Genomic DNA, 288358 nt, shown 5'->3' on the forward strand with positions numbered 1-288358 from the left:
TGAAATGTAATTTTTAAACTGTGTTTTCATGTATTAGCTATGAGGAAGATTAAATATTTAGGTGAATAATTCACCTCTGCAGTATCTGTACACTTCAGAACTACCTCTTCAGAAAAGCTTAGCTCAATATTAATCAGAATTATTATCTAATAATTCTGTAATTCATAAAATTACTTCTGATTCTCAGATGATTAATATACATTATTCTCCTGCACATTTTTGATAGAAAGCATTGTATTTTTATAATAATTTACTGCCACAAACAAAATTTATAATCTTCTATAGTTTTAACTTTGGAATTCATAAAGAAATGATTAATATTTTAATATGGGAAGTAAAGATATACCATGCTTTTTAATCTTACATAATTTAAGTACTGGATAGTAAATTTATATGTAACTCTTCTGCATCAAAATTCAGTTTATACTTGAGGTCAAGGTGTATTTTTTAACCATTTAAAAATTACTTAAACCTGGGATCTTTACAGTCTCAGCATGCCATTTAACCTAGTACTTTCCCTTCTCTCTTGAATTCTAGCAAACCAAACGGAGTCAACCTTTTTCACCACCATCAAAATAAAAATGGTAGTAAACCATATGTTTACTGCCTTATGCTATAATGCCTATATTAATACTCAAGTATTCCCTTATTGTGATGTTATATCTCCCCCCCCCTTTTTGAAATATTTCTTAATGATGAAATCACCTTACATTATTTTAAGAGTGAAAAAAACTGCCTTGGATTTTTAAAAAATTTTATCCCAGGAACAGAACAGGAAACATTTAGTGTCTCAACTGCAAACATTTGACCCTAAATAAAATTACAAATTATAAAACATTTTCTTTGTTTTTTCAATCTTAGAAAATTAAGATCATGTACCTACAAATAAACCTCAATTCCTTATATTTAAACCTTTTTTTCTCATAAACTACATGAATATTTAAATATCACTTGGTTATATTTGCTTTTACTCTAGATGGAGTTAAACTGCTATGTTAAAAGTGGAAGAGTGACCAAAGTTGAGCTAATTCATATAGGTCTGTAAAAAATTGAGTACAGATAAGATTACAATTGATAAAATATAAAACATTTAAGTAATTTTGCTTTGCAACTCCAAATAATATTGGATGTTTAGCCAAAAGAATTAAGTTAACTCTTCCAATAATATAACTAATGCAATTTATGTAGTAATTTTAAAACTCAGAAGGCATAAGGAAAACTTACACATTACACAGCAACAGTTTACGTAAATATGTAATGAATGTATTGCAAATTCTTTGTATTCTTTTTTCAGGTAGTTGTCACTTTAGTAACTACCTTTTTAGTTTTTAATTTTATTTATTTTGCAATGTTGGCAATCAAACCCAGGCCTTGGAATATGTTAGCCACTCCCTCTACCACTGAGTCATGCCTGCCCCCAACCCCTACCTTTAATTTCTTTAAGGTATTTTTTTATAATTCATCCAAGTTGCCATACTTCACATCTCTCCTCTGATATTCAATTCCAGATTAAAATAAGTGTTTTAGAATAGGGATTCACTAAAATGTGTATCAATAAAGATATTTCTGCTATTTAAACTCAATTTCAGTTAAGCTCCTTTGCTACAACAGTAGCTATACTTCTAGGGGATTGCTGTCTCTCAAACCAATAACATCTTAAAACCAGCAAGTGCTACTCTTATTTTGTTAGTTTCTGGAAAATATTTTTTCAAAGTAACCTAGGCAGTGAGATTTTTAAAACTTTGTAGGCATATGGGACAAATATTACTTCTTATCATAAACAGTTGCTTATATATTTCCAGATATTAGAAGAATAGTTCTAGAAAAGTAGCCATTTAAAATTTGCATATGATTCCTGTTAATTTAAAAAATTGGTGTTTCTGCAAAGTATAGTTGATCTAATTTTTATATTCTTTATGAGATAACATGCTCTGGCTATGAGATTATTTACCTTGGAATTTAATTTATTTAAATGGGATGTTAACTAGAAATTAGGTTAGCATAAAATTTCTATGAAAAGTTTACTAAGTTGTGTACCCATTTTCATTTTTTTCTAGTATTAATTGCCTTAGGCAATTAATACTCACTACAATATTAAGTATCATGTGGGTGTAGAATATAGGGATTACCAAACTTCCTTTTAAACATAGGTACTTTCACTTTTTATTTGCTCCCCAAAGTAGAAGATTCTTTCCCATTGCTCCGAATATATTAGACATTCAAGTTATTGTTAATTGGTCCTGATATGAACTACTTATATAATAGGGATTCTCTGTCATGCAGGTACCTTTTGCTGCTGAATCATCACAAGAGCACTCAGTATTCCTGTCATTTATCTGATGCCACTGATAAAACATTCACGTAAATGTAATCCTACAAAGGGTATCAGAAAAAAAATGAAGTATTGTGTACCTGTATTTTTATATTCATCCTATAGATATTCCTGTGGTTTTATTTGTACAGAGTTCTTTGGAAGGTTATTTCTTTTTTTCTGGGGTGGGGTGCAGGGTGGTGTTATGTGATGATCTGCTATCATCTGCAGTTAAACAAATATACAACAACACTAGAAGAGGAAGTTTTTAATTCAAAGTTTTATTTAATCAAAAGTCAAAATGTGAGTACTTGATCAGTGGAGTTACTGAATTAATGCAACATACAATAATCAAAAGATAGTAAATGCTTAGAATTATTGTGTTTAAATCCAATCCATTGAACTTTATCTTGATTTCATATTTTTACTGTATCCCTAGTTTGTATTACTGTAATTCAAAAGTATCATATAGACATCTCAAACTGGTGTTTTGTTTCAGAGCTGAGTTGTCTGCCATAGAAAGTAGTCCCTAGATCTTATGTCAGATTGGTAAAAACATTGCCCAGAAGAGTTTCCCCAAAATGCCTTTTATGATACTGCCGTAAGGCCTTATATATTTCAACTACCAGAATATGCCTTTTTGAGTATTACTAATTAATTTTTTCAGAAGGTGAGCATAAATGTGACTGCTATTCTTTATTAACTTTTTCAACTAGTTGTGTGGTGATGATTACTTTTTAGATCCCAAAAGTCATATTTGAATAATATTGTCTTTAGCATGAAGAAAAGTAATCAACATGCACTCTCAAATATGAGAAAAGTTGGGATAACAGTTATTACTATGGGAATGTGAGAGCATATAAAGATTTTACTAATTTGTATTATATAAAACATTTTAGGCAAAAAAAAACCCTCTAAACTTAATGAAATCCACTTTTCTGCTGTACATTGTACAGTCAACATTGTACAATTGAAATAATCAAGATACTAATAAATCCTCTGGTGATCACAGAAGAGTAATCTTCCCCACTTTATATAAGAAGACAAACTAGATTTTAAATTTTTACTTGAAATTTTGCTTTCATCAATGGCAAAGATGAGGTGACTGGGTTTTTAAGATTCTGGTGTAGGAATTTCCTTCCCCTTTAGCCACTCAAATAGATGCCTCCTGAGTGAAATAAGCTTAAATATAAGGGCTTTGGCAATTTTAATCAATAAGCAGGAAACTCACAAGAAAAGATTATCCATAAAACTGGTGATTAAATAATAGTTATCAAAATTTTATGAGATGTTATTATTAATGTTGACTTGAAAGCATAGTGAGACTCTCCAATGCAAATATGCTTAAGTCCTCATTCTATACATAATTATTTATACTTCTTGATCTTTTTTTTAGTTTTAAGAAGTGGATATAGTTAAGAAAAATGGTAAATGTGAACTCACTTTTCTGATTCTACTCCTTAACCAGGCTCTGTTACAGCATAGAAAGGAAGGAGAGCCACTCCAGTGGGGAATTGTTTAACTTACAGCATTTGTGACGGTGTTGAGATGACAATTCCTCTACCTGTCTTGTGTTCAGACCTTTCTCCCAGTTACCCCAATATGTTTCCAGGGTCAGTACTGCCTTAGCTTATTTTGGCTTCTCCATATGTTCTTCCTTGCTTATTGAGTTGAAATTAATCCTCTCAAAGAGAAAAGTTAAATAAGAAAAGTGGGAGCATTTTCACATTGAGTATGCAAGAGCCTAGACTAGAGTGTTAGGAAATAATCTGGAAGTAATTTTTTCCTAAAATATGTATGGCTATAGTATAGTTTGTGACTTTCCTTCTTTCATGGAAATAAAAATAGACAGTTAAGAAATAGTGATGAATACGTAACAGCATATTTGACATATGTCAGCTTGGACATGTTCCTTGTTACTTCCTAATCTTGAGAACCACAGTTTACTGTTTTGAGAGGTATCCGAGAGGTTCCAGATAAAAGGTGAATGTTGAATGTTCTTAGATATTTAGCGTTCTGGATGCCCTAAAGTAGGAGAGGAACTTATAACAGAAGCTCACAATGAAGAACCACATATTCCGGGCCATTTGAGATCTTGCAATGAGAAGGCACCAGATGATAAGAAAGAGGGCAGTATTAAAGAGGTAGTGAATATTTCGGAGCCTGGGGAACAGACAGACATAACCAAAGTTAACATAGTACAAATACTCAACTGTGTGATCTTAAGCATAAATGTCTTTTCCTGGTTGTAATCAGCAAATATTAAGTAGAGTATGTGGCATGATTTGATGGCTTTTTGGTTTCTGTATCTTATTTCCACAACATTCTGAATAATCATTTCTCTAGCTAGATTCTCTTTGCTCATCTCTCTCTATTTTTAAGCTATTTTACAAACATGACCAGTATAATCTTTTAAAAATATATTTGACTTTATTACCATATCATAAATCTTCACTGGTTCTTGTTTACCAGAGGATAAATTCTAAAGTTCTTGGCCTTTTTTTTTTTTCAAATTTCCTTCCTGTTTATAATCTGCTTTTCCATTCTTATTATTTTCTGTATTGCAAATACTCTGCATGCTATTATTATTTGCACCTCCAGGATTATGGCTGAAAGAAATGTAAGGAAGTTGAAGGAACTGAAGAGTAGCTAAGTGATTTTTCTTGGATTACATATGATAATCAGGTCTCTTGCCTTTGGAATATTTTTTTATATCACATTATGATAGGGTGTGGTAAAAGAAATAGAAACTTGGGTTTAAATCTGGCTCCTGTACTAAGGAGGTGTTACCACAGATAAGTTATTTGCCTCTTTGATCTTAAATACTTTTGTGGTAAAAATGGGATAACGAAAATAATACCTGCCTCATAGGGGTGTAGTGAAGTCTAAATGAAGCAGTGTATTATTATAGGGCATAGTATGGAACACAGGACTTGCAGAAAGTGCTCAAGAAAAATTAATTCCTCCCTTTCCCTTCTCAAATTCTATCTGGTACAAAGTGACATACACAATAGATGCTCCATAAATATTACCTGAGTAATTATGCTTACCTTTTTAAGTGTTGCTTTGCTTCTGGGATCCCAGCCATATCCTCTTTCAATATGTATTTCTTAACTCCCAAAACATAATTTTCAATGTATTCTAACCAGTTCAACTGGCTCACATCAAAGTTGAATACCTGCAAGGCAAGAGAGATTATGCATTGCCAGAATTGCACAGCTGAATAGGCACTTTGTCCACTTGATGAAATTTCTTTCACGTAAAGGAGTGACACTCAGTTATAATAGGTTGGACCCCCCCCTCCTCCCCGCAAGCCCTGAGATAATTTGGAGCTATTACTTCAAAAGAACTGATAATATAGATCACCATTTACATAAGACTATTTAAACAGGGACCAAGCCAAAACAGTTGACATTCAGGAAGTCTTGTGAGGAAAATTTAAAAGAACTGGTATTAAGTGTTATGGTTTTGAAATAAGATGTCCCCCCAGAGCTCCTGTGTTTCAGCAGGAATATTCAGAGGGGAAGTAATTGGATTGTGAAAGCTGTAACCTAACCAGTCCATCCTAGTTTGAAAAAACTCGGTAGTAACTGTAGGCAAGAGAGACATAGTTGGGGGAGGTGGGACACTGTGACCCTGTCCCCTGCCCCGCTATGCTTCCTTTCTCTTTACCAGAAGCAGCTTCCCTTAGGAATGCCCTTCCCCCATGAGACCTCTGAAAATGAGCTCCAAAATAACTTCTTTAAGTTATTATTGCCAGGTATTTTGATCACAGCAAAACAAAGCTGACTAATACAGTCTGGTGAAAGCTTGTGATTGGCTTGGTATGCTTTTTCAAATAAATGATGAATGATTATTTTAAATATTAATGGGATGACATGTTAGTGACCGAAATATAACTTACATATCTTTCCCATACCTCTTAAATTTTAGCATTGTTCCCTTGGCCTACTATTCTTTCTTCCATTACTACTTCATTACATAGATGAGATTAAGTAACCCATTCCTTAAAGCTTTTTATATTTAAAAAGTTAGTGGTAAAAGAAAAGAGATGAAGGAAGATGGAGGGCAGAAGGAAAAGGAAGAGATTTATTTAGGGAGAGAGTGTTGCTACATAGAGATAGACACTGTAAATAACAATAAGGAAAGTTTAAAAATGTTTTGCATCATTAAAGTGTATTTTCTATTTGGTTTGTTATTGAAAGCTAGTGTAAAGTTTTGAATTGCTTCCAACAGATTTTATCTTTGCTCCATTTTGAAAGTAATGCTGTGGTGTGGCAGGATCATGAGGAGGACCAGCTTCCTACAGACAGCCCTAGGATGGGTTGAGAAGGAAAACATCAGGTCATCCATGAGCCATCCATACATCTTTTCAAAATCTCCATAAAACGAGCTTAACTAGAAAAATAGAGGAAAAGAGCTTCAAATATAATAAATAATTTTGATTGAATATAAAGAATTTGGGGCAATAAAACAACAGGAAGAGTGTCAGGAAGACTGTGGTAACTCTGGAAATATTTAGTGTTAGGTTCTTCTTGAATGGTTTGAGTATGATCCTGTTGAAAAAAAGATTGCATTAGATAATCACTGGTCTTCACACTGGGTAGATTTAATTTTGAAGGTTTTTATTCAGTATATTTGAGAAGAATGGCATGAAAAATGAACTTATGCTACCATTAAAAAAAAAGTTCAATATTTTATAAATCTTAGCAAGTGGAGTTTCTTTAAGCAGTCTAGTCTTCCCCATAAGGTAGCTTTCTCTTCCTTGGATGTATAGCGCTCTCAGATCACTTTTTGCTTAATAAAATCCTATTCTTAGTAAAGAATTTTCCTCTGGGCAATGAAGGTGAGTTGCCTGATTAGATTTAACTGATTAAACTCCCATTGAGACCTCACTAGAAAGGACTTTAATCTTAACAGCAAAACATCTTAATTCAAATAAACGATGTTCCTGAAACAACAACTGGCACAAGATGGGTATTCAGTAAGTACTGGCTGAATATATAAAAGAATTGCAGTTTAGTAAAATTAATGTTATTCTGTGTGTGTGTGTGTGTGTGTGTGTGTGTGTGTGTCGCTGGGGAGCAAACCTAGGGCTTTGTGCACTCTGCCACTGAGTTACATCCCTAGCCCCTTAATATTAATTTTAAAAAACAAATGTTCGGGCTGGGGATGTGGCTCAAGCAGTAGCGTGTTCACCTGGCATGCACGGGGCACTGGGTTTAATCCTCAACACCACATAAAAATAAAATAAAAGATATTGTGTCCACCTAAAAAAAAACCTAAAAAATAAAAAACCAAAAGTTTATTTTTGTTACATAGCATTTTTGTTTGTTATTTGATGTTTATATAAGGTTTATATGAATATTACCAAATTAAACTTAGTTTCCTTTTTATTTTCAGACAACCTTTCCTTTTTTTCAACAGCCTTTAATGGAGGCATAGATTGTTCTAAATAAAAGGCATAAATTGTCAAGATCAAAAAACCAATCACAACTAAAAGTTGAGTTTATTGACTTTAAAATGGCCACAGGGGAGGCTGATGCAGGGGTATCATAAGTTCAAAGTCAGCCTGGCAACTTAGTAAGACTGCCTCAAAAACAAATAAATAAAAATTGCTGGGGATGTTGCTCACTGGTAGAGCACTTGCTTAGTGTGCACAAGACATGCATAAATGAATGAATGAATGAATGAATGAATGAATGCCAGCTACCAGTTTCTGAAAATCTCTTGGGCTTTATGATTAGTGGTTTCCCTATATCTAGGATATAATAAAATTCTAAAGAAAATGAGTTTGACATCTTAAGGATTTAGTAGTTCTCTAGGGCTACTTAATCCTCATCTTTTTATATGCAAATAAAAATGTTATATATTAATCACAAAAAACCATCTTAGACCTGGGAGGGATGTGAGTAAATATTAATATCCTTAGTTAACATTATGAGCATTCAATGAACATTTATTTAATACACTTGATCTTAGTCAAAAGGCCGAGAAGCGATAACATTTATTTAATGAATGAGCTCTTTGCTGATTTATTATCCATATTGCTTTTTGTTAATATTCTCCACTTTCACAGAGGAACATGATCAGAAATAACCTTTTCACGGAGCTGTTACTATATTTGCTTTAGAGATATTATCCATTATGTCTTAGAAAACCATGATAGGAAACCCTTTATAAACACTCATTAGATATTAAATATAAGAGAGCTTTGCTTTAAACATTAGTATATTTTCACCTTTGAGACAAGGAATTTCATGTTCTCTTTGTCACCAGAAAGCTCAAGAACAAATTCCCTGCCTCAAGAACAACTTCCCTAGCAACTTGGTAGGATCTAAAAACATTTTTTTTTTCATTCTTAGCCATGACACTCTGACTTGTATTGGCTTGTATTTCAACTAGTTTGGTAGTTTATTTCATTTCTATTTTGTTCTTTTATTGTATGTATTAATTCAAGTTTTCACAAGCCTTTGTAAAATTTGAAGTGCTAACAAAGAGCACATGAGGTTAACAAGTTCCATAGCATTCCATAGACTTGTCCAGAAATTGAATTGCTTTTGGGCTGGGTTGTACCTCAGTCAGTGGCAGACAGCTTGCCTCACATGTGTGAGGCACTGGGTTCGATTCTCAGCACCACATATAAATAAAAAATAAATAAAGGTCCATCAACAACTAAAACAATATTTGTAAAAAGAAGTTGAATTGCTTTCAAAAGTAGTTCCATTATCACTTTGTTTGAGTATGTTTGTGGTTATCACTAAATATTTATTCATTTATATAAATAGAGGCTTTTATTTTTATACTGTTTCACACTACTGAGTTAGATTTCGGTGAAGTTATAGTTAGGAATTTTTTATTCCATCAGCAAATCAAACTGAATTCCGAGCCACACTGGAATTCAGTAATTACATTTAGGATTATTACCTTTGTTAAAATATTTTGAGAGCATGGTCAAATCCACTGAAACTTCCCATACACATTTTTAGTCATTTTAGGTTGAAACTTACTATTTCAATGCTGTCAGGTACAAAATAAATAGAAAACATTTTTAAAACAATTGTTTCTTAGGAGAAAATGTCAATCATTAGAGAGGATGTAAAAACTTCTAAAAGTTTAGTTAAAACTTTAGTAATGTCATAAGGATATGCTCAGGGAAAATGAAACCTAGGAACATGTACAAAATACAAAAGACTTCTGCATTTGTGAATTTTAGAATCTGCAGAGGTTTATCCTTTGTGGTTGTTAAGAAACTAAGGAAATAAGTGATGCTGATACCAAAAAGAGATGGCCTATCTTAAAAATTAGAATTGCACTGTGGAAGAAAAATATTGCAGGAAGGAACACTGAGTGTGAGAGATAGGGCCGTACTGGTGGGGTGAAATTTAGATGAGATAGAATGCATAGTGTAGGGGTTAGCTTTAAAAAGATAAGAATGGCTGGGCATGGTGGTGCCCATGTGTAATCCCGGCAGCTCAGGAGGCTGAGGCAGGAGGATTGCAAATTCAAAGCCAGCCTCAGCAACTTAGTGAGGCCCTAAGGAACTCAACAAGACCTTGTCTCTAAATAAAATATAAAAAAGAGTTGAGGATGTGGCTCAGTGGTTGAATGCCCCTGAGTTTAATCCTCAGTACCAGGGAGAAAAAAAAAAAGAAAGGAACTGTAGCTGTGGAGATGCAGATCAATTTTAATTTGTCAAGTATAGTATATGAAAGAGTTTATGAACAATAAAAATGAACAATAAAATATTTTTTTTATTGACAGCATAGTACATAGAGGAAAGTCAGAGATAATGAGGGCTTGTGGTGAATATGACTACTGAGGGATGAAAAAAAAATTTCAGGATGGAAGTACAGTAGACGAAATACATCATTGCAGAGCAACAGTGGAAATCTAACTGAAGTCCAAGAACATCAAACTCATTTCCTTTCACTGTGTCTGATTTTCTTAGGAAAAAATTATCTGTGTATATAACCAAAACTTTCTCCATTGACTTTGAGTTGAATAATCCTAAATTCCAAATAAGTAAGATTCTCCTGTTGTCTGCACCAGTGCTGTACTTACTCTCTGGTCCTCAGGACTCAGCTCTGACATCAGCATTTCTGTATTGTATGTGCTCCATTCCCAACTCCGGTTGATGAAGTACTCCAGCATGGAAATAGTTCTTAAAAGCCGATTCATGAGCTTTGTCATCCTAAGGATGAGATCAATTAGAAGCAGATATCAGTGCACCACAGATGGCTACTATATTGGGATGACACTATATTGGGATGGATGACAAATTCATTGAAGAAAAATCTTATCCCTCTTCTTTTTCTCCAATTCCTCATTAAAATTCTTAATCTTTTTTTTCTTCCATCTTAACTCTGTTGAATGAAGGAAAGGGAATGAATTTAAAGGAGATTCCTCTATCGGGCACTTTAATACCAAAGTCTTCTTTCTGCCATCTCTTTCCTAAGAGTAGCAAACTTACTTTAAAAACAGCCTGCTATACCCCCCTAAGGACACACTGTTCATTTTTGAATTCTGAGGGAGACAATTGGAAAATTTATTTCTCTTTATTGTATGTTCTTAGATTTTTTTTAATAAATAGTCTCTGAGATCTTAGTATATAACTCCTGGATAGAAGCGTTGACCATATTAGCATCTGGGGAACTAAAGCATTTGCCAGTTGTAAGGCAGACCTAAGGGGAAAAGAACCCACTCTTGATAACCTGAATTATGCACAGCACTGATACTTCTAAGAAATATTCTCTCTGCTATTTTGCATAATAGTATCTTTATAAATAAATATTTTTCATAAGTAGGTAACATAGACTGTGTCAAAGCCAATATTACAACTTTGTTTTGAACAACCTCCAAAAATCTCTGTGCAATCTCATAACCTTGTATCTCATCACTTGAGGTAATTTTCCAATTCTGTGGTCAGAACTTGAAACAGCTCCTTTGTGTGAATCTCCCAAGTTTAATACAATTAGCAAGAAACTTTCATATGTGTTATTATTTGATCCTCACAATACAACTACGAGGTCATCAACATTGATATTACTTATATTCACTTTATAGAAAGATTATGTTCAAAGTGACATTGCTAATACTCCAACTTAGTTCTTTGGATTATAAAGCATTTGATTTTTATCTTAATTAAACAAATCTTCATAATAGTGATTACTGTATTCAATGCAGTAATGAGTTATGGTGCTATTTGGGGGATTTGGTTTTATTTTTGGTTAAATTCTAAAGCCTGTGTACCCAATGACTCATGGGGTACTTCTCTCACTGTATTATGGAAAATTTCTTAAACAGAAGGTAGATATCATTGTTCTTTGATTCAAATACCATAATAGAGTTCCATTTAACTGTAATTATATAAATCTCTGTCCCAACTCTGATACAATTGATGTGATTTTAATAGATGCACTTTAATTCTAAAAAATAATAGTCATACATACAGTATTATCATTGTATATATAGGACTATATTGACCTAATGGTATTTATTTTTTTTAGGGAAAAAAAGAATTTATCACTCTAAGGTAGAAAAGTTTTTCTTAATAGCTAAAATACAAAAACGGTAAAAGAAAAGAATGATTTATTTTACCTCATAAAAATTTAAAACATCTTCAGCAATAATAAAAATTATTATTCTAAACATTTTGATGTAAAGTCCTATAAAATAGATATGATCACTATCCTCTTTTTACAGAAGAGGAAGTTGGGACTTACAGAAATGAACTAATTTTAGGGCTTTTATGCCACAAAACAAAAGAACCCATTTCCCACCAAAATTACAGTTTGGTTTCTTGCAAACAAAACACATAACGGATTTTTATTGTCTCTTCCTCCTGTGTTTTTATATTTTACATACTGAACTTTCTGCTATTTATCTAAGCCTTTTAACCCTATTTTGAACGTTTTAGCATTTCTGCTGTAATTTTTTTTTTTTTTACTTTTTATATTTAATAAGCCCCATTCAAGGGTTGAGGCTATAGTTCAGTGGCAGAGCATTTGCCTAGCATATGTGAGATACTGGGTTCAATCCCTATAACTGCATAAAAAAATAAACAAACAAAATAAAGGCATGCTGTCCGTTTTTACCCCCCTCTCCCAACAAAAAAGCCCATTCAAATATTTCCCTTATAGTCACATGTCCTTATACTTCAGTAAAGAGCTGAGTTGTGAGCTCTAAATGAAGTCTCTGAAAATATGGATAAGCTACAGTGGCTAAGTTTGAGTCATTTGCTCTGTTAAAAAGGATGAAAATTAAGCACACTGAGAACCCCCTAACCCCAATAAAGGATAGTAAAGAAGCCAATACAGTTCATGCTCTAATTCTTGATCACAGGCTTGACTTGGTAATTGTAATAATGATGACTTCTCATTACTCCAGTGAGACAAAGAGATAAGGGATATGTCCTCTGTCACACTGCTCATGGCTTAGCTTCAGCACACTTTGTTCCCCCTAATTCCTTCACAATTCACAATACTGGCAGTTGAGACTCAGCATTCTCTAAACCCTTCCTCTGACACTTCCTTTGAGACTATTCAAATTCTTCCCTTAGCTTCTCTTTCCTTGATTTTAAATTTGGGATGATGAGAATGTCTTCTCTGAGATGTGAGAGTGGAAATGGGATCATCATGATGCTATCATCCTTCCCCCCAGAAGTGCCACACAGTAAGTTCTCAGAAATGAGATTGTCGTTACTGTGTATTTTAAAATGATTTACTTGAAACACTCCAGTGACAGAGTCTCAGTTGCTTTACTTTTAGTGTGGATGATAACTTGCTAAATTTATCAAGCAAGTTCTTATTTATCTATCTATTTATTTATTTTATTAGTTCTAATCAGTTTTACATGACAGTAGAAAGCTCTTCAATTCATTGTATACAAATGGAGCAGAATTTTTCACTTCTTGGGTTGTACGTGAAATAGAGTCACACCATTCGTGCAATCATACATGTACCTAGGGTAATGTTGTCCATCTCCATTCCACCATCTTTTCCACCTCCTTGCTCCCTACCCCCCTCCCCTTTGTCCCATCCAAAGTTCCTCCACTCGTCCCTTTTCCACCCACCCCGCCCCCATTATGGATTAGCATCTACTTATCAGAGAAAACATTCAGGCCCTGGTTTTTTGGGATTGGCTTATTTCATCAAGCAAGTTCTTTAACTTCCTTCATTATGGCAGGCAGGAGATTTTTAGGTTAGCAGTAGTTTGTGGTTTCTCACTACTGCTGCCTTTTTGTCCCAAAAGTGTGTGTGTGTGTGTGTGTGTGTGTGTGTGTGTGTGTGAGAGAGAGAGAGAGAGAGAGAGAGAGAGAGAGATTGATTCAGTGTCCCCCCCCCCCCTTTGATCCTCAGCTGAAGCTGGGCTAGAGACTTTCAGGCCCTAATTTCCAGCGCAGTGACACTCTTAAAGCCATTGGCACAGCTGCTCACCTGGGCTCCCTTCCGGTGAGTCTCAGATAGAAGTCATAGATGATGGCAGGGGCCCGGTGGCTGACCGCATTCCAGTAGGAGGCTGTGAAGTAGTTGGTTGTGAAGTCAGCATTTGGCCTCCTGAATGCTCTCTCAAATGGGGCTTTTTCAAAAGTTGCCAAGACTTGTAATCCTGGCAAAAAAGGAGAATTAGGTACTAAGTTCACCCATTAAAGTGAAAGATGTTTGCAAAATAATAAAGACTATGGATTTGCTGCAAAGAATCAAGAATCAATTTCTAACAATGTGAAGACTTTTATGTTGGGCAGATGGCCATCTACAAACTTAAACAATATGAATGGGTCAAGAATTGGCTCCTTTTCTTGAAATATTTACTCAAAACTTGGGAAACTAGTTTGAGTCAATACAAGCAAGAGCTTCAATGTCAAGATTACCTCATCTCTTCTGAAAGAGAGGCTAGGCACCACATATTCCTTAGTTGAATTATTACTTGCAGAACCATCAGGAAAGTTTCTTCCTTTCTTTGGTGCTGGGGATTGAACCCAGAGGCACTTCAACACTGAGCTACACCTCAGCCCTTTTTATTTTTTATTTTGAGATAGGGTCTCACTAGGTTGTTTAGGGCCTCACTAAATTGCTGAGACTGGATTTGAACTTGCAATCCTCTTGCTTCCATCTCCTGAGTCACTAGGATTACAGATGTGTGCCACCACACTTGGCAGGAAAGTTTCTTAATGGGTTACAATTTCTCAAAGTTAAACTTTCTCAATAAAGAAAATATAAAGGCGGGATTCCCTTGCATTGGTTCACTTTAAATACTACAGTCTTACTTCTTTGGTATTTTACTTTGCTGGAAATATGTTAGATTTAATTTTCCACTATTGTCTCCAAGTTTTTTTTTAATAAAAATCTTTTCATTTTATCTTATTATTTAGATTATACTTAGTTGAAAAACTTTGATGCTCATTTGTCAATTCAATAGTTCTTTTCAAAAATATTCACTTAAATCCAATTTGAATTTATGTAGAGTTTTTCAAAGAATGTACCTGTTGGGTGCAGAGCAGGCTGAACTGTGTTGTCTGCAGGGCAGGCTGAACAGATGTTGGCTGCAAGATAGCCCACGCACTCAAACCCCCCTCTATCTGGTCCTCTATCACCTGTTTGCCTCAAGTCTGAACATTCAACCCTGCTTAAGGCTGAACACTTAACCCCCCCTTGGGCCAACAAGGCAGCTTGCAGACCCAGAGGCCCCATTAGATTTGGGCTATAAAAACTCCCTCCTGCCAGGCCCCCCTCTCTCTTGCTCTCTCTCTTGCTCTTTATCTTCCTTACGCACGCTCTCTGTCTCTCTCTTGCTCTTGCTCTCTCCCTGTTCATCTCTTCTCTTTTCTCTCTCTCTCTCTTTCCTTCTTTCCTTTCTCTGTTGCACTGCTGCAATAAAGATCTTTTGGTTGCTCTGAGTGTTGTGGTCACTTTCCTTTCAGTACCTAAGCTCATTATTCAATGATAATGAAGCTATCATTTATTATGGTAATGTGATTATTGCCTTTCTTCAAAAGATACCACCTAGAAATCTATATGAAAAATATACACCCTATACAGAAGGGGAAAATTGGGTCCATAGGCTTATTTACTTGAAAAAGAAAAATAAATAAAAAGGTCATACACATGTAGGATAATCTAATATTAACACTAACTTTCTAATCTACATATCCATATACATTTCCATGTGTTTTGGTACCAGGTATTGAACCCAGGGGCACTCAATCACTGAGCCACATCCCCAGGTCCTTTTTTTTTTTCTATTTTGAGACACGGTCTCACTAAGTTGCTGAGGCTGGCCTCCAACCTCTGATCCTCCTGCCTCCTGCCTTGGAAGAATTTTGATCACTCTTATTTGAAACACAAATGAGTTTCAATTTAAATGTAAAATCAAATTAATCGGTAATAGTGTCCAGATATATTGTATTAAAAAAATGCTAATACAGAGTCTTGGCACTGGGGAGAAAGTATGTTGTGACCAGCTGACGTCTGCCATGGTGTGAGGGGACAAGAGAAGGCACACATGCCAAGTATGTGTCATTCTTGGGAAGGCAATCTTCAAGTCAAGCCTATCATACAATGAGCCACAGCGTCTGACTACTCTACAGTAATAATCTGGGACCATGGCTCAATGGAATGTGTAGAGATAATGTCACTGATGGAACAGGGAAAGGAGAGATGTGTTAGTGAGGACTGAAGCATCATCCTTCAGGGTAGCTAAACCCACATTTCTTACCCTCTGCCATCATTAGATGTTTACATGTATTTCCATGGATTTTATTCATTGAATAGATCTGATCCCTACATAGACCAATCAATAAAGTATGTTTATTACGGGGCTTCTCACAGTGGATTTCCACATCATCAATACTCATATGGATGCTATTAAAAATATAGGTACCATGGGCTAGGGCTATAGATAAGTGGTAGAACATTTGCCTTGCACATGTGAGGCACTGGGTTTGATTCTCAGCTCTGCATATAATAAAGGATTAATGGATTAACAACTTTAAAAAAATTTAAATATAACTACCATGACGTTGTGACACTGCCTACGACCTTGTCCCAGGATCCAAGAAAACTGACTTTTTTTTTAATCTCACAGAAATTCGTACACATTTTTTCTTTAAATTTAGTTTTTAGTTGTGGTTGGACACAATACCTTCATTTCATTTATTTTTTTGTGGTGCTGAGGATCGGAACCCAGGGCCTCCCAAGTGCTAGGCCGGTTGGTGCTCTACCACTGAGCCACACCCCAGCCCTCATACTCATTTTTATGAGTTACTAGTGGAGTGGTTATTCTCACTGAAAGGGGTAAGATATGTTATTCGCACTGAAAGGGGTAAAAATGATTCAGATATGTGTCTAAACAAGTGTATATATGGTGTAAAGAGCTCTGATAATAGTAGGTAATTTCATTTTATTTTTACAGAAGTAATAACTTTGCAACTAGAATGGCACAACTGAGCACTCTGAGTTAGAAATCAGATTCTAACCAATGAAATACATTTGGTTTTTGCTTTTACTTTGTCTAGTATCTAAACAACAGCTAGATAGATGATATAAACTTTCAGACTTTCTTAAACATTAAAATTGAATCAATTTCAAGATATTTTCAGGATTACAGTTGCTGCACCCTCAAGAGAGACAAAACTAATGAGGAATATCACTGACTCAATAACAAAGGAATACTATTATTCGACTTTCCTATATTTTTTCAGTCACGGATTATTTTAAATTCCCAGCAATGCCCCAAGAGAGAAAGGCCTGCGTGGGTTTTTCTAGGAATCGCCTCAGCAGGAAAGAGTGTCTTATCCCTGACATTGTTTGTGATTGCCAACTTTTGCTAGGTTTTATTATTGTTTTTTAAACCTCTGTGGCCAACAGACCCCTTATTCCTTGGACTTGTGTTGGTGTTCCCACCGCTCACTTAGTACACCACAGGATGTTCCAGAGAACGATGACATATTTCAAAATTGCAATCATTTTATCTCTTTATTAATTATTATTATTATTTTTCTTTCTTCTCCTCCCTGACACATTTCATCGGTCTTGATTTTTTTTTCCCCTCAAGCAAAGACTAGTAGTAATCATGTAGTTACATCTAGAGGCACTTACCCATTTTGCCCCAATTACAGGGATTGGTAGTTCCCGATGTACAGTGGTAGATTAAGGTTGGCTTAGGTCTGGAAGATGAAATAAAAATTAGATAACAATAAAACGCAGAACTGATGAAACAAAGATAAGGGAAAAATCACATCAAGACAGGGTGCCTTAAAAATTCCCACGACTAAAGCAACCTATGCAATACTTCCATCTTTTGTTCTTTCTTTGGGTTAATGCACAAAATGGAAGGTGACTAGGAAAGTGTGTGTGTGTGTGTGTGTGTGTGTGTGTGAGCTTGTGTGAGTGAGTGTGTGAAAATGTGTTTGTGTGTGTGAAAGAGAGAGAGTGGTGTCAAATAGGTATGATATATTGTGGAATACATGTGTCTGAGTTTACATAAGAAAAATTTAATTCTGTTTATCATTTACTAACAATACCAAATGTACAAGCAATCTATTTTTTTCTCCTTTGTATTCAGAAATTTCCCCACATTCTGTGGTCTGGACTTTTGGCATTTACCAAGAAACTGAGCAGTTCAATGAAATATAAAATATGTTGTGATTTCATCAACATTTATATCTTTGCCATAAAAAAGGAAGTTATATTTTAGATGACTGAATATAAAGTAAATATTTTTGGTTATCAAGAATTTCAGGGCTAAGCTATTTAAAGGGCGTATTACTTTATAATCAAACGCACAAGTATTTGTGCCTTCTATAATAAGTGCCGTATTTTTCAAATGTGCCTAACATATTCACCCTCCTCTTATCTTCGAGAGCCTGCTTAAGAGCCCATACCTGTGAACTGCAGTGTACCATCCTACCGCTAAGGTGAGATTGACAACTGTATCAACTGGAATTAAATCTGCCACAGCCATTGGGGTAGCTTTTATGGAACGAAGAAATCCTTTTCCAGCCTGCACAGGAAAACAAGGAAAATGATAACACAAATAAGATGCATTAAGCCAGGACTTAAGTAGCCAATAGGACCAGCATATAAACACTACTGCTGTTAGTCAAAATAGTTAACACTGATTCACTGCTTCTAAGTTATTGTACTGTTTGACCTCCCAGCCTATCCAACCTTCTCAGCCAAATTCATCTCAAGTGTCCACATCTCTGTGTGAGTGGTCCTTGGATTCCTTTTGGGTATAAAATTCCTTAAATTCATGAGAAATTAATATACTTAGTTAATTAACAAACACCACAAATAGTTTTTCATATAAAAATTGATTTGTAAGACATTTTAAGAATTTAGGTTTCCCAGATTTTCCACTGATATTTGTTTACCATTTCTTAAATGAATTTGGTTTCTGTTAGTGCTTATTCAATTACAAGCAAAAACAGTCACTAAAAATTTAAAAAACATTTATCTGGAAAAAATGGAAATGAAATTTTACCACTTAACAGAATATTTTTTTTTTTTTTGCTTGGGAAAAGACACCACAATTATTTATTTTTTGTTCAATATTTTACTTCAACCCACAGATCATAGATATTATCTAGAAGCAATAATTAGAATTTTTCATGTTTATAATTGATAGACTTCATGAAGTTGGTTTGCTTTACTTTGCATATTTCCAGCATTGATTTAAAATTATCAGCACTTTCTTATATTCCTAATTCATTTTTTTTGTTTGTTTTTGGTAACTAGTTCCCTTACTTTAGATATAAGGAGGCAGGTATTAGGAAAATTTTAGGAAATTTGAATAAATGTGCAGCTTTGCAATGTAATGAAACCCACTCTGGGCTCATGTTAAAATAATAATATTATGGGTGACCAAACATTCACCAACTAAATGGTAAGAAGGAAAGAGCTGAAGACAGACTGGGAACAGAAAGAGGAGCTGGTTGAAAATTTGGAACTCAGAAGGCAGTTCATTGTCACTATCTTTAAAAAGTCGTACTTGATTCACTGTCTTGTATTTATATTTTAATTCATGTTGGACTTAGTTTGAGGACTTGTTTGAAGCATGTGATCCCTAATAAGATTTAAACTCGTTTAGATAACTGAATTGCTATTTAGTGCTCTGAAGAGCAAAGATGTAGTTCTGGTTCTAAAGTGTTTCGCTGTGAGCTGGGGAACACTGCACCTCAGCTGGGTCACTGTGAACTGCTGGGAGATGGACACCTGGACTAGCTGTGTTTCTCCTCTCCCAGGGGTTTGTGATTGAAAAAGCATTTCCCATGTTCGCCAGTTTTTACATTTGAAACATCTGCCACACCTTTTTTGTATTAAAAAATAGTTATTGATACATATTTGTACACATATATGCATAATATATTCTTTATATAACATACCCATAAAACTCTTGCATATTTTAAAGTCAATAATTCAATAATCTTTGAGGGTTAGGTTTTTATTGCATCCTCAATTTGCTGCACGAATTCAAGCCATTAATAAACAGCAGAGGAGGAAATATCCCCATCTGGTGGCAACTAAAGGAAAATTCTTGATGTTCAAAGGTTTTGCAAAATAAAACCCCTCAACAGTAATTGATGATGTCATATTACATGTTTTCCATATGATAAAATTCTCACAGAATGAAAGTGATTCCATACGGTCTCTATTTTCCAATCAGTAAAACGGAGATATGTTGTTTCAATTATTAGTATAGTAAAATTTATGTTTTGGGATCAAAGAAGCTAAACCAGCACTAAGAATTTTGTTATTATTTCTCCACAACCTTTCAAGAAATGATTTCCCCTTCATTATACATACCGCAACAATGATTCCACTAGGTCCATTTAGGTTATCAACCCAGCCCTAAAAAATAGAAGGTCTCTATTGGTTACATATTTCAGAAAATTGCTTTATCTTTGGAACATCTACAGTCTAATCTTAATACATATCAAAGAAGAACATCAAAACCACAGCTAAAAGAATATTTTAATTCAGTATTTCTAAGATTCCCCAAAAGATCAAAGCACTGGCAAAGCACTGACTACTTTCTATACTTTTTCTGATTCTGCAAGGATTAAAATGTTGCCGGTATTGATTTTTCTTTTTCTAAATATTTATATTGGTGCTTATAATTATACACAATAGTGGAATTTGTTGTGGCATATTTGCACATGCACATAATTTGGTCAATTTTGTTCCCCACTACCTCTCTTTCTCTCTCCCTGCCTTCCATAATTCCCTTCCTCCACTCTATTAGACTCCCTTCTATTTTCATGAATTTCCTCTGCTTCTCCCCACTCCTCTCTCTCTAGCTCCGACATATGTGGGAGAATGCAACCCTGGTTTCCTGAGCCTGGTTTATATCACTTAAAATAATGCTTAAGTTCCATCCATTTTCTTGCAAATGACATAATTTGTTCTTCTTTGTAGCTGAATAAAACTCTTTGTGTGTTTATACCACATTTGCTTTATCTATTCATCTGTTGATGGGCACCTAGGCTGGTTCCATACTTGGCTATTGTGAACTGTGTTGCTGTGAACACAAGCATACATGTATTGCTACAGTATAACACTGATTTTCATAACAAGGAAGTATGGATGTTTTCCTGCAGTTTCATATTGTCTCATGAGTTAAACTGGACCTTGTCTTCATATCGTGATCCGCCAACCAGTTCATCAAACACAACTTTTTTCCCCCCCATCTGAGGTTGGATTCTAAGCTATGTGAAAACATTTCAAACATGAACTGTAGGAATGACCCATTTCTTGGAAAAGTTTTAACAGCTTTGGAGTCCATACCACATATATATTTTTATGTGTTGGCCTGCTTGGAGGTGTTACAGGAAAGATTGTGCTTGGGAAGTAAGGGAGAAATGTCATTTTCCCAAGCCCTAAGCAAGTCAGTTTGACCTTATTATGTCTTTCTTTATCTGTAAAAATCAAAATGTGTGTGTGTATAATGGAGAGGGAAGAGGAAGAATCTAATATTTTTTGATCTTTTTCTAGGACCAGACATTATACAAAACACTACTCAAGCATTGTCTCACTTAATCAACTCTCCAAAGTGAGTCAAATCAACCATGATTTATAGATGAGACAATTCAAAAGTTTGCATTGCTAGTAGGTAATGGAACACCCAGCTCTGAAGCTTCAAAGAGTTTCTCTGAAGAAGATGATATAATTAAAAGTAACTTTTGAAAGGATATAGCAATAGAGAGAGGTTAAAAAAAATATTATTCCTAAACTGAGAAACTGTGGGCTTTGTGACTCCTTTTTACCTTGGAAATTGCAACACTACCCATTTGGCCATAAAGAACATTCTGACATATTGAAACCATAGAGGGAAAGCGAAGTAATGAAACCATCTCCCTGCAATTTTGAGACTAGAGTTAGTGAGAAGCAATTTAAGATCTCTACCCAACTCTTGGACAGTCAGAGTTAACTCCCAAAGGAGCCTCCTGCTGGGTAAATCCTGACGCTAACATGGAATTTGCTGTAATAAAATGAACTTGTGTTTTATTTACTGCACTCAGCTATACACCCTGAGAAGGAGGAGGAGGGAAGGGTGGGGAAAAGGAGAATACAGGAAGGGGGAAGAGGAACATCAGAAAGAAATGGTGCTGTGGTTTGACAGCTGAGCAGAGAATCCAGAGTGAGCTCACTGGGAAAGGCTCCTGCCAGGTGGCTCCCACGATGGAGGGCCGGATGATGGCCACGTTCAGGTTGTTGCCCTCTTCCTGCACTACCATCTCTCCCAAGGCCTTGGTGTAGGTGTAAGTATTAGGCCGACCGGCAATCAGTTTGGGAGTGATCTCATCAATGATAGCATCATCTAACCACCTGAAAGTAGAGAAAAAAAAAATCTAGGAACATATGTTGCACAATAGACCAAAAGGAAACTGTGAGATACAGTCAAAAAAACTTCCATCTTCTAGTTTGACTTGGGGAATTCAGAACAGTCACAGTATAGCAAGGATGAGTGTACCTGTTCCAGTCATGAATGACGGATGAGCTCTTCACTCTCTTCTAGCCTAGTCTTAGTGAAGTCCCACTTCCTCCCACCCAGATAGATTAACAAATTAGATATGCAATCTACTATTTATTACATACAACCTCATATTATCCTCACTTCTCCAATAGGTTCCCCAGACGGTCATTGAACACATTTTTGAGTACCATTCATGTGCTAGCTGCCATATTCCTGGACTCAAAGCCTCCCTGATCCAGTGAACTTCGGTGGCGGCCCCACTCATTCAGTGTGGTCCACTGAAAACCTAGTGAACTAGACCGGAAGACTTTAACTGTTAATTTTTAAGATTTTACTCAATGCCTCAACAAACAAAGCAACTACATTTAGCAGACTTCTCATCTGTTTAAGCAAATGTATAAAATGTATTTTGAAAGTCTGTTTAGAGCCTAAGCAAATAATGTGATAATTATTTCTGGAGATCTCTGAACAGAATTCTAAAGTCTGTCAAGGGGAGTGATTATAGTACTCTGAAGCGATGTCAGTAACAACTATTGAATATTCCTACTTAAGAGGTGACAGGGGTTGTGAGTAACTGTGCCACATAACATCAGCCTAATCCTTTTGAAAACTATGGCAGAACCATTTTGATAATCCCAAGTCTATCTACACTTCTCTAAAAGATTAACAAAATTATTGTCAATTAAATATGTAATGTTTCTCTTAGCTAGATGATCTGTTACAGACCATAACCACACTAAAAATCTTAACTGTTACTGCTTTGAGCACAGCACAAGTTCTTGAGTATTTAAAATCTGTTTGATGTTAAGATTGATTCACAATCACAACTATGAATTTTAATCACTTTCATTTGACATTTTGGTGGAATGTAAAGATCATCTATAGTATTAATTGTCCTTGCTTTGCTTCTGTTAGTGCTCAGTGTATTCTGTGTACTCAACTACCTTCTGATTTCAGTTGAATAGGGGAAGGTTGAGAAGTTCCTAGAACTAAAACAACTCAAAATACATAGAGAAATAGAGATATTTCAACTATATGGACACCTGGAATTTGGGAGAGAGTGGGGGATAATGCAGGTGCCTCTCTGGGTTTATAGCCATCCTCTGTATGGAGGTGTGGCTCAGTGGCAGAGCACTTGCCTCACACATGTGAGGCACTGGGTTTGATCCTCAGTACCACATAAAAATAAATAAACAAAATAAAGATATTGTGTCCATGTATAACTAAAAATAAAAAATACAGCCATCCTTTGGTATCTGAGGAGGATTTGTTCCAGGACCCCTGCAGATATCCCAATTCATCATTTTATATAAAGTCTCTTATATAAAATGGTGTAGAATCTATATATAAACTATATACATTCTTTTGTATACTTCAAATCATCTTTAGATGGCTTAATATATAGTACAATATGAATGCTATGTAAGTACTCGCTACACTATATTGTTCAGGGAATATTGTTTAGTGACAAGAAAATATTCTTTACATGTTCAGTACAGACACAGCTTTTTCCCCAGACATTTCTGACTGGCAGTTGGTTGAATCTGAGCTTGAGGAACCCTCATCACAGAGGATACAGTGTCTAATCTCATTTGCAAGTGAAGAGTGAGTCTACTGACCTAAGATCACTCTCTCTCCTCTGCAAAAACATGCAGATTACAAAAACCAAGTTCAGAAGAGCCTAATTTCAACAAGTCTGTAAAGAAAAAGATTCTAAGGAAACATCAGAACCCAGCAACCACTGGGAGTCTGTGTCTCAGAGCTGCTGTCAGTGATGTTAGGTACCTGGAAAAGAGGACACAGTGGGCTTTACCAGGTTTGATGAGTTAGCTTTACTTAGAAACTACTCGCTTCATAGATTTCTTAGGACACAAGTACAAAAGAGCTTGTAGCATTCTGTGGATGGCCCATCTCTACTACTCTTAGCTCCACCTGTGTCCCTCCATATTTACCTGTGAAAAGAGGCAACAATTCCATCTGTTCTAAATTCTCAGGTTATCACCAGGACAAACAGAAATCTTCACAACTGCACTTAAAGCTATTTGATGAAACAAAACAAGTCAAGGAAACTAAGGCATTCTTATTTTAAAAAATGAAACAATCATATATCTACATAGGTAATAGTTGGTTTTAAAGTAGGTTTTCTAATCCCACCCAATGGGCCATCTATGTCTAGTTTATGTCTAGTTGCTTCCCAGGTTCAGAGGAGATTAAAATGACATGTAGCACGTGGTTGAGTGGAGTCTCTTGTCAGGATCTACACTCTGTTCAATTCTGCTGCTACTGTTCTCCATTTGTTCTTAAAGCAGCCAATAAATCAGCACGGAAGAAAATACTATATAAATCAAAATACATTTCTAAAATTAACCAAATGCTCTTCACTATACTCAAGGCAGTATTTTAAACCCATGGGTCTCAATTCTAAATTTCTACTGCAAAAGACGTGTGAAATTATTGAAAATTTTGGGAAGCAATATGTGTGTGTCTATATGCACATAAATGCACAATCTCTTCTAAATTATACTATCGTTTTTGCTTTGAAACAGTGCTTCAACATCATGAAAACATTAATAATTTCATTATACACACACACACACACACACATACTAACTGAATCAAAAAACAAGAGAAATATATATTTCTCCCCTGATTTTCTAATGTAAATGCAGGGCAAGTCTAGAAGAATTTCAGGAAAAGCTTCCAGCAAAATCCATGGATGCACTGCTTAATGATAATGTTTGCTTCCTCATCCTCTAGTCCGGGTTATGTTCTTTCCTTGATTATTACAATTATCATGCTGTGTGTTTGCTTACATGGATAGTGAGTCCAGGTGAGAAGGGCTACACTGTGTTTTTTCTAATTGCCTTTCTGCCCCAGGATCTGGTAAATGGATGCTCTTCCATGTGGTGGTCTTGAGCAGCTAATTTATATACTGTATAAGGTTTTTGGAAACAGAGATGGATAAAGACAGGAGAGAGCAGCTGAACTCAGAAGGAGATCGGGTTGTAAGGAGAATGTGGGGGAACTGGATTCAGAGTAAATGCAAACATTTTATTTGGAAGAAGGGCATTTTTTTTTTTTTTAATGTGAGATTGAACTCATTGAGCCACATCTCCAGCCCTTTCTTATATTTTATTTAGAGACAGGGTCTCTCTGAGTTGCTTAGGGCCTCATTAAATTGCGGAGGCTGACTTTGAACTCTGATCCTCCTGCCTCCACCTCCCAAGCCACTGGGAATACAGACATGCATCATCACACCTGGCTGAAGAAGGGAATTTCTGAACCTAATGCCTGTGGCCTCTTTATTTCCCCTCCAGATATTTATTGAGGACTTATCTTGGTCCAAACCTGGACTGATTGAAAATTATTCTTGTTCGGTAGGAAACAATTTAACTGTTCTGATTTGCATTTAAAGTCTGGCACTATTAAAGTGTGCAAATTTGCCTTTTTTGGCATCTAGATGCTTGGATGCCACCTTGAGGCTGTCTCTTCCTGAAAATAAATGCACAAGTGCTAGAATTCATTTTTTACACTTCCCCTGAATAGATCACATTTTTCAGTGTTAACAACAGGTCGTTTAACACAAAGGCAAAAACTACTTTCCAATATCTGACCTCCTTTCAGGCTTCCCAAGAGGCTGTTAAGAGGGTCATTGCTAGTGGCTGCAGGCAGCTTTATGTCCCTGCTTCTCACGCTCCACCCACCACACCTGTACACCTGCCCAGCTGACTGCCAGCAGCACTTGATCAAGAACTCCATTTCTTATTTATAGGGATGATTAGCTGTGTCTTCTGGTGACTGAGCAGCTTCAGAAATATGATTTTTAGCGGATGCAAATCTACCAGGAATTTTCATTCAATTTGAGCATGTAGAAATCAAAAGACAGCAGAGGTGAGGAGAGCAGGCAAAAGAGAGAGCATGGATTGTTAGAATACAAATGACCCCCATTTCAAACAAAAACTGCTCAGTGAAAAAGCTCTTTAAGGCTCTACTCCTCAAGCTTTCTAGCTCATAAAAAAGAATTTCACAAGGCCACTGATAAAAATCTAGGTTCATGAATACTATCTTAGAACCACTAAGTCAATCTTCAAAGGCAAGAGTCTGATACTCTCTGTTTTTAGTCAACTCTGGAAATTCTTTTGTCAGGCAAAGTGGGGTACCACTGATTTAAAATTCCTTCACCACAAATATAAAACATTAATTAATAATGATTTGAATACAGTGGGATTAATTCTAAAAGCTATTGCTTCTTAGAGTAAACATTTCAACAGAATTGGGCTTTAAAAACTTAAATCCCTGGTATTAGAATGTAAGATGTGACAATCGTGCCTATTCTAATCTGGCTGCTCATTAGATATGTACCCCCATATGCAAAGCAGTGGCCGTGCCCTATGGGGTCTTCCTTGCAAACAACATATACATGTTTTTTATGTCTGTTGCTGGACCCTAGTTCTAGTCCGTCACACCGCTCCATCTTAATGATGGGTTTTCCTGCCTGTGGCTACTGCCTGTGCTAATCCACTGCCTTCCCTCCTCTCCCTAGACCATGATAATATTCTAAAGCCCACTTTCATCAAAGGCTTTTCTTGATTAAAACAAACAGCAAACAATAAAAGTCACACACACACACACACACACCACCTTCCCTTCAATGGATGCCCACTGCCTAAGAATTAATTACAATGTTTCTGCTTGGTATTCAAAATCTCCTGAATGTGGCCCCAGCCTACCTTCCAGTTTGATCCCTAACTGCCTTACTACACGTAGCACATGTGCAACCACGATAGACTTCTACCATTTCCCAAACATGGTTGGGGGTTTCTTGCTCCAGTTGCTCTGCCTGGTGTAAGTCCCCCACTTACTCATCCACACGGGCTCTCCTCTTCCAGGCCTATGTCATTTGCCTGTCCTCAGACACTCTTTCTACCATCGCCTCAATTCCACCAGACCCAGTATGTCCCATTTCTCCCACCACACCACATAGGTAATTCTACCCTCATTCTATGTGTTGGAAGCATGCTCCTTGAGGGCACAGTCTGTATCTTACAAGATTACCTATAAGTCTCTGGCACTGCTAGAAAGACCGTGGCCTTCAAGATCATGTGGCCGTGGGTCAAAAATTACATCTGCGATTTTCCAATTGAGAGACTTTCAAAGTGTTACCTAGCCTGTCTGAGATTTCTGCCCATTCCTTAGTATGGCAGTGAGGACAAGATCAACCTGGCAATGCTCCATTGAGGAATTAGACGTCTGTGAAGGTGTCTTCTTCATGTAGCTGCTTGATAGTGGCTCATCTCCTTGCCTTCCTTTCCTAATGCATATTTACTAGTTTTATTTTTACTTTAGCCAAAGCAGTCAGTATTTATGGATCCGTTATTAAGTTCCTAACTCTAGTTACTTCAGGTTTTTACATAAGTGCAAAAGTCCTTTTCTTACTTCTATGCTAGTTTCATTGAGATAGTTACCTTGACCTGAAAACTATGGAAAACACCAACCACAAAAGCCTATCTTTCCTAGTCAGTCATGTGCATTTTTAAAAAGAAACATTCTACTTAAGCTGTTATTCTGGAAAGCTCAGATTTCCCGGGCGATTCCTGATCCATTTTACACACAAGTTTCTAAAGGTAAATATCACCAAATATCTAGAAGCTGTATAAAGGTAGAGTTGAGCTAGAATGGTGATACACGGTCCCACAACAATGTGTCTGCAGGGATGAGGGGCAGCAGAAAACAGCAGGCAAGAGAGCTAAGAAAACCAGTTGCTGGTCACTGACTAATGGCCCTGCCTGTCATGCTAATTAAAAGTATTACTAACTCCTAGTTAAGTTTTATTAAAAACATGTTTATACCAATATGCTGAAGTTTTTGTACTGACATGATCAAATTTCATTTTTCTGGAATGGTTCAGGACCAGAGTAATTCTGGAAGTTTCCAGAAAGGGGCTGAAGGAAGGGAGCTGAGGCTTCGCAGTCCAACGCTGTTTTTTGGACAGTAAAAGGGGTGAATTGAGTGAGGAGGGACCTGAGATGGTGAAGGATGAGACAGGGTGGTAGGTGTGGGGGTTAGGCTCCCACCTACTTCCCTTTCTTAAAAACCCTGAGCTCTATCACCTTGGTTTAAACAATTAGGAAAGTTGTCGGAAGGGGAGAAAAATGCAAATTCTCTTTTAGTTCCCAGAACTGGAAATAGAAACCTAAAAATCTTGGAGAATAATTTTCTTTTAACAATTACTAAGTAGAGAAGAAATCAGAGAGAAATTTCTTAAATCCACTAAATCTGAATTTAGATGAATTATTATAGGTTGCACATCCCTAGTCCAGAAGTCTGACTATGAAATGCTCCAAAATCCAAAACTTTTTGAGTGCCAACATGATGCTACAAGTAGAAAATTTCTCACCTGAATTCATGTGGTAGGTTGCAGTCAAAATGAAGACACACTAAATGTATAAAATTACCTTCAGGCTCTGTGTGTAAGATGGACATGAAACATAAATGAATGTTGTGTTTAGACTTGTGTCTGATCTCCAAGATAGCTCATAATGTATATGTAAATAATCCAAAATCTGAAAACAATCTAAACTCCAAAAAACCTTGGATCCAAATATTTTGGAGAAGAGATATTCCATCTATATTTACTCAGAATAACTTTGATGACATTTGTTATTCTAAAATTTCAAAATTTTCATCTAATATAGGAGTTGTTGAAACAGTAATACTGACAGTTTCTTTGTTCAGGGGTTGCTAGGCTTCATTCAAAGTATTATTCAAAACTCACATGTAGGTTTAATTAAAGGTGTAAGAAGAAAAAAAAAAAAAAAGCAATCCAAAACAGGGTGAAGTATGGAAGTAGAGATATTTTACACATAACATCCACATCCCAAATATTAGCTTGTTATGCAATATTGTCAATTCTTGCTTCTTTCTAAAAAAGAAGAATAAGCCAGAACAGTGGGAACGATGATCATCTAATGCCATGGAAAGCTTTTCATTCATTCAGGAAATATTTGAGCCCCTACTATGTGATGGTACTGGAGGTGCAAAGAGCAACAAGAGACACTCTCTTCCTTTGAGAAACTCATTGTCTAGTGGAGAATATAGACAAGCAACCAGATGTTTATAAATGACTGTGTTAATGGCAATGATAAGGGGGAGCCCTGGGTCCTATGTGAGTGCCAGGGAGCCTCCGCCAGGGGGCGTCGGGGGAGAGCACTGGGGTGCCAGTAGTTCCCACCAGGGAGGCAGAGAGGGAGCAGGTTCTAGGGACAGAACTATCACAGAGATGCCTACCTATCCCTATCTATCTATCTATCTATCTATCTTGCTGCATTAACTTTGGGCATCAAACTACACCTGCCTTTCTCCAACTACCCTGATAAACTTTGGACTCTGAGATGTCCCTTTGCACCAGTGAAGCAAATTATCACTTATTCGCAACTTCAAGTAACCTCCAGATCCTTTAGATGACTTTCACTTTTCTTTGTCCTGGATATTTTTAAGTAACAGGTAAAAATATCTGTTCTCAGACCTGAAAGAGATAAAAATGTTTGCCCTGAGGAATAAACTTTTGATTTAGCTAAAGCTTACATATATATATATATATATATATATTTGTATATATACATTTTTATATTTGAACATAAGTATTATATTATATGAAGTTATAATGTGACAAATTCACTGTAAAATAGTCATTTTTCCCCTGCTTTAATAATTTTTATGTAGAGTTTTTTATAAAATGAGTTAAAGTTGGTAAAATGGAGAAGAATGAAGAAATGGAAAACAGAAATGAACTTATTTTGACACTGGGGCAGCATCCTAAGGAGACAGTGGTTTCTATAAGTTGGCAAGAGAAATTCTAGAGACTGCACAATACAGCAGTAAAGAGCCCATCTCAGATCTGACATCTCAAGAGACTGTCACCTTCAGCCAGATCTTTGAGGAATTCCTATTCTTGATTAGTTCTTCTTTACTAAGCATTTGGCTACACTCTAGCACTGTAATTATTACTTTATATAACTTAACACATGATCACAACTATAAGATAGACCCGTGTTACAAAAGAAGGAACTTGGATTCAGAGAACCAAGGAATTTGCTCAAAGTCACACAGCTACTATGTTAAGTTGAACTCATACAAGTCTGATTACAAAAAATTTTCTCCGGAACTTTTATACTGTACATTATATTTCCTTTAGCTAGTGACAATACTGGTGTTATTAAGAAGTGAGAAATCACGTCTAGGGTATTCCCAAGTATCTTATGCAGTGCTAAACTATTAAACAAAAGGTTTCTTTAAGAATTTTCTATCTCCCTTCCCCTTCAGCAGTATAATCCCTACCAGGGAATAAAGGAACTAGCAAGGACAGGCATGTTTTTGTGTATGTGTGTGTGTGCGGGGGGGGGGGGGGGGGGGGGATACCAGGGGTTGAACTCAGGAGCACTCAACCCCTGAGCCACATCCCCAGCCCTATTTTGTATTTTATTTACAGACAAGGTCTCGATGAGTTGCTAAGCACCTCTTTAAATTGCTAAGGCTGGCTTTGAACTCGTGATCCTCCTGTCTCAGCCTTCAGAGCCAACGGGATTACAGGCGTTCACCACTATGGCCGGCTGCAAGGATGTCCCACTTCATTCATTAACGAATGATGATAAAGAATCAAATAGATATATGCCACATTTTCTTAATCCATTCATCTACTGAAAGGCATCTAGATTGCCTCCATAGTTTAGCTATTGTGAATTTTGCTGCTATAAACATTGATGTGGCTGTGTCCCTGTAACATGCTGTTTTTAAGTATTTGAGTATAGACCAGGGAGAGGAGTTGATGGGTCAAATGGTGGTTCCGTTCCCAGATTTCCAAGGAATCTCCATACTGCTTTCCATATTGGCTGCACCAATTTGCAGTCCCACCAGCAATGTATGAGTGTACCTTTTTCCCCACATCCTTGCCAACACTTACTGTTGTTTGTCTTCCTAATAGCTGCCATTGTAATAGGAGTGAGATGCTATCTTAGAGTAGTTTTGATTTGCATTTCTCTAATTGCTAGAGATGATGAACATTTTTTCATATATTTGTTGATTGATTGTATATTCTCTTCTATGAAGTGTTCAGGTCCTTGGCCCATTTATTTATTAGGTTATTTGTTTTTCTTGGTTGGAATTTTACTCAGCAATAAAAGAGAATAAAATCATGGCATTTGCAGGTAAATGGATGATGCTGGAGAAGATAATGCTAAGTGAAGTTAGCCAATCCCCCAAAAACAAATGCTGAATGTTTTTTCTGATAAAAGGAGGCTGATTCATAGTGGTGCAGGGAGGGGGAGCATGAGAAGAATAGATGAACTCTAGATAGGACAGAAGGGTGGGAGGGAAAGGGAAGAGGCAGTGGGTTAGCAAGGATGATTGAATGTGATAGACATCATTATCTAAAGTACATGTATGAAGACATGAATTGGTGTCAACATACAACCAGAGATAGGAAAAATTGTGCTGTATTATGTGTAATAAGAATTGTAGGGCATTCGCTGTCATTTAATTTTTAAAAAAGAAAAAAAAAATAGAAAACAACTAGCCCACTCCTCAATCCCTTCCATTGATCCAACTTACTCCATGGATTCGATGATTTTTTTTGGCTCCACAGAGCACGGATAGATGACTTCGTCGATGTGCTTTAGGTTGCAGTTGGAATAGGCAGTAGAGATGTGTATGAAGGCTTCAAGCTTTGGCATCTGACTGGCGATATGTAAGAGCTGCTGGGTGGCAGTGACGTTAAGTTGCACAGCATGTCTGGAAAAGATTAAGCAGCAGGACACATGATGAGTGACACAGCATCCCCCTGTTGTGATGGTGCCTACTCCAATAACTAGCATATCAACAAGGCAGCCGTGGAGGACAAGGAGGGAAAGGATGGGTCATGGCTGCAAGCTGAAGACACTAGTTGGTCCTGCTAATGCTGTGATTTGTGCACCTGAGTCCTGCTCCTTGAAGCACGAAACATGTTGTTCTTAGGGGTTACTTGGTTCTAATCAACCAGAAGGAAGATCATGATCCTCTGAATTCATAAACGGGCTTTTACAAGCAGCCATTAAAAGAACAAAAGTACATAAATTAAGGTCTAATTCAAAAGGTTAGAAATTACAAATAAACTGTGGATTTTTAAATGAATAATGTAAGTTGCTATTGTAAAGATCCAGGTCAGACATGAAAATTGATGTCAAAACCATAAATTGTAGCTAATAGAACACAAAGCTCTATAAACACAGTATGTGGTGATAGTGACATAGTCACTATCATAAAAATAAAAAATCACTATCAGCAGCACATGGTTTATCTAATATCAGGAAACCTATTACTCTAATTTAACTCAAAGAGAAAACAACTATATAATCATTTATATATATTCTGAAAAGTCTTAAAATGACATTTAATATCTATTATCTAATTTAAAAAGTTTACTAAAATGGAAATAAAATGATTAAACAATGTACATCTCGGTTTGCTGGTCAGTGTCCTGCTTAATGGTGAACAGGTGGGAACACTGCTTTAAGGGCTAGGAAGGATGTCTATAATCACTCCTCGTACTTGATATTGTTGTGAAATCCCAGCCTTGTAGTTAGAGAGGAAGATAAAATCAATGAACAGATGTAAAGTTTTGAAAAGGCAGTCATAAAAAATCACTATCAGATTATATGATGGCATATTTGGAAAACAAACAAATAGAGCTTTTTTAGAAGATAATTCAATAAAATGTCCCTTTATAAAAATTATATTAAAAAATCACTAGCTTTCCTATATATGAACAAAAATTAGAGACAACAATGTAAGAAAGGGACACATTCAAACTAGATATTTTTTATTAAATCAAGTTAATCAGAAATGGATATATAAAGAAAATGTTAATATATCATTAATGGGAGTGGTTGCCAAACTCCTGTAATCCCAGTGATTTGGAGGCTGAGTCAGGAGGATAGCAAGTGTGAGGTTAGTCTGGGAAACTCAAAATAAAATAAAAAGGGCTGGGGATGTAGCTCTGTGGTAGAGGGTCCCTGGGTTCAATCCCCAGTGCCACAAAACAAAACACAAAACTTAATTAATGAAGTAAATGAAAAGACTCTTTTAAATAGGTGTTCTAAATTAATCTACATAGTCAAGTTAGTGCTAATTAAACTCCCCAAAATTTTTTAAAACCTTGTAGAAATTATTCTAAATGTCAACATGAAGTACAATCAATTGAAAATAGTCAGAAAATTCGATTTAAAAAGCTGTGCTCTGGGGGGCTGGGGATGTGGCTCAAGCTGTAGCCCGCTCACCTAGCATGCACAGGGCGCTGGGTTCTATCCTTGCACCACATAAAAAAAATAAAATAAAGATGTTGTGTCTGCCGAGAACTAAAAAATAAATATTGAAAAATTCTCTCTCTCTCTCTCTCTCTCTCTCTCTCTCTGAATAAAGTCTATCTTTAAAAAAAAAGCTGTGCTCTGGGATACTTGCCCTAATATAATAAACATTACAGTAATTAAAACTGTGTGGTATTGGCAAAGAAAGCCTAAGAAAGAGTCTAAGAAAATGAGCACAAGAGTTTCATTTCAATAGAATGTAAATAAATAATTTAATAAATATTGTTTAAGAGCTAACCATCTGGAAGAAAAAAAATAGCAACTCCACCTTCACATCTACATCATTTTTCCATTTGTAGATTTTTTCTATTACTGTATATAGTTAAATTTTAAATGGATCTAATGTCTAAATGCAAAAATAAAACTAAAAATACAATAGAAGAAATTATAAAAATTGTACAAATAATAAAGATTTAAAAGACAAATGAAAAATTGCTAAAATATTATACTGAATTTTCCAAGAAACCTCAAAATTAAAAAGAAAAATGTTTCAGTAGAAAGCAGGAAAAAGAACATGACTAGGCATGTCACAAAAGAATAAAATGTCAATAAGCCTATAAAAATTGTCGAACTTTCCAATCATCAAAGAAATAAAAATCAAAACATACAATACCATATCTACTATCATAGTTGCAACATTAAAAAAAATTAAGAAATCATATCTTATTTTGAGTATAAGAAACAAGCATTCATGTACACAGGAACAATGTTAAGTTTACCTTTTGAAGAGGAATTAGTGTTATAGGTAAAAATGTAAACTTTTCATAACCTGGAGACATCTAATATGTATCTGAAAATTCTACTTCTATAAATTTACTCCATAGAGAGTAAACAAAGAGTTAAAAATAATCTATACACAAATATATAGACAAATATACATACTTATAAACAAAGATGTTCACTGCAGAGTTGTTTATAATAATGAAAAATTAGAACAATTAGTTCATCAATACAGAACTGGTTGAGTATATTACATATACATACAATGGAATGTCATAATCATTACAAATTGTAACAACTTTTTTTGTGGTACTGGGAATTGAACCTAGAGGCAATTTACCATTGAGATACACCTCCAGTCAAGGTCTCCCTAAATTGCCAGGTTGACCTTAAACTTGCAATACTCCTGCCTCAGTCTCCCAACTATAGAATATTTATTGAAAATGAAAGACATCCAAATTATAAGTAAATAGATTGCAAAATATCATTCTCAATAGGATTCCATAGTTTTGTAAAGTTAAACATCATATAATAATAGACGTAAAAAGAAAAGTTGGACTGTATGTTCTCTACAATAGGTGGTTGTCTCTGGATGATGGGATTTTGGAGATTTGCTTCTTTGTGTATATAATTTTTTCATCGAACAGCTGGGTTTTTTGTTAGTTTTTTAAATATTTCTTACAGAAACCATAAAGAAACTTACATGCACATGTGTACATGCACACACACTTGCAAGCCAGGTGGGGGAAATGGGAAGGTACCTCAGTGGGTCGTCAAAGCGTACAGTGGCCGCGCAGTGGAAGATGATATTGACAGAGCACAGGAGTTCCTGCAGGTCCTCTTTGCTGATGGCTAAGTCCTTCTGATTGAGATCTGCATAAATAGGTTTAATCTTCTCATGCACTTTTGGACAAACTTCTTTGACTTTCTCAAATAGCTGAAACATAAACATAAATCAATAGACAAAGATCATCATCATCACATCATTCTTGTTTGCACTGACTTGTTTTATTATAGTTCTCAAAAACTGGTTTTGGTCATAATGTTAACATCACCCAAGGAAGGTGTCTCAAGAGCCATCTGTTTTACTTCATGCAGTTCAGTTTAGTAAATTCCTGCTTCTCTTGAGAAATATTTGAAAAGGTCAGTTCCATTACCAAGAAGGTGTGTACTTTGAGCTCTTCCTGGGGTGGAAGGAGTGACAGTAAACAGTTATTATCCATGTTCTGCCTTGATCGTTCCCATTTCTGGCAGCTTCAGTTTACATGTGGTAAAACTTTTAACTTTGGCTGGAAAAAATAATTGTTTTCAGTGTAAAAATTACCAGCCTGTATCACAGCCTTTACAAATTACTAGTATAATTACCCAGGACTTGGTTAACTGGCTCAGATTAACAAGATGTCTTAGCAGCACAAACATGATTAGAAAATAAGAAATCCACCAAATTTGTAATGAGTGAAACAAAAAATCTTATGTAATCTTTTTCTAATATAAATGGCAGCTAATGTCTAGTAAGAGAATTATAGGAGCTCAGGTACTTTGTGGGGGATTTTAACAAATTTTTTTTAAAAAATATTCTAGTTTCTTTATAAAGGGAAAAAAGTAGTAATTTTGGCTTTTATTATAGTTATCGAAATGGAACAGATTCTCTTCTTTCCCTTCTACACAGATTCTTAGATTAAACTGGTATTTTCCACTTTCTCAGAAACACAATTTTAATAAAAATGATCTTTCTTCTGACCTATTTTGATAAAATGGAATTTTACTATAGTATCTGTATGGCTAAATGTTTAGAACAGTTAAGAGTTGAGAAATTGGTCAGTGGTTTTTAAACAATGTAGTAGTAACAGACACAGTCGTCTTCTCCCCTTTAACTCCCAACCTATGCTTTCATCTTGGTATCAGGCTTCTCCCCTCCATTACAGATCTATCCCCAGGATGGGTAATAAAAAATTGAATCAGGTCCTTAAAGAAATCACGTCTCATTTGTCTCAGGCAAAAGCAGGTTCAGAGACCATCCTGGGAACTCAGTGAGGATGACTAGGGAAAGGAGTCAAATCTATATGCTGCCCTGGCTTGTTAACACACTTCTGTCTCTGAGCTAACATTTTTCTACACTGTAGAGTCAGCCCTTTGGTGTTACTGCAATTCTGAAAATAATTTAAAAGTTAGGTCAATCCTCAGTGGGGTTTTTTGACATCCGGAATTGATAAGATTATTCAAGTATCCTAGGCACAATTTCAACAAAGACATCATTCTGGCTCTTCCAGAAAGATCTTTAATGGTCAAATGTTGACTGTACGAAAAACACATGTTGGATATTTTTGGATAAGTGCATGTGAAATTTGCACAATTTCTCTTTTTTGAAAAATTTATAGAAACTCCTTTTGAGCCGATGTCATAGATTTTATTCACTGGACATTTGTTTAAGGTTCTGTGAACTCCTTCAACTTTGGCTTGTGATGAATCCCTGCACTGGAGAAGGATCAGGAACTGGGTGAGGGGTGGAGGTATCATATTTCTATAATGCTTTTGAAACAATGTAGAGACCTTGAACTTGGATTCTTAGTCAAATAGTTATCCACATGACCTCACTCAGGAAGAATCACAGGCATCTACTTTCTGGGGATGATTGAAGGTAATTATTCATTTTCTAATCATGAAAGTTTTTCATTTTACTGAATCCCAATCTTCAAATGTAACTATACTATTTAGTCCTAAAACACACCAAAAACTTGCTTGATATTTTTATTTTGTGAAAAAAGGATAAGATATTTTCAATTTAAAGCAATCTCCGTGGAATATCTGGTGTTGCAAAGTGAAAGAGACTGTAACAGAATTTTTAATGTGCCAAGCACCCAGCAAGCAAATCAATGGATTCTGTAAATTGGCTCTAATCTGAGAACAATTAAACACAAATAAGTACATGTACATTAAAGCAAAACCCCATTATGCTTAGTGTACAGCAAAATTTCAAAATGTTGGGATTGTGCTAGTTTGCTATTAATTCCCATAAAATGTAAAGGATTAATCTGGAAGTTTTTATTGCTTCAGTGAGGACCATTTCTATAAGACCATAAAGCAGCATGATGTAGTAGTGTTATTGGACTTTTCTTTGCAGGTGTTTAGTTCAAAGTGATTTTTTTTTTTAGTTCAAAGTTAATTTGTTTAAATGAATTGGTGTACCTCTTAGGGATTAATTTTATGTCTTTTAGGAACTGCTTAACAGTGATAACCTTGAAAGGACTCAAACCATTTCATAAAATGTTATCTTCGATGGTCTGAAACTGAATCATGTTCTGTGAATGGAGGTCACAGTGTGTAACTCTGCACAAGTCATTGTCCGAAGCTCCCCACTGTATTTCATAGCTGATTTACTTCAGGGGAAACCAAGGGCTTATTGAGCAATTCACATTTTTCCAGAAAAGATGATGTGAAGAGTCCAGTGCAACCTGCCAAGCTTTGCCTGCTTATATAAATCCACTTCCTGGTGACATCATTCAAAAAACTCCTCCTCTTCTCCCAAACCTTGAATTTTGTCTGGCATTCTCAGAATTTGCACTGCAAACATGGTACAATATAGTTGTAGACCTTCCCTTATCTAAAGACTATAGCTTAATGGGAAAGCCCAACTATCTCTGATATTCTCTCAATGAAAACTCACAATCATTCTTAATTAACTATTAAGAGTGAGGTAGTTAATTAAGAGAGAAGTTTTATTTTCCAGGTATGGATATTGTCTTCTTGATGTTATCTCAAGGAATTACTCAGAGTAGATTATTAGTGATTTAAGTGATTTATCCTAAATGAATAAATATGGGCCATCAATGTTGTAAAAAGAAACACCATTAAGGCACTAAAAATCCTCAGAATGCTCTCAGAATTTCTTTGGACTTCACAGCTGAATGATTTATTTATAATTTATTATCTGTTACAGTGGCAAAGAGCCACTGGGTCTTTTGAAGTCAAGCCATATTGAAGATAGCAATATAGAAAAATCATCAATGTTACCTAGATTTGTTTTTCTTTAAATATTTATTTTTAGTTGTAGTTGGACACATACATTTATTTTATTTATTTATTTTTATGTGGTACTTAGGATCAAACCTAGTGCCTCGAACGTGCTAGGAGAGTGCTCTACCACTGAGCCACAACCCCAGCCCCCTAGATTTGTTTTTGATACAATGGAAAGCTGATTGGCTTATAATTAAGTGAGAACATTTTTCATAACTAAGACACTAAGCAGCCAGTACCTACAAACCCTGAGTACCTACAAATCGAAGAGCACTGGTCTGTGGTGAGTGAGCATGTTCACAAGAAAACACATGAAATCTGCCATGGTTTCCTTAGAAGCTCTTTAGATTTTTTAAAAAATACTTTTATTAGTTGCTGATGAACCTTTATTTTATTTATTAACTTACATGCAGTGCTGAGAATCGAACCCAGTGCCTCATCCGTGCTAGGTAAGAGCTCTACCACTGAACCACAACCCTAGCCTAGAAGCTCTTTAGATTTTGTGAAATATTAGAAGATAATTGGAAGATATTAGAAGATAACTGGAAGATATTAGAAGATAATTGGAGGATATTAGAAGATAATTAGAAGACAAATGCGAGGAATCAAATTTCTAATAAAGTCAAATATTTAGCTCTGATAAACAATTTGAAACTAAAAATGAACTGAACTTACTGGCTGTCATAATTTTGAAAAATTCATGACAGCTTTGTTGCCTTATTTACTTGATTTTAAAAAAGATAGGTGTTTCATTTTCCCCAACATAACAGTATAATATGTTCATAGTAATTGTATTTGGAAAACTGGAAGTAGATTACTGTTTTTATTTTTTCACTATTAAAGAGGGTTCTTTTTCCCTTACCATAAAAGTAATATGCTTATTATAATTGTAATTTGAAAATGCCAAAATATAAAATTAATCCAAGATTAATCTGAGCATTTAGGGTCATTAGTTGAGATTATAGTGAATATGGATATGCATCCTTTTTTGCACTGAACATATTGCAAGCATTTCCTCATGCCATTTACTATTTTATAAAACACGATTTTCAATCCAGGCCTACTAATCCAACACATGTATGTATTGTTGTTTGTTTAATCATTCCTCTGTTATAGAACATTCAGATTGGCTCCAGTTTTTGTTATTATAAATAATACTGAAATAAATATATTTGTATATTATTTGTGTGTTTCTGGTTGTTTTGTTAGAGTGCCACCTTAATTATCTTTGATAAAGTCCTCAAGAATTTATCATTAATTCAGATACTTCTCCCTCTACTGATGTCTCTTTAAGTGCTCAGAAAATACTTCAGAAACAGTCATAAGTATGAAAATGAATCCTCTTTTATGATTCTTGAGTCTCACTTCTGTGTGGCAAATGGATTTTTTTAAAGTTTCTTTCCAAAGTATCTCATTCTTAATTGTCTCTCTTTGAAAGCAAGGAAACAGGAAGTGAGAGGAGGTAGCTATGTATACCATGAAAGGAAAAGAATGAAGCAGATGTATGAATTTTGATAAATAGAACAGATGTCTTCTTGATCATATTTCCTGAGGACAAATTGGTAACATTTTTGTTTATTATGTTTGAAAGAAAAATTTGCAAGCCTCCTATGCCTGACAACAGTAGGTCTACCTACCTTTAGGAGCATTAGTGTACTTATGTTGAGTTAGAATTCACTCATTACTATGGATGACTGGGGAGAAATATTTTTTGAAAGCTATACTAAGGGGGCTGGGACATGTGTGTGGCTCAGTAGTAGAGCATTTGCCTACCATGTACAAGGCTTGGGTTCAATCTAGCACCATGGGAGAAAAAGAAAGCACTACTCCAAGGACCTACTTAGAAATAAGTTATACTCAAATCACTGTGTTCATGTCAAAATAGTCAGTTAAAAGGCATTTTATCTAAACCAGGCCTTAATTCATATTAAATACTCAATAAATATTTGCAGAGTCCAAAGCCTCCCTGGAGAAACTAACACAGATAGGAAAACTCTTCAGAGTTAGAATGAACAGGAATGAGAATGGTACACCAGAAATGTAGTTTGACTGGACCCAGAGAAGACCTCTGAGTAACCTCCACACATAATGTTGTGGAAGTAGATTTGTCTGAGACTAAAATTCATAAGTGATGTGAAGGCAATGTCAGAGAAAAACGCTAACTCTTCTTAATTGCTTGACATGTTTCCAATCATCATGGGTTTCATTCTGGTGAGTATTGCAGTATGGTGGATTCTGTCTTATTTTATACTTTATTCGATTAGAGTAGGAGGAGGGGGCCAGAGTGCAGATTGGTTATTCCAAAAGTGGGCCGCTCCAATCAATTTTTCAATATAGGGTTATTACTTATGGGCATGTACACATAAAAATTTCATTTCCTAGTAATTCTGTTTTATGCTTTCTTAATTTAACACTTGGTGAAAGTAAGAGTTTTAAGTGTGGCAAACATGACAATGTTTTTTTAAATGGAAAACCAATAGCACACTACCTACACCATTTTCTCTTTTTAATTAGATATCTAAGAACTTTTCATGGTCATTACTCTCATGCATTACTGTGATGTCCTCCACATCTGGCATAGTGATGACACTTAGTAAGTACTCAACCAATATTTGTTGAATGAACAAGCTTAATTAATTTCATTTTTTTGCCAGTGTTTAGATGATTGTGTACCTAACACACACTACTTCTTCCTTTCATCTCTTCCTTAATCAATTCTCTCATATCTTTCATGTGCAACAAGCTGTCATACTGTGTGCCTGAATCAGGGATTTCTTTTTACTTGGTTCTAGACCTAGGCTCAAGAAACAAATAACTTTAAACCTGAAAACATCCATTGGTTCCCACACTTACTGTTGCAGAATGAGTTGTGAAGGTGTGAAGACATGGAGACGAGTATACCCGACAGCCACTTCAGAGGTACAGTCAGTGGATAGGAGACAAGGAAGGACCTTCCAAAAGGTGAAGCCGTTGGCCACAAAAGAGTGATGGAAAAGAGGGTTCCTTCCAGAGAATAGATTTGGAGGCTATTTAAGGACCCTACTAAACCACAGGGAAAGGGAGCCTTCTCAATTCATGCCAAATAAGATCTCCTAATAGTTATAATCACTCTCTTACATGTTATTGAACACACTCAACTCTTATGAGCTTTGTTGACACCACCTCTGAGTCTTCTTCTAGACACATGATTTTGAAGCATGTCCTTGTTATTGATCTCTCTCTCTCTTCTTTTTCTTGTAAGGCTTTTCAAAATCCTTACATATATATTTATTTCTTACAAAACGTCTATTTCACTGGACTATCGTTGAGGTCAATCACCAAGTCTGTTTTATTTATCACTTTGTCCCCACTTTTCCTCTGGCACAGGGCAAAGTGCTTGGCATGTACTTGGCTCTTGAAATATATTGGCCAGATTCACATGCTTGTTTGACTGCTTCCAGAAACTTTCTTTTCATTTTGAACTTCTACGAATCTCCTTTGTCTGTAGCTCAGCCGTGCATTCAGATTATTTTATAAAAACACATTTTACCTAATATGTTTATTTGTTCTGCATCAGAAGGCATTTTTCTGATTCCCTATGCCAGGAGTTGGCAAACTTCCATAAAGGGCTGCACAGTAAATACTCTCATCTTTGTGAGCCATATGATTTCAGTTTAATTTAACTAATTGAACTCACCACAGATCTCACATATATCTTTCCCATCCTCACCAGCATAACTTGAGTACATTATTATTATTATTATTATTAGAAATCATCTCACTGGCAGAGGACCACATAAATAAATAAATAAATCGGCCCTTAGTTGGAGTGCCATGCTATAAAAGCAGAGCAAAATTCTCCCCCACATTTGATTAAAAATATGGAAAGCTAAGTCCTTCCTAGGGTCCAGGCACAATTCTAAGTGCCTTTCCAATATTAATTCATTTACATCTTACCATAATTCAAAAGATAATGACTATTATTGTTTCAATGTGGAACCTGAGGTTTGGTTACCTAAAGTCACATTGCTCAGTGGTGGAGAGCTGATGCCAACTCTGTCTGGCTTCAGGAACAATGTGCTACTCGGGATATTTATCTCCTGACACTACTGAGGATATTTATCTCTCTTCCACCTCTCAGAAAGTCTCAATTATCATTATTATGCAGGTATTCTCCATTCTTCAGTAGCTACTGTGCTTTAGAAGATGATCTCACCTTCAGGGAAAGTCTGACTGACCTAGAGACACTTATCTCTGAACAGTGATTGTCTTACCTCAGAGGTTTCTGAACATATCAACCCATGGCACACCTCAGGTCACAGGGGTTGGCTAGAAATGGACATGCAACTCTGCCCTGACAGATGAGAGGTGAGGGACAGTCACTGAGGTTTTCTAGAAAAGAAGCATCATCAATCTTGGGAGACCCAAGAGAAAGCCACCTCTTATCATTCAAAGATTGCCATATATGTATGTGTGAAGCCTGAAACCACAGCAACCATCTCATTCCTAAGGGCATCAAGCTACAACAAAATGGCAGAGCTGGAGACACAGATGGAGGCAGCCAGAGCTCTGGTTAAGTCACAGTTGTTCACCACTCTAGTCTTGGACTTTTCATCATATAATCCATACTTTTGGTTTTTAGGCCAATTTCAATTATTCAAGTGTTTCAGAATCTGGCCTCAGCATATTTCTTACATGTCTGCTCTAAGACTTCACTTGACTATGTAATTTTTGTCTTCAATTTTCTTTTTACCTCACCAACTAGTGGCACATGGTAAGCACTTCAATAAATTTCTGCATGCAAATCTGGATGACAATATAGTCTTACTCTACAAGATGCTAAATCATCTATAAAAATGCTATCTGATAAAACTTTCCATAATAATAGAAATATTTTCTACCTGCTCTGCCAATAAAATAGTCACTGGCTAATAGGTACTACATTGAATAGCACAGATCTAGACAACAAGTGAAAAAAATAATTTCAAAGATAGGAATGTGTCCTCTAAATAATTCTAGATAGCAAGTTAAATGGAAACATCTGGAAATAGTTTTATTTTTATTCTAACATCATTTTTTTTAATCTGGAAGGTTAAAATTAATATAGAGATTTTTTTTCCCTCTTCATTAAAAAGCAGATCATTGGGCTGGGTGCATGCAATGATGCATGCCTGTAATCCCAGCAACTGGAGAGCCTGAGTCAGATCACAAGTTCAAGGCCAGTTTCAGCAATTTAGCAAAGCCCTAAGCAGCTCAGTGGGACCCTGTCTCAAAAAAAAAAAAAAAAAAAAAAAAACAAGGGCTGGGATGTAGCTCAGTGGTAAAATATCCCTGGGTTCAATCCCAAGTACCAGAAAACAAACAAACAAACAAACAAAAAAAATCTATGTAATTTAAGAAACATAATCTTAGCTTACTTGTCTTTATTTCAAATTTTCAGTTTCAAAGTAAATATGGGCAATAATACCTTGCATTTCACAGATGGCCAGTAACTACTTGTTAGGTAATTCCTTATTTTCACAGAGCTTTATCTACAGGCAGTTGGCAATAACATCCTTATATTCTGAAGCTTAATGATTCATGTAGTGGACAGTGTTGGGACACCAAGGAATGAAATCAAGTACATAATTCTTTTCATGGAAACTTTTTACACAGATTCCAGATAGTGCCAGGAAAGTGGTGCTTGCATAACCAATAGCTTTTTTTTTTTTTTAAATATTGTCAAGTGATAGATTCTGTTCTTGTTTCCATGCAGACATTATTATTTGTGGTAAATCACTATGTCTACATGCCCATGTCACATAGCTAATTGACAGTGCTGAGATTCAAACCCAGGTCAGCCTGACTTTGAAGCCCATTGTCTTCAGCACTATCTGATGATTACTGACAGTTCCCAGATTATGTGATGCACCTGGTCTTGGGGCCCCACTTTGAGGATCATTGTTTAGAAAAGGTAACAGCTGATAACAAATAGAGCAACAGTGGAAACAAGTGTGAGGATTTACAAGGCAGTTTCAAGATGTTGTACCTAGCATAGTCAAGGTTTCCAGAATTACACTAATGTTGCTGGGTTATCAAATACAGTGCTTTGAAAGGAGCAGCAAAAAAAAAGCTTGTGCTGACCACAAGACTGTCTGCCACAAGATTTCTCTAGAAATGCTTAGATGGCAACAGAACTGAGTGGATTGATGAAGGGTATGTCCACTACGTGATGAAAATAAAGTCCACTGGGGAGATATATATATCTGAGTAAAGCTGTGAAAAGGGATCGGGAGTTTAGTCTAGGTTTTGTTTTTATGTCGTATCACCTTTTTGGTCTATTCTTAAGAACCATTAGTTATGAAGGCAGTGTGGGTTAGGAGGCCTCATGGAGTCACACTGGGGCTTTTAAAGTCTGACTTGCTTATATATTAGGTGAGTGGATTTTGGTAAATTAATACATTAAGCCTTAGTATCTCCACCTACAAAATGAGGATATTAATGGCTATTCATTCGCAGCATTTTTGCAAAGATAAAGGAGGGATGGCATGAAAAACCCTTGGAACAGTATACAGTAGATGTTAGCTATTACTATTTGCACCACAGTGGACTCAGACCATGAGATAAGGAGAAAACTTCCCAGTTCACTGGATAATGGTTTATGCTGAAATCCTGTCCTGGTGCCGGCAAAGAAATTTGATCATCAGTGTTTCTGGGCTGTGCTATTCAATATACAAATACATATATTGGTTAGGTGTCAGTATTTGCATACACTGGAGATAATTTGAAAAACAAACCAAAAAAAATTGTCAACAATTCTTTAAATCTTCCTTATGCATAACCCAGGTGATTCTGTAAATTCCAAAGGATACTATAAACCAGAGAGACATGTACATTTTCTCATTTGATTCCTTGGTAGATAATTGTTGTCATTTCTATTTTAAACATTGCAAATCTGAAGTTTACCAGGTAATTACAACAAATTGATAAGTCAGAATTTGCACTCAGATGTGTTAAAGACCAAAACCTACACTGCCTTGAAATTTAATATACATAACATTTTTTTGGAGGAGAGTGAGGGTTTGTTACCTATATGCTCATTCATAGGAACACAATATTTCATTTCCAATGTTTTTGACTTAGAAGAATATATGAGATAATAGAAAATTTAAGTTTTCATAGATATAAGAGCTAAATCATTTATTGTTTGGATAATTGAAAGTACTACTGTCTGGCTACTTATTATCATATTTGTTTCATATATAAAAGAAGAGGACATCATTGAATATCCAACATTTGGGGAGTGGGGAAATCACCTCAAATTTAGATGAAAATCAGTAAATGCTGGGAGCCATTAGCCAAGTAGGTATGACAATTTCCTTGCCAGCGTACCCCATGTTGCTGACATGTTGCAGCGACATTGAATGTAGGTGACCTTGCTCAAGGACCAAGGCAGATTAGGGTGTTCCCGGTTTAAGATAGTCGTGTTTAGGGCGTTCCCAGTTTAGGTTCCAGGTTTAAGGTTTAAGATTATTCCTGCTGGGAATAGGGCGTATCCTGCTGCCTGAGTTCCCCTTGAGTTCTTACGGGATTCAGACAGTATATTTTTTGGAGAGAGAAGCCCAGTGGACGTGGATTTGGGCAGAGAACGTGGACTTCCCCAGAACGTGATTGTAGACGGCTGGTGTGAGTTCGGGAATAAAGAGTTGCTGTTTGAATCTACAAGCTGTGTGGTGGCTCGTGATTGTGTGCCCAGCCAGACTGCGGCAAGTAAAGAGTTCAGATGAACTTGTGACTGACAGATTTCAAGCCAGGAACATCCACTCTAGGAGTTTTAGTGTTTTGACTATCAGTAATTTTCAGAATAAGATAACATCCTCACCGTCCTGGATGGAATCTAGCACTCTCTTCCCTCTTTTGGGAAAATACCACAGTCGGTTGCTATCTTAGTGTCTCCTAGTCTCTGCCTGCACAGATATTCTAACCCCACATGCAGTTTGGAGCTAGAAGGGTACACGCAGGGAGTCACTGTGCCCTAAGGCATTGCCCACACACAGGGATCTTCCCCTGAGGCATACCTTACTGTTGAGGATCTGGAAAACCCTTTGCTGCAGGGTTTGGCCAGCCTTGGGTCTCACAAGGATGTAGATGACTTTCAGGCCAGGGCTGGTGCGGAACAGCTTCTCCATGAGCACTTTGCCCAGGAATCCTGTGGCCCCAGTGATGAGGATGGACTTGTTGTCATAGAAAGCTGCAATCATGGACATGATTCCTCTTTTTCTCTTTTAGAACACTGAAAAGGGGTTCCTAAAAAGGAAAAGAAATAACAAAAGATTACCGTTTTAGAAGTTCTAAAACTCAACATCACTTAAAATATTTCCTCTAGTAGAGGAGCCAGGGGCTGGGGTTGTAGCTCAGTGGAAGAGCGCTTGCCTAGCATTCGTGAGGCACTGGGTTCAATCCTCAGCATCACATAAAAAAGTAAATTAATAAAGTTATAAAAATATTTTAAAAAGAAGAAAAAAAAAAACAGAAAAAAAGTCAACAAACTGCTTTCTCGACTCTGGTTAAGATCCCTATATTAGTAACTACTTAAGAATAATGATTTTTCATAGCCATAATTTATATTTTGAGGATGTTGGGGGCTATGTTCTTAGGCAAAATTCTTCACATTCATGGGATTCGTTCATTCATGAATTTACACAAAAACTAATTTTGAGCACCAGCTATGCCTGATTCCATGCTAAATTCTGAAGATAAACAGAAAGAACACATAAGACTTGCTTTCATTCTTGCAGGGGAGGCCTGTGACACAAGACAAATAAATACATAAACAAGATAATTACAGACTGATACAAATGGTCTGAAGTAAATAAAACAGGGATTAATAAATCACCAATGCTATCCACTTAAGGAAATCTGCATTTCAAATCATATTATCTATATTCGCAAAGTTATTATTTAAGCCTCTCTTTTAGATGGCTGATGTGAGAAACATTATTTTGTAAAACCCATATTGTGCCAACAGCAATTAATGATGTTTTTTGACATATTATAATCCACCCACTGATTTCTTAACAATTTTGCCTTCCTGGCTTGAAGTTCAGAAAAGTTGTGTCACCATGTTTGGAAGGCAGTATAGTATCCTGGATTAGCATGTAAATTTCAGCAGGACTCCGAGAAATCAAATCCCAATTCTAACACCTATGAGCCATGTGGCCTCAGGCAAATTATTAAATTCTCTATGCTTCAGTTTCCTCATCAAGAATATGGGGATTTTACAAAAAACTTCTCTTAATAGTTCCATGGTAAGGATGAAAATAAGTTAACTCATGGAAAACCCTTAGAAACACAATTGCCTATATCATGTACTCAGGTATTGTCTAATAGTATAGTCACTGGTTTCAAAAATTTCTCCTTAATGGTTTCTGCCTTTCTTGACACTTATTTCTTATGTATTTTATGTACATTCTTTTGGAAATAGATGACTTATAATTCAATCACTCATAAGAATCAAGTAAAGTATTGTCACCAAATGTGACTTCCTCTTACCTATTCCTTTATATATCAAATGTTTAGGTAGCCTAATCCTTTAATATGGTAATCGGCATAAATGGTCATGGGTGGCAGGGAAATGCAGGTAGAAAACCAAAAATATACTGTTATTATATTTTTCTCCAAGACATAGTTTTGCAACACAGAATTTATAGTTTTAGAGAGAAAATAAGATATCTTTAATGAGACTACTTCTTTATGCTTTCTTTCTTCTTCTTCTTCTTGTTTTAATGAGTCTATTTCTTTGTTAAGAAAGAATGGTTAAATATGTCCCCAAATAAAAGAATTTGCCTCTTCTGTCTATAGTCCAAATACTTCTTAAACTCAACAAAATCCATAGGAGAATACATTGAGGGCTTGAATAGGAAAAGAAAACAAAATCCTAGCCCTCATCACCATGACGTGGTAGAGCAGTTGGGGCCATGATTCTAATCAATTCAAATGGTTCTGAAAAATGTCTAAGAGAATTCATTCTTTTATTTCTTTTTTCCAATCTGAATATATGGGTTGATTCCTCAGAAACTCCTATACAAAACTCTCTGTAGTCCAATTCCCTACATTACAATTTTGCAACATTTAGGAATTGTTAACACTTAATATAATTTGTTAAAAAGTGAAATTAATTATTTCTAAAATTGAAATAATTTCACACTTAGTAATGGAGTACATGAAATACTAGGATGAGGACTGTGTTTAGAACAGCATAGCCTTCCTTTTACACCTTAACTACCAAGGCAGAGAGCAAAGGATACTTTCTTATGCCTCATGTTCATGATATGGCCTGGGAAAAGGACAAATCAAGATATTATCCTTCCCAATCATCCTGAATAATTCAAGATATCTGATGTTTAAAAGAAAAAGAGAAGGGACTGATGGGATTCAGCCTGTGTATTTTTATTGAAGATCTACTATATACCAGACACTGTCTCAGCACTAGAATTAGCAATAAATGGGCCTTATATAACTTATCTTTGTTTTTTTAAAATTTCTTTTTTAGTTGACATATCTATCTGGGATCCTTCATTTCTATTCTGGAGCATTTTCTTTTCTCCTCATGATCATTAGTTTTCATGATCAGAGTACAGAAAAGTGATTTTTACTCTCCTTTTGGTAGTAAAACAGGACCAATCTCATTCCTAGAGAACACATGTCAAAATATTGAACCATTATAGCTGTATCAAGTTACATATCTGTTGCAAGTTTCAATGTATGGGAACTTTTTGGGGGAAGGGTTCTTAAATTAAGAATTTTAATCCTAGGAGTCCTGCATAAGGCCTGTTTTCAGTTCTGAGACAGTGTCTGGCATATAGTAGACAGATAATAAAAACACACAGCCTGAATCCCATCACTCCCTTCTCTTTCAAACACCAGATATCTTGCATCATTCAGGATGATAGGGAGAGATAATATTCTGACTTAGGCATATCATAAGCCACTTGAGGAGACAAGTTTATCTAAATGTCTTGGTAATCCTTTGGGAAGAAATTTTTTTTCTCCTTTAGTAAGTATTTACTGAAATTCTGCCATATATTAGGCCCTGTGTTAAATATTGGATTAATTCTACTGCATCTTACATCCTCACACTCCAACATGAGTTATCTTGAATGTAAGAAAATAGCACTTACATCCGTCCCACATCCAAATCACAGAACACAGTCATCTTTGATACTTTCCTCTTTCATATTTTCCTAGAGCTAATCATGTCACCATGTTCCAAAAATTCTACTTCTTAATATGTATCAAGTTGTACCATCCTCTCTATTTTTACAGGGTTATTACAGGCCTCCATTCTTTTTCTTTATTCAATTAAAATAAACTGAAATGGGTTCTTTCTCTTCAGATTTGACTTTTTCCAGTCTAGTGGCTTTTCAAGCCATTAGTGCACAAAATTCATCTGGAGTACGTATGAAAAATGAAGATCTCCACTTATCATCTCAAACTGACTCTGAAAGTTAGTCTTTTTTTTTTTTATAAGCACAGGAAGTGATTTTCCTGTAGGGTATGAAGGTCCACATTTGAGAGAGTGCTGAGAGCCATAGCCGAGTAGGAATGACAAACCAAACTACAGCTTCTTTGATAGCTATCACAGTAAACTGTATAAACTGATGCATCAATGAATAATAACTCAACAAGTAATGCTCAATCAAGGAGTTGATTTACTTTGGGAGGAAATGGACATATTGATAGATTCCTCCGCTTTGAACTGCTTGTAGAACTTGCCTGGACTATGTATCACTTGTATGCATTGTGAACTATCTGTTGGTGCAGTGAATTGTGGTAGTGCTGGCCTATCTTTGCTGAATGGTGTCACCAGTGATATAATTTTTCCAAAAGAGCCGTCAATTGGCTTGGTGTCGTGGCATTTCTGTATCTTCCTCCCTTTTGCTAGTGATGGTCTAAAATTTGGGGGCCAACAGAGGTGAGGCAAAGAACCTCACCCCCCCACTGGTGCATAGGCCTATCCACAAGTATGGCTGTATGCTGGACCGGTAGTCAGTGACAGGTATGATCCAATTGCAGTGGTACCAACCTAAGACAGGAGGCTGACGCCTAGAGGTCAGCTCATCTGATGACGGGTAAGGACCATATGTTGTATTGGACAACCTAACAGGCACGGTCCCTAAGCCACATGCTTGTTGTTTAATTAATCAGAAGGGGGGAGATGCTGAGAGCCATAGCCAAGTAGGAATGACGTGGCATTTTTAATTGAAAGGTGACCCTGCTCAGGGATTAGGGTGGCTCTAGGTTTAGTGTAGATCCTGCTGGATTAGGGTGGATCCGGTTTAGGGTGGATCCTGCTGGGAATAGGGCGTATCCTGCTGCCTCAGGCGCCTGCTCCTTGAGTTCCCGTTGAGTTCTTGCGGGATTCAGAGAGAATTGGTGCGCGGGAGCCGGGTAGAGGCAGTGGATTTTTTCCCAGAATGTGCGTGTAGAGTGTCGGTGAGAGTCGGGAATAAAGACTTGCTGTTTGAATCTACAAGGCGGTGTGGTGGCTCAGTTATTTTGTGCCCAGCCAGACTGCGGCAAGAGAGTCTGTCTCATTACTGATAGGGTACTCCTTTCCAAAAGCAAATGTTACCCATCATTATCTTCATTGTTAGGAGAGAAATATTTTTATAAGGAAAAGGGCACTTTGCCTCTTGGGTACCTTTCTCTTGGTTAGGGTTTTTCAACCTTGGTGCTGCTATTGATCAGATAAATCTTTATTGTGCAGGCTGACCAGTGCACTGTAGGAGATTTAACAGCTTCGCTGTCCTCTAGGAAATAACTGCCACTCCGTTTCCCCTACCATCCAAGTGTAAAACCCAAAATGTACTCTAGACTTGGCTAAATGTGCCCTAGAGAGAAAATCGCCCCCTTTCAGAGAGTCATTGTTCTAGAACTTTAAAATTTTTATATTGTATAATATTCAGCACATCCTTTTAAAAAGTTCAAGTTTAATACTTACATTTTTGCTTGGTAGGCTAAATACAAATATGATCCATCATCAATACTTATTTTTCCTGTACTGAATCATTCACAGCTAATTACATTTGCCCAAACAGATTACATGTGGGTGGAAAATCTTGATAGTGTTCAAAGTGGAGAAGGAAGAATTTTCCAGAGAGAAGTCTTTTAATTTTAACCAAATTTTTACCAAATTTTTAATGTGATTTTTAAATTTTAATTGAATTTTAAACACAGAAATTACTTCAATAATTATGCTATATTAAGGAAAATAATATACAAAATCATATTCAAACCTGTATAAAAACAATGTCCATTACAAATCTCCAGGATTTCATCAGTGGCAGAATTTGGAGGGGAATTCAATAAATAATAGTAGTTGTATAATAGTGTGATAAGATTAAAGTTGAAGAGTGTTTTTTCATGTCTGTGATATCTTGTCATAATTTTAAGAAAGGTAATTTAATAATATATACTTTAAAAAGAAGTGTTTGGAAATTAGTGACAGTAATGTATAGTCAGTCTCCTCTTTTGCTATAGGTTATAGAAATGTAGAGAAATTTGCAAAACAAATTCCTTGGAGTAAGGTCTACTGTGATTTTAAAAAGTGTGGCCCAACTGACATTACCTACTGTTATGGGCTGAACTGTGTCTCCTAAAATTGAAGTTGAAGTCCTAACCCCAATGTGTTGGTATTCATTCGGAGACAGGGAATTTGGGAGGTGATTAAGGTCAAGTGAGGACATGAGGGTAGAGCCCCAATCTGATAGAAGATGTCCTTTAAGAAGAGGAAGAATGATCAGAAGCTCTTTCCAAGCAGGTGCACAGGAAAAGACATAGGAAAAAACAGTCTGCAAACCAGGAAGCCAGGCCTCAGAAGAATCTGATTGTTCCAATGCCTTGATCCTGGACATCTATCCCCTGTAACTGTGAGATAATAAATGTTTGTTGTTTAAGTTGCCTGTGTTGTGGTATTTTACTAGGGTAGTCTGAGCAAACCAATGCATACAAAAATACACATCAACAGGAACTGTGTTAACTTTTGACTAGAGAGCAAAAATAACTCTTGACAATAATTCATATCAACTTTGAAATTCTGGAGTAAATATTTACAATGAATTAAATGCATTGGCCTCATTTTCCTATTTTATAACATAAAAGTACAATGTTGGTTCTGAGTTTTCAAACACTTGTGAAATTATAGACAGGTATTTTATGATGAACTACAGAGACCTCATTGATCTTAGGCCTTAAAAGTTTATGTCAGTCACATATCTGTTTGTCAAACAATGGGGGGAAAAAGGTTTTCATCAGAGAGATCTTTCTCTTTTTTGCTTTAGTTTCCTGAGTACATCCTGAATTATGCAACTCAGCAGTGAACTTAGGTGCCTTTCACTGTGAGCTTAATTTTTAAAGTTTTTCTGGTAGAAAACTTGACAGAATATTAACCTCCAGGGTTACTTGTTGGCAGCTGTTGGGAATAGGCTTTACTAATTGGATTAGTGGTACTCCATAGTCAAGAAAAACCAATTTGGAAACAGTCCCAGCTGGGGAAGGAAGGTCCAGGCTGGCTTCAAGAACACCAAATTTAGCAGTCACCTCAATACCTTCTTCCAATTTGTTTCTGTTAGCTCATTAGTAAGTCTTAAAAAAAAAAAAAACAAGTATAACTGAAGTGAAAAAGACATGACCCAAATCCATCATTTCAATATAATTGATTAAACACATGTGTTGAGTATCTACGTGTGCTACATACCATTAGGTGTGAATAATCAATAGGCAAACATCCTTGTTAATTAATTGGTAAGGCATTATAAAAGATGCAAAGTATTATTGTTTCTAGGAAATGAGTTAAACACCAATCTGCATATAAAGATTATAAAAGGATATTAAGACAACCACAATCAAATGTAAATCTTGATATGTCCTATTTCCTCTTGGTGATTTATAAATTGAGGCAGATTACAAATAAAAGAATAGTTGATATACTGACCCAATGAGAACAGAACAGAAATCCCATTGAGTGAATAGAAAGCCAATAGATTTTTTGCAGACTTCGCTTAGAGTAAGACTCTTTAAAAGAGATGACATAGATTATTGTTGAATTATAGTTCTCCAGAAAAGAAACCAACAGGGTGTGGGTGTGTGTGTGTGACTGAGTGTGTACAGGAATGGGAAAAGATAGAGAAAGAAGGAGATTTTTAAGGAAAGATTTTAAGGAATTGGCTCACACAATTATAGAGGCTTAGCAATGTCAAAATCTTCAGGGTAGGCCAGCAAACTGGAGATCCAGGAAATATCTTCTGCAGGTAAGATTCAAAGGCTATCTGTTCTTCTTGCTCTAAGGACATATGTCTTTGTTCCTTTTCAATAGGCTAAATGAGATCTGCCCACATTGTGGAGAGTAGTCTACTTTACTCAAAGTCCACCAATTTAAATAGTAATCCCACAAAAAGTACCTTTATAACAACATCTGTGAATGTTTGACCAAATATCTGGGCACAATGGCTCAGTCAAGTTGACTCAAAAAATTAACCACAACAAGTCCACTCCTTGCCAAGTTGACAGACAAATGCATCTCTTTTAACCAAATATAAGCTCTAGTTAAAAACAATAACAATGTCATAATCTTACATGGTACAAAGTCCTGAATCCAAACCAAATTGCACTCTTTCCCCAAAAGAAGGTGCAAATTTCTTGGTTGGTGTTTACTTTTTTCCTTGATATTTCATGACATAAATATTAAGATGGAAATCAACAATACTTAAATATTGCAATGGAAAGCCAATTCATTTTATGTTATGTATGGGGATAAGAGAGGGAAGAAAACAGACATCTGTTATGCGTACACATGTTCTTAATAAAAGAAGGAAGAAACGCTCATGAAAATCACAGTCCTAATCTCTGTCACAGCTGGTATTTACACCTACCTACTGCTATTACCTATTCCCTGTTTCCTTTGCCTTCAACAGCCACCTCAGCTGGCCATGGTTCTTCACTTGGTGAGGTAATCTAAACCTTCTTGGAGGGTCTGGGCCACAGTGGTCCTGCCTTGTATTGGGTTTTGTTGTATTTTCCCATTGACCTGAATTGTAGGGTATGGTAATAGTAAGAGACATTCTTTCTGGGATCTCCTGTATTCCATGCTCTTTCTTACCTCTACTGTAGAGTGGCAATCAAATTTCCCTTTAGTAGTCAGTATCAATCACTCTACCAAGCACAGTAATGCCCTTTTCTGCCTATTGATTCAGTCTTGAGGAATCTGAAGTGGGCAGGCAGCAGTCTTAGTTTCTAGGTCAGTGAATTTATTATTTTATCTCTTGCTGGAAGTTCCCTCTGGAAGGAATACCTCTAGTCCAGAAAAGCATAAAGTCATAGGGAGAGGAAGCAAAAAGTTTGCTGGTGGGTCACTATGAGTAATAGTGAATGATGCCATTCTCGTGTCTATCCCTAGACCCTACACACAGGAGTCCTGGCTCTGGGAGAAACAGCATCATATAATAGACATGGATTCAGAGTACACTCAGCCTTCTGGAGAACCTTGCTCCAGTGCTGCTAGGTATCACCACCTCGCTGGTGCTAAAATTGAGTCTTTGATAGGCCATTCCACTGTTTTATCAAAGTAGCTGCTTCAGGATGATAGGAGATATGGTAAGATCAGTGAATTTAGTGATAACTGGCCACCTGCTCACTTTGCTATGAAGGGAGTGATGGTAGTTAAGCTATCCCAGAAATCCATGGAGGTAGTCTTGGTAGGAGCATTCTGTGCAGGAAAAGCAAACTGGTATTGTGTATTCCAATAAGAACAAAACACTTCCCCTCCCATATAGAAGCAGTCCAATGTAATCAACCTGCTGCCAAATAGCCAGCTGATCACATGTGGAATGGTGCCATCAGGGACACAGTGTTGGTTTCTGCTGCTGGAAGATGGGGTTCTTGGCAGAAGCTATCAGCCAGAATGGCCTAAGTGAAAAATGTGTTCCAAATCCGAAGAGGCCCATAACATCTTGTGCCTCCTTTTTAATTTTAAAAGGGGCCAGATTTGACAACATATATCCTTTACCTTAGAAGGAATACCTTAACCTGCCCCACACTGTTCCTTAGCCCATGCAAATCTTCATCTCTGCCACAATGGTCAGTTTGTTCTTCAGCTACTGGGCAATGACAGGAGTAGCCGGGGAAAGAGATTGACTGATATCCATTGAACAGGTCATCCTATTCACCAGACTATTAACATTCTCTGCTGAAGTCACTTTGGTTAGTAGTCATATGGGACACAAATATATTCATGTTTTTCATTCAGAGAAGTCTATCCATATACATCTTTCCCAAATTTTCTTGTCCCTATATTCATTCATATTCCTTCCAAGTGCTTGACCACCATCCAGTCAAATCATTGGCCATTTCTGGCCATTTATACATCCAAGCAAAATGAACAACCAGGTCCCAAAGTTTGGCCTATTGGGGGAGGGCGAATTTTCCTTCATCATGTCCTTGAGGGGTGTGTTAGAAAGGGGCTGTATTGCTGCAGCTGTTCACTTTTTGTGGTGTCTGCATATCATGTACCACTATCTATAAACCAGGCCCACATATTTTATTCATATGTCACCTAATCATAGGGTACTCCCCATGAGGCCATGGGTACAGGCTGGGAGAGTGAATGCAGCATAGTAGGGTGGGGACCATGGGCATTTTTTAATGTAAATTTTATCTTTTTTATGTAAATTTTTTTTATGTAACTTGTTCATGCCTTCAATTTCTGCTCCAGCTCAATCAAACATATACTACCTCCATTTAATAATGGAGCATTGTTATACAAACCCAACTTTATAGCTTGATGGGATAACACTCAGTTCATGATGGCCAGCTCAGGTCATAGTAACTTGGTGGCCCAGGGTTAAGTATTCAGTCTCTACTAAGGCTCATTAGCAGGCCAACATTTGTTGCTTAAAAGGTGAGTAGTTGTCTAAAGATGATAACAGGGCCTTGCTCCCAAATCCTAAGGATCTGCACTGTGATTAACCTACAGTGGACTTCCAGAGGTGCCAACCAGCATTCCTGTCTGCTGTGGACACTTCAAACACTATTATATCTGTTGGATCCTATGGGCCAAGTGGCAGAGTGACCTGCATAGCAGCTTTGACTTGTTGCAGAGTTTTCTCTTATTCTGGATCCCATCTATAACTAGCAGCTTTTGGGGTCACTGTGTAAATGACCTGGAGGAGCATACCCAAATGAAGACTGTAATCCAAATCTAAAGAGGCCCATTACATCTTGTGCCTCCTTTTTAGTTATAAGATGGGCTAAATCGACAATTTATAGCCTTTTCCTTAGAAGGCATATCTTGACCTGTCCCACACCACTGAACCCGTAGAAATTCCACTGAGGTACAAAAGGCCAGATTTCCCATTCTCTGACAGGCAAATGTCTTACAATTAATCCAGAGTGGTTGCCACTTCTTGCTTTCTAGGCCCACTTGTCAAAATGTCATCAATATAGCTGACCAGTATGATATCTTGTGGAAGGAAAAGACAATCAAGATCCATGCAAATTAAATTGTGATATATGGCTGGAGAATTGATACTGCTGAGGTAGGGCATTGAAGATGAATTGGTCTTACTAAATGAAAGCAAACTGCTTCTGGTGATCATTAATAATAGGAATAGAGAAAACAGCAATTGTCAAATCAATAGCTGCCTATCAGGTACCAGGAGATGTGTTAATTTGCTCAAGCACTAAAAGAGCATCTGGTATAGGAGCAATAGTTAGGGTCCCTTCTTGGTTAAGTCCATGATAATCCACTGTTGTTTTCTAAAATCCATCTCAAATGGGGATATGGTAGGCAACATAATGCCTGCATCCTTGATGGTGGCACTGATTTTCACAATTTCTCCAGATATGTGGTATTGCTTTTTGTTTAATATTTTTATAAACAGAGGTTATTCTAGTGACTTCCACCTGGCCTTTCCCTCCATAATGGCCCTTACTTTACAGGCTAGGGAACTCATGTGAGGATTCAACCATTTGTTGAGAATATTTACTCTAATTATCCATTCTGTAACTGGGGAAATAACCACAGAATGGGTTTTGGGGTCCCACCTGACAAAATGTGAGTAGGGCCTCGAGAAAACTCCATTTTATCTGACCTCTATAGCCTCCTACTCTGACTGGAGAGTCATAGTGATATTCAGCTCTCCTGGAACTAATATTAGTTCAGAGCTAGTGACCAAAGTCTGATTATTTCCTTTCCCTAAATGCATAGTTTCCTGGGTAAAAGATTATAAGTGCCAGGGAAGCTGGAAGAACGATTAAGAGTATAAATTTTTGGCAGGGTCCTTCCTCAAGGGGATCTGGTCTCCCTTCTTTCAAGGGATTCTGGGTCTTCAGGCTGGCTCAAGTCTAGGAATTGATTAAGGGGCTGTGACTCTCTGTTTTTATGGTTCAAACTAGATTTTTGCTCAGTTGATCAGGCACTTTTTTTTTTTTTTTTTGCTTATACAGATCAAATAAGACTTAGTAGATAGCCCATCTATTTTGTTTATAGGAACATCATGATTAACTAGCCAATAGCATAGGTCTCTATAAGTCAGACTCTTGGGATTGCTGCTTTGACTCTACTGTCCATTATGGTTAACTGCATGTACCTTGCCTCTAGCAAGGTGTTTAAGTGATGCTCCTTGTTCTTGTTCTCCCATGGATCAACAGTCTTTTCAGTAGATTGAGTTCAAGATATACCAGGATCCAATTACTTCCACTGCATTTAGGTTGCCCAATTCAGTGGCAGCAATTGCCACTTTCAATTCTGTGCTACAGGAAGAGTGATCATAGGACTCTTCAAGGATGCTGAGGCTCCCTTCACCCTGTGGCCCAGTCAAGTTTACATAAAATTAATTGCATTTTTCTCCTACCAAATTCACCATATGTAGGATTCCTCTAACAGTTTTAATAAACAAAATTTTTGCTTGATCCTTGGTAGCTAAAGGTAAAATATTGTTGTAGGAAGAAAGTTTTATTAATTTGATTTGGAATTGTTTCTTTGGTTTGTTTTTCAATTGATCGCTCATTACTGAAATAATTTTATCTTCTTTAAATTATTCTACTTTAAGACTGCCTCAGCTTACATAATGAAATGAATTGTATGAGTTATAGTACAGACATGAAGAACACTGACCTAGGAACTAGAAAACCTGGACAGTAAATCTGATCTGTTGCTAACTGGTCATGTAATTCTGAATCTTGAATCCTGACAGCTCTGAGAGTCAAGTTTCCCTCCTTTTGAAGAACAATATTCTTCTTACTTTGCATAGTGGTTTTAATAATCAACCAGGACAGATGATTGCTCCACATAGTCATAGCAGTACATAAAGATGTCTTTTATATTCAGGATGTTACATGTTAAGACTATTAATTCTACTTTGACTCTGAATCCAAATACCTTGTGATTATGGGTTAGTATATTGAGGACACATCTTGTTAACTCTGAATAGCTCGAATAACACTTGAAAGAGAGTCTATATTTTATACATCAGTCCTCACATGCTGGCTATATAGCACAGTACCAAGCAATGAAAAGCGGTGCAATAAATATTGTCAAGCCAATGAACAAATTAGTCAGGACTGATGATACAAAGAGTCAATAGATGGTTCACAAATACTAGTGGGCATCTGAGTGATTTGAAGATCTTGTTTAAAATGCTCTTTACTAGACTCCATTTTCTGAGATTCTGATTTAGAAAGGCTGAGATTGGATCCAGACAGATGCATTTCATTGAGCATGCCCATTGATTCAGATGTAAATGGTAAGGGAAAAGCTGGCATAGGGAATTTGATTCTCTTTTAATCCTAGATCATACCTTGCACCTTAGACTATATCCTCAATATATAATGGTCACTATGATTCCCCTTTCTTCCTAAGTAACACACAGAATAATTGGCTTACTTGAAAATTCACATTCTAATACTAGTAGAATATAGATACACAGGAAGCAGCAGAGCTTGGCTCCATTTTAGCCAGAGCATAAGTTTTTAATGATCTCATGTTGCACTAAGGTAATTTTCATGGATGATGGAACTTTCTATGTATTTCCTACAGGCATCAGAGCTCACATAAGTCCCCCCAAAATGCATGTATTGGAAGAGGTGAAATAGAGACTTGTCTTTTCACATAAATAAATAAAATTTCTAAAAATTATTTTCTCTGGGTTCCTGCTTTTCCATACTAAAACTTGAAACAAATAGTTACTTAAAATATTTTTAAATATAATGCAAATGCATGCAGAGATCATAGGATAGCATACCAATGATTAATAAACATACTGTATTACTGTGGAATGAAAGGGATATATGTCAAAGGCTAATTTCTTCTCACAAGATACAGTCATTTCCTTTGCTACCCACACGGGTTAAGAGATGTACAAATTCATTCAAGTGGAATTTAGAAATAAAGTTTGAGATTTCTATTTCCTAGTCATAGATCTGTGCCTCAACCTTTTATTCAACCAAAGAAACTAAAAACAAAATAGTTGGTATGTGTGAAGACCTTTAACAGGCCTTGATTAAAAAGAGATTGATTTAACATCATGAACTCAATATACTGAAAAGACTATTGATCCATGAAAGAACAAAGAACAATTGCTACATCACTGCACAAATTATTGCTTGCATCCAAAGATTATACTGTTTATATATAAAAACACACTGTTCTTTTGCACATACGTGAGTTACCAGAATTTGTTTATGTCAATGATTAGACATAGTATTTATTAACTATATCCAGTGAAAGACAAAATATCAGTCTCCTCATTTAGTGAGATTCCAAGAACTTAGTCATTGCCATATATTAATAGCTGTTCTTGAACCATGTAGGAACTTTAATTTTTTAAAAGGCTGTTATAATATATGCAAATCATTTATAATACATGCTAATTATTTATAAGCAGATCAATATAATTTGGTAAACTGGAAATCCTTATTTATTAATGTAAGTTATTGATCATAAACAGTGTCAATACATTGACAGTATCCCAAGAAACATCTGAAATAAATATGAATATAGTATTTGGAAATATGCACTTAGGCCTTTAGGAAGAACTAAGTTCTGAATTAAAGCTGATATTTCCCCTATTGAAATTCTCTCACTAGGACCTTGTTCCATGTCAAAAGAACATAAGCCACAATCACATTTATTTTTCTTTGAAGAGGGACAATGAATTCTATTAAAAAAATCAACAAAGATTTTAGGCATTTGTCTTTAAGAGAAGGTACTTACAGATCAGAGAAAATTACTTCGTATTTGTACTAAACTGTGGGTAGTAGCTTTATAACATGAGAAGAAAAATACAGGTTTTATACAACAAAGTACAAGCTGTCAGAAAGAAAGTCTATCAAAGCTGCGTTTGGGACAACTTCTATGTCTAATGGTTTGATATTACTTGAACAAAGAACAAAAGCAATTGTTCTCTTTTTTGAGTTAGTATGTTATTTAAATGTATATTAGCTCCATTTTAAACTCTCTTTTATAATGCTAATTAAGATAGACTATCCAGTCACATTTTTCATAGCATTACAAGTGAAATTGTAAAATCCATTTTCATTTTACCATGGACAGAGATAGACTATTTCTTACAATATTAAGCTTGACGTTTTATAGTCTAACCTCTGCCATTTAGTTCTTAATCCGAACCCATCGATTCAGAATTTATAGTCCAATATAATTTATTATAACCTGTTTTGTATCTAGGGCAAACATGTACATTTATCATCAATCAAAAATGAGATTTGGCTTCTTTTTGATTATTATGTATCCTACCTTAAACTATTAGAAGACTGTTAAGAGAAAGATAAAGGATTCTCAAGATAGATGAGATTGCCGCCTGTCTTCTAAGGCCTGCCACCAATCAGGAAGAACATGAATGTATCATGACAATAAAAGGCAAAATTTGGCAGATATGTGCATAAAGTTGTATAAAATATGATTTATATAAAGTAATATTACATATGTAGCAATCTAAATCATGAAAATATTAAAGTGACTCCAGAATGAAGTTCTTACTTCTAGTTTTAGAATAAGAAGTATGATTAGAGATGCAAAAACTGAAGGTATCTGAGATGGCAGTAGTGGTTAAGCAAGGGGACAGGAGGAAGTGCAATGTGTATTCCAAGTGCAAAGTATGACTTTAGAATAAGAAAATAACTCTTAAAAAGAAGGCAAGGAATCTCAACTAGAGGAATAGATGGAAACAGATTGTACAAGCTTCAATGTCTAAAGAGGTAGAGTTCATAGGGACTGAAGATTTCTGACCAAGGGAAAGAAAACAATCAGAAGAGGCTGAGAATGGAAGGGGAAAAATCCTTTTGGATTTTGTTCAATGGTCCAGGCCAGGGCTAAAGAAGAGCTAAGCCAGGGGCCATTCTAGTGGTTCTCACATTGTTACGAGAATCAGAACTAGAGGTCTCCAACCCTCACCCCACTGTGATTCTGTAGATCCGGAGGGGCTTACTCGTTGGTTATTTGTGGAAAACACTAATATAATAAGCACCATAAGTCAGGGGATGGTTTTGATTCTCTCTCTGCCACTTACTAACGGTGATTTTAGGCAAATGACTTAGTCTTTGTCAGGTGCTGCTTCTTGTCTGTGAAATGGGAACAATATCACTGATAGGACTTATTTAAAAAGGGAAGGCAGAACCTGGCACATTTTACAATTGGGTCAATGAGGCTAGAATGGAAGGGAGGAAATAGGGAAAGAACATTTCAGTTTTTCTCCTACACATTCACCATGTTCTTTCTTATATATTTGTGTACAGGACTTTCTGCTGTATAAGTTCTTTAGATCCAGAGACTTTAGATAATCATTATGTGCTTCAGGTAGCATAATTGAATGAATATGTTCTGTCAGATCCCATCTCTTGCTGACTTTGTGTTCATCATTGATTTTGGATCATGCGCTTGAACTCTCGGAGGGCAGGACAGTAGTAGATTTACTTTATATCTCTAGTTCCTGGTAAACGCTCAGTAACCAATCAATTTTGCTTAGCTGACTGACTAAATGGATGTATAAACGGATGTTTGGAGTTTGAAGACCACACCAGAAATGGATTGTTGCTAAGCCAGTTCTTTTGCCTCTAACATCTTGGTTTCCAGCAACTCAAATAAACTGAATGCAAGAAGCTCTGTCTGTCCCTGAGGTACCTGTTCTTGGGATGCTCATGTCTGAGAGGTTGGGTGAACTAAGTGACGTGGTACATATCTCTGTGAAATTATTTCAATAAGTTTAGCATTTGAAGTTCAAATTTGGCACCATTCACATTGATTCTTAATGAGATGGTACTTCATGTCATTTTTTTTTCCTGTTCACCGAGGAACTTTAAAATATCATTTAATGTGTTCATTAGCACTATCCAGAATTCAGCATTTTGGGCAGAGAAACTGACCAAAATAGTCATTCTTGACTATCATTATAAGTTTCACAATTTGATTATTTTTAACTTAATCAGACATTAGGCACACTAGAGAAAAAAGAACATGCAGAAATAGCCAAATGACATGGCAGATAACAGCCAAGGTATACCTATTATCTTTATAAGAGCTATCTTATAAAGATAATAGGTATACCTTGGCTGTTGTCTGTTAGTTGGGAAATATATTCCTTCATTCACTGAACTGCTGATTAAGTGTATACTGTATTGCAGGCATTATGCTAGATGCTGGGGTCACAGTGGAGAATGAGACACCTACACGCTCATGATAAGGCATTTTGTCCCTCATCTTATCAATTCTTATTATCAAGCTTTTCAAAACTACTTATGACTTTAAGCTCGTTGATATCTCTCTAAAACATGCTTAACTCAAGATAACTTTGGAGAATTATTAATAGACCTGGAAGTTTTCTGGGCTTAATTCCTAGAAGCGAAACTAAGGAAATGGGTCATTTAAGATTCTTTTTAAGGAATTCAGAAGCATTTGGCCTACAACTGATAGACCATTTTGACTTGGCCTAATTCTTCAGAAAACGGCCAAGTTATACCAGCCTAATCTGAGTTTCTTTACATCTTCCTTTTCTGTTCCAAACTCTATCACAGACACCAAGAAAAGTAAGCCAGAGAGTAGTGGGTTTAAACACTTGCAGAGTCTGTATTTCTCCTTAGTAAGCACTTACTGCATGATTACACTGTGAATGCTTTCCATGAGTGCAATGACAAAACTGAATATCCAAACAGAGCAAAAGAATAACAATAAAAATAATATAGTAGAACTTTGACCCACACCTGCAGCAACCTGCCCAGGAAACCAACCCTTTATTTACAATAAACAGCCCAGGAAGCCAACCTGCCATAAGTCAGATTTGCAGGAAGCCAGATTGCTATCTCTAGTGGCAATACAGGAAGATAAGCAATAATTTCTTTAATGGTGACTCTAAATAGTTTTAGGAGTTAATTATTGACAGCTTTCTTAATTTTTGCCCCTACTTCCAACTTAGCATCAACAGAAAGCCAACAATGCACCCCCTAACCAATCACAGAGGCTTCCCTGATTCTAGTTTGTCTGCTTACAGCTTCCCCAGCTAGCAGCCTCCAATCAGGACACTCTATAGGCTTCCTTACTGCCATTGTCACCTGAGTTTTTTTTTTTTCCTTTTGTCTAGCATAAAAGAGTAGAATTTGTTCAAGTGAGAGAAAAGAAGTAGAGCTCTTGCCCAGTGAGAGGCTACCTGATAGCAAGTTGCTACTTTCATGTACTAGTCTAGGGCCTTATATAGCTACTGAGTAAGGGCATTGATCAATATCTATGGTAATCAGGAATTGGAAAAATACCAATTGAAGCTAAGCAGGTATTAAAAAATTATCAATTCTATTGGCCAATATCTATGATCATCAGGTATTGGAAAAGTGCCATGGCTACTGGTTTGGCTCATGACCTTCTGATTGGTTGTGCCCTTTTAGCCTGGAAGTTGGTAGTCTTCATTCAGGTCCAATCTGCTTCTCTTTTCCCACAGCTCTGGGACAAAGGAAAGGAATTTGCTGGAATGCTTCTCCAGTTTAATCTCATGGAGTGGCCTTCACATTTAGTCTTTATGGGGCCTGTTGCCCTAAGTGCCTCCGTTTTTTTACCATCTATCCTATTTTTTAAATATATATATCTCTGAAGAAATAGCCCTAACTACCATTAGGGAAAGGAGCAACAGCCACTTTTAAATATATATATCTCTGAAGAAATAGCCCTAACTACCATTAGGGAAAGGAGCAACAGCCACTCTGGCTATTTCAAGATGGGAAGAGGCATTGGAAGGGGAACAGCAGTCAGGGTCCCCCTACTGAGGCTTATCAAGGGCCTCTGGTACATGGGGATTTTATTTTGGATCCCATTTGTAGTATGAGCATCTCATACCTCAGGGGAGTGCAGAGGTCCATGATACAGTGGGGACTGGACAAGGTGTTCACAGGACAGGGATCATGGCTTCTGAAGGATCCCAGATGAGCCCTTGAAAGATGAAACTGGATTGCCAGTGTTGCAACAGACCTCAGCCTGCTGCCAGTGACTTTTTTCCAGGTCCTTGTCTCACAAGTTTGAAGAACGAAATCCATGGACAATAAAGAGTGAGCATAAAAGAGTATGATTTTTTCAAGTGAGAAGAAAAGAAGAAGAGCTCTCACTGGTGAGAGGGAACCTGATAGCAGTTGCTCCCCTCTGGTCTACCCCCTGATTCCTCTGCTTAAACACAAGAGATGGTGGCTGACTTCCTTACTATAAAAATTCAGAACCAAGAGTCCTTCCTTTTTTCATTTGGTTGGTTTTTGTAAATTTTCCCCAATTTATAAAGGAATTTATAAAAATTAACTTTTCAAAGGGACCACATAGGAGGCAGAGCAAGGGTTTGGACCTGATCTCCAAACTCCAGAGTTATCCCATTACCCAGTGCCTGAAGATAGAAGAGAGGCTTTTCCTTGCTGTCCTCTGCTAAACCTAAGGTGTAATTTTCAGGACTTTCCTCCTTCCTTAAAAGCAAGTGGCTCCAACTGTAATGATATTAGTCTACAGGCCTGCAGACAAATTCAATTCAGATGCGCTATTAAGAGTTTAGGGTGATAATGGCAACTCTAATTCTGTTCTTCTTTAATACAAATTAAATGTATGAAGAGGTCTGGAGTCCAGTAAATCTTGAAACTCGGCTTGCTTGTGAGGAAATACTTCTCTAATTTCCCAGTCTTCCCATTCTTATCTAATGTCTCTGCTGTATCTCAATGTCATGGCTCTCTAGGTAACTTTAAAGCATTTAAACATGACAAGCTAGAAGGAGGATGCGGAGGATGCATGGTTTTAACATATGCATATTTACTGATTTAGAGGACTGGGCAAAGTCCCTTGTATATTGAGTTGATCAAAGAAAATAAAATTTCAAAGGAGAGCTTTTTGTTTTTCTTCAGTTCCCCACCCCATTTTTTGTCATTTTGGGTGATGCAATTCTATATGGAGTGAAAGTGCCAAAGGAAAGGCTCAAACTCAACTTTCCTCTGATTCCTCAAAAATCCTGAAGTTTTGTATCCAAACATCTGTGAATCTTCTGCATAAGAGGAAATGCTGTGCATTGAAGGGGATGTATGCAAACATCCAGAGGTGAGGTCTGGGTTTAGCATTCAGACTGGGCACTCCAGAGACCATGCTGCCCCCCACATTTGCCACCTCCAGCTGTCAGTGAATACATTCATTGCAGTGACTTCTCTGTAGAGGCCCCAGAGAGGAAAGGGGTATTTTCTCACAGCTCTGCTGCACACCCCAGGGTGCTGGTTACACCCATCAGCAATTCCCTCAGCAATCTGTCACTCCCTCCAGCAGCTGAGGCAGTTCCTCAGGAATGAAAGGCAGGAAAACCAGCGGGCCACACAAGTCCTGCTGCTGGAATGTGCAACAGGAAGAAGGAGCTGCTGGCTTTGAAGATGCTTGTCTCCCTTCCCCCTTTTTTATTTCAAATGTTGACACAAGAAAGGAAAGATTTTACATTTCATACATTTAAAAAAAAGTAGCTTAGACTACCACATCAAAGGAAACATTGTCAGGTTACAATAGTCTCCAAGAGAATATTCCAGTTTGTGAAAATAGAGAAAAGAAGAAACTGAACTGGAAAGCAAGAGGAAGGAGGAGGGCAAACTAAAAAGAAATAGAGATATTTACGGTTGTATGCACAAAAACAAAAAATTTGATTTACAAAACATCCAGGTAAAATAAATCTATTATTTACAAAATTTCCTCCTTCATTCTTTTGAGAAAATCTTCTAGTTTCTGTCAGGTGTAGCTCAGTGGTACAGTACTTGCCTAGCATGTGTGAGGCCATGGGTTGTTCAATCCCTAGCACCATAAAATAAATAAATAAATACATTAATTAAATAGAATATTTAATATTCTGTAATATTAAATGAAAAAAAGAGAATTAGAGACATGTATACATACGCACTTTACACATATATACATGCACACATACAAAAATACCTGTTATATATGTACCCACATACACTATTTAAATAGCATCTACATAAATTAACATTTCTTTATTAGAAGTTCACAGTAGCATTTTAACAACTAGACTTTAAATATATAGTGAAATTTCTAGTGCTTTAAAAGAAATGTACATGGTTGTCCATGATTAATGATGTAGCTCAGTTACCCTTTTCAATGATGTCATCTCTGGATATAATTAATAAATACTGTGTCTATGTTCTGAGAGGAGCAAGAGAGCCTGAGGGTGAGGGTGGGTGACATCTCTGAGAGACTAAGAATGCTGATGAAAAAATGTGGGCTGTGGATGAAGAGGCAGAACGGTGAGGTCAATTTTTTAACTAAACAAAAAAAATCCCATTCTGTGGTGCAGATTCTTTGTTACCCTGCACCAGAAAGATCTGCTGTGCATTTATGTTAGTGGTACTCTTGGGAAATGAAGTAGTATTCACCACTGGAAGCAGAAAGGAGAGAGAAATTGTGTCAAGGGTGATCACATAAGCAGGGAAAGAAGAATCCTGAGGAATTCAGAAGGAGAGTGAGGTTAGACACCTGCCAAGGGATTCTTGGAAATGTGGTTATAAAAATTAATGGATTGGGCCAGAGCTATGTTATACGCACATCAACAATAAGGTCATGTTAACCAGATACCTGGTATAAAAATATCTGAAATTATGCTTTGTTTATTCAGTGGTAAAACTGAACCTCATGCAGTATACTGTTGGAAGCTGGAGTCAGGGAGATAAAACAATTTGTCTTTTGTAGAGAGGAACAATTTGTCTTTTGTGTAGAGGAAGAGTGATTTTGGAATCTCTTGAAATGATGGCAGAGGTGGAGTTGGGGCAATGGGGCAGGAGATACTGTCACAAACACAAGATGCAAGTAATACTGAAGATAACAACTAATGCCAAGGGAAAACAATACATAAATTATGTTTCCATTTGAAAATAACAATATAAAACTATTTGCATGTTTCAGATAAATAATAAATGAAATATTCAAAATATAACAGTAAAATCATCCCATGTCATTAACAAATATGTCAAAGGGGATGTGTGATAGTCATCTTTTTAGGAGAATTCTTAAAACCTGAGTTCACAAGTATAAAGAATTCACCAATTTTTTAAATTATAAGCATATACCATTGAAGTGTAATGCTTCTTCTGGCTTTGCACATTGAAGAGTTATGATAGCTTTATTATGATGACTTTGGTGAGCATTTGTTTTGGAGCTTCTCAGACTCTCTTCCTCCCTCTACTAGTTTTCACCTCCATTGCGGGCAGCACTTCTCTTGCTTTGTGGAGCTCTCTATGAAGATACTTTACACTTGGTGAAGGGATAGGATATTCAATTTTGATAAAGGTGCACAACAATACATATGGAGTTCATTCATCTAGCTGTGGCATGTTAGCCAGGTAACCTTGTCAATTAATGCTTGTCTTCTTGGTAGAAAAAATAAGGCTTTGATAGCTCTTAGGACTTGGAAAAGTGTTTAAATGTTCATTCTGAGACTGGTCCTTCAGCCATTTCTTTGACTCTATGTCTACCCACTTTACTTCCAAGAAATTTCCTATTCGTCTAGGTGGGCAGAGTTCTGAGATGACTGACTACAAATGCCCTAAGCCCTGTATAATCCCCTCTTCTTAAGGATAGACAGGGCCTGCAATTTGGGAATCAATACAATATGGAAATTATGATGATATTTCTATGATTATTATCTCATTTGACAAAGGTGAGAGAATTTTACAGATATTATTAAGGTCCTTAATCAACTGACTTTATCTGTTTGGAAAGGGGGATCTGATCTTATAAGTTGATCCCTTTAAAAAAGTGACTTTAAAACGTTTCCTGTAGAAAAAGAGTTTTCTTTTAAGAAGTACAGTTCCATGCGTTCTATCATATGGAGTCTGTGAGGTAATAATCACCTGATGTTTTAAGCTAAAAAAACTGTGGTTTACTTATTCTATAACAATAGAAAACTAGTTGCCATTGGTTTCTTTGGCTTTCAAAGAACTCTGATAAAATGCTGGATCTTTTAAAAAATTTGTGTTCTAAAATCTGTGAATCCTATTTTAATCAATAAGCAGTTATATTTCTTTGGAATTAAATGTCACAAATATGATGGTTTCTATTTACCTAAAGTTTAGCATGAGTGAAATGGTCCTCCCTTGCTGTGATCAGCTAAACTAGCTATTCTTGCCTATTTTTGTCCCTGATCTTGTGCCCTTAAAAATTACTGAATACCCCAAAGAGGTTTTATGTGGTTATATCCACCAATATTTAGTATATTAGAAAACAAAACTAAAACATTTAAAAATTTCATTTGTCATTTAAAACCTACTAAATGTTAAAAGAAATAACATTTTTAAAAAAGTGAATATTTTTCCAAACTAAAAAAATACATATTTTGAGAAGAATTGGCACTGTTTTACATATTTTCAAATATCTTGCATGTCTGCTTTAGACAAAACAAATAGATTTTCATATCTGTTTCGGTATACAATCTGTCTCTCTATAATATTTTGGCAGAACATATAAGGAAAACCTGGCCTCCCATAGAGATTTAATTGGGAAAAGGGAGGAAATATTTAAAACCCTTTTAGATAATTGTGGATGTTTCCTTTTGATAGTCTTTCCAAAACTTAGTAAATTGTAGTTTCTTGAAGTTTAGTCTAATGTTCGATCTAAACTAATGAACTTTTCATGGTTTGCTACATTAAAACCCACTGGTCTGTTTGCTGTTTATATGGTCTTTTATTCATCCATAATTTTATACCATGCATTGGTAATTTGGAAAATAATGGCTCCCTGAGTTATGCCAATCTTCCAAATGTTGTCACATTTCATTATATAACATCATAAAAATCACATTTGGGAAGATCACCACGCATCTCACCAGAAGTCTTAAAACGTTGGGATGCTGTCAAGTTCAATGGTGCCTGATACAAGTCTTCCAAAACTCTGATTTCCATTCAATAACTCAGTTTATCATTGACAAAATGCTTTCAGTTATTTTCCTTGGTGACAGATTCACCTAGTTTATTTTGAGAAAACATCTGCCAAATACCCAAGTCTGAATAATCACAGTTTGTCTGTCAGTCATTCTTTCAGGTAAACATGCTTTCTGTGCAAACCATCAGCTTGGTTCAGTTCCTTGCCGGATCACACGTTTTTCTTCCACACCAGCATCCTACTGTTGTGTGCAGTAGGAGTGATTCCTGTGTACTTTGCATTTCATCACACAAGATACTAAAAATGCGTGCAAAAGTTGAAATATGCTATTGCTGATATTATTTCATTGAAAACAGTGTGCATTCCTTTGATTTGTATCTCTGCACCTTCATCTATCCCAATAAATTTTAAATTTATTTATTTTTCTTCATGTTATCCCATAATTCTTGGAAGTTCTGTTCATGATTTCTTAACATCTTTTCTCTGTGGTCAACTCTGTTTTCAAGATTATATATTTTGTCTCTATTGCCTGATGTTCTGTCTTCCAAGTGGTCTAGTCCGTTGGTGTTGCTTTCTATTGAATTTTTAATTTGGTTTATTGTTTCCTTCATTTCAAGGATTTCTGGTTTTTGTTTTTGTTGTTGTTGTTATTTGTCTCTCCCTAAACAGTGAGGTACTGGAAACCTTCAGGGACACTATAAGTCCACAGGGTAGAAACTCTACTGCCTCCGATGCATACTGTTAGATGGGTAGACACACAAAGAACACAAAAAAAGCAAGGGAACAAATCACCCCCCAAGCAAACCAAGACAGAATCTATCAACACCACAGTGGAAGAAATGTCAGAGGAGGAGTTTAGAATGTACATGGTTAAACTGATCTGTGATGATGTAAGGGAGCAAATACAGGTAGCAAAAAATCACTTTAATAAAGAGACAGATTCTGAAATAGGCTGTTTCTAACAACTTCTTAAAGGACATCCTTAACAAAACTGGCATTTTATTTCTTTTTCTTTCTTTTTTTTTTTAGAAAAACTCAGCATTTGACAAGGAATACAATGACATTTTGGAGCCTCTGTGTCAATTCACGTTTTGCCCCTCTGCCCCATTGCTTTTCATCATTAGTGCAAATATCAACCTAGTAAAAAAGGCAAATAACATATTAGCATTTTTATGAAAGTAGTTTTTGTCCAGTTGGCTCCTCAAAGGTCTGAAGACCTCCAGAGGTCCACAGAATAGCACTTGGGAACTGCTGATCCAAGCTGTTATATGGAGGGTCGATTCTAGCATTTAGCTCAAGGTAGGTTTAATAGTGTTTTTAATTTAATAGTGCTTTTCAGCTTGGGCTTAGAACTCTTTAGGTATTTCCAAGACAAAAGGCACTGACAGTAGTGTTCAAGAGCATGGGAATCCTCGTCTCTAACTTATTACAAAAATATGCTAAAATAAGACAGGAAAGTTTTCTTCACATTTGAGACGGGAATCATGACCAGCAAGGATAAGAAATCTATCCTATCATGACAAATCTAACTAGTTTTAACTAAAGATGACAATATATCTTCAGTTTAATGTGGCTGGTGTTGCTCTGATTTTCCTGTTTCAAAAGTTTTGGGGGTCTTTTTAGTTTATTGTCCCCAACCCAGAAACTAAGGCCCAAAGTTATAAAAAGGAACCAGCATCCCTCCTTTTCTTAGCTATGTTCTAGTTCTTCTTTGGTTCAGGTTATACTTTGGTGCTTCAAGAGGTTAATGGCAATTCTTTCTGAAGGTTAAAGTTTTTGTTATAAAAGCATATCTGGGGCTGGGGTTGTAGCTCAGTGGTAGAGCGCTTGCCTAGAATGTGTTAGGCATTGGGTTCAATTCTTAGCACCACATACAAATAAACAAAATAAATGGCCATCAACAACTAAAAGATAGTAAAAAAAAGAAAAGCATATCTGTTCTACTAGCCATGTCTTTCAACTGGCAGATTGATTCCATAAAAGAAGTTTTCCTGTTTTTTCACTCAAACTAGAATTTAGTGAAATTATTTGAAGAGCAACATGGTATTGACTAGCAGTATTTTATTTCCTGACCAAAAAAAAAAAAAAAAAAACATAACCTTTATCTCATTTGCTGCCATCTCTGGCTACAGTTTTTCCCCAGAGCTGGGCCCAGTCCCTAATACAACACAATGCTTTGTGCATTGTAGATGTCCATTATTGCCGGTGGAACTGACTGGGATGTGTGCCAGTGAAAAAATGATAACATGTGGTGAAAAGTTCAGGCATGGGTTACAAGTTTATTGCAAGAGAAAATAATCCAACCATTGGTCAATGTGCCTTTGCTATAGGCTTCTTTTCTTGCCATAGCTTGAACTCCTCAGTGTATCTCTTTATTGACCACATGCTTCAGGATTCATTAGAGGAAATGGCTGAGTAATAGCCAATTTTTCAAATGAAGGGATTGTGGAAAAACACCAAGAGGTATGTAAAGGTACATTTCCACAACACAAAGAGCTGCTAAATGGCATTCCCAGCATGTACTACAGTGAAATATGACGGGGTTTTCTAATTGGCACTCAAAAAATGCCAACCATTGTTTGAAATGTCACTCTGATTTGAATCTTTGCTTTCATTCTGGTCTGTTAATATTATCTAGCTTCTTTATGAATATCTTTCCTATTTCCTAAATATAATACCACTCATTCAGGCATTCATTCAAGAAGTATTTATGGAGTGTCCATTATGTCGCAGGCACAGGGTAACAGCAGTGAAGAAGAAAGGTTGATTTCTGCCCTGCGGAAACAATGGTTACCGCAAGGGCTAAATGAATTAATGCTTGCAAAAAATTTAGAACAATCCTTGGCACCTAGTGAACATATGTACAGGTTATTATTATTATTCAGTTCACATTCTGAGGGAGAAACATAAACTCAACAAGTTATTTTAATAAAATGTGAAAAGTGTATAATGAATAACTGAAGCACAGAAGATGACTAATTTAAACAAGTGACAAATAACTGAAATAACTAGTAAGAGTTACAAAGACACCTTAGATGGAGGTTTAACAGATATTGAGGGTGGGGTCATGGAATAGTCCCCTGAGAAAAGAATATCTGAACTGCATCTGAAAGGATGAGGAAGCTTTGGGAAAACAAGGGTGAGGTTATTGATAGATGCAGTCGGGGTCATATCATGAAGGAATAGATATTACCCTGAAGACAAAGAGTATCACTGAAGAATGTTGAGGAAGAAAGTGACTTGAGCAGATCAGATATTCAGAAAGTTGACCCAGGTGCAATGTAGAGAGTGAATTAGACAAATAGAGACTAGGGAAGGGAACTAAAGAAGAGGTTTTGCAGAATTGAGGTGACAAGTAGTAAAAATTTAAGTGAAAACATAGGAGAGTGAAATGGTGGGGAAAAGGAAGGATATTTAATGAAAAATGAAAACATTGGTATTTCATGACTGTTGGATGTAGAAGGTGAAGCAGGGTAGGTCTGACTCCCTGGCTTCTGGCCGAGAGACTTAGATAGGTAATAGTGGTATTTAACGCAGGAAAACAAAAACAGAAATATTCAATCTGCTCACTATTTAGATGAGGACAGTTTTATGGAAACTCTCTGTTGTGCTTAGGCATCTAAGTAGAATGACTGTATAGTCTGAGAAGTTTGGGTTAGAATCTCTAGATAGGAAGACACTAGTGCACCAGAGATAACTTCAAATGTGGAATTAGAAGAGTTTATCCAGTGTTGTCCCACCAATCTTTTAGGGACAGGCAGAAGAAGAGTAAACAAAGAAGAGGATGTGGGACACTGGAGACAAAGGAGATTGACATCAATGTGAAATGGGGCAGAGGTGCCATGTAAAATAAGAATAGAGAAGTGTCCATCAGTTTCCCTGACTGGGACATAATTGACAATCCTTGAAAGAGGAGTTGCATTGAATCAGTGGGTGTAGAAAAAAAATTGCAATCAGAAGAGTGAAAGGAAGTGAAACTATGGGAATGGCATAAAAGTATAACTGGATAGCTTTTTTTCAGAAGAAGCCTGGCTCTGGAGGGAAGAAGGAGAACTGGCAAAGTGGGTTTTATTTGTTTTTATTATTTTAAAACATGAGAAATCAATAACAAAATTAGAAACAAATTATAGGATTGATATAGCAAAGAGGGAGGAACGTTTATAATAAGATCTCAAGAGAGAGAGAGAGAGAGAGAGAGAGAGATGTGTAAATGCAACCTAGAGCCAAGGTCAAGAATTTGACTTGGACAAAAAGAAAGATACAGCTGGGTGTGATGGGACATGCCTGTAATCCTAGTGGCTCAGGAGGCTGAAGCAGGAGGATTGAGAGTTCAAAGCCAGCCTCAGTAACAGTGAGGCACTAAGCAACTCAGTGAGACTCTGTCTCTAAATAAAATACAAAAATTGGGCGGGGGATATGGCTCAGTGGTCAAGTACTCCTGAGATCAATCCCTGTTACATGCCCAAGTGCCCCAAAGGAAAGATACATTAATTTGGCATAAATACTAATTTAGTATAAATTACAGATAAGTGCATACAGGTATGACACTAGCAGGGAAAGAAAGAAAGAAGTTGACAGACTGTGCAATTTATCCATAAGAGGATAAAACTGACAGAGTTTTTGTCTTAAGGCTTTTATTTTCTTCTGAAATCGGAAGAGAAGTCCTGTGCTGAAAATGGCATAGGACTTGGGAGTTAGAGGGCTTCAGGAAGATGGTGAGGGAGTGAAGGATTGAAGGAGATGACCAGGACTGGGAGAAGAACTGCTTCAACATGACTGGGTTTATTCAGAACTGGAAACCACTAGTGGCCTCAATCTGCAGGAGTGTGCAATATTTCACAGCTGCACTTGGTGGTGCAGGTGGTGCTTGAACAGTTGCAGAGAAGCTGGACATTACTGTTTTTTCAGGGTTTGGATTCTAGAGGCAGAAGGTACGGGAGGTATCAAGAAGATTGGGCATATGGATTAAGGAAATGGCTTGGGGAAACCATTAAAAATTATGTAGCCTAAGGTCATTTGGGATGGGGAAAAAAGTCAGGCAGAGACTGACAGATGGAGAGAAAATGGAGGGGTACTCCAGGAGACTGGAGTACTTGAAGAGGTCAGAATATAAGGGTGGTGATCACAACACAGAAAGCCCAAGATTGCCGGTAGCATACTATTGTCAGAGAATAAGAAGTTGGAATGCAGAATTCTAGAGTTGAAGCATCTCTGGAGGCCAAATTAATCTGGCCAAGGGAATAGTTTCTCCAATGAAGAAAAGATCTGAAGATCACTGGGTTTGAATAAGCCAAAGGGAACTGGGGAGACATGTATATTTGCTGGATCATCTACAACAATATGGCAGGATTGACAGTGAAGAGGAAGATGTTTCAGTGCCCCAAACTCTGATTTAGAAAATGCAGAAATGATCATGATGTGGATGGACAGTAGCAAAGCTAGGTAGATTAATAATCAAATGGCATGATATACAAACAGAAATGACTGGAAGTATGTTTCGGTATGAGAGAACACAAAATACCTTCCTGATATGGGAAGGAATGAACCATCTGTGTTTGAGGCACTTATAGGGGGAGTTAGTGTCTTAATAGGATATTGACTTTCAGTTAAAGCAAGAAGAAAAAGATGGCGGGCGGGGGTGGTGTGGGGCTCCAAAAATAGGTTGGAAACATTAGGAGGGAGGAGGTGATGGGAGGAAAGAAGTACGAGGGAGGAAGGAAGGAAAGCAACAAAGGATGTAGGGATGAGAGTGTGGGGGAGCCCTGAGGAGGTCTGCAATTTGGATATTGGCGAGGGTGGAAAGGCTGTTTCAGGTCCATGCAGACCTCAGGAGTTGCTGAATGATTGACAACAAGCACAAGCTGAGGCCTTTGCTCTAGCTTTCAAGGAAAAAGTTGTTGAGAAAATGTCTTTGAAGAAACTGATGCCTTAGGATGGCAAACAACTAGTTCATACCTGGCTTCCTCACCTGCTACTGGAAACTGCATTTGTTTCCTCTGAGGGATAAGTGTACAACCTGAACTCTGTCCTTGACACTCTCCCAACCCCCTGGAGAGGTGTCTTTATTTTCTATTCATTATCACAGACCATTCTGTCATAGCTATGTTGCCTCTGGACTTTTGAAAATCTACATTCCAACAGTCTCCATGTGTGCATCAAGCCAGGTCAAGTGTTCCCATAGTTCTCATAAACTCTTTTCTATTGCTGCACTTGTAGAATGTGTCATATTTGTGAGCTTCTTAATGGTGAGGATTATTTTTTTTACATTTCCATAAGCCCAGTATTTGAAGATGCATGCAGTGCATGGTAGATGCATGATAAGAGTTGTTGAATGAACGAATGGATAAATACAGGTAAGTCTCCTTGTATATGCATCAACCTTTTGAATAGAAGAAAAAAACTGTCCCTCTTTGTATCTGAGGCTTACATCCACACTTACATTTGAATTTCATTCTACCCAGGCTTCTCAGAGAGCTACAGGATTGACCAACCATTTCATCATTTGCTTATAAATCTGCCCCTTTGAAAAGTCTATTTCCTTTCAGTTTTGGATTATCTCTCACAAGTTAATCCCTGCTGCTCAGACCTCACCCTTGAGTTTCGGACCACAGTAGCTACACAATCACTTCCTTGATATTTCCCCTGGGATCTCACAAAGGCACTTTAACCTTATAATTGATTCCCCTCAAGTCCTATTCTAGATTTTTCTGTCAACGTGGATTAAATCATTGTCCATCCTGTTGTACAAACCAGAAAGTCAACAATCGCCTTTGACACATCCTTCTTTTTCACTTCCATATCTACCCATTGCTGACTCTTGACATTCACCTCCTAAATATCTCCTTACTCCATGATATTCATCTTAGCCTTTGTTTTTCTTCACAGTGCTTAAAGCCAGCTGACATGCCTGGTAATCTTAGCATAGTGACGCCTGTAATCCCAGTGGCTAGGGAGGCTAAGGCAGGAGAATCTTAAGTTCAAAGCTAGCCTCAGGAATTTAGCAAGGCCCTAAGTAACTTAGTGAGACCCTGTCTCAAAGTAAAAAATAAAAAAGGGTTGAGGATGTGGCTCAGTGGCTAAGTGCCCTTGGGTTCAATCCCTGGTACCAAAACCAAAACCAAAACATCAGCTGATGTGGTTTATATTTATTTGGTCGTTTGTTTATGGTCCATTTCTCCCAACACTAAGTCATAATCTCCATCTGGGCAGGGAATTCTTGGTGTTCACTGCTGTATCCTCAGGTATAAGAATAGTGCCTGAAGGTGTTGAATGACTGTGTGAAAGAAGACTGTTTGTTCCCTTCACCTGGAGTCCAGCCCATCTTTGATTTGGCAACTCCCAGTCCTCTCAAGTGTCAGTTTAATTGTCACTTCCGCAGAGAAGACTTTCCTGACTGCCATATTCTAAGTGGCATTTAAGCTCTTTCCATGTACCTTTCCCTGTTAACACTTTTCACAGTTGTGCTTTTATGCTTATTTATATGATATATTGATTACAATTGCTCCCCCCAGACTTTAAACGCTATGAGAGTAGGTGCTGCAACTGATTTTGCTTTCACTATTTCTTCAGAATTTAATGCAGAGCTCAACTCTTAGTAGACACTCAGTGAAGATTTCTTGAATGACTGACTGAATGAAGAAGTTTCTGACATATTTAATTCACCAACCAATTTCTTCTTGTTCCTCAGAGTTATTTTTCATTCTATTTCCTTTGAGTTGAGAGATGAAATTACCAGCAGGTACATCATGAACTTAAAGAAGGATATAGCTGGGATAATGATTCCCATTTGGATCACCCACAGAGCTTGTTTAAAAATCAGATTTTCCAACCCTTACAATTCAGTTTTTCATATGGATCTATTAATAAATACCATATATGTTTCAGGAACCTGATACCTGAATTTTTTTTGTTTCTCCCTCATTAGAATAATTAAAAGCAGATTATAACTCCAAAGTATCCCAATTATCCTACAACAGGTCAACTGTAAATTGGAGATAAGCTTGCTATAATAAGTGGGGAATATGGGCTTCAAAATACATTATTTAATGGGGAAAATACTTTTAAAAGCAGCCATTGTTAACATGCCTACAAAGAGTATCACAACTGTACAATTACAGAAAGAATATCATTGAGTTTCTGCACACGAAGGAAAAGAAATCTTTAATAGTCTCTGTACTTTCCTTCTGCCTGAGACATTCTCTTGATGATTTTCATCTGAAATTGCAGAATGCCAATCAGAGATGTTCACACTGGAAATTAATATCTACCTGAATCTGAGAAAAATTTGAATATATCATCATAAAACAATCAATTATATAACAACTTTCTCAAAGAAAATGTTCTTAGATACTTCAGTACTTAAAAATGATAGCTTGTTTAATATGTAATATTTTAAAGCAAATCTAGTTCTAAGAGATGAAGTTCCATTTGACAGAACAGAAAATAAAGGCAAAGACAGCATCTAATACTTTAAAACAAACAGTCCTATTTTTTCTTTCATTTGGAAACAAACAAACAAACAATATAAAAGCATGATGTAGGAGTATTAGAGTATTTTTCTGGGCAAAACCATAATAAATATAATGAATTTTGAAAAAAATCTACTTTTTAAAAGGAAAAAAATGGATTTTCTTTTAGCTCAGTGAAGTATACTAATGAAATGTACACAAATTTTGGCTATTATTCTATTCTAATAGAACAGAGTAGATTTTAATTTCCCTGTGAAACTACATGGTACATAAAAATTCTTAGGAAAAGAAAATTTTCCTGAAGTTAAGAGAATGCTACTTTTTTAGATTTTTTTCCATGACTGATACTAAAATCTCTAATTTATTGTGGTTTTGAAAAATCAAAGATTAATAAGGCAATCTGCCTCCCTAAGACTGCCTGGAAACAATCAGTTGTAATATCCTTGCATAAAAGATAAACTGAAAAAAAAATGGGTGGCAGAAACTTTGGGGCAATTGATGTAAAAACATGCAGAATGTGGTCAACAGAAAAGCAAATCATGAATGAGAAGGGACCTGCTTCTTTCTCATAAATTAAAAGTATCATTCCTTGCTTACTAATCCTAAGAAAGGTGAAAGAGAAAATAAGGAGCCATGGGATCAGGAATAGTGAATGGACCACCAGCCATTCACATGGACAAGGTCTTATTTCTTATTTAACATAATGTTTCTATTTCCTTTCATTTAAATCCCTCCTCAGAACTAATACCTTCTTTTAAACTTATCAATATAAATGCCTTCTAGTTCCATCCAACAAAGGAGACAAACTGTTAACAAACACCAGAATTGAGAAATAGAATAATGATGGGCCATAAGGTACCCTGCAGAGATCTGAGTACCAACCCACTCTAAGAAGTCTCTCATTTATCTAAAAGATAGAAAAAAAGGGCCTCCTTATAAAAGCAGAAAGTGACATTTTCTTTGAATTTTGTTTTGAAAGATATTAGTACAATAAGTTTTCAAAATGCATTGAGTATGTCCTGTGTTCCCTGAAAGATACCATCTCATAGTATTTTGATAGACATGATAGATCCTCCAGCTGGATATCTCCACCATCTTTCCAAATGGCACCATTTTTCTCTAGAAGAATTCAGTAGTGTTCTATACCATTATACAAAATTCCTAGTAAGAGGAATTTAGAGACTCCATACACATGCTACAAGCCAGGGTGGGACAGGGACTACGGTGATTTCAAAGCAGAATAGAAAAAGCATGAAAAGTAGATACATATCCAAACTCTCTGATAGGAGACACAGAGAATTATAAAAATATCCGACCATTTCATAATATGAAATCAGAATTATTTGGGTTGGATTAGATTTTCATTTTGAAAGTAATTCACCATCATAAATAATTCCAAAGTAATTTGAAATTGACTCCTGCCACTTAAAACTTTTTGTTCCCCAGAGTATAAATATGCATATGAAGTTTTTTCTAATTAACTCCTTAGAGGTACTTTAGTAATAAAGATCTTGCCCCAGGACTTTGTGAATCTTCACTGTTAGAAATGAAAAATACAATAGTTTAAATTCAAAGATAATTCCCAGATCCTGTTATTAAATTCATAAATAAATCAAGTACAGAGGTCTTAAATATGGGTTTGGGAATAAGACTTCTAATTCCCCTTTCTCCTGATTCCTTTACTGTAAGCCAAATAACTCAGGGAGGAAACTGTATAATGAAACCACAGCAAATCTTCACCAAAAAGAATAATGAGAATCACTAACATTTATTGACACTTACTACAATGGCCCGTGTACTATACAATTATTTTTTCATATAATCTTTACAATAACTCTTTGAGGTAACAAATGAAAATGTTCAGCTCAGAGAGTTGAACCTGTTAAGTCCCAAGTTTTTAATTCTGCAAACATAATTACTTCAAAATTACCATAGTAGCTTAATTTTTTTAATAAGTGTTCCATATCTAGGATGATGGAACAAATGGGTTAAGTGCCTTGTATAAGTAGGAGAAAGTATAGAAAGTTCAACTCAGGAACTCAATCTCTGGAGCCATAAGGTTTCCTTTTATATGAAGCTAGTGAGATGATCCTGGCTAAGCATTTCCTAGGGTGAACAGCCTGCACTTTCACCTCCACACATTATTACTCAGTTTGGAAATAAGAGAAGCTGCAATCAATTTTGGAAATGAAACAATGTGAGGATTTGAGGTGACTGAAGGTGTACTAATGAGACTATTGTTGAGCAAATCTGTGGCAGCCACAATTAAAGGCGAGTACAATTGCCACCATTAACCTTTGCTGCTTGTTTGTCTTGGAATATCCACACCAGTATTTGTCCTACTGTCTCATTGGGTAGTCAGAAAGGCCAGGGATCTATGAGTCTTGATCTTTCCTTGAGATATATTCCTATAAGAAATAGCATTATAGAATATTCCAGAGTCCCTTTAGCCGAGTTTCCCACTGGAAAAACGAGCATTATGTAAAGGTGCACTGCTGTGACTATCAAGTTTGATCGACAATCAAATAAATTGTAGCAACAGTAACAATAGCTTATACATTTGTGCCAAGTCTTCTGCTGAGAACTTCACATGTTTTATCCCATTTGATCTTTTTTTTAATATTTATTTTTCAGTTGTAGATAGACACTATACCTTTATTTCACTTATTTATTTTTTTTAATGTGGTGCTGAGGATTGAACCCAGGGTGTCGCACATGTGAGGCAAGGGCTCTATCGCTAAGCCACAACCCCAGCTCCCCCATTTGATCTTTATAACAAAACTAGAAGGCAGGTAGCATTAATACAGATTAGAAAACTGAGGCTCCAAGAAGTTAAGCAACGTGTCCAAAAGTCCTTGATTTACAAAATCAACTAATTGTTTGTCAGTTCACATTATTTTCATGTTCCTTTGCTTTAAAAAAGGGCATAAAGCAATTAATACTCACTTGGCAACTCTTCTATATAATCAAACATCTTTCACAGTATTGCAATAATTCCACTCTGCAATTTAAATACACTATTAATGTCTTTTAAAAATTACTGCTAAATCTAATAAGTCACTATTTCAGTATGTAAAGATTTGAGCAAGTCTTCATGCCAGATGAAGAGAAAAACAGATGAAATGTTCATGGAATGAAGGCCCTGTTCCAGTTCCACCATACCCAAAAGATTTAGAATGATCAATCTTCTCAGTACTTTGGAGTTGATTAATAAAAAAAAAAAAAAGAAAGAAAAGAAACCTATTGTCATGCACAAGCTGGAATGTATAATCTGAGCTCTGAGTATGAAAATTGTTTTTTAACTGATTTTTCTAGGCAAACTCAATAAAATGATCAAATGCAATTGAAATATCATATTCTTCCCTAGAGCTCTCAAGTTCCTTTCTACTTTAATCTATGTTTGAATCTCATATGAAAACTCTTAAGACTATAAATATGCACCAGCTGTGGCAAAGCAATACTTGATGATGCACATACAGCAGAATTGAATTTCAGAGACTGGAAACAACTATCCCCTCCATGCCCTCCCTGTAGTCCCTCACCCCATAGGAGTTCAGCATTGCATGTCATAGTCTGAGTGAACTTTTTCATCTTTTTAAAAATTCAAATGCTTAAATCAGTTGCAACAATTATTTGGTTTGGATTTCACAGCACGAGGTGAAACCAAGTATTCTCTTTTAACCAATGTAGAACATTGCAGATTTCTTGGTTATACTTCACAGGAAATTAGTCATTGATTTCTTGATAAATGAGCTCTGCTGAGCTATGGTAGAGACCAAAGAAAAGTGTAAATGAGATGAAAAGACCAGTCTCTCACCCTGAGACTCATTCAGCTTGTTACTTCTATGAATACAGCTTTAGCAACATCTGAGTCTCTGCACATTGCTTGGTTTTTCTCTTACCTTTTCTTCTGATTTCTCTGACTGCGTACGTATTTCTCTAAGACCAGAAGGTATGAATAACAGCTGAGCAGAAAGTATGGCAGAATTTAAATCAGGTCTAATTAGCAATGAGACTGGCTCTCACAGCATCCCAAGACCAGCAGCTTTTCACCAGAACCTTCAGAGGAAAGGTGCGTGGCGCCGTTATATTCCCTGGCCTGAGGTCCAGCTCACCCTGAACTGAACCTGGAAAGCTCTGTGGGCTGGGCTTCCCATGGACAACTGCCATGGTCCTTGTATTATGTCATACAGACAGTGCCTTCTGGTCCTAAAGTGTTGTCATTGCAGATCAGCACACCAGAGTTTGAGAAACATTTATCTTTTTGGTCATCAGGAATTGAATATGCAGTCAATTCACTCAGTCAGTAATTTAGCTGAGGACAAAAATTGTCCATGCCCTGCTCTGTGTTAAGTACTAGACTAGATTTAGGAAGAAAGGAGGTGTAAATGCAAAGAATGTGCCTAAAGGTATGGACTTCCACAACTCTACGTCATTCTACATACCCTTCACCCACCTTCCGGTTATATGTGTTTGTTCAGGGAGAACCAGGAGAAGAGATTTTATAGGTGCAGGCAGGCACAGTGGTAGAGAACATTCTTTCAATAGTCACATTGCATAGGTTCTAATTACAACCTTGACATATCTAACTTGGGTAACTTTGGACAAGCTTTGTAATGGCCATGTGCTTCTGTTTCTCTGTTGGCCCCAGGATGGATATAACAATAGCACTTCCACTAGAAGACTAGGTAGGATTGAAGGGATTAATTTAGGTAATTGATTAGGACAGGGACTAGCAAATAGTAAGTACAATATAAATATCACAAATATTTTCATCATCTTATGAGATTGATCAGATTTCCTATAGTTCATGGAACAGATTGTGTATGTGTGTGTGTGTGTGGTGTTTTGCTAAAAGATTTCATTTGAATAAGACAGCTTGTGTCAGTCATTTATAATAGCATTATAAATAATGATGAAGTTTATTTTCCAGGCCTAAATAAAAACCAGCACAGAACCTCTAGCACTCTTTTTTTTTTAAAAAAAAAAATTATATCCTAGGTGTAGATGGACACAACATAAAGCCTTTATTTTTATGTGGTGCTGAGGATGGAACCAGAACCTGGGGCCCCGCCCATGCTAGGTGAGCCCACGGCCCCTGAGCCACAATCCCAGCCCAGAACTGCTAGCACTCTTAATTGGCCCTTTTTAGTGGGTGAATCCAAGTTTAGAAAAATGAAAGATGAAAACTTTTTCTTTGAAAAACTTTAGTCAGCATGATTTGAGACCTCTTCTGGACTAGGCTTTGACCTTGCCCTACTGAGACCAGTTTTAGCAAAGAATCCTTACTAGCCAGTTTATAGGAATCTTCCACACCTTTGATATCTCACATCCTCCTCCTTGTTATCTTAAGCAACTTCCTCTTAGTAAATTTTCCATCTTCTCCCCACTGCCTCTAAACCCCCATTTCCCTTATTGGTATTTCAAGTTGAGTTCAATACCTTTGCCATATTTCAGTAGTCTTCAATAAAGTCTTCTTTGCTCTTTAAAAAAAATCTGAATAATTTCTCTTTAATAATAAAAATACTAAAATATTCTTAGGATTGAAATATGATTAATTCTTTACATAGAGAGATGGGGAAATTTTTTTAAATATTGGAAAAGTTTATGGTACTCTGAGACAGATTTTCTTAGGACAGTAGGGTTCTGATTATGAAAATTAACATATGAAAAAAGCAACCACAGAAAATTTAAAGTACTTCCATCATCTGTAATTGTACTATGCATTAAAATTAAATTCTTAAAGTCAACTTAGTTTGACCCTAAAGCAAAATTGGTGGTAATAATAATGATATATCACTCTTGCCCATACAGCATCATGCTTGGCTGCAGGATTAAATGGTGGAGAAAACTGGCTATGAGGTAGGCCATTTAGCAGAAAAGGAAGCATCAGAAACAATATGACAAACTGGAAAGGCAAGAAATCAAATATGTGGCATACTTAAGCTAGTTAAATTTCAGCTCAGTTTAAATATGTATACTGGAATATGTATATTGATTAATTAATAAGTAGCTATGATATTTGTATTAATTAATAAGTAGCTATGATATTTGTATTATTTTGATTGAAAAATAACCCCCTAGTTTTCAGACTTTATCAATCAGATTCTAGAAACTGTAATTAGGAGGTGGGGGCTATTATAGAAAGAAAAAAATTGATAAGTGGCAAAAATGTCCATTGGTATTAATGATCATGAATTTTTGTCACTTATTTTTTTACAGGCAAATCACTATAAATAGTCAAAAGTCCTTAGTTTTAAGTTCAAGTTGTAGATTTCTCCATACTAATGTCAAATTCACCCACTAAATTAATAGAGCAATGTCTCAAATCATTTATGAGAAACTTCACTTTCTCTCTAGGACTACTATAAATTACAGTCTTTCCTATGATACTCATAGGATTTCTGAAGCTTTCAATTTTGAGGAGAAGATACTAGTGTGTGCCTTCCACTATCTATTCCCAGAAAGAGTTTTGATGCTGCTTAAAATCTGCCTGACATCCATTAGCAGGGAAAACCTAATAGAGAACAGACATGGATACAGGAAGAAAAGAAGGTCCTTAAAGAAAAATTGACAAAGCCAGAGCCATTAAAAACAAATCTTGAATATCAAACAAATCTTGAATGGGTTTTAGCCTCAGTCTTATTTCGAATTAGCACTGTGACCTCTCCGGGATTAATTTGATCATTTGTAATTTGCAGGGATGGTGATCTCTAAGTACCCCTCTGGCCCTAAGACTCCCTTGATTTGTGATGTGTAGTAAGTTCATGATAAAAGTTTTCCTCCTAAACACTTCAGTCTATTAGGCTTGTATATTTGACTTCAATGTTTCTCTTTTTTATCTAATTTTTCAGCCTTCTCCAAAAGAAAACATTTTCTGTAGCTCAGTGATAGGAAAGACTAAAGTTGAAGGATAAGAGAAAGAAATGATGTTATTGCTCTGCTCCTTGAGATCTTTTGAAAGTAAAAGAGCTGATGTCTGCACCACAGATATAAGCATTTGCAAAATTACTTTTTTTTCATATAAACAACCTTATTTCAGTTTTTAAGATTTAAATTGGTCCAAATTTTAATTGTTCTTCTTCTTTTTTTCCCTTGTCACATATATTATAAATTATTCACATATATTATAAATTACTATTGGAAAAAGATTTTCACATATCCATGTTGTGAGCTAATTTATAGATGATCCAGGCACTCTTCCAGGCACTGAGATAGAACAGTGACCTTAACAAAGTCCCTGTTGTCCTGAAGCATATCTTTTATTAAGTTGTCCTGTTTTAATAATATCATGAGTTTGTGATTGTAGAAAAGTATGAAAAAGAAAATAACTACCATATACATTACACTGATATTGTTGCATTTGCTTTAAGAATTTTTTCCCAAGAAAAATTATAGCAATATTAACTCACTGAAGCCTCATAAACCTTGTGAGGTAGGTAATAATAGTATCTACTGCGGGTATAAAATATTAAGTTGACAGGTTTTTATTTTCAGCATTTTAAAGACGGCGACCCATTATCTTCTGTCATTGTTTCTAAGGGAAAGTCATTCATTATTCTTATTGTGATTTTCCTGAATATAACTTTTCTATTTTCTGGCTACTTTAATGATTTTCTCTTTATTTTGTTTTATACCAAATTTTAAAAAAATGTTTTTGTGAGTTCATTATAGTTATACATAATAGTGGGATGCACCCTGCCATACTATACATGCATGGAATGTAATTAGCTCCACTTCAGTTCCCAGTATTTTCTCTTTCCCTCCCCTCTTTAGTTATCATTTTCTTTTCATTCATCTTGCTTTGTTCAACCTAAGGTTTTTAAATATTTAAATAGATATTTTTAAGCTTAATTTTGTAAATTCTTGGTGGTATTTGTTCAAATATTTCTTCTGCCCTGTTCTTCCCCCTGTTTTTCTTTTTCTGGGACTTCAGTTACACAGGTGTTAGACTCTTTGGTATTGTCCCATTTGATTTTTTATGCACTGTTTGTCATAGGGTCTTATAGTCAGAAAGTTTTTTTGCTGAAAGTACCAGTTCCTCACTTGGGACTCAGATATCCAATGGGTAATTAACAGTAGAATAAAACCTTGGCATCTCTGCCTGCCTTTTGTCTCTCTTTCTCTTCTCTGCTGTAAACTTTGGGTCAGATTCCCTCTCAACTCTGCCTGTAAACATGTTAATCATCTAAGAAGCATCTGTCTAAAAACTGGTAGTAGTATGTTGTTTAGTCCTAAATTTACCTAACCTATCTCAATTCCCTTTAAGACTGAAGGCACCAAGATAAGAGTAACTAAGGCATTTTCAGTATTTGCAGGGACATAGTAATCAACAGATTATCAATTGCTGGCTTTTAAAACATCCTGTTGTGAGCCCCTATGACAATGCTTAGAAGTACAGAGTCGGTGCTTCAAAACTGAAGAAACTTATCCTGCCTTTCTGACTTATCCTTTTCTCTAGCAGTCACTTTAGATTCCAGAGACTTGCAGAAGATCGCCCCATGATGAGGTGATCTAATTGGGACCAATTATCCCAAGATGGAAACTGAGGCTGCTCCTCTAAACAGGTGTAATTATTACATGATAGTAAATCAATTGCCTCCTCAAGCAATAACAACTTCTCTAGGACCTTGCAGAATCCAACTTGAGATAGCAGCCAAACAGACCACAGTTTGACACACCGTGCTTAATTACTCATAACTTTTGACCTTCCCTATTTATGAAATTCTTTCCCTATTTAAACCTGAAGCTCCTGTCTGTACCCTGAAGACAGGGCTGAAGACACCAGTCTTAGTATGGCTATACTGAATATTAAATTTCTTTTCTACTTCACCATAACTTTTGCCATTTGATTCTGTTTTGGAGTGAGTGGCTGGACCTGGTATATTGGAACTCCCTGAGGTCAGGCACCACTGGCCTCAGGGGATTATTAACACAGTTACCATGTTCAGAGTCACCAAGTTCAGTTTTTATATTTCATCTCTTTGCTTCTGTTTGAATAATTTCTATTAGTATGTCTTTGAGTTCACAGATCCTTTTTTCCTTCGGTGAACAGTGTATCATTAAATCCATGTTCATTTTGGATATCTGTCATTCCGTTCTATAGTACCCATGTTTCTTTTCCTTCTCTTCTTCCTCCTTTTCTTCCAACTTTTCTTGATTCCATTTCTCTTATGCTGTTCTGCACCTCAAATCTATTTCATAGTCCTTTTCCATTAATTTATTCAACATATTTGTCTCAGTTACTTTTAAAAGGCTTTCTTATAAATTCCAACCTCCTCTGAGTCTCGAAGGAACTATTTCTATTGATCCATTAAAACCTAGCCTTGAATGTCAAACAAAACCCAGTTTTTTTTTTCTCTTGATGATGGGAAGATCATATGACTTGTTTCATAAGTGTGTATGTATAAGTATATATGTACATGTATAAACATAATGTCTCAGCATTTATGTATGTATGTTACACACACACACACACACATGATTTTTTAAAATGCTGAGACATTGTGTTTAGAAGAATCATAAAGACTGGAGTAAGATAGGGCATCTAATAGATGAAGGCTCTGTTAGATAGCTAGGGAGAGTTTAACCACTTTTAGACAATCAGGAATTGAGTTTGGTTGAGGCTAAGTTGACATTTTGGTAAGTTTCAGCTTACATCTGGTTTTGAATAACTTCAGGATTTCCTGTGTGTGTTATTGACTTGTTCCTCTAGCATTGCTTCAGGCTATAAACTCCAGGAGTTAATGGAAGTCTTTCTCAATCCACCTCCAGCTTCCACTACTGCTTCCTCGGTGAATACAGCAAGTCTCATGAGGGGATCAGGGCAGCCAAGAAGAATCAGCTCTGTGTCTAGGGTTCAACTCTTACGGTTTCCATCTGTCATACCACTAAGGTTGCTGTTTATTGTTTATTGTTCTATTTGTTTCCTCTGCTCTTCAGAAAAGTCTGCAAAAGTCCAGCCAGATTCTGTACTCTCCCATGCTTCCAGGAAAGTGGCCTCCAGAGGGTTTATCTCTCTCCAGATTTTAAATGTTTTAGACCACGCTCATATTCTGTTTTCTGAAGTTAAAAAAAAAAAAGGTATATATAATCTCCCTATTTTTTCCTCTATTTAGCCAGAAAGTTTCAATCTCCTATACTTTAACCAGATGACTAGTAGAGGTCAGTTTTCCTGAAGAGCACGCATATTTTTAAAATGTGTCCTTGTTTTAATCTTTAAATGCTAAGCAGTGATTAGAGATTCTCATCTATGTCCTTTGCTTGGCCTGAAAACTGCTGTGGATACCTTAGAGAACATGCTGTATGGCATATGAAAGTACTTTGTGGCCCCTTTGATAGTTTTTCCTAATATGATGTGGGAAGTTTAAGTAATTTGGAATTGCTAAAGGAAAAGATTGAATTTACATGTTGGTATATTTGGGGAAGTCTAAAATATTGAAATGTCTGGAATTAACTTGAAATGCTATCTGTTCTGGGATTTCAAAAAGAACATACAATCTCTGAAAGGCTAACATTTATCAGTCTTTTTTCCTGCTGTTTCTTATTATCTGCAGATTGTTATGATGTAATGGTGCAAAGTGCAGGTGATGCAATTAGGAAGAGATTTTTAAAAAAAATTACTGAGAACTTAAATGTAAAGTTTTTGTGAAAGTTCTCCCCTTTGAATCAGACTTAAATAATAAAGATTGTGAGCTCATAGCAGCATCTGCTATTTACATGAGAACAATAAGAAATTTGCAATTTCCCAACAACATGGTAAACTGTGTATGACTAGAATCATAATGGGTGGTAACCAAATAGGATGAATTTTTTTATAATATAAAAACATAAATGCATCAGAAAGGATATTTAAAGAAATAGTAGTCATTGGGTAGAACATTCTGAATAAGACTGATGAAGGAGAGGGATTTTAAAAAGACCTTCACCAAGAAAATTATTATATAGCTTGGAGATAAGCAGTATCAGAAGAGAAATGTTTCTAGACTAATTAACTTAAGCTAGATCTGATACTCTGGAAATTATCATGGTCCTATCAGAAAAGTTTCATAGACTCGTTTAAGATCTGAATAATATTTTGCTTATTCAGAAAGACAAAGAATTTGTAAATTGTAAATTGAGCTTATGTTATATATCATGGAAAGAACCCAGCCCAGGGAATGGAATTGTGGTTCCCCAATCAACTGACAGCTTCTTGAAAGACAGACTGACAAAAAAAGATAGGAATCTCTGATGATGATGATGAAATATGCTCAAATATACTCAAATGCAATGTAATTTGTGAAGGCAATTTAAGAGAAACTTTGAGCTAAGGACTTAAGTAATCATGACATGAAACTTCAGATTGTATCTGTTATTAATCCAAGGCTCTCTGATGTTTCTTATTCAAATTATTGGTTCTAATCACCCTGCCATTAACTGCCACTGAGTTTGCCACCTTGGGGTTATCTGAGTAGAGCTGGTAAATTCAGTTGATGGGAAGTTCATTCAATGGAATCAAAGTGTGAATGATGGAGATGGTTTGGTTGATGAAAGCACAAATTGTCTTTAAGACAATGAGGGGGATAGCACAGGGAGAATGGGTGGGGACTGATTATAGACACACTTATTGCATTGTGATAATTTATGGAAGGGCACTTTATGGCTCCTTGTTCATATCTGCCTTAATTTTGTGGTGCTACTAAAGTTCTAGGGCCCCATTCGTTTCTGACATTGGATGCTACAGTCAATTTGTTTTACTAATAGTAATTCTATTCCAGCAATGAGTATCACTAAAGTTCTATTCAACTGTTTGTTCATAGCTACAATAAGTCACATGCTAAGGGGTCTAGATTTTGTCACTTAGGGGTGAGGCAGGACACCAGATGCTTCTGAATAAAGGAATTATGAGATAGAGAGATGTTTCAAAGATGAAGTTGATGAAATATTCACTGTATCAGGAAGACAGATTGAAAGAAAAAGGACCGATTAGTATGCTATTGTAATTGTTAGGTAAGAGACAATGAAACCTAGATAACTGTTGTGTTCTCATGGGAGGAAGAGGGCCAAATGAAAATGACACACAAAAGAAAAATAATAATTATTTATTTAGCATTTAATTTGTGCCAGTTAACTGTTTTTTACACATTCCTATTTTGATTGATAGAGGCATATGATGTTAAGAAATGTGCCAAGGGCTTTTAGCTACTAGAAGCAGGACAGAATCCAAACCCTAGTTTGACTCCTGTAAAGACTATATTCTCTTAACCATGTAGCTATACCAGGGGATCCAATTCTTAAGAAGGCAGAAGTAATTAAAGAAGCTTAAGCGATAAGAATTGGGAATGCAATTTTGGGGGAAAATGTGTTGTTTGGATATTCCAAGTTTGTAGTATTGGTTAGACAGAGAATTGCAGATTAGTCAGGTATGCAGGTAGGAAATTCAGGCCTGGGGATCTGGAATGAAGTTAGGAGGTAATGTGCATCTGGGATAGAATACAAATGGATAATTTTGCAAAGTGACAGAAAAAGGGGAACATAAGAGAATCAGGTAAAATATAGCATTCTGAGGAACCCTAAGTATAGAAGATTAAAAATAGGACACAGAGAAAGCGGTTAGAGAAGTAAAAGAGAATCCAAGGGCAGAAGGCATAATCATAAAGTGGAACTATCAAGGATGGTGATTAGGGTTAAATGGAACAGGTTGGTCAGCAAAAATAAAGACTAGAAATGGGTCATTAGATTTAACATGGTTTTTTCTTCTTCTTCTTTTCTGAGAGAATACATCATTTCTTTCAGTTTGAAGGCAAAGGTAGAAATAGAAGCCAGATTTTTTTTTTTTTAAACTAGGGACTGGACCCAGGGGCACTTAACCACTAAGTCACATCCTCAGCCTTTTTAAAGTGTTTTTTTTTTTTTTTTTATTTTGAGACAAGTTCTTGCTAAGTAGCTTAAGGCCTTGCTAAATTGCTGAGGCTGGCTTTGAATTTTCAATCTTCTTGCCTCAGCCTCCCAAGCCACTGGGATTACAGGCCAGATTATGAAGTATTTGGCATTATGCTGTTTCAGCATCAGATTAATATATTTTTATTTGAAGTATCTTCTCAAGTATGTATTTATTCTCAATAACTAGAATAAAATATTTCTGAACATACCTTGGGAATTTCAAGCTGTCATTTTCTAAGTGGTTAACCAAAATGTCACTAATACAAATAGAGGATATATCAACGATAGATTGGCATGTATTTTTTACTCAGATCAAGTGAAGTCTTATTGACAGGTCTTTCATGTTTTTGTTAGAGCCAGGGCACCTTTGCCAACAAACAGAAGGATGATTCTGGGAAGATTTAATGGCAGGTACAATACATCTTTGATATTCTCCCACTTCCTTCCTTGTACCCATTTTTTTTTAAGTATCATATTCCTAAACCTGTCCCCAGAATCACTCAGATTTTATCATTTTTTTATCATTTTCCAGGATATGTGAAACTTGTTCCTTGGTTCCATAATTTTCTGTTTTCCTTAAAATTTTGTTCTTGTTCATCATTGCATTGCTTACAATAGAGAAAAAACTGGAAATAAATATATATAAGGCTATTAAAAATGGCTGGGATATAACTAAAAATAGAGAAAATGTCAATATATTAAATGAAACTGTACAAACTGTATTCTGCTTCCTAAACTAAGAGTAACTTATGAAAATAATAGAATATAATTTATTTAAAATTGTATTTCCCTGAAAATAACACATGATAATAAACACCATATTAAATAGCAAGGAGTCCTATAATATGTCAGAATATTCTACAATACAGGCAATGTCCTATAGTAAGATGCTGCCAAAGTACTATATAAGACTCACTTTTTATTTGTGTCATTTGAATAATTTATAGAGGATGTCATGTTGAACACAAAATTTAGATTTTTCCATTGGGAGACATAAAAAACAATCAGGCTAGTTTCTTTCAGAAGAGTTAAGTAGAAAATTCAAAGCCAGCCTCAGCAATTTAGCAAGGCCCTAACAAAGACAACATGGAAGCCCTTCAATCAGGTTCAGTATCATTATATGGGCTATACGGTTAGTTGATTAATGTGGCTTGATTATATGTCACTAAAAAAATTATATGTCACTAAAATAAAATAAAATATGCTCTCAGAGCATATTTTTATACTTTGTTTTAGAATTTGTGATAGACACTTAAACAGAAAATTTAAGATTTACTTATGTTTCATTTAATAAGAAAAAGCTAACATGAAACATCCTCCTTAAAATGATGATAATTAAATGAACTCAATAGTAAAGCAACTAATAAGAGAACTATTGCATGTCAAATCAAGAATTCAAGCTATTTGAAATATTTCTTGTGAAACAACTTATTTACAAAAAAATCCAAAACAGTGATATTTCCTATTACATACAACATTCAAGTTGTTGTTAACGCAATTGTCTTTTAATTCACGAAACATTTTATAAATACACTCCATCAGCCCTCTAATGTCCCTGTGAGTCAAGGAGAAGAGTTTTCTTTTTAAATTTTTATTTTACATATAGGATATCTACACAAGATATCAACGACTATTTTAGGAGATTGAATAATTCATTGGGAAAATTGAAATAGAATGCAGCTCACACTCTTTCTTCCTTTACATTAAGTTAAAATTTGGGGTTGTTTCATGCATGTAGGCAGAAAACTGATCTCAAAAGCCACTATGATATTACTATAATTACTAAAAAAAAAAAGAACTAATTATAGCCTTTTTTCATTAGGGTTAAAATCCAAATGATATGACTCTGAAAATATGCATATACACGTGTATACAGAACTTGCTAACGCATCTACACACACCACATAGTATGTTTGCACCATTATTCAGATGAAGACTATAGAGCACATTTTTGTTAAACAAGTCTTAATATGACTATTTCCCTCATGCCATTTTAGTTTTGGTTAGAAGCAATTTGCAAACATAAGAAAAATCTTTTTTGTATAAAAGATATGTGATGAAAGGTAGAAATATTGATTGGTAAGAAGGCATTTATACTCTGACTGAATTTAAAAATAAAGTATAAGTTTCTCTTTTGGGGATTAAAAAAAACAACAAAACTGAAAATTTCGGAGGGATGTATTAGTATCTGCAGACGTGTTCATTCATTCATGCTGCGACTCACAGGCTCCTGTTATGTACAGGCCTCTATGGCACTTGGTGATCAAGTCAGAGCTTAGTTTCACACAACTTGTCTAGAGAAAAACATGATGAAAAGTTTTTAATTAATTTTAAATTAAATCTAGTAAAAATATTACTGCATACTCTAATGCCCTCCAAAACCAGGGTACAATTGTTGAGGAATAGTATAAAAAATAATGTGTTTAAAATATTAAGTGGTACTTCTGTGACCATAACCAAGCTTTGGGTATTCCACGGGAAAAAAAGATCTAATAAACTAGAACACATTTGATGGAAATGATCATCAAGGTTAAGAAACTCCAAACTATGTTATAAAAGTAGTAGTTCAAAGAACTCGAGAGCTAGTTTGGGGACTACATGACTCAGAAAGGATATGACAACGTGCAAATATTCAAAGGACTGATATGTGAAAAGAGAATTAGATCCGTTCTTTCTTATTTTAAGGAACTGAACTATAACAAATGGGTGAAATCTATACATACAGTTCAGTTGAATAGAAAATCATATCTTAATCATCAGAGTTGCTAAAGATAGCATGGGTTACCTTGGAAATTAGCAGATATATCCAAGTAGAGTCTGAAAACTCACTTTGTTGATACAATGTTGAAGATATACTCAAGTATCTGATGGATATTTGAGCTATATGGCCTGATCATTTCTTTCAAACAGGAGTCACTGAATCTGTGATGCAAGTTAGAGCAATTTTAGGATCATACTAAATTTCTTTATCTTTATCAAAGTGTTTGAGTCAATAAAGAATTTGCTCTCTAGGTGATCTTAATTAACATGGCTATTTAGAGGAAAATGTTAAGCTCTTGGTGTCATAGTTTATTTTATCTTCTTGTACTTGTTGCTCCATTTCTTACTGTGTTAGTTGAATTGCTGTAGCAAAGTACTGCAAACTGTGTGGCTTATAGCAACAGATATTGTGTTGCAATTTTGTAGGCCAGAAACCCAAAACCATGGTGTTGGCATGGTCATATTCTCCTGAAAGTGCAAAGGAAAGATCGGTTCTAGGGCTTTCTCTTAGCTTCTGGTATTTCCTTGACTTGTGACAACAAAACCCAGAATGCTCATGCTTTTCTCATGTGTGCACATGTCTTTGTGTCCAAATTTCCCCCTTTGATAAGGAGAATACTCATACTGGATTAGGGGTCCATTGCATTCCAGTGTGGTCTCATTTTAACTATGTATATCTGTAACAACCATGTTTCCAAATGACGTCACATCCTGGGGGGTTTAGGGATTCCACGTATGAATTTTGGCAGGATATGAACCAATTCTTAACCAGACATAATACCAAGTGTTTAATGCATTTTACAGCTATGATTAAGGAAGTTATAGGGGAATTGATTCTCACAGTTTACCATTACAGCTAGGTAAGTTCAAGGGGTCAGTTGCTTGTATTTGATAGCACAACTCCTGCAATAGGAACAGAAAGCCTGGATTTCAATCCTGGGTCATCCAGTTATTAGCCATGTCACTTCACTTCTCTGAATATAGTTTTCTAAACTTGTAGATATAGTTAATTGTTATGAAATACTTATGTGATAGTGTCATCATCCATTAAATATAACCATGTATATACATTACATAAAGTAGCACTCTGAAAAGTCCTTAGAAAGAGGATAGGCAGAGATTCTCTATCCTTTTGACTGGGTTATTTGAGAACATTAACAAGATATTCTGAAGAAGAAGAATGCGATTCAGTAGAACTCAGACTACAGATTAGCTCACAAAGATCTAACCTGCTCTATGAAAACCTACATACACACACACACACACACACATACAATATAGGCAAGAAAGTATAAATGACTTTCCCTACTTATATGAATAATACATTTTTACAAGAATTTAAAAAGTCAGATTCGGGATTGCCATTTTAGTACTCTGCCACATTGGTATAAAATGAATATTTAAAAAGAGAACCTAATTAGCTGTAGGAAATCCAACTATTCCTGTTATAGCCAATGTATCCAGACTGTCTATTTTTTATTTATATTTGTAAATTTTTAAATTTATGAAGGCCAAGGCATTGCCAGCCACAGGGATGGCCACCTGTGGCATGGCTCTACCTGAGCCTATATACCACTGGTAGGTGTGCGTAGGCATGAAGAACTTCTACTTCCAGGTCAGTCTTGGAACAGACACTTGCCAATTCCCTACACTGGACAGTGCTTTGAGTTTCTGTTTCCTTGATTACAGTATCTATCACATGGAAAACATTTATAAAACACCTATCATAACAATTGTTATGATACTGATGAGATGAAATGAAACCAGTGTAAGAAACAAGGAGAAGTCACAAGGTTTGTCAAACTAAAAAAAATCCGTGTATGTGAGTTTGGTGGGGCAGGGTTGAAACTGAAATCAGCTCATTTAATTTTGAGTTCACCGATTTTGAGTTCTTTTACACTTTGCAGTGTGTGTGTGTGTGCCTATCTTTCTTTGTAGCAGAAAAGACAATACATTTTTTAAACTAGTAGAGAGGAAGCAGGCCCATACCATTCATTTCTACCTGGTCGTCCTAGCAACCTCAACTTCCAGTTTTCTGCCAGCAGAACTGGACTTTCTGAGGGTAGCAATGACTTACTTCTTCTCAGAGTCTTAGGTGGGGGTCACTATTCCCACTACTAACTCCACTGACCTGCATCGATTATTAAAAAGTATCCTCAAGGAAGGCATCACATCCTGAACTGAACGGGTTCTCTTCCCGATGACTTGGAACCCAAACTAGTCCAGACTCAAAATAAGTACAGTGATGATTGTCCTGCTCCACTTCATCTATGGAAGAAAGAAAAATGTAGTGAGAGAAGACAATAAGCATAAGAATGCACTTGTAAAGTCAAAACGCATTTCTAAAGATAAAAACTGCTGAAAATGCTGAAACCAGAGGAAAACATTTCGCTATACATGAAACTGCATGATCTCCTTTTTGATTAGAAACATTATGTGATCCTCAAGAGTTTTCCAGTGAATCCCATTTGGTCTTATCCTGTTTCCTATGTTGTACTTTGACCTCAGTTCAGGTCCAAATTACCATCTGCCTAAATTTCTGCAATATCCTCTAAGCCTGGGCCTGAACAAGGCTGGCGGCCTTGTTCTCCCCTCCAGAAAATCGGTGTACTTTTCTGTTTTGCCACAGCAAGGTTGCATTTTATCATTGGAACATTCTTCTATAATTTTGCTCATTTTCCCTCCCACTACCAAAAAATTAAATCCTACTCAATAGTCCGATCTGATGTTTCAGAGAAACACATCAGTACACATGATGGATACTTTTTCAGAACCCATACTGCAGCTGTTGTAAGTAGCCCTCCCTTCAGTGTTCATTTGCTCTCTCTAACTGGTTCACGGTTTATAATTTTGTCTCTTCCAGTGCTAGATGGGCCAAGACAGGACCTTTTTTCTTCTCCTCTCTTTCTTCTTTTCTAAAACTCAGCTCAAGATCAGAGGTCTCAATAAACTTCTTAATAGCTGAATCAGAGAGGATTACATTTCTTCTTCTGAAACCCACAGAAAGCCTTTTAGTAAAATCTGATAGTGGAAATGTAAAGGATGAATAAACAAGATAACGATTGTGATATTTTTGAAGTCACATGATGCACCTTGTCACCAAAGGCCACAGAGAAAAATCAAAAGATAACTGTCCCTTTCTTTCTGAGATGAATCTTCTCTTATTCCAATGAACCAGGTAGCAGGGATGGAGGTCCTGCCTCACTGGAGTTCAGTGGAGAGCAGAAACTGAAGAATCCCATAGGGGTCACTGGGAAAGTCCACCGTTTTAAACTTCAGTACAGAGGAAGCAGCACAGGAAGAGAAATTCAGTTGCTATTAGCATTTTTTTTTTTCCCTTGCAGAAGAGCTACAATTGTGCTTGTGGGTCTTGCCCTGTCAGGAAGTGCTGAACTTCTTGTCAGCTGTGAGGCAATACATTTCTTTTAATGCTAAAACACACACTTACTTGAAACAGTACTTTAAAAAAATCTCACTTTTAAAATAAGCAGAAAATTATGATTCAGGTGCTGTGTTCAAGTTCCTAAATTAGTGCAGTGATGTGAAACATATTTTCTTTTAAAGTTTGCAGAATTTTATCTTCAGTCTTACAAAATGCCAGCCTATAATTGAGCTATTTCCTTCTAGATAAGGCAGACCTCTTCAAAAAAAAAACCTACCCATATCTCTCTCTCTATTTGTGCATCCTTGAACCCATCCAACTTGTTTCAGCCTATTATTACCCATGATACGATAAGAATTTTACCCAAGCTCACTCTTAAAGAGAAAAAGAGAGAAAAGCAGAGACACAAAGACAAAACAGAAAAGCAAGCCACAGTGACAGCACCTTAATTATAGAGCTGTGAGCACCAGGTCCCTCATCCTGCTGAAGTAGATGAGAGCTGAGGGTGGCTGCTTCACCTTGTGTGTGAGAGATTTGCTGCTTCCCTGGTGACCCCTCCTGGCTGTAACCCAGGGGAATCCCACACAGCAGTTGTACTACCGTTTGTGGATCATAGCCATATATAACAGCCGGGATCCTATATCTGAGCGAATAAGGAACCTGTCAGGTATTAACATGTGTCTACACTTGCTTTCTGTCAAATTTAAGTTTCCAACCAATGGGTGAGCATGGACAGAGGGAAGTTATGTACTATGGAGGAAATTCTAACATTTCTGCAGCGGTAAGTCAGGTGTTGTGACTGAATATGCCCCATTGTTCTTGAGCAGAGGGAAGATGGCTAAATATGTTTCCAAAATTCTTGGCCTGACCTGCAAGACTATATAAAAATCAGATGAAAGCTGATTTTTCTGTCTTTACTCTTTTTCTCCTGAGCCCAACTTTTGATCACTACCAAACAAGGTTTGGTTCTTTAATCTTCTTTCCCTCTTCTGGGACTCCCATGTCTTTACTGCCTGCTGGAGGTATCTCACCTTGAAGTTTTTAAACCTCCCCAGATGGCCCTCATGTCCAGGGAAGTTTGAGGACAACCGACCCCTCCCAGGTCCAAGTCAAATTCTGTAACATCAAATACGTGACGCCTGCCTAGGTTCCTCCAGGTGTGTCTCCTTCCAAACCCACTATGGTTACAGTTATGTCAATCCTTTGGATTTCCTTATGTAAGTTCATATGATTATCTTCTTTTATTCTTATTTAGCATGTTTGCTATTTTTCTCCTTCCTTAAATAGTCTTGTATCTCAATTCCTCAATTAGAGACAGAAACTGTGAGGGTTGAATCCCATTGCACCCTCTATTTAACTAGGAACTGATAAATATTTTTGATTGCACAAAAGGGACTGAAGCGAAGGGACTGGGGATGTGGCTCAAGTGGTAACATGCTCGCCTGGCATGCACGGGGCGCTGGGTTCAATCCTCAGCACCACATAAAAATAAAATAAAGATGTTGTGTCCACCGAAAACTAAAAAAAAAATATTTAAAAAATTCTCCCTCTCTCTCTCTCTCTCAAAAAAAAAAAAAAAAGGGGGGGACTGAAGCTAAGCCAAACCATGACTTTACCCATGGCAGTCACAGATGAGTTTTGTGGGAAGGTTGCCTGTGCAGTACCATGGGGCAGGACTCTCTGAGCCTGAGGCCTCCCTCGTGCAAATGTCTAGGAAATCTCAGCAGTTTCTCAATTAATCTGAGTCTAGATGAATCAAGTATTTGTGCCAGGTAAACTTTGGTATCTCTTTTGGAATATAGTATCTTAATTGCTCCTGGTGTCAAGTCTGGTTAGAAGCATTACATGATATGAAAAGTTTCAAGTGAACTATAGAAATCAGTGTAACCCCCAAAGCCAGGCTGCTCAGCTCAATTCAGCACAAGGGTGAGAACTGCTGGATCCCTAAGTGGTGGTTACCCAGATGGTGGGAAACCAATTAGGCAAACAGGTGCAGCAGAAGTGTTCTCCTTGGCTGAGGACGCGCTCTCTCAGAACATGACTGGATATGCTGAGAATCCAACAGTAAATGAATGCAAAGCACCATTTAGGAAACTCCATCTTCATTATATTTCTCCTCCCATGAGATGGCTTTCTGTAAGACAGAATGTCTAGCCTCTAATCAAAGTAGAGTGTATTATTTTTTTGCTTAAAAAATAAGCTTTCGGCTGGACATGGTGGTGCACACCTGTAATCCCAGTGGAGACTGATGTGGAAGGATTGTAAATTTAAAGTCAGCTTCAGCAACTTAGTGAGACCCTGTATCAAAATAAAAAAATAAGAAAGGCTGGGGGTGTGGTTCAGTGGTTAAGTGCCCCTAGGTTCAATCCCTGGTACCAAAAAGAAAAAAAAAAAGGAAAAACGAAATTTTTACAGTGGACATCTGACAATATATGATCCATAAAAATAAAATAAAGAAATTATTTTTTAAAGATAAGTAAAGGCTTTTAGAGACAAAAAGCAAGCTCTGGGCCACTGCAGCCTCCTTTTAACCTGTAGCCATTTGACACACTTGCTATTTCCTAGAGTCTGAAACCTCTGACACTTTTGAATCCCTAAGACACTGAGACCTTCACAGAAGCTCTGTATTTTCCCTTCACATGAGAATCTTTAAGTTTGGTTTCTACTATTATTTCATTCAGATTTAAACCATCATTTAAAGATTCTTCTCCATTTCATGGGCCTCTTTATCTTCAGAGCCTGCTCTGTAGTTTTGGGTAGCATTTAGCTGTACTTACCAAAACAGCAAGAGCTTAAAATATGGAATAGATTTTAATATCTACATTTCCTTCAAATTTTTTCTTTTATTTAATAACTCAACAAACACTATGAAATGGAAATTTTGTTCCTTCAGATCAGCAGAATACGTAGATAAAAAAAAAAAAGCAAATGTTTGTGTATCTCCTCTGGAGCACTGCAAATTGCCAGACCTGTTATTTGCTGAGAGCAGAAAAAATAGTATTTTATTCCACAGTCCCTGAAAATCTGTAATTCAGATCTGGTGGGGGACTGACAGAAATTTAGTGTACATAGTAAAATGTACAAACCTCTACTACAATACCCAATTGTAGGTACATGGGGTGATTTTCAGGGGCTGAAAGGAATGAATACTTCCGAAAGGTAGGTTTCATTGAAGAGTTCAGTGGAGAACCTCAGATTTCTCCATGAAACAACAGCAAGTATTGGTGAATATTTAATGATAATTAAGGAACCATCAGAAAGTGTCAAGAAAAACAGACTCTTTAAAAACATACAGCAGTTGAGAAGGTACAACTGAATCTCTCCTCAGGGCCTAGGCAAAACTGCTCCCTTAGTCAAAAGCACTTCTCAAAGTTGTAATGGATTGGATGGGCATGGCGGCGCATGCCTGTAAATCCCAGTGGCTCAGGAGGCTAAGACAGGAGGATCGCGAGTCTCAGTAGCGGTGAGGTACTAAGCAACTCAATGAGACCCTGTCTTTAAATAAACTATTAAAAAGGGTGGGGGAGGCTGGGGATGTGTGTGATGTGTGTGGCTCAGTGCTTGAGTGCCCCAGAGTTCAATCCCTAGTCTCAAAAAAAAAAAATGTAATGGGTTGTACCCCATTTATGTATGTCAAAATTCACCCTACTGTTATGTATATCTAAAAACAATAAAAAATAATTAATTATTTTTAAAAAGACTTTTCAAAGCTAGTTCCTGCCTTACTTTTTAAGTCAGTTCAGATCCCACAGCCCCACAGAAGCCATCCAGAACACCCTATGTAGAGCAAAGGAGTCCTCATTTTCCTTTCAGGTTGGTGTTAATTTCCTTTATAAAACTTATAGCAATTGGTCATGGTTTCATTTTGTATGGACATTTTGTCAGTTGCCCCATGAGGGCCCTGTCTTCATTGTCCTTCTGGGACCTGCCTTGTCCTGGCATTTTGGAGGTACTTAAGAAAAATACTGTGAAAAAGCTGACAATTTGCATCTCTATGGAGAACAAATTTATTCTGTTCTGCACTCAGGCACATTTCTCATTTGCAGCTATACTCAGGTAAATCACTGTGAGGTGACTGTGCTGTTTGCCAAGTTATTAATTACAAAGTCATGCTGGGTCTTAACCATTTTGGAACCTATGGAAAAACTACATTTTACCTCTGATATATTTTCGATCTAATTCAGAATCCCCTGCCATTTGTGAGGTGCTGGTGGTTATCAAAGGCCCCATACAATTACAACCTTTATTCCTACACTAAAATTCACAGTTTTTCACAAATAATTCTGTGGGGGAAAAATGGCTTCAGTGACGATGAAAACCTAATATAATGTTATGATTTTGAGATGTCCTTGGGCCCAATTTAAAGTACGTGGACTCATCTCACTAATGAAGATTCACACCTTACTTCTGGGAGATTCTCCCGTATGAACCAAAAAACCTAGGAAACCTCTCATTTAGGTGATCATTTGCAAAGGAGGGTAGATATGCAGCACTTTTCCCTGAAAAAAATGATGAAGAAAAAAGTTAAACTGTGATGGGGAGAGTTACTTTATTGTGTGTGTGTGTGTGTGTGTGGTGTGTGTGTGTGTGTGTGTGTGTGTGTGTGTGTGTTTTCCTGGCTAGAATGTCACATAAACCAAAGACCACAACTTTAGACCAAAACATGAGCAAAATGGAATTTTGTAAGATGATTCTTTTCCCTGTAGAATATTAAACATCAAGTATCAGTTCTTTCTTCAGAAATCATCTTTACATTGAACTACAAAACCACTTGTACTATATTCTCAAATCCTCATGTATAAAATTTGACCAAAAACAACATCAATCTTCTGGAAAAATATTACAGATTATTTCTTTTACAATTCTCAGATTTTTCATGAAGGTAAATTTGGAATGGATTTGGGACCACTGTTTGATTGGAATGTACTGGAATGTACCTTCTGTCAGACTTGGTTTTTTGATGGCAAGTAAATAAATGACAAGTAAATTCATCTATTCATTTATATTGGTAGTGACAACTACCAACACGTCCATTAGTTAAATAAGTAAATTCATTTGAGAATACAGTCATTTGAGGAATCTAGAGGGTTCTGCCATTTCTGCTAAGTGCATCCTAATTATCATGCACCATACTTACATTAATTGGAGAAAAGACAATTTACCCATATGGTGATATTTTTTACAAAGTAGTACTGAATAATAAGACTGTGGACTAGAGAGATATGAGTTTAGAGTCTGCCATTTGTCTTCTCCTTTGTAAATTTGTCCTCATTTGTAAATTGATGATGATGATATAGGATTAATGGAGACTAATTAAGATAAATTAAGTAGAGCACTAGGAACACTGTTGATGCTGACTGAAAAGTTAATTTTCCATTTTCTCAAGTTATCATATAAAATAAGCAAAAAAAACAAACACAAAGATCCTCTATGTGGTATAATAGGAACTGTGCACTATTGGTGAGGCACTCACTGATTTTCTCAAAGTCATCCAGAGCCAAGAACTTCTAGGAACAGTCAACACTATTTTGGAGCAACAGGGTCCAATAAAATTTTCTGTGACAGTGGAAACATTCTATACCGGCATAGACTAATGCCGGAGCCATGTGTGGCTACTGTGCACTTGAAATGTGGCCATTTGACAGGGCAACTAAACTTTTCTTTTTATTTCATTTTAATTAATTAGTTTTTGTTTTAAATAGCCATGTATGGTTTAGTGGCTATCGTACTGTATTGTTCAATTCGAGTGAAATAATGGACCAAGTTTGACCCAGGGATAGCTCTAAACCAGCATTGAAAATTTTAAGATGAATAATACCATAGACATGTAACTCATGACAAACGAATTCATCTTATTACAAGTCTCACTATAAGAATGTTGAAAGTAAAGTTCTTTTCTTGATTAGTCTATTGCTTGAGTCGTTTTTATGTATCTAGCTCCATTATACATGTAGATTAAAAAAGCAGAAACACTTTTTTTTTTGGTACTGGGGATTGAATTCAGGGGTGCTCAACTACTCAGCCACATACCCAGCCCTTTTTATTTTTTATTTTAAGACAGAGACTCCCTAAGTTGTTTAGGGCCTCACTAAGCTGCTGAAGCTGGCTTTGAACTCATGATCCCTCTGCCTCCCAAGCTGCTGGAATTACAGGTTATGAGCCTAGCTAGAAATATCTTTGAAGTTAGGGGACCAGATAGTTTGAGATGATTTTCTGAACTTAGGCTAATTTTCATACCTAAGATGATAGTGTATATGTGTGACCTCAAATTCCCTTTTATCCCTTGTCAGAGGTATCTGTATTCAGATATTAATGTATGTTTATAAGTATATCTGGAATGCATGTCTATGAAAATTGTGGTTGAATAGAATGCCTTGTGAAGTCCTAAAAGAAAGACTGTAAACTTGAGTGCTCAGAGTCAAGTGGAGGTGACTGTAGATGTGAACAATAAGGGGAATGCAAAAAATAATACTAATAATAAATAAAATGTATCAAGATCCAAAATAGGAGCAGAGAAATCCCTTGAGAAAAAGGCAAAGACAAAGGACATGAGGATAAATCCCAGTGCATCCAAATGGTTGAAGGGATGGAAGCAGGACAGTCAAAGCATCTTCAGGAGGCAGGAAAGAGGACATCCAAATGCAGGATAGGTAAATGCCTTCAGACCGCATGCACTTGACTTCTGGGTCACAGGTGGTGGTGTTGATCACATGTTCTGCCTTGAAATTCTAGCCTCTTTATTTCTATGAGAACTCTTGATTTCTTTTCATCTACCCGGTGGCTGCTTCTTAGTCTCCTTCCCAGCTGACTGGCCATGTCATGTGGTTAAGGGAGGCTGTGTACTGTTCAGCTCCATGGGTGTCATTCACATCATAGGTGTCATAAATTGTGATTTCAATATTGTGACTTTCTGGCTAATGGTAGTCAAAGTGTTCTTTAGATCACACAAGGGTATCTTATGGCCTAGAAGTCCCCTAGTTTAGCCTCTAAGAAGGTAATATGTTCCTTGAGAACCACCTTAGGCCCTTCTTTATCTTCATTTTTAATGTAACTATCAGTGACCTCCTTCATACATAGGACTTCATCTACCTATATGTCACTTTCAACTCTTAAGTCATCATATTATCCATAGACTATATTTTTTTTCCTGAATCTTAAACTCATATCTAATTGGGTTTTCCATAGCTCTACTCAGATTTCTCAGTGGCACCACTAACACAACATATTAAAAAAATGAAGTAATCTCTAATCCAGATTAATGCCACCCACCTCATCACTCAAGCCAGAAACATGAGATTTATTGCCACCTTGCTCCCTCCTTTCTCAAGATCAATCTATAAACTCTGGAACTTCTTCTGCCTCCACCAACTCTCTTGTGTGTGTCTCCTCCATACCCTTGCTGCAGGTGTTTGGGACCTCCCAGTGCTCTAATTCCCAGATATCTTTTCTGTGAATCCTGTGCATTCTGCTTCCACATTGTGGCCAGAGGAGTCTTTCTAAAATGTGTGTGTTATTATGTCAGTCTCCTGCTAAAGTTTCTTCCATTTGTATATCTTCTTAATGTGATTTAAGATAAAGTTTGTATTCCTAATCATGGCATTTAATATGGCCTATGTGAGTTAGTCCCTGTGTGCTTTTCCATTTTCAACTTTAGCACTTCTCCTAGCATACGTCTGTGCTTTGGTGATGCATATTACCTTTGGCTTCCTTAAAAGCCCCAATTCAACCACATAGACTGGGTTGATGGCCTTTACCTTACAGGGCATCTGCCAGAGACAATACAATAGTTCCCAAATCTGTCTTCTCTTTTAGACTTCACCTTGAGAACAGGAATATGATTTTATCTTTGTATCTCTACCATCTGCCTGGCACTCATTCGTAATAAACATTTGACAAGTACATGGATGAATTTGTAGGTCAAAGAGAAGAAAAAGGGAGAAAATTAACAAACTTCAAATGCCTCTGAGTGATCATGAAAGGTGAAAGGTGTCAGCAGGTGGGATAGGAAAGAAATAGTGGCTGTGATGCAGAAAGTACTTTAAAGTCCAAAAAATCCCTCTTTCTCCACCTTTGTAGGTAGAAGGGTAGAGTTGATTGTATCATTATTTCTTAGAGATCTAAAATTTTATGCCTCCATTTTTTATTTAAAAATCTACAAAAATAGAAATAATACTTCAGAACATTAATACTCAGAAGCCTTTTCTATCTATGGCAAAGCTCTGGGTATTAGTGGTAAACATTAAAGAAAAAGGGGTGCCATTTAAATGCAGAGAATAATGGAGATAATATAAATATATTGCCTTTACACAGAACTATTTCAAAATAGCAAGCATAAAAAGAAATTCTTCAAGCATATTTTTCTCTTGAAAAGTTTGTTATTTTGAAAGTCACAGCTGTTTACAACTATAAATAAAGAGACAGCAATGTCACATCTATTTGAAATAGAGTAGTCCCTCAGTGCATGCCTGAAACCGTGGACAATACCAAACCTATGTAAATTATGATTTTTCTTGTACATACATATACCTATGATAAAGTTAAAATTAAAAATTAGGCATATTAAGAGATTAGTAATAAGGAATAATAAAAATGGAACAGTTATAATATACTGTAATAAAAGTTACATGAATTTGGGGTTTCTCTCAATATGTTGTACTCACCCTTTTTCTTCTTATGAAGGTGTGAGGTGAGGCAGTACCTATGTGATGAGATGAAGCGAGGTGACACAGCATGTGACACAGCATTAGGCTACCGTACACGAGTTGCTTGAACAAAGCACTGTAATAGTTGATCTGATAACTGAGGAAGCCACCTCAAAAATGGATTGGCAGTGTACGCAGCGTGGATATGCTGGATGAAGGGATGACCTGCTTCCTAGGTGGGACAGCGCAAGAGTTCATCACGCTACTCAGAATGGCATGGAATTTAAAACTTATAAATGATTTATTTCTGGAATTTTCCACCTAATATTTTCCAGACTTCAGTTGGCAAACAGGTAACTGAAACAACAGAAAGTGAAAGAAGATAAGCAGGGACTGTTGCACATTTAATGCCACCCTTTAAGCTATGTTGATCATTTTCTATATGTACAAACCAGGCAGCTGAGTCTTTGGTTCACAAAAGTTTTATTGAATTACATCTGATATTTTTCTTTATTTTTAAGATCAAATATCTAAGGTGTGTCTGCTCGTTTGGTTGCCATGATCAACAGAGCTTATGATGAGATATTTCGTTTCTTAAATCATCACCCAGAGTTTTGGGAAAAGTCAACTTTGCATATCATTGATTTGGAGTATAAATTAAACTAAGTCCAGAAACTGCATTTTGTAATTTTAACCTACACAGTTAAGAATTTAGTTTTTTTTTTTAAGTTTAGTTTGTAAACATTTACTGAGTCCATGTTTTACTTCAATTATCTTCCTCTAGTTGTGTCAGAAGGTGCTTACTAAATACTAAGGCAAATTATTTAACCTTTCTAAGACTCAGTTTATTCAACAATGAAATGGGACAAATAACCATATCTTAAAATTGTTGGAAGACTAAGTTAGTTTGGGCTTTGTACTGTGCTTGACAAATGGGAAACTGCTCCATCAAAGGCTGTTATAGTTATTTGCGTATCTGAGCTTTGTAAACCTTGCTTAAGAGGTCTTTTTATTCTCAACATTTACCTAGAAATATGACTATGCATCTACTATTTCAGTTAAAAAGATGGAGCATTTGTTGAGTAATAAAATATAGAGACAGATTAGAGACAACTTGGAAACTCTAAATGAGCATAGCTAGTTAGTAACAAGTACCACCTCTAGTTAGTATTGAGCCTGTGAAAAAAATCCTGTCCTCTGGAATAACTTTCACCTGCCTACCAGCCTAAATTTAGTATTGAAAAGCCTAATGCATATTTTTAGGTCAAATGAAAGTATTGCTTCATGTGAATTTTCTCTCCACCAAGGATTTTCATTTATTCTCATATAACTGAATGTCTCTAAATAGATTAAGAACCACTTTCCTAGACTGTTGGAATCACAGAATCACTTTGGTCTTTTACTTATAAGATTTTAAAATAAACAGTTTAAAGACATCTTTGAAGAAGAGTTTTTTCTCTAGATCTTCCTTGCTTTTTTGCTGATGCTTTTCAAGTGGATTCTAAATCTTTTCTGTTTCTCTTTGAGTATATTCTTTTGTTCTCTCCTCAGCAGAAATACAGAACAGTTGGTCACAGACATTCTGAATTGATTCAGCCTTGCTACTTTATTCTTCATGTATCAAATAGTTGTTTATAGAAAGGTTATCTGCTGTTACCTATATTCCACAATATATTCATTATTATCTTTTTAAAAGACAATATGAGAGAATAGGGTCAGAGCCCTACAATATGCAGGATGAGACTTCACATGTAATACAAGGAAGATTCACCATCATTTAGTTGGTAAAAATTTGAAGTGGTTGTAGATGGTGGCAAGAACAGTTTCATTAGAGCACTATCCATCCGGATAGTCTAATTATATCTGAAAAGGATGGTCTTGGATAACCAGAAGAAATCACCTAAAAAAGATGTGTTGATTCCCAGACTAAAGTTCAAGAAGGACTAGGAGAGAGGACATACTGACATCTCTAATGTTAAAGAATATTTTGAAGAAGAAAAGTCTCATGAACAGAAGTCAAGAACTAGAAAATTAATATAATAATATTATTATTTTTCCCTAAGAGGGATTAAAAGGGAGTGATACAAAATTCTGACATTCTGGAAGCCTGGGGAACATACATGATTACGTGAAAGAGATTCTACTTGGACTGTAATATACCTTGTTGAATCATTTCAATAGTGTTCACTGAACTTCATTTCAATCCTCTGTAAACTAAATAATCTTTTTTTTTTTACAAATTTGAAGACTCAGTGTAATAGAGCGTTTGAGTTTTTTTTTTGTTGTTGTTGTTGTTGTTGCAGATACCTTTTAAGCCTCACCCCTTTCTCTTCCTCTTCTTCTCTATATCAGGGCAGGCTTATAAAAATGCCAGGTGCTCTCTCTGTTACCAGATGTAAGTTTGAATCATGTACTGCAACCTTCACCCCAGCCTTGTCTCTGACCACCATAAAAGAGACCCAGATCCCTTTCCTTTACTCCTTTCGCAGCTCTGCCATGGCATCTCAGATCAGTTTGAGAGGCCTGTCTCACTTACAGAGAAAGATTTAGCATGGGAGTAACAAGCTATTAACCCTCTTGGTATGCCATGGCACCCTTAGTATGGAAATCCAAATCAAATTCTGGATTTGAAGGTCTGCTCCAACTTTACAGACTAGCCACAAGACCCAATCAAAATGATACTAGAATGAGGGGCCCTTAACAAACTGTGATTCTAATTTAAAAATAAGTTCCCCCCCCCATGAGTTTTTCTACCAGAAATCCATTCCATTGAATCTAATCAATGTCAAAGCAATGCCAATACTGAATTTCAGAACCTGAGAAGTTGAAGTTTAGAATTTGGTAACCCTCACAATTGACTATTAGTAGAGCATTCTCTTGTATTACAACCTAGAATTACCTGGCTCCATTACATTGTCCATTAAGAAACTATACTGTGTTTCAAAAGGCAGTGTTACCACTACACACCTATTAAATTGATAACAAAGTAAGAAGAAATCTCTCTTTTTAAAAATTTATAAGTGACATAAATTTAACACTTAACAGCCCTAGAGACTCAGAAGTTCAAGAACAAGTTGCCAGCAGATTCAAGGTCTAGTGAGGCTTTACTGTCTACCTCAGAGAGATGTCAGAATCTATGTTCTCACATACAGAATATCTCTCGATATTACAATGTAGAATATAACTAACATATTTGTATGTAAGTACAAAAATAGTGTCACTGAAGGAACAAGGGCATTTGTTTGACTTTCTCTTGCTTTCTATTTCCTCTTTCCTTTTAATATATACTGACCAGAATGTTATGCTTTATTAACTGTTATAAAAGCTAATGCTCAAATCACAGACCTCATCCCTTACAAAATATTTGGTCATACTAGTTGCTGTCGTGTACAAATGCAATATTTCATGGCTCCTTTGAGCTATTTGATAAACATACAACAAATATTATTTGCTTATCTAAAAATATGAAAATATACAGATGTTGCTTAAAGAATGCTGAAGTTCAGATTAATCCAAAAGTAGATTCAAATACTGTGTTTTCCAGTTTCTGTGTGACTTGGGAAGAGTTGGTTACTGTCACCTGTAGCAAGAAGACCTCTGAAGATAAAAGGAGATTGCATCAGGCATCCCTGATGGTTCCCAGCACAGCTGGTGTTTAATGAATGTTAATCCTTTTCTTTCCAAGTTAGTCTCCTTGAGTCCCTCAAAGGCTTGTAGGGGCTTTCTGTGCCTGGTAGTTCATTTTTACTCAGGATATCAAGTTTGCATAATCCAAAAGAATAATTTAATCAAAAAGAACAGTTTAATCTGTGGAGGTACATTAACAAAATAATGAAGAAAATTATTCACTTTGGTGCATTCTTTTTAATTTTTTTAATCTGAAGTAATGGAGAAGGTAAGAGAATTAATGATGGTGATTTCCCACACATGGCTACTCCCTGGGCCATTACTATTTCTCTTCTTTAAGCCACGGGAAATCCATTTGCTTGGGGGCCCTAGCCAAAGCTGGAATAAATCAACAAATAGTCAGGCAACTGACTTTCTGATAAATAAGGAGTCCACTATTTACTTTAAAGGAGCAGTAGTCACTATATGAGAATTTATTACTTAACCTTGAAAAGTACTGTTAGAAGCGAATTCCATGAAAATAAACTCTGATGTTAGGAGTAGATAAGATTCTGAAAGGAACAAGTTTTCTGCTTTCTCCTTTCCAACAATCTTTAGTTCAGGTTATTGTCCTTGAAAGCCTAAAACAAAGCTGCTTAGGTAAATGTACCAGGTAAACCCAATAGCCTGTTAATGCGGTGTTACCTTGGAACATGTAAAGGTATCAAAGGTCGAGTTTCATTACAGTTCCCATAGCAATTATAACTTGGCTACTTCACACTTCAACAGTCACCATCCACAACCAGAGGAAGCATTCCTGCAGTAGCTCTTGACTCTTCTGTCATTCAAGTTTGGGTTATTACATTGTATTTGGGTTTGGTACATTTCTAAAAAATCCTATTTAACTTCTGTCACAGAAAGCTCTTCACTGTTTCAATGGTGATAGCTTCACCCATATGCAATCTTGCAATTATCCAATTTTTTGCTCATAGCATTATAAAAGCATGCTTATATTTTCATGAAGAAATGGTGAATTGGAAGGCTGTTTTTACACTATCATGTGAGCTGGAAAGTCTGAGAATGTTTACTACTCATCAAATGAACACATATGGGAAATGGATCCAAATTAAGGGCTGACAGCCAGAAGGCTATGGACCCAAAGTTGAGGGTGAGATTTTACAGAAACTACTAAAATAAAACAACAATATAAACATTGGATACATTTTGTTTTAAAAGCAGAGGTATAATCGCAGGGCCCAGTGGCGCAAGCCTGTAATCCCAGTGGCTTGGGAGGCTGAGGGGGTGGATCATGAGTTCAAAGCCAGCCTCTCAGCAAAAAGTGAGATGCTAAGCAACTCAGTGAGACCCTGTCTCTAATTAAAATACAAAATAGGGCTCAGGATGTGGCTCAGTGGTGGAGTGCCCCTGAGTTCAATCCCTGTGCCAATAAAAAAGGAAATGAATATTTATTTTATTTATTAAATAAATAAAAAGCAGAGGTATGCACGATTTGCAAAATGAACGTCACAGGAGAACTAGAAGGCTAATAAATGTAGTTTCATAATCAGACAGGAATCATTAGTCCCTGACTTTTTCTTCTTTGTATTCAAAAGTGAGTATAACAACTCAACATTATGCCAGAATCATGATGGGAGATAGAGTGGCTAATTGATACCGTCAAAGTAAAGAGAGTGATTCTGGAATATTTAGGACAAGGGCTGATAAACTGCAGCCCATGGGCCAAATCCAGCAGACAGCCTGCTTTTATAAGTGAAGTTTGATTGAAACACAACCAGGTTCATTAATTTACATACTGTCTTGCCGTTTTCATGTTACAATGACAGGCAGAGTTGAATAGTGGTGACAGAGGCCACTGGGTTGGCAAAACCTAAAATATTTGCAATCTGGATCTTTACAGAAAATTCAGTCAGAAAGCTTAGACAATAGCAGACATACAGATTTGTTGTCCACAACTCTCCATTTTGGTTAGGAAGAAACATAGACAAACTAGAAAACAACACCAGCAGAAACATAGACAAACTAGAAAAAACTATTTCATTTGGCTTTCAGGGCAGAATGTTATCAAATCCCAGCTAAATTATCAATAAGTCATTTCTTCAAAAATTTTGAGATAAGATGACATGATTTCCTCATTTTCATAATTAAAGTCACTGAATTATAGGTTCAATCCACACATATTTAACCTCAGGGATATCTTAATTGAAAGTAAAATAAGAATCAAATGAAAAATAAGTATATAATACCCCAAGTAAAATATTACCACTTAAAAACCTAGCTCTTGAGAAATGAAATGGGCAAAATAGTTATATTCAATACAGCCTAAAAAATGCCTGAATGTGCTCAGTAATACATAAAATTGAACTTGCAAAATAGAATGGATAAGATATAAATACTTTTATTACCTGGAGGTATATGGGAATATGTATGGAAGTTTCAGCAAAAAAAAAATTAGGCAAATACAATAATAAAAAACAGAGCTTTAAGTACTAAACCATATAATATTTTGACACACACACACACACACACACACATATATATGATTCTGACCAAAAAAAGGCTAGAAACTGTGTTGAGGTACAATTCTGTTTGAATAATGAAAGTAATTATGGCAAATGGCAAAGAGATTACATACTTTTCAGAAAAAAAAGGCAAGCTTGAAATTATAAAATGGTCAATTTAGTTTCATACCTAAAAAATACTCAAATGACTCATCTAGAAATCAATTTGCAACTACTTAGAAGACCAGAAGATACAAAATGATAATCACATGACTTTGGTCTTTTGCAAAATAGTCTGACTAATCTACTTCTGTTTGTAACACAGTGACAGGGATAGTAGATGGAGTCAACTGGGGTCTTTCACCCACCCTGCTGCTTATTACATGACTCTGTAAGAAAGATACACTGGTTCTCCTGGAGCAGCAATGTAGAGGACACATGTGGGTATTAAGCAATTGAACTGTGGCCAGTATGAATTGAAATGTGCTGTTAAGTGTAAATACATACCAGATTTCAAAAACTCAGCACCAAAAAGACTTTATAAAATATTCCATTAATAATTTGATATGGGTTATATATTGAAATGACAACATTTGGAAGATATATAATATCTCTATATATGGAAATATTGTATACATTTTGGTTTATAAAATATTTGACTGTGGCTGTTAGCAAATTTTAATATTATGCATAGCTTGTGTTTGTGATTCACATGCTATTCTTGTTTGATAGCACAGTCTGAAATACAGACTGATGCTATACTCAATAGAACACCTCTTATACAACACATGCATCAGTTTCTCTTATGTAATGGGGGTGGGAAGGCTGAGAGGTTGATGGGTAGTACAGGGGCAGGATATCTTTGTTGGGCTGGTATGTTTCTGCATTGCAGTATGTGTAGAAAATTTCTAGTTCCTACAGTTCCCTACCTCTAGTCATGACAACCAAGACACACCATTATTGTATTTCCAAATGCTCCTGGGATCCCATATCTGGAGCAATCTTATTGCAATGAACTAGGAGATAACAGAGGGTCCTTTCTAGTGCTGAATTTTTATAGTTCTACAATGGGATTTTTATGATCCCCTTTGTTTTCTCATTGATGAAAATGACTTTTTATTGACATGTTTACTCAATGTCTGACAGCTTACTTGAGGTCTGAACTACAAAATCATTCTGAGTGTTTACTCTGAATAATGTTCTAAGTTTGTATGAAATATGTCTTTCTGGTACTGGACACTTGCTGCTTCTTAGTTTATTTATTTGTACATACACCTTGTAATAAAAGTGGGATCATAAGCTCTGATGGCAAGAACAGTTTCTTAAACATTCTCTTGGACAACAGATGGACAGTAGATACCACTGAAGTGAAGGGATCCAGTGGAAAGGATTGCTTTCTGGATTAGTTTAGAATCTGGTGTTATTTAATATTTTCGCATGGGCTATGGTGGTGGAATATATCATTTGAGGTTCAACCGTATGCTGCATCATAAATATAAAAATTTCATAGATTTAAATTTGATTATTCAAATTAAATAGGATCCATTAAGAGTTGAGAATTATGTCTTACTAGGGGGGTAATAATTACATTTAAAATAACTGGATGATGTTCACTCTTTAGTTTAGAAATTGAAAGAACCCTATGAAGCGAACATTATCATGTTCATTCTAACTAAGAGGAAAAACTGAGGTTCAAGGATGTTGGCAACCTGATGATGGAAGGGCCAGAATTCAAACACATAACTTGAATTTGGGTTACCTGATGCCTAGGCTGATGGGTTTTGTGTCCTTGCCTAGCAGTGTATATGTTTTCCCTTGCATTGGTGCCAACTTGAATTCCCATAGAAGTTGACCTGAGAAAAGAGTTTGAGTGGATATTTGGGGAGGTGCAGAGAACAGATAAAGGGGAGTGGGGATGCCGTACAGGGAAGAGAAAGCTTACAGTAAGGCACATGATGTTAAGCCGGTCACCACTGTGTGCACTGGGCCTCAATCTCTCAGGGAAGCCCTGGCAATGGTGTAAAACCCATGTGTTATGGACTGAATTGTGTTACCACCACTTATACACCACCAGATTTATGTGGAAGCTCTAGCCCTCAGTATCTCAAATGTGACTGCATTTGGAGACAAGACCTTAGAGGAGGTAATTAAGTTAAAATGAGGTATTTAGGGTAGATCTTAATCTGACCTGGCTCAGATCCTTATAAGGAGGAAATTTAGACACCAGGGATATGCACACAGAGGAAAGACCATTCGAGAACATAGTAAGAAGGCCAAGGAGAGAGACCTCAGGAGAAACAAAGTCTGCTGACACCTTGATCTTGGGTTTTTATCCCCTGAACTGTGATAATATGAATTTATGTTGTTTAGAACACCCAGTCTATGGCACTTTGTTGGGGTAGTCCCCACAAACTAGTTAGTACACCAGCCTCAGAATTTCCCCTCCCAGGTAGTGAGGAGTTGGAGTAGTAGTGTCCTTTGTACTCATGAGACCCATGAGTTTTACCCTCTGTACTTATGGATCTCACTGGGTCTCCTTGCCAAGCTAAAACCTGTGACTGGGCCTGTGACTTGCAAGCCACCTCAAGTGTCCTCACCTGCTTGCTGTCATGCATAGAGAGCAACGCATTTATTTTCATCTGAATAAAACATTTGAGGATAGTCTAGGACTTAGGCTTCAGGTAGGACTTAGGTAGATGGATGAGATGCTTTGGAAATAGCATCAGAATTCAAAAGAATTGGGAGAGCTGGAATGAAGTGTATGAAATAGATTTTAATAAAAATAATCACATAGAATTAAGGATGTTTCAGAGAGACAACAGCCACTTTATAGGCAGATTTAGAATTCAAACTGATCCTTAATGCAGAGTATAGTGAAATAGCAATATATTAATATCACTATTATAATTAAAAAATCACAAGGCTGCAAAGAACAAAGAGGTGTGAGTGTAAAAGTCCATCTTAATTCATTACCCCAGAGGTATTTGATGGAATTATTATGTGTCTGTAGAACAGAAGGATAGCATGCTGGAAGAAGAAAAGGATTTTTCCAGTGTATGTCTGCATAACAGCTGAGTCAAGTTAGGAAGCCTATTCAATGATGTAAAAATGGAAATACTGAACAAGTAAATAATAAAATTTGTTTAAAAACATCTTTGAGGAAAAGCTTCTGAAACTTGGAGGATGAAGATCAATGACAATATTGAAAATTTTGTAGTAGTATCTGCTAGATTCAGATTACTCATTGTTTCTGCTGGGAATTTAACCTAAAAGGAGTGGATTTTAAAAGCTGGTGGGAATATTTAACTAAGCATCACAAACTGCAGGTCAGAGCAAGATAATAGAAATGCCACCAAAAGTGAATAAAACTTCCTCTCTAGGAAACTTCAAGAACAATGATGGATTAAATTTTACAGTGGACCCAGAGCTATCTCATATAACTGATCACAGTAGAAACAAATAATTTGAATGAAGTGTGGTTCTTGGCCTCTGAGTGATATCTAAGAATCCAGCAATAACTTGTTTACAGTTTCTTTATTTAGAGTTTGGCTTAATCTCTACCAGAACTGGAGATTCAATTGATTTCTGAGACGTGGGTAGATACTGATCCTGGTGGGGTTAGGTAAGATCCTTTATGGAGGAGAAAGATTGGCCTCTCAGGGGTTTTGGACATCTGTTTTGCTATTTTTATTGAGGTAAAATTCATGTATTAAAATAGCCATTTTAAATTGTACAACTAATTCAGTGGCATTTAGTACATTCTCAATGACATGTGGCCATTATATTTGCCAAGTTCCAAATTTGTGTTGACATTTGAAGTTAAGGTTATCTTTAGCATATTTTTCTTCAAAGTTTCCTCATAAAATAATGAACTGGTACAGATACTGGAAATATGAAGTGTTCCAGTTAGCATTCATTTCAAATTAAAATAGCCATGTAATACACGAATGTGCACGCTTGTGCTTGCTTAAACAAATGATAACAGAAAAGTTAGAGTGCTATTGACAACCAAAGTCAATAGGTGGAGAATGTTCTAGGGGAAAAGCCTACCTTTTCATTTTAGTTTATGGAGAAATATGAAAGTATGTTACATTCTAAAACACTATAGGTACATTTCAAATCAAATTTGATCACATTAACTGTAGAAAATTCTGTCTTTAGTGGGTGATTTTGTACATGAACCTCAGGAAAACTATTCTCTCTCTCTCTCTCTCTTTATCAATTGTTTTATTTAAAAAATTGCAAACAATATGATAAACAGTGGTTATTGAGTCAAGTGGTATACAATTCTACATTTTGTAGATAAGCACATAATAATTAATGAAGATTTAAGGTTCTGATTATGAAAAATAGATATATTAGGGAAAGATAAAAGAAGGAGCCTTCTTCTTTCTTATTCACCAAACATGGAGAAAGAAGGTAAACCACAAACTGATCCTCTTCCTGTTCACAGAATTAATAAAAGAGAAAACCAAATGTTGTCTCAGAAAATTCAGAGGTTTATAGCCCTTTGTATTTTGTGAGTATAAATAGAGATCACAAGTGATTTAACGGTTAATGGATAGATGGATAGATGAATGGATAGACAGACTCATCAAATAATATATGCAATTCAGACCAAGTATCTCTCTCAAGAAATTCTTCTGGTGCCTGAAAAGACTATTACAAAGTCTGGATAACCTGTCAATATAGGTTCTGGGAAGGGTCACATATCAGAAGGCTACAGAGTCTCTCCAACTGTTTTATTTATTTATTTATTTATTTTAGTTTTCTGCAGACACAACATCTTTCTTTGTACGTGGTGCTGAGGATCGAACCCGGGCCGCACGCATGCCAGGAGGGAGCGCTACCGCTTGAGCCACATCCCCAGCCCCTTTCCGACTGTTTTAAGAGATAGTAGAATTGTGAGTAATTAGATAAATTTAGATGGGAAAACTCCTTAACATCAAGGATGTGGTGTGGAGGGCTTCGTTGGGAAAGGGCAGTTTGGAAGACCAGACCCTGAGCATTAAAGGGCACTGAAAACTCATCTTAGAAGAAGCAAAGAGCTCCAGAGGGATCTGAACATCCCTGAGTGTCTTTATGACCCACTCTAAAGTTGGTGGATCTATCACAGAAAAACCTTCTTAAGACAATCAATCATTTAGTCATTGATCTGCAGAATATTGAGGGTATAATGAGTTACATTTCCTATATTGAGAAGTGATTTATTTTTTATTTTGTTTTTGTTTTGATCTATAGCTTCGTGTAATCATTCTCCTATTATTTCACCAATAGTGACTTTGCCTTTTGTTGCTATACCTGGCACATCTACTGTTGGTAAAATGACCCTTTGAAGGAAGTTTTGTTGAGTTTGTCTCTTCTGAAGCTAGCTGATTTCAGCTTTTCTTGATTGACCTGGTAACTACTTAATTGCCTCAAAGTTGCTCCTCAAGAGAATTTTCCATTTCAAATATGAAATAAACACCAAAATCTTAAATAGTAATACTCCTTAGCCCACCTACTTTGGAAGGCATGATTTTCTTCCCATCAGCCACTCTTTCTTTCCTGGTAGCAGTCATAGTGGAGTTATAAGTCATATATGGAAAATGACCTGTCCCTCCTGTCAACATCAGTTCCTGCTGCATGATGAGTGAGTGATTCAGACGCTGGGTGACTGAAGTAGAGGAGACAGATGGGGTCAGGCTTAGCTTGGTTCTCTATGGGTCTCAGTTTTCCACTAGTAATAAGAAAAAAAATGTCACTAAAATTAGATCATATAAGCTAGAACAGCCATGGATTGCCAGATGAGGATCTGAGTAGACAGGTGTCACTTTGGTGTTGTGGAAGGTTATCAAGAGTCTTACTCTGAAGAGAATGTGGAGAAAATGGAACACTTTTTATAATGTTAGTGGGATTATAAATTAGTACAGCCACTATGGAAATCAGTATGAAGGTTTCTGAAAAGACTAGGCATGGAACCACCATATGACCCAGCTATCCCACTCTTCAGTATTTATCTTAAAGAATTAAAGTGAGCATATTATGGCTATACATGCACATCCATGTTTACAGCAGCACAATTCACAATAGCCAAACTATGGAACCAGTCTAAGTGCCCATCAACAGAAGAATGGATAAAGGAAATGTGACATTATATACACAATGGAATTTTATTTAGTCATAAAGAAGAATAAAATTATGTAATTTGAAGGAAAATGGATAAAACTTGAAAATATTATGTTGAATTACATAAGATAAACTCAGAAAGTCAAGGGTCACGTTTTCTCTCATATGTAGAAGCTAAAAAGGGAAAAGGAAATGAAGAGTAAGAACATCATGAAAATTGAAGGGAGATTAGAGTAGAGGAAAGGAACCAGGAGAGGAATAGAGAAAATGATACTGTCCAAAGTATATTGTTATATTTTGTGCAAATACAAATATGTAACAATAGGGTGGGGGTCATGGCTCGGTGATAGAGTGCTTACCTAGCACTCGTGAAGAACTGGGTTCTATCCTCAGCACCATATAAAATTGAAATAAAGATATTGTGTGTCCACCTACAACTAAAAGATAAGTATTAAAAAATATGTAACAACAAATACCACTATTATGTTCAATTATAATGCAATAATAAAAAAAAATATGAGGAAAAAAAGAAGTAAAAGAAAGTCTTACTCTGATAGACTTGGGTATGAATGCCAGCTTAGAAAAGTATGAATCATCTCTGCACTTGTGTTCTGTCTTCTGTATGTGGGAGTCATGCCTGGCTTAATGCTTCATTGAGAGGATTAAAGAAAATGCACATATGAATTGCTATGGGCTGCATTGTGTCCCCAGCTCCCCCCTCCCCACTGACTCTACCCCATTCATATGTGGAAGTCCTAACCTTCAGAACTTCAGAAGGTGACAATATTTGGAGACAGGATCTTTACCTAGTATTACATTTAAATGAAGTCTTTAAAAGCAGGCTCTAATCAGATCTGACTGGTGTCCTTATAAGAAAAGGAAACTTGGTCACAAACACATAAGGAAGGAAGATGGTGTGAAGACACAGAGAGAAGACAGCCATTTACAAGCCAAAAAAGAGAGACCTAGAACAGATCCTTCCCCAGAACCCTCAAGAGGAACCAACTTTACCAACATCATGATCTCAGACATTTAGCGTCCAAAACGGAGAAAATGCATGCCTCCTGTTTAGATCACCCTTTCTGTGTAACCTTTTTACCGCAGTGCTAGTAAGTTCACTTCATGAATTAGTGTCTGCAAATTCAATAAACATGCAAGTCAAACCATATTTTGTCAGTAAAGAGAGAGATCTTATCAATAAAGCCCTAGCATAGGGTTTCTCCAGTTTTCATAGACTCTTAAAAAACAATATCAAGGAGCCTGACCTCTCCACACTAGAAAAGCTGTGCACTTTTTATTTCCCTAAGAAAAACATTTTTTATACTTTAAAAATATCATTTCATGTAAATTTTAAGAACACAGAAGAGGGGCAATATTAGGAATATATTTTATCGGTAATTCTTTGTTATAATTACTTTAATATTATAATTGTTAAAACAGACCTACATCCATTTTAGACCACTATTTCTGAGGGCCATTAATTTTACACCATCAGATGAAAACTGTCAATTTGCATGTAGCAGACCATAAGCACATGTCTCATAGGAGACACCATGGATTGCATCTGAAATTTGAGAGGCAAGATATAGGTTATCCACTGTTTCTATATTGTCATAGAAATCTTTCACATCAGATAAATGAAATATTTTCCTTATTTCTTTCTGCATGGTTGTTCACAATGGCAACCTGTCTTCTGGAAAGAATGTACAGTTGCTGAATATTTTAGACTTTAGTCCAGTTACTGTGTTAGAGTGATGTCATTTCAAAATAAATTCCCATTTTTTTATCATTTGAAAATATCTTGTTACTATTGTATCTGTAATACAAAAACTCTAGAATAGCCTTTCTTATATCAGTCACAATAAAATTGGTTATATCCCAATTTTTAGCTGGAAAAATGCCATTGGAATGGTTAAGTTATGCTGGCAGAGTTCTCCGTGACATGCTTCTTCTGTCTACATTTTCCCACAGAAGTATTTGTACAATAATATGTTCTAATAAAGATGGGAACAGAAGCAGAAAAGAGCATTCTTTTAAAAATCTCAAATGAAAACCTCAGTTATAGCCAGCCTTTACTTACTCTGTAAGATTATTTGAAATTTATGTAGCAGGTCTCCACCTGCATTTACTACCCTGGTTCCAATCCAGCTGGTATAGATGGGAACAAGACTGATGAGATTTGGGTCAAGTGTCTTAATGCTTGGGTGTTGGATCCTAAGGCATTAAAATATCATCTCTCAGAGATTTGGCTCCATTCACTGTTGCATCATTCACAAACTTCATTAGGCTTTTAACCCGGGTTATTTGAATTGACTGCGCTTCAGAAGTCTTTTTGGTGCTAGATAAGACTGATTGTTGCTTCATTTTGTGAGACAAACACTGGGCATCCTTCAGACTTAATCCAGTTGGTGAAGATGAGAGGTCAGCATGGCTAAGTGAAATGTGCTGGTGGTTTATGAAAGCATTCTAATTTAATCTATATTTTCTGCCTTTTTCACAGATAAACCTATTATTTTTTTCTCAGAAAAAGTATCTGCATGACTTATATAAAGCACCTCTCTCTCTCTCTCTCTCTCTCTCTCTCTCTCTCTCTCTCTTTCTCTCTCTCTCTCGACATTTCTCCACCACATTGTAATGGCTAAAAGCTTGAGTTAACTCACAGCAGCTGAGGCAGATTCAAAACACTCAGGAGCACAGCCAAAATGATCACAGATATTGGTCAAGGGTAACACGTCTATGTTTTGTATATATGTATTCACAGCATAATTTCCTCAGCCTTGGTTGTAAGGCACTGTATAATTTTGATCTTTTGTTCAAATATCATAACAATTGTTAATATAAGCATGAAAGTTTTAGCTCTAGTTCCTATTTCATTTTCTTCTAGATGACCTTTCAACTGGTTCATCTAAATTTTATTTTCTCTAGGTGAAAATGAGTGTTTTTTCACTCCTCAAAGATTTTTTTCTTTTCCAGGTTGAAAAAAAATAATGCAAACTAAATAAAAATGTCCAAATGTTGTCTCTGCCACTGGTAAATTACCTGTTTTCACTGTTCTCATTCAAACTCAGTTGGAATTCCAATTACTGGCTATCACAGGGCTTAGTGGCAGGCTGGTGCCCCTAATGACAGTGAAACACACCAGATTCAGTAAATTAACTAAGAAAAACAAATGGACACCTTGCTTTAGTATACATAATTGTCTTTGCAATTATTGAAAAGCAAATATCTTTTTATCTATTAGGAGTTAAACCATGCATTTAAACCAAGATTGCTAAGCATTTCTTCAAAACTCCCATCAGAAGAAAGAGCAAGCTTGTGGGTTTAAAATTAAAATTTGATAACGAACAGCTTAAAAAAAAAACAACCTTTTATGTTCAACAATTTTGAAAACTTATATAACAGGCATTATAAAACCATAGGAGGACAATATTTGAAATTTACATACTTTGAAGTTTCATAAGCTGACATCACCTGGATTTTAAATTTTGGTACATTGCTTTTTTTTTTTTCAATTTTTAGCATTTTAATAAGGCAAATACTAAATTACTATTATTTGCAGTTGAATGTCTTTCTTCTGGTTTCTTCCTGAGCCTGTTCTTTAGAAACGAGCTTTGGAGACAGCTAAGATATGCACTAAGACAGCTTAGACATGCACCAAGTCTGCTACCTCAAAAGGCCTGGTCCATCTGTAAACACACTGCCCTCTACCCTCAGAAACAAGTTGACCAGGAACACCATCAGGGCAAACTGACACCGTAACAGTAAAAGTCCCCCGAGTATCTTCACAGTACCATAAATCTCAGTAATTTCTGCCAACAGAAGCAAGGGCTCATCTCATTGAACTCTTTCCTTTTACGGACCAAGAACCAAAGTTCAGCAACTGCCAACTGGCCTCTGGTTTCATGCCAGAAAAAAAATGAACAGGAAGGACCTCCCCTGGCATCTGTGAACCCTGCGTAAGAAAATTATTAGTATTGAAGCTGTGAGAACATGCATGTTGATTTTGACAACACTTTTTATTTGTGATGCATCATCTAAGAATTTCATATTAATAGCTGATAATAAGGATTCTTTTCATAATTCCCATCACTATGCCTAAAGTTATTATTTCTCACATAAGATTTAACAGTGTTCTGATATCTCTAGTCTTTGGTCAAAGTATCAAGTTATGGTCACATATTCATTTAAAGCAAACTTCCTTACTGTGTAAGTCAACATATGTCAACATAGAAGAAAGTGATTAAGTAAAGCACCCAATTGTCAGAATAACTTACGAACTGTGTTCCAATTGTAGTATTTATATAACAACAATGTGGGCAGATGACTTTATCAAAACAGTAAATTACCTCTGGGAGACATTAAAGCATAGAAGAGTGCTACAGGGTGATGTGGTAATAATAGAGGCTAGAAGGATGTCAAAATAAGAATGTGTATAGGGAGCTCATTTGTTAGTGAAATGAGATGTTTGAACGTATCCATGATCTGAAAGGAACTGGCAGAAAAGAAGGGAGAATAAAAATAAGTGAACTGAGGTTCTGGGGAAGTTCAAAGTGAATATAACTTGTAGAAAAGATGAAGTGGTCAGCCTTGAACAGGGGAAGGTCATTTCATCCTCTAAAAATGAAGGGCAAGAGGTGAAGGTGGGTGGGAGGGAGATAGAGCTGTAGATTGGATCAGAACATGAGATACGGCTATGTTTACTTCTCTATTCTCTGTGGTGTATGAGGCAAGATTGCATGGTGTCTGTTAAAGAGAATGAGTAAAGGAATGGGTTCTGGAAAGCAGTAAGTATTTGTAACAACTCCTCCAAAACCAACCAAACAAAAAAAACTATATAGAAACCAGCAAAGAATCTGAAAGTAGCAGAGTGTCCAGTTGAGGATAAAGATGGATTTGCAGTGTCCCTGTTTAATTCAAATATTTCCCTGGTTTTCTCCAATAATACTTAACTATCTGTGTGTGGCTGGAGCAGGGAAATAGATTGTTGGCAAAATATGAATTTGGGAGTGGGGTACAGCAGATGGAAGAGGGTAGGGAGTATAGGCTGCTGGCAAGGTAGTTAAGCTAAGCTGCACAGCAAAGGAGAAAAGGAACTTGGATCATGAGGAACCCACTGATGGCAGGGAGAGAGAAAGAGAAAGGGAAGTGGGGAGTCAGATGAATGAAGGTCTGGCTGACCTGGATTAGGAGGAGAAAGAAACAGAGGGGGCTGGAAATAAAGAATGTCACTGTCAGATTTAGAGATTTCAGATATGGCAGTCGGGAGCAATGTTGAAACTCAAGGACTGGACTTAGAAGTAGATTTCTAAAAATAGGGTACTTTAGTGTTCAAAATGAAAGCTGACAAAGATGCAAAGTCAAGGCACTAGAACGCTGAATGCTCATCCACATGGACTTTGAAGTTAAGGCTGCTTGCAGAAGTTGTAAAGGAATGGACCTATGTGAAACACATATTTGATAAACATCAAGGAATGATTGGAGGTGACAGGTAACAGCAGAACAGATTGGTAAGATAAGCAGAGCAACACCCAGCCCACCTCTCAGGGTTATTCTGGGACTCATATATAAAAGTTATACAAGGGGTATAAAATATAATTTAAATGGAAATGATTATGATTATATCTAAACTTATACAGTTAGACATTAAAGCCTATGCACACACATGCACACGCTCACAAGACCTTATCAGTCTTATGGGATATCAGTATCACCTACTGTCAACATCAGCAACTCTCATCTTATACTTAATATCAACAGCTCTTAAAGCATTTCATAAACACATTGTAGTCAGTGTGTTTTCACAAAAACCCTGGGAGGTAAATAGTACACATTCTATTAACCACAGATGAAGAAACTGGGGAATAGAGACATTTTAGTGATTTGGTTAAAGCCAGTGTCAGACTTCAATTCTGAAGGAAGAAACTGAAGTTTTCTAAGTGCCAAACATGATGAGAACGCTTTCCACCAGGTGCTCATTTGCTTCCTGTTTTTCCTATATAACATCTAGGATGCTTGCACACCTGACAACTCGATTCTGTAGTTTTTCTTAACCATCACATATCAGAATATTAGAACACTGGAAACTTAAAAGTATTGACTTTGCAAGGAGATTCTAACCTCAGAGCTCATTTTTTCTTCAAGGCTCCCAATGTTTACTTACTAGTAAGATTATATTCCAAACTGTCTCTTAGTAGTACAAACAAACCCATGATTCTGTTTTTGAGAAATTCCTTCATTAAAAATAAATGTAGAATCATTGAATTTCAGGAAAATATGGTGCTGCTTTTAATACAATCATGTCTACTGTATACAAACAAAACGGGGGTGTTTTAATAACAAAAACATTCTTCAGGCTACCTCTCAAAGGATGTTTTGAGTTGCAAGTCCCTTTCAAGTTAAGCTTTAATAGGACTATATTTTAATGTTAGTGATTTCCTAGTGACTACTTTAAACTCCATGGGCCTCAGTTTCTGCATTTGTATAACATATGATCTCCAGGACTCATGGGATACAGTTTTTGTAAAATGCCTAACACAATACATTTCATTTGTCAAATATTCGCTAAGTAGTAAGGGTGATTTTAATCAGCTATAACCTGTTATCCCACATTTCACTGTTAAACTACTTCCTTCCTTTGTGTGAAATGTGTCACTAGAGTGACACCGACGAGGGGAAATGGATTATTGCAACCTTCAGTTTGAAACCACAGTTTAACTTAGGAGATGTTCACAAACTAATGACTTAAGATGTGAAGCAGTTAGGAAATGATCTCTTTAATGTTTGGCAAAATCACCTACACTAAGAGTAAGAACTTCTGTCTCTCATAAAAAGCATTCAACACACACACACACACACACACACACACACACAAAAGTGAAAAGACAAGTCACAAACCAGGACATATATCCTGACCCAGCAATGTGAATCAATGTTAATATATGTGTGACACTGAGCAGGAGCCAGGAAACAGTTTTGTAAGAACTGCAGCAAGTACTCTTTTTAACTCTGACTCAGAAGAGGAATATTTTTAGTTTTCTTTTTTACTACTTCTCTAAGATATTTCCACATCTCAGTTCATGCACAATTTAATTCTCATCACACCAATACCTGCTGAAGATCGTGCAGCTAGAATATGGTTCCTCAAATACTACAGATCCTCCTTGACTCGCTCCCCAGCTCATGGCTTAGAGCTGAAGTCCCTTTCACCCTTCTCTCAGTTGCCCTCTCTTCTGGGTCTCTATTCAAGACTCTTATATATCGCTTGCTTGCTCCTTTCCTCTCCCTGCATGGCTAGCCAAGGTCTTTGGAATGCCAAGGAGCCTTGAACAATGGATGGCCAGTATAGTACCAATATCACACCATGTGGAACATGGAAATCAGGCCCACCAAAGCCATTGGCTGAGTGGGGGAGGGGAAAGGGGGGAGGGAAAAAGCAAAAGAAGAAGTAGCTAGCTTCAACCCAGGATATTGATGTTAAATTTTCCCTTAGAGCAGAAATTGATGCCTACCTAAATGAAGGTACTGGAAACCAGCAAAATGGCAGTGGGTTCTAGCAATGAAAGTGAACATGACTGTACCTTTATAAAATAATTGCCTAATCAAGGCCTTATGCCTGCCTGAACTGAAGAATGAGAAGGAGGCCTAAATAGGCAATTCCTAATTGCACTCCCAAATTATACTTGGCACAATTTACTTTAAAACATTCAAATGGCCTTAATAATGAGGGAAACACTTCCATGGCCCTATATTATGTGTCAATGACGGTCCTAAGAAGGTGACATACATCAATGATCTCTTTAATGTTTGGCAAAATCACCTACACCTACTCATTAATTTCTCAGTAAAACCCCATTTGAGAGTGTCTATTATTAGGTTGGACCATATGAAATTGCAAAACTTAACTATTTTCCCCTGTAAATGGTAACTGTGCCTGATTCAACCTGCATTTTTGTCTGCATGTTATAGATAAAAAGTGGATGCAGAACACTTATGCAACTTGCTAGTAAGTGGCAATTTGGGGGCCAGGTAATTTGGCTTCTGTTTCTATTGTTATTATTAACTACTGAAATATCTGTCTCTCTACCACACTGAATTAAAATGACAGAAATAACGAAATTTTTTCTTTAAACCTTAAAATCACATTAAAATCTGTGTTGTATCATTCTCAGTCTGCACATATCACACTCTTCTTGACTCTTCTAATTCTTTTTTCTTTCTTTCTTTCTTTCTATACTGGGGATGGAACCCAGGGCTACTTTACCACTGAGTCACATCCTCAGCCCCCCCTTTTTTTTCCCCAAAGACAGCCAGTGATTTTTATTTATTTATTTATTTTTAATTTTAATTCGTAATATATGACAACAGAATGCATTACAATTCATATTACACACATAGAGCACTTTTTCATATCTCTGGTTGTACACAAAGTAGAGTCACATCCTTCTGTCTTCATACATGTTCTTAGGAATGAGACAGGGTCTTGCTAAATTGTTTTGAGCCTAGCTAAATTTCTGAGGCTGGCCTTGAACTAGCAATCTTCCTGCCTCAGTCTCCCAAGCTTCTGGGATTACAGATGTGTACCACCACGCGTGGCCAGACTTTCCTGTTTCTTTTGAAATGATATCACTGCTCATTCAGTCACTCGGCTGGAAAACTGCAAATTGACCTTGATTTCTTCTCTATTTCTCTATGACTAGAATCCAAATAATATTCATTAAATCTTTCTTAGCAGGAGCTGTAGAAACAAAGGACTTGAGAAAAGAAAGAAACTTTCAATATAATGTACCAATGGTCTCTGATTTTTCAACTTTCCAGTGGTGTGAAAGTAATATGCATTCAGTAGAAACCATATTTCAGATTTTGAATTTTGAACTTTTCCTGGTCTAGCAATACATACACAATATTGGGCTTTCATGCTGAAAGTTCCCAGTCAGCCATTCTATCATAAGAGTAAACAACCCACACTCTGCAGTGCACAGTGTTGCTAAGTTACAACGTTCATAGGTGAGGCATATTAAATGCATATTTGTCTTACAGTATTTTATTGGGACATAACCCCATTGCGAGTCAAGGAGGATCTGCAGTTGTTTATCTCATGCAGATATAGTAACTGAGTGAGCTGGTAGCAAAAGCACAAGAGCTGTGCTGGTCATTGCTCTACATTCTCCCTCAATTATACAAGACCTCTCTCATTGGATTAATACCATAGATAATAGCTCTCTCAAGAACTTCAGGACCAATTGTCATTCTCTAACTCTCATATATGGCAATAGCTCAATTCATTGAACACTTTACTCTGGACCAACCACTTTTTTTTAAAGTAAAAAAGCCAGTCAATATAATACTTCTATGGTATTTACTATCATAAACCCCATTTTACAAATAGCAAACTATGGCAAAGAGAAATTAAAGTGACTCACCTACAATGCACATTCTGTAGACTAGCTTTAGAAGTCATGCCTTAGACCACTCTCTCATATGTCCTTCACCCCCACTACCCTTCATTGGGCAAAGCTCAGACTTACATACTCTGGGAAGTGCTTGCTAATTCTCCTCTCACTCTGGGATAAGTTGAAAATCTTCTCCACCTGTGGCCCTTGTTCATATCATGTTTACATAGTTGACTACTTATTTGTCTATTTTCTCCACTGGATTGCACATACTTTGGGAGCAATGACTATTCTACTCTTTTTAATGTTCACAGGATTTGATACAATACCTGATACTGAGATAACTAAACAGATACCCATTGAATGGTCTTTTCCATTAACCTTCCTCTTCATTCCATCTATTTTCCATCTTGAAGTGAGCTGGGAAAAAGCAGTTTCGTGTATAAGTTCAGTAAAGACAGGTCACCCCTTCATTTGCCTTCATTAATAACTGAGATAAGTCTTTTTACTACAGTTCCACAAATGTTTGGACATGAACTTTTCACACTATTAACAGAAATTTTTTCACCCAGTCACTATATCTAGAATCAGATTTGTTTTAATTTTTATACTTTGATTTTTTTAGAGTGAAATAATTCCATGAAGATGCATTCATTTCTATTATTTTATTTAAGCTCTTAGATCAGAAATTAAGTTTCTGCAAGGAGGTGAGAGAAGTATTTGGCCTTAACAGTGAATATACTAGAACATTCATAGCTAAAATGGGCTTGAGAAGTTGTTATGGTGAGATATGCTTTAAATGACTTTATGTTTAAATGTGCTGGTTTTAACGGAAGTGTCCAGACTGCTACTATGTCCTCTGATGTAAAGTCATATGCAGATTTCTAATAAATAATGTTAAGTTAGATGGATATCCAGATAGAAAAGTACACTTTCATATTTCACTTCATTTAAAAAAGTAATTCTGCATGAAGAGCAGATGTTAGTGTGAAAAGCAAAACAATATTTTTTAAAAGAAAATATCTTTCTGATCTTTGAGTAGAAAAAAACAAAACCCCACTAACTATAGAAGAATGATACTAAAAAATTGAACTGTATTGAAACTAAGAATTTGTGTTCGTTGAAAGAAAAAAGAATGAAAAGGCAAGCCATAGATTTGAGAAGACATTCATAAAACATATTCGGCAAAATAATTAGATCCAGTATATATGTCCCACACATCTTTATGAAAAGGTAAATTATTCAATTATCTTAGAAGAGGGAGATACCCTATAGCCACAAGAAATCAATAAACACCGTTTTTCATGTGTTTATTTGTTTCTCTGGACATCCCATTTTTCAGTGTCTAGAGAAACAAATAAATCCACTCTCATATAACTTATTCTCCCACCAACATAGCTAAAATCAAAATGACAGAAAATAAGAAGCACTGTCAAGAATGTAAAACAAGGGGAACTCTGGACTACTGTTACTGGGAGTATAAATTCAACAATCACTTTGGACATCTCTTTGGCAGGTTTTTATTAAAACTCTCTACCCAAAGTAATCCCACACCTAGATATACCAAACAGAAATATGTACATATGTTCGACACAAGGTATTCACAAGAATATTCTCAGCAGCACTATTCCTAAGAGCCCCGCCACGAATCTGTCCAAGACTTCCCCAACTATAGAACACATGAAGTGTGGTTTATCCACCCTATGGAATATGACAATGAGAATGAATAATCTACAAAAACCACAACAGTGTGGATGGATCTCACAGCACAATGTTAAGCAAAGAAATCAGACACAGAAGAATGCAAACTATATGGTGTCATTACTAAAAACCTCCAAAAGCTAACAAAACTACTCTGTATTTTTATCTGGTTAATCTGTGAGTTAGAAGTCAAGGTAGTGGTTACTTTGGGGGCAATGGTGACTGGCCCGGAGTGTGAAGGGGCTTCTAGTTGCTGATGATAATTTTGTTTTTGGAAGCTAGAACCTGAGAGGTGCTTAAATATGTTAACAGTCTGGTATTTATGACATATTCACTTTTCCACAGGTGTGTTGTACCTAATATAATAATAAAAATCACATAGCAATGAGTGCAGTCAATGGCCATTGCTTACGTTTATTATTAGCCCACACCTAAAATGTATGTCTGTTTTTGTTTCTTGAGCACACAGAAAGTACTTTGTTTCATCACAATATTTTACTGTGATAAGAAGGAATCCAGTACTAGTTTCATGGGTTGAATTGTGTCTCCCCACCCCCATTCTTATTTTGAAGTTCTAAATTCCATGAACTTAGAAGTAATCTTCTTTGTAAATATGATAATTGCAGAAATAATTAGCAAAAATGAGATTACACTGGAATCAGGTGAGTCCCTCACCCAACATGACGGGTGTCCTTAAAACATGAGGAAATTTGGGCACAGGTAAGCACAGAGGGAAGATAATGTGAAAACCCAGGGAGAACACAGTCATCTGCAAGCCAAGAAAGAGTGATCTGGAAAGACCACTTGCAGCCCCAGAAAGAATCAATCTTGCTGACATCTTGATCTCAGACTCCCAGCCTCCAGAACTGTGACACACCATGTTTATGTGTTTAAACCACTCAGTTTGTGGTACTTGTTACAGCAGTCCTAGCAAATGAATAAATTGGAAAAATGGAAAGATTACTAAGTTTCCTATGGACACTCTCCAGAAAGCAGGAAGGGAAGGCGGTGCTGATGTATCCTCTGCCCTGGAATGCTCACCCCCCATACTCTGCCTCCATTAGCATCTCACACACTTGGTAAGGCTACTGTAGGGAGTGGGGGGCATGGAAGCTCATGCAGGGGAATGATAAGACACTTTCTCTGTTTTGGAACGATGTTATGCTCTGAATCATGCAATATACTGAGACGGCACATAAAATTCTACGCATCCCAAGTGGCCATAAGGTCCTCAGAGAGGAATCCTCAGAATTTCCTGAGCTGGCAGTGGCCAGGGTCTGAAGTAATTAAAGGAACTAAAATGGTCCACTTGATCGTACCTGAAGCAGTGGTTCCCATCTTGTTTGGTCATGACCTCTGTGAGAATCTATTGAAAGTTATATATCTTCTTATGAGACAAACGTCTACGTCACCCTGATCTTTAAGGCAGAGAATTCATTTTGATCCTGCTTCCAGAAATAAAGAGGTATGGCTGAAGACAATGGGGTTCCCCTTGTCACCTCAGAGGAAGTTGGCTTCATTAGATCCCATGCCAAGACTCAAAGGTACCATTGTGGAAACTTTGTGACTTCCCCACATGGGTTATTTTTGCTCTTTCCCTCTCATGTTTTCCATAGTGATTAGCAGATAATTAGAACACAAGAGATTATGTGCCTATCTTTAGAGATAGAAAGGAAGGGGAAAGCCGAAGGATGCACGAATTACCCAGCCAGATTTGGGGAAAGAGGAGACAAGTGGGGAGAGTGAGTAACCAAGAGGAGAGGGCACAGGCTTTTTGGTAAGTAAAAAAAAAAAAACCATTGCATATGATATGTCAAGAAATTTGTAATGTTTTGAACAACCAACAATAAAAAATTAAAAAACAACAACAACAACAAAAAACATTGCTTTCTTAGAAAGAATGCTCATTACCTTTCCTGTGGGATTCCCAGTATTTTATTTAACTCCATTTCCCATCACACCTTTATCAGTGTTAACTGCTAGGGGTATGAGCTACAGTATATCATTGATTAGGCCTGGTTAGTAAGGGAAAGATGAGTAAATAAAGATATATAGCACTTTATCTGTTTACACTGGAGTATGTTACTGAAAGATTTCATAAACTCTTGAATTGTAAGTTGCCAACATGCTCAAAAAGTATAGGGTGCTAATGCTTAAGGACAGGTACTATAACTTATTCACCATTATATTTGCAAAACTAAATTGTCTCTCTGGCACATAGTAAATACTCAATAAATAGTATGAGTAAATAAATGAATAAGTGGGTTGGAATGATCATGGGATTTGTGTCATAAATTTGGATACAAGTCTAGATGTGACCATTAAATAGATGTGTAACAATGTCTTCAGGACTGGCTTCCTATTCCACAAAATGAGGAAATTGGGCCAAATATAAATATGATACTGAAACATTCTACAATTTAGAGTATACCCAGTAAAACAAGCTCTTTGCAGTCACTGATATGTATTGTAGACAAGATGGTGTGATACATGCCAACATATAGGAAGTCTAGAAGTTAGGAAAGTCTAATTTAGAAAAAAAAATCTTTTTTTTTTTTTTGTTCTATCCTTAAAGAAACTGAGACCTAAATTTGCCTAAAGTGCAATCCTGTGATCATCAATGTACTCAGCAGCACTTGCATAACCACTGCCTTGGGCAGGACTGGACCAAAATAGTAGGAGAGAAAGAAGGGAGAGACAGTGTCACAATCCTACAAAGGAGAGAGTTTTGACAAGTACAAGTTGCTGGGAAAGAAGCAAACTGCTCCTTTGGTTGAGAGAAATTAGCATTTTCAAGCCATCAGAGATTACTGCAGCTTTGACATCAGTCCTATTAGTGGATTTCAATGCTCTGAAAGCTCTTTGGTAGGAGAACAAGTGTCCATCTTTGAGATTATGTGCTTATCTTCAGGAGACAGAGTATAAACAAAACCCAAGAGAACTAAGACTGAACTCATACTAAGGGAATAGAGTAGGATGGAATAAAAATAGACTGACATAAACTCTATATATTATTATTAATAATATTGTTTTTAACATTTAATAGTATTTACCAGGACAAAAATACTAATTTGGGGGGTGGGTACTGGGGATTGAACTCAGGGGCACTCGACCACTGAGCCACATCCCCAGCCCTATTTTGTAATTTATTTAGAGACAGGGTCTCACTGAGTTGCTTAGCACCTCACTGTTGCTGAGGCTGGCTTTGAACTCATGATCCTCCTGCCTCAGCCTCCTCAGCTGCTGGACTGCAGGCATGCACCACTATGCCCAGCAAAAGTATTAATTTAAGTGAACTGTTTCCTCTTTAACTCTTAGATGAATGACTGTGTTTCATTAAATTAATATGACTCATCTTTAAGATGTTTTTATTACTTGCTAAAACCATGCTGCTACCATCCACAAACCTTTTAGTATTAAATGTCCTTTTTTGAAACTCATAAGCAAAAATCTTAAATATATGTGCACACGGAATTATTACAGCTTCTTTTATTCAGTCTATCCACTTCTTCTGGCAGATTTTGATTTCTTGACAGTATTATGCATCAGTGGATCTAATTCTGCTTGAAGTGCTTAAATGGTTTTAAATATGTAGGGATCAGACACATAATAATGATCTTTCTAATTTCCAAGGATCCAGCCCTCAAGGATTCCTGGGGGTTTCTGCTAACTTTTGTGGACTGTGTCCTCTCAATGACCTGTGATTAAAAAGTGCACCATTTTTAAAAATGACCTAAAATGTGGGGCATTTTCACAATTGCTTTCTCATTTTTTGGCTCAGGCAATATTTCTCTTGCCTCCTGTTATTCACCATCGAATGTTAGTGACCTTACAACTCCTCAGCTGAGGTGGGAGGATAGGAAAGAGGATTGGAGAGGCCCTATTTTTGGCTGTGCTACCTAAATTCCCAGGAAGAACTTAGCTTTCCCTTTCTCCTTTCAAGAGTTGTGCTGCACTGTTTAGGAACCAGATCTGCAGAACCTGGGAAGTTAAGTGCCTTGAAAACAAAATAATAGGTCATCCAAAAGCCATAGGGGCACATTTTATCAACTGCAGCTTAAAAATACTTTTTCTGGACTGAAAAGGTTAAGGATGCACACTTTTAAATAAAACATGACTGAAACAATGAACAAATGTTACTCTTATGGTGTGGTAATTACAGTAAGTCTATGTTTTTTTTCCACACTTACTTAGTCACATTATTGGCTACACAAAGAAATACATAATTTGATACAGGTGTAGAATAAATTTGGAAAAATGTCTATTAAATGAAGATTGCATTTGAAATCAGTTCTCTATTTAAAGCCAAGTCTTATTATAAAGTAAATCTCCTAATCAATACTGCTGGTAATGAGTCCCATATTACATACTGCTTGATCTCACAAAACATCCTGATCTGGTAAGATTTCATGAGAACTGTGATAGAACTAAGTACCAAGTCTCAAGTATCTATTTTTTCTAAGTCCCACGGAAGTACTTGGAATGGCTGTACCCAAATTTTGTACCTATTCTATGCTGTAAAACAACTGGGGATCCTCACACCAAGGATTCTGATTCAGTAGATATGAGGTGTTGACAACAAAGTGTATTTCTGTCACCCAAAATTAAGACTGTCACCTCTGAACATCACTCTTCACAAATGTGTTAATAAAAAAAATAGATTTGCCTCATTATTGAAGTAAAAAAAAAGACGTGAATACTCACAGGAAATCCATGCTCAGAGGAAGCAAATTTCAATAGCTGAGTAATATTAAGGTTAATTGCCTCCTCTACCTCGTAAGGCTTTGGTATATTTATCTGAATGCTCATTGTTCATAGATGAGTTCAAGTGTTTGAATAGTTTAAAAGCTCTCACTTTGAAGACTATTTCTGCTCTTAATATTGCATGTAACCATTAGCTATACTAGTATTCTGGAAAAAAAAAAAGCCTTTTCCAGACTCTAATACCAATAATATTTGAGGAGCTACTAGGAAATCAGCTCATTTATTTATATTTCTGCCACCTAATATATGAGATCAATGAAAAGCAAAACAATTAATAATACCTGTGGCTGGTGAGTTTTTTGCCTAGAGTAGGGGTTGGTGACACATTTCCTTTAAAGGGCCAGATGGCAAATATATAGCCTGTGAGGGTCAGTTACTCATTGGTTAGAGCACTAAGGCAGCCACAGCCAATATGATTTAGCTGAAAGATGTTGGCTGATTTCCAATAAAACTTTACTTTAGATGCTGAAATCTGAATTTCATATAATTTGCCCTTGCCATAGAATAATAGTATTGTTTGCATTTTTTCAACCATTTAAAATATAAGAACCACCCTTAGTTCAAAGGATACAGAAAAAGTCAGGTGCTAGATCTTATCCTCAGGTGGTATTTGCCAGTCCCTGGGGTAGAGTGCTGAATAGGTTAAACCACATTTGGATCCACAGCTGTGTGAACCCATTTCTTCTGTTAAGCTCTGTTGCATCATTCTTTGGTCACAGACTGGAGTACTAACTCCAGCCTACCACCAGACAAGTGCATGGGGAACAAGGAAAGTGAATGTGTAAGATGCACTGTAGAATCATTGCTCCTACAAACTCCCTAAGGAGTCCCCTGTGTTGCCTTGCAGGAGATGGACTACATGCATGCAATAAGGCCCCAAACATGAGAGCATGAACATGGAACACAAGAGGCCTCAGAACTCTCCACTGTTTATGCTTTGGGTTTCTCACCTCGTAAATCCAGGCTTGATAGAGTGCACCTCAGCAAGGTCCTGTACAGACTTACCAGGAAAGTGAAACCAGTTTGGTTTTAATAAGACTACAGATCTTGCCTGGGAATCTCTCTTATCCATATAACAGACCTGTTTTCATCATCAAGTTAATGCCTATAAGCAGAGTCAATTTGATTCTCCTACTTTCTCCAACTAAGTAACACTAAGAGATAAGAGAAGCTTATAGCTAATAGAGAGCTGTGGATGTTAAAACGTTTAATCTATTAATATAGGACAGCATTTCCCAAAGGATGTCATGCTAAATGCCAACTCTGTTAGATGTTCCGCTAGAAAAAAGCATTTCAAGGTCTAACAAGTTTAGGATACGTGACATAAAATGTCCCTCCTTTTTTGATGATTCTTAATATGCATTAGTATATTAAAGGCTCTGAGGATTCCTGCAATAAAACTGCTTTTAGGTTAAATCAAGTGTTTTTCGAAATTAATTTTTCTTTTTCCTTTACTTAACTGTTATTAATATCCCAAGAAAATAAATGATCCACAAACTACATTCTGGGAAACACGGCTGTAGACAAGGAAGAAGGAGGGAGAGATTTTAAGCAGGGGAGTGGATTATGTTTTAGAACAATCCTTTTGGGGAAGATCAGATTTTCTCCCCTCGTTTTTGCCAGTTTAGGAAACTATACTATATTGAACCCACAGCCTCAAGTCAGAAATACAGGAGCTCTATCTCTAGAGGTGACAATATTTTTAAAAAATTAAATAATGCAATCATGGTTTTAAAATGACTCAAACCTTACAGAGGACAGCATGAAAAGCAAATGTTTTCTCACTCCTAGCCCAATAGCCAGTACACTTTCTAGAGGGGTCACTTTCTGCTTTGTTTTTCAGTTCTTCTTATGGCAAGTCTAAATTACATGCACGTGAGCCTATTGTTTCGGATTCAAAAGTTAAGCAGTATATACTGAAGGAACTCATTCATACTTCTTCCGGACTTGCCCAGCCCCTATATTCGACCTGTCACCCACTGCATCAATCCTACTTTGAAGTTATATCTCAAGTCTCTGCACTTTAGGGCCTTTCCTTGTCAGCAGGCTTGCCTGTACCCTGTGCCTAATTGTTCATCCTACGTCTGAGCCTTTTGCCCTCCAGTCCATTCTCCTTACTGACTCCAAATAGACTTCCTTAAAATATCATTTAGGACAGTCTCTGGCTTAAAAGTCTTCAAGGCTTAACTCTAAGATGAAAGTCAAAAACTTGATGAAGACCTGTGGAGTTGAGTGGGATCCACATCCTCCCCACCTCCCCACACTCTCATGCAGCAGCTCAGATACCAACTCACACACTCCAGCCACATGTGCTGTCTTTGTACCCTGAACACTTTCAGCCTTTTTTTCTCCCTTGGGCCTCCCCATCTGCAGTTTCCTCTGCCCAGATGCATCTCTTTCTCTCTCTCTGTGTCTCTTGAGTCAACTCCTATGCTCCTTTCTAATATTTCTTTGTCAAAGAATCCTTCCCAGAGTGCTGATCAATACCAGTTTTCTCTCCTAGCACTCCATTCTTCTCCATACTACTTCCCACAATTTGTTACTATACATTTATTTTGTAAATGTCTGTAAATTCCAAAAGGGAACTTAACATCTGCTTTGTTTTCCACACTAAATGTGGGAAACTGCCATGGTGTCTGGTCACAGAATGGCTTTAATAAAAATGTATGACATGCATGAAGGCAGCTGGGAGGGATTTCTATTAGTTCTAGGTCCTGACTTCTCCTTACCTGCAACTCTAGCTCCATCTGACTTCCTCTTTTTTACAAACTTATCAACCACAAGTTTCATAATTTGTTCATCTCTGTGAGGACCAGAACTTTAACAGTCATGTCTTATACCTTTCAATTTAGGCCTTTCTCAGAATTTCGGTTTATTTCATTCTCTTCTGGGAAATCCATTGCTTTTATTTTCTGCACCACACATTTGGTGCCTAATGTTCTCTTTCCCTGCAATACTTTATTTGCTATTGTTAATTAATACCTTATATTTGCCTATTTTGTCTTGCTAATGATGTCAAAGGTTTATTGTATGCAGGACCTGGTAAGTACTGTCCTAATGTACAATGCATGCCCCTGCCTAGAGTGGGTGCATGAAAGAAGTCATTGTCATCCACCACTCTTAGTTGCCTCTATTATGAGATCTTGTGATGGGAGTTTGATCCATTTCCTTCTACTGTGTTTTCTTCAAGAGTTCTGACTGCACTGCCATCATGCTGGAAAGGAAAGGTGGCATACAGAAAATTTCTGACATCACAGAGAAGGACTCAACGGAGAAGAGTGGACACAGTGGACTGACCTGAGTTTTCTTGGTTCCTCCTTAGCAGGCACCAGAGATACAGAGATAAGGACAATTTGGTAAGGAACAGGTGCCCTTTATTGATTAAATATGTCCTAGAATATTTACGATGGTGTCTTGATCAAGATTTTGAATGTGTTGGACTTTTAGAATTAAATGAAGCATGGAGAACTACCTCCTAAAGAAAATTTCAATTATTGACTCACTTTCTCATTGTTTAATTTGTGGATGATTTAGATGCAAACATTAATTTAATTCAGGAATTGTCTTTGGGATCCAAGAAGTTATTGTTTACCTTCAGTTGCCTGTTCCAATCTTGTACAAATAATAATATTAGGAATATTTAAAATACTGAATACTACTTAGATACTTTGTTTTATTTTATTTTTACCAAAATATAGGGTTATAAATGCTTTGAAATGCATGTATGTGTGTGTGTGTGTGTGTGTGTGTGTGTGTGTAATTTCTATTAGTCTTTAAAACAATCCTGTGTGGAATACTGAATAGCTAATATTATTACCATCTTATAATTGATAGCTCTGACACAGAAAATTTGTGACTTATTAAAGGTTATGAAAAGAATTAGTGATAGTCCCAGAACATGAGCCTGTGTATCTTGTAACATAAATTAAGAATGATTTCTGGTACACTGTACTCCAAAACCTTTATAAGGTACTTAACCTATCTTCCTAAAGCTACTTCTGAAAAAATGGAGTAGAAAGGGTAAGCCTGTAATAATGCCATCTTTGTTAGCATGAAATTATTTGACACCAGTAAACATTTTTATAATTATTTTCTTTTTACCTAAGATAACACAACCACCTCTAAGATAAATAGAATAGAGTATCATCTGTTGTCTTTATTTTGTCAGTGGGGAAACTGAGATAAAGACAAGCTTAATGACATGCCTGAGCATATCTAAGCAAGCAGAGGTTAAATTCCAGGTTGTGGTGGTGAAGTCACCTTAAAAATGGAACTTCTGTAAGACGATGTTGTTATTTGGTAAGTTCTGGAATGAGATTGTCAGCCTGGGTTCATGGCATAATATGCAGGACCCAGTGCAAAGTGAAAATTTAGAGCCCCTTGTTTGAAAAATAAGGTAGCAGACAGTGGCAGCAAAATATTAAACAGATTGCCCTCTTAAGTGTAGGGTTCCACGAAACTAGACAATTTGATAAGGAACAGGTGCCCTTTATTGATTAAATATGTCCTTCCACACAGCTGGTCTTGCCTGGAGTCCCTGGATGTCTAGAATGGGGGCGTTTGAACGTTACAAGGTTGTGAACTCCTCAAAGTGTAAGCAGAATTCTGTGTTAATGTGCACATGTTTGTTTTTTATATTCCATTTTAACCCATACTCAAAAGAGGTCTGTTAATGAAAGTAGGCATTAAGACCATTTCTTCAAGAATGATGTATGATCCTACAGAGACTACAACGTCAGAATGTATTGGCAGGTACAAGCGTGTGGCGGTTCTAGGTATGATCCTCCATGAGAACGTATTTGTGAGTAAGTGAATTTTTGTGAACACTTGAGAGTTAATACAAAAAACAAGCAATTTTAAGGCTGACTAGATGTTACACTCAAGAAGGCATCTTCAGAAAGGCAATGGAGAGATGGGATGGTTCAGATGACCATATTCTTGATATATCTCAGTGATACCCACAGATGAACTATTTATTTTTCAGCCCTTAAAGAAAGTTTCTTCATCTTCTTCTGAGGCTGGGTTATGTTTAGCTTCCTTTAAGGGAAAGTAGATTATCACATTAATTTTTTCCAGTGATGATAAGACTTACCAAATCATGGTGATTTATTAGAACCAAATATTAGAAATCAGAGTAAGGTAGGAATCTGTTGACAAAACAAGTGCAGAAGATGTCCTCAAAAAATGGGGAAAGACTGGGGCTGGAGTTGTGGCTCAGTTGTAGAGCCTTTGCCTAGCATATGTGAGGTACTGGATTCGATCCTCAGCACCACATGAAAATAAATAAATAAATAAAGGTAAATTTTTAAAAAGCAATGGGAAAGACCTGAATTATTAGAAACACTACAAGTAAAATGTCAGGACACTTGACTCTTTGCCAGTTAAAACTTCTTGGCCATCTCTAGAAATTCCACATACAAATATCCCTAGAAGTTTGTTAAGATGTCACTCTTACACTTTGACAGCCTGGCTTACGTTTTTATTTAGTTCCTTTGTCCTACTTTATGGCTTTTGTACTAAATATGCACCTGAGTCAAATCTCCAACTCATGTAAATGGAAATATAGAGAAGGGTAATGGAAACCACAGGGTAATTCTCAAATTTCCATTTGCACAGTGTCAAACTTCTCTGGACACAGCATCTAACCAGCAGAAAAACACCATCCACTTGAGTTTTCAGTCACTTTGCTATTCCCATTATGTCCTCTTTCATGCACATGAAAGAACTAGTTGCCAAAGTCTTGCAGATTCAGCAATAACCTTGGATGCTCACACTAGGTAACTCATACATGGCAGGAAAAAAAAATGTTCATAATCCTACTTGCCAGGAGAAGTGACAAAGTAAAGATATTGTCAGGAAAGGCACATTCCTATAATTTCTAGAATAAGGCTGGACAGGAATTTTATCTAATTGACCCCAATTGTCCCGCGGGTACTCTTACTCGCTGCGAGCGAGCAGCTTTCTAGAAAGCCATCTACTTCAGTTGGAGTCTTCAGGAACCTGTTCTCTTGCTCTCCCCGCGCTGCCTCAAACACAGGAAGAGGTCAAAAACTTCCAACCTCACTTTACTGCCCGGGTGCTTTTCAGCCTCGGATGGGCTACCCTGGCTAGTCCTGAGTGGGAGGGTCCGAACGTGCACAGCGAGGGGTGGGGCCAGGGGCGATCGAGGACGCGCTTCGGGCCGGGACAGCACGCCCAGGCTGTCCCGGGGCTGGAGGGGACCCGCTGCAGGCGCCGCTCGACACGTGGCCCCAGAATTTGCGCGCTCTCTCCAGGAATAGCGCCAGGGGCCAAGGAGGCCTACGTGGGACCCATTCCGACGCCTCTCTCCCTGGTCCCTAGCCACCAGAGCGAGGTCCTCCACATTAACCTTTTCTGCCCCTCCCAGGCTCACCGCGGTTTCACCCCCTGCGCACCCTACCTTGGCGCGCTCTGCCAAAGCCAAACGTGCCTACAGGCGAGTGGCGACTGGGGTGCGGCTGGGGGCCGCTTTAGGGGTCAGAACCACTGCAAATGCCTCTCTCCTCCCACCCGGCTTCATGCCCACCCTCCTCGAGGTCCCTCAGGGATCCGCCCCTCCCTGCTAACCCAGCCGATCCCTCCCTCCCGGGGGAGGGCCACCCCCAGCCCGGTCTTTGCCTTCGGAGCGCGTGGGCTCAGCGAGCGGAAGGGCAGGGGACCCTGGAATACCTGCTCCTCCAGCACGGGGGTGGGTTTCAACTAGTGGTCCGCTAAATCCCGGTCCTTCCCGGAGGCTACGGGAAGTACTCCAGCCACAAGGAAACTGCTCTGGTCTTTCTGCTCCCAAACGTGACACTGTATATATCCGGCTCGGAGACTGGGTGTGGGGCGGGAGGAAACCACCCTCCCTCGACCTTCCCTGTCGTCGTTGGGCGCAGAGCCGTCGGCAACCTCTGCCCGGGGCGGGAGGAGGGCTAGGGGCCGTGAGGGCCCTACAGGCCTCCGGGCGACAGCATCGTGGGCAGGGCGGCTGTGCACGCAGGCCCGCCCCGCAGCCTCCATTCATTGAGCACCAAGCCGATCCACTCTCTATTACTCCAGGGTTTTTGTATGGGTTTCCCCCCACCACTCATGTTTTTTTATTCGGTGGGTGAGGGGAAAGTTAGCTGGAAAGGCGCCCCTTCCTGGTCTGGAAAAGGGGAGTTCTCTTGCCTTGAAAGAGAAAGATTGGGGCGGGGGGGTGGAGGGAGGGAGGCAGAGAAGAGAGGGTGGTTCTGGTCTGAACGCTTGGAGGACAAACCATTCCCCACCCCCTTAGCAGAGAAGGCAGCCACAGATTCCAGTTTCCCCAGCCTGTCTTCTTCGCACACCCGGTGGAAGGATGCTCTTGTACCTACTCCAGACGCTGCGGAGGCGCCCTGCAATGACCGACAAGCTTTTTAAAAATCCAGGGGCGGGAGTGTAGAGAGGTGATGGGGAGGACGGGAGGCACGGTTTACTCATATTCTGGGTTTGAAGAGCAGATATCAGGCTCTGCTTGCTTGTGGTGCGGGTGGGATAGGTATGTGGGTAGGAGACTAGGAAGGATCACAATGCGAGCTGCAGGAACAGCAGCCGGCCAGCTGCGTCCAGGAGCACTTCTCCGGATTTAAAATGCTTTTTAAAAAATTATTATTAGCCTGATAGCTTTTTAAAAAAAATGGTCATTGTGAAATTCTAAGCAGAAAAGCTGGAGCTGTCAAGAAAGACTTGTAGAGGGAAGGACTAGCACCAGAGTGGAGCCCTTGCCCTCAACCAGGAAGTGCTGAAAAATGGCCAACGCCCATATTAATTCCCTAGACAATATGTAAGGTAAATCTCTAAATAAATATGCTGTGTTAAGAGAAACCAAAAGAATATTGCCATATAAGTTGTTCTGATTCTCATTATAACACTTGGCTTTCAATTAAGTAAATTTTGATTCATGAAGGTTAGCATTATTGAAACGAGTAACTTCATGCATTAAAAAAAAAAAAATCACAAGGATCTTGAATTCTCTGCTACTGTTAAATAATGTAACTTAAAGACACTGTGACTCTTTCCCTCTGGTGACTGCCTGAAAGCAAGAGAGAGAAAAAGTTAGGACCAAATAAATCTACTCATCATTGCTTCTCTGTCCCCCAAGAGTAAATCTGAAGGTGTCCTCAAAACATATGACAGTCCTTGAAATGATACTGTCAAATGCTGGTGAGAAAACATAGAAATCACTCATCACATAGCACATGTAAGGTAATTGTTGGAACTCTTTGGAAAGCAATTTAGCAACACATTTTTCTTTTTGTTGTTCTAGACCTTTTGATGAAGGATTCCCCTTTCTTAGAAGTATCCAAAGGAAATGTACAAAATGAGAAATGACATATGGACAGAGTTACATATTTGTTATTGCTATATATAATGTAGAAAATAAAAGCCTACTTTCCATGAATTATTCATAGGTAAAATGCAACATTATTATAAGTTGAGTATCACCATTTAAAATGACATTTGTAAATGTATATGTCTCAGTGTAAGCCACATAAAATGGGTGGCTTACACAAAAGAAATTTATTATCTCACAGGTCTGGAGGGCTGAAAGTCTAAGATCAAGGTGTTCAGAGTTGGTTCCTTATGAGGACTGTGAGAGAGAATGTGTTTCATGCTTCTTACTTATTTCTGTTGATTTCCTGGCCATCTTTAGTGCTCCCTGGTTTGTAGAAGCAGAACCCTGGTCTGTGCCTTCTCTTCACATGGCTTTTTTCCTGTTTTTACGTCTGTGTCCAAATTTCTTCTTTTCACAAGAATACCAGTTATATTGACTCAGTCAAATGACCTTATCTTAATTTAACTAGTTACATTTGCAACAAATAAGATCACATTCTGTACTAGTAGTGGTTAGGACTTCAAAATAAGAAAACACAGGGGAGAAGAGGAAAATGATTCAACTCATGAGAGACAATAATAAAAGGAGACAAGTTGAATGGAGGCCCTGAAAAGATAAGTGCAATTCTCTGCAATCCTTGAATGGGACTTTATTTGGAAAAAAAAAATATGCATATGTAATTAAGTTACAGATCTTGAGATGGGATCATCTTGGGTCATACAGGAAGACCCTAAATCTAATGGCAAATACAATTATAGAAGAAAGATAGAAGGAAATCTGAGAAATACATACCTTGGAGAAGGTGATGTGAAGACAAGATAGAGACTGGAATGAAGTGGAACATTAAGAAAAGCTCCAGCCACCAGAAGCTGGAAGAGTCAAAGAAGGTTCTCCCCATGGCCTCTGAGGGTAGCATGGCCTTCACCTTCATTTCCTACTTCTAACCTCCTGAACTGTGAGATAGTGAATTTCTGTTGTTCAAGTCATTCCATTTCTGGGATTTTTTTATGTCAGCCATAGGAAATGAATACAGATATTTTTTCTGAGGTGGAATTCTGTGTATTCACTTTTTTTTTTTTAAGAAGTGTGTGGTCCAAGACCATTTCAAGTTGTTATTTTAATAGGGTTCTCTTAAAATTCTTAATCTACTTTTGAAAGGATGAGCAGAAGCCATGCTAAAAATTTCATCATTTTACAAACCACATCCTCCAATGGGTGAAATACAGCAAAAGCACCCCCAAAGGTGCTGGTCCTATGCAACAAGTTCTATTGTTTGGAGTCCTCACACAGGATGTATATGCAACTACCACAAATTCAAACTCAGCTTCACATTGATTTGATTAGAGGTCAGTTTCCAACAATTTACCTTAAAACCATTGCTGCTCATGGTCAATGTGAAGAAATAGATTATTGCATTAATTTGTACTTTCAAAAACTATCTTCCCTCACACCCTTGCTCAATAGCTAACCATTCCATTCAACCCCATAACACAAACCTTTCTTTGTATATCTGCCTGGAATTTAAAATTTAACATACATAATACAAACTATATGTGCCAGATCTTAAATAATCTGTCAATTCATTCTAATAACACCCTCAAATTGCAGGTTGTGAATAAACCGTGTTCCAAAGGAAGGTTGTCCTTCCCTAGTGCTACATGCTTAAATAAGTGCTATCAATTCGTTAACTGATAGTATCACAGAAACAGAACTTTGATTTTTATCTATGATAGAATCATAAAAATAAAGTGTTTTATAACTAGAAAACCAGTAATTTGGGCTTACTATCTCATTTTATAGTGGAAAGACTGGACTTTATATCTTGTTCAAGATCACTGTGTTTGTCTTCTGTTGTTGCATAATCAATTACCACAAACTTGGTGTTTTAAAAAATGCTCATTTATCATCTGTAGGTTCAGTATTCAGGCATGGCACTGGATTCTTTCTCACAAGGAGGAAACCACAATGTCAGTTCAGGCTGTGATCTCATCTGTGACTTGGGGTCCTCCTCAAGCTCCTCATTGGTTGTGGTTCCTTGCAGCTGTAGAGCTGAGGTCCTCATTTCCTTGCTGGCTCCTAGCCAGGGTTGCTCCCAGTTCTGAGACCATCCTCAGGACCAAACACTGTGCCCTTTCACAATACGGGTTGTTTTCTCCTCTAAAATTGGCAGAATAAATTATTTTTCTCTCTTCCAATCTCTGACTCCTTTTTAGACTGATACCCTATTAAGTGAGGCTTACATAGGATATCTTCCCTTTTAATTAACTCAAAATCAGCTGGTGTGGAGCCTTCACCTGCATCATATAACACAATCATAGCAGTGAAATTCATCATATTCACAGTTTCACTCCACTCAAGGGGAAAGAATTCTACAGGGTATATAAACTATAAGTATAATATTGGAGCCCTCTTAAAATTCTTCCTGCCACGATCTCTTACTTAGATGATGGGTGGTAGCAGTATAAGTAAAGTGCTGTTTTCTACCTTATTAAGGTTTTTTTTTCTTTTGCATAAGGAAACTATGTTTCATTATCTGGCCAATTTGTGAAGCAGCTAATTTTGGATTTTTACACATTTTTTTCTTACCTTCTTTTCCCTATTGAGATATATAAGGTTTTGAAATTATAGAATTTGCTTACTGACAATTGTGAAAGTGTAACATGTGAATGTGAAGACTAAACCCAAGTTTCCTGATTCCAGGAATGATGCATGTTGAGCAGATCATTTTCTTAAATCCTGGATAATAACACCAACAGCTTTTTGACAATGTTAATGGAAATGTCTAGAGAACTTATATTGAGAATACAGTAGGGTTTCTAAATATACTAAATATACTAAAGGTATATTAGTATATACTATATACTAATATTATATATTATATACTAATATTGTAATATACTAATATTGTATAATATTGTATATTGTATAATACAATATTGTATAATATTGTAATATACTAATATTGTATATTAGTATATACTAAAGGTATATCCTCCTATTGTCTATTATGCAGACATTAAGTGAATAAGTTAATCTCGGCTGAATTACACTAACTTTCAATAGATTTGGTTGGGGAAGAAGGTAACATGCTGAAAAACATACATAATATGATCTTCCTAATAAACCATGTCAAATAACTTTGAATATATATGTATAAACAGATATATAGGTCTGTGAAAGAAAAAAAATCATGGAAGGATGCATATTAAATTATTCACGTTACCTGGGTTGTTGGTAGAGTGACACTAATGCATGTAGAGGAAGCAAGAGGGGTCCAGGCAAAGGACAAAGAAAAAGAAAGACTGAAATATAAATCAAGACATCATATGGTACTTATGCATATATGTATAACTGTTGCCCCCAAATTGGAGAAGCAGACAGATATAGGGAAATCACAACTTACCAGAGTAGAAATTCATGAGCAGAAACCTCTGTGGAAATCAGTATCAAGGTAGAAATGCCTAAACTATAATTGATGAATTGCTGGAGGCTCAATATTGAGAAGTCAGAGAGTTATAAACTCCGGAGTCCAGGGTGCCCAGTCACAGGAGAGCTCTCAGCACTTTCTGAGAGTTTTACAAGCTTTACCAGCTTTCACAGTGAATATCAAAGAAAAGCCACTTGTACTTTCAGCAGGGGGAAGGAAAAAGGAACTATTTTGAATTATAGATAGAATGTTTGGTTCTTCTTAACAAGATCTGCTTTGGGTTGAGACTGTTTTACTAGAGCTAATTTGTTGGTTTTTTATCAGAACCTACCAAACTGGAAGAAGAGGAAATACAGGAAATATACAATTCCGGCAAGTTCTAGTCACTGTCCCACCTTCAGAGAGGAAAAGAAACTGAGAAGCTCTGGTGAAGGTCACAGTCTGGGGCACAGACTCAACAAAAGATGGAGACCTAAACACAGGACTGTGCATGCTTCCCTTCACTGTGTACTTTACCACTACATGACTAAAGGGTCTATTTACTGAAGCTGCTTTTACTCAGTACATCATGTGCATCTTTCAACAAAAAAATACAAGACATACAAAAAGGCAAAAAAAAAAAAAAAAAACACTGTGTGAAAGAATCATTAGGTGTCAGAACCAGAGTCAGATATGGCAGCAATAATGGAATTATCAGACTAGAAAAAAAAAATTAAAGCTGTGACTATAATACTAAAGGTTTTAATGGAATAAGTAAATAGTGTGCAAGAACAGATAGATATTACAAGCAGAGAGATGGGAACATGTAAGAAAAAATCAAAAAGAAATATTAGAGATCAAAAACACCATGATAGAAATGAAGAATGCCCTTGATGGGTCACAGATGATGAATGACTCTCTGAGTTTGAGACATAACAATAAAACCTGCCAAAACTGAAAAGGCAAAAAAGAATGAGTAAAGAAAACGGAACAAAATATCAAAGAACTGTGAGACAACTACAAAAGGTACACATAATGGGGATATTAAAAGGAGAAGAGAAAGGAACAGAAACAATAATGGCAGAGAATATCTTCATATTAGTATCAGATGTTAAATTATAGATCCACAAAGCTCAGAGCACATTAAGAAAAATAAATGTCAAAAACAGAAAACTACATCTGTCATATTCAAACTTTAGAGTCAAAGATAAAAATATTAAAAGGGGCCAGGAAGAACCAGGGGTAGTGTTGGGTCTCTATAATCATAGCTCCTGTGGAGGCTGAGGCAGGAAAATCACTTGAGCCCAAGAGTTTGAGGCCAGACTGAGCAACACCTGTCTCAAAAGACAGCAAGACCCTGTCTCAAAAAACAATACAAAACAAACAAACCAAAAAATAAGTTAAAAGGGAATAAATACCTTAAAAAAATAAAAGAGCAAAAATAAGAATTACATTTTACATTTCCTCGGAAACTATGTAAGAAAAAGGAAGCTAAAGTCAAATACTTAACATATTGGTGGGAAAAAAATCCCACTAACTTTGAACACTGTGCACTGTGAAATAAGTTTTCTAAAGAAGGGGAAAAATAAAAATTTTCTCAGACTAAAAAATATTGAGGGGACTTTTTGTCAATACACCTGCCTTGCAGGAAATGTTAAAATAAATTTTTCAGAAAGGGAAAACAGGCCAGAAATTTCAATCTACACAAAGAAAGGAAGAGCATCAGTAATATGAAGTGAAGGTAGAATACAACTTTTACTTTTCTCATTCTTCATTGATTTAGCGGATATTTTGTTTTAGATATTAGCAATACATACAAAACCTATGGATGGATGTGTATGCCTGTTTGTGTTCATGTATGTGTGAAATGAATGACAGCAGTGATGTAAGGGATGGAGGAGGAATTGAAAATATTTTGTTATTATAAACTTTTCACTACATGTGAAGTAGGATAGTGTTATTGGGATATGTTCTTGAATTATTTGTAGATGTATGTCACAAACTCTAGGGCAACCACTAGAAAAGTGGGGGGAGGGGAGAAGTAACTTTGGGAAAAGCCCAGTATGTTTTTCCTGTTCTCACACATTCAACAGTATACTTCCGACAGCAGATGTGAGGTTTTTTGTTTTTTTTTTTTTTCCCCCAGCACACGAAGTAGTTCTCCAGCAGACGCCAACTGAGTGTTCGACAATTTAATTCTAACACCATCTTCCTGGTTTAGAGTCAGATCCCATATGTTAACAGATCAGTCCTACAAGAATACCGCCCCCCCCCCCCACATTGGATGCCAATTTCAAGAAGTTATTACCTGTACTCCTGATTAGCCAGCTATAAATTCAGAATTCTCCTGATCCTTTCCTTGAGTTTCATTAATTTGTTAGAGAAGTTCATGGACTCAGGGAAACATTTTACTTATATATATATTATTTTACTAATAAATTATATAATAAAGGCTTCAGATGAATAGCCACATGAAAAGATACACAGAGTAAGGTTGGTAGAGGTCTCTAGCACAAGAGCTTCCGTCCCCATAGACCCGGGATGTACCACCCTTCCGGCACAGGAATGTCTTTTGCCAACAGAAACTCTCCAACCTCAAAGGTCAGAGATTTTAGGGAGGCTTTATGAGGTAGGTATGACTAATTATTAACTCCATTTCCAGACCTCTTTTTTATCCAGAGAATGGAGAAGGGGTGGGACTGAAAGCTCTAAGCTTATTATCATGGCTTGGTCTTTCTAATGAACTCTCCTATCCAGAAGCCCACCAAGAGTCACTTCATTAGAACAATAGATGCTCCTATCACCCAAGAAATTCCTAAGGAGTTTTATGTTAGGCATCAGGTGAAATATCAACTGTTAGAATAAAAGATTATCCTGGAACTACTACTCAGGAAATTTCAAGGGCCTTTGGACGGGGACAGAGACCAATATACATTTCATATTATTTCACAGAAAGTCTAAATAGGTAGATAGACTTCAAGAAAGGAGAGAAAATGGAATAAATGTGAACCCTAATGTAAATTATGCACTTCAGCTGATAACACTGTGTTAATTAACGTAGGTTCACTGACTGTAAGAAATATTCTGCTCTGGTGTATAATGTTGATAGTTGGGGAGATTGTGGGTATTGGACAGACAGTGGGTTTAGGAAACTCTCTGTACTTTCTGCTCAAATTTCTGTGAACCTAAAATTACTCTAAAAATGATTTTACTAATAAAAACATAGAATGCAGCTGGAGAGTAGCAGATATGAAGAAGATGGATATGTTTTGTCAAGTGTGAAATGAAATCAAAGACGGTTTTGAAAATTCATGAGCTCTAGGAATGAAGAACGACAACCAAAAATGAGAGCGCAGAATCCCTAAGGAAGAAAATTGGTGGCTCTTCTCTTATTTTATCCTCCCCAGATAAGAGTAATTGCTTTACTTTCTAAAAGAAAAGGGTTGTATTGCTAACTAGAATTAGATTGTATGAGGTCATCAAAGAAATCTCCCTCACATGTCATGATGTCATGGGACAAAAGCATCTGAGAGCAACTGCATTCCAAAGAACAAATAAATATGCACATGATGCTTGTTATCTCTTGTTTCTTCCCTTCTGTCTTTCCTTTCTTCCTTTCCATATTCTTTGCAGTAGTGGGAATTGAATCCAAGGCTTCACACATGCTAGGTAAGCCCTCTACCACTGAGGTACACTCCCAGCCTCTTTGTGTTCTTACAGTAACAATGTGTTAGTTTTTTCATCACTGTGACAAAATGCCTGAAATATGTGACTCAAAGAAAGAAAGATTTATTTTGTCTCATGGTTTTAGAGGTTTCAGTCCATGGTCAGCTGGCTCCATTGATTTTAGGCCTGTGGTAAGGCAGAAATATCATGGCAGAAGAGTGTGATGGAAAAAGTGGCTCACCTCAGGGCAACCAGTAAGAGAGAGAGATGAGAAAGAGAGAGAGAGAGAGAGAGAGAGAGAGAGAGAGAGAGAGAGAGAGAGAGAGAATATGAATGAATTAGTACAGTTTGGGTCCCAGGAAATACTATCCACATCATTTGCTACTTATCTTCAAAGCACACAATCACTGCATCTGAATGTCATGAGAATCTTGGAATGTGCCATTGCCAGAGTCAGAAAGAGATACAGCTTTATAGTGTAGGAAGATTTGAATGGCAAAGCATTTAGGTAACAGAAAAGATGAAAGAAAAAAAGAAAGGAAGGAAGGAAGGAAGGAAGGAAGATTAACATCAAATCTTGCATGTGGGGTGTCATGAATATCATGAGATGAATAACATGAATGCTTTTTTCATTTTTTTATATTTATTTTTTAAGTGTAGATGGACACAACACAATGCCTTTATTTTTATGTGGTGTGCTAGGCGAGCGTTCTACCACTGAGCCACAAGCCCAGCCCCATGAATGCTTTTTTCTTAAAGTTAAAAGTCAAATCTCTTAGTGTTCCAATTTATGGTTCCACATCTGTGTAGTTTTGCTTTTCCAGCTCAAGTAAATTTTGCCATATTCAATAATCCATTGGGTTGGGTGACTGCAGTTCACTCCACAGCACCAATTCTGCTATCAAATGACCTACTACACACTCTTGTTCTTCCAGGGTGGAGTATACCTGGGATTCTGGGAGCCCTCTGCTATTAGCCTCCAATTATTGGTTAGAATTTGAAAACAGGTGCTGAGGAGAAAGGGTGAAATAGGCTGGACCCTGCACCAAGGAACGCTATTCAAGCATTACAGTGAATATATTCTGACTTGAGCCCAAGTTTTTCCTTCTAGAATTCTAACAGACAATTGACTACCAATGTAAGTTGTTACCTTTTGTCTTCCATAATTTAGGTCTGGTTTGCTAACCCAAAGAACAAACATAGAAGAAAGATGAGTTGAGATGATAATGATTAGGATATTTCCTATTACCATTTTTGCTTTGTTGAACTAAGAGGCTTTGAAACTCTTTTACAAAGTGTACTAGGTAAAGGAGCAGCATCTGTCTATTGACACACTTAGATTCTTAAAATACCAGAATAAACTCAATTGAAATCTGAATAGCTAAAAAGAGTTTAAAATATAGATAACTTTTCCTTTCCCCCTTTTTTGTTGCTTAATAAAATTTTTGGTTGTTCCAGGATAAGAACATTATCCAAAGCCTTGAGTGCTTTTGAAGAAGGCACATATCCCACAAGGACTATCTGTTAACCTTAAGTCAACCGGTTAGGATTAAGTCATCTTCAAATGAAGTACTAAATCTTTGCTCTTAAGCAATTCTGTGCTTCTTGGAAGAACTCGAGAGTTCAGTGGGAGGAAAAGATGTTACAAATCAAGCATTTAACTATGCTTAGGCTGAGTGAATTCTCCTTGGGAAATATGTGGAAGACAAGGGTCTGGAATCAAATGATAAATCTAAAGTTCAAGGCAAACACTGCATTATCTCAATTATTTCTCCTTTAATGTGGAACTCATTGTTTATAAAAATGTGTCCCACAAAGTTTTTCTAATTTATTAATATGAACTGGCTGTAATAGTCCAGGAGAAGTGAAAAGATCCTAGTGTATCTTCTTCTCTTTCTTTCCTGTTTGCTTGCTTTGTTTTCTCACCCTTGTTCTCATTATCTTCTTTTTCTCATCAAAAAATAAGGACAAGAATATTCACCCTGTAAACGGGCAGTGAAAATTAAATGAGAAAAATACATGTAACAATGGATATGCACAGCAGATAAACTATAATAGCTTTTCAATGAATGTTTCTCTTTATTGCTGGCCAATTAAAAATCATAGCAAATAAATTGTGCATGAGTTTATGATATAATTAATTTCTAATCAGGAAATATATAGCTTAGATAAAGAATCAAAGCAGATGCTTTGTATCAAACACAAAATTGGCCTATGTTTAAAAAAAATAACAGACACATGTCAGTAGTTGTTTCTTTGCCTTGAAATATATTCTTTAATTTATGATTGATGTTCTTGGTAGGGACTATACCAGATTCGAATGATATTTATCTCCCTACAATTGACTTTAAAACAAAAATAAAATGTGGGTACAACTTGTAGATTTTTTTAGGTCCACCAAACCTAAAATGTATGTAGTGGTTCTCAGGGCCAACGCTATGCCAAACAGAGCAATTTTCTAGTCTAGGTATAGATATAGCAACTGGTTACCTTTAGCTTGATTTATGTCTGAAGCTATAGAATGTCAATCTCAAGATTCCTCTGAGAGAGTGAATGGGTCAAAACAAGTCAATTTAAAAGAAAAAGCAAACAGCTTACTTTATACTTAATGGACATGTATATAATGTTTATTTTGTTTCTGGCTCTAAAGACAACATACATATTACTTCATATATTCTTTATAACAACCTTATATAGAAGGTACTATGATTATCCCCACTTTGAAGAATAGTAAAGTGAGGCACAGAGAATGTCATCAATGACTGGATTTTGTTTCTGAGATGAGCTTGACTTAGACTTTCATCTTCCCACTTGCTTGTTAGGAAATGTGCTTAGTGTTACCTGTGGTGTTTCAGGTTGCAAAGAAGAGACCTGCCCATGCTGTAGGAAATCATGAGGGCTTGTGAGGATTACCGACAAGTGAGAAAGCACCAAAACCTATGTTAGCAGCTGTGGAGCTAGGCTGGGCCCCAGGGATGGGGCCAGAAGGTACATACAGCAGGTGTCAGGAAGACTTGAAACGATGACTCATTGCCGATCAAGATATAGCAGCTCCCCCAGTAATCCAGTCATTTTCTGTTCCCTCAGAACACTTAATCCCATTAATTCTTCTGCTTTCTCTGTATACAATTCAATTCCAGCAGATCTGACTAGGGGCATTTTAACACCTTCCCACGCAAAGGCATTTAGGATTGGGGTTTGGTACCACTGTGCCTCATGAGTATCATGGCTGGTTTGGGTTTGGGCACCAACTCCTGGCACATTTGGCCATGACTACAGTAGTAGTGTCATATTCTCTAAGGTTTTGCACTTCATAAATAGAGACTCAACAATGGCAAAGTTTCTTCAAAGGGAGCTCCAGGCAAGACAGACACTTGGAATGTTATAGGCTCCTGTACATTCACATTACAAAGTCTCACTTGACCTGATTGGCCAGACTGACTTCTTTAAGGAAAAAGATTGGCTTTGGTGCCTTGTCTTGTAGTTTCTGTATTTCTACACAGTTTTGGACTCTCTCACCATGACAACACTTCTAGTTTTCCAAACTTACCGTTGTCCTCCCCAGACCTGTTCTTCTTCCTCTATAATCCCTCCAGTGTGTGTGTGTGTGGGAGGGAGATTTTTAGATTACTCATTTTCACTATTCATTGAGCTTTTCCTCCATTAGTTCAGATGCTTTGTTTCTGCTTCCCCTCTCTTCTCTTTAATTTATGTCACTATGATATCTAGCTTGTGGTTGCAGTAATTTTTTAAATCCCCCAGTCACAACTCTTTCTAGAATTATTTTTCTAAAACAAAAATGTTATCCCACTTATCTTCTAATGAAAATGTTGATGCATTTCCAGAATTTTAGTTATTTTATGCTTGTATAGTTCTTTGAGACCTGGCCTCAAGCTGCCCCTTTCACCACATTTCCTGCTATTTTTCCCTTCTGCACCATTCTGTGTAGCCCTCTGGAATCATCCTCACATTTATGATAAAAAAGCATTACATATTATGCAATGAGCCTTCACAAACACTGCTTTTCCTTTCTGGAACGTCTGCTCCAACTTCTGGGTCTTCTTCACCTTGCTAACCAAGAGTGAAGCACTCACTTCAGGTGCAAAATTTAAGGGGGTGCCTCCCCAAAACAAGCAATCAAGATAAACAGTATATGAATACACTAATTTTTAAAATATTCAAAAATCTTTGATAAACAAAATGTTCTAAAAATTGACCAAATTATGCTATGTCAATATATGTTAATGAATCCCATTTTAATGTATAATCATAATGCATGAATTTTTAAAAAAAATAGAAGGAAGACCAATATAGTAGAGGAAGAGAGAGGAGAAGGTGAGGGAAGGAAAGGGAAGGGACTGGGAAACAAGATTGATAAAATCATGCTATGTATACATATGGTTATGTCACAATGAATCCCACTTTTACATATAATTACAATGTGCCTATAAAAACCATTAAAAACGATTCACCCATATTGAAAAATAAACTTTTTAAAAATGATAAGACAGGATCTGACAGTGCATTTCCATGACCCTGCCTCACTTACTTCACCTTAATATGGCCCTTGTTCCAACAAAACTTCACAAAAGCATGCGGTCCACCTGCAGACTACATTTTGCCATGACACTTTTAAAAAGCTTGCATTGGTGCATCACTTATATTGATTACTAAGGATTGGGTAACTCCTTACACTTTGTGTCTTAGCAAGGGCTTCCCTCAGGATTCAGCTCACACATGGCTTCACTTAGAAAAACCTGTCACTTCCCAATTTGATGTATGTGCCCTCCCTCCACATTTCTATAGCCTAACCCATATCACAGGACTTTCCTATAATTGTTGGCTTACTTGTGTCGGCGTCCCTTCTAACTGGTGTATGTCCTTTAAGTACATGGGCAGCCATGTTAAATTATCCCCAATTTACTAGGAACAAGAGGTTCTGCATACTGTACTCTGAACTAAGAAATTACAATTTTATTTCCAACCCTCACAATTTGTAGGGTAATATTCTTACCCCCATTTTATAAGTTTGGAAATAGGAACACGTAGTGATTAAGTAGTACCCAGCCAATAATGGATTGATGGAGACAATTTTCATATTGAAATCTCTTTGCCTGTAGGTCTCAAGTGCTTTCCATTAAACAGTTGTTCTCAATTTTTCTCTTAGAGGGGCAAATGAACAGCAGCCAGCTCAGATTCTACAGATGATGGGGAATGAAGGTCTTAATGAAGGTCTTAAGATTTTGCTCCACGAAATTTTGTGCCATAGTGGAGAAGATTGCCTAAGAGTCAGAATGTGCTGCTGTGTGAGGGCAGAGCTTCTCACCCTGAATGGGCAAGCCCCTAAAGGAATTTGTCTAGGGTGGACACCACTTTTAACGTGAATGGAGGTAGAAGCTACAGTGTGTGGCCCAGGGAATAGCTTTCTCAGCTACTTTCAGGTGTCTTCTGAGTTTGGTTGTTTTGGGAAAACTCTTTAAGAAAAACTATTAAAAAAATCAAGCATGCTCACTGAAAAACTTTTTAAAATGCAGTACATTTTGAAGTAAACATAATGATTGACCACACCTCTTTGAGACAAGTTCTGACAGTTGGCTATAGGTCCATATCAACAACTCTTCATTTCTCAGGTTAGCATAGGTACCAGGAGTCTGGCTCCACTTTCATCTGGTCACCCTAACTGGTTAACTCTTTCCAATTCCTCTTCCTTATTCTTGTTCTACTCCATATCAGCTCCATATCCATTCCCCATCCTCCAGCTCTCTGTAGGCCTCTGATTGGCCTAATTAAATCCAGGTCACATATGGCCTTAGAATATCATCCTAAGAGTATACATATTCATTTTAAAAGTAATACAAATAGATTTTGACTATTCCCAAAATACCCCCCACGCACATTGAAAGTTCAACATAGACAACTCTAACCTCACTACATAATTATATTTTTATGGAGCAGAACTTCTTTTTTATACTACTTGTACTCCTCTTAGTTATTGGCAAGATTGGTTTGATTTCCTACAGCCCCTGCTTTCATGTCATCTGAAATGTGGGAAAAAGTTTCAGGTAATGTCTAGCTCCTGAAAACTTTTGAATAATAACTAACCCTTAAATAAGACTTGCTATGGGCCATGTCATTGTAAGTACTATTCATATATTTCCTCATTAATTCTTACAACAGTCTTACAAAGTAGGAATTATTATAATTCCTACTTTAGAGCTGAAAAAAAAACTTTAAAAAATTAACTAGAGAAATTATATGTAGGAAAAAGGATTCATAATTGAAGGCAGTGGAGAATGGTAGTAGTATCTTAATTTAAGATAGTGTGTGTGTGTGTGTGTGTGTGTGTGTGTGAGAGAGAGAGAGAGAGAGAGAGAGAGAGAGAGAGAGAGAGAGATTGTGAGTGAATATGAGTGAAACTGCATTTCCATATTCATAGTTTTGAAATACTTGATCTCCTGGAAAACGATTTACAATTTTTCTTATTCCACAAACATGAAATGGAAGAGAAGGGTAATCTAATAGAGCAATTACATTAAAAATCAATTCCTTTAAAACCAGATCCTTACATTGTTTATTCTGCTGATGTCTGATTCTGACTGCATTGCCCACTTGGGATTTCACAGTAACAAACAATGAAAATGCTTAATCAACAGGCTGGGCTTCTGTTGCTATGAGACCTTTGGCATGAGATCAGGGAGACATGGGTTCCAAACATCATACTTCAGGTCTTGAGGACAGCAGAGACTCTGTAGTCTTTATTGCCCATTCTAGTTCTATTCTTTTTTTGTTCTATTCCCCTCACTTCACTCTGGAGAGTTATTTTTTTTTTCTGATTGGCAAAAAGGAAGATGAGTAAACCCTTCAATTCTAAGAATTCTCTTTATTCATCATGAATCAGGAGTTATTCATGTCAACAAGGTTGGGAGATTCTTTGGCAAGTTCTTTGGCAACAAGCCTTTCAATAAATCTTAAAGTAATATTATAAATGGAGGAACTCAATACTTGCTTGTTGAATGAATAAATTGAAATTAAAGTCAGCTGATTTGGCTTCAACGTCTGAAAAGAATCTAAAATAGCAGGTTTTTACTTTAAAACATTCCTTTCCTGTCCTTTATTTTTGAGTTATCAAAATAGTTTGATTACAGGCAGATTTTCACCTAAGAAAACTGACACATGAATAAGTGATTTGCTACAACCCCAAACTAAATGAACAGTGTTAGTTTGCAAAAAAGGGAGAGTGGCATCCCTGACTTCATTGGAAAAAGAAATGGAGCAGTAACTATGTATCTTACAAAATGTAGTTGTTTTGTTCTTTACTGGACTGTTTTGAATTGAAACAAGAAGCCAGTTGTATCAAGATTTACAACTTGGCAGCTATGTGCTCGATCATGATGTGAAATAAGACACAGGCATTTTCAGTTGAAATATTTTGGAAGAAGCCATCATGCAATTTAGAGTTTTCATTAACATAGACTTAATGGCTGATGAATGTGTTTCCTAGTCCCTGATCCTATTTGGGGACCAGAAAACTCAACATGAATTCATTTCATGCCACTCTTTTTCGGGTCTGTCCTGTCTACAGCAAATTTCTCAGGAGCTGAATAATCAAAAGAGGCTTGGTGGTCTCTCAGGAATTGCAGGCCTCAGACTAGACTCAGAAGAGTCAGAACTGCTGGGCCTCCCTTTTTACTCCCTAAGTTTTCTTAGTAGCAGTAACTCAAACAAAAAGCACCTGAACTAAGAAATGGTAATGGAGAATCATTCAAGGATAGTTTCAATTACTCATCATTCTTCCAACTTCCTGCACTAATCTCCATTCTTTATTATCCAGTGTGTACATAGGATTCAAAACCAGAGAGGTCTGTTCTGCCTTCCATGAAACTATTAAAGTCCAGTGGAAGTGAATATATTACAACTATAATTCAGGGTCATAAATAAAATACCAGGGGACATTCTGATAGTGCAGAGAAGAGCACATCACCCAGTGAAGTGTGTGGGATGCAGGGGAGTTTGTTTAAGAGAAGATAACCAGATAGGAATAGAATGTGTTTTCCTGAAGGAATGAGGCTTTCACGTAAGGTAGAAGGGAATCATCCAGAGAGAGAGAGAAAAAAAAAATAGCATATGTGCCTCAGAAACAAGAAAACTTGGAGTGTGTGTGAGGAGCCATAAATGACTCTATTGCTACTACATAAGTGTGGAAAGAGGGTAAAGAGGGACATGATAGAAGGCATCTGTGTAGAGAGGTTCTTGGATGCTATACTAGTAAGAACAGAGATCTTACTCTACGGGAAGGGAGAAACTTTGATGGGTATGGGGCAGACAATGACATAAATAGATTTCAGTTTTCATAAACCACAGTGGTAGCTGTGGATGGGATAAATTTGAAAAGACCAAGGCTTGAAGAAAAAAACAGCTGGAATTTGGAGTAATCTGGAGATACTCACAAAAGACACCAAGTTTCAGTTTCTCATGAAAAAAAAAAACACTGCAATGAAGCAGTATAAGCAAGGGTTCAGAGGCTAGATAGTTTGGGTTTGAATTCTGGCCTGACCATTGTGTGATCGTAGGCAAGTCACCCATCCCCAAGCCTCATTTCATTTGTGTACAAATTGAAGTTACTATGAAAGATAACGAGACTTCAATGCAATTTGCAGAGAAGAGGCCCTGGTGTTACATAGTACTCAATAAATGTTAGCCATTATTATCCCATAATCAAGAGAAAAATAAAAAATAGGTGAGGTAGTGGGAATGTCAATGACATTCTTGGACAATCTAACCACCTGTTCCAAACTAATACTATCAGAATGATTGATTTTATTCCAGTAAGAATTTAGCAAACATCAACAACAAACCCCTAACAGAGTAAAAAAGGTAAAGGAAATTCAGTTGTTTTCCACAAAATAAATTCTGACCTATTGACATCCAGCTTCATTTTCAGTCTGAAAAGTTTTATAATGGATGTGGTCTTGTGTTAAGCTAGATAGAGGAAAAATACAAAAAAAAAAATTGGCATCAATATTTCTGCAGTGTATTCACTGAGGATGAAAAATATGTGATGTGGTCAGTAACTATAGATTCTACCAGCATTTGAAAGACTTTACTGCCCAGAAACACCTAATAAATCCCACTTTTTCTGACTGGCATTAAAAGATCTCACAGTATCTTTCCCTGTCTGGGTGATGACAATGGAAATATGGATGTAAGCTAATTTATTTTATTCAATCGATTTTTTATATATTTAATCTTATTTTAATCACTTTAATGTAATTCAAATTTGTAATTTTTTTTATTGAGACATATGCTTGTTCATCTTTATGGTGCATAATGTGGTTTGATTCATGTACACAATGTGTAATAACCAGATGAGGGTCAGATGAGGGTCATAAGCACTTCTATCTTCTCAAACTTGAATTGTTTCTGTGTTTTGGGATCTTTGTCCTCTTCTAGTTAAAATATAACACAGGGCTGGGATTACAGCTCAGTGATAGAGCTCTTACCTAGCATGTGTGAGGCACTGGGTTTGATCCTCAGTATCATATAAAAGTAAATAAATAAAATAAAGGCATTGAGTCCATCTACAACTAAAAAAAAATATTAAAAAATACAAAACAGATTGCTATAGCCAATAGTTACCCCACTGTCCTGTAGAAAACCAGAACTATTTCCATCTTTGTTTTGATGCCCATGATCTAACTTCTTTGCCACTCTACCTCCCTACAGCCTCAATTTCTAGTGACCATATCTAATGCATTCTTCTATGAGAATGGCTTATCTCCTAAGTAAGTGAGAACATGCAGTATTTGTCTTTCTGTGTTCGACTTATTTCACTTATAACGATCCCCAGTTCCATCCATGTTGCTGTACATGACAGGGTTTAATTCTTTTTTGTGGCTGAATAATATTCCATTACAGATGTATGCCAAAAAAGTTAAATTTATTTGTTAATGTTTCAAAGTACAGAAAGTATTATTGGAAGTATAGAACAGTATGAAGAGAAAATAATCAGCTATATTTCCCAAAAGCCCAAATACTCTTATGATAACCTTGGAAACTAGCCTGTCAGACTTTTATTCTTGACAGGTGATGTCCCCATTCACTTTCTGTACTCTAATATCCTCCTGCTCCAACTTGAACTGTCCTAGCTTTGAAAATGGGACCTCAGCAGTTATAGGCTCCTTGGTACAGTTGATCCTTTAGTCGTTCCAAAGATTATAGAAATCATAGGACATTTTTTACCCAGAAGAATGTCTATTACTATTATGAAGATAATAGTTCACTCTAATTTTAGTTCCCTGTAGTATATTTTTAACTCATTCAATTAACTGAAAGGAAATAGAAATTGTTTCAAATAAAGATACTCATTTTTTATACATAAGTGGACTGAAATAATCAAAATTCACAGAAGAAAGCAGAAAATAATTGGTTAGAAAAGCTGGGGCAGAACACACTTTTAATTTCTCTTTTTTAAGCCAGGAATTTTCAGATGTCAGGACAGACATAGTAGGAAATAGCACTATAAAAAAACGATGTGTTAAACACAAAACTACAAAACTTCTAGAAGATAACAGGAAAAAAATCTAGGTGACATTGGTTTGGCCATGGCTCCTCAGATACAACACCAAAAACACAATGCGTGAAAGAAAATAATGACATTTTAGACTTCATTAAAATGAAAAGAATTCTGTTCTTCAAAAGAGAGCATCAAGAGAATGAAAAGAAAAGCCACAGACTGGGAGAACACTTTTTCCAAACACATATCAGATGCAAAACTGATATCCAAAATATACAGAACTTGTAAGTCTCAAAAATAAGAAAATAAACAACCTAATTTTAAAATGGACAAAAGATCTGAGCAGAAACCTCATCAAAGAAGATATCTAGATGGTAAAGAGGCTGTGAGGAGATGATCTGTATCATGTTATCAGGGATTTGAAAATTAAAACAACGAGATACCACTACATTCCACCAATCAGAATGGCCAAAATACAAACCAAATCCTGGAAATGATGTGGAGCAACAGGAATTCTCATTGTCAATGAAATTGCGAAATGGTATGACCTCTTTAGAAGACAATACGTCAGATTCTTACAAACTAAATATACTCCTTTTGTATGATCCAGCCATTATGCGTCTTGGTATTTACTTAAAGAATTTAACAACTCATGTCCACACACACACACACACACACACACACACACACAAAATTGCACCTGAATGTTTACAGCCTCCTATTCACAATCCCTAAAATTTGGATGCTATCAAGATTTCTTTCATTAGGACAACATGTAAATGAATAAATGAGTTGTGATACATCCAGACAATGAAATATTATTCAATGATAAAAAGAAATCAGCTTCAAAACCAAGAAAACATAAGAAGAAAACCTAAATGGATATCACCAAGACAAAGAAACCAATTTGAAAAATCTGCATCCTCTATGATTCCAAGTATATGACATTCTGGAAAAGGCAAAACTGTGGAGACAATAAAGAGATTAGTGGTTGCTAGGAGCTCTGGCTAGGTTGGAAAGATGAATAGGTGTAGAATGGGGCTATGTAGCACACTGAAAAAATTATTCTGTAGGATACCATAATGATAGATATATGTCATGCAGGAGGAGGACAAGGAGGAGGAGGAATAAAAAGGAGTCAGGGGCAAGATACAGCACCACCAAAGCATGTGCCCAGTGATCTACTTCCTCCAGCCAGCCATGCCCCACTTGCCTATAGTTATCACTTAGTAATCAAATTATTAATCCATCAAGTAGATTAATCCACTGATAAGTCTACAGCCCTCACAATTTAGTCATTTTCTAAAAGCTCCACCTCTGAACCTTTTTGCATGGGGTACCATAAGTTCAACACATGAGCTTTTAGGGAGACATTTCAGATCCCAACTGTAACAAATTCCACATCTGTACACTTAAAGACTGTACAGAAATGGAGGAGAGAGTGTACCAGCTCTTAGGCAAAATACATACATTCTTGATACTTTTATATGAACTGTTTTTCCCCGGTAGAGAAAGCATAGAAACTTAACTTGAAAAAACAAATCTGAAGACAAAGCAAAGTTTCTATACTCCTTTACATACTAATGGTTCAACATTTTAAAATTTTAAATGAAAGAGGCCGACTCATACATTTGTATGTTCCTACACATAGGCATAACTTTTGAAATGTGTCAGAACAAGAGGAAAGGGTCCAGATTGAGGAAAATCAAAACAGAAGATATTGTCCGTAATTTAATATAACCTTATCCCAGGTCTTATGAATAGTATTGTGGACTCAATTCTCCCAGGACCAATTTGAATTCTGTGTGATCTTTTTTGAATTTTCCAGCCTTAAACTGTGAAGCATGTCAGGAGAATTAAAGATCATCCAGCAGTAGAAGATATTTTATGGAGAATTTTAGATCTTTGAATAGAGACTTGGAAAAAGAGAAAGTTCAGTTATTTTTCAAATCTTAAGTTAGATGTATCCATAATTCTGGTGCCTAAAAACTATTAGTATAACAGAGTAAATATGATTGTGAATTAATTTCATTGGAAAACCATGAAAATATAAAACAGATTATCTTTTCATGGCTTTTCAAAAGTTATATAAAATATCTATAACATAAACTTTACCATGGTAATCATTTTTAGGTACAACTCACTGGTAGTAAATACTTCTATATTATTGAACAACCATAATTACTATCTACCTCTGGAAATTTTCCCCTCAACATTATTTAAATAAATGATGTTTGATATATCTGTATGTTGTGAAATGATTACTATAATCAAGCTAATCAATATTCCATTACCTTACATATTTACCATTTTTGTGTGTGTATGGTAAGAAGACTTGAAATGTACTCCTTGGCAATTTTGAATATTCAATAGGTTATTATTAACTGTAGTAAATGTGCTGTAGATTTAGCTTCCAGTTCTCATTCATCTTATAACTGAAGGTTTGTACACTTTGACCAATATCTACCCTTTTTCATCCCCCCAGGCCATGGTAATGATAATTCTACTGTTACTATGGATTAAGCTGTTTAAAAAAAAAAAAGATTCCACTTACACGTGAAAACATACAATATTGTCTTTTTCTGTCTGATCTATGTCACTTAGCATAACATTCTCCAAATTCATCACCATATTGTTGCAATGCAAATGGAAGTATTTCCATGATTTTACAGGCTGAATATTCTATCATACCCCCCCCCACACACACATCACATCACATTTTATTTACCCATTCATCTGTCAACAGACACTTAGGTTGATTCCATATTTTTGCTATTGTGAATAATGAGGCAATGAACATGAGAATGTAATATGTCTTCCAGATTCTGATTTCATTTCCTTTGGGTAATTTCTCAGAAGTGGGATTGTTGGGTAATGTGGTAGTTCTATTTTTAAATTTTTAATGACTTGATTACTGTTCTCCATAATGGCTGTACTAATTTACATTCTCACCAGTAGTGTGTAACTCTTACACACTACTGGTGAGAATTTTTCCCCAAATTCTCATCAATACTTGTTATATTTTTTATTTTTGGTAATGGCAACTGAAGAGGTATTTGGTGATCATCTCATTGTGGTTTTCATTTGCATTTCTCTGCTGATCAATGACGTTGAATATTTTTTTCATATTAGTTAGCCATTTGTATGTCTTCTTTGGAAAAAATTCTATTTTTTTTTCTCATTAAAAATTGGATTATTTATCTTTTGCTACTGGGATATAATTTCCTTATACATTATGGGATATATGGTTTACTTATGTTTTCTCCTATTCCATAGATTGCCATTTTATTAATTGATTTTTTCTTTTGCGGTGCAGAAGTTTTTAGTTTGATAAACTCCATTTGTGTATTTTTGCTTCTGTTAACTGTGCTTCTGGTATAAAATTTGAAATATCATCATCAAGAACAAAGTAAAGGCATTTTCCCTCATTTCTTCAAGAAGTTTTATAGATTAAAGTTTTATGTGTAAGTTGTTAATCCTTTTTGAATTGATTTTTTTGTATGTAGTGAAAAAGAAAGAGCCTCTTATTTTGTTGTTTCTTTGCATTTATTTAGATCTTTTTTATTTTTTTCATGATTGTTTTATGGTTTTAAGTGTATAGATCTTTCACCCTTTGGTTAAATTTATTCTTAACTATTTTGTTATTTTTTGATATTTTCATAATGGATTGGATTCTTAATTTATTAATTGGACAGCTGATTGTGAGTGTATAGAAAGGTAAATGATTTTTATTATAATTATTAAGTCATATTTGTTGTACAAACTAATGAGCTTCACTTTGACATTTCCATACATACACCATCATGTCTGATCATGTCCACCCTCACTTCAACCCTCTCTTGCCCTCCATTCTCTCCCTGCTCTCCACAGTTTCCTTCCATAATAGTCCCACTTCTTACTTCCAAGTCATTTTCTTTTATGTGTATTTGAGTTTACACATATAAGAAAAAAACATACAATATTTATCTTCTTGTATCTGGCCCATTTTGTTTAACATATCCTTCAATTCCATCTGTCTTCCTGAAAATGACATAATTTCATTCCTATGGCAGAGTTATACTTTAATATATAAAGTATATCTTTTATATCTTATATATTATAATATATTTATACATTAAAATATAGAATGTTTATAATATATTTATAAATTATTAATATATGATAGATAAATAGATAAAAGATATATATTGAATTAATTTTTCAAGATACATTATATTGGCAGAGGGTGTTTCAAGATGGCAGAATAGAGAAGAAGGCTTTCCTGGATGTTCTGTGGCATAAACCAAGAAAGCAGACAGGTAGCTTCTCAGGAAGGGGGATGAACAAAATAAAAGGCTGGGGAAAGTTTACTGGAATTTAAAACTGGGCATTCAAAGCAGATCAGGGACTCAGGAGGTTGGATATAATAAAATAAGGAAGAAATCCCCAGTGCCACAGCTGCTGCAGCCAGATCAACCAGCCAGAGCAGTCCCTTTGTGAGCCAAGTGCAGGGTTAAGGGCATTAAAGGGACCCACATTTTTAGGAGGCCTGAGGTGTGTCTGGGTATGGAGAATTCAAGATCAAAAACATTGCCCAACTAAACTGAAAGGCATGCCACACAATATCCTCGGGTGGGAAAGAAGCCTCCATCTTTCCCTGTAGAGGGCAGAGGACAGAGGAAGGAACCATTTTGCAGCCATGGTGTTGGGGCTAGCAGTTGGGAGAGCTAATTCATAGCAAACCCCAGGTTGGCCTAAAATACAGGCTGGGCAAACCTACACTGCACAATGTATATTGGCACCTTCTGCCAATAGAATGTATAAGCTTTTCTAAAGATGGTTTACTGTAACACAATCTGGCCTCTGATTGGTTTTCCTGGATTATTATACAATCTTGAAGTTGACATTGGTTTGTCAGGTGTAAAGTATATGAAAGAGATTCTGTATGTATAGGCATTTATGCAGTTGCATGATAAGGGATCTGAACAATCAGGTACAAAATTGAAGGTGCTAAAAGTCACTGTCTTTGGTGTGCAAGGATAGCAGGACACCAGAAGAAAGGGTTAAAAAGATTTAAATCTTTAAAACCCAGTCCTGGAAGTCCTAGCATTATTTCTTAGGGTGGCCCCAGGTTGGCACAATTATCTCACTGTGGATCAAGGATACCAGACCTACACTGGGAAAATAAACCCCAGAAAAGCTTCCTGTGCTGTAGAAAAAATGGCCAAAGAGAACCTGTCCTCTGCCCTGCCCCCAGCTCCTTTTACCCTGGGGTGTGGAGGCTGCTTGTTGAGAGCCATCCATGGGCTGTGTGTGTGAGCTATGCCCATTTGAGCAATATGAGGGGACTGGTATGGCATTGCGCTGCTGTGTGACGTAAGTGTGCCTTTCCTCTTGCTCTGCCTGTGATCCCATACAGTATCTGAGATGGGTGTGACTTGCGAAGATCTCAATCAATCTGCTGACCACAAGACATCACAAAGCAAGGCTCCACCTTTTGAAACACTATCTTTTGCTTTCCAGTGTGGAAGAGGACCCTTGAGGTCACAGAGCAGTCCCACCCTCTACCTGAGAAACTCATGTCTGTGTGTTGTGTGGTTTCTTCACCATTTTCTTAGTTTAATATTGCAGCCAGCTCTTTTGAACCCAGCTCATCTCCCCAGCCTGGCCAGCTGGTGGGAGCTGCTGGCCACAAAGGATGTGGCAGTAGGTTTCAGCACTTTCAGTTTATGAACTGGGGACAGGAATAGTCTCCCCTGTTAAGATCTGTCAGGATACCCCATTTGGCCAGTGAATATCCATCACTTGGGCAAAGCAATTCTTGCTGTAACAGTATCCCATCACACTAAATGACTGGGGAGACTGGCAGAATGAACAACTGCACCCAGAAAGGAAAAAGACAGAAACTAAGGCCAACCTGTGTTTTGTTGGCAGCCTCTGCAAAGAGATCTTCAGGGAATCCTAAAGAAAATGACAGAAAGGGCTCCCTCCATTGAATATCAATATGTTTAGTGGAAGAAAAGGGCCCCAAAAGGAGCCACTGGGCAAAATTTACAGTGGGGAACTCACTTAAAGTTGATGGCATTGTAATAACAATAAGAGAGACAGCTCAGGCTCAAAAATATCCTGTGCTCCAACCTCTTGAATGCAACCTGGGATAGAAAAAAGATTAAGGCACACTTTTTGCATATGGCAGATTGTCCAATCCTCTCCTGGGATAGAATTTGTTGTGTAGATTAAATTTACAGATGACATCCATAAGAATTGTTTCAGAATATGAATTTAAGAAAAGTTCTGAAACTAGAAAAGATGAAAGTTATAGGCATGTAAATACATTTTAGTACCAAAAAATTAGAAAGTAAAAGAAATGTTTCCAGATGAAAAAAAAGTATTTTGTCTGTTAAAGTAATGTTGTTTTGCTAAAATCCAAGATGAAAGAGAGGATAAAACTAAGGATCAAATAAAGTTGTAAATGTCTAAGTAAGCCTCAGAAGGTGTGTAGGATGTAAATCTCAAAAATTTTGCATTTGTGATTAAGTTGACTATAATTAGTCCAGTCAAAATTATTTGAACTTTAATGTACTGATATAAAACAAAGTCTAAAACATTGATTGGCTCTTATCTATCAAGATAATTTTCCTGTATCTGTTAAATTTTATTACTTAAGGAAACTAAGTCTTATAGGAATTAGGGTTTGCACCTATTTTAAAGTCTTTTAAATGATTACTTTGTAAATAGTTAGATAAACAACTACTATTTTAGGTTATAACAATATTGCGCCCTAAGTATATATGACTAGATATAAGTATACATTTGACAACTTATCTGTCTAGCCTTTTCTGAGTGTTACGGAAAATTTTATAAAATGAAAGTTTATCTAGGTCTATTGGCAAGGTAACAGATAAGTGCTCTCTTTTATACATTGTGTCTGACATAGAAGTGCCACACTCTCATTTAAACACCTGTTTTATATCTGTTTGTTCTTACTGTCTATTTCTGATCATTAGCACTGTTTCCTAAATGTATAAGAGATTTAAGGCTATCCTTTGAATTTTGCTAGTACTGCTAACCCATGCAGACCTATGATTATTGTTACCATATACTATGGATTCTAAATTGTACTTTAAAAGTTAAACTTAGTGGGCTGGGGTTGTGGCTCAGTGGGTAGAGTGCTTGCCTAGCAAGTGTGAGGCACTGGGTTTGATACTTAGCACCATATAAAAATAAATAAATTAAATAAAGGTATTGTGTTTATCTACAACTACAAATTATTTTTTATAAAGTTAAACTTAGTTAAATAGAAACCTTAGGGGAGAGCATTTTCCCTAGTTTGTGTTCTCCAAACTAAAATTATCTGTAGAAATAATCTTATATTTATATAGAAATAACAAATTTTGGTTGGTATTCATGTCGTTTGATGTTTTATAGCTAGATAAAGTAACCTGTTGTTAATACATTATATATACAATTTTGTATTACTCTTCACACTGGAATTGGAATTTAAATGTATTTTTGGAAGGTAATAAGGAAAGCCTGATCTGTTTAAAAATGACATTGTAAAACATGAAAGCATTTTGCCACTTTTCCCACAAAATGAAAGTTAAAAACTCTAAGCCTTTGTTTGATTCATATTTCAAATGTAATGTTGTAGTGTGTTATTTCTCAAGAGCCCTACCTTACTTGAGATAAGGCTTTGCTTCCCACCTTACTCCATGTTAGAATTTTCCAACATTGGATAGACTTCAGCTTGTTTAAAGTTATGTTTAAAAGGTCGACTTTTGTTTTAAAGATCACTGCCATATAAGGGGTATAATATATAACAAAGTCAATGTTTAAGATTATAAAAATTGTTTTTCTGGATTCACAGCTATTGCATCAATTGAATAATTTTTTGCTCTGTTAACTTCATTTTGTATTTTCCTTGTAAACTTTGTCACTGTTGCCTGTTAGTGTTTTACAAAGATACTGCATTTCCGAACTGTCAATTTCTATATTCCAGTTCTCTGGAAAACTGGGTGACCATATCTCCAACCTCTTTCCTGCTGAAAGAGGGGTAAGTAAACCAAAGTCCTTGTTCTCTATCAAGTGGGGCATGGACTGCTAAGGGTATTCGGCATCATAGCGGTTCAGAGGATCACAGTGACAGATGGCAGTTGACTGGACAAGGCATACATAGGGTGGGGATCATGCTAAGATAATAATAAATAAGACAGGAAAGCATTACCTTTTTTGTAAATAATGAGCACAAAAGCAATTAGCATCTCAGCCAGTCTCTGAAAACCATGGAGATGGTAACTCATATACTTATCAGTGAAAAACAAATCAAGTTTATCAATGTAAGAGGTTAGGAAGATTTATAGGTTTATGAGATCAGGCTCAAATTAACTCAGGACAAATTTGCAATTTTGTGATCAATATTATTAGGCACACCCACACAAGAACCCTTCCTTTATAACCTCCTGCTTTACTTACTTTTGGTAAGGCTGTTTCTTAAGTTACATTAAAAAACAATTACTATTTTTTTAAATGTAGGACTTTTTAAATGTAGGACTGTGTTTAGGCTATACACTGTCATGTTTTTAAGATCAAGTCAAAACTGATCTTGTTCCTATCTACACTTAAGAGTCAGCTGAGATTCCTCAGAGATCACCCTTGGGGACATATGCAAAGCCTCTTGGCTCCTTCAGCTTTTGTCTACCAGAAAACTTGGAATGAAACTACTGTTTTACCCACTCCTCACTATATACCCACTGGACTTAAAATCAGCATACTATAGTGATGCAATCACATCGATGTTTATAGCAGCTCAATTCACAATAGCTAAGCTATGATACCAATCTAGGTGCCTTTCAACAGATGAATGGATAAAGAAAATGTGGTACATATACACAGTGGAATATTACTCAGCCATAAAGAAGAATGAAATTATGACATTTGCCAGTAAATGGATAGAACTGGAGACTATCATGCTAAGTGAAATTAACCAAACCTCCCAAAACAAAGTCTGAATATTCTCTCTGATATGTGGATGCTGACTCACAGTAGGCAATGGAGAGGTGGGTTCACTGGATTGGACATGGTGGAGTGGGGAGAAACAAGGGGGGTGGGAATGGGAAGGACAGTAGAATGAATTGGACATAACTTTCCCATGATCAAATATGAATATACAACCAGTGTAACCCCCACATCATGTACAGGGAAGTTATAATCCATGTATGCATGATATGTCAAAATACATTCTACTGTCATGTATAACTAAAAAGAGCAAATAAAACACCTTTATTTTATTACATATATCTTTTATCCATTCATTTCTTGATAGGCACCTTGGCTGGTTTTATGTCTTGGTTATTGTGAATAGTGTCATAATTAAACGTGGCTATTGTATGCTGACTTCATTTCCTTCAAATAAATATGCAGAAGTGGTATACCTGGATCTTATGGTAGTTCTAATTTTATTTTTTTGAGGAATCCCCATACTGTTTTCCACAGTGGCTGTATTAATTTACATTCCCATCTATGGTGTATAAGTGTCTCTTTTTCAGCACATCACCACCAGCATTTTGTTGTTATTTTCTTAAAAGTCATTCTGACTGGGTAAGATTTTATCATAATACAGTTTTGATTTGCATTTCCCTGATGGCTAAAGTAATTTTAGCCAAAGCAATTAGGCAAGAGAAATAAATTAAAAGGATGCAAAGAGGAAGGAGGAACCAAATTATCTATGTGTATAGATGATTTGAATCTATACCTAAAAATAGTGACATTAAAAATATATTTATTGTTCATTTGTGCTGCTTCTTTAGAAAAGTGTCCAGTCAGATAATTTGCCCATTTTTTGATTGGGTTACTTGTTCTTTGGTTGTTGTTTTTTAGTGTTTTATATATTCTGGATATTTTATTTGTTCTGTTAGATGAATTGCTGACAAATATTTTCTCCCATTCTTTAGATTGTCTCCTCTTACTGCTTCCTTTGCTGTCAAGAAGCTTTTTAATTTGATATAATCCCATTTTTGATATAATCCCATTTTACAAATCTTGCTTTTGTTTTCTGAGCTATTTGGAGTCCTATTCAGGAAGCTGTTGCTTGTGCCAATGTTTTGAAGTGTTTCTCCTAGGTTTTCTTCCAGTAGTTTCAAAGCTTCAGGTCTTATATGAAGGTCTTTGGTCCATTATATGTTGACTTTTGTATAGAATAAGATATAGGTGATTTTTGTATAGAATAAGATAAAGGGCATCTAAGTTGGTTCCACATTTTAGCTATTGTTTCAATCATCTATATGTGGATAACCAGTTTCCCTGGAACCATTTATTGAACAAACAGTCTTTTCTCTAATGTATTTTTTTGGGTACTTTTGTAAAGAGTCAATTGGCCAAGAATGGGCTTATTTCTGTATTGATAATATTTTATTCTTTATTAACTCTCATGTACTTATCTACTCCTCTGTTGAAGTTTATTCTTTCTGCTGCTCTCATAATTAGGCCTGTCTTTCTTCCTTTTCTGCTATAGATTCCCTTAAGTATGTTCTATAAGGCTACTTAAATGGCCATGAATTCCGTTGGTTTATGTTTTTATAATGAAACATAAATTTATAATTTGTTTTTAACATAATTTTATAATTTTATATTTTTTAACATAATTTTATATGTTTTTATTTTTCCTTCTAGTGTGAACTATAGGTTTGCTGTGTATAGTACTCTAGATTAGCAGTTATTTTCTCTCAGAGATTAAAGTACATTCATTCCATGCTCTCTTGGCCTTCTGATGTATTTGCTGTTAAATACCATTTGAAATTATTCTCTTGCAGCTTCTAATGTTCTTTCTTTGTTCTGTACTTTGAGCAGTTTAACATATTATGGAGAGATCATTTACTGGTCATTTCTATTCATGGTTCCAAATACTTCCTGCACCTTTCTGCCCATGTCTTTCTCAAGATTTGTGAAATTCTCTGCTATTATTTCACTGAATAGGATTTCTGTGCTTTCAGCCTATAGGTCTCTCCTTTATGTATTGTGATTATGCATAATTTAGTCTTTTAACAGAGTCCCAGAAATATTTTATTGTCTGTTCATCCTTTCTAATTATTTTATTACTGTCTAAATTTGATAATTCCTTAACCTTTTCTTCAAACCCTGATAGTATTTTTTCTGCTTGGTATAGTCTATAGGTGAGGCTTTCAAGTGAGTTCTTTTTTTACTTTTTTTATTCTCATTTGTTATATATGACAGCAGAATGCATTACAATTCATATTACACATATAAAGCACAATATTCATATCTCTGATTGCATACAAAGTATATTCACACCATTTGTGTCTTCATACATGTACTCAGGGTAATGATGTCCATCTCATTCCACCCTAATTTCTCCCCCATGCCCCCTTCCTTCCTCTCCTACCCCTTTGCCCTATTTTGAGTTTGTATAATCTTCCCATGCTCCCCCTCCCTACCCCACTATGACTCAGCCTCCTTATATCAGAGGCTGTTGTCAATGGGTAGTTTTCCTCAATTTCTTGTCAGAGGATTTTCATTGATATACAGAAATGCCTTGATTTATGGGTGTTGATTTTATATCCTGATACTTTGCTGAAAACATTTGGCATTTGTTTTTTTAGGATTGGCTAACTTCACTTAGCATTATCTTCTCTAACTCCATGCATTCACCTGAAAATGCCATGATTTTATTCTCTTTTATTGATGAGTAATATTCCATTGTGTATATATACCACATTTTATTTATTTATTCATCTACTGAAGGGCATCTAGGTTGGTTCCACATTTTAGCTATTGTGAATTGTGCTGCTGTAAGCATTGATGTGGCTGTGTCCTTGTAGTATGCTGTTTTTAAGTCCTTTGGGTATAGACCAAGGAATTGGATAGCTGGGTCAAATGGTGGTTTCATTCCCAGTTTTCCAAGGAATGTCCATAAAACTTTCCATATTGGCTTCACCAATTTGCAGTCCCACCATCAATGTATGAGTGTGTCTTTTTCCCCACATCCTCACCAACACTTATTGTTGTTTGTATTCTTAATATAGCTGCCATTCTGACTGGAGTGAGAGAAAAATCTTAGAGTCATTTTGATTTGCATTGCTAGCGATGATGAACATTTTTTTCATATATTCTTGACTGATTGCATATCATCTTCTGAGAAGTGTCTGTGCAATTCCTTGGCCCATTTATTGATTGGGTTATTTTATTTATTTATTTATTTTTGTGTGTGTGTTTGGCTTTTTGAGTTTTTTATATGCCCTAGATATTAGTGCTCTATCTGATGTGTGAGGGGTAAAAATTTGCTCCCAAGACCCAGACTCTGTTCACCTCACTGATTATTCCTTTTGCTGAGAAAAAACTTTTTAGTTTGAATCCATTCCATTTATTGATTCTTGATTTTAATTCTTGCATTACGTCTTATTAAGGAATTTGGGGCCTAATTCAACATGATGGAGATTAGGGCCTACTTTTTCTTCTATGAGACACAGGTTTTCTGGTTTCATTCCTAGGTCCTTAATCCACTCAGAGTTGAGTTTTGTGCATGGTGAGAGATAGGGGTTTAATATTATTTTGTTACATATGGATTTCCAGTTTTCCCAGCACCATTTGTTAAAGATTCTATCTTTTCTCCAATGTTCGTTTTTGGCGAGTTTTTATAATATAACTGTAGTTATGTGGATTAGACTCGGTGTCCTCTATTCTATACCATTGGTCTATCAGTCTGTTTTGGTGCCAATACCATGCTGTTTTTGTTACTACTGCTCTGTAGTATAGTTTAAGGTCTGGTATAGTGATGCCACCTGCTTTAATCTTCTTGTAAAGGATTACTTTGCTATTCTGAATCTCTTATTTTTTCCAGATGAATTTCATCGTTTTCTCTATTTCTATGAGGAATGCCATTGGGATTTTGATTGGAATTGCATTAAATCTGTATAGTGCTTTTGGTAGGATGGTCATTTTGATAATATTAATTATGTCTATCCAAGAGCAAGGTAGATCTTTCCATCTTCTAAGGTCTTCTTGGATTTCTTTCTTTAGTGTTCTGTAGCTTTCATTGTATAGGTCTTTCACCTCTTTTGTTAAGTTGATTCCCAAGTATTTTATTTTTGAGGCTGTTGTCAATGGGGTAGTTTTCCTCATATCCTTGTCAGAGGATTTGTCACTGATACACAGAAATGCCTTTGATTTATGGTGTTGATTTTATATCCTGCTACTTTGCTGAATTCATTTACTAGTTCTAAAAATTTTCTGGTGGAACTTTTAGGGTCTTCTAGGCATAGAATCATATCATCAGCAAGTAGTGCCAATTAGAGTTCTTCATTTCCTATGTATATCTGCCGCAGTCTGGCTGGGCACAAATGCCACAGTCTGGCTGGGCACACAATCACGAGCCACCACACAGCTTGTAGATTCAAACAGCAACTCTTTATTCCCGAACTCACACTAGCCGTCTACAATCACGTTCTGGGGAAATCCACGTTCTCTGCCCAAATACACCTCCACTGGGCTTCTATCTCCAAAATATACTGTCTGAATCCCGTGAGAACTCAAGGGGAACTCAGGCAGCAGGATACGCCTTATTCCCAGCAGGAATAATCTTAAACCTTAAACCTGGAACCTAAACCAGGAACGCCCTAATCCGCCTTGGTCCTTCAGCAAGGTCACCTACATTCAATGTCACTGCAACATGGGGTACGCTGGCAAGGAAATTGTCATACCTACTTGGCTAATGGCTCCCAGCATCTCCCCCCTTCTGATTAATTAAACAACAAGCAATGTGGCTTAAGGACCGTGCCTGGTAGGTTGTCCAATTCAACATATGGTTCTTACCCGTCATCGGAAAACTGACCTTTAGGCGTCAGCCTCCTGTCTTAGGTTGATACCACTGCAATTGGATCATACCCGTCACTGACTACCAGTCCAGCATAAGCCATTGGCTCCCAAATTTTAGACCATCACTAGCAGAAGGGAGGATACAGAAATGCCACGACACCAAGCCAATTGACGGCTCCTTGGGAAAAATTGCATCACTGGTGACACCATCAGCAAAGATATGTCAGCACTACCACAATTAACATGGGGTGCGCTGGCAAGGAAATAAAAATTGCATCACTAGTGACACCATCAGCAAAGATATGCCAGCATTACCACAATTCGCTGCACCAAACGATAGTTACATAGTCCAGGCAAGTTCTGCAAGCAGTTCAAAGCGGAGGAATCTATCAATATGTCCATTTCCTCCCAAAATCCGTTTCCTCCCAAAGTAAGTTAACTCCTTGATTGAGCATTACTTGTTGAGTTATATTCATTGATGCATCAGTTTATACAGTTTACTGTGATAGCTATCATAGAAGCTGTAGTCTGGTTGTATCTTTGTCTTCACCGGCACTGGGATGAAGATAGGAATTCTGGCAATGATGCTAAAGAGACATTATCCTGAAAAGAATTATTAAATATAATGAAAAAGAAAGGTGAAAGTAAACAAACAGATCTGTTAACCTACTTTAAAAACAATCCTTAACAGCTGTTTACCTAATTTAAATTAAACCATTTAAATCACGTGAATAAAAAAATAATAATAATAATTCGGATCCATTTTTTCATGAGCGCTCCTCATATAAGAAATATGGACATACGCACATACAGACATACAACACAAAACACAAGAGTGTTCACAAACGTATAACACATAAGAAAATAGTAAAGGCCTTGTAGCTTTACCTGGGTGAAATCTCCATTGCAATGTTTAAAAACTCCACAGTCAAAAAATAAAACTGATCAGAAAAACATTAACCTAGGTTTGTATGAGCTCAAAAAGAAAAATAGAACCTTATGATGTGGAAAAATGCAATAATAAAATAGCTATTGAAAAAAGCATCCTGGTTAATCACTGTCGCAGATGTAAGAATGGCCAAGCTGGAGTTCTGGATATCAGCTGTTATGGATTTGAGTCAAATCATCTTCTTTTCGATCTGTAGAAATTGTTTTAGTTAATCTCTCTAGAATCCAAATCGGCTGCTGTTCTCCCTGTGGAAAAACACAAACAGACCCCCGACTCCAGACAATCACTGGGTCAGGACCTTTCCATTGTCCTGTTAGAATATCTTTCCAAAGTACTTTAGGCTTATGTACATTTTTTGGATACATATGCCTTTCCGCAGCACTAAGTCCTGATGAATCCAAATTTAAAAAGTTTAGAGTAAAAAGCGTTATTTTAAGTTTATCTTTGGGGGATATATACCCCCTTCCAATTCCCTCTTTTTGCTTTAATAAGTATGTCTGTATCTAATAGTTGTCTTAGCTTTTTGCATTTTCTATCTGTGTAATACCTTACTTGACATTTTCTATCTTATTTCTATCTTCTAGTTTTTTTTTTTCCTAAGGTTTGTATTTTTACCCTTAGTTGCTTATTTTCCTCCTAGTTTTTTTTTTCTTCCTATTTTGTGGGTTTAAAATTTTTGTCTTCCTACATCTTTTTTATCTTTCTACATCTTCTTTATCTTTTTTCTTTTTAACTTTCTATACTTCTGTCTTTAAAGTTTTTCACTTTAAATTTTTAATCTTCTTTATCTAAATATCTTTTATCCTATTATCTTCCCATTTTTTTAAAAGTAATGCCTTTAAGATTAAGCTTCTTTCCTCCATCATGAAGGCATTTTAACCACCTTCAATTTAACCTTTTAAAGCCTTTTAATTATCATCTATACTGTACTTTTAAATGTACTTTTTCACCACCTACAACTTCACTCTTTTAAATGAGGTTTAGATTCTGTTTAAATCGCTTTAATGTTAGTTTACATGGCTGCCCTTCAACCAAAGGCCTTTTTTTTTTTTAACTCCATTGAGAAGCTTTGTCTCAATCTGCCATGTACAAATACCTTTTTCTTCTTTCTTCCTTTCTCAAGCTTTTAAAGTAAGTCTAGTTTCCTCAAAATCTTTTTAAATGGCATTTTACAATTTTTTACTTTACCACACAGAGATTATCTCATCTAGAATCATTTCTTTTTCCTTTAACCTTTTATATTAAAATATATTTCCACATCTTGAATCTTTTTCTCTCTTTTTTAACCATTAACCCTTTTTATAAATTCACATTTTGAAACAACTCTTATAAAATTTCTGATTTAGACAAATTACTCCACTTTAATAAGATGAAAGACTTTCATGTTTTTTATGATACTATAATACTATAATTGAAATCCAACTGAAAATTTTTCTACTCTTTGTATATAAATTACACATGATAGAATCTTAACTCTTAGTAACCTTGTTTTAGCAAAGACAAGACCAAAGCAATATTAAACCTTTTTTCCATTCACCAATTTATGAAAACACACATAATGTTTAAATATATTACCTTATGGAACTTAATAAGTAAAGAGTACTTGATTTCATATTTAGTGGTTGATATTTTAACACTTTAGCTTTGTAAATTAATCAGATGTCTGTAAAAACCAAGATCTTAGACAAGTGTAGTAAACAGAACTAGCCATCTCTTTCTTGTTGAAGAAAAATCCTTCTACAGGATACCATGATGGTCTCATTAGTATACTTAATAACTCGTCTTTAAAAAGCCATGGGCTACATTTTTGTATTGTATCAACATATGCCCTAATTGTTCTTGGTCTCACTGGGGTGCCTCCTTCCTCTAACAATTTCTCTTGCTCGGAGGCGAATAACTTCAAACCTTGAGTCAACCATTTTCCCCGGTTTGCCTGAGAAAGTTCTAGGAACAGGCAACTTGAAATAAAAACAAAATAAATCAAAACAAGAGCATATTGTTTTTTGAATTGGTCACCCATTCTTTCGCTCTTCCTCAAGGGTGAGAAATTTCACTTACCTCTAAGCTTCAGAAGTTCCCCGCACGGGACGTCAAATGCCAATGTCTGGCTGGGCACAAATGCCACAGTCTGGCTGGGCACACAATCACGAGCCACCACACAGCTTATAGATTCAAACAGCAACTCTTTATTCCCGAACTCACACCAGCCATCTACAATCACGTTCTGGGGAAATCCACGTTCTCTGCCCAAATACACCTCCACTGGGCTTCTATCTCCAAAATATACTGTCTGAATCCCGTGAGAACTCAAGGGGAACTCAGGCAGCAGGATACGCCTTATTCCCAGCAGGAATAATCTTAAACCTTAAACCTGGAACCTAAACCAGGAACGCCCTAATCCGCCTTGGTCCTTCAGCAAGGTCACCTACATTCAATGTCACTGCAACATGGGGTACGCTGGCAAGGAAATTGTCATACCTACTTGGCTAATGGCTCCCAGCATATATCCCTTTAATTTCTTTTGTCTAATTCCTCTGGCCAGTGTTTCAAGAACTATGTTAAAAAGAAGTGGTGAAAGAGGGCATTCCTGTCTTGTTCCAGGTTTTAGAGGGAATGCCTTCAATTTTTCTCTATTTAGAATGATGTTGGCCTGGGGATTAGCATAGATAGCCTTTACAGTGTTGAGAAATGCTCCTGTTATCCCTAATTTTTCTAGTGTTTTGAACATGAAGCAGTGATGTATTTTGTCAAATGCATTTTCTGCGTCTATTGAGATGATCATGTGATTCTTATCTTTAAGACTGTTAATGTGATGAATTACATTTATTGATTTCTGTATGTTGAACCAAACTTGCATCCCTGGGATGAATCCCATTTGATCCTGGTGCATGATCTTTTTGATAGTTTTTGTATTCTATCTGCCAGAATTTTATTGAGACTTTTTGCGTCTATGTTCATTAGAGATATTGGTCTGAAGTTTTTTTTCTTGGATGTGTCTTTGCCTGGTTTTGGGATCAGTGTGATATTGGCCTCATAGGATGAGCTTGGAACTGCTCCCTCTTTCTCTATTTCCTGAAATAAATTGAGTACTGGTATTAGTTCTTCTTTAAAGGTCTTATAGAACTTGGCTGTGTATCTATCTGGTCCTGGGCTTTTCTTGGTTGGTAGGCTTCCGATGGAGTCTTCTATTTCATTACTTGTTATTGGTCTATTTAAATTGTATATATCATCTTGATTCAATTTGGGAAAATCATATGACTTAAGAAATTTGTTGATGCCTTTGGTATTTTATATTTTATTAGAGTACAAGTTTTCAAAATAATTTCTAATTATCTTCTGTATTTCTATAGTCTGTTGTGATATTACCTTTTTCATCACGTATGCTAGTAATTTGAGTGTTCTCTCTCCTTCTCTTTGTTAGTGTAGGTAAGGGTCTGTCAATTTTATTTTTTTTCTCAAAGAACCAGCTTTTTGTTTTGTCATTTTAAAAATTATTTCTTTTGTTTCAATTTCATTGATTTCAGCTCTAATTTTAATTATTTTCTGTCTTCTGCTTCTTTTGGTGTTGATTTGTTCTTCTTTTTCTAGGGCTTTGAGATGTAATGTTAGACCATTTATTTGTTGACTTTTTCCTTCTTCAAAGGAATGAACTCCATGCAATGAACTTTGCTCTTAGTACTGCCTTCATAGTGTCCCAGAGATTTTGATATATTGTGTCATTTTTCTCATTCACCTCTAAGGATTTTTTAAATCTCCTGCTTGATGTCTTTTGCAACTCATTGTTCATTCAGTAGCATATTATTTAGTCTCCAGGTGTTGGAGTAACTTTTCTTATTTTATCATTGATTTCTAATTTCATTCCATTACGATCTGATAGAATGCAGGGTAATATCTCTAGTTTTTTTTATATTTGCTAAGAGTAGCTTTGTGGCATAATATATGGTCTATTTTAGAGAAGGGTCCATGTGCTGCTGAGAGGAAAGTGTATTCTCTTGTTGATGAATGAAATATTTTATATACATCAGTTAAGTAAGTTATTGATTGTATTATTGAGCTCTACAGTTTCTTTGTTCAGCTTTGGTTTGGAAGATCGATCTAGTGATGAAAGAGGTATGTTAAAGTCACCCAAATTATTGTGTTCTGGTCTTTTTGACTCTTGAATTTGAGAAGAGTTTAAACATATGCACTTCATTGTTTGGGGCATATATATTTATAATTGTTAAGTCTTGTTGGTGTATGGTTCCCTTGAGCAGTATGTAGTGTTCTTCTTTATCCCTTTTGATTGACTTTATTTGATATAAGAATGAAAACCCCTGCTTGCTTCCACAGTCTATGTGAGTGGTATGATTTTTCCCAACCCTTCACCTTCAGTCTGTGGATGTCTTTTCCTATCAGATGAGTCTCTGGTAGGCAGCATATATTGGGTTTTTTTTTTTAATCCAATCTGCTAGCCTATGTCTTTTGATTCTTGACTACAGGCCACTAACATTCAGGGTTATTATTGAGACATGATTTGTATTCCCAGCCATTTTTGTTTATTTTTGGTATTTAACTTGACTTGGTTTCTCCTTTGATTGGTTTTCCCTTTAGTGTAATACTTCCCTTTGCTGATTTCCATTGTTGTTTTTTGTTTCCTCTTCATGGAATATTTTGCCAAGGACATTTTGTAGTGCTGGTTTTCTAGCTATAAATTCATTTAACTTTTGTTTATCATGGAAGGCTTTTATTTCATCATTAAATCTCAAGCTTAATTTTGCTGGATACAAGATTCTTGGTTGGCATCCATTTTCTTTCAGAGCTTGATACATATTGTTACAGGATCTTCTAGCTTTCAGGGTCTGCGTTGAAAAACTGCAGTTATCCTAATTGGTTTTCCCCTTTATGTAATCTGATTCCTTTCTCTTGTGGCTTTTAATATTCTCTCATTCTGTATGTTGGGCATTTTCATTATAATGTGCCTTGGTGTGGATCTGTTGTGATTTTGTACATTTGGTGTCCTGTAAGCTTCTTGAATTTGCACTGTGTGGTCTACATTCTTTTCAAGATTATATATTTTGTCTTCATTGTCTGAGGTTCTGTCTTCCAAGTCGTCTATTCTGTTGGTGATGCTTCCAGTTGAACTTTTATTTTATTGTTTCTTTCATTTGAAGGATTTATGTTTGGTGTTTTTTTTTTAAAGAACCTCTATCTCCTTATTGAAGTAATCTTTTGCTTCCTGTATTTGTTTATGTAGCTCTTTGTTGAAATGATCTTTTGCTGCCTGTATTTGCTCTTTTATATCATCCTTTAATTCACAGGAACATTTTTATCATGTACATCCTGAACTCCTTCTCTGTCACTTATTCTGCTGTGCTGACCATGGATTCTAATATGTGATGTCTTGATTTGTTTGGGGCACTTTCTTCCCTTGTCCGAGGTGTTATTATTTTTACCTATGGGTTTATAGTGCTCCTGTAGGGATCCAATACCTCTCCTTTGTCAGGAAGGACAATGTTAACAGATTCCAATATAAACAATGTACCACCTATAAAGAATTTATTGCTATTAAGACATTTACAGTTTGGTCACAATGTACAGAAGTGTTGAATTCAATTATTATCTATAATAAAATCAGTAGGTTTGTGAAAAGGTTACAGTTTCTGATGGTGGACAATGAGCTTGTAGTAAGGCATAGGATGATATGATGAGGAGGCAGGATGTGAGGATATCTTAGGAGGTGTGAAAGAGAAATCTAATGAAGAGGGTTAGTAGCAGGAGAATAGAGAGGAAGTAATTTTGGGTAGACAATACATGGGAGACAGTAGAGTACAAAACCAAACACACATATGTATTTTGAAAAATAAACAATGTTAAAATAGTAAAAATTGGAGGAGTAAAGAAGAAAAAAAAGGCATATACAACACAAGCATAATATAGTATTCAGACGTCCCAGTCCTCAAAAATCCTGGTTCATGCAAAGTATTTGGTTTCACATATGTTGGGCATGTGAGGGTGGGAGAATAGAGGGGGAGAAGAAAAAAGAAGGGAAAAAATAATCTCTAAGGAAGAAACCAGGATTGTTAATTGCTTAGGTTGAAGATAGTCACTTTCCTGCTTCCCTTCTCATCCGATAGGTGGGGTTATCTGCTGTTAGCTGATATCTCCCCCTCAGGATGGTGAAGGTAACGAGGGTGGGAAGGCTGGACCTGGTGCAGGGCACCTGGAAGTGAGGTGTGGCACCCGCCAGTCCCTGAAGGGAGACTGTGTCTCAAGGGTCATTTTTTGGGTCCGCTTCTATGACTTGAGCGCCCAGTCCTATATCCCTATCTTGCCAGAAGATTTCCCAGATCCTGGTCTCTCTGTTACTCTACAAACTGTTGCACCTTCTTTTTCTAGGAGCCTCTCTTTCTGGGGCTCCTATGGGCCGTGCCCTGGTAGCACTGCACATCCATCCCACTGAGAGTTGTTTTGTGTTGGGTAGTTACTGTTCTGGGTTTACCGGCTGCTAGTGATAGGGGGAATTGGAAACCAGTACAGCTGGAGGTCTGATCTGAGAGCTTCCCCCACCAAAGAAGGTGTCCCAAGAAGCAGGTGGGCCCTTCCTGTGCAGGGGTGTTCGGTGGGGTGGGGGGAGCCGGGAGATGGCGGTTGTGCAAAATGGCATGCAGTGTTAGGACTTTTGGTCATCTTCAGAGCCTGTGGGATGTCCCCAGGTGCAGGCAGACTACTGCTCAAAGGGGATTATTGCAGGGTCGCAAGATGGAGGCAACAGGGGGAGCCCCATGTTGGTAGTTGGAGGTCCACAGGGGAGTGGCAGCCAGAGTTCCTGCGGGTGGGTAGTGGCTGATTGCCCTGCAGAGGGGCGTCTGGGAGGTCTGCAGCTGTGCTGATGTGGTGATCCTGCTAATGCACTCACAAACTCTGCGTGGGCTAGTTGCCAGGAGTTGGGTGTAGGGAGCTGGGAGTCCTGCTCTAACACTGAGGCCCAGAGACCTGTGCGCAGGCACAGTGCTGGTAATTTCTGTGTGAGAGCAGCTGATAGAGAGGTCCTCTATCACTCTCAGAGAAGCAGTATTCCCACTAGTTGAGACCCTGGTCACGTGAGCATCACAGAATGCTGCCAAACTCTGGCCCGCCATCTTGGATTCATTCCTCAAGTAGTTCTTTTTTTTTTTTTAAACATCAGAAATTTATTAGTTGCTCAAAACATTACATTGATCTTGACATATCATGTATCATACATTTGTTTCAAATGGGGTATGAATTCTTATTATTCCCACGTGTACAGATTGCAGGATCACATTGATTATACAGCCACGTTTATACATACCCTCAAGTAGTTCTTAATCTGACTTATTGAGATTTTCATTTCCAATATTTGTTTGGTTCTTTTTCAAAATCTCTATCTCTATTGCTCATTCATATTCTCTATTGCTTCCTTAATTTGTTCAGCTATTTATTTCTATTCCTTTGGAATCCATTGAGCTTTTCAAAAATTATTCTTTTGAATTCTTTGGCATTTCATTCTGTTCAATATTTTTGGAATAAATTACTAGACACTTATGGATTTTAAAAGTGTCACATTTCCAGTTTTTTTTCACACTTCTTAGGTTCTATTTTGAGATTTGTGTATCTGTTTGGATGGATATTTCTTCCATTTTATGCAAGGGCCTTATGAGGCACCTTATCTTGAAGATGTGCCCCAGGATACAAGTTTGTTGTGTAGAGTTGAGTCTAATCGCAATTGGACTTCATAGTATGGTTTCTCTATGGATTCTTTGGAAGTGATTAGTGGATTTTGACACAATAATTACTGTGTCAATACCTGAAGGACTTTTCTTTTGTAAGGAACTGTTTCCCTGCAAGATTAGGGTCCCTCTGATACTTCAGGGAGATGTGGTGTAGGCAGCAGTGGGGTGCACCCTCCATGGTTAATCTTACAGTTGGAATGGAAGCCCTGGACAGATAATGGGGGTTTCCTTGCTTATGTTGAAATTGGCTTCGTTATTTGAAAGTAGTTCTTCAATGGCTGTTACAACTGTGGTGACAGACCTGGAGCTTTTATCCCTGTTTAGATATACTTTTGCATTTCTTCATGGTGAGAGACAGAGGTCAGGATCACAGCTCTATCTCTGTGGTACTTCCAGTCTTAGGAAATATGTGATCTGAAGGATATGGGTGTAACCAGTGTTGGGGGTCCTCAGGTCTGATAATCAAAACACTTGTGTTATTTCTCTCTGCTATTAACTATGATTGAGTGTCCAAGAGTCAGATGAGACTCTCCCGCTTTGGGATATGCCTACTTGGGAATTGGCTGTCTGCTGATTTTTTTAAATCTCCCTAATTTTCAAGTTAAAGTACCCATCTATGTTTGAGCAGTTTTGGGTAATAGCTGAAACAAATTGCAATTCCTCTCAGTTGGGCCAGGAGTGAATAAAGCTCAGCAGCAGAACACCTATTCAATCTGTTCTATATTTCAGGCTCAATCTTCAGCACTGCAAGAAAAAGCAAACAACAACAAATGAGATAAACAAACAAAAAAGGCAAAAGCAACTATAAACAATAATAGCAAAACCATCAACAATTGAAAAGAGAAAATATATAATAAAATTAAAAGTTTAAAATAATAAAAATAAATTTAATCAAATGAAAAATAATAGCAAAACCATCAACAATTGAAAAGAGAAAAATAATATATAATAAAATTAAAAGTTTAAAATAATAAAAATAAATTTAATCAAATGAAAAATTAGCAAGAGGAAAGTCAAAAAGTGAGAAAAAGGAAAAAGAGAGGGAAAAAAATACAAGAAATAAAGAGAAAAGAAAGAAAAAAAGTATTAACCAGAGGATAGACAAGAAAGAGAAACAAACAATCATAGAACATCAAAAATTTTAAAAACATAATAAAATATTTAAATTTCCTCTCCTGAGGCGTTTAAATGAGTGGACAATAGTGGAAACTCACAGGCTATGCCAATCAGAGCTTTTCTCCATGTCTTCCTAGGCTGTGCCCCCCTGGGACATAGCAAAAGCTGGGGATGATTCACTTGCCTCTTTTTTCCTTTGTGGTGTTCATCAAGTGACAAGCAGGAGTGAATTGTGGCTAAGGACAGTTGGAACTCTCAGCTGCTTGCACACTGGAATGAGTTAGAGAGCAAAGTAAAGCTCTCTTGATTGCATTTTCTCCAGAGATTTTTATGTTATGTATTTTGAAATCAGGGTAGACCCTGAGCCTGCAGTTGTCAGAACACAAATCTCTCCAAAACTTCTTTCCTGAGCTGTGCCACTCAGAAGGCCACAGCAGTTCTGCAGAGTGGTCCTGTGCACATGAGAGGGCATTGAGAGTCTATAGAGTCTCAAGGACCTGTGTTGAGAGGAATGGGTTCCATACAATCCACAGCCCACGGTCCTCGTGTTCCCAGTCCTGGCTCCTGTGCATTGACACATGTTATGGCGTACTTCCCAGACTCAATGGTTGACTTGACAAACCACTATTTTCAAAGACAAGTGCTTTCTGCTTCCTCACGTGCTGATTCCCTAAGCAGTAATTTCAGACATCAGGGCCCTTCTTGAGATGGTATCCACACTGTACACATGTGCTGCAAAGTTCAGAGTTCTCCAGAGCCAGCTCATCGTGTAAATATTTGGACTATTGTTTGTCTAGACCATCTTTCTGTGGGGCACTGAATATTGTGCCTGTGGTGTTCACTGGGACTCTCCCATTTTCTCCTCTACTCAGGCCAAAGGGACAATCCCACTCCCTCTGCCACACATCCATGTGGTAGTTGCTAGGGTGTTTCACTCTCAATCCCACTATTCAACATCTCTGGGTTTCTCCAAGTCTCTGTATGTCCATTATTGAACTGTAATTTTTGATATAAGGGAATTCTACCCTTGTAAAATAAATTTGTGTGTTTGTTCCTTTTCAAGTTTTTTTTTTTTGGGAAAAGTTTGAGAAGAGTTTGTATTAATTATACTGTAAATATTTGATAGAATTCATCAGGGAAGAGATGTGGTACTGGATTTTTGTTGTTATTATTATTGGAAGATTTTCCATTGCTAATTCAATCTCTTTACTTTTCATTGGTGTGTTCTGATATTCTACTTATTCATGATTCACTCTTGGTAGGTTGTCAAAGGATTTATTCATTTCTTCTATTTATCCATTTTTCAAATATATCAATTCAATGGTATATAATTACTTATAGTAGTTTTTATGATCCTTTGTATTTATGTGTTATCAGTAGTGATATTTCTTCTTTCATTTCTGATTTATTTGGGTCTTCTCTCTCTAGTTTAGCTAAAGTTTTGTCAATTTTGTTACCTATTAAAAATGATTCTTAATTTATTTGATGCATTGTTTTCTAAGGTGTACTTCATTTATTTCTTCTATGACCTTTGTTATTTCCTTCCTTCTATTAAATTTGGGTTTAGTTATTTTTATGCTAGTTCCTTAGGTATAAATTTAGGTTGTTTATTTATTGACTTTTTTGGTAAATGTATGTACTTATTGATATTAATTTCCTGCTTAGAACTCTTTTCCTATATCTCATAAGTTCTAGTAGGTTGTGATCATTTTTGTTCATTTTAAGATACTTTAAAAGTATTGTATTTTGACTTATAGGTTGTTCAGAAGAGTCTTGTTTAATTTCTACATATTTGAAATATTCTATGATTCCTCCTGTTATTGACTTCTAGTTTTATACTATTGTGACTAACAAAGATACTTGATATGAATGCAATTTTCTTAAATTTGTCAAAACTTGTCTTGCAACTTAACATATAATCTATTCTGGATAAGGTTCTATGTGTATTTGAGAAGAATGGATATTCTTCTTCCATTAGATAAAATATCCTGTATATATCTGGTATGTTCATTTGGCCTAATGTGTACTTCAAATCTGATTTTTTTTCTTATTTTTATTTCATCTGGATGATCTGTTCATTGGGGACATTTAAATCTCCTCCTATTAATGTATTGCTATTTCCCCTTTTATATATTTTAATATTGTTTCGTATATTATTATGCACCAATGTTGGGTGTATATACTTTCCCCATTGCTTTTTGCTCTTTATAAATTGATCCTTAATTGCATATTTTAATTTATTCATTGTTATTTTTCAGCTTCAAAATCTGTGTTTGGTGCTTTTTCATATATTTAATATTTCTTTGTTGAAATTCTCATCTTCTATTTTTTTCTGATTTAATTAAATGTTTTTATTAACTCATCTACTTTAGCACAATTATTATAAATTCTTTGTCAGTGAATTCATGTATCTCTGTTTCTTTGCAGTCAAAGGAAGTTTATTGTGTCCCTTTGGTCATGTCACCTTTCTCTTATTTTTCATGGTTCTTATGACCTTACACAGGTGTCTGCATATTTTCAGAAGTAGTTACCTCCTAAAGGCTTTATGAACTTGCTTCTGTAAGGAAAGACTTCACCTGGAGAAAGAGGTAGACATGCTAGAGTGTGTTGTAGTATTGGGTCTGGTGTGGGGTGCCATGTGGGGCTTGTGACAGTTCCATGACTGAGGGATTTGTTGACTCATCAGTTCAGGCATTTGGAGTCCATGATATTCACAACTGTGTTGTCCTTGGCAGTAACAGTTGCAGGATATTTAGGGTAGTGGTGAGAGCTGTTGGGGTCCTTAGGTCTATGTCTATGGCAAGGAATGGTAGAAGGTAATCATGAGACCTGGAACCAGCAGTGTGCATGTATTTTGTTTCAGGGTCTGGATATAGGCACATGTCTGGTGGTAGTGGGTGGCTGCAGACACATTGGTGGTAATGAAGGCTGAGGCCAGGAACATAAGCTGGGGCTATCTGTAGATTCACATATGGAGGTCTGTGGTATATATGCACATATGTATAGAAGTTGAGGTTGGAAGTTTGCATGGGCATGACTATGGGGGCGTCAATTATAGACTTGTATTAAGTAGTGGGGACCAATGGCAGAGGTCAGGTTGCAGGGATCAATTGCAGGTGCAAGCATAGTGATGGGTGTTGGGGATGGAGGGTAGGGCCAACTCAAAGTGCATTATGCAGCTGCAAGGGCCAAGGCTGGAAATAAGCATGCACATGGCTTCATAAGCTAGCGGCATGTGCATACATGTCTGTAAGACTTGTTGAGAGTTGGGACCAGCTATGCACATACACATATATACACGATTGTGGGATAGGCCATGGTTGTACAAGCATTGGTGGCAGGGGTGAATCCTGCAACAAGGGTGCTGACTATTTTTTCTCTGTGCTATAAGGCTGCAGTAGGTCTCTTGGCGCCCCTGGTAGAAGCTGCTTGGGTGGCTCCAGAGAGTGGGGGAAAAGAAATACGCAATTTAGGAGACTGCAAAGGATAACCTGTAGGTTTCAATGAAAAAAGTGAAGGAAATTCTCGTTGACTGTCTTTGCTATTGGTTTTCTCAATGGCAAAACTCTGCAGTCTTCTGCAGAGATGGGATTTGCAATGGTGAACTCTCCGGGGTCCTTAGCAGTAAAAGTTATAAATGGTATATGTTCTCAAAAGCACAAGTGCTATTTGAGGTCCTCATTAGAGAAATTCCTGGTGTCTCCTCCACATGTCTGATTTTGATAGCTTTCACCTTCTTCTTGATTTCCAGCTGCAACCAGATATCCCACATATGTTGTTCTCTCCAGTAATTTGTGTGGGTTGAAATTGAGTAGAGCTATTCAGGCAGTGCCCATGAAGGCTGGAAAATTGATAGTCACTCCACTCTATTTTAGTCTTTCAGGAGAACGCAAGAGCTGTGTTTGGCAGTGCTGCCTGGGATTGGGATAATGCAGGTAAAATGAAATGAAATGATTTTTCTCATTTTTTTTGTGTGTGCAGTTATTTTTAGTTTTTTAAAACTGAATTGTATTGCTGTACCTTTTAAAATAGAGTCCTGGGTTCTTCCAGAGCAGATTTTTTTAATAGGTAGCTGTCCAATTTTTGTTCTTTTGGGGAGGGAGTACAAAGACCAGGATGTCTTCTTCTGTCATCTTGTTGACTTTTAGGACTCTTCTATCATCCAAAATTGAAGCCCCATTAAATAACAGCTCCTTATTATCTTCTGTTTCCAGACACTGGCAACCACTATTCTACTCTACTTTCGTTCCTATGAATTTGACTATTCTATGTACCTTGTATGAGTGAAATCATATGACATTTGTCCTTTTGTACCTTACTTATTTCACTTAGCAAAATATTTTCAAAATTTATCCATGTCCTAGCATGTATCAATAATGATTTCTTTCTTTCTTTCTTTTCTCCTGGTAACAGGGATTGAACCCAGGGGTGCTTACCCACTGAGCCACATCCCCAGCCCTTTTTATTTTCTATTTTGAGACAGGGTCTTGCTTAGTGGCTTTGGGCCCCGATTAGTTGCTGAGGCTGGATTTGAACTTGAGATTCTCCTGCCTCAGCCTCCTGAGCCACTGGGATTAGAGGTATGTGCCCCTGTGCCTGGTTATTTTTTTTCTTTTTTAATTTTAATGGATTTTATTTTTGAGCAATTTCAATTCCACAGAAGAATTGAGTGGAACATACAGTTTCCATATATTCCTGCTTGCACCCTCTATAATCTCCCTTTCTGTTAATTTTCTGCACCAGAGAAGTAGCTGTGTTTCAGTAGTGAACCTACACTGATACATTATCACCCAGTCCATAGTCACATTAGGGTTCACTCTTGGTGTTGTGCATTGTATGGCTTTGAACTAATGTATGGCATGTATCACTGTTACAGTGTCATACATAGTGTTTTCACTGCTGTGAAATCCTCTGTTTTCCAACTATTCATCTTTCCCTTTTAGCCCATATCTTTTCACTGTCTCAATGATTTTGCCTTTTCTAGAACATCACGTATTTGGAGTCATATAGTATGTGGTCTTTTCAGATTGGCTTCTTTCACACAGTGTTAGGCTTTTAAGCTTCTTCCATTTAGTTTTGTGGCTTGATAGCTTATTCTTTTTAATCATTGAGGAATAGTCCATTTTCTGAAATATCATGATTTATGTATTTATTTATTTACCTATTGAAGGATATTTTGATTGCTTCCAAAATGTGGCAATTATGAATAAGGACACTAGGAACAGTTGTGTGCAGGTTTTTGTATGGATGTAAATTTTTTACTCTTTTGGGTAAGTATCTAAAAGCATAACTGCTGGATAAGATAGAGAGAGAATACTGTTTTGTTTTATAAGAAACTGCCAGATTGTCTTCCAAAGTGGCTATGCGATTTTTCATTTCCATGGCAGTGAATGAGAAATGAAACTGGGATGTTACTTCACATGCATGCCAGCATTAGGTGTTTTCAGCGTTTTGCGGTTAGATCATTCTAATAGGCATGTAGTGGTATCTCATTGTTTTAATTTCCTAGTCCCTAATGACATAGGATGTTAAGCATCTTCTCAGGTGCTTATTTGTCATTTGCATATATTCTTTGGCAAGGTGTCTGCTAGGACTTTTTTTGCCTAATTTTTATTGGTCATTTATTTTTAAAAATATTTTTTTCATTATTTAGTGTCATTTTGTGTCCTTGTCCTATCAGATATGTATTTTATATTTTCCAAGGCTGTGACTTATCCTCTCATTCTGAAATGTCAGAAGTTCATTTCTTTATAAGGTAGTCCAGTGTCTATATATACCACAGTTTGTTTACCTGTTCATCTACTACTGTGAGCGTTGGACTGTTTTCATGCTTTCAGTTCCTTTGGGTGCATACCGGAAGTGGAATTGCTTTGAATATTCTTCAATAGTGAAGTTAAGTAATTATTCTCAATTCTTACTTTGTTAGAAAAGTAATCATGTAGTATTCACAACAAGGCACCCAGTTTTGGTCTCTGTACAGTTTTGCCAGATCTTGTTAGTAAGTGAAGAATGCATCAGCAGTATGCCAGCCTCAGGAAAATAACTATGATCCTTGACTACAAACAGTTTTGGCCCAAGGAAAGCGAAATGAATGGAAGCAAATGGAAACTTACTCATAAAATATCTTTAAAAATAAAGAGATGCCCCATTGTTTTAGTCAGCTTTTGGTCTGCTGTGGCCAAAAGACCTGACAAGAACAATTGAGGAGGAAAAGTTTATTTTGAGCTCATGGTTTCAGAGGTCTCAGTTATAGATAGCTGACTCCATTACCTGGGGCTTGAGGTGAGGCAGAACACCATGATGGAAGAGTGTGGTGGAAAGAATCTACTCAAAACATTATACAAGGAAGGAGGGAGAGAGAGAGTGAGAGAGCGAGAGCTAGCTCTTCTTAACAAAGACAAAAAGTAAACCCAAAGGCACACCCCCAGGGACCCGCCTCCTCCTGCCTACAGTTATCATCCAGTTAATCCCCATCAGGAGAATAATTCACTGATCAGGTTAAGGTCCTCATAATCCAATCATTGCGCCTCTGAATGTTCTTGCACCATCTCACACATGAGCTTTTTGGGGGACGCATATCTAAACCATAATACTCATTGTTTACAATTGTAAGGATAAATGCTGGTTTCAAATAAAAGCATGATAAAAGTAGATTTGAATTAAACTGAAAAAGTATCATAGAGAATAAAAATGAAATGGACATCTCCTTGCTTTTGAAAACTCTTTAAATATGAAATCTCATCCTTGTTTCCTCATAACCTACAAATGCTGAAGCAGCAGCCATTCTGTATTGTATTTTTTGGCAAAAAGAAAATCTACTTTTCCATTTTATACTCAAAATTCCAACAAATAGGAAAAAGCATCTCAGAGATTTCCAATCTCAACACATTAAAAAAAAAAAAAGAAAATTTCTTTTGGATATGTAGGGCTTTCCCTAGAGTAGCCTTTCATTAGGAAAGTAGGTATTCATGGTATTCATGGAGACTGCATTGAGTTTATGACCTGAATATAAAGCATGTGTTTTTATCTGGTGTCTAGAAAAACTTATGACACTTCCACTTAATATCTTCTTAGAATAAAAAATACTTAAGCAATATAGTTAAAATTTATATTAAAAGTACCATTTTTTGGTCAGATTATTGACTATTATCTTAGTCTAAAAATGGTTAGAGGTTTACTTTCAAGAAACAATGGAGGGCATTTTGATTTTACTGCAAGTTCTTTTAAGCTCTTAAAGAGTTTTATAGAAAAAGATGAAAAAACAAACCAATTTAGCTGAGCATAAATATGGTACCCAAATCTAATAATAGTTCCCATAATAGAGGATCATACATATGAACACAGTTGAGGAATTCTGGAGCTAAACACTCAACAAATGAAAGTGGAATGAAAGAATAATTCACTAAAACTGGTGGGCCCTATCTCAGATATGTTAGTCAGCTGTCTGATGCTATGAAAAAAAAATACCTGAGTTAAAAAAACTTAAAAGGAAGAAAGTTTTATTTGGGATCACAGCTTCAGTCCATGGTTGTGTGGCCCCATTTCTCTGGGCCTGTGGTGAGACAGAATATCAAGGTGAAGAGTACATGGTGAGCAAAGCTTCTCACCTCATGCAGCCAGGAAGCAGAGAGAGAGAGCGATATCACTTTTGTAACAAAGCTGCTCTTCAAAAATCTATTAAGAGACCTGCAACTGACCAGCAGAACAGGCCCAGCAGCCCCCCGGCGTGGTAGACACGTCACCCCAATTGGAAGAGGGGCACAACAGAGCCGCCGCCCGCCGCCCGCGCCTGCAAGGTAGGCAGACCTGCAACCTGGAGAACAGGCACAGCGGCCCGCCAGCGTGGTAGACAGATCACCCCAATTGGAGGAGGGGCCCAGCCATTGCCCGCAAGGTAGGCAGACCACGCGACCTGGAGAAGGGGCCCAGCGGCCCACCGGCGTGATAGACAGATCACCCCAATTGGAGGAGGAGCACAGCCGCCGCCCGCCCCTGCAAGGGAGACTTTGCAACTATACAAGAGCAATATAAATATATAGGGGGGAAATTCAATAACACAACAGTTTCACCAAGCAGAAAGAAATGCGAGCAGTATGAAAAGACAAGGAAAGAAAGGACCACAAGCAATGCAGTTCAACTCAACTTTAGAAGAGGTAATAGCTGCAGCAGATGAAATGTCAGATAAAGAATTCAGGATTTACATGCTTCAGATGATCTGGAGTCTCAAGGAAGACATTAGACAGCAAAATCAGACAATGAAAGATCACTTAAACAATGAATTACATAAACAAATCCAAGAAGCAAAGGATCAACTATACAGGGAGATCGAGGTTATAAAAAACAAACAAACAGAAATCCTAGAAATGCAGGAAGCAATAAACCAACTTAAAAACTCAAATGAGAATACTACCAGCAGAGTAGAACACTTAGAAGATAGAACATCAGACAAGGAAGACAAAGTATTTCAACTTGAAAAAAACATAAGACAGCTCAGCGAGACTCTTAAGAAACCATGAGCAGAACATCCAAGAAATATGGGATAACATAAAGAGACCAAACTTAAGAGTCATTGGGATACAGGAAGGTATAGAGGTCCAAACCAAAGGAATGAGCAATCTGTTCAACGAAATAATACGAGAAAACTTCCCAGACTTGAAGAATGAGACAGAATCCCAAATCCTAGAAGCCTACAGGATGCCGAATGTGCAAAATCATAAGAGATCCACACCTAGACACATTATAATGAAGATGCCCAACATACAGAATAAAGAGAGAATTTTAAAAGCTTCAAGAGAAAGGAAGCAGATTACATTTAGGGGTAAACCAATCAGGATAATAGCTGATCTTTCAACACAGACTCTGAAAGCTAGAAGATCCTGGAACAACATATTTCAAACGCTGAAAGAAAATGGGTTCCAACCAAGAATTGTGTATCCAGTGAAATTAAGCTTCAGGATGGAAGATGAAATTAAAACCTTCCACGATAAACAAAAGCTAAAAGAATTTGCAGCTAGAAAACCATCTCTTCCAAACATCCTCGGCAAAACATTACAGGAAGAGGAAATGGAAAATAACAATGAAAACCAACAGTGGGAGGTAGTACAGTAAAGGGGGGAAAAATAATCAAAGAGGAAAAACAAACCATGTTAAGTAACATAAATAAACAAATATGGCTGGAAGAACAATCCATATCTCAATAATAACCCTAAATGTTAATGGCTTAAACTCACCAATTAAGAGACATAGGCTAGTACAATGGATCACAAAACAAGACCCAGCAATATGCTGCCTACAGGAGACACATTTGATAGGAAAAGACATACATAGGCTGAAGGTGAAAGGTTGGGAAAAATCATATCACTCATATGGACTTTGGAAACAAGCAGGAGTGTCCATACTCATATCAAATAAAATAGATTTCAAGCCAAAGTTAATCAAAAGGGATAAAGAGGGACACTACATACTGCTCAAGGGAACCATACACCAACAAGACATAACAATCATAAATATATATGCTCCAAACAATGGTGCAGCTATGTTCATCAAACAAACTCTACTGACGTTCCAGAGTCTAATAGACCACCATACAATAATCATGGGAGACTTCAACACACCTCTCTCACCACTGGACAGATCTTCCACACAAAAGTTGAATAAAGAAACTATAGAACTCAATAATACGATTAATAACCTGGACTTAATTGACATATATAGAATATACCACCCAAAATCAAGCAGTTACACTTTTTTCTCAGCAGCACATGGATCCTTCTCAAAAATAGATCATATATTATGTCACAGGGCAACTCTTAGACATTATAAAGGAGTAGAGATAATACCATGCATCTTATCTGATCATAATGGAATGAAACTGGAAATCAACGATAAATGAAGGAAGGAAAAATCATGCATCACTTGGAGAATGAACAATAGGTTACTGAATGATCCATGGGTTATAGAAGACATCAAGGAGGAAATTAAAAAATTCTTAGAGATAAATGAAAACACAGACACAACATATCGGAATCTATGGGACACCATGAAAGCAGTTCTAAGAGGAAAATTCATTGCCTGGAGTTCATTCCTTAAAAAAAGGAAAAACCAACAAATAAATGATCTCACACTTCATCTCAAAATCCTAGAAAAAGAAGAGCAAAACAGCAGCAAAAGAAGTAGAAGGCAAGAAATAATTAAAATCAGAGCTGAAATTAATGAAATCGAAACAAAAGAAACAACTGAAAAAATTGACAAAACTAAAAGTTGGTTCTTTGAAAAAATAAATAAGATCAACAGACCCTTAGCCATGCTAACGAAGAGAAGAAGAGAGAGAACTCAAATTACTAGCATACGGGATGAAAAAGGCAATATCACAACAGACATTTCAGAAATACAGAAGATAATTAGAAATTATTTTGAATCCTTATACTCCAATAAAATAGAAGATAGTGAAGGCATCGATAAATTTCTTAAGTCATATGATCTACCCAGATTGAGTCAGGAGGATATAGACAACCTAAACAGACAAATATCAATTGAGGAAATAGAAGAAGCCATCAAAAGACTACCAACTAAGAAAAGCCCAGGACCGGATGGGTATACAGCAGAGTTTTACAAAACCTTTAAAGAAGAATTAATACCAATACTTTTCAAGCTATTCCAGGAAATAGAAAAAGAGGGAGAACTTCCAAATTCATTCTACGAGGCCAACATCACCCTGATTCCTAAACCAAACAAAGATACTTCAATGAAAGAAAACTACAGACCAATATCTCTAATGAATCTAGATGCAAAAATCCTGAATAAAATTCTGGTGAATCGGATACAAAAACATATAAAAAAAAATTGAGCACCATGATCAAGTAGGATTCATCCCTGGGATGCAAGGCTGGTTCAATATACAGAAATCAATAAATGTTATTCACCACATCAATAGACTTAAAGATAAGAACCACATGATCATCTCGATAGATGCAGAAAAAGCATTCGACAAAGTACAGCATCCCTTTATGTTCAAAACTCTAGAAAAACTAGGGATAACAGGAACATACCTCAATATTGTAAAAGCTATCTATGCTAAGCCTCAGGCTAGCATCATTCTGAACGGAGAAAAATTGAAGGCATTCCCTCTAAAATCTGGAACAAGACAGGGATGCCCTCTCTCACCACTTCTCTTCAACATAGTTCTCGAAACACTGGCCAGAGCAATTAGACAGACGAAAGAAATCAAAGGCATAAAAATAGGAAAAGAAGAACTTAAATTATCACTATTTGCAGTTGACATGATTCTATACCTAGCAGACCCAAAAGGGTCTACAAAGAAACTATTAGAGCTAATAAATGAATTCAGCAAAGTGGCAGGATATAAAATCAACAAGCATAAATCAAAGCATTCCTGTGTATCAGTGACAAATCCTCTGAAATGGAAATGAGGACAACCACTCCATTCACAATATCCTCAAAAAAAATAAAATACTTGGGAATCAACCTAACAAAAGAGGTGAAAGACTTATACAATGAAAACTACAGAACCCTAAAGAGAGAAATAGAAGAAGATCTTAGAAGATGGAAAAATATATCCTGTTCATGGATAGGCAGAACCAACATCATCAAAATGGCGATATTACCAAAAGTTCTCTATAGCTTTAATGCAATGCCAATCAAAATCCCAACGGCATTTCTTGTAGAAATAGACAAAGCAATCATGAAATTCATATGGAAAAATAAAAGACCCAGAATAGCAAAAACAACTCTAAGCAGGAAGTGTGAATCAGGCGGTATAGCGATACCAGACTTCAAACTATACTACAGAGCAATAGTAACAAAAACAGCATGGTACTGGTACCAAAACAGGTGGGTGGACCAATGGTACAGAATAGAGGACACAGAAACCAATCCACAAAATTACAACTATCTTATATTTGATAAAGGGGCTAAAAACATGCAATGGAGGAAGGATAGCATCTTCAACAAATGGTGCTTGGAAAACTGGAAATCCATATGCAACAAAATGAAACTGAATCCCTTTCTCTCGCCATGCACAAAAGCTAACTCAAAATGGATCAAGGAGCTTGATATCAAATCAGAGACACGGCATCTGATAGAAGAAAAAGTTGGCTACGATCTACATACTGTGGTGTCGGGCTCCAAATTCCTCAATAGGACACCCATAGCGCTAGAGTTAATAACTAGAATCAAGAAATGGGACTTACTCAAACTAAAAAGTTTTTTCTCAGCAAAAGACACAATAAGAGAGGTAAATAGGGAGCCTACATCCTGGGAACAAATCTTTACTCCTCACACTTCAGATAGAGCCCTAATATCCAGAGTATACAAAGAACTCAAAAAATTAAACAATAAGAAAACAAATAACCCAATCAACAAATGGGCCAAGGACCTGAACAGACACTTCTCAGAGGAGGACATACAATCAATCAACAAGTTCATGAAAAAATGGTCACCATCTCTAGCAGTCAGAGAAATGCAAATCAAAACCACCCTAAGATACCATCTCACTCCAGTAAGATTGGCAGCCATTAGGAAGTCAAACAACAACAAGTGCTGGCGAGGATGTGGGGAAAAGGGTACACTTGTACATTGCTGGTGGGACTGCAAATTGGTGCGGCCAATTTGGAAAGCAGTATGGAGATTTCTTGGAAAGCTGGGAATGGAACCACCATTTGACCCAGCTATTCCCCTTCTCAGTCTATTCCCTAAAGACCTAAAGAGAGCATACTACAGGGACACTGCTACATCGATGTTCATAGCAGCACAATTCACAATAGCAAGACTGTGGAACTAACCTAGATGCCCTTCAATAGACGAATGGATAAAAAAATGTGGCATTTATATACAATGGAGTATTACTCTGCATTAAAAAATGACAAAATCATAGAATTTGCAGGGAAATGGATGGCATTAGAGCAGATTATGCTAAGTGAAGCTAGCCAATCCCTAAAAAACAAATGCCAAATGTCTTCTTTGATATAAGGAGAGTAACTAAGAACAGAGTAGGGAGGAAGAGCATGAGAAGAAGATTAACATTAAACAGGGATGAGAGGTGGGAGGGAAAGGGAGAGAGAAGGGAAATTGCTTGGAAATGGAAGGAGACCCTCAGGGTTATACAAAATTACATACAAGAGGAAGTGAGGGGAAAGGGAAAAAAAACAAGGGGGAGAAATGAATTACAGTAGATGGGGTAGAGAGAAAAGAGGGGAGGCAAGGGGATGAAAGGGGGGATAGTAGAGGATAGGAAAGGCAGCAGAATACAACAGACACTAGTATGGCAATATGTAAATCAGTGGATGTGTAACCGATGTGATTCTGCAATCTGTATAAGGGGTAAAAATGGAAGTTCATAACCCACTTGAATCAAATTGTGAAATATGATATATCAAGAACTATGTAATGTTTTGAACAACCAACAATAAAAATTTTAAAAAAATAAATAAAATAAAATAAAAAATACTTTAATGTAGAATCTACTAGTAAAAAATAAAACAATTTATTTAGAACTTAAAAAAATGTCTTAGATGGAAAATAGGGTTCAAATAACATGCCAACCTTGATTTACCATCAGCAACTGCTGTATTTAGGAGGATTCTGAGGTCAAGCAAGAGAGAAATGCCAAAATCATCAATATATTCACTCAAACATCTATCAGTCATCAATTATGATCGATAGACAGTGTTCTAGGCTCTGAGAAATGCAAAGTCTGCCATGGGTATGGAGGAAAGAGGACAACCTGGGTGCCATCTCTCTGCCATTTCTGAAATTCTAGCTATCTCCTATCAGAATAAAGACAGTCTTGAAGGGAATATACAACTCCCTGCTCCTCCTCCTCCTTTTTTTTTTTTAACCATTTCCTAATTAGTGCCATTTGGAATTTACAAGACCATTTCACAATTCAATCCTGCTTAGTATGCTAGAAAAGTCACTAACTATGCAAATTGGTCTTATACCTTATTTTCTTTTTCTTTTTTTATTGGTTGTTCAAAACATTATAAAGCTCTTGACATATCATATTTCATACATTAGATTCAAGTTGGTTATGAACTCCCAATTTTACCCCAAATACAGATTGCAGAATCACATCGGTTACACATCCACATTTTTACATAATGCCCTATTTTCAAGACACGTCTTTTCATATTTTAACATTTTGAAATCATAATGCTTCTGTGCAACAGAGTCTTAGAATTTCCCTAGGGCTGGACTGAATGTTCTTCCAGGAAGGACTTACATTGACTTCTGTCAATCACCTGGAGGTACTATCAACTCTGTACTGCCAAGGTTTTCTGCTTGAGATGATTTGAACTATACTTTTGGTGGTAATTTCAACTGTGACCTTCATGAATATTAGCTAGTGATACAGATTCTCAGGGAAGATTTTTCCGCCTCCCTTTCCAGGGCCAAGGGGCACATAACTTTCCACATGGGTGGGTTTATACTTTTATAGCTATTTAGTGAAGGGATATCCTTTCATCTTCTCAATTTATATGGGCCTATCTTGGGTATGGTGTTTTCTGTATTGGTGGTACATAAAACAATGTATTTTGAAAAAAAAATTTTGCCTCAGATTTATTGAAACTACAGTACAAATTCACATTGACTAACTCCTATAAACTCTCAAATATAGTCCTTACTATTTGATCTCAACTTCATTCTCTAAACTTGAAGCAACCGAAATTTTGTACAATTACTAAGACATCTGGTATCAATTCATCTTTCCTGTAGATTAACTTCTGCTGCTTTCCCAAGAAAGGATTTATTCCTCCTCCTTTCTAAACCAAACTTATTTGCTGTGTTCTCGTGAGACAAATGTTTCACATTTCTATGTTTTCTCCACTCTTACTCTCTCTTCTTCCCATAAATACAGTTATCTCTCCAAACAGAACACTTCTCTTGACCCTACTACCTAAAAACTACTGTCCTATCTTCTTCACCAGACAGTGGAAGTTCCATTCTTTCAGTAGGCCAGTTTAAAACACCAAGTTATTCACCAGGATTCTCTTCCTCTCCTCAAACCCAAACTGTGAACTCTTCATCAAATCCTGTGACACCATCAGTTGTCTTTACTTCTGTTGATACAGATCTAGTCAAAGTCATCATCTCTTATCTGGACGACTGTAGTAACTACTATTGGTTTTGATCTCTCCTGTCTACAGTTCATTTTCAACACAATAACCAAAGTGATCCTTTTAAAATATGTCAGACCATTTTCCTCTGCTCAAACCCTTCAATTGTTCTCCATCTCAGTAAAACCCAAAGTTCTTTTTAGGTCCAATAAGGCCAAAACAATCTGGCCACTGCCTTTCTCACTCAGCTCTAGCTCTCTGGTCTTGGTGCTGATCCACAAAAATACCAACTGTATTCTTGCCTCACACCTACCACTTCTCCTACCTGGAGTGTTCCTTTCCACGCTGACCATATGGTTCCTTCCCTCCCCTTTTCTAAATCTGTTTAAGTATCATTTTTATGGTCAACCACTCAAATTTTATGTACTTCAGCTCTCTCTACCATGCTTATAAAATTTTTTTCTGTGCACCATTTTCCACCTCCTACTATTACAGGTAACTTTTTTTTTAAGTATTTTTTTTTAATTGTAGGTGGACACAGTACCTTTATTTTATTTTTATGTGGTGCTGAGGATCAAATCCAGTGCTTCATGCATGCTAGGTGAGTGCTCTACCTCTGAGCCACCAACCCCAGCCCCAGGTAATTTTCTTTTTATGATTCCATTACCACCACCTAACTTGCCCTACACAAAGACAGTGTTTGTGTTTGGTTCACTGCTATCTTCCTAGCACTTAGAACAATGTCTGGCACACTGTAAGATTTCATAAAAACCTAATGGTTATTTGAGATAGAAAATCTTTAATAATCTCTTAAAATATGCCTTCTGATCCTACAAGTCAGCTGACTCAGCTCTCAAATTTTGAATTTCCACAGGTAATGACACTTCTCTTAACTCACTTTGACATTTTCTTGAAACTGCATTGCAGAGAGCTCTGAAATACTTGAATTGCTGTGTTTGAGAGCACGTGGACTGTCCTCTGCATGTCTCTTTCCCAATATACAAATAGCTGGCTCAAATACCCCGCTTATCAAGGACATTCATTACACCTGAGGCAGACCAAACTTCACTCTCTCAAATTAAAAAGTCCTTAATATTGGGTTAAAAATCTATCTTCTAACTTCTACCCAGAAATCCTTTGCAGTTAGTCAGTACAAGTTTGTTTGTTTTTTAAAAAAAGATTCTCAGATAAACCAGGAAGTTCCTTTTTCCTCCTGTCTTCTTTGATTCAAAAATATCTCTAGTTTCTTCAACCATAACTCTTAAAACACTTTAAATTTCTTTCCTTGGGATTGGGGATACAGCTCAGTGGTAGAAAACTTGCCTAGCATGCACAAGCCCTTGGGTTCAATCTCCAACACCATACACAAAATATTGCATTTCAGTTATTATCCTTCAGATGAATTCTAGCTTATTAATGTCCCTGTTTAAAGAGGGTGCCTAGAAGTCTTGTCTGAGATTCTAATAAAATAGAATTCTCTCTTGTTCTTAGAAATCACTCTTCCAATAGTTTAAGCACAGATGGCAAAAACTTACTGGCCTCTTCTCATCTCAAGGATGACTTGGGAAAAAGTCATTTTAGACCTTTAAGCTTTTTAAATGTGGGCAGCAGTTAAGCCACATTTTCTCCATTCTTTGTGTAAAAACTTTTATGCATTTTAATTTTTTAAAAATTATTCTCCATCATTTTAGTCTCCCATGGCCTCTGGCATAAAGTCTAAACTTCCTTTGCACAGAAGTTAAGGTCTTGTATAATTAAGTCCCGACCAGCACTTCAATCCTCCTCATCTCCTGCTACCCCAGTTCCCATTCACGTGGCTCTCAGTCACACTAGGATAATCATAATCCAAACAACCCTGACCTTTCCCACCTCCTTGAAATTGCTTATACAAAATTTTCTTTACTTGAGAAGACCTCGGTCCTTGTGTCCATCTCTTGAAATCTTAGGTCTTAGAGCTACAAAGGACCTCACAGCTATAGAACCACAGCTATTCTTTAACATCTAGTTTCAATGCCACCCCTTACAACTAAGGCATTCTTTCCCATCCCACTCTGCACACACACTCCTTGCAAAACACACCCTGAAAAATCAGCCTCCATTGTTCATAGGACCAACTTATTTATGGCACACTATGAATAAGGATAAAAGCTTATTTTATCCCTTTTTTAAGTGTAGTGTAGTTTTTGTCAAGCTTTCTCTTTCTACCAGATTATAAATGCATAGAACTGTCATCTACCTTTGTATACTCTACAAAACATCATGCAATTTTAAAAATGAATTTAGGTCACTTATGAAAATGAGATACATGCAAAGAATTGATTTCTAAAGTTTAAAGACATCCTTATCCATATAGAGGAACAAGACAGGTAGGGAAAATAAAATTGAAATATACTGCCACTTATATATCATAAACTATGTTCCATTTTCTAGGTGATACTTAAAATACTACTATGATTAAAGAAATAGGCATGCCGGGATTAATCACTAAGTTTGCATAGCAATCTCACACCAGATGATTTTAATATTCGATGTTTGAACTCATCAGTTCAGGCAAGTTTTAGTCTTAACACTATTCGGGGTGACGATTTATATTAATGACTCTAAAATGCCAATTAGTAGATATTTGCCAACCAGAAAACATCAGATGAAATATATACTTCTAATATAATCAGATAAATAATTGGAGGTGCTAGACAAACTTGCCAAAATATAATCATTTAAATTAATGAATTGTGACATTATGTACAACCACAAGAGGTTCCCAATTAGAAAAAGATATACTCCATGTTTGTATAAATATATCAAAATATACTCTTCTGCCATGTATATCTAAAAAGAATAAAAACCTAAAAAGAATAAAATTGTCTTATTTTGTGTGAGGAGGAAAACCCAAGAATCTTTCATACTTAAGATACATACCTATTATGAGAATAGTTGTTTTCTTTGGAATAGGGGTATTGAATCTCCCCACTCTCTCCAAATAATACTATTCCCTGAGGTTTACAATCTTTAAGAAAATGTAAAAGAAGTGGATTATTTTCTGGACAACATTGCAAAAGTGTATAGATCTCATCCTGAAGCTATACAATTTATATTAGTTACATTTAGGAAAACATGTCCTTAATGGATATAATCTAGACATCATATTATAAACAGTATTTAATAAAATTTTTGAATCATACGTTCTTTAACAGAGTTCTTCAGATTCAAAACTTACACAATTTTCTCAAATCATGAGTCACACTGAGGCTGTCAAATTTATATTATATGAGACTAAAATGGTTTTCACCTCTCTCTTCTAGAATGTCCTAGGTATCTCTTCTAGAATGTTCCAGGTAACAGTAAAGTAACACTGTACAAATACATGCAGCTTTTAGTAATGGCATTTACTCAAAATTCATTTACTCAAAATTGAGATGCAAATGTCAGGTTTTAACTGTTGGAAGCACTCTGTATAAAACCATTGAGGCATTTAAAGTTTAGAAATGGAAGTAAAATTCAATTATAAATATGATATGATTGCATTTGCTTTCTTCTAATGATTTCCCCCAATTCCACTTCCTATCTAGATAATTAGAACTATGCACGCCCTCTTGTCTCTGTCTTCTATCCACACCTTGGACAGAATTCAGGCCCTTTTTTACACACCTTGGACTCACTTCTGAAAGGGATTGGCCCCAGTCCAAATATATAGAGGGTAAAAGAATACCTTTATTAACAACAATTATTTCAGTGAAAATTGTGATAATGTGACTTTAAAAAATTACACATTATGGTTTCTACTTAAAACCAATGTAGAGGAGAACTTTGCTCAGAGTCAGTGGCCTATTATGTCTTTTAAGAAGATTGAAGGACAACATGGAAGCAGAAATCAACTTGATCTGATGGTTTGTAAATATGAAAGATTCAATTAATTTGATTTTTAAGATTGTAGAAGCCTAAATTTAATCCTATTTCTAAAATAGTCAGTTACGTGAGGTGGTTCTGAGAAGAGCTTGAACAAAATAGGCAATTAGAACATAAAGGAGATGAAAAACCTAGAAAGATGATCTTAAAAACGTGTTACTTAAATAAATTACTTATCACATTCTGATGTTCATTAGTGAAATTAACTGTTATTGCCCAATTTCATTGCCCTTTAAAATTCTATTGCTGTTACGAATTCTTTGTTCAGCGGTTGTTAACCTTTTTAGCTTTCTCTTCCAGGCAGTCAAAGTGGAACAATCACTACCAGGAGGGACTTGACCCTGCGGTAGGGCAGTGGACAGTGTGCAAGACACTAAAGGCAGATGAAGTGAGCGGGGAGTCCTCCCAGGCTGAGGGAGTGCTGGCCTGAAGCTGGGCCAACAAACAGCAGCACTTCAAGTCTTCAACTAGGTGGCTAACCTTGGACAGCAACAAAGGAGGGACAGACAGATGGAGGGAATGTGAGGTTTTGCTGCTTTGAATCTTGGGCCTTAAACATTTGCTTCCTTTACTAAACTGTGTTCCAGGAAGTTGTGCTCTGCAGTGCCTTGTACCATTTTCTGTGAACCTTCTGGCCTCTGAGACTCTGAGACCCTCTCCTCCTCAGCACACTTACAGCTTCACCTTTCATCCAGGTCTATCTGCACTTCACCTTTCATCACAATATTTTTTCCTTCCCAAGTAGTTAGAAAGTTCCTAGAGGACAGGTTTTGCTCTCCAGACCCGAATTTTCCTAGTCTAGATTTTAGTGTCACTGAACAAAATAAACTCTCCAAAGTATTCCTCATTTCCCCCAGTTTTCCAAGGAAAATTAACAAGGCTGAATGGGAGAAGGGGGAGAGAAGGGATCCATTTTTCGTGTTTTTAAGTGTTGTAGAGGAAACGTTTCAAATGAATCAAAGAAGAAAGAATCTGCTGAGTCTATTCTCAAGGGCAGTCTTTAAAATCTCAAATGCAAAAAGATAGCTCATAAAAATTTTATACAGGGATTCAGTTTAAGTTAAACTGATAGCTATCAATACTCAAGAATTCTGAGACAAAATATTACAGACATTGGACTAAGAATTTAAAATCAGTCATTCTTGCTTTGTACTAAAGCTTTTCTCTGATAATATCACAACATATCAAAGTAACTACTCTTGAGATAAACATGATCAGTTTTTGACTTGGAATGAAAGGAGGAAGAAAATTCACTCACCTGTGATCATGGTTTGAATGATAAAATCCATCAACTCAAACACCTTGGAAAAAATGCCAGGTAATGCCCTTGTGTGGTAATTTTTTGGAGAAGCCGAACCTCTTTCACAACCAGCTACCCAGGAAGTTATCCCAGCCAGAGTCCAGATTCCACCAGGTCTTCTACAAGCCAGTGGGCCTCCAGTGTCTCCCTTGTGTAGGAAAGAAAGAAAAACTGAAAATATTTACAAGTTAAATTATCATGTCAGTTCCACGAACATTGGCACTCATCTCAAAGAGGTAGAAGCCCAGAAGTCCACCCGTCACTCACTGTCCATCAACATTTTGATTTTGATCATCCATTTCCTCATTGTTAATTTCATCTTCTCACCCAGATTTAATATCCTTTCACTGACTGGCTGCAATCTTGTCAAGCCAGTACTCAATTTCTTTCTCTCTCTCTCTCTCTCTCTCTCTCTCTCAGAGCTACCACATACATTCCAAAAATGAGTAAAAGGAGGAGGCGGGGGCAATGTGGTTACAGTTGTATGCTTCTACTGTGCCTTGTCACCTAGAGCAGATGGGAAAGGGTAAATCCTCTTCCAAGCCCACAACATCAGTGAACAGAGCCCTGAGGGACTTTAAGAACAGAAAGCCTGGGAAGCTCAAATTTGTCCCAGGTATATAAGTAAAAGACCACAATGGCTTCCATGCTAGAGAGTAAAGAACCCAAGATTTCAGGAGTCTGTCTTCAATAACATTTCAGTACATGTTTCTTTGAGTACATGTCTCGGACAATCTTGTGTCAGATTAAACTCTCCTCAAAAGGTACAGGATTGTTAGAGTGCTTCACAGAAAAGAAAAAAAAAAAAAAAGGACTTCCTCTAGCAGTTACAAAAGGGACAGAGTACCTTCAGTCTACTTGTGATCCAGTTTAGAAAGTGGCACAACTATAAGTTTCTCGCTTCCTCTCTCCCAAACACCTGTCATACCCTTGAAAAAAAAATTCAAATTTCTTTAATGGTAAACTCCAGGGAGCTTCCCACAAGAGTTTCAGGTTGCTTTCTGAAAAAGAATAATGACTCTGATGTTCTACCTTTAAAATAAATAAATAAATAAATAAATAGGGAAGATAATGTACTTGGAAGACATATTTAAAACTTGACTCATGTCTTTTACAAATCAGTCCCTTTCCTCTCTAGGCACCTCAGAGATTGTGAAGTTATCATTTGTGAAGTTGTTGTTAGTCTTGGAAAGTGGCTCTCATGACATCTATTCAACCCAGTTACTAAAACTATTCATCTTTTTTCAAACATATTTTGCACTAAAGGAAAAAAATATTATAGTGTTTAATGAAATGTGAAATAAAAAATAATTCCCAGCTGGATTTATTTAAAGATTATTATTTTGATTCCATTAGATTGGAAACACTGAAAATAACCCCTGCCCCAGCTCACTGTGTAGAAATGGGCACAGAAAAGAATTCTCTCAGTTCAGACCAAGCACATTTTTCAATAGAAGCCAGATGGAAAGATGAGGGGAAAAGGAACTTTGAAGTAGTAACTCCCCAAAGCAGTCATGGGGAAAGGCAGAAACCACTTTCACCCACTTTACTAAATAACTAGCTGGTTTATACTTTGGTACCTGGCAGGCATCCTTTTCCTGCTCAGGAAAACTGGCACACAGCAGGGTCCTTCCCAGAGGAGGAAGGTTCATACTCTTCAGCACAGAATTACACATTCTGTCATCCATGATGGAAAGTTCCCCTTCTTGTAAGACATTTGAATACTCAGAATCTATAGAGAGAAAACTGACAGATTAGTCGACAACTGTCCCCTTTAAAGCAAATTAGTGAGTAGCCCTCACATTTAAAACTATCTCAAATAGATTTTAAGCCAATGTAGAAGATGCATTTTTTTGTTGTTTGTTTTTGGTGTGAATTACGTTTCAAGGTCAGATATGTGATAATGGACATCATTAAGAAATTCAGATTTCAGGTTACAGGCAATTGGCTTTTCTTAACATATGCTTAAATGTTTCCCCAAGAGGAAAACTAGAGTCAATAAGGCAATGTTTCATAAAAGTCTGTTTTAAAAAATCATAATTTTAAGCTGTATTGACATACAATTGACAAATAATTATTATTCATATTCAAAGTATATAATGTGATGTTTTGATAAATGTATAATTGTGAGATGACATCCACAAACATGATAGCACAACTATCTTTTTTCTTATAGTGAAAATACCTAAGTTTCGTTCTCCTAGCAAATTTCAAATGTACAATAATTATTGACTATAGGCACCATATCATATGCATTAGGTCTCCATAACTTATCATATAATTGTACTCTTTGCCCAATATTTCCCCATTTCTACCATCTCCCAAGCCTCTGGAAGTGACCCTTTTGCTGTTCTTTCAGCTGCACTTTATAGAAGGTCATGATATTAAAAACAAGGAAGCTGGGGCTGGGATTGTGACTCAGTGGCAGTGGCACATGCCTAGCATGTGCGAGGCACTGGGTTCGATTCTCAGCACTGCATGTAAATGAATAAAACAAAGGTCTATTGACAACTAAAAAAATTTAAAAATTTATAAAAACAAAAATAAAAAAATAAAAATACAAATAAAATCAAGGAAACTTACTGATTCTATTTCCTGATTACTCTTATCATATTCTTCTAAAAAAATTTTTTTGGTAGTTGTAGATGGACAGAATGCCTTTTTAAAAATTTTGTTTCTTTTTTCTTTTTAAATGTGGTATTAAGGATCGAATCAGTGCTTCACACATGATAGGCAAGCTCAACCACTGAGCCACAGCCCCATTCCTACTATATTCTTCTTTATATTCTCCATACCTCCAGCTTCCTTTATCTGATGTACCTAAGCAAAATGACAGCAGCAGGAGTGATAGGAATAGGTTTTTTCCTAAGTGTGAGATGTCTATGGTGAAGACTACTAGAACTCTTCACTGGGTCAGAAATTAGGCAGGAAAACAAAAGGATGAATCATTCATGGTCAACAAAAATCACTTCTGCTTTCCCTGTGTATACAGAGACCTGGAGAAAGTAGTATGCATTTTTTGATGCCTCTTACTCTCTGTAATCTTGCCCCATCCACTGGCCATGCAAAGAATTCCTGCTTCAAATCGATCATCTCTGTGTGGAAGACAGATTGGCTGAACAGCAATTCCTGAAACAACAAAAATCACGAGGTTTGTGAATAGACAAATGACACCAACTATATTTGGAAAAGTAACATGTGCTTGATTTCATATTTTTATAAATGTCACTGTTTCCTAAATGTCACTTCATAATTATAAGAGAAGAAAATGCAGAAAAAGTAAATCAAGGAAAAAAATCTAACTCACTGTTCTGCATAACCATCATGAGCCCCGCCCCCCCAAACTACTAAAATTTCAAGTGTATACTCTCAATTCTGAAATGATATTTTCATTTAATAGTTATTGAGCACTAACATGTGGCAAGCACTCTTCCAAACTTCAATGAATGAATAGGAAAATCCTCTCCCCAACCCCTTGTGGAGTTTATACAAGGGAGGGAGGGAGGGAGGGAGGGAGGGAGAGAGAGAGAGAGAGAGAGAGAGAGAGAGAGAGAGAGAGAGAGAGAGAGAAATGGGTGGGGGGAGGTACAAACAAACTATTTTAAGTGTCTGGGGAAACTCAGTAGGTGAAGGAAGAAATTTGGGGAGGACGACATGGGGGCTATAGTTTTATGAATTGTGGGCATGGCAAGTCTCAGGGCGCTGGTGACATTTGAGAAAAGTCTTGAAGTTGAGGGAAGGAATCATTCAGTTCTCTGGGCAGAAAGCATTTGCTGAAGACAGTGTAGAAAGTCTCTTTTGTGAGATCTTGGCACACCTATTTGGGGAAGAATGGAGAAGCCAGGATGGCTGGAGCATATTGAGCAAAAGGAACTTTAACAGAAGATGAACACAATTAGGCTTAGATGTACAATGGGGGGAAGGAGATATTATTGGGGAACCACTGAAGTGTTTTGAGCAGAGTGACATAATCTGATTTACATGTTTAAAAGAATTATTCCAGCTGCTGGGTTAATAATAAATATTAGGGAAGCAAAGGAATAAACCTGATACTTTAAGAGATTTTAAAAATTAACCCTGGCAAGAAATGATCACACAGCCTGGGTAAGATAGTTGAGTGAAGTGAAGAAGGCAGAAGCAACAGGATTTTGGGTGCATTAGAAAAACAAATGAGGGATGAAAGAAGAATCAAAGACAAGTCCAAAATTTTTAGCTTAAACAACGAAAAGATGGAGTTGTCACTAACCAAGATGAAAGTACCTGTGGGAAGAGTCTATGTGAGGGGATAATTAGGGTTGCTTTAAACATATTGAGATGTGGATTAGCTGTCTAGGTAGATGACCCTAACCAGTTGGTTATATACATCTCATCAATTCTAGAAGGATAATGCAATATAAAAAACCTAGATTATATTTATAATTATTCTACATTAGCATACATTATATATTCCATTTTATATTATATATTATATATTATTATACATTATATATATATATATATATGTGTGTGTGTGTGTGTGTGTGTGTGTGTGTGTTTGTATATATATATATCTCTCCATGAATCCAGGAACTAGGGGTTTAAAGCTATGATCCTGGAAAAGATCACCAAGAGAATGAGGACAGACTGAGAAGAAATCCAGAGCTGAACCCTGGGGACTGCAACAATGTAAGACAAAGAGATGAGGAATCATCACATAAGACTATGAAAGGGTATAAAGGGGTGGAGGAAAACCCAGCAATTCCTCGAATATAAGGTAAGAAGATATTTCTAGTATGAGCAGCACTGATAAAAACTCTTATCAAGAAAGACAAGAATTTAGAGCGAATCTTCTAAGCTCTCAGGTAGAGATTATGGTGACAACGACAGGGGTGAAGCTGGTGGAGTGAGTCTGAGGGACTTGAACTGGCATATTTAACCTAGATGACTCTTGATAGTTTTCTATAAGAAGTGGGGTGATAATTTCCCTTGATAGATCATTCTAGCTTGATGACACCAGCTTGATGACCTTGGTCTCTATCTTCTGACTTTCATCACTCCTGTTGAGAGGTCAGCTGCAGCCTAATTGTCTCCCCTTTTTATCCCTTATTTCCCCCTCTAGATTCTTTTGAGATTCACTCTATTTTAGTGTCCTACATTTTCAGCATGACAAATCTAGATATAAAATTATTTTTAGTATCATGGTTGGACTTACTGTGCTTTATAAAACCTAAAGATACATGTCTAAGTTATGATTAACTCGCAGCCACTTTCTATTAAATTATATCCTCTCTTCTCCATAATTATTCAGTGCCAGGGATTGAACCCAGGAGTTGTTAGGGCCTAAGATGCCAAGACTGGCCTTTATCTTGAAATCCTTCTTCCTCAGCCTCCCAAGCCACTGGGATTTACAAGTGAACACCACTGTGCCAAGAATAAGGATTTGCCTCCTTTATAAAACATTTTTTTTTTTTCGTACTGGGGATTGAACCCAGGGGTGTTTTTCCACTGAGTACATCCTCTGCCCTTTTTAAAATTTATTTTTATTTTGATACAGGATCTTCATAAGTTGCTTAAGTCCTCACTAAATTTCTGAGGCTGGCCTCAAACTTGTTAATCTCCTGCCTCAGCCTCTTGAGTCACTTACATTATAGGTGTGTTCCACCACATCTGATTTATTCATGCTCTTTATAAAGCTCAAATTGGATATTTACTGTATCTTTCAGTTCATCTTCTCTGTGCCTAAGTTTATTTTGGATAACCATTTCAGAACTTGTAGTTCCCTATATCTAATTTGATTGGGTAGACAATACTTCTATTGAGTTTTTAATTTCAATATATTATTTTATACTTCTTTATTGGTTCCTTTCAAATCCATCCTTCCACCTAATTGTTTTTTGTTCTTCATAATTTTGATATACTTTTGCCTCTTTAAGTAAAACATGCTTGTTTTGAATGCTCCACCTCATTTTGACATCTGTAATTTTTGAAGGTCTGATTCTGGTGGTTAGTTTTTCTAACTTCATCTTTGGCTGATTTCTCTCATGTTTGTGTGTTCGTATTCATTAAAACTTTATACTGAAGCTAGAATTTGAGGCTCATGTTTTCAGAGAGAATTTACTGTTGCTTCTGCCAGAAAACCCCATAACTCACCTGGAACCATTTTAAACTAAAATCTTGGCTTGGAGGGCCTGAGCTACACAGGTAATGTCAATTCCAACCCTGAAGCTGAATAAGGGTTGGTTCATGATTGTAGATTCCTAGAACTCTATGTTTAGGGCCAAGGTTCAAACAAGTAAGATTCCACTTTCTGTGGCATTTTTCTCTCAATCCACCAAAGCATCACCTTTCAGAATGTCCAAGGTTCTTTGCAGCTACTTTCATGGCCAGGTAAACCCCTAGGATCTTAAAGATCAATTAGATGCCTAAGAACAGAAGCTTGCTTCAATGACTGGCTACTCCTCTAGATTTGTGCTCATTCATTTTGGCCACAACACTGCCTTTTCTTGCATTAAAAATAGCAAGGGTTTTAGTATTTTATTCAGAAGGTTTAATACTTGTGCTAATAGTGTGTTACATATTTAGTACCAAAAGTACCAAAATCCTTGGTTAGAACTGATGTCGAGTACAGCTTATTCAAAGATACTGCAGTACTTAGAATGCTACTGAGAAGCTGAGCATATATATCTTATGGCTGGGATTCAGATTGTACAGTAGTTAATTTTTTCATAGGCACTAGACTGAATAAAACTTTTAAAAGAGAACAAAGCTTACTTCTATTACTATTCTATTACTAGACATATATAAAAAAAATTGAACTTGTACTTAAGTTTTCCCCATTGTATTTTTGATAGTTAAAAACCTTTAAATACTTACCAAACTTGACTTTGTGTTTTAGATATAGCAGTGCAATATCAAAACTCATATATCCAAGCCTGTTGAATTCAGGGTGAATAACAATTTTTAAGACTGGAATATTCTGCTCTTGCTTTTCTTTCTGAAGTAGGTTGTATTCCCCAGCTGTCACAGTTAGATTCTTCAGTTGTTTCCTAAAACCAGAGAAAAATGTTTCAATAATTATTTCCCCCTGGGTTTCATATGATTAAATGAAAAGGGATTATTAAGACTTTAAGCATTTCTGAGTCTTGAAAGAAGGCATTCCTTTATTATTGGTTACTACTGTCATATATTCCTAACTTTTGGATCTATTAAACGTGTTTTTCAGTCATGGAGTGTTTGCATTCTTGTGAACACTTTCATTTACTGTCATCAATTCTGATTATTTAAAAGTTTTCTACTTTTCTTCATTTGTAGACAAGCCAGTCTATACATGCTGCACTGTTTTTAATGAGATATCAAAGTGGCTTCCCAGCACTGCCCCTTTTCCTATTTGTATCTTCTTTTAACCAAGTATTTATTATTTCTGCAGTAGTTTTCACTCCTAATGATTTAAACCCAGGTTATCGAAACTTTGGAACATCCATTTAACATTTGATGTTAACAATTAACCACCACCCTTAGCCAACCACTAAATCCACAAATCTAAATCATAGATGTTTGAGATCTTTGAGGGTATCTCTGTGTAGCAGAGCAGAAAGCACAGGACATCTTGAAGCAGAGACAAGTTTCTAGGAATCGGGACCATCAGAGGTCGGGTGGAAATGTGGCAGAGCGAAGAAGGGGACTGAGGTGTATCAACCTTACATGATACATGAACATCTCATTTCCCAGTACTGTAGCCATGAATCAGGGTTTGACAAGTATCAGAAATCACAACTTACCCATCAAGACTACTCAGGCAGTGTGCTGCCGTGACAACCCTATCATCTTCAATCAAACTTCCTCCACAGATGTGGCGCTCACCCAATTTTAGGGAGACCTGCCCAAGGAGAAAGTTAGGAACATAATATATATCTCCCCATTGATGCCATCTCCTTTTGAAACATTTGAAATTAATTCTTCTAATCTGATGTGATATTCTTAAAATACTAATCTAAATTGGGTAGTAGGATATACATTCCCACGAAGTAAACTTATTGGTGGAGAAGTAGAAAGGTGTCAGGAGAAAAACAACACACTCACCTGGGGTCTTGATACTTGAAACAAAAGAAATATTTTACCATTTTCTCATTTAAAAAACAACAACAACAAAAAACAATGTCTTTGTTATTCTGACCTGCCAGGGTTGTCCACCAACTGTTGAATTTTTCCAACTAATTCTGGAGAAGAACCTAGATTCCACAGTAGGCTCCTCACTCTTGCAACCAGCTGCACGAATTCCACACTTGAGTCCTGTGTACAAGGACATAGACACATATTCTGGACTCACCCAGAGTGCCTTGTTTAAGGGTTCCCTTTCTCAAAATTGCATGGCCAGATTTTCCTGCCCTGGCTATCATTCCCATAGCACTCAGCTGCAGGCATTCCCTTTCCCAGTTATGTTCCCGAGAATATGACACAGCCATCTCTGCTCCACTAGGTCTTGCCTCAGGACTTCTCTGCTTGCCCTTTCAGCCCAAACTCCTTTACAGGAGGAGGCAGGTCAGGAAAGAGCCTGCTTTGCTTTTGGTGAATGGCTGGTGCTCACTCTGGGAGGATGAGCATATCATAGATGCAGGTTTTATTAAAGTTGCTGGGGAACAACATAGGCCACTCCTGAAGAGAGAAACAGGGCTTTCCGGTACTCCCACCTGATTGTGTTTCCTTGGAGGAGGAGACTCCGTAGCACAAATGTGGTTAGCAGAACTCTAGAATCCAAAGCATTTCAAAGAGGAAACCTGCCCCAGGCCTGCCTTTGGGAATATCTGGGCCTTCCCTTACCCGCTTTCTTCCCAGGAATGACCACAACACTGGGAAATACTAGAGAAAGGAGTGGTGAAGTGGTCCCCACCCAGCATTCTTGGCCCTGGTGTCTGCGTCCAGGGGTCCTGCTCACCCAGGCTTTGGCAGAGGCCAATGGCAAGTAACAGCAGCAAACCAGCCCTGACCAGCGTCCCCATGCTTGCTGGGGATCTCATGCATTCTCCTCTCAGGCTGGGAAAACAGAGGGAGGAATGTGTGCTCTGCTGCTCTTTATTCCCAACCATCCCACCAATGGGCTGCACCTGCCACGGTCCCTGGCCTTGCAGGTGTTCTTCGTGATCATTCCATCCTGAGCTGCTGCCACTCTCTGGCCACTCAGTTTCTGTGCATCTCCCACACCCCCCTGGTCCTAGAGATAGGCATGAGGTGTCTCAACGGCAGGAGGGCCTCTCACATATTTGCAGAGGTCACTACCAATTGGACTGAGGAAGAAGGTGATTATTAGCTGGAGCATTCTAACGAATTCTGTCCCAGAACAGAGAATGTAGGCCAAGCTGGTGTGTGTGTCTCTGTGTGTGTGTGTGTGTATGTGTGTGAGTGTGTTTAAAAATGAGCCTGGTCACCATAGGAGACACAGAGAGGCATACTTATGAAAGACAGGAGAAGACTATTGACTCTTAATTAGTGCTATCCCTTCTAAGAAGCTTGGTGAAATTATTGACCTTCAAGAGTTTTCCACTGGATAGGAAAGATGAAGTTTATGTTGCTATTGCTTTTGTACTGGCAGTATTATTCATTATTAGCTTCAACAGAATGGGCCAAAGCTTAGGATCCTTCATTTAAGATAATTAAAATTAATTCATTGGTGAAATTATCATGTCAGTATTTTTTTCACAAATATTGTTTGATGATAAGCCTGAAGTTGGGAGGATAAAGCCAGAATTTGTATTGGACTTATATTTTATGAGAAAATTAGGGCAAGACTAAGTGGACATTATGCATCAACTAGCCTGGACATCTACCCCCACACTCAGTTGTCTCACTTCCATATAAAACAGAAATAAAAGTTCCCTCAGATAGTGGGTAAACAAGGTGAGGGAGATAGGCAGCAGACTGGAAAACAGAAGACTGTCAAGATAGTGACAGTGCAGATGCAGGTACATGAGCAGGTGACAGTTACCCAGTGGGGGCAATGACCCCTGTAACTGCAGAAAACAACTTTTGTTGAAAGGCCTGAAAAAATGTGACTAGCTCCCAAAATTGAATTTAAAGTTCAAACTTCCTTGTCCCATGAACCAAAAAGGGATTTCTGTGATTTTTATCTTCCAAGTACCATATCAAATTTTGAAAAGCTCCAGGGCTGTACTGTCCATTATTGTGGACTTTAGCCATCTGTGGCTATTTAATTACAGTTAAATCAGATTAAAGATTGAGTGCTGCATTTCAAATGCTCAATAGCCACCTGTAGATGGTGGTTACCTATAGAACAATGAGATATCATTCCCATCATCATAGAAGGGTTCATTGGACTGTACTGTTCTTGAGAGTAGTGCCATTTTATTTTGATTATCTGTTTCTTTTAAAAAAAAATATTTATATATTTATTTTTGCATTACAATTCTAAATACAGCATTATATCATAATTTATTGTATCTCTGATTATATATAAGGTATGTTGACACCAAATTCACATCTTCATACATGTATTTTGTATAGTGATGAGGGTGATTATCTGTTTCTAATGGTCCCTTGGAAGACAGTTTGAAAGGATGACTCCTGAGTTTCAAGCATGGAAGCCAGGGGTTCCAGTACAGGGAGAGGACTCTGTAACCTATCAAACTCTTCTGTGGAAATAAAGTACTGAACCTCCATGCCTGAGTACCGCCCATGAAACTTTGAGGTATGCTGGCTGCCTGACCAATGGCCCTTCTGGCTCTCATCCCTCACTTTTGCATTCCCTGAAGTCATCATGCTCACTCCAGGTACACACTATTTTCCAATGAAAGCTCAGAGCTCCAAATGAATTCAAAATCCTCTTTCCTAGCAAGAGGTCAGGTGAAAATCATCAAAAAGTCTTTAGTACATAAAAAGGGAAAGGGGTAGGGGAGAAGGGCAGGTATGTAGTGCAAGAACAGCTGGGCCCAGTGTTCAAGTTGCTGATCGTCCTGTGGGTAGCCTCCCATGAGGCTTACAAACCCTGTCCCTTGCACTCTTCTGCACACAGCTTTAGATGTTCCTTGGTTTCTTTCACACCTGGGAATCTCCATGCAGCTGGGCAGTCTCATCTTGCTACAGCATAGCTCCCTTTGTTTCCAGAGTTCAAAATCTGTAGTCTTGAGTGAGACCTGGTCCTTTTATGGTAGATTCATCCCTTATAGACTTACAAAATAGTGCCTTTTCTTTAAGTGGAAAAAGAGCCACTTGGTAAGAAATATATCCATACAGAGTGGCCAGGTCATTAGACTGAAATTTGCTAAAGTGATGATGGTTTGGGCATCAGTTGCTTGTGGCTATGTTGAAGCATTTAAATGGAAGAATTGTTGTCTTTTAAAAATAACTTTAGTAAACAAAAGAGTTCAAGAAGGGAGTGGATTAGATTACCCCAGAATGGATTTGACTTATGGGAAATCTACCTTTAATTTGGGCATATCACTAGGGTAGAACAAAAATGAGTTACTGTTCAAAGTTTGTGAAGGAAAGAAATATAGCAGCAGCTGGAGATGAAATGGATGGAAAAACTGAAGGACTTTTTTTCAAACAGTTTTGAAAGTGATTGGCAGGTTTTTTTTGTTTTGTTTTGTTTTTGCTAGGGATTAAACTCAGGGGCTATCCTCCCGGCCCCATGTATATGTATTAAGATAGAATTGACAAGAACCAGAAAAAGGAGGAAAGATGATAGAGAGGTAAAAAGAGTAGCATTCCACAAGAAGCAAAATTCAGAGCCAAGGGAGAGGAAAAGATACAAGAGGGTGCAGGTTAATTTGTGGATGGAGTGCAGGTTATTGAGGAAACATCAGCTTTCTAACTTTCATTTACTCTGTAAAGAGGTGAGTTTTCTACTAAGCAAGATGAGCGGAGGAGATCTGGAATGGCTCAGTACTGAAATAGTCAGTATGGTATATGGGGACAGGAGCAGACAAGAGGTACACAGGACAATGTAATACAACGAGCGAATGAATGAATGAGCAATGGAATGAAGACTTTATTTTTTTTATTTCTAAAACACATATGTGCTGGTGATAAGGATATCAATGGGAATTAACCACGGAATACTTGAGAGATTGAAGCCAGACATAATTATTTTCATCATATTTTATACAAAATAGACATTTACATATATTTTACTTTGGAAAAACCTAGGCAAAGTATACATATCAGATTTAGTAGGAGAAATACTTTATGGGAGATATATTTCTAACTGGTACAGCAAAAGCAACTAAAAGGTACATTTATATACAAATGATCAAAATAGGAACTAAAAAGCATATGAGCAAAGAACATGATGTAATTCATTTCCTCCTGACCAAAGGAGGGATCCATATGAGTCACCGCAAATCCAATGATTTCCATATTATCAAACCAAGTCATGTCTTCTAAACATATTCCACTTCCTTAGGAGAAAGTTTTATCTCTTTCCCCCCGAAAGTAAAAAGCAAAATCACTATAAGCATTTTTAAGTGCAGACTGCAAAAGAAGAGTAATTACCTCTGTCATGTTGAAGCACTTAGGAAATTTAGTCACTGTTTGGGTTTTTTGTGTTGTGATGCAGTGATCATCATTATCTTAAGATTCATTTAAAAAAAGCAACATCCATTGGTCTTCTAGTCAGGTGCACAGTGCTTTTCAAATCAATTCAAGAGTACCATTCAGAGGCTCATAGAGCTTACCGGAATCATGAGACTGACCAGTCCTCCATGGGTGATAATTTGACTAGGACAGTGGCTAACATGCCCTAGGTGAGGTGGTTCCTTGGTGGCAAAGCTATGACTAGAATTCAGATGTCTTGAAGTTTGGACTAGTGCAAACCTCCTACAGATCAGCAAGATAAGAAATCCCCAAAGGACATTGCACACATTGGAAATACCAGACATGATACAAATATACACCATATGCACCACTGACAATGTGAAGAAAACCCTGGATTTCTGGATATAGACATCACCAGGGGCAACTGGTGGTCTAAACTTACAAACTGATAATGAGCATGTATTGTATGGGTGCTGATTTTATGAGGTGCATGTCCAGTTTTTTCCCCCCAGAAGTTTTAGTTGAAAGGATGCTTGGTGATAAAAATGGAACATTTTAATATGAACCATTCGATTCCTATAAATATCTTAACAATTCTGTTTTGCTGCTTTGATTGGTATTAAACCATGCTTTTGACTGTAGTTATTTTATCTCTTTAGAGAAAAGAGCTCATAAAAACAAAAATACTAGATGGCAGGGTGGTGCACACCTGTAATCCCAGCTACTCAGAAAGCTAAGGTAAGTTTGAGGCCAGCCTAGGTAACTTAGCAAGATCCTGTTTCAAAATTTAAACAAACAAACAAAAACAAAAAAACAAAAAGGACTGGGGATGTGGCTTAGCGGCAAAACACTTGCCTTCCATGCACATGGTCCTGGGTTCAATCCTCAGCCTCAGTACTGAAAATAAAATGCTAAAAGATGCCATTTAGAAAAGTTTTTCTGTATTTGGGAGATACCATCATATAATCAAATAAAAATAATTTGGAGATCAGGAAATAAAATACACCACAAACAAAACAAACTACTTCTAGCTGTATTTGCTCTGAATGCCATTACTAACATCCTATAAACTTAATTATTCTAAGGTTGAATCCACCATGAAGTCAAAGTAAAAGTTTTTATGTATTTTTTTAAAATCAATTCTAATAAATACATTGAGAATTGATTAACAAAGGTTTTCATGTATGGGCCAGACAGAGTCATGTAGGCCCAAACTCTAAGACACTCTATACCACCTATGAGTTATATAATATCACTTTTATATACTGGGCATCTTATCTGGTGCTTTCAAATGGCAAGGCAACTCATCTCCATCTGAGAACACAAATTCTGTAAGCATAAGGCCAAATTACAGTCCAGTTTCCACAAGTGCAAAACCATCCCACCCTGACACTTGTTTGTTAATCTTGGAATGAGATGTCCTTAACTAACCAATTGTGCCATAAATTATTCTTTAGAATTCTTTGCTTTGTTTTAGTCTAGTAGTTAAAAAGTAGAAATTCGAAAGATTATATCTGTTTGAAAAAAATCATAAACTCCCATTAAAGTTGTCAGGCCTGCAGTGTCTGTAGCCTCAGTGCTGTTGGAATCACCACCCTTCAGCCAGATAATAAAGATTTTGAAAGGTTTTCAGTTGTTGACTAAGGGAAACCAGTGTTGAGAGCCACTGAGTGTGAGCTAATAAATGAATTCAGCAAAGTGGCAGGATATAAAATCAACATGCATAAATCAAAGGCATTCCTGTATATCAGCGACAAAACTTCTGAAATGGAAATAAGGACAACCACTCCATTCACAATATCCTCAAAAAAAAAAAAAATAAAATACTTGGGAATCAACCTAACAAAAGAGGTGAAAGACTTATACAATGAAAATTACAGAACCCTAAAGAGAGAAATAGAAGAAGATCTTAGAAGATGGAAAAATATACCCTGTTCATAGATAGGCAGAACTAACATCATCAAAATGGCGATATTACCAAAAGTTCTCTATAGGTTTAATGCAATGCCAATCAAAATCCCAACGGCATTTCTTGTAGAAATAGATAAAGCAATCATGAAATTCATATGGAAAAATAAAAGACCCAGAATAGCAAAAATAACTCTAAGCAGGAAGTGTGAATCTGGAGGTATAGCGATACCAGATCTCAAACTGTACTACAGAGAAATAGTAACAAAAACAGCATGGTACTGGTACCAAAACAGGCGGGTAGACCAATGGTACAGAATAGAGGACACAGAAACCAATCCACAATATTACAACTATCTTATATTTGATAAAGGGGCTAAAAGCGTGCAATGGAGGAAGGATAGCATCTTCAACAAATGGTGCTGGGAAAACTGGAAATCCATATGCAACAAAATGAAACTGAATCCCTCTCTCTCACCATGCACAAAAGTTAACTCAAAATGGATCAAGGATCTTGATATCAAATCAGAGACACGGCGTCTGATAGAAGAAAAAGTTGGCTACGATCTACATACTGTGGGGTCGGGCTCCAAATTCCTCAATAGGACACCCATAGCATAAGAGTTAATAACTAGAATCAACAAATGGGACTTACTCAAACTAGAAAGTTTTTTTCTCAGCAAAAGAAACAATAAGAGAGGTAAATAGGGAGCCTACATCCTGGGAACAAATCTTTACTCCTCACACTTCAGATAGAGCCCTAATATCCAGAGTATACAAAGAACTCAAAAAATTAAACAATAAGAAAACAAATAACCCAATCAACAAATGGGCCAAGGACCTGAACAGACACTTCTCAGAGGAGGACATACAATCAATCAACAAGTACATGAAAAAATGCTCACCATCTCTAGCAGTCAGAGAAATGCAAATCAAAACCACCCTAAGATACCACCTCACTCCAGTAAGATTGGCAGCCATTATGAAGTCAAACAACAACAAGTGCTGGCGAGGATGTGGGGAAAAGGGTACACTTGTACATTGCTGGTGGGACTGCAAATTGGTGCAGCCAATTTGGAAAGCAGTATGGAGATTTCTTGGAAAGCTGGGAATGGAACCACCATTTGACCCAGCTATTCCCCTTCTTGGTCTATTCCCTAAAGACCTAAAAAGAGCATGCTACAGGGACACTGCTACATCGATGTTCATAGTAGCACAATTCACAATAGCAAGACTGTGGAACCAACCTAGATGCCCTTCAATAGACGAATGGATAAAAAAATGTGGCATTTATACACAATGGAGTATTACTCTGCATTAAAAAATGACAAAATCATAGAATTTGCAGGGAAATGGATGGCATTAGAGCAGATTATGCTAAGTGGAGCTAGCCAATCTCTAAAAGCAGATGCCAAATGTCTTCTTTGATTTAAGGAGAGTAACTAAGAACAGAGTATGGAAGAAGAGCATGAGAAGAAGATTAACATTAAACAGGGATGAGAGGTGGGAGGGAAAGGGAGAGAGAAGGGAAATTGCATGGAAATGGAAGGAGACCCTCAGGGTTATACAAAATTACATACAAGAGAAAGTGAGGGGAAAGGGAAAAAAAACAAGGGGGAGAAATCAATTACAGTAGATGGGGTAGAGAGAGAAGAGGGGAAGGGAGGGGAGGGGAGGGGAGGGGGGATAGTAGAGGATAGGAAAGGCAGCAGAATACAACAGACACTAGTATGGCAATACATAAATCAGTGGATGTGTAACCGATGTGATTCTGCAATCTGTATACGGGGTAAAAATTGGAGTTCATAACCCACTTGAATCAAAATGTGAAATATGATATATCAAGAACTATGTAATGTTTTGAACAACCAACAATAAAAATTATTAAAAAAATCTATTAAACTATGAATCCATTAATCTACCATGAGATAAAAACCCTCCTCATTCAATCACCTCCCGAAGGCACCACCTCTGAACACTGCTGCACTGGGGACCAAGACTTCCAAACATGAGCTTGTAGGGGTCATTTGAGATCTAAAACTTAACACCAGGTATAGTGTAAAGTGATAATATTATTAATATCATATGTCACTTTAATAGTTTGACAATAAGCAATCTTTTCAGTAGAAGCTAGAAAGGGCATACAATAAAATTCAATATTTATTTCCTGTTTAAAAACATTCTTAGTAACTCAGAATTTCTGTTCTTTTTTTTTTTTGAAATACTGTTTTAAGAAGAAAAGACTTGATTTGGCATATTAAGAAATTAAAATTTGTAGCAAAGTGTCCATTGCTTTCGGTGACTTGCATGAATATACTTCTCACTCAGAAATCCAGAACTTGTCTAAGGGCAAATCAGTAAATCTCATTTTGAGTGTAGCTCAAAAAATTCTCCTCTCTGCTTTTATCTTCTTTCAAAGCTGTGTTATTAGACTAAGTAGAAGATTCAGAGAGAAGGCATTAAAAATATTCTTCAGTTCTGATCTGTGGTTCTTCTGGCTGGTTTTCAACAAGAGTTTAAACTTGTCCTGTCTTATTCTCAAACCCAAGCAGCAGTGGAAACATTTAAGAATTTGATTTTGCAACATGATTTTCCCAAAGATTGAGTTTCCTTTTGGGTCCAAGAATCATGGCACATAAAGTCAAAACATTTTCCTCAGACTTTGCAGAGTCTTGTTTAACTACTTTATGTGATGAAAACATTTACCAAGGAAGCAATCTTCTATCTTCTTTTTAAAAAATCTTCAAGGCATGCAGAAAAATCAATGCCACTGCCTTCCTGAAATTGCTTTTGAAATTTATCTTCCAACTCAAACATCTTGTTGAGAAGTATTTATCAGCTGAACCCCCAGACTTCGGTGTGTAGCAGGAGATTCCTTTGTCTTTAATCTAAATCTTTGCATTTGTTTCCCTTGCTTAATGAAGTTAACCAGTTAGCATTACCCAGAGTATTTTTAATTTCATTTTCAAGAGTATTCTACATCAGAAACCCTCCAAGAAGAAAGAAATATGTTATGATAAAGCCAGCTTTCATGTCTTTTAATGAGCTTATCTTCAGTTGAGACTAAACAGTTCACACGGTAACACAGAATTTTTGTTTCTACATGAAGACAAAACATTGAATATATCTTGGGCTTTTCTTGTTCCAGGCAGCTCTTACAGAATAATTTATTGAATTTCACCAGTGGCTACAATTTTTACAAATGCTACACATCATGGCATTTATTGGCTAAATCTGTTGATATACCAAATTAGAGAGCAAAGCTATTGTTCTACAGTTTATTACAAAGTCTCTAGAGTTTCATGTGACATATGATCAATATGTTGACTTATTATCCAATCAGGGAGTAGAACCTTTTCAATTTCCTCATACTGTCTCTTGTTAGAACAATGTATTCATTATAATTTCTTAAATTGGCTTTATTTTCCTTCTAGAATTCAGTCCTTATTCTGCTCTCAGGCAAGAGCTCCCCTTGTGGCAGTAAAGTAGTTACTAGCAATTACCAGAACTCTTCATTCATATGGAAATAAAAGATTAAAAAGTTTTCTCTAACCCATATGTTGCCTAGAAGTAACTTCCTCCTTCAAGTTGACTAACATAGGCCACATGTCCAGTTCTGAACCAACTATTGTGGCTGCAACATTACCCATAGAGACGAGGGTGGGATAATTTTCTTCCAAAGCATTTTGATTGCATGAGGGCAAGAATTGTTGACCTCTTATTTTTTATTGCAAGAAGGGGAAATGGATGTCAGGCAGCCAAAATCAGCATATGTCTATAAAAAATCCTATCCTCTTCAGGTCTTAATAGAGATCACAGTTTCCTCTATCACACGGAGAACTACTCTTAATCTCTTTTTATTGGGTAATTATTTCCTTCAGGCAAAGTGTGCTCATTATTTGTCTTTTGCTTATTGCGTGTTTTTTTTTTCTTTTTCTTTCCTTTTGGCACAGTTTTTACATATCAGTCCTATGCTGGCTTCTGTATAATTTTTACTAATCGTCAAAGGGAAGCCGGACACTTGCAAATATATACATAAATGCATACGTATGTCCATACTGTGGTGAAGAGTGACAGAATAACAGCAAAGTATTTTAAGTCACTAGCTCCATTTCACAACCTGTGTAAAACTTCTTTCTCTCCCTCCGCCACCCAACTTCACCTCCAGAGGTCTCTCTTCGCTAAAACACTGCATTATGAGTCTTCCAGACTTTCTTTCCTCTTCTCTCCTTTTTTTCCCTCTTCTCCTCTCCTCTTTCAGTCTCTGTTCCTGTCTCTGTCTCTCACATATACTCACACAACTTACCTTTTCCCCACTCCTCAAGCAGATATATTCCAATCAGCATGGTTTGTCCTTCTGTGGTATTTCCTGTGTATTCTAGCATGTCCCTCTGAGTCTCCTAAAGGGAACATCCCTCCCTCCCTTCCCTGTGCCCATGGACTCCCTATTCACATGGAGCTCAATACTATAATCAAAGGATTTTTAGGCTGTTGGTGACATGAACTTTTAGGGAAATTAGTAATCCTGGTCTAGATCCTAGGAGGCAGGGGTGGCTGTCCGGGCTCTTGTCTCTCATCCTAGTCTAGACTTCACAGGGGTTGGCAGATATGCCTCCTCATTTGTGGCTTGCGGCTGTGTCCTTTTCCATGTCTCACTGAAGATAGATTATTTTCCCTCTACTTTTTTTTGTGTTTGCTTTTGGTGGAGTTTGAGGGAGTGGAGAAGAGCAAAAAATCTTCTACTTCCCCTTCTTAAACCAAAAACCTTCAGAACGATTTTAATATGCTTGATATTCCTCACTTGGATGTCCCCCAGACACATCAAAACTAACATGTTAAAAAGTGCAAACACATTTCTTCTTTCCCACCACCACAATACCTTTCCTTCTTCACTTTTTCCTATTTTAGGAGGATGATGCAGCACCATGCCCAGTTGTCTGGACTATATCTTCTTCTTTTACTTATAACACCTGCTGGCTGTCAAAATCTTGTATATTTTATCTCTTTTATACCTTTCAAATCCATCTTCCTTTTTCAGTGCCCACTTTCATTTCTAAGAAGCCCTTACTTGTAATTATCTCTTCTTAATACTGTTTCAACCATTTTCCTGCAGGGATATAATGCTAGAGACGAGGAAGGAGGTAGCTGAGGTGTAGAGTATAATTGTCTCTTCTGGGTCTATTCTTAAACAACTTTCAGATCAATTACAAACTAGTCCCTGGTTTTCATTCTATAATGTGATAAAATCTCTAATTTTGTCAGGGCAAACATGATAATCCTTAACTGTGTTTTTAAAAGTAAAGGACAAATGGTTCTCATTTTTATAGTGACTTTGTCTGTATTTTAGCAATGATGGCAGGAGGGCAGAGTCTTTGTTCAACTTTTGACTAGCTCAGCTGGCACAGCGAAAGGATGTATGAACAGGCAGCAATATATGAACAAGAAAAAATAGTTTCCCTCTGCCCTTGAACATCTCTTTGAAAATTATTAGTAGAGGACACCTAGTGGTGCTTTGCAGAAATTCCCTTATACTAGCAAATAGTTCATTTGAATGTCAATAGCACTCATTATACCAGGATGATGTAGCATAGGCATAATAAATCAAAAAAGTACAAAACAAATATGATGTCAAATCCAACAGCATCAGTCAGTTTAGGCTAACTGCCAAAAACAACAACAACAACAACAACAACAACTTCCCAATTCTTAATGGCTTAATATAATAGAAATCTGTTTTGTATTATCAAAACAGTATAGTTTCCATTTGGTGGTTTCCCATATAATAACACAAAGGGAGACTTAGCCATATGGAAAAAAAACACTTTATGGTTGAATAGGAAGATTAATATCGTAAGTACATCACTTCTCAAAACAAAATAGAACAAATAAAACAAAATACAACTTTGTATGTTGAAATGGGTGTTGGCACTATAAAATTGCCAAGATTCACCAGAAAACATTTAAAATACATTTTAAATCTATGCATACTTGAAATCTATCTCTTTCATTATGTGAAAACCATATCTTAACTTAAAAAAAAATTAAAAAAACTAGTAGAAATCTGAAAAAGAATAGCAATAAAGATTGGGGACATACTAAAACTCATAAAATTTCAAAAATGCAAAGAGAGTGATACTAAAATTTAAGAAATAGTAATTTAAAAAGATGGCCTATGTGAATAGGCAGATCAATGAAATAGGATAGAAAACCCAGAAATATATCCAAGTATATACAAATTTAATTAAAAAATCAAGTAGTCACAAGAAATCCAATCATATTTCCCATGGATGTTTCTGGGATAACTAAATATCTGTACTCTGTTTAAAGAAAGAAAGAAGAAAGACAATTTATGCTAAATCCCCTTGGGCATTTTATTAGTCAGGGTTCTTTAGAGAATAGAACCAACAGGATTTGTATGTACACAAGCACACATGAATGGGGTTTATTATAATAAATCATGCAATTATGGAGGCTGACAAGTTTAAGATCTACAGGGTGAGTCAGTGAGATGGAGGACTGACGATGTAGTTCCAGTGTGAAAGCCAGCAGTTTGTGACCCACCAAGAACTGATGTTTTAGTTCAAGTCTGAAGGCAGGAAAACCAGTGTCCCAGTTTGAAGGCAGTCAGACAAGTGAGATTTTCTTACTGGACAAGGGTCAGCCTTTTGGTTATATTTAGGCCTTCAGTTGATGGGATAAGGACAAATAGGGCTGGGAGGACAATTTTTTTTTTTTACTCAGTGTACCAATTTAAATGTTAATCTCAGGCAAAATACCCTTAAAGACACATCCAGAAAAATGTCTGACGAAAAATCTGGGCATCTCAAGGCCTGCTAAGGTTGATGCATAAAATTAATCATCTAAGACATCATACCTATGACTGTTTATTCTCTTTCCTGAAATCTTGGTGTCACAAAAGATCATAATATTAGCTTTGAGAAGGATCATAGAAGAGATATTTATTGCAGAGTCCCATAGTTGTATTTTTAATATGTGCACGGAATTTCTTACTGAATGAGAATGCCTTGAATTTGCAACATATTTGTTCAATGAATAAACACAGAGAAATGATTGCTCTTTCAGTATGATAGAAAGGCACTATATCATGTCATCTCTGGCTGCCACTTATCTAAAAAGGCCATTTGCTATTGATTTTTACATGGATATTATCACTATTCTTTAGCTGTTAAGTGTCCCTGGTAAAAAGGGTCACATGCTTCTCGTTCTCTAATTTTTCTTTAATGGGTTTGAATTTGGTCTGTGCTCTGGATAATCCCTGTAGTTAGTTTACTCTGGTATGTACTTGATATTGATATTTATTTTACTCCAATATTTCAGTGAGTTCCATATAAATTGCCCAAAGTCACCTGAAAGATTGGAATAGTAAAAGTATTGTTGAGCATAGCATAGCACGCTTGTTGGATCCCACATGACCCAAAATTATCAGAGTTATCTCGCAACTTGAAAGGCTCTTAGGCAGAATTTGGAGACAGGCCTTTCCAAGTGGAGTGTCCCAACCAGTGTCATCTTTGATCATCAGGGCACCCTTCTGCAGAGCATTTCAGTTCTGGAGAAAGGAGAAACTGAACTGCTAACAAGGATCACCTTTGCATGGTTAGCTAATTTTCATCAAAAACTCATGATTTTCTGATTTTTCATGTTATTTTTTTTTCTTTGAAGCAATCTAAAACCATATTCTTAATTGAATCTAGCTACAAGAATACCTTTTTGGCTTTTGAAGCAAAAGATCAATAACTATAAGTGCTGAGTTAAGGCAACATTTCATCCTTTATATCTCATAATGAGAAACTTCATCAAATAAAATGGTCAGAATGAGCCTTTAAAATGACAAATGGCCTTTTAATATTAAGTCTCAATCACCTTGACTGGGACACATGCCCATTGTACCAGAAGCAATTTTTGTTCCTCCAGTTTTCCCACAGTCATGTGTATCTAAGTGTGTCACTGGAGGAATTTAACACTGCCTCCCTTCGCTTACAACTGTTCTCTCACCCACCATGGAAGACTGAGAAGAAAATTGTCTGAGTTCTTATAATAGTTAAGCTGAAGTCCCTCTTGGGGCTTACCAAGGAAACAGCTGTTGAGAGATAATGTGGTTCCTCTGTTTTCTGGTAGGTCCCAGATGGAAGAGAACAAAACTAACTCTGGCTTTGCACAGTAATGGATCTTCATGTTTCCAGGGAGGGAAGATAATGAAGTAGTTGTGAGGCAATAAAGGAAAATTTCCTTCCTTAGTGTAGGTTTACACTGTTCCATTTCTGAAAATTGATATCTCTGCTAGACAGGACATCATGTTCACTTGCTTTGATTGGTTTAATGCTTAAAAGAAGTAGTAGTGTCAGCGTTCCGTACTTTTCTCTAATGTTTACAGTTATAATTCAAGTTTCTAGAATAAAATAGTGCCCAGCACAAGAGGGATGTGAAGTGTTTTTTTTGTTGTTGTTTTTTTGGTATGTGAATGAGCGCTTAATTTTGTAGACCAAGATTTGTATCTCATACAAATTGCAAATGTATGTACATTCATTCTTAAATGCATTTATCTAAATGGTTCAGTAAATGAAACAAAGGTAACTTCACACTGTAAATTCTGTTTTCCTTGACTTTTTTACCCTGGAGATTTGGTTTGCCTCCAATAGAGTAAAGTGGAGTCTGCTAATCACTGAGCTATCCATGAGGTAAATGAGTTCCTGGCTGTGGTTAAAGAAAGTTTTCTATCTGCACACGATGGGGTTTACTTAAGGATGTTGCTGTTATAGCATATTCACAAATGCTCTAAATTTTCTGTTAGGGCAGTGGCCCAAAAGGTGGATTTTGAGAATGGTCCAATTTATTTTTAAATTTTTATTTGTCCTTTATAAATATATATGACCATGCTGGGTATTTTGACATATTATATATACATGTAGTATAACTTATTCTAATTAGGATCCCATTCTTGCTGTTGTTTATGAAGTGGAGTTTCATTGGTCATATATTCATATATGAACATAGAAAAGTTATGTCTGATCAATTCTACTGTCTTTCCTATTGCCATCCCCCACTTTCATTCCCCTTTGTCTAATCCAATGGACTTCTGTTCTTCCCTCTCCCTGTTTACTGGTGTTAACATTCACATATCAGAGAGAACATTCAGTCTTTGGTTTTTTTATAGGGAACTAGCTTATTTCACTTAGCATAATAGTCTCCAGTTCCATATATTTACCAGCAAATGCCATAGTTTCATTTTTCTTTATGGCTGAGTAATATTTGATTGTGTATATATACCACAGTTTCTTTTCCATTCATCTGTTGAAGGGCATATAGATTGGTTCCATAGCTTTGCTCTTGTGCATTGAGTTCCTATAAACATTGATGTGGCTATGTCACTGTAGTACACTGATTTTAAGTCCTTTGTGTATATACTGAGGAGTGGGATAACTGGGTCAAATAGTGGTTCCAAGAATGGCCCAACTTCAGTGGTCAAAATAATTAGAGTAGTTTCCCCTTATCTGCTGGGGATATATTCTAAGAACCTTAGGGGATGCCCCAAACTATGGATATTACCAAACCTTATACATAATATATTTTTTCATGTACATTTGTATACATAATAAAGCTTAATTTACATTTGGGTACAGTAAGAAGTATAACAATAACTAATAGTAAACTATAATAATTATAGCAATATACTATTGTAAAAGTTATATGAATGTGATCTTACTTTGTCTTTCTCTCTGTCTCAAAATATCTTAATGAACTGTACTCACCCTTCTTTTTGTGATGGTGTGTGAGGTGATCCAATGCCTATGTGATCCAATGCCTATGTGTGAGATGAATAGCCTAGGCATTATGACATAGTGTTCAGCTACTGCTGACCTATCAGAATTAAGATCATTTGCTTTGGGTGATCCTGGGTCATGGAGCCATGATAAAGTTGATGCCTAGAGGTTAGGAGAAGACAATGTCAATTATTGGGGTTCTATGCAGTTGAAGGTTTTATTTTATTTATTTATTTTTTTGAGAAAAATCTTTGGAAGACAATTTTATGTAATAGGTTTTGTCTCTTTTTAATTAATCTTTAAATTAATAATTGAATTATTCATGCTGCAATAGTTGTAATACATTTGTGCCCATACTGATGACTATAATTCTGCAGTCCACCTAAGAATTGTGTTTTGTGATTTTACTCTTTAAGGTCTGTGCAATTCTAAACTCTGGCAAATTTCAGATGTAAAGGTCAGGCGAGTGTCGGAGGAAGAGACCACCAAGAGACTGTCTCATGCAACAGCAAAGGGTTTATTGGGGGTCCAGCATGCTGGGGCTCAGAGCTCACTTGAATAGAGCAAAGAGCCCTGAGAACAGCTTAAGCAGAGCTTATATATTTTCCTTGGAGAGGGCAGGGAGGGAAGTTACATTCTGCAGTTTGGCAGTTGGGGACAGCACATTCTGGGAACAAGATCAGCAAACAGTTCACAGTTGGGGACAGCCCATTCTGGGAACAAGATTAGCAAACAGTTCTTAAGATTTCAACAGTGTTTTGTTAAGCATACAGAAAAACAGAGTGACAAGTACCTATTTTATTAACCTTTCACAGTAATGTCTGTCTTGCTGGTTGTGCTATAGTTTCTTCATCATCATCATCTTCTTCCTCTGCAGAAGAACCCAAAGTTCTTTTAATTAACATTTATTAATACTTCTTGATAACATTTATTAATACTTCTTTTAAATGTTCCTCCACTTGTTTTTATTGTTTTATTTTATTTTTGATTTACATATAACTGTACATATTTATGGGGTATGGATGTGATTTTTTAGTACATGTATGCAATGGGTAGTGATTAAATCATTCATCAACTTAACTATGTATCATCTCATTGAAGACAAGCCCTTGTCCCAGAGCAGTGAAGCAGTGGCCTACGTAGGGTGGAATATGGGCAGTGAGTACTGGGCTGCTACCTCACAGAGCCAGCTAGGCTGGTGGGGTCTTGAAGTGCATCAAGCAGGGCTGAGGCAAGTCAGGGTGCATTGACCTATTGCACTATGAGCAGACAGCCTGGGCAAGTCCAGACACCAGCTCCACACAGCATCACAGACCCAATCTAGCCCGCTTCCCTGTCCCCCAGCTCAAGAATCTACAGTCCACCAAACTCAACCTCCTGCTTCCCTAGAGCAGCAGGGAAAAACAGAAGTGGTGAAGAACCAAATTGAAAGTAGCATCAATTTGAACCTATAGCATCGATATTTTTCCAAAGCCTGACTGGCAAAAATTTGGATCAATAGCATTAACCCAAGTGCTATATAAACCTCTAGACTAGCACACTCAAGCAGCAACCTCAACTGGGTCCCTTCAGGCCCTGCCAAAGCTCTCTTTTCTTCCCATATGAATAAGTCCTACTCTTTTGCACTCACTCTTCCTTATCTGTGGATTTCATTCTTCAAATTCCAGAGACAAGAATTCAGAAAGAAGAAATTGAGTGTGAATTTCTGGGGTCTGCTGCAACACTGGAGGTCATAGCCTGCCATTAAGATCATAATACAGCTCTCAATGGTAGTGGAAAAGAATTGGGCTTTGCCAGCTGTGACCCTCAGAGGCTGTCAGCAGGCATCCTGGGCCTGGATTAGCTGCTAACACCATAACAGGTTTTCTTTGCTGGAAAATCCTATAGCTTATGTAGACACCCTCACCCCTACCACCAGAAGTGGGGAAATCCTGGTTTCATCATTACAGTGAGTATATTCAGTATCTTCTCTTTAAACTATTTTGAAATATGCAATACATTATTAACAATAATCACCTACTATGCAATAGAACACCCAAACTCATTCTTTCTAAAAGTAACATTGTCCCCATCGCTCAACGTTTCTGCTCAATACCACACCTGGTAACCCCTAATAGCCCAGTGCCTGGTTACTACTTGTCTCCTCTCAATTTCTATGACATTGACATTTTTAGATTCTTCATATGAAGTGAGATCATAGGGTATTTGTGTTTCTGTGTATACCTTATTGCACTTAATGAAATACTGTTAGGTTAATCCATGTTGTTGTAAATGACAGGATTTCATGCCTTTTATAGTGGAATAGTAGTTCATCATATGCATATACATTTTCATTACACATGTTTTCTTTATTCACATCAGTTGGTGGGCATTTAAATTGACTCAATTCTTGGCTATTGTGACTGGTGCTACAATAAACATGACACATAGATTTCCTTTCCTTTGTACATATACTCAGTAGTAGTATTGGTGGATAATATGGTAGTTCTATTTTTATTTTTCAAAGGAACCTCCATAATGGCTATGCTAAATTACATTTCCACCAATAGTGTATAAGGGGTCCCATTTCTATACATCCTTGCTAGCATATTACCTGTTGTCTTTTTCAAAGCAGTCATTTTAACAGTATTACACTGTGATTTTGATTTGTATTTATCTGATGATTAGTGATGTTGACCATTTCTTTCATCTATCATTGGGGCTTTTATTTGATTTTGAGAAATGTCTACTCAGATCTTTTATACATTTTTCATTTGGGTTCATTGTAGGGTTTTTTTGTTATTGTTTTTTTTTGTTGTTGTTATTGAGTTGTTTGGATTCTTTATCTATTTGGGGGTATCAATCCTTTAACAGATGTATATATTGAAGATATATCCTCCCATTCTGTAGGTTTTTTCTTTACTCTGTTTTGTTTTCTGGAGAGAAGTTTTTTTAGTTTGATATAATTCCATATGTTTATTTTTGGCTTTTGTGGCCTGTATTTTTGAAGTTTTATTGTTTTAAAATATCTTAACTGAGGTCATGGTTCTAAAAGGTTATTTTAAACTGATATTAACAAACTTTGATTATAAAACAAAGAAGAAAAAAGCACTCTACATTTTTATTCATTTATCCTGATGTTTTGAATTTTTTATATCATTATTTGCTTTTTATACTGCTCATTCCTTAACAAATTATTATTTGTTTTTTATTATTTTTAATATTTTGTCTTTTAGTCTTCCTACTAGATATAACAGTGTTTTATACATAAAATTACAGTAATAGAAAAGTCCGAATTTGTTTGGATAATTATTTTCATCAGGGAGATTTATATCTTTAGTATTTCCATAGTATACATTTCCATCCTTTTCTTTTAGCTTGAAGAGCAATTTTTAGCATTTCTTGTAATTTGGTTCTAATAGTGATAGATTCTCTCAGTTTCTATTTGTCTGGCAGAATCTTTTTCTTTATGTCTGAAAGATAGCTTTATTGGGTACAATATTCTTGTTTGGCATTTTTTAGCATTTTGAATATATCATCCCACTTTCTCCTGTTTTAAGGAGTCTGCTCTCAGGTGTGTTAAAATTTTCTTATATGGTATTTGCTTCTTTTCTCTTACTACTCTCAGTGTCCTTTCTTTGTCTTTAACTTCTGAGAGTTTGATTATATGTCTTGGGTTAGTCTTATTTGGATATCTGATTGGTGATCTTTAACCTTCCTTGGATATGTATAAGTTTCTTCAGGTTTATTTTTGGAACAATATTTTTATCCCTTTTTCATCCTCTATTTTCTCTTTAATTGCAATGACACAGATATTTATTCATTTGAGCCTTTCTTATGTATCTCATAGGATTCTATAGATCCTTTCCTATAGATTTTTATTCCTTTTAAATTCTTTTCTCCTCTGTGTATTTTCAAATAATTTATCTCTAAGCTCACTAATTCTTTCTTCTACTTAGTCAGTTCTGCGATTGATGTTCTCTGTCACATTTTTTTTATTTCAATCACTGTACTTTTAAGCTCCAGAATCTTTTTGATTTATTTATTTATTTATTTATTTTAAATTTTTTTTAATCAGATGGGATATAATTTCTCATTTTTCTGAGTGTAAAGGTTGCAGAATTACATTGGTCATGTAGTCACATATTTTATTTATGTCTGTTGATTTATTTTTATGATTTCAGTTTCTCTATTATCTGATAAAAACATGAATTTTTTTCTCTGTTTTCTTAAAGTTCACTGAGATTCCTTAAAACAATTGCTTTGATTTGTTGGTCTGACAAATCACACATCTCTATTTTTAGAGTCAGCCATGGTGCCTTGTTTTATCCATTTTGTGAGATCATATTTCCCTGCTCAGTTTTGAGGCTTACAGATAGATATTCCTTGACATCAGCTTATTGAAGAATTGGGTATCTGTTTCATTCCTTACTTTCTGCCTTTGTTTGTGTCAGTCTTTCTGCAGAAGATCTGTGTAGAAATCCTATGTAGATTGCCTAATGTGCTCCCTAAACCTATGAGCTCTGTAGGCTTCACAAAACCAGAGAATTCCCTAAGCATAGGTTCTCCATGAGGGATCTGAATTTGATGCAACTTTTGATCCAAATGGGCCTAGAGAAGACCCAAAGAGGGTTCCCAGACAGCATGGGAAAATCAGGTAGAGACTCATGCCTGGATATCCCATGAACTGTGTTTCCTGAAGAATGGCATTACCAAACAGCATCTTTAGTTTTCTGTCTACTCTGGCTGCTATGGAAAACATCTACCAATACTCATGTGCTGACTGCTATTGGCCCCACACTTTCTTCTTGTCTGCAGCTGTCTTCAGGTGTTGTCCTAGGGGATACCTGTGATGATTCCTGTTGGCTAAGAGGGGCAAGGTTTTTTCAAAGGGAATCAGGATGGCAAGGTAACTACTAGTCTGCCACCAACTTTTTTTTCTCCTGTGACTCCAGGAGATTTCTCTGTAGACAATATTTTGAAAGCTTAGGGGAGGGGCAGGATAGTTAAAGAGAACCTTCCCCTTACCATCTTCTTTTGGCTTTTCTCAGCTCTGCAGCTCAACAAATTGTCACAGCCTGAACTTTGAGATTCTGGATGATGATCTTGGACTTCAATAATTGTTAGCTGAGTTTCTCAGGAGAAGAATGATGACATAAAGATTCCATCCTAGTATGTTGCTGTCATTCCTTTTATTCCATTTTTTAAAAATCAAGCATATTGGCAAATCCTTCTTTGTCAACTTGTCATGCTGCATGATTAGTTTTTCTAATTCCTTCATCAATCACTGAGAAGCCATTAAAATAATTCATAGTATCATTCCATAAGTTCTTCTAGCTGGCATTTACACTCCCTGGTTTTAATTTATTCATTGCAGCTTTGATTAATATTATGGCTTCAGCACCATGGAATAATTTCAAATGCTGCATTATGTGCAGGTTAGGGTCTTCACCAATTGTTGGTTAAATGCAATTAAATACCAGGGAAGTGTATGTGACCTTGACAAATTGAATAATGCCTTGGTTAAAGGTATTGAATCAATGAAGTTGTGTTTGGAGGTAAAAATGCAATCCTTATATTTTCATTCCCATGGCAAATAGGTTCAGGATGACTTGGTGCATTGTCTATTATTAATAGGACTTTGAATTCCAACACTTTCTCTTATAAGTATTTTTTTCTCTTTTTCATTTCTGGGGTGAAGGATTGATGGACCCACCCCACAGACAAGATGGTTGTTACCAGTGCTTTCTCATTATGTTCTTAGAAAATTGGTAAATAATTTCTGTTCTTGTTTTTTTGTGTGTGTGTTAAAATGGGTTTTTTAATCTACACACCACACTCTGACTAATCTGCTTTACATAATGTCACATAGTATCAGAGTTAATTTGTCTTTCCATGTTTTATGCTCCAGTGCCTTCTTTGTACTTTTATGCATATAGATTATCAAACATCTTCCTCCAGAAGAGTTCCAATTTATTGCAAATTAAGGCTCTCTATAGATGATATCTTTTCTCCTTAATCACCTTCTCCAACTCTGTCAGAAATGTGGCAGCAGATTTTTCATTTGTAGATAGAGCCTATCCAATAATTTTAATACTTTTAGTTCAAACCTATTCCTGAATATTTATAACTGTTTCTTATTGTAAGTGACCTGCTATTATTCGTTTCCAGGGTACTTTCACTGATGTCTTTATATGGGCTCAAAGGTTTCTGGTGCAACATGCTGCTGTTAACCAGAACAATTTTTCTGTTTGTGTCTTTAAACCACAAATTTAATGTATTTCATTCTTAACTTTTACTTTTCATATACTGTGGCCAAAATATTTTGGAGTATGAGATGTGACAAAGTGGTGCAAATATCTTTTTCCTACTTCACAATTTCACAGATAGAAGATTGATTCTTACCATAGATCTTAACAAGCTCAGCAATACAATGTTTTTCTTTCTTTATTAAGTTGAAAACTTTCACTTTTTTACTTAAAAGGAAGCACTTTATAAACTTCTCTTTGGCATCTGAGTTGCCAGCATCACAGCCTTTTCATCTTGCAGCCATTATTAAGCAAAATAAAAGATTAGTTGAAAACAAGCCTGTAAGAGCATGATAGTTGATCTTACAGCAGAGTGACTAATGGAAGAGTAGTTTTTACAGTGTGGATATACTGGACAAAGGGATGATGATATCCTAGGAAGGATGGAGTAGGACAGCATATTTCATCTCATTTTTTGGAACAGTATGCAATTTAAAATATAATTTATTTCTAAAATTTTCCATTTAATGTTTTCAGATTGCAGTTAACTATGGGTAACTGAAGGCACAGAAAGAGAAACTTCAGATAAAGGAGGATTACAATATATTATCACTCTTATTTAGAATTTCATAAAACAGACCAATTTTTTAAAAGTTTTATTACTGTTTTAGAATTATCTACAGACTATGCACCTCTCTATTGTCAGTGTTCTGGCTGTATTAAATAGGATAAATATCAATTGGTAGAATATTTTCCTTAATTAATAATAACAGCCAAGGGCATAATTTATGTAAATTCAGTTACCTAGAATGGAATTATCAACAGCTTGAGAAAAAGTGTCTTACACAATGTGCTTCTATTTTGAAGGAATTTTGCAGACGGTATGAATTATTCATAGAGTAGTTATGCAGTTTTCTTTTGAGAAACATAGGGAAAAGTAGAGAATATTTTACATAAGACCTTATACAAATTATGTTATTCATTATTCAGAATAATGACTCTTAGAAATATTACTTTTTGATCATCAAAGAACTGGAAGATGGCATTACAGATTCAGCTTCAAAGTTCTTAGACATAAACAATAGAAACAGTCTGGGCAATTTAAGCAAAAAATATTTTATTAGCAGATGAATGTCAAATTTTGAGAAGATAATTATAGCAACTAAAATTGGCATAGAATTAATGTCTAGAGGGAACTCATAAATCAACAAAGAAAAGGTCAAAAAAAAAGAAAGAAAACTGGCCTCAGGAGTGAAACCTAAAAGCCTAAAAAATATAACAAGGGAACAAATTGAACTTGTAGTCATGGAAATTAAATGCACTTGACAAACATCAGTTTATAAAATGTAAGAAGGTAGAATGATACTAAGCATTGGTACTAGTATATGCACACATGGTAGAAGAATAGACTGATGTAGCCATTGTGCATATTTCTGATAATCCATAATCTTCTTTTCAGTGTAAACTCCAGAGACACAAATATGTCCATGAAGGGATCGGGATGAAGATGTTTATTGTAGCATGGTTAGAGGGAGTTAGATGCAACCCTATTATTAGGAGAAGGAACAATAAAATATAATAAAGATTATCATTATTAAGATTATTATTGTGTAGTTGATACAATGAATTACAGGTGCATAAAAACATACAGGTGCATAAAAATATAAAAAACACATATAGATATTATCAGTATGTTTAGTGAAAAGTATAAACCAAATATATATACATATGTGTGTGTATGTGTGTGTATATATATATGCCAAATAAATAGCTTATTATGTATATATATATTATATGTATATGTATATATATATATATATATATATATATATATATATATATATATACACATATATATATGTCAAATAAATAGCTTGGCACCATTTATGTAAACTTTAAAAATCCACAGAATACCTGAAAAAACGGCATGATAATACACAGGTAGATAGACAGATTCCCCACATGTACACCAAGAGTATTAAAGTAGTTAGTTATATTGATGGTGGTAGAAAGAAAGAATAAAATAATGAAATAACAAAATAAGACAGGAGAACATTTTATGATTATGGTATAAGAATTTAATTTTGTCAAATTTTGTTTGGATTTGAGATTAAAATTAATAATTTGATATCAGTATATCCATTAATTTCTGAGGATAGAGAATCTTGCTTTACTAGTTTTGTGATCCCTCCAAAAATACCCAGAATCAGGTCAGAGGACTGCTCCAGTGAGGGAGCTACAGCAGCTTCAGCTGCAGTGCCAATCCTGCTGTACTGGATGCTACAGGCTGCCACTTGAACCTCTGCACTATTGGCCAAAGAATTTTATATTTCTGTTTCAGAGAGAATCCTTTTCAGGCCTGGATTAGCCTTCAGTTCAAAAACGGGATTGATGTCATGTTCCATTAAGTAAATAGGAGATGTCCACCAAGGATTCCCAAACACTAAGGTCCAGAAGCAACCAGTTATTCAGCTATGAACCTGATCCCAACGGGTACAGAACTGGAACAAGGAAAGGAGGTGTTTTTTATTACCCTCTTTGCTGATGGAGTTCATATGAATGATGATGAACAGAACTTCCTCAGGAAGTTGTTTCTTCAATTTTCAGAAATTTACATTGAAGTTTGGAATAAATGTGAGATGAAGAGGTGGACCTGTGTTATTACTAAATTTTGTTAAACACCAAAACCATATGTACAAATGCACATTCAGATGGTATATCCTAAAGTAAGAATATTTAAATTATTTATAAACTGATGTTTCAATGTTGCCATGCCATCTGTTGTGTTCATATATTCTGTCATATAGAGAAATATAAAGAGACAGGGAAAATTTTACTAGGGACATGAACAGGCAGTACAAATGGTGTTGAAAGTCTTTATACAAAGATTTTCATGGAAGAAGGGAATTGAAAGAGAACAGTACTTAGGAATGATAGCTTTTAAGTCTAATTAGAATTATCCAAGAGCATATTGTCTTCAACTATTTTCTACCCTTTTAATATTTTATGGTAATAGTATAATTTTTATTCTGTCTGCCAAAGATTCCTAGAAAAAAGAAAGTGGTAAAGCTCAAAATCATAAAATTTTTATTATAAAAATTTTAATGGAATGTAATTATCATTTAAAATGATTAGCAGGAACTTTCCAGAACGCTCGGTGAGAGGCGGAGGAGCAGCGGCTGCCCGGGCTGCACACAGTTACGCGCTCCTTCCCACTCCCTCACAACGGCCCCAGCCCGCTCACCGGCTGTAGAAAATGGTGAAAGAAACCACTTACTATGATGTTTTGGGGGTCAAACCCAATGCCACCCAGGAAGAATTAAAAAAGGCCTACAGAAAACTGGCCTTGAAGTACCACCCTGATAAGAATCCAAATGAAGGAGAAAAGTTTAAACAGATTTCTCAAGCTTATGAAGTTCTCTCTGATGCCAAGAAAAGGGAATTATATGACAAAGGAGGAGAACAGGCAATTAAGGAGGGTGGAGCAGGTGGTGGTTTTGGCTCCCCCATGGACATCTTTGATATATTTTTTGGAGGATGAGGAAGGATGCAGAGAGAAAGGAGAGGTAAAAACGTTGTGCACCAGCTCTCAGTAACATTAGAAGACTTATATAATGGTGCAACAAGAAAACTGGCTCTGCAAAAGAATGTGATTTGTGACAAATGTGAAGGCCGAGGTAGTAAGAAAGGAGCAGTAGAGTGCTGTCCCAACTGCCGAGGTACTGGAATGCAAATAAGAATTCATCAGATAGGACCTGGAATGGTTCAGCAAATTCAGTCTGTGTGCATGGAGTGCCAGGGCCATGGGGAACGGATCAGTCCTAAAGATAGATGTAAAAGCTGCAATGGAAGGAAGATAGTTCGAGAGAAGAAGATTCTGGAAGTTCATATTGACAAAGGCATGAAAGATGGACAAAAGATAACATTCCATGGTGAAGGAGACCAAGAGCCAGGACTGGAACCAGGAGATATTATCATTGTGTTAGATCAGAAGGACCATGCTGTTTTTACTCTACGAGAAGACCTTTTCATGTGTATGGACATACAGCTGGTGGGAGCATTATGTGGCTTCCAGAAGCCAATATCTACTCTTGATAATCTAACCATAGTCATCACCTCATCCAGGTCAGATTGTCAAGCATGGAGATATAAAGTGTGTGCTAAATGAAGGTATGCCAATTTATCGTAGACCATATGAAAAGGGTCGCCTAATCATTGAGTTTAAGGTAAACTTTCCTGAAAATGGCTTTCTGTCTCATGACAAACTCTCTTTGCTGGAAAAACTCCTACCTGAGAGGAAGGAAGTGGAAGAGACTGATGAGATGGATCAGGTAGAACTGGTGGACTTTGATCCAAATCAGGAAAGACGGCGCCATTATAATGGAGAAGCATATGAGGATGATGAACATCATCCCAGAGGTGGTGTTCAGTGTCAAACCTCTTAATGGGGCCAGTGAATAACACTCACTGCAGGCATTTCATATGCAGTAGTGAATGAGTGAAGGACTATAATCATAATATGCTCAGTACTTGCTATTGTTTTTGTTTTAATATTCAATTATAGTAGTGTTTTAAAAGTTAAATGAAGAATAAATGCAAATATAAAAGCTCTGACTTTGCCCTGTATGTATGATGACTTCAGTGTGCAAGAAGTTGTTTAATACCTGTAAAAACTGCTTTTAAAAAAGTTCCCCTAGCATCTGTTAGGCCCATACCTTGTAATTGATTTCAGCTGTGTATGTGGACAAACTTAGACTGAAATACTAGGTATATGTGTTGATTTCAGTGTATGACCCTTCATTGTTAAACTATAAAATTAAAACTCTGTATTTAACTTGCAATCAGAAAAAGAAAACTTAATTTGTAGAGGAGTGTTGGTCTGTCTAGTTATTTGTATTAAGTGGGACTCTTGTGATGACCCTGCATTCTATTGCCTCAACTTACTTGAAGGTGACATAATGTATAATTTTGCTTCTGGTATCAGTGAAAGAAATGATACCTTTCAAAAGATGGGGTTTATCATTATATGCTGCTACTTAAGGGCTTGCACTTGTAGAATTGCATTCCCTTCTATTGTGCCATCTTTAAAAAAAATATATATATATATATATATACACATACATACACATATATACAAAACTGTGTTGACCAGTCCTGGTTACATTTTTCCCTTCTCTTTGGACCATGGTAAGCCCTGGTAGTGAAATCCAGACCTATACATGGAAAAGTAGTTTGCATGTATAATATAGGAAGGTGTTCCTTAGGTATGTTACAGGCTTAAACCACTTGACTTATGCTCCAAAGTAACTGTAATTTGATGTTGGTAGTCTAGCAAATATGATGAATAGCTTTAACTGTATGTTTAAAAGTCATCATATGTTCACATGCTTAAATCTGGATATCAGAATTTAAGCAATTCTTGAAATGTATGAATGTCTCCTTAATATACTGATTACAAAGCAAAAAAAAAGTAAAATGATTAGCAGCTTTTATTTTTATAAATTGTCCTATTGACTCATTATATGTTTCCTCTTTTGTTCATGTGAAATATTTAACTACTACTATTCTTCATAGATGAGTCATCTTCATTGAAATGTGAATGTTCTGTGTCATGGTGTGTGTGCACATGCATGCTCCTCTGTGTATGCATAATCAGCCCTGTGTGTAGAAGCACGCATATGTGTGTGTGATGTGTGTGTGTGTGTGTGTGAACTTTGTGTTATGTGCACGAGTACTGAGTGAATTCCCACAGGTGACCTAAGCTGTGTATCAAAGAAAGCACAGGATAGGAGGGCTACCCAGAGCGGGGAAGGGCGGCTGGGGGCCCCGGCCGCGGAGGGCGACGGAGCTCCAGGAGCCCGGGACAAGTCCAGGCAGAAGCAGGGGAAGCCGCGCTTTGGGAAAGGGCTCCCAGTCTGCTTGCCACCCGACGCTGCTCAGTGTTTTACTACTGTTAGTGAAAAGAGGTATGCCTGGAATGTGAGAGAAGATGGCCGCTGCGCACGGGGGTTGATGAAGTGCTGAGCGTGGTGCTCAGAGCAGCAGCTTTAAACGAGATTTCGCACAGCGTGTAAGAGCTCCTTTCACCGTTAATCTGTAGTGGACCACTTTGCCAAGCAGCAGGAAGAACAAAGAGATCGAAAAAGAGACGCTTGGCTCCCGGACGCTTTGCCGCCCAGAGCCGCGGGGCGGGCGCTTTGCTCCCATCTGCTTCCTCTTTCACTTCGCTCTGGGCAGAGAAGCTGAATGTGTAATCAGCAGTGGATTGTAAGTACCCGAAGCAAAGAAAGCTCAGTGCGCCCCGCCTTCCTTTTTTTTTTTTTTTGAATATTTTTTATATAGGGAGAGTTTGTGGATTGGGATTGTTGGCTGGGCTGTGGTTTCTGTGCTGAAAATCCACTCCGCGGGAGCTGCATTTGCTCTCTGATTGCTGTCTTTATGGCTCTGTCTACATTGTCCGGCAGCCGCATCTAGAGGTTGGAGCTGGGCTGCGTGCAGAGCCCTGTCCTCCGAAGGCTGGACCGCGGCCTCGAGCGCCTGGGTTGCCTGTTCGCTGCTGCACCTTCAGGCAGAGCCTGCTCTGGGGTCGTTCTGTATCCCCCTGCAAGGGGACCCGTGCTCCGGTGGAGGGGGCCGGAGAGCCGCGGCGGAAGCCGCTTGGGCCCCGGGGGCCAGGCACCGGGCAGCGGCGCTGCTAAGGTCGCGCCCGTGAGCGCAGCCCCGGGGCAGAGGCGAGAGCGGCAGGGTTTCATTTCTAGAAATCTGGACTGGAAACAGAAGTAGCAGTTTGTATAATCCCAAGAACTTGCTTATGCCAGGAAGCTGTAAGGGCAACATGAATATCATTGAGGAGATCTAACATGGCAGAGGGTGGGGAGAGATCAAGTCTCTGACCTCTTCAACTGCGCGGGCATAGGGAGCTGTAAATTGTATAAATGCTGATTGCTCAGGATCACTAGGCAATTCTGAGCTGACGTGGATCTGGGGCGTACAGTCTGGGCCCCTCAGAACACACACACCGAGCCCGGATTGGCTGCATTCAAGCTCCGGTTCGCCTGCTTCTCCTGACTCAGCACTAACGATCCCGCTGAAATAACTGGTTGGCCCTTATGAACTTACAGAGGTAAAAGCCAACCGAGCCTTCATAGGCAGTGGCCACAGGATTGAAACGGGGATTGGGAGAGACAGTCAGGACCCACCTGTTGCATTGGTCACCATTTGCATGGGATACCACATTGGCAGAGAACTGACGTCACGGGCGGAGGAGATAACTGCATTGAAACCAGCGTGATACGGCTCCCAGGAGCAGCAGACCTGGCGTGTAGCCAGTATTGTGGTGAGCGTCACAGGTGAGCGCGGCCTGGCTTGAGGAAACACAAGAGAAGGCCCTAGGCACTCAGGATTGGAGAGCCCCCCAGTCTGTGAGGAAGAGCTGCTGCACAGTGACTGGTTCCCACCTATTGAGAGGAGAAGCTTGAACCAGTGGGCACAGCTCCACCTACTGGAAGAGAAGTTAATCGAACTCTATGACTACATTTATTATTAATATTATTATCATTTTTTTCTTTTTCTTTTTCTTTTTTCTTTCATTTTCAGATTTTTGTTGTTGTTCTTTAACTTTTTTTAATGTTTTTAATTTTATTATTATTATTATTATTTTTTAAATTTTAATTTTCATTATTTATATTATCATTATTATTTTTGTAAAAAAATTTTTTTTCTTTTATTTCTTTATTTTCTAATTTTTTTGTGTGTGTTTTGTTTTTGTTTCTTTTGTCTTTTCATTTCTTTTCAATTGTCTTATTCCCCCTTCCTTGAATTCTACCTGCCTACTCTCATTCTCTTTAGTGACTTCTTCCCTTCCCTTCTAATATCTTTCCTCCCAAGCATCAAATAAATTTATAAGAGTAAACAGTAACTCAGCAGTCAAACAGAACAAGAAGTAACATGAGCAGCATAAAAAAGCAAGGAAGAAAAGGAGTACAAACAATGAAGGACAGCCTAAATATTCAGGAGGACCTAGAGTCAGCAGAAAAATGGTCATATAAAGAACTCAAGGAATACCTTAGACAGATGGAATGGAACCTTAAAGAGGATACGAGACAGCAAATCCAAACAGTGAAAGAACACTTCGAAAATGAATTACATAAACAGATAAAAGAAGAAGTTAAGCATCTTTATCAGGAGATAGAGATTATAAAAAAAAATCAAACAATAACTCAAATAAACCAAATTAAAAACTCAATTGAGAGTATCACTAACAGAGTGGAGCAAGTAGAAGCCAGAACGTCAGATAATGAAGACAAAATATATCATCTTGAAAAGAGCCTAGCCAACTCAGAAAGGCTGGTTAAAAATCACGAGAGAAACATCCAAGAGATATGGGATAACATAAAGAAACCAAACCTACGAGTCATCGGGATAGAAGGTACAGAGATTCAAACCAAGGGAATGAGTAACCTGCTGAATGAAATAATTACAGAAAACTTTCCAGAAATAAAAAAGGAAACGGATATACAAATTATAGATGCATACAGGACACCAAGCACACAAAATCACAGTAGACCAACGCCAAGACACATTGTTATGAAGATATCCAATATACAGAACAAAGAGAAAATATTAAAAGCTACAAGAGAAAGGAGGCAGATTACATTCAGGGGTAAACCAATAAGGTTAACAACGGATTTTTCATCACAGACGCTGAAAGCAAGAAGATCCTGGAACAACGTATTTCAAACACTGAAAGACAATGGATGCCAACCAAGAATTCTGTATCCAGCAAAATTAAGCTTCAGGTACAACAACAAAATAAAAATCTTTCATGATAAACAAAAGCTAAAAGAATTTGCAGCCAGAAAACCAGCATTGCAAAGCATCTTGAGCAAAACACTGCACGAGGAAGAAATGAAAAACAATAACCAAAACCATCAGTGGGAAGTGCCTCTATAAAAACAGAGGGCGGGGGGAAAGCTAACCATGGAGAAACAAACTAAATTAAATTAAAAAAAAAGAAGATAAATAATCAAACATGGCTGGAAGTACAAACCATATATCAATAGTAACTCTAAACGTTAATGGCTTAAACTCTCCAATAAAGCGACATAGGCTGGTAACATGGATTAAAAAAACAAATCCAACAATATGCTGCCTCCAGGAGACACATCTGATTGCAAAAGACATACACAGGCTGAAGGTGAAAGGTTGGGAAAAAATATACCATGCACACGGTCCTCATAAGCAAGCAGGGGTGGCCATCCTCATATCGAATAAAATCGACTTCAAGACTAAGTTAATCAAAAGGGATAAGGAAGGACATTATATACTGTTAAAAGGAACCATTCACCAACAAGACAAAACACTTATCAATATTTATGCACCAAATAATGGTGCTGCGACGTTCATAAAACAAATTCTCCTCAAGTTCAGGAATCAAATAGACCACAACACAAAAATTATGGGTGACTTCAACACACCTCTCTCACCATTTGACAGATCCTCCAAACAAAAATTGAATAAAGAAACTATAGAACTCAATATCACAATCAACAACCTAGACTTAACTGACATATATAGAATATATCAACCATCATCAAGTGGATATACTTTTTTCTCAGCAGCACATGGATCCTTCTCAAAAATAGACCATATATTATGCCATAGGGCAACCCTCAGTAAATATACAGGGGTGGAGATAATGCCATGCATTTTATCTAATCATAATGGAATGAAACTGGAAATCAATGATAAAAGAAGGAAGGAAAAATCCTACATCACATGGAAAATGAACAATATGTTACTGAATGATCAATGGGTTACAGAAGACATAAAGGAGGAAATCAAAAAATTCTTAGAGATAAATGAAAATACAGACACAACATATCGGAATCTATGGGACACAATGAAAGCAGTTTTAAGAGGGAAATTCATCGCCTAGAGGTCATTCCTCAAAAAAAGGAAAAACCAACAAATAAATGAGCTCACACTTCATCTCAAAGCCCTAGAAAAGGAAGAGCAAAACAACAGCAAATGTAGCAGAAGGCAAGAAATAATTAAAATCAGAGCGGAAATCAACGAAATGGAAACAAAAGAAACTATTGAAAAAATTAACAAAACTAAAAGTTGGTTCTTTGAAAAAATAAATAAGATCGACAGACCCTTAGCCATGCTAACGAAGAGAAGAAGAGAGAGAACTCAAATTACTAACATACGGGATGAAAAAGGAAATATCACAACAGATGCTACAGAAATATAGAAGATAATTAGAAATTATTTTGAAAACCTATATTCTAATAAAATAGAAGATAGTGAAGACATCAATAAATTCCTTAAGTCATATGATTTGCCCAGACTGAGTCAGGAGGATACTCACAACTTAAACAGACCAATATCAATAGATGAAATAGAAGAAGCAATCAAAAGACTTCCAACCAAGAAAAGCCCAGGACCGGATGGGTATACAGCGGAGTTTTACAAAACCTTTAAGGAAGATTTAATACCAATACTTTTCAAGTTATTTCAGGAAATTGAAAAAGAGGGAGCTCTGCCAAATTCATTCTATGAGGCCGACATCACCCTGATTCCGAAACCAGACAAAGACACCTCAAAGAAAGAAAACTACAGACCAATATCTCTGATGAACCTAGATGCAAAAATCCTCAATAAAATTCTGGCGAATCGGATACAAAGGCACATCAAAAAAATTGTGCACCATGATCAAGTAGGATTCATCCCTGGGATGCAAGGATGGTTCAATATACGGAAATCAATAAATGTTATTCACCACATCAATAGACTTAAAGATAAGAACCATATGATCATCTCAATAGACGCAGAAAAAGCATTCAACAAAGTACAGCATCCCTTTATGTTCAAAACTTTAGAAAAACTAGGGATAACAGGAACTTACCTCGAAATTGTAAAAGCTATCTATGCTAAGCCTCAGGCTAGCATCATTCTCAATGGAAAAAAATTGAAGGCATTCCCCCTAAAATCTGGAACAAGACAGGGATGCCCTCTATCACCACTTCTATTCAATATAGTTCTCGAAACACTGGCCAGAGCAATTAGACAGACAAAAGAAATTAAAGGCATAAAAATAGGAAAGGAAGAACTTAAATTATCACTATTTGCAGGTGACATGATTCTATACCTAGAAGACCCAAAAGGGTCTACAAAAAAACTACTAGAACTAATAAATGCATTCAGCAAAGTGGCAGGATATAAAATCAACACGCATAAATCAAAGGCATTTCTGTATATCAGCGACAAATCCTCTGAAACGGAAATGAGGAAAAACACTCCATTCACAATATCCTCAAAAAAAATAAAATACTTGGGAATCAACCTAACAAAAGAGGTGAAAGATTTATACAATGAAAACTACAAAACCCTAAAAAGAGAAGTACAAGAAGATCTTAGAAGATGGAAAAATATACCCTGTTCATGGATAGGCAGAACTAACATCATCAAAATGGCGATATTACCAAAAGTTCTCTATAGGTTTAATGCAATGCCAATCAAAATCCCAATGGCATTTCTTGTAGAAATAGAGAAAGCAATCATGAAATTCATATGGAAAAATAAAAGACCCAGAATAGCAAAAACAACTCTAATCAGGAAGTGTGAATCAGGCAGTATAGCAATACCAGACCTCAAACTATACTACAGAGCAATAGTAACAAAAACAGCATGGTACTGGTACCAAAACAGGCGGGTGGACCAATGGTACAGAATAGAGGACACAGAAACTAATCCACAAAACTACAACTATCTTATATTTGATAAAGGGGCTAAAAGCATGAAATGGAGGAAGGATAGCATCTTCAACAAATGGTGCTGGGAAAACTGGAAATCCATATGCAACAAAATGAAACTGAATCCCTTTCTCTCACCATGGACAAAAGTGAATTCAAAATGGATCAAGGAGCTTGATATCAAATCAGAGACACGGCGTCTGATAGAAGAAAAAGTTGGCTACGATCTACATACTGTGGGGTCGGGCTCCAAATTCCTCAATAGGACACCCATAGCACAAGAGTTAATAACTAGAATCAAGAAATGGGACTTACTCAAACTAAAAAGTTTTTTCTCAGCAAAAGAAACAATAAGAGAGGTAAATAGAGAGCCTACATCCTTGGAACAAATCTTTACTCCTCACACTTCAGATAGAGCCCTAATATCCAGAGTATACAAAGAACTCAAAAAATTAAACAATAAGAAAACAAATAACCCAATCAACAAATGGGCCAAAGACCTGAACAGACACTTCTCAGAGGAGGACATACAATCAATCAACAAGTACATGAAAAAATGCTCACCATCTCTAGCAGTCAGAGAAATGCAAATCAAAACCACCCTAAGATACCACCTCACTCCAGTAAGATTGGCAGCCATTATGAAGTCAAACAACAACAAGTGCTGGAGAGGATGTGGGGAAAAGGGTACTCTTGTACATTGCTGGTGGGACTGCAAACTGGTGCGGCCAATTTGGAAAGCAGTATGGAGATTCCTGGGAAAGCTGGGAATGGAACCACCATTTGACCTAGCTATTGCCCTTCTCGGACTATTCCCTGAAGACCTTAAATGAGCATACTACAGGGATACTGCTACATCGATGTTCATAGCAGCACAATTCACAATTGCTAGACTGTGGAACCAACCCAGATGCCCTTCAATAGATGAATGGATTAAAAAATGTGGCATTTATACACCATGGAGTATTACACAGCACTAAAAAATGACAAAATCATGGAATTTGCAGGGAACTGGATGGCACTGAGCAGATTATGCTTAGTGAAGCTAGCCAATCCCTAAAAAACAAATACCAAATGTCTTCTTTGATATAATGAGAACAACTAAGAACAAAGCAGGGAGGAAGAGCAGGAAGAAAAGATTAACATTAAACAGATACATGAGGTGGGAGGGAAAGGGATAGAAAAGGGAAATTGCATTGTAATGGAGGGAGACCCTCATGGTTATACAAAATTACATATAAGAGGTTGTGAGGGGAATGGGAAAATAAACAAGGAGAGAAATGAATTACAGTAGATGGGGTAGAGAGATAAGATGGGAGGGGAGGGGAGATAGTAGAGGATAGGAAAGGTAGCAGAATACAACAGTTACTAATATGGCATTATGTAAAAATGTGGATGTGTAACCGATGTGATGCTGCAATCCGTATTTGGGGTAAAATTGGGAGTCCATAACCAACTTGAATCTAATGTATGAAATATGATATGTCAAGAGCTTTGTAATGTTTTGAACAACCAATAAAAAAAACTAATTGTTGTGGTGTAACGTGTGTATGACAATAACAAAAAGAAAAGTGCTACAATAAATATTGATAAACTTAAAAAAAAAAGAAGAAAGCACAGGAGAAGAAGCAAAAGGCATGAGGTGAGGTGCTATCAGTTTGCACTTGCACAAAGCTAGTTCATGAGGTGTGGAAAGAGTTACAGCAGGAGAGGGTGGTCTAACAGGTAGGGCTGTGTGGAAAAACAGGTGACATAGGTCTATCTGATATATCGTATAATATTATACAAGTCACCAGTTATGGAAGCAATGAAATAATAACTATCAGTGTTGGGGTATAATCTGGAAAATTATGAAAGAGGTGGTTAATCTGAATATAATTTTGAAATATAATTATCAAGTTTGGGGGCATGTTAGGAGAGTTATTATTTTTTTCCTCTGCAATGCTGGAGATTGAAACCAGGAATTCATGCATTTAGACAAGTGCTCTTATCACAGAGATATACCTCCAACCTTTGAGGGGGGAGCCTTTTAGAGGGACCAGCATATACAAGGCCCATGTAGTATGTGAGAATTTAAATTGAAGTGTTCATTTTCTCAATATCCCAGATCTTATCTATTCATTTAGTGATCTTCCTGCTGTATTTTTAAATATTTAAAAAAAATAAGAATATCTTCAGACTATGTGACTTTGGACAAGCCTCTAAATATATTTTAACTTCTGTCTGTCATCTATATAGAAAGCATATTGGATCAAGTAACCTCTAATCTCTTTTCTGACTCTGGAGTCTATTCTTTGCACATCATTTTGGATATATTGACAGCATCATACACAGGGAGGTAAATGGTAGGTTCTGCTCATCAGCTCATGAACATGTATAAAGTCTTTCTACAAAATGAGAGCTACATATAGCATTGTCTAGAGATGGATCCTGGAGGAATGAATGTGCAAAACATGGATGCTACATTATTCCTTTTGCTTGCTCTCTCTCATTATAATTAATTATTAAAGATTTCTCCCTTATAATGTATAAACATTCCTGATTGCTCACACAGCATCACAAACACTAGCTGTATTAAAGTATTTTGTTTTAAAATCTATCCTTCTTAAAATATAGTTTTCTTAGTCAGAAAACTATATTATCTATAACTATATTATCCATATATCTATAACTACATTATATTATAAAACTAATTATCTATAACTATATTATCCATCTGATAATAATAATATGAACTGAGTATACTTTATAGTTATTTTCAATATTGTATTATTCTTTGTTAATAATTCTTTTCTCATAGAGCAAAGAGTGAGGAGATATAAGCTATCTTACCTATAGAAACCGAATCTTCTACATATTGAATGATAAAATTTTTATATTTGTAAAGTTTTTAGGCTTAATAATTAACAGAAGTTGTTTTAGATAGGGTGAGGAGTGTAAACATAGGCATATACATACATAAACTAACATTTAACAATAGATTTGATATAGTAGGTGAAAGATACCATTTTCCCTGAATTTTATAATACTTTGTAATCCACTTTGGTCTTTCTCACATTCATTATATTTATAGCATAAAACAATTTCATTGTAATTGGAAACACTTCTGAATCATTTCCAAATTTGTCAGCTTTTTTGTTCATGGTGATCTGAACATTGACAGACTATTATAATTCATGTCAAAATATCTCATAAATTCATCACTAGAATTTTGTAAGCTCACAGTCTTTGGAAAGAAATATATAAAACCAGACTGTACTTATTAGACACACATAAAGCAAAGTCTGTTTATTGTGTTTTTCTGGGTGCTACAGGGCAAATATCAGTGGTTATGCTAAGCAACATTAACAAAATATTTCAAAATATTATTGTAGCAGCAAGTGAAATTCAAAATTAGAAATATCATCATTTGCGTCATCTCCACCCATATGTTGTTTGGTATAGAACTAACAAGATATGTATAAGACCTATTTTAGGAAAACTATGAAACTTATGAAAGATGCCAAAAAAGACCTAAATAAGTGGAGAGATATTCCATGGTCATGGATGGGGAGATTCACCACAAATTTAGTGAGAAAGTAAGTTATTTATTTTCATGAATAAGACGTTAAGTTGATGAATAAGTGTTTCTCTTACTATAGCCCTAAATTAGCTTCAAGCAAGAGAGTAGGAGTTCAGTCTTTTAATAGGAAAGTGTATGGTACATACCAGGAGAAAAAATGTGTTTAATTGGTATATATTTAGCTAAAAGTATTTCAACTTTATGTCTTCACTTCGTTTGTAAACTTCTTAAGAGGAAAGCCCATGTGTAACCTCTCCTTTACTTCTTTCAGATGCTGCTTTTGTAGTGTGGTTATCTGATGATATCCTAAAGCATTTAGAAGGAATATTGACTAGAACATAAACAGTACTTGAGACAACAAAGCATTGTTAGTTCCCAATAAATCAACATTAGATAGTCCAACCAGATGCCTTTTAGGTTAAGAAAATGAATATTAGAGATTTAAAGTAAGAGACTCATTGTCTCAAAATGATTTAAAATCAAAGCCAAGATCCAAGCTACCCTGCCAACTGTAACCAGGATGTACAGTCACCTAAGACAAAGGAATCTTGCACAGCTACTGATTGTGGTGGCAGAAGGGAGACCAATACCCACAGTGAGAAGAAGAGGTACTTCTGAAGCCAGGGAATTTCTTACTCATGAAAAATCACTAAACACAATCAACTCTAAAGCATTCATTGTTAATTGTTAGTTTTTATTTAAATCATCTTCAAACTTAAGATTTCATTATTTGGGTTCCCTGCTAAAAGAATCCGACAAATAATTTGTCTTCATACAAAATTCATGAAAGAATACTGAAGTATTCTAGCATAAGAAAATATTTCAAAATTAGACATATGAGAGTTGTAACGGGTTACTTGATAAAGTAGGTGAAATTGGGAAAAATCACAACCAATTTATACATTTTATGTCAACTTAAGACATAAATGGTTCCTCATACACAAGTTTTTTTCTTTTATAGAGTAAATATGGTCCACTTTTGAGAGTTCAGTGTTGTTTTTCTTCCATTAATCAAAGATATATAACTTTTGATCTCTAGGTTCTGTTCCTTTACCACAAAACAAGAGCTTTAAAAGGATAAATAGTTTGAATGCAGAATCCCAGATTCCTATTGATATTTCTCCTTTATGTACATTGGTCCGCCTCCACTTAATCAACTGGGTTTTTTGTTGTCATTTAAACTTATTGAACTGGTAACTTTGAATACTCATGGTTCATATACAGCGGGAAAGTACAGGACTGGACGACAGGCCTAAGCATAAGTACCTGGTGAGAGGATTATCAGTCAATACAAAGAATGGTGGGAAAGGAGAATTCAGATCCATCTGGAAAACTGGTTAAGGGCAAGTCTGAGGGTGTTTCTCCCTTATAATGTTAGAAAAAATATTTTATGTGAAGAAGATGGAAGCCTTTGGAAACTTATAATTTAAAGTTTTAAAAAGATCAACAAGAATAAGGAAGAAATGAAGCAATGTTTGATGGGGCCCCATGTATCATTATATAGAGCAAATAACATGATGTCATTCTTGAATCTTCTGCAGATAGCTTCAAAATAAGTTATGGAGAAGCTCCCTTTCACCAGCCCCATTTCAGTATTTTTTTTTCCTTCCAGAAAGTGAATAATGTCTCTACATTTGTATCTAAGGCATTGGTATCAGTCATTAGTCAAGTAATTGTGACTCATAGTCCAGTGACTCTATTTTACATTTAAAGAAGTTGAGGTTCAGAAAAATTAGGTCAATTTCCAAAAGTCAAACAGCTGGTAACTGTCTGGTGCCAAGGCCAAGCATGTTCCTTTCTATGCAGCTTGCTCTCTTCCTAGCATACAGTGTCCATATGTGCAGGCCAGGAAGATAGAAATATGTTGAAACTGATTGGGCAACACCTTTGAATTCTGAGTTATCCCTCCTTTTATAGAGTCCCAACATGCTATGATTTGTGTAAGTTTTCAGAGGTATTAATAACACCAACAACGATAATCATCTTCTCCAAAGTGATTTCTAAATTCATGCATTGGTTTGGGGAACAAACCTTCTGAATCCTTGTTGTGCAAATAGGAAATCCCTATGTAAATAAATACAAGCTAATGAGCTCAGTTAATTCCCAAGTTATGCCATGACCAGGTTATTTATTTATAAGGCTATTAATTATCTAGTTGATTTACCTCTTTCCCCTCACACACACACCTGTGGTTTCATTTTGAACAATTTCAGTCAACCACTTTCACCTATGATCTGAAATATTAAATGGAAAATTCTAGAAATAATTCTTAAGTTTTAAATTACACACCATTTTGAAGAAATTTTACATTATCCCACACTGTCCTGCCTAGTGTGTGAATTATCTCTTTGTCCAGCATATCCATGCTAAGTATACTACCTTCCCATTAGTCACGAAGCAGCTGTTACAGTTATTGGATTGATCATCATGATGTCATAGTGCTGTGTTCAAGTGACCTTCATTTTCCTTAAGTGCAAGAGTAGTGATGCTGGCAAAATGGATATGCCAGAGAGAATCTGTATAGTGCTTCCTTTAGTACAACAGGGAAAGTTCTTGACTTAATAAGGAAAGAAAAAACTTTCAAGCTAAAGTTGCTAAAATCTGTGGAAAGTTATTCTTGTCATTCTTTTATCGTGCCTAATTCATAAATTAAACCTTACCATAGGTATGCATATATATTAAAATAAATTATATATAAAGAGTTCAGTACCATCTACAATTCAGGTATCTGTGGGGGCCTTGGAATGCACCCCCACAGATAAGGTGGGGAGCTCTTTTCTTACTTACGTTTTTTATAAAGTGAAACAAGTGTGCTAATGCCTGGAAACAGAAGTTGCTTGGAAAATCTCTGGAGATTATTTTGAAAATGCAGTTGTGGATAATGTTTTCCTCTTTATTAAAGAAATAAAACAAAGCATCTGGTAACTTCAGAGGGAATGTATGGAATTTAATTTGATTTCAGCAAGGAATAGGAAAACAAAACAAAGCTAGAGCTTCAGAGGACCGGCTTGCCTTGCATATTTGCTACTTCTAAAATATCACTGAAACTTAGCAAATATATATTAGTAAACCATGGCTCCTGAGAGATTTGGAGGCTAATATTACAAGTAGAAGAAAGAAGAACAATATAGGGACTTTCAGCTTGTGCCAAAGTTGCCATTTCAAAAAAATAATAATAAAGGCAGATTTTTAAAAACTGTTCTGTAGAAGCCCAAGGTAAGCTGACATGCTCTTTGATAATCTCCAATGTAAGAATTACTGATGCCCATTCTTCAAACTTCCTGTGTACCTTTGCCCATGCCATTTTTTCCACCCAGACTGACTCCCTTAACCCACCATCCTTCATGGTCAAATCCTTATCAATCTCCTCCCTGAAGTCTTCCACAAGTGTCTTATTTAGAAATTCTCTCTCCATTCTCTAAACAAGGGAATACATAATCTTTTAAAATTACAGATCTACATCAGGCATTGAATATATGTGTGAATATATATATATATATATATATATATATATATATATATATATATATATATATATATTTTTTTTTTCCCCTATTTGTAAACACTTGGAGGGAAAGACATTTGACTTATTTCATTATGTTCCTCATAGTAACTTACAAAAGGAAGATGTTTAAAGAGAGAATATCAATAGTTACCATATGAATACTCTTTTGCCTCCAATGTCTTTCCAATTTGTCTCTGATGCCTGAAATTCAACCATAAGTGATGCATGCCACTGACTTAAGCCCTGTAGATATTTCCATAAGGGCAAACCACTTAATTTCAACTCTTGCTAATTACTTAGTGTGAATTAATTTATATATACATATATAAACTCTGTCTGGGACTTTATGAGAAGATGAGGCTTTGGGTAGATGGGTTATTAAAAGAAAGGAAAAATACAGAGAGAGGGAGGCAGAAGTCTTCTATAGCCAGAGATAGACCTTGTCTATGCATTCTTTAAGCTTGGCTAGGAATTAGAATATTCTCAAGAAAGAGCTCTTCTAAGAAAACATTTTTAAATAGTTTTTTTTTCTCAAACCTAATTTTAACATGGAATAGCTCAAATTTAAGGCCTTCCTGGAGCGTGGTAAGTACTGGCAAGTTTGATTTCTTCAAACCTTTTCAAACTGGCCAGATCATTTGTTCAGAAGCAGCTAGATTTGTCTTCACCACATTAAAACATTTGTCATTTTTCCGTCAATCTGCGGCAGGACGCAGTTGTTATGGCTACCTTGACAATTAAGCCCACTTGGGGCTAATTGAAGCTTCAAATAGTGGCATCTGTTCTTCATCATCTAAAACCGTGGTCATTTTCCTGAAAGGCCAAAGATGGCCAATTTATCCCAGCACTGAAAATCAATATGCCTCTAACCTCATGTGGCCCAGATTTTAGGAATAACATCCATGGTTTCATTCAGAAATGTTCCACCTTGCTTTAATTTTTGGAAAAATAGAGATCACTCAATATTCTGCTTTCCAGATGGTTCTGTCTTTAGCCAGCATTCAACAAGGAGCCAGAAGCCTGTTTATTATAATAGTCCTGGGGAGATGCTCTCACTGACAGTGCGCTGTCAGGGATCCTAATTTCCCATCAGATGCCACTGCAAATGGCCCTGTGCTCAAAGAAAGATTCTGACAGATTGAGCAATGACAGACATTTCCTGGGTTGCACAGCCTAGAATGATTTTTCACCAAAAGGTTTTGGAGACGAGTTAATTGCTGCTTTTTGATGCTCATTTATCTTCAGGTTAGACACATAAGATGCTTTCAGCAAGTATGTTAACTCAAGGAAGGGAAATCATGAAACACTCTTCCCTTTGTGCTATTTGAATTGTGTAATGTGTATGACTCTTTCAGGTAGAAGGAGTATGTTATATTGACAAATGACGATCATCAGGCACCTTAAGTTTACATGAATGTCTTTTTCCCCACATCAAGCCTTTCCTATTGATAATCTCATTTAATCTCCTCAACAAACACATGAATTGCTGTTGTAAGTCCTAAAAACAACTGAAATTATCAAACAAGAAATGCAATTTCCTCTCTCAGATTAAACAAATTTTATGTTGGATAACCAGTGGCTCAACCATATCAGGTTATAGTTTTTCTTTCTTTCCCCTTCAGCCCTTTGGCTTTGGACTCAAGGTTCCGTGATAGTGGTAGCAGTTCCAAGCAATACAAATGTTCATCCTACAAATATTTGTTGAAAATCTAAAATTTTTCCTGGACCTGTTCTGGGTACTAGGAATATGACAGTAGATATTTCTTTCTTTGCCTAATTTCTATTTTAGTGGAGGAAATTCACCCATGCCTAATTGAAGAACAGAAAAATCTACTCTGTAACTTTTGAAGAAACAAAATTAAAGAAAATTAAAGTTTAATTTAAAGGCAATGAAATGCAAAGATTATAAGGTTTGAGCAGAACCAATAAATGTATACACATATAACACACACTGCTATCAAGATATAGGCTGTTTCCATCATCCCAGAATTCCCTTGTACTCTATTGCTTGTCCATTTTTCACCCTCTCTATTAAATAATCACTGTTCTGATTTTTATCAACATAGAATAAGTTTTCCTCTTCTGAAATTTACATAAATGAAATATCTGGGGCATTTATTCATGTTCTTGCATGTATCAGTATATTTTTTCGTTGTGGAATAGCATTTACATTGTTATTCATGAATATGCCAGTTTATAATTTTGCTGATCCTGGACACTGGGACTTCCAGTTTGGGGCTACAATGATTAAAGCTGCTGTCAACACTCTTACACAAGTCTTTGGATCTTAGCTATTAGCTATTTTGAAATCATTTTTCTAGTGACTGATGATGTAGAAGACTTGCCATGCATTTATTGACCATGTTTATATCTCTGTAGAGTGCTTATTCAAAACATTTGCTCATTTAAAAAAATTGAATTCTCTTTCTTGTTGTGTTATAGAAATTCTTTACATTTTAATTATAACTCCTTTATTAGGCAAATGTGCTTTTGGTTTGCCTAATTGTCTTAATAAAGTCATTTTTCTGACTTCATAAATTATTTTATTTTTATTGGTGCATTGTATTATACATAATAGTGGGATTCATTGTTAATGTTTATGCATGCACATAATATAGCAACATAATTTAGTCAATTTCATTCCCCAGTTAATAATATCTTTTGATGAGAAGTTTGAATTTTGATGAAGTCTAACACATTGCATTTTAAAGATTATTGTTAGACAGGCCTAAGAAGTCTTTACCTACCTCAGAAGTTTCAAAGATATTCTCTTATAATCCTTCTAGGAACTTTATAGTTTTAACTTATTACTTTAGAGTTAGAGAGTATAATTTGTACACAGTAAAATTCACCATCTTTAGTCCACATCTCTTGTCAGTTCTCATAAATTCATACAATTGTGTAAATACAACCAAAATCACAATAAAAAACCATTCATTATAAAAAAAAATTTCCCCACTATCCTATTGAGGTCTACTCTTCCTCCACTCCAAGTCACTGGATAGCTACTCTTTTGTTTTCTGATCCTAAATTTTTGCCTTTTCTAGAGGTTCATATAAATTGAGTCACACTATATCTATATGCAGCCTTTTGATTCTGGCTTATTTCAAAAAGTATAATGCATGTGGGCTTCTCCCATATTGTATGTGAATCAATACTCTGTTCTCTTTTATCCCCAAGGAATATTTTATTGTTTGAATGAAGAGTTTTTTGATCCATTCACTACATGAAGGGCATTTGGATTGTTGCTAGCTTTTAGGGGTTGTGAATAGAATTTTTATAAACACATGAGTGCAGGTTTGTGTGAACATAAGTTTTGTTTTATTTAAGAATCTGGGTTATATATAATAAATGTAATTTTACTTTTAAAAGAAACTGAGGACTGGAGGATGTCAGCAATATGGCAGAACAGAGGCCTCCTGACTGCCTCCAACCACAGACACACTGAATAAACATCTACACACGAACCAATTCCCTCTGAAAGTCAGAAACAAATTGAGAGACTCCAACACACTGGGCAACTGAGAAAATACCACATTGAATAGGTAGAAAAAGCTAAGGCACAAATTCCATCCTGGGTACTACACCGTACAATGGGAAGGAATCCCTAACACCCAGCTTCTCTCTGCTGTGAGAAGCATGTGAACCACACACGAACACCCTAACTCTAAGGTTCTGCATGCTTTAGTTTTAGTTTACCTAGCTCTAGGAGCAGAGTGGAATAGGCACAAATGAGTATCTCTAGATCACAGTACAGTTTTATGCAGTTGTGCAATATCTTCCAGGGGCTTAATCTCCTGAGATCAGGGCACAAAGGAGAAAATATTCAAATCTTCCAGTTTCTGTATGAGAAGAATTCACCATATACTCTGTCAATTGCTGCTACTGACTGCTGAGTTTAAACTTGCCTGCATCAGGGAGTTAACTAGGCCAACAGACTATAGGCTTCTTGAGGCAGAGTTGAAGCTATGCCCTTCCTGGACCTTCTCCCTGGTTCACTCCAGTAATATAAATCTAGGTATATCAATTCTTTTTGGAAGAGGTTTGGCTCACATCAAGAGCCTCCACTTTTATAGCTCCCAGCTTTGGGAACAGAAAGGACTGTTATGGTGGTTTCCCTAGATTACAGAACAAAAAGGGGTAAAAGCACTTCCTGGGACTACAATCCTGGAATGCAGGGAAGGAGCTAAAATGCACAGCTTCCAATTTCTCCCAACAAGAGTTTTCTTGCATGTTTTTTCCAGCAGGCCTATCAATGGTCTGGCTTCTATACAACCTATATTGGGAACTTAATGGGGGCAGACAAATAATAGACCTCTGGGAATCTAAACAGGAATTCAGTGCTTCCTGAACCTTCTCCCCTAGCTCACTCCAGTGATGTGATATATATATATATATATATATATATATATATATATATATATATATATATATATATAAATTTTTTTTTAGAAAGAATCTGTCCATTTTTCAAACACCCCAACTTTTATATCTCCCACCTAAGGTGATGTATCTGTAACTTCTTTACTAGACAGAACTAGGCATACCTGAGTCTCCCTAGGCCTCAGTACAAAGAGTTGGTTTTGAAAGGTTAAAAAAAAAAAAAAAAGCTTTTCCAGGATCTATACATCCTGGGAACAGTACATATAAGGGGCTAAAGAGCATAGTTCCCGGATTCTCACTGGGAAGGGTTTGTCCGTATACTCTGCCCACTGTTGCTGCTGACAAATGAGCTTCTAACCATTTACATCAGGGAGTTAATGGAGCCAACAACTCCAGAGCTCTTGAGGCCTGAATGGGAGCTCAGCACTTCCTGAGCTTTCCACTCTAACTCACCCGAATGATATATATAGACATACAGATTATTCCTGGAAGGAGTTGTCCATGCATGGATCACCCCAACTTTTATAGCTCCCATTAGTGGCACTGCATTTAACTCTGGGGGCAGAAGATACCAGATATAAGTGAGTCTCCCTGGAGTGTAGTATTCAGAAGTGATTTTAAAGGAATTCACAAGAACTTCCTGGGACGATACCCCAGGGAGCAGTGCAGAAAGGTGGCTGAAATGCACAGCTCCCAGTGTCTTCTGAGTGGGGTTTCTCTGCATACTCTCATGGTGGCTGCTTGATGATGATGGTCCTGCTTTTAACTAACCAGCACTGGGAATCAATGGGGCAGATCCCATGGTAGACCTCTGGGATCCTGAGCAGGAGCTCTGCACTTCCCAAGCCTTCAACATTCACTTACCTTAGCAATAAATCTAGGCCTAGTAGATTTCTGGAAGGAGTTTGTCAAGCACTGCAACAAGGGATTGCCTCCTTAACCACCTAGCTCAGGGAGTTGAGGGGATCTGCATTCCAGAGTCACCCTCAACCACTGAAAACAAAGAGGTAGAAATTTAGTGGGCCCATTTACAGCTACACAGCATCAGAGTGTCCAGTCTGAATGAGAGTGCAGATATTTGCTACATATCTTCTCCCCAGATTAATGCATCAAGAAATGGGGATAAGCACCTGCTCTTAGCTTTTCCTTAAGGATAGAAGGCAATGAAATGCACATCTAACACTTCAACCTTTCTAGTTACATCTAGAAGATCTGGCTTCTACCATACCTCTCTTGGCATACTAATAGAACCTAATACATCCTAATTTATTGGGGACCACTAAAAACAGATATAGTAGTATGGAAAAACACAAAGATTTGAGAGGCACCTTAGAATTTCTTGGAGTTATTAGTGAGGTCCTTCTCCTATATGGAAACAGTCTGATAGGATCAAAGAGAATGTTTCCTTATCTAATGCACAGAAACCAATATACAGAGTCAAGGAAAATGAAGAAACAGGAACATATATTACAAATAAAAATATCCCCAAATTAACCCTAGTGAAATGGAGATGTTTTATTTGCCCAACATGGAATTCAAATCATGGTCACCAAGATACTCCCCAAGGTCAAGAGAGCAATGCAAGAATACACTGAGAATTTTAACAAAGAGAAAGCATAAACAAGTATTAAAAAAGAAATCATAGCACTGAGGAATACTATAACTGAAGAGAAAAATTCAACAGAGGGATTCAACAGCAGTCTAGGTCAACTAGAAGGAAAAAAAAAATCAGTGAACTAGAAGACAGATCAATTTACTATAAATGTGTGGGTTTGCTTTTGGGCTATCTGTTCTAGTTCATCAGTTGGTATGTCTTTTTTTAGGCTAGTACCTTGCTGGTTTGATTATTATAGCCTCAGATTAATCCAGAGAAAAGAATTGGAGTGCACTATCATCATAGTTTTGTATAAGTACCTCCTTCCCATTCCTTCCTGATCTCAACCTTGACACAAACATATATAAAGAAAGGTTTTCAATTAATTCTGATATCTGCTTTTTATTCTTAGGACTTTCCACTGCAAGTAACAGAAAAATTTAATTACCTAAAGAGGTAGCTTAGATAAAAAGGTTTCTTCTCTCTTAAAACAGGAAGTGAGTGGCAATTGGTGTTGGTTCAGCAGTGTGCAGATAGTAGATCTCGGGTCTGCAATTCTCTTTCTTTTGCCCTGATCTTTATTTTCATGCTACTGCTGCCAGTGTTCCAGGTATCAGGTGTACGTTCAAGTCATGAAGTAGCAATACCAACTATGTGTCCCTTTTATTAGTGAAGCAAATATTTCTCAGAAGTTCTCTAGCTGAATCTGCTTCAATTACTTTGACCAAAAGGATGAGACATAGTCATCAGCAACTGCAAGGGAGGCTAGATGAAACAGGGTAGTAACACCAACTTCTGTGAAAGAGAAGGAAGGGTTAATTCATGATGGATGTGGCCTAACCAACCAGTAGGGAACACTCTAGTCCCAGTTGGAAGGTGTTCAGAACTGCTGCTTTAATGGGATTTTTCATCTTTTGCACAGTTAGAAATTTTACCTTAGGATTTACATCGCAGTGGAAGAAAAATAAACTCTACCTGAAAGTTTAAGATTTAAGGTAATAGTTACATTTAACTCTATATGCAATAGCTGACATTCAGGCCTGAGAAGCCTAATAACTTCTTCAATTCTTCTTCAACTACTGATTTATGTTTGAACTTATGATTCACTCTTTTTAAGCTTGCATTTCTAATTACTATTATTTCTAATTAAAACATATAGAATATCTCTAAGATGAGAATTTTTCTCTGAATTTTTCGTATGAAGTAGATGTTGCAAGTATATTTTTTAAAGATTAAGGAATGCATTAGGGCACTGAAGGTATTTTTTTGGAATGTGAGAAGCAAAGACAATTTTCATCCTTTTCACAACTAATTCTTACACAAAATAAATCACAATGGTTTATACATTATCTATTCCTGTGATAGTAGTAGTTGAATTGGAGTCTTTACTTCAGTTATGGTTTGAATATGAGATATGTCCCCAACCTTCTGTTAACACAAGAATATTCAGGGGTGAAATGATTGAATTATGAGAACTAGAACCTAATCAGCCCATCCTAGTTTGAATGAATTGACTGCATGGTAACTGGAGGCAGGTGGATGTAACTGGAGGAGGTAGATCACTGGGGGGTGTGTCCTGGAAGGGTTGTTCTTCCTCCTACCTCTCTGTTCTCTGATCTTACCAGTAGTTGAGTAGCTTTTCTGTGCTGGGCCCTTCCCCCATGAAGTGTCACCTGACCTAGGCCCAGAACAATGGAGTCTGCTGTCTAAGGACTGAGACCTCTGAAACTGTGAGCCCCAAATAAACTTTTCCTCCTCTAAGTTGCTCTTGTCAGGTATTTTGGTCACAGTGACAAAAAGCAGACTAAAACAGCCTCCATTTTCAAGAAAGTGGATACCAACCAATCTATGTCCCTCATTTATCTCCTGTTACTTTCCTGAACAAAGCAAGTGGCCTTCCTTGCTGGTCTCACAATAGGCTGTACACTGTCCTAGTTCTATATCATTGCTCAGTGTGCAACCTACCCCAACACCCAGATCCTCTGAAATCATGCTCATTTTCCAGTGCCATTTTCAGATACTCCCTCCTCTGTTCATTCCTCTCAGAGCATGTTACTAGAGTTTCTCCTTGTGATACTAATCATATGCTACCTGGTGTGGCACATATTGTGTCGCATCCCAATTCATCCATAATGTCCCTTATCTTATAGAATGAGAGTCTCTGTAGTGGCTAACATGTCAACTTTTATACTATAGGCATTTAATTTTCATTATATTTGTTGAATATTTATTCTATTTATAGAATAAATACAAGACTACTTAATAGACTAAATTAATAAATGGAGTCATATAGTGGCTTGAAAAATCATTGACCTGAACGAACTTTTAAAATCTTCTAAATCGCATCCAACATCAGCACCAAATGGTATATTTTTAAATGAAGAGCTCACTTTTGCCATTTTGTGTTCGAGTTTTTTGCTGGTGTTATATTTTAGAGATATCATTGAAAAGAATAAAGGAAGAAGCACAGTAATCCCTGAAATAGATAGAAAACAAGAATTCTGAACTTTTCACACAAAAGTGTATGATGCCCAGTAATTTATTTAGATGACTTTTCAGAGAGCTCAGAGGCTCATCTTGTACTTGCAGTGACTGGTGTTTGTTCCTTTTGTTGTAGCAACCACTCCATCTGGTGATAGCCAGCACTAGGTTCTTCTTTCTTTGCCAAGAGAGTAGATGACTTAATAAAATGCGGTGTTTTTACATAATATTAATAATATGCCATTTTTTTCTGGTAAGTCATTTGCTCCAGGCAAGAAGATTCCTAGTTAAAGTTGCCTACCCATCACTGAAAATTAACTCAAAACAGATCCACAGTAAATAGAAGAGCCATTTTGTTGAAAGATGAGCAGTGACCATTGGCCAGAGAAAAAGGTTGTTCAAAGGTTTGTGGCTAGCACAAGGACTTAATACTCCTGGACCTTGTTGATGACCTCAAGAAGTTTCTGGTATGTTAAATAGACTGCTCTGATCAAATAATTATGAACAAAATGTCACTGGGAGAATATAGGTTTTTAAAAACTTAATATAAATAAATGGAAATTTCCACTCTTCTTTCCTTTCAGAATATGTCTATCCTGGACACTTGGGAAGTTTCAAGCGACCTAGGCTTTGCTTGTAAGATAATTGATAAACATTCTATCAAACTCCAAAATTGATTTTTAATTAAAGGGATGCTAGGCATTGCTAAAGTCAAAGGTAATGTCCTTTCTATAATTTCAGAGGTGTGGGCTGCTAATTTACTTTTTTGGTTACAGAAGAGGCTCCTGAAATTGTGTGGTAGCTCTCAAGCAGAAACTTGGCCAAAGAAAAATTCAGGGGGAGACATTTTAGATTTCTACAGGAATTAAAAATGACATTGGATATTGCTTGCCCAAATCCCACTCTAGCAATGAGGATATTCCAATTACAAAACTTCTATGTAATCTCTTTTCAAAATTCTATCCTACTAATGGTAAGTTGTCCCATTATTCCTCTTGTTCTAGCTTGGGTCCCCTCAGATCTGTGATGCTATCCTTATTTCATGAACTCAGGATTCCTTACCTTTTGGAAATTGACTTACTGATTTGGGAAACGATCATTCTTTTGTTAGGAACAATTAACACATTGTCCAAGATCATGTTCCTAAAATAGCCGGAAATCATTTTAAAGCCAAACACCATAGACATTATATTTTATTATCCTAGAAAGAACCACAGACATTAGTCACTGCTAGTTGCATTCCTATGATATGAAAGACTTTTATTACCTCTGTTTCTATATTTAGAAGAGTTCTTCAGTTTTCCCATCATAATTTAGAACAAAAAGCCGCCATACTCCTATATCCTCATCCACTATACACCATGAAGACTCTGCTAAACTCAGTGGGCACTTCAGAAATGCCTGTGTTGGAGTCATCTGAGGCTTTGTGCATCCTTTACCTCTATTTGAGGTCATGGCCAGGACTGAATGTTTAAGTTTTCCAAAGTTGGAAACATATGAGTCTGGGAATCCACTGGTGAAGAGCCCTGTGCTCAGCTTTCTGTAAGTGATCATTCCTGTGAACAATCTCCTTACACTTCATTATGGTGTTCTTGGATGTCCTTCAACAAGAAGGTCCAGCCTGTAGTGAAAGTAGATCTATATCCTTACTCATCTAAAATGGGGGCTCAGTAATAGTAGTATAAACAATTTTATATCCTACTTTTTTTTTACATTTGACTTTATCATGTGATAATTTTAATACCCTAAAATAATTTTAAACCATAAGGTGATTAGCACATAATATTTTAAAATATGGATGTATATGAATTTACGTGATGATTAACTTGATTTTTGGTATTTCAGGGTTTTTTGTTTGTTTTTGTTTTGGTACTGGGGATTTAACCTAGGAGGGCTCTATCAATGAGCTACATCCCCAGGCCTTTTTATTTTTTATTTTGAGACAGAGTCTTGTTAAGTTGTTTAAGGCCTCACTAAATGAACTCAAAGTTGCTAGGATTATAGGCTTTAACCACCACCCAGCCTCAGTTTTGTGGGGTTTTTGTTTTTGTTTTAATTTTTGTAGTTGTAGAGGGACAACATGCCTTTATTTTATTTTCATGTGGTGCTGAGGAATGAAACAGTGCCTCACACATGTGAGGCAAGCACTCAGCCCCTAGTCTCAGTTTTAAATATATGTATTTCATTTTTAAACTAGAATTGCTCTAAACACCTTATGTGTGTGTGTGTGTGTGTGTGTGTGTGTGTGTGTGTGTGTGTTGGGATTGAACCTAGGATGCTTTACCACTGGGCTATATCCCAGTCCTTTATATTTTTTGTTTCAAGACAGTGTCTCACTAAGTCACAGAGGATGGCCTCAAACTTGCAATCCTCCTGCCTCAACCTCTTTGGTCTCCCAGTGTGTACCACCATGCCCAATTAAACAACTTTTCCTTTTTTTTTTTAAGGTTTATTCTTTTATTTGTTTTTACATCCTGACTATTCAAAGCATTGGATTTAATTTTTGTAAATTTAGCATTCTCAATCTTTATTATAAATAAATTTTATCATATTTGTTGGTGTTTACAACATGATGTTATAGGATACATCATCAGATAGTAAAATAATTATCTTGGTGAAACTGACATCATCTCACAGTTTTTTTTTTTTTTTTTTTTTGATGAAATGATCATGTCTTATATTGATGGATATATTTAATTTTGTTTGTCTATTCAGTAATTTAAAGATATAAAGTTGTTTCCACTTTTTGATCAATAATGCTATTATAAACTTTCATGTTCACATTTTTGTTCTAATGCTTATTTTCAGTGGGGCTAGGTCTATCCCTGAGAGTTCAATGCTGGGTCTTATGCTCATTGTGTAAACACCTTATTCTTAATGATATTTTTGGCCTTAACTTAGATTTGAATGTCAAAGTGCTAACAGAATTGTCTTAACATTCCCTTTATCTCATTCCATATTTGTTCTATAAGTATAATTCTACTCTTTAAGAGCTTCTGGATTTAAAGTGTAGTATCCAGAGCTTCTGGATTTTTAAGTAGCAGCTTATTGGTTCCAGGGAATTAAACAGGGGAAAGGCTTTTTGGCACTAACTCAGAGCTGGCTCACAGGGTGCTGCTGTAGGTGACAAGTCCCTGTGGGTTGTAGTCAGGCCTGATGGAATAGCAGGGAGGATTAGCTTTGTGTTAAAGTGGCCTCTGACTTACATGATTGGATATAATGACACAGAGGTGAAAGCCAGGAGCTTGGATGGTTGGTCTTAGTATTGACCCCTGTCCAGTGTGCAATGTCTTTTCACTCTTCTTGTTTTTGAGGCCATCCTGCTCCTCTCCTTAGTACTCTAAAGCTTCTGTTTATTTAGATGTTTCTTTCTTACACTCAAAATGCATTTCCCCTGTATTCTATCTCTTCCTTGAACCACACAACCTCCCCTGGCCCACTTCTGGTTTTAGCCATAGCTGTGATGATAGTTTAACACAACCTTAGAGTCACCTTGTCCTGACAATATCCCACTTTTAAAAGTGCATCATGTGTCTTTCTCACTTTCTGTTCCAGGGCTTTTTCGCATTCTGCAGAAGCCTTCAAGATTCTCTTGCTCCCCTGCAAACTCATTCTGGAAATTCAGGGTATTTCATTTCTGTCTATAAATGGGGCAAGAGGAAGCATGGAATGTGACTTTATGTTTTCTTCTCCTACTTCCTTGTCATCGCTCTTCATTGTTTCACTCTTTTGTCCTGGGATCATACCCTAAATAAACATATCCCTATCCATGTTCTTGTCAGCTTCTGCTTTCAGAGAACCCAAACTAAGTTGGTGTAGAAGTGGTTGGTAGAGATCAATTCTCAGAACTGGATTTTAGAACTGGTTTATTCACCCATGAGGAGCAGAAAGGATGACATTGCTGGCGGTGTGAAGAAAGATGTAAAACTCACTGTGGGCACACTATAGCATGACAATTCCTAAGATGCTTTCCAGTGTTGGATTCAGAGGAGGTACAGATACAAGGAGAATCAATGAAGTGTAACAGAAATTAGCTTGCTATAAACTATTTATCAAATATGTTCCACTGCTCAATTTTGTACATAAAGTTTTATTGAAACACAGTCATTCTCATTCATTTATGCATTGTGTGTAGATACTTTCATGCTGTGAAATCAGAAGTTAGTATTTGTAACAGAGACCAGATGACCCCAAAAGTAAAATATTTACTGTCTGCTCCCTTACAGACAAACTTACCAATGCCTGACATAGCCTAGGTTAAACTCAGCCAGAGTGGAATTTATTGATCACATGTTAATCTAATGAGCTTTCAGTAGCACAGTAATGACCCTTGACTAAAACAACAAAAAGTAGTAACTGAGATAAATGATGTTTTGCAATTTATGGTCTGTAAGTTGTTTGGGGAAAGAAGGTAATTAGCAGTTAGCATTGCTTAAGAATGTAACATGTGTTTATGCTTTCTGTTGATGTCTTGGAGCTGGTTTCAACATAACCTGTGAATTTAATGCTTGAGGCTGGTCACATGGCTGGAATGTGCTTACAAAAACAATTCACTATTAAAAAAAATACCAGTCATGAGGTTAAATCAGCGCTGCTGCTGTCAGTAGTAGAATTGCTAAAACAAAACAAAACAAAAAAAACCCTCCTGACCCCCTACTGAGAAATGGCTAAGACCTCTTTTGGGGTGTAGAGGAAGAGGAAAGACAGTAAAGAAATTGAAATTAATTTTTTCACATCTGAAATGATTACCAAGTCATCTTTGGTTTCAAGTGGCAAAAAATTTATGTTCTGCAGTGAGGAAAACTTATTAATGTTGTTTAGAAATGATAGGTGCAGAACTCATAGAAATAGAAAAGGGATTGAGGAATATGTAAGTTAGTAGCAAAATGGAAAGAATTTTGTTGTTAACTTAGTTGCTGTTGAATATTTTAGCAAAATAAAATTAAAGAAAAAACAAATCAGTGGGCAACTACAATTAATTTTGTGTTGTTTGTTTGTTTTGCACTTCAGCCAGCGAGTTCCAAACAAAGGAATTTGAACGAATATAGTATTTGAGGGAAAAAAGAGTTCTGTTTGATCTTTAATTGTAAAAAGCATTATTAAATGAAAAATGCTGCAGAACAAGAGAACATGGAACTAATATTCATCTAAAAAGTTGAGCTACTTCATTGATGGGTAGAAGAAGTGCCTTTGAGAGCAATTATTAACATTGTTACTTAGAATTATCTGTTCCTGAGTCTTTTACATGGCTCTGGATATGGCCAAATGGACTGAGAAAAAGAATGTATTTGGATTAATCCAGGAGCTACAATATGCCACCATTTTTGCATAGGTGAAATCCTTTCACAGGAGGGACAAACATTCAACCTGCTGGACTTAAAGAAGGAGCACATCATCAAGAGGGATGCTTATAAGACCATTATTCCAGCAATATCAGTCAGCTAATGTATTTACTTGGAGGTGGAAATGTTTGATAGAAAATAAATTATAGTTAGAACGAAGGTAAAATACTTGCAGTCAGTAAGTTTTCAGGTATTTTGTTATGCAGCAGTATTCAGCAATTAAATAAAATACTCCATGGTGTATAAAATTGTAGGGTCTTTGCCAAGCCCCCGTAAGAGACTTATTTTTTTTTTTAATATTTATTTTTCAATTTTCGGTGGACACAACATCTTTATTTTATTTTATGTGGTGCTGAGGATCAAACCCCGCGCCCCGCGCATGCCAGGCAAGCGCGTTACCGCTTGAGCCACATCCCCAGCCCCATGTAAGAGACTTATTTATACCTTTAAAGGAATAGAGGAAAAGCATGCTTTCTGTGGCACAGAAGGCTCCATTATTTGAGAAGCAACTTCTCAAGTCTTACAGGGATCTAGAGAAGACCAAGTGTCATGTCATGGGGCACCAAGTATGTTACTCAAAATCTGAGTTGCTCATTACCAGATGGATAGTATGAGACCCACAAAGTCACACAATTTGCCTAGGCAAAACAGCAATGCCTTTTACACATCTGAAGGTGGATCTGAGCAGGTCCAAAGGCATAAGAAATGTCTTTGAATTGGTATTCCAGATTTCCACATCTCTGCTGTTATTGCATCAATACTTCTTCAGTTCACTCAATAGTGTACTTCATCAGGTGGTTCCTAAGGTCAATTTATGGAAGAGAGAGAAACTTGGAACTGGTTCACAGATGGATTTGTAAAAATCCATCTGGGATATCTGGGAAAGTGGCATGAAGGTGGAATTTTGTAAATAGCATGCTGCTGCAGAACTATATTCCTACTCGTAAATGTCTGAAAGATGGTGGGGAGGGACAGCCACCAAATGGAAAACATTTAGGGTGGTACACCTGGCATCTCTTTTATGTGAGAATAAAATTAGTTCATGGTAAATGTGTTCATATCTTTCAACTTCAAATATTTTTTATTATGTTTAGTTATTTCATGGTCAAGGTGTACCTGTCCTTCAATTTTAAATTTTTGTTATGTTTAGTTATTTTCTGAGTGAGAACACATTATGGCAGATAGTCCTCAGATATCCTATCTTCTCTTGGCTTGCCTATCTATCAGTCCAGTAAGGAGGCAGGTTTGTGTTAAGTGGCTTAGAAGGAGCAAGATAGAGGGCAAGGATATCTGGGAAGGTGGCATGAAAGTGGAATTTTGGGAAGTAGGCACAAAGTGTGAGGATTTTGTATTAACATTAATCCCCATAGAGAGTATACACTGCAAAGAAGGTAACCAACAATCAGGCAGACTAATTCAGCAGATGTCTGCCAGCCTCTAGCCTCAGTTCTTCCAATGTTTGCTCAGAGGGTCCATGAATGTAGATATGGTGGCAGTAATGGGGAACACACGTAGGTTTAAAATATAGACTCTTCTAAATAAACTTTACTTAGTTATTGCTGCTGCTCAATGTCCGGTCTTCCAGCAAAGAGTCCAACACTGGATACTTAATATGGTACAGTTGACCTTCCAATCTACTTACAGATTGAAAGTAGATTAATTATATCAGCACCCCCCCCCCAAACACACCCTCTGAAAATGCCAGTTATTTATCCTTAACAGAATTCTTATTTGTTAGTCTGGATTTGGGCTTGCCTTCCTGTCTATAGTGCCTTGGGCAAGAATACTATCTGAGAGCTTATAGAATAACTCATCGATTAGCAAGATACCCACACATGTTGTTTCAGACCAAGTGATCTGCTTTAAGGTAAGATAAATACAATACTGGTACATGGCAAGAAACTCTATTTGTCTTAGCACATACATCATCATCTTGAATTAAGTGGCATGCAAGAATGGTAAAATGACCAGATAAAAGCTCCACCAAGATGCTAGCTTCAGATCACCTCAATGATATTTAGTTGGAGTGGTCTCCTTCAGAATACAGTGTACATGCTGAACCCGCAGCAAATATATGATGTTATATTCCTAAAAGGGAGACAAGATGGGTCACCCAAACAAAGAATTGGAGTAGATCAGCCCTTCTCATCCATTACTCTCAGATACCCACTTGTGGAATTTGTGCTATCTTGACAACCATAACCTCTGTTGGATCAGAGGCCCTAGTTCCCCAGAAGAATGGCTTTTCCTGAGGACAAAATAAGAATATAATTGCTTCTATATGCTATCAGGCCAGCATGCAAATAATGAATTGACTAGAAAATGGGAATGAGTAATTCAGTTTCTACAAAAATCTAGTATTTCTACTACACAGTGCATGTAGGCAAAGATATGTCTGGAAGACAGGGATTCTCTAGATTTATCTCATGCTGTTTCCAGGGTTAGTAATGAATAGGCAATTATGGCAACCATTTCCTGAAAAGAGAGAGACAAATAAAGTCTTAGATAGTTCAGGGATGAAGGTCTACATCAACTTTTCAGTATATATAGATAAGCTGAGAACAAATATAAAATTAATAGTGAGGGAGGGAGATAATGAATATCAATTATTGCCTTGGGACCAGTTATAACCACAAGGAGTTGAGTTTATTTACCTGATCTCCTTGTATTATATCTTTTAAGATATTATGGATGACCACCACCTTGAAGGAGAAACTATGGCAGGCTGGATTTAATAAGAACTTGAGCAGCAGATCAGAAGAATGCAAAAAGTGGGTGGTATTAGATAATCTTGTGCAGTTTCATATATTCTAAGCCCAGTGTCTTAAACAAACCATTGTAGTTGCATCCAGGTCTACTTGGATTTAGACAAGCTTCAATGAATTATAACTTGACAGTGTCTCATCCTGGGCTTGATGACTTGTATCTTTTCTTTTATGCTTCATGGATTTTATGATGCCCAATTGTGAAATATGTATGGATATTAGTTAAACACCCATAGAATGCCATTAGTAAGTATAGAAGAATGACAATTGGTAGGACCACACTCGAACCTTTAGAAGATAAGAGCTAAAGCACAAATTCATCCTTCTTTGTCTATGGAGCAAATAGCTCTGATATATATTTTGTTATCTTCTTTGGGAAGTCCCATAAAATCAAGCTTCAGTTGCTTGAAGCAGTGGCCAACACATCCTTCAGATGTTTTTCTCTTTTACCCTATTCAGTTTTCAGTTTCCCTTTCCTTCATACCTGCTTTCTTGTTCACTTCTCAAAAAAAAAAAAACAAAAAAACAAACAAACAAACAAAAAAAAAACCCACCACCTGCAAGGGTTATCTCAAACTCAGCTTAAGAGGAAAACACTGTTTTGGAATTATTTGTCAATATGCCTTTCTCTATGTTGAACTATAAATTCCTTGAAGGCAAGTACCTACTGGTGTCCAGTGGATATTTACTAGATAAATTTAATCAACAGACATTTGACATGCATATGCATTTTCCAAGTGTGACCTTGTTGTGATATATTCCCATGACACAGGAAAACACAATTTTTTAGGAAATTGAATTTATTTTAGAAATGAAGTTAGCTGTTTTCACTATTGTGAGCTGTTGTAAAGTAAGGGACAATTAGATCAATAGAAATACTATCTGAGAACTAGCTACCATGACGGGGCCTCACTCAGGAAATATAATTAAATACAATAAAAATGAAAGGGAAGCTGCCCAGTGCTACAGTAAGGTGAGTTTGTCACACATGAGGGAAAGAGCTACTCTAATATAACTGTGACAATTATAATAATAGCTGCCATTTTTTGAAAACCAAATATGTGAATGTTTTCTGTGCATTCTTTCAGTTAATCCTGACAATCTGTACACAGTAATTTTTATGATTTTTTTATACATTGGAAACTGAGATATAATGATATTAAGTAACTTGCCTAAGTTTACATACACACATACATAAATGTGTCAGGATGTGACCTCAGAATCTATTACACATGTTTTCTGTCACTATTGTAAACCTTAAAAGGTACTGATGAGTGTTCTATTCATTCTGCACATGATCTAAAAACCTGAATTAAAAACTATCACTTTTAAATTTCTGACTCTGTATTCCAGAAGAAGAAAAATGAAGATTTCATACAAATTAAAAGGTGACAGGCATGAACCCAGACATAGGGCATGGATAAAGCCCAGAGCATGCTGTATTTAGTATTTAGTAGGACATCCAACACTAAAAGTGCAAATGAATAGTCATCAGAAAAGTTTTGTACCTCCACCTATCTGATTTCTAAACCTGTGCTTTTGTTGATTCTACCATGTGAATACAATTTAATGGGAAGGACAGAGCCTGGAGCTTAGAGACCTGGATTCTAATTCCAGTACAGACATCAATAATTTTTTAAAAAAATTATTTAGCTTCTGTGCTTTAGTTTTCTTCATTTGTCACATGGATACCTAATCTCCATTTAACCACAGAATTCTCGCAAGGTTAAAATGAATGTGGTTTGAGAAATATAAGTCTTATTTAAGTGTTTAGCACTATTAATCATTATTTTCCATCATTGAATTTATTATTCATCTGCTATAAGACCCATCTCTATTCACAGTATAAGATCATTTTTCCTTTATTCAAAATAATCCTTAAATCAAAAATGTTATTATTACCCTTGGGGTTAATGCAATATTTTTAAAGATGACACAGTAAATGAATGCTTAAACCTCTGAGAATGTATAAATGTTTTCTTTTCCTCTCTTTTAATATTAAAGAAGCCTTATTAAGTGTTCTGGACAAATGCTCCTTTGGGGTGAGGTTCATAGCTTCATTGGTTCAATTTCTCTTCTCTTGGAAACTTTGTGATGGTGTGTGTAACCAGAATCCTTCGAACACTTGTTCATGATGTAGGAGCAACGTCAAGTACAGCTGCTGGTCAAATTCCTACTTGTCTTCCAACTCAATTTAGCTGCCACAAGAATGATCAGGCTTCACTGAAATTGAAACATGGGCAATTTCCATGCAAATTGCAAAGAAGGATTCCGTGCCTCTCTGTGTTCTTCACACAAGGGAAGAACGGGGAAAGGAAGAAAGCACCTCAGTGATAGAGAAGTGGTTGCTTAGGGAAATCAGATCAAGCTAACTCAAGACTGATTCTACATCACGTACAATCAAAAGAATGACAAGTTAGATTCCATTTATGTATGATGTGTCAAAAGTGCATTCTACTGTCATGTCTAACCAATTAGAACAAATTTTTAAAAAGACTGTAATCTCTTAAGAAGACAGGCAGATCTTTATTTCTTTATTCTCACGACCAAACAAAGAATACTGTAAGCATTTTAGTGACCAATTTTAACGAAATAATAAACAGATACTTAGCCTAAGAAAATTTATTCGTTTCACTGAGTAAGGAGAATTATTATGAAGTGTAAGTTAGGAAATCAGGATTCTGGCTTCTTCCTCTTATAAACTGTGTATTTATTGAATTTCCTAAGCCTAAAATTTCACATCTATTAAATGGGGATTAAACTATGTTGTATATGACTGACAGATCTATCTGTAATGCAAATTCAACCAAGATACTCTTGCTTAAAACCAGGATAAAGTACATGTTCCTAGTGAACACACACACACACACACACACACACACACACACAACTTTCCCATTATCTGTCTTCTGATTTTCTCTTCAGAAGAGTTTACTGGGTAGATAAACTCCTAAGCAGCAAAGCAGAGACTGGAGGATTTACAAACCATAAGAGTTGGCTGAGAGAAAAGTCATATCAAGTCGGCAATGGAGTTCTAGAAGTTAGGAATGCCTCTACCGTAAATTGTAGCCAATTGATTAAAATAGATAAGAGGGAATATCAAATACCAAATTCCTGAAGAGGGAAATCGGTTGGAATGTCCAAGAAAGAAAGTGACAAGTGAGGCATAGGATTCAAGGATGGAGAAGAAGGCAAAGGTCAGATCAAATCACAGGAAGTATTACATGCCCATATTAAGCAGTTTTAATTTTTTTCTTTTTTTAAATTTGTTTTAATTAGTTACACATGACAGTACAATGATCTTGACATATCATACATTTGAATCAGATGGGATACAATTTCTCATTTTTCTGAGTGTACAGGTTGCAGAATTACATTGGTTATGCAATCTAGTATATACCCACAGCAATAATAATATCTATTTTATTCTGCTGTTTTAATTTTATGTTGGATAAAATGGAAGGGATTTTAAGCAGGCCAGAATAAATATGAGGTGAGAGACAAGAAGGAGTCAAGGGTTTGGCCTCATAAACAAAGTGAAAATAGGGAATATTTATACCCATCAGAGAGAACTGGATTTGTAGGTTATAGGATCAGAGGGGAAGAAATCAAGAGTTTTTTTTTTTAAGTAGATATGTCAGTTGATGGATGTCTATTGGACAGGCATTGCTATAAACAGGTTAAGAAATTACTAAATATTGGAATCTGGATCTCAGAAGAAAGACCTAGGCTGGAGAAAGTCCTTCTTTAACTAAAGGAAAGAAGGTAGAGGTAGAGGCTTCCTTCCAGTGTGCACCAAAGAGGATTACAAACTCCCCTCCCAGAGTCCCTGGAAATACACAGGGCAACTCAACAAGTGGGAGGAACAATCAAAGCATGGTACCTCTTTAACAAAGCAGCTCTCATTTACTTGTTTGCTTTTTCAATTGATTTCTTGCATGTGGAGTTCCCATAAGGTATAATTTTTAAAAAAGTTTCTTCTCGTCAAAGGAAATAATCAATAGTGTGAAGAGACAGCCTACACAAGGTGAGAAACTCTTTACTGCACCTCAGATAGAGCCCTAATCTCCAGGATATATAAAGAACTCAAAAAACTTAACACCAGAAAAACAAACAACCCAGTCAATAAATGGGCTAAGGTCTGAACAGACACTTCACAAATGAAGAAATATCATTGATCACAAACATATGAAAAAATGTTCAACATGTCTAGCAAGTCAAAACTCTCTAAGACTTCATCTCACTCTAGTCAGAATGGCAATTTTCAAGAACAAAAGCAACTATAAGTGTTGGCAAGGACGTGGGGGGAAAAGGTACACTCAATCATTGCTTGTGAGACTGCAAATTGGTACAAAATGGAATTATCCATTTTTATGTTCTGTCAGTACTCGAAAACTTGGGGATTTTGGAGCATTTGGATTTTTTATTTTCAGATTACCAATGTTCAACTTGTAGAAACTAATTTAAACATCACGACAACCTTGAATAGTAGATACCATGATTAGCCCTATTTTATGATGGGAAACTGAAGCAGAGAGGCTAACCTAAAGTTGCAAAGCCAAAAAAAAGTAGAGTTAGATTGTCACTCCTAACTACTACCACAGAATAACACTGAAAATTCCTAACAGGTTATATAAGACTTCAATCTACTACTTTGCTGCCCAAGCAGTCTATGCTCCAACTTGCCTGGATTGTAGACTATTCCCCTAAGTCATTCATACTCATGCCTCTATGTCTTTGTTCATTTTATCCTTCCAAATCCAGACAAACATAAACAATCTCATGAAGACTTGCTTGACTACTCATGTTCTGAAAGCAAAATATATCATGAGCTCCTCTGGACTTGCAGAATGCTCTGTTAACAGTTCATTTATACTAATTATGTTATTTTTGTGTGTATGTCTAAATGAGTCTATCCTCTCCCTCTCCCACATCCATATAGATATGAAAGCCTTATGGGCAACAGCATTCCCCCCTCATTTAATTAAGTCCCAACTTTTCAGTTCTTCAAAAATGTCAATGAAATTGACACAGATACATTAAAATAGGTTGGAAATCATAATCTAGATCTTATATATTATTGTAGTGATTAATATTACAATTGTTATTTTATAATGTTTGTTTTCTTATATATAATCATGTGTATATATACATGATTATATATAATATGTATATGATATATAAATATATGATATATATAAATATATATTTATATGCATATATTTATATATGCAATATATAAATAACATGTAATATATGATATACATACATCATGTATATATATTTATATAATGTATAATATAACATATATTATATATAATATATAATAAACATATATATATATATATATATATATATATATATATATATATATATAACAAATATATATTTTGGTAGTAGAGATTGAAACTATGGGTGCTCAGCTACTGAACCACATCCCCACATTCCCAGCTCTTTTTGTTTTTTTGGTACCAGGGTTGAACTCAAGGGCACTCAACCACTAAGCCATATCTCTAGCCCTATTTTGTATTTTATTTAGAGACAGGGTCTCACTGAGTTGCTTAGTGCCTTGCTGTCGCTGTGGCTGGCTTTGAACTTGTAATCTCCTGTCTCAGCCTCCTGAGTTGCTGGGATTACAGCATGTGCCACTGTGCCCACTTATATATATTTAAGCTTTTATAGGTGTTCCACATCTGGAATGATGGTACAAAATGGGTTAACTGAGCTCCATGAGTTATCTACACTTCTGAAACTGGAAGTCTTAAGATAAACACATTAGAGATATTGGTCTGTAGTTTTCTTTCTTTGAGGTGTCTTTATCTGGTTTCGGAATCAGGGTGATGTTGGCCTCATAGAATGAATTTGGAAGAGCTCCATCTTTTTCTATTTCCTGAAATAACTTGAAAAGTATTGGTATTAATTCTTCTTTAAAGGTTTTGTAAAACTCTGCTGTATACCCATCCGGCCCTGGGCTTTTCTTGGTTGGTAGTCTTTTGATTGCTTCTTCTATTTCATCCATTGATATTGGTCTGTTCAAATTGTGTGTATCCTCCTGACTCAGTCTGGGCAAATCATATGACTTAAGAAATTTATCGATGTCTTCACTATCTTCTATTTTATTAGAATATAGGTTTTCAAAATAATTCCTAATTATCTTCTGTATTTCTGTAGTATCTGTTGTGATGTTGCCTTTTTCATCCCGTATGTTAGTAATTTGAATTCTCTCTCTTCTTCTCTTTGTTAGCATGGCTAAGGGTCTGTTGATCTTATTTATTTTTTCAAAGAACCAACTTTTAGTTTTGTCACTTTTTTCAATTCTTTCTTTTGTTTCCATTTCGTTGATTTCTGCTCTGATTTTAATTATTTCTTGCCTTCTGCTACATTTGCTGTTGTTTTGCTCTTCCTTTTCTAGGGCTTTGAGATGAAGTGTGAGCTCATTTATTTGTTGGTTTTTTCTTTTTTGAGGAATGACCTCCAGCCGATGAATTTCCCTCTTAAAACTGCTTTCATTGTGTCCCATAGATTCCGATATGTTGTGTCTGTATTTTCATTTATCTCTAAGAATTTTTTGATTTCCTCCTTTATGTCTTCTGTAACCCATTGATCATTCAGTAACATATTGTTCATTTTCCATGTGATGTAGGATTTTTCCTTCCTTCTTTTATCATTGATTTCCAGTTTCATTCCATTATGATCAGATAAAATGCATGGTATTATCTCCACCCCTTTATATTTACTGAGGGTTACCCTATGGCATAATATATGGTCTATTTTTGAGAAGGATCCATGTGCTGCTGAGAAAAAAGTATATCCACTTGATGATGGTTGATATATTCTATATATGTCAGTTAAGTCTAGGTTATTGATTGTGATACTGAGTTCTATAGTTTCTTTATTCAACTTTTGTTTGGAGGATCTGTCCAATGGTGAGAGAGGTGTATTGAAGTCACCCATAATTATTGTGTTATGGTCTATTTGATTCTTGAACTTGAGGAGAATTTGTTTTATGAACGTCGCAGCACCATTATTTGGTGCATAAATATTGATAATTGTTATGTCGTGTTGGTGAATGGTTCCTTTTAACAGTATATAATGTCCTTCCTTATCCCTTTTGATTAACTTAGTCTTGAAGTCGATTTTATTCGATATGAGGATGGCCACCCCTGCTTGCTTACGAGGACCGTGTACGTGGTAAATTTTTTCCCAACCTTTCACCTTCAGCCTGTGTATGTCTTTTCCAATCAGATGTGTTAAGACACCTCAAAGAAAGAAAACTACAGACCAATATCTCAATGAACCTATATGCAAAAATCCTCAATAAAATTCTGGCGAATTGGATACAAAAACATATCAAAAAAATTGTGCACCATGATCAAGTAGGATTCATCCCTGGGATGCAAGGATGGTTCAATATACGGAAATCAATAAATGTTATTCACCACATCAATAGACTTAAAGATAAGAACCATATGATCATCTCGATAGACACAGAAAAAGCATTCAACAAAGTACAGCATCCCTTTATGTTCAAAACATTAGAAAAACTAGGGATAACAGGAACTTACCTTAACATTGTAAAAGCTATCTATGCTAAGCCTCAGGCTAGCATCATTCTCAATGGAAAAAAATTGAAGGCATTCCCTCTAAAATCTGGAACAAGACAGGGATGCCCTCTATCACCACTTCTATTCAATATAGTTCTCGAAACACTGGCCAGAGCAATTAGATGAAAGAAATTAAAGGCATAAAAATAGGAAAAGAAGAACTTAAATTATCACTATTTGTAGACAACATGATTCTATACCTAGAAGACCCAAAAGGGTCTACAAAAAAACTACTAGAACTAATAAATGAATTCAGCAAAGTGGTAGGATATAAAATCAACACGCATAAATCAAAGGCATTTCTGTATATCAGCGACAAAACTTCTGAAACGGAAATGAGGAAAAACACCCCATTCACAAAAAAAATAAAATACTTGGGAATCAACCTAACAAAAGAGGTGAAAGATTTATACAAGAAAACTACAGAACCCTAAAGAGAGAAATAGAAGAAGATCTTAGAAGTTGGAAAAATATACTCTGTTCATGGATAGGCAGAACTAACATCATCAAAATGGCAATATTACCAAAAGTTCTCTATAGCTTTAATGCAATGCCAATCAAAATCCCAATGGCATTTCTTGTAGAAATAGATAAAGCAATCATGAAATTCATATGGAAAAATAAAAGACCCAGAATAGAAAAAGCAACTCTAAGCAGGAAGTGTGAATTAGGTGGTATAGCGATACCAGATTTCAAACTGTACTACAGAGCAATAGTAACAAAAATAGGCAGGTGGACCAATGGTACAGAATAGAGGACACAGAGACTAATCCACAAAGTTACAACTATCTTATATTTGATAAAGGGGCTAAAAGCATGCAATGGAGGAAGGATAGCATCTTCAACAAATGGTGCTGGGAAAACTGGAAATCCATATGCAACAAAATGAAACTGAATCCCCTCCTCTCGCCATGCACAAAAGTTAACTCAAAATGGATCAAGGAGCTTGATATCAAATCAGAGACTCTGCGTCTGATAGAAGAAAATGTTGGCTCCAATCTACATATTGTGGGGTCGGGCTCCAAATTCCTTAATAGGACACCCATATCACAAGAGTTAATAACAAGAATCATCAAATGGGGACTTACTTAAACTAAAAAGTTTTTTCTCAGCAAGAGAAACAATAAGAGAGGTAAATAGGGAGCCTACATCATGGGAACAAATTTTTAATCCTCACACTTCAGATAGAGCCCTAATATCCAGAGTATACAAAGAACTCAAAAAATTAAACAATATGATAACAAATAACCCAATCAACAAATGGGCCAAGGACCTGAACAGACACTTCTCAGAGGTGGACATACAATCAATCAACAAGTACATGAAAAAATGCTCACCATCTCTAGCAGTCAGAGAAATGCAAATCAAAACCACCTTAAGATACCATCTTACTCCAGTAAGATAAGCAGCCAATATGAAGTCAAACAACAACAAATGCTGGTGAGGATGTGGGAAAAAGTGTGCTCTTGTACATTGCTGGTGGGACTGCGAATTGGTGCGGCCAATTTGGAAAGCAGTATGGAGATTCCTGGGAAAGCTGGGAATGGAACCACCATTTGACCCAGCTATCGCCCTTCTCGGACTATTCCCTGAAGACCTTAAAAGAGCATACTATAGGGATACTGCTACATCGATGTTCATAGCAGCACAATTAACAATAGCTAGACTGTGGAACCAACCCAGATGCCCTTCAATAGATGAATGGATAAAAAAAAATGTGGCATTTATACACCATGGAGTATTACGCAGCACTAAAAAATGACAAAATCATGGAATTTGCAGGCAAATGGATGGCACTAGAGCAGATTATGCTAAGTGAAGCTAGCCAATCCCTAAAAAACAAATGCCAAATGTCTTCTTTGATATAATGAGAGCAACTAAGATCAGAGCAGGGAGGAAGAGCAGGAGGAAAAGATTAACATTAAACAGAGACATGAGGTGGGAGGGAAAGGTAGAGAAAAGGGAAATTGCATGGAAATGGAAGGAGACCCTCATTGTTATACAAAATTACATATAAGAGGTTGTGAGGGGAATGGGAAAAAAAAAACAAGGAGAGAAATGAATTACAGTAGATGGGGTAGAGAGAGAAGATGGGAGGGGGGATAGTAGAGGATAGTAAAGGTAGCAGAATACAACAGTTACTAATATGGAATTATGTAAAAATGTGGATGTGTAACCGATGTGATTCTGCAATCTGTATTTGGGGTAAAAATGGGAGTTCATATCCCACTTGAATCTAATGTATGAAATATGATATGTCAAGAGCTTTTTTGTAATGTTTTGAACAACCAATAAAAAAAAGATAAACACAGGCTCAGAAGCACCCATAGGATGATAAAACAATTACTATAAATAAGTAGTACTTCACAGATTCTCAAATTTGACTGCTTAGGTTCAAATCATGATCCTTCAACCTACTTCCTAAACCTAGACAAGTTACTAAGTCTCCCTTTGCTTCAGTTTGTGTGTTTGTAATATGAAGATAATAATACCTATTTCATTGTTTTGTTATAAAGGTAAGGATTATGTAACATGCAAAACACTTGTAACACTGATTGGCACATGGTATGTTTTTGATAAAGGTTGTTGTTATTATTTTGTCACCTTTATTATAGAAATATTCAACTGCATCCCAGACAACTAAAATTTATATTACTAACCTTTAAGAATAAATGTCAGTATATTTTATGAAAGAATGATTCAATTATTGGATAGACTATATCCATTGCTTCATTAATAAATAAAAATATTTATTGTAAATCTATCATATTCTATTGCTATGCTAATTTATGAGCTTTTATTGGTAAACCACATAGGTATCTGTTATCTCAGTGATTATAATCTCAGAGATTAAGGTAGGGTGAGCCTGTGCTTGTGGGGCAAATAAATCAACAGGTAAATAAAGATGGTGATAAGACATATGATAAAGAAGCACAAAGTGGATTGTGAACAAAGGAGAGACACTTTCACAGATCTGGGAGGTCAAAATGTCACCTAAATTAAGGCCAGCAGTTTCCCAGGTTAGTGGATTGGTGGTAAAGAACAGAAGACTGGTTGTCTTTTATGTTTAAACAGAGTATACACAAAAATTTTTGAAAACCAGGGAGAGCAGGACCAATGTGAGGAGCTTAAAAAGCTCAGTGTCACTAGATGCAAAGCAACAGAAAGAGGCAGCTCACTTCATGAAAGATTTTATGGTTATTTTAATGATTTTTCACTCTATTATATTAGTACTGGTCAGTCTTTGAAGGTCTTAATTAGAAGAGCAACTTGATCAGAACTGTATTTTAACAATGTCATTCTGGTGGCAGTGTACACAGTGAATTGGACAAGTCCAAGACTGATTGCAAAGAGACACATTTAGAGATGACTGCAGGAATGTAGGGAAATAAGGGAGATGGAATTAAGAAAGCATAAGTGAGCATGAAACAATGAGGACTGGGGATCTATCATCAATGCCTGGGGATACATTGGATATGAGGACTGGCGAGGGAAATGAACAAATCTAGGGTGATGTTTTGCTTCTGAAACAATGGAACAGACAGTGGTACTGGGTGTGGGGATAGAACATAAGGTAGGCTAGAGTTGGTGAGAGAATATGAGTTCAGTTTTGGATGCACTTAATTTCAGTTGCTTATAACATCTAAAAAGAGAAAGCAGCTAGTATATTAATCCAGGGCTTGGCTTGGCTAGCCAGTGTTTGAATAAATATGTGGCACGTGGTTTATGCAATCTACTTAGATAGAGAAGGAACAGGAAAGAGAAAGTCTGGATAAACAAGGGGAAAATGGGTAAAAAAAACCAAAGAGGTGCCATCAAAGAGCAAGCACAAGGATGATAAGTAGGAAAATGGAAGGAAAGGAGTTATAGTTAAATTATCAGAATTCATGATTTCAGGGATGCACCCCTCCAGAGTGATGACAATGATCACATTATAGTTACAAAAATGGGAAAGAGAAATGGGGTCAAAGCAAAAAAATCAACAGAGACAAAGAAATCAAAACAATGGCGGCTGGGGTGTGGGGTGCTGCACCCATCATACCGTGTGTTTGACCTCACTCAAGACGGTGGTGGAACTTGGGAAAGAGGAAGACTTCAAAATGCAGTGCAAGCTTGTGGCCAGTGAGGCACTGCACTTGCAATGCTGGTAGATGACACATGGAGGGCATATTGAGAGCAAGAATAACAGGAGGCTGTCTGGGTTCAGACTCAGGGAGTATCTAGGGAAACCTCAATTCACCCTAAATGCACTTTTTGAAAGAACATGGGCATAGAAATAATGAAGCTACACAACAGAACTCACCAGTGGGCAGCATTCCCAGGTACAAAACGAAAGCAGGCTTTGTTATCAGTCTGAGCAGGTTGCATCCGCCTGGGAAACTCAGTCACCTTATGCAATAATTTCTCCCTAGCTCTGGAAACATTGGCACAGAAGGTACAGAACAGTGAATGTAATAAACAAGAAAGGAAGGAATAAAGGAAGGAAGGAAGGAAGGAAGGGAGGGAGGGAGGGAGGAAGACCCCAAGAAAGAATCTCCTAATAAAAATCTATTCTTTCTGAGAGGCTATTTTTAATACTAAATTTTTTATTTTTTAAGAAAAAAATGGTTCAAAGCATTTCCCCCTCTTTAGAATTTAGGTGGAAGGAAAGGCAAAAACAAATCAGTTAAAAGAACTGGAAATTCTCCACTCTCTTGGTGTGTTCCAGTACAAACATCATGGGAGGTGTGGAAAACTCCACAAGACATTTCCTAGGATCACAGGATTTTTGAGTTGGAAGGGACTCTGGATCAAATGGATCAGTGCTTAATTTTAAATGAGGTGCCCTGAAGAGGCCCGCAGAACAGAAGGTAGTCAGGGTAGAACACTGCTGATTGGAAAATCACTGCACATTTCTCAAAAGATAACCTTTTATAATTGTACTAAAAGCAAAAATTCTAATAACTTCCCTAAGAAACTCTTATATAAACTTCATGATGGCAATATAATCAAAATTTTAACAATAATTTCACTGATAATAAGGCCTTCTTTGCTTGGTGGTTCATGTAAATTTCTTATGTAATTTTAACTTTGAAACTTTAAAATAACACCATAAATCTGTGGAATGACAAATATCTTTAAATGTGAACCCATTTCCCTGTTAATGCCACTTGCAAATGAGAAATAATGCTAATTAGTAAGCTCAAAATTATTTTTTCACTAAAACAGTAGGTTACTGTTTTTCTTGTAACTAGATGCTTCATGCATACATGCTTACTGTATATTAATACTATAATTTAGAGAGAAGAAGGGAACACTTCCTGTTACTGGCAGTGCCTACAGAAAGGCAGGCTAAAGCCCAGCTTCACACTCTCATTTCTTCACTGTCTGGTAACAGGGCATGACTTGCTTAATCCTATCTCTAGGCCATTCTTCCTTTGGCTTTCTTCTGGTATCCTAAGACATTTTCAGGGTTTTTACTTATGAGGCAGGAATCTTTATTCAAGTGAAATCTCACCAAATATGCAAAACAGATTGATCCAAATTTCGAGTTGGTGTATGTAATGATGGCAGTTGGTCCACGGCTCAGCCCACATGCATTTCCACTCCCCAAATCTCCATTCCTCATAGCTTTAAAAGCCTTTGTGGAGCTAAGGATGAAAACCAGTCCCACAACTGTCCCAGACAAATAAATATTCTTACACTAGTTTATTTATTTATTTGTACACATCTACCCCCCTACACACATGTATAACCACAAGCTGTATATATAAAAACTGTGGATTAAAGAGACCTGAATATTTAGCGAAAGTTAGCACTGTAGAAACCAAACAGAAAATATTGTTTCTGATGTATTTGGAAACATTAATGGAGAATGGATTTCAATGGTTTACAAGGGTTTATGGTACATAGCATGGTCTGGTTTATACCAATTGACACTGGCTTCTTTTGACCAAGTACAGGATTTTATTTATATTCTGGTTGGAATTTTTGACTCATATGATCAGACGCCCACACAACCCCTTTAGCTTAAATAAAATCCAAACCACTTGGATATACAAGAGTGAAGAAGGTACATGTTGCAGTCTCCTTTGTGGATTGTGGTTATTGTAACAGGATCATGAACAAAAGGGTCACAAAACCACTCAGTTTGGGCAGGGAACCTTCAAAGGAGCAGCTGCCTTCAAACTGAGAAGGTTTATACAGACAAATTGAGCGTATGGTTAGTTAGTGTCCTAAGATGACTTGAGTGAAGCTCAAGGGGAAGGGCAAGGTATTCAAAGGAAGATGGGATCTTTGGTTGAGCACCTACTATGCTCTAGATTCACATACATAGTATCCTTTTATTTATAGTAGAATCCTACTAAGTTTATCTCCTGTTTATAAAAGAGGACACTATAGTTAGGTCATCTGTATAAAATTATACAACTGGAATTTGTTTTATCATATAATTTATTTGTTATATCACATCACTCTCTTCTAGCTCTTCTACAAACTTGCCAAATTTTTTTCTAATTCAAGGCCATCTGCATACAATTCCCTTTCAAACATATATCCTCATATCTTCTCTTATATTTCACAGGACTCTGCTTATCTGCCTTAGGGGAGCCTTCTGGGACCATCTTTCATAATATGTCACTCCTTTATTCTCTGTTTACTCACTTTACCTTACTTTCTTTATAAATTTATTGCTACATGATACTTTATCCCACAAACACTTATTCATTGGTTTATCATTTGTCTTTCACATTAGAATATAAAATTCACTGGGACAGGGACCTTGTTTGTATAGTTTACTGCTTCTTTCTAGGCACAATATGTATCTGGCACTTAAGCTAATAATCAAAAGAATGAATGTGTACTAAGAAATTAAACAATAGACAAAAGCATTGGACATTTTGTTCCAGTTTTAGCCTTTTAGTAACTAACATTTTAGTCCTTTGCTTATGCTTCAACTGCCACGTGCAATTTTTTATCATAAAGATTGGTTGGTGTTACACTGGTTGTGTATTCGTATAAGAACAAAAGTTAGGGCCAATTCACATCATGTACAACCACAAAAATGGGAAGTTATACTCCATGTATGTATGCTATGTCAAAATACATTCTATTGTCATTATAACTAAAAATAACAAATTAAAAACATTTTTAAAAAAGAGTAGGTGGTATCATGGAGAGCTGTTGAGGATACTACATATATGTCTTCTCTTATGCTAATTGCCTCAAAATATTCCTTGGGGAAGATTCGTCTTTCATATTGCATTAGTTTGTCTTCCTTTGCTATAACAAGACCAAGGTGGGAAGATATATATGTATGTATGTATATATGTGTGTGTGTGTGTCTATGTGTGTGTTTGTGTGTGTGTATAAAACAGATTTATTGAACTTGATGTTCTGGAATTTTGAAGACATGGCATTGCACTGGCTGGACTCTGGTGAGAACCTCATGGAGATGGAGTCATATTGTGGGAGTGTGTGTGAGAGAGATCACACAATGAGATAGGAAGCCAGAGCACAGAGTGGAGCCAGTCTTACTCTTTGATAACCACCCTCTCTTGAGAACTAATCAAGGTCCCAAGAAAAACTACTTGAATCTCTTCCAGTGACAGTGCTCTCAATAACCCAGTGACCTCCAGTAGGCTTCACCTCTTAAAGGTCCAACCACCTTCCTATTTGAATACATGGGGAACCTTTCTGTGAATATGTGAACTCTGTAGAAACACACTTAAACTACGTCCACACCACAGCACACATTCTTAGCAAATGGATTTGAGTGGGTTCCTCTTAGCCCCAGCTCCATGGATGAGTTTGATTGGCTTAAATCAATTAGTGACAGCCATAATATGAGTCAATGTAAGTGGCGCAGAGGTGGTCATATATCTATACACACCAAGGAGATCAAAGAGGCATTTTCTTGGAAAATAATTTCTGATAAAGTTACTAACAGTGGTAATCTTCTTTTTCTTCTGGAGCAAGAACAGCGATTGGGAAGAGGTAAAGTAGAAAACTCTGAGGGATGACTAGTGTTTCCAAAAGTAATACTGAATCTCTAATGTGTGCTAGAGGTCAGGTACAATTTTAAGAACTGAGAATATAGTCAACAATAGAGATGAGGTATTTGTTCTCACAGAGTGTATTTTATGGGGAAGACATAAAAAAGTAATTAAATACAAAATAAGTAATCAAACGGATGTGATAGCTTTAGTGATACATGGTATAAAAAAATTAAACTGTATTACACAATGGAAAACAAATGAAGGGATTTTATCTTGTGTTAACAGGTAAGGCCTTTCTGGAAATCCAGTTTTATATATATATCCTTTTGTCCAAAGAAAATAAATATTATATTTTTGTAATAAATCAGTTATACTAGAAAATAAATATTATATTTTTGTAATAAATCAGTTATACTATTTTGAGTGTTTTTGAAATAAGCCTCCCAAATTAACGTAAAATTATTAAAAAGTTGTAATATATATATTGTAGACAATAATATCAACATGCAACTATCCTGTATCTTTTAATTTTTTGTCAAATATATTAGAAAATGCCCTCTCCCACCACATTGACCTCTACATGATCATCTGAAACCATATTGCCCAGGGTTATGGATCTCACTAATTGTTTCAAATCTACCCATGGAGCGAGGGTCAGTCCTACCAAACTGTCAATCCTATTGACTGCAGGGAGGAAGATAAGTGACATTATAGAGGAAGCATCATGAGAACAGCCAGGAAAATGGAGAGGAGGTTAAAATACAATAGACCATGGAATCTATAATCTCTTCTCCCCCTCCATGCTTCACATCTGGATAAGTATAACTAAGAAAAAAAATAACAACATTATATCCAAAGGTGTCAGAATTCAAAGGAAACACAAGGCAAATGAATAATGAGACAGTGATAAAACAGCTGTAAAATGAGTAGAAATCCCAAACACGAGGTATGGGAAAGTAAATTTGTCTTCAATTGATGGAAGAAGGGATGCCAGAACAAAGCTCCTGTGTAGATCTGGAGGCCTTTAGTCTCACCTATTTATGGAAAAAGGGTTAGAAAAACACTCCACCTCCAGTCATACAGATAGGAATCAATAACCAAACCCAAATGCATATCATCCATGTAGAAATAGGCATGGATGAAAAAAATATATACTCTAGTTGTCAATAATTTAGGCTGGTGTATTAACATTACAACAAGTCAGAAGTTGTTAAAATCTTGGAGGTATTTTTTAAGAAGAAAATTCAGAATCATTCTGAAGGAAACACTACTTTTTACAACCCAGAGCATGTAAGATCTTTGCAAGAGAAGGTAAAACAGTGAAGATGAGCAGACAATCCAAATATAACTAATATACAAGAAATAAACCACTTCAGGGAACATCATCAAAGTCAGCAGTCACTTCAGAATGACAGTTACAAAAACAAGTCTGGGTTTTCTAGGGGGCAGGGCCTGGGTTCTTACAGCCAGAAGTTGAGGTGGGAATACTTAGAAGCAGGGCCAGTATGGAATTAAGTCAAATCCCTAGAGGCTTGGAGCAATGGCCGGAGCAGCTAAGAGTGAGGATAACTAAACCAGAGTGACAGGGACTCTGTCTGGGCCAAGATGCAGTGGGAATTTCCCTAAAGCCAGCCAGATTCCTATAACACCAGGGTGTGGAGATATTGATTTTCAAAATAGCAAAGAGAGAGCAAGCAGAGTCTGAGATACTATTCACAGCCAAAATAATTGAAGAGTGTGAGATTCTCCCTGTAGAGGGGAACACATGACTGACAGTAATGTGGAAACTTGTTCAGAATTGGCTCAGAATAGGACTCTCAAAGATTCAAATAAGCACGACTTCAGAAAGAAGACGACTAAAAACAAGAAGTCAAGCAAGCCTAGTGTGTACTTGTTAATTGAAACAAGAGAAAAAATGTTGAAAGAAAACATGACAATATAAGAACTCACAGATCCTCAATGAAGATAAAATAGTGTGAAATTCTTTTTAAAAAGTAAAGTATACAATTGCAATGATGCATATAATAAGAATAAACTCACTTTTTTCTTTAATTCTAAAGATTTATTGAGATATAACTAGCAAATTAATATTGAGTACACTTAAGGTGCATGACTTGATGTTTGTTATATGTATTTACTGTGAAATCATCACCACAATCAAGGTAGTCAATATATCCATCATCTCACATAGTTACCATTTTCTTTTCTGTGGTGAGACAATATTTAAAATGTACCCTTTTAGTAAATTAAAGATACAGTACAATATTGTTAACTGTATACACATTGCTAGACATTTGCTGTCAAGGGCTGAAATAATTTTGCATGGCTTAAACTTTGTACCCTTTGATCAACATCTTACTATATCCTTGTCCCCACCAGCCCCTAGTAATCCCTACTCTACTCTCTTCCTGTATGAGGTCAAGGATTTTAGACACTGCAGAGAGACTTTTCAAATGCAACAGCAATTTTGAAATAAAAAGTATCCTGTGTATGCTTCAATAGAAAAATATAAGCAGTTAGAAAAAAATTAGCAGAATGCAGTTGGGTTAAAGCCAATGAATGGAGAACAGTGGAAGGTCAGGTGGAGATACTAGAGATGGCCAGCCACTTTGTTTCATGTCAATCACTCAGATGGCAGTAGGAATGTACATATCACCTGATTTATGTCTCTAATTCAGCTTTACCAATAAGAAAGCTAATATTTGGATTTCTCATATGACTCTTATACCCAGGGTTTAAGATTTCCATATTTTTGTTATATTTTCAATTTTTTTAAATGTTTGATTTGGAAAGTTTTAACCTATGAAAACTTTCAATGATGAAGAGTGAAGCAGTGAATATCCACATACTCTTCATCTAGATTTCTCAATTATTTTACATATATTTTTGCTGCAGTCCGGCTGTATCAAAATAACTGGGGGGTGACGAGGAACTTGTGTACATTGATACAGCAGGAGTGGGAGCCCTTTATTGTAGGACAGGAGGGGTATATATACATTCCACACAGCTTATCTTAATTAACATAAACTAGATACAGCAGTCA

At 36.6% G+C, this 288358-nt stretch overlaps 1 protein-coding gene and 1 pseudogene across 2 annotated transcripts; one reads left to right on the top strand and one right to left on the bottom strand.

The window, feature by feature from the left end:
• Positions 1–2571: 2571 nt before the first annotated feature.
• Far2 (fatty acyl-CoA reductase 2) lies at positions 2572–140990 on the bottom strand. Of its 2 annotated transcripts, XM_071610021.1 has the most exons (14): positions 140774–140990; positions 106015–106353; positions 96104–96240; positions 46455–46683; positions 35166–35341; positions 31895–32074; positions 21963–22140; positions 20119–20163; positions 18195–18313; positions 17410–17477; positions 13750–13921; positions 10376–10505; positions 5362–5489; positions 2572–4474 (listed from the first exon to the last, which is right to left on the bottom strand). In XM_071610021.1, exons 4-14 carry the CDS (start codon positions 46641–46643, stop codon positions 4312–4314), a joined length of 1548 nt encoding a protein of 515 aa, XP_071466122.1. In that variant the 5' UTR covers positions 46644–46683; positions 96104–96240; positions 106015–106353; positions 140774–140990; the 3' UTR covers positions 2572–4311. The 2 variants fall into 2 exon arrangements, with proteins under 2 accessions (XP_071466122.1, XP_027789894.1); XM_027934093.2 differs by lacking the exons at positions 96104–96240; positions 106015–106353.
• A 96511-nt stretch (positions 140991–237501) lies between these two features.
• LOC114091665 (dnaJ homolog subfamily A member 1 pseudogene) lies at positions 237502–238891 on the top strand (annotated as a pseudogene).
• The last annotated feature ends 49467 nt before the right edge of the window (positions 238892–288358 follow it).

Source organism: Marmota flaviventris, chromosome 3, assembly GCF_047511675.1.
Source record: "Marmota flaviventris isolate mMarFla1 chromosome 3, mMarFla1.hap1, whole genome shotgun sequence".
Lineage (NCBI taxonomy): Eukaryota > Metazoa > Chordata > Mammalia > Rodentia > Sciuridae > Marmota > Marmota flaviventris.

What these genes read in the sequence shown, in the direction of transcription:
- Far2 (XM_027934093.2), bottom strand. Translation starts at nt 46,643, where the DNA reads ATGTCCATGATTGCAGCTTTCTATGACAACAAGTCCATCCTCATCACT. An exon ending in CTAGTGGAATCATTGTTGCG is followed by an intron (nt 18,314 to 20,118) that starts GTATGTATAATG and finishes TTTCCTGTGCAG; the next exon opens with GCTGGAAAAGGATTTCTTCG. An exon ending in CTGTAATTGGGGCAAAATGG is followed by an intron (nt 13,922 to 17,409) that starts GTAAGTGCCTCT and finishes CTTTTTTGCCAG; the next exon opens with GATTACAAGTCTTGGCAACT.